Genomic DNA, 288,358 nt, shown 5'->3' with positions numbered 1-288,358 from the left:
CCTGGATCCAAATCTCATCCCTCAATCCTAGGTGCTGGGTGTATAGAGACGAACAAGACAAGCAAGTTTTCTGCACCCTTAGAACACCCAAAGAACAACTAATTAAAGCAGATATTCTGACTAGCAAACTAAAGAACATCAGAGCGATGGTGGCGATCGTAGGCATCCCAGGAACCCCCTCCAAGGACATTAGCAGTAAAGACGTGAGCAGTAGCATAACCAGTAGATCTTCCCCAGTGAGAAAAAAATTGCTTCTCCCAGAAGAAAATGAGTTTGATTAAGCACCCAAAATCCTACCCCTCCCATTTCCTCTTCCTGTCCAGGTCCTCAGAGCTTTGCCAGCAAACCCGCTCTCAGGAGCCGGTGCTGATCAAGACGGCACATGCGTTTTATTGCAGGCTAAGCCTGGGGTCTGGTTTTGATGAACAGCCCAGCCCCCTCCAGCTGACATGTATGTTTTAGTGCTCAGAGTTCCCAGGATTGGATTTTTATCAGCCACACTGCCCAATTTCCACTTACGGTATTCCAACTTCTGCTAGATTCTTTTGTGTGAGTTGGTGGGAAGTTTTAGATTGGATGAAGGGACAGTAAATTAATCTGGAAAGCCTGCATACATGGAGACACACAGCACGAGGAACTGCACCATTCAAGATGGCTTTGTGGTAAGGATGGGCCGGGGTGACTTTGAACATGGCTCCTATTGGTAGAGATAATAGTAATGAGAGATTGTGGGGAAAAAGACTGCTCACTGGAACTGAAGTCTGGGAGAGTCCCTGGCACCCCTATTTTGGGACCTTGAGGCAAACATTTTTATTTTTTATTTTTAAAAACATTTTATTTATTTGACAGAGAGAGAGACCACAAGTAGGCAGAGAGGCAGGCAGAGAGAGAGAGGGAAGCAGGCTCCCTGCTGAGCAGAGAGCCTGATGCGGGGCTCGATCCCAGGACCCTGAGATCATGACTTGAGTCAAAGGCAGAGGCTTAAATGACTGAGCCACCCAGGTGCCCCGAAGCAAACATTTTTAGAGAAATAAGAAACATAGCTGATTCTTTCTAGATCACATTGGAGAGTGTGATTTTTTTTTTTTTCTCCTTTAAATTCTGTCATCATCTGCATTACACTTGGTAACCACTGGATGCCTGTCTTCTGAGATTCTGTTTAGCTAATTACTCAAGACCATGAGGCCTAACTAAGGAAGCACTCATTAAGCTCCTACTGTGTGCACAGCTGCCTGATGAAAAGGGATGAAAAATCGAAGCTATGATTCCCAGTGCCAAAGAAGTCTCCGGAAGATGAGCGATCACCAAGCTAAGATGATTTCTGGTGTGCGGTGGCCGGGGAAAGCTATTGGTGAAGTAGATTCACTCAAGGATATAGGGAGTGGTGGTAAGGCCCCGCCCTTCACCTCCACAAACCCAACTCCATCCTATCCTGCCCCCTGGAGCCACCACCCCAGGAAACATTGATTTCTCTGATGCCCTCACCAAACACCGGCTACACTTTAAATGGTACCTGCGTTATCACTGTATTTGGTTCTCAGCTCTAAGTGAGAGAAACTGAACTTCAAGTAACCGAAGCACGTAATTCTTCACATACTGCGTTGTTATCCCTCAGGCACAGCTGGATCCAGGAGCTCAAACAATCCCATCTGGGCCCTGGCTTTTGTATTCCGTTGCCTTCACTTTCAGATTAGCTCTCCTGGAGGGGTAGACGTGGCAGCTTCATGGTGATACCGCTCCAGCTCAGCAACTTCAGCAGAAAGGGGCTGTTTGTATACTATTCCAACAAGATCCCAGGATTGAAGCTTACTGGTCCAGTCTGAGGCCTGTGCCCCTTCCTCGACCAATCACTGTGGCCAGAGGAATGGAATATTCTGATTGGCCAATCTGTGAGGGGTTCCCGCCCTGAAGCTGGACAGTGGGGTCAATTCTTCTCATGTCACGTGAGGTCAGGTGCTGTTTTCTGGACGTGTGGAAATAGATTCTAGAGGAGCAAAACCCATCAGTGGTCATCTCCCCATCTCATTACCCATTTCACACCCTGCCCGATATTAGAGTCATTTTCACTTCTCTCCCCTCCCAGAGAAAAGCTTCTTCAGGCCAGAACCACATCTGTTTCCGTGTCTCCTTCTTGACCCTGGGGAGTGTCTTCCACGTGGCAGGTGCACAATAAACAGGTCTGTAATGGAGTAATATATATCCACGCTCGTCTTTTTACTTTGCTGGGTGTAATTACATTAAGAATCCCTGTGTGGAAGGAAATGCTCATTTCAGCACTCATTTCCAACAAATACATCTTCATGTAAAAGGCAAAGTCTTTCAAAGCTTGTATAGCTCCTGGTTTTTATGGTTAACAAATAAAGTTGAACAAAATTAATGAATGTGTCAAAATTTCTGAGGCTTTGATGACTCAGACTCATTGGGTAAATGTTTCCATTGAATGAAACAGATTTATCTTTCCATTGTTCATAACTGTGGGTCATTTAATAGATGAGGCTGGCTGCGGCTTTTGTGGAGACAGAATACTGACGTGGGAAGAGAGAGAGGATAGCAAGTGTTTCCCAGGTATCTGGAAGGTTCGGGCTCAACACGTTTAATTAAAAGTTAAGATGGAGAAGGCAAGAAAGTTTTTGTTGTAGAGCCGTAGACTTGGGTCAGGACCCTCGGATGAAAGAGTCGAGTCCAAGTAAGAGAATCCTTTTCATTACAGGGATCAACCCATGGGTTAGAGAGAAACCCCAACCCTGCTCTGGGCAGAGCTCAACCACTGGCCTAACCACGCAGGAGTTACTCAAGGAGCTGGTCCAAAATACATGTTTTGGGGCTCACTTCTAAGATAGTGATTTAATATGTGTGTGGCATAGGATGCAGAAATCTGTTTTTGGAACGTACCCTGGTAAAGCCAAATGTGAGAACCTCTGTCTTTGGGGTGCTACACACCTGTTCCTGCGGGCCACGGAGGGCAGAAGCTGAACAACTGGAGTTGGCAAGATCAAGGTGAGAATCTCAGTGTGGCCCCTTCCTGGGAGGGGCCCCTTACTGGCTGGGAGGCCAGTAGCGAGACATTTCAACTCTCCAGTGCTTGAGAGAAAAAGGAAGACCTCCAGAGTTGTGTGAGGATGAAAACAGGTAATGTACATACAGAGCAAGAGTACCTGGCATGACATCATTGTCATCGTCATCATCATCACAACAACATGCATTTATTGAGCACTTACTGTATGCCAGATCCAGCTCTCAGTGCTGTCCAACTCTGAACCCATTTTATTCTTACAACAATCCCACGAGGTAGGGGTGATTATTATTCCCATTACATAGATGAGCAAACGGAGGCATGTAGAGATTACATAACTCTTTCTTGAGGAGACAACTTCACCACAGGAGACATATGGGTGGCAAAAAAAAAAAAAAAAAATCTTGGGTGGCAAGAAAACATCCCTCCCTAGACAGAAGGTCATTTGACTTAGCAGAACTGCGTGGGAGCACAGTCCTCAGGGGCAGATTTGCAACATGAAATAAATCCAATTTAATTGCCTATGTAGGCAGACATTTTCTTCTAGGCTCTCAGTCTCTCAAATCCTAAAATCCTTGGGCGTGGCCTTTTTTTTGTGGGGGGGGGAAGAGTTTCAATTATTCTGCACATTCATGCCTGCACAGCTGGTGACTTAAAGTTACATTTGCCTTAGGGCCTTGTCACCTCAAGGGTCAGGTGAGGTTTTCTGCCCTTCCTCCTCAATTGCCATGCAAGTCACTGTTTAGAATGCCTTGCTCTGAGATTCCCCAGAATGTAATTTGGCACAGAGGTAGTGGCCCAGCTCAGAGGAGGGCATCCCTGCTGGTTTGCAGCACAGAGAGTCAGTGGAGTGAGTGAAGCCAAGACGGATGCCTGCTGCCTCCCTCCTTGTTCAAGAGAGAGCAACGCATCAAAGAGCTCCTTGCAAAGGCAGGGCCCAGGCTCCCAGGCAGCCTGAACACCTGCACTGTTGCTTGAGAGAGAGAGAGAGACAGAGAGAGAGAGAGGCATCTGCTTCCTTGGAAATCAATTACCAGGGCCCATTTAATGAGCTGCTTGCCTCCAGGGCCCATTTAATGAGCTGCTTGCATCTCATATCAATTCCGATCGACATGCGGTTGGTCTTGCTAGTCTCCCTGGGTCCACGGAACTGGATTTGGGCAGGTGAAAGCAAGTTCCCAGACCCCAGACCAAAGGATGGGGCCTCCCCTCTCCTCCCCCTGGCTCCTCCTCAGGGACAGAGACTCTTGTCAGTGTCTAAAATTCCACCATTGCCATTCATTCCTTTGGGCTTAAAGACCATCTTTGATCTTCTGTCCTGTTCTTTTTCTTTTCCACCACTTATTAGATTTCTTGTAAATCTCAGAAAAGATTGCATGCCTGCTTTAACTAGACAAACAATTCAAAAGCATTTAAAGGAGTCGATAATTTCTTCCCTTACTCCTTCTAACTTTTTCTCCAACCCCTGGGAAAGACAACAGTGGCTCTTGTTTTTGTGCCTTGTCACAATTCTTTTTAAAGTTCAAAACACATGTGCAAATATGTATGCACATTTGCAGATTTTTTTTTTTTGCTGCTGGACTTGGGTCATATTATCTATGTGACCCTGACAGCTTGCCTTTTATTTTTCACTTATCACAGCAGAAATTCCTACAGATATATGATGAGATCAACTCATCCTTTTACATAGCTGCATAATATTTCACAGCTGGGATCGACATCATGAATCCAACCATTCTCCTACCCACTGCCTTCCAACCCATGTTCAGGGTATTTGTGTGTGTGTGCTTGACATTTCAAATGATGCTGCAATAAACATGCTCGTGCTTCTGTAGTTTTATTTCTGTAAAATCATCCTAAATGGAGATTGTGATATCCACAGGTTTATGCCTTCTTATTACAAGAGGTGTGGCCAAGTTAATTCCCAAAGAGCAACTAAGGCTTCCAACAGGAATATGGGAATGCCTGTTTTCCAACACACATACTAGCATAGGGTATTATCAGTCTTTTCTTACTTTTATTAATCTGACTGATGAAAAGTGGGATCTCATGGTTATTTTGTTATGCATTCTTTTTGCTATGGATTTGTGCATATCATCATAAAGGTAAATGTGTTTTGGTCTTAATTGCTCTTCATATGCAATTATTCTTTTTCTTAATGATTTTATTTATTTGTTTGAGTGAGAAAGATTGTAAGCAGCAGGGGAGGGGCAATGGGAGAGGGAGAAGCAGACTCCCCACTGAGTAGGGAGCCCAATACAGGACTCGATCCCAGGACCCTGGAATCATGACCTGAGCTGAAGGCAGAGGCTTAACCAATGGAGCCACCCAGGTGGTCCACATGCAGTTATTCTTGAAAGTTATAAAGTTTCAATGCCTTGTTCACAATTACTTGTGAGCTCAGAGTGAGGTCTTACAAGAACAACACAAGCAGGAATAAGAAACCATTCTGTATTTCAAAATCAGTTAGGGACCTGGATTCTGTCAATGCCAATACCTCAGGGATGATATCATGTAGTTTTGCAATGAATTAATGTCAGCAGAGACCCAGTAGAAGGGACCCCCGCGCTCTCTCTATTTGCCTTACAGCGCGTGGATCTATGATCATCCCAAAGAAAAACTGTAATTAAAAGTTTTGTCAGAAACCAATTCTGTCTAGTCTAGTGGCATTTCTTAGGAAAATCTGTGTTTTCTTTCGTTGAAGAGCTGCAAGGAATACCACAGAGAATATGATCTTATCACTTGAATGTTCATTTCCCAACAGAACCTCTTCATCAACTACATGGTTTAGAGAGATCTTTGATATGTGTCCAATACATCAAAATTTAAAGAAAATTCACGTGTCAACTAGGCATTTATACCATACCTAATATGTGCCAGACACTGAGGAAGACCTGAGAATACAATGCTGAACGAGACATCTCACTTTCATGAGGGGGAGGACTGATAACATACAAGCAGGTTAAAATTGAAATAGGCTAATTTTTTAAAAATAGGCTCATTTTGAGAGTCTGGGTGGCTCAGTTGGTTAGGTGACTGCCTTTGGCTCAGGTTATGATCCTGGAGTCCCAGGATTGAGCCCTGCATTGGGGTCCCTGCTCCTTGGGGAGTTTGCGTCTCTCTCGGACCCTCTCCTCTCTCATGCTCTCTCTCACTTTCTCTCTCAATAAATAATAATAAAAAAAAAGTTAAAATAGGCTCATTTTGAGATAGTGATACATCCTATGAAGGAAAATACAGGACAGGCCATCATGAAGGGGGAAGGAAGGTTAACACTGGATCAAATGGAGAAAGTATTCCGAAGGGACAGTATCAAGCTCTAAGACTCAAGTAATGAGACTACATGATGTCAGACAGACATCTGCGGGTAGCATATTCCTGGGTCAGGGAACAGCATATGTAAATTCTTACAACTGGAAGAAGCTCAGAGACCCAATGCCTTGTTCAATGAACAGAATGAACAGAACTCCCGCATGTGTGGATCGTTGTTGGGGATAGTGACTTGGACTTAGGTTAGGAGATAGCAGGGACCTGGTGCTGTAGGGCTTTTCAGACCGTGGTAAGGAGACTGAACATGGTTTAGGTCACTAGGGAGACAGTGAAGGATTTAATTTTTAAAAATGTATTTGTCAGAGAGAGAGAGGGAGCACAAGCAGTGGGGGCTGCAGGCAGAGGGAGAAGCGGGCCCCCTGCTGAGTAGGGATCCCGATGTGGGGCCCCATCCCAGGACCCTGGGATCACGACCTGAGCTGAAGGCAGATGCTTAACGGGCTGAGCCACCAGGCGTCCCCCAGTGAAGGATTCAGGCATGAGGTGAGGGTGTGTACTTGGTGTTTCTGGAGGAGAACCAGAGTGCCTGTGTGGAGGATACGCTGAAAGTCCTACAGGAGAACGACTGATAGCTAGGATGGGAGACTATTGCCATGTTCCAGGTGTGAGGGTTGAGATGAGGTGGGGGCAGTAGAGACAGAGAACGTTGGGTGATTCGGGTGTATGTTCTGAAGGGAGAGTAAGAAGAATTGTCAATGAGTCGTGCCTGGAGAGTAAGAGACAAGAGAGTTGTAGAAGATTCTAAAATGTGGGGCTTAAAAAAAACCCAGAGAGAAGGCCATGTCATTTCAGCAGGTGGGGAGGCTTAGCCCAGAATCAGATTTGGAGCCCAAATCAAGAGTTCCCCTTGATCACTTCAGTTGGTGTCCCGATAGATGTGTCAATCTCACCATCGAAGAGATGAATCTAGAATCATACAAGAGGCTTCAACAGCACCACAATGTTATTTGAGGCCGATGGGCAGGAGCCCAGGAGAGGACAGCCTCGGGTTCCTGGTGTGTTCAGACCTGTCTGCAGAACTCAGATTTGCATATGTAAATGCACACACAACCTGTCCACTGAGAGGTCAAAGAGAACCTCAAGTTTACCGTGTTCCAAGCAGACCTCTAGACTTCCCCTCAAAACTGCTGGACCCAGCAGCATCCTAGTGTCAGTTTCTGTAAACCAGCTCTCCAGCCATCGGAGACCGAAAAGTTAAGGACAATCCTACTTGTAGATACAGGTGACTCTTGAACATGGGTCTGAACTGCGCTTACGTCCTTTTTATGCCTATTTTTTTTCCTAGTAAATACAGCGCAGTACTATAAACGCATTTTCTCTTCCTTATGGTTCTCTTGCTACCATTTTCTTTCCTCTAGGTTACCTTATTGAAAGAATACAGTATATAATACATCTAACATACGAAATATGTGTTGCTAAACTGTTTACGTTATCAGTAAGATAACAACAGTAGACTATTAGTGGTTAAGTTTTTGGAAAGTTAAAGTTTGTGGATTTTTTTTTACCATGTGGGGATCAGTGCCCCTAACCTCCATGTTGTTCAAGGCTCAGCTGTATGTAGGAATTCTATACATATGCTATTGAACTCTTATATTCAGAAACTGTCATCATTAAATTTTATGAAAGGTTTTAAAGAATAAGATTACATGTGAGTTAACTTCACTGAAGAAAATGACAAAATTACGCCTTTCTATTTCAGGTGATTAATTTTTTTAAAGACTTATTTATTTTAGAGAGAAAGAGGGCATGAGCAGGAGGAGCAGAGGGAGAGAGAGCATCCCACGCAGACGCCATGCCCAGTGTGGAGCCCAACATAGGGCTCGATCTAACAACCCATGAGATCATGATCATTATGGTTTTAGTCTACCATGAAGCAATATTCCAAGGCACAATAGGTCCTGAGGGTGAGGAAGAAATTCTTGACCTCTCTTTCTCTCTCTCATTTCTATATATAAACCATCATCTATGCAAACTCTGACCACGTCTTACCACCTCTGCCGAAAACCCTGTTCTCTAAGCCCATGGGGTCTGGTCACCAGTAGGGTCTCCTTGCTAGTCTCTCTACTAGTTATTGACATAAAGAGATCACAATCACTCCTCGGATCAAAACCCACCAGTGACTCCCACTTCACTCAGAATAAAGCCTGAAATGCCCATAACAGCTTTCTAAGACCTGCATGATATTATTATCCTCATTGCCTATTGGACCTCTTCTTCTGTCCTTTTCACCTTGCTTACTTTACTCCAGCTACCTGCCTTCTTGTTAGTCTTCATTTGACCCAGACATGTTTCTGCCTCAGGGCCTTTGCAATGGCTGTTTCCTCTGCTGGAACACTCTTTCCCCCAGGTATCTGCAAGCCTTGCTCCCTTATCTTCTTACCTTCTTCAAATCTTTGCTCAAATATCACCCCTCTCCCCAACCAGAACTCCCCATTCTCTGTTGTTTTTTGTATTGTGGATCACCTTTTATCACAGTATATAATTTTTTAAAAAATTTTTATTGTCTATATGCTGTTGCTGAAGTGTAAGCTTCTTAAAGACAAGGGGTTTGTCCCTTTTATTTACAGATGAATCCCAAATACCTAGCGTAAGCATAGAATAGGAAACTATAAATCTTTACTGAATTAATGAGAAATGCAAATCCCTTGTAGATACATGTGATTATCTTCTTAATGATCCTTAAGAGTTTTTAAAAATCTCTGCTTAACTGTGATTTCTATTCCACTTCTCTGAGAGGTGAGGCTCTCGTTTTATTCATTAATGGAATACTTAAGGGGGGCTATCAAAGATTCTTGATCTCAATTACAGTTCTTGAGTCATTTAGGAAAAAAATTGGCTGTACTGCCGTTTGGTTGTCCCTGTCTTCCCTGTACCATCACTGGACAGGACTCATCTGATGAGATGGGCCATGTGATGCCACGTGAGGCAATAAACCCAGGCCAACCCCTTCGTGTGTCAGTGACTTGAATATCGTCTGTAAAAGAGAAACTCATCTCTGGAGGCCATGGGAGGACCCAGTTCAGAGCCTGAGGTTTTGGAATTGCTTGGACCCGACCCAGTTTTCTGTTCCTTCTTGTGGGGAGCTTTGCACAATTCACCTTCTCTAAACAGACCAAAGACATTAATTTAATTAAGGTCCTCACTCATCCAATAAGTGTAATCGTTTATTTTCTCTGATGGTTTCAACCATTCTCTTTTTGAAGCTAGAATGAAAATACAGAGATGGGAACTTTTTTTTTTGAGGATGAGTTGGGTCAACCCTCTGCATTTGGCCCAAATTTATCTTATTTGTTCAAATCAGAAAAGACAGTCTTTGCCCATCACGAGCCTATTCTAATGTAAACACCATTGCTGGTTCACTTTGGCTACAGTTGGATGATTTCTTTTCCATCCTGAACACATGCCTGTGAAATATGGAATGCAGGAGGACCTCATCGTTCTGATCAAAAAATGTCATCTCAAGAGAGTCAACCTCTGGGTCGTTGGAGGCGGGGAGGGGAGAGGGGCGCATATATCGAGTCCTGATTCAGCATTTGGTTTTCTATACTGGCAATTTGATTTCTGCAAATACATTCCAGAGTCCTCTTTCAATGACCGTGTGCCTGTATAAATACCCTCCCGGGCAACAGGACTGAATGTCTGGGTCCCCGAGATGGAGAGGCTGTGGGGGGCCTGCCTCAGGGAAATTACCAGCCAGCTGCCCAGACCTGGAGCTCATGAGCACAGATCAGGGACGCGCCCCTGGTGCCAGAGCAGTGACTCAGCATTTCTATCTGGGAAATCTGGGAAAGCTATGACAGAATTGTAAGGGAAGTCCTCGCTTTAGCCTTCATTCACTTATTTATCCAACAGACATTCATGACTAATGTACACTAAGGTCTTCGGCCAAGTTCTAGGACCATCAGGGATACCAGCCGTCCACGTGCAAGCAGCAGGAGTCAAAAGTCAAAATAGCTACTACTTTCTTTTTTTTTTTTAACTGACCGGGTACTCTGCTGGGGACTTCGTGTCTATCAGCTCACACCCTGAAGACGACTGGATATTTGCAACTACCAGGTAGTATCCATTCCTGCTGGGAATAGATCTTACCAGAATATATGCTGCTGCTTATGTTCAGAAAGAGAGGAAATGGGAAGTTCAGGAAGGACTGTTATTCTGAGTTAATAGGATAAGGGCAGTAGCACAGGTGAGAGACTTGGGGAGGTCACACCTCTCCTTGAAGGGTAAGAGAGCAACGCGCAGCTGATGGTGAATCTTCTAGTGTCAGCCCAGCTCCCAGGTGAGCGGTCCTGAGGATAGTAATGACAATCTTGGATGTGGATCCAAGAAGAGGTAAAGGGGCTATTGCTTAGTGGAGAAAGAGACAACTGTCATCTGTCCTTACTATGCTAACAGGAGAGGCAATTTCCTCATAAAAAACTACAACTACTGCCTTGTTCTGGGAGAAACAAATGTTGGTTTTGGTGAGGGTGCATGCTTCCAAGGGAATTAGAGATAACATCTACTGCTTGTGGAGAGACTGAGTTAGAACTGGAGCTTCCAGAACCTTCTCTTTGGATCCAGAACCCTCTCTCCTCATTTGGAGCTACCAAATTCAGCACACGGAAGCCATGAGCTGGCCTTCGTGTGTGACTGGCTCCAAAGTGAGCAAAATAGAGGAAGGTGGAAACAGAGAGAGGGAGCTTCTCTTTCCCTTTTAGAAGGATGTAGCTTCCAAGGAGAGCACGGTGGGGGGGCAGGGCTGGAAGGCTTCCAAGAGGGTCCCCAGAAAGAGGGCCCTACAGATAAAGGGGAGATACTGGGAGGTCAGGAAACGAATACAGTCCTACCGGAAACATCCTTCCGGGGGCTCAGACCTTCCTTGCTTCGTGGGACTCTAGGGAACAGGTGTGAAACAAAGTCACAGCTTCTGGACATCTCATCTTACCGTGCCCTGCTCTGTAAAGTCTATGTGACCTTTCATCCATTCCTCGACTATCTGATAAGACCCGATGAGGGGGTCAAACACCATGTGAATGGTGGGTTGTGGTCACAATAAAATCAGGCACCGTTCTTGGCATCCTGGGGCTAATACTTGGGTAAAGGGAACAGAGAGTAAACAAACACGTGAATAAATAAGAGAACTGCAGATTGCAATATGTCCTAGGAAGGCAATGAAGCTAGTGATGGCTTTAGATCAGGTGCTGGTGGAAGTTTTCACTGAGAAGGAGCTATTTGGGTTGAATCTGGCAGATAAGAAGGAGTATGTGTGCAAAGTACGAGGGGGCAAACCCTGAGGGCAGAAAGCTCTTGAACTTCCGAGCGGTCATTCTCAAACTGGGCTGCACATTGCAATCTCTTGGGGAAGATTTAGAATTTACTGATGCCTCATTCCCAACCCCCAAAAGATTGTGACCTTATTGGCCTGGGGCTCAGTCTGCAAATTCACATATTTTAGAAACTCCCCCGGTGACTGGGAAGTGCAGCCAGGTTTGGGAAACTCTCCCTTAGAGGAAGAGAAAGGAGCTGTCCGGCGGGCGTGCTGTGAGCAGGGCAGAAAGAGGTCCAAGAAGAAGAAAAGAAAAGAGGCTGATTTCTAGATCATTCAGGGCCTTGGAGGACGTTATCGGAAGACACACTCTGATTTTGGTCAGCAAAATAGATGCATTCATTTCCACAGTAGTGGGGTGAGTGTGTGTGTGTGTGCACGCGCGTGCAAGGGGCTCTACCACCCCCTGGCCATCCCACCCCGAGTCACCAGAAGAGAGGATGAAGAGGTGGCAGCTGGCTGTCCCCTACCCCCGAGGTGTGAAAACTGGCTCACTGCTGCTAAGACAAGTCTTGAAGCTTAAATGATTTGCTGGATTTTTAGATTTCTCTCCCTTAATAGATCAGCAAAAAGTAGAAATGTCTGGCCCTTGAAGGTTACTGAGAGTTTGGGGAGGGCTGTAGGGGAGGACCTGGGGGTTTATTCCCCAGGACTCAGAAGGAACAGGGGCCCCACATATCCCTGCAGTGCTGCCACGGGATCTGGAAGCCCACGGGGTCTCCACCACCCGGCGTGCAGTCAGCTGAGCAGCGACACCAGCCCCCCGCACACCTCACTGGACACAAGGCGTCTTGCGTCTCACCCCGGAGCTGCCGACTTGGAATCTGTATTCCAACAGGATCCCCCAGTACTTCGTGTGCCCTTTGGAAGTCTGGGGCTGCCGCACTGTTTCCTGTCCTTAGGCTCATCTCAGCCCACCCATGCCTTGTCTCGCCGGCTGCTGAGAATCTTCCAGAAAGAGAGGTGAGTTTGTGATGCGCTGAGAAGTCCCCCTGCCGTGAATGCATATGAGTGTGAGTGAGTGCCTGTGAGTATGAGCGTGTGTGTGCGCACGCATGTGTGTTTGTGAGAGTGTGTGTCCTTGTGAGACTGTGTGAGAGTGTCTGAGAGAGCATTTTTGAGTGTGCCCGTGAATGTGGGAGAGCAGGTCTGCGAGTGTGCTACACGTGTGTGAGTGTGCATGAGGGTGTGAGTGTGTGTTCATGTACATACACGAGTGCGAGTGTGCATGAGTGTGGATGTGAGTGTGTGAGCGCACACACATGTGCAAGTGCAGGCGTGCCTTGTGTGGTGTGAGTACACACATGAGTATGCACACGTGCTTGTGAGCACACACGAGTGTGGTGTGACTGTGAGCGCGTACCTGCATGTGTGTGGGTGTGAGTGTGCATGCACACTTGTGAATGTGTGTGCACACGCATATTTGTCTACATGTGTGAGTGCGGACAAGTGTGAGCACACACATGTGTGTGTAACTATGGACACGTGCTTGTGAGTGTGTATGTATAAGTGTGGGTGCTAGTGTGAGTGCACGTGCGTGTGTGGGTGTGAGCGTATGAGCGCACACGCGTGTGTAGGGGTGTGCAAGTGTGTGTGACAGGGAAAGCAAGGGCACTCACCCTTCCTCAGACACGTAGCCAGGTGTCTCCTTGCCCCCCGCCCCAGCTCACGGGTCTTGGGACAACAGTTCGCGCCATTCTCTCTTCCCTCCTTCATTCCGGCTGCTGCAGCATTCTCTTCTGCCTGGGATTTCTCCTTCCGGTGGGCCACGACCTATCTCCTCTGCAGTTTTCTCTCCCAGAGTTTAGTGATCTTCCTTGGCCCGCTCACCTCCTCCCTCTCCTCGCCTCTCCCCCTCATCCAGCCTCCTGGGCCGTCCTTCGGCGGCTACAGAGAAACGACTGGGCAGCTTCCCTCCCCCCACGCACACCGGCCGGTCCCACCCACCACACTTTTGCTTCTGCCCAGTTTGCAGATGAGCCCGTTGAGGCTGAGGGGCATGAAGCCACCGGCTTGAGATCAAGCAGCAGTAAGAGGGGGCTCGGGGCTGAACCAAGATCTCTTTGGCTCTAAAGCCTGTATCCTCACTAATGAAGAAACACTGCTTTCTGCATGAACAATTTTATTGATTTTTTTCCTACAAGATGTGCGGAGAGGCTTCTTCGGAGCCTTTCTACAGCATTTTGTACGTGTGGCAGGATAATATTTATGAGATATTAACCAGTGCTTCTCCCTTTATTTCTCTGCTGTCCTCTGCTTCTCAAAACTGAAGGAGACAGACAGACAGACAGACAGACTTAGATGCAGGCAGCACATGGGAATAACCTGCAGGCTCTGGCCTAGGGAGAAAAGGACATCAACTTTTTGGGGAAGGGAGGACTGTGAAGCCTCCCATCCCCTGGCCATGTGGACAGGCTCTAAGGAACAGGGAGGCTGGTCCATCCCCTGTGGCTCTTGCCCTGGGCTGGGACAAGGAGAAGGGGAGAGTGGTGACGGAGGGGACAGCATAGCTCAGAGACAGTCCCTGTGCCTTGATTCCCAACAGAACATCAGTGTGGTGGATGGGAGACCTCAGAAAGGTCTGGGGCCAGAGACAACCCTTTCCAGGAGCCCCGTTGCTCCCCGATATGCAATCTTAACAATAAGAGCCACTGGGCATGAACAGGATTGGGGGATTTCTTGGATGCAACTTCCACGGACCAGAGAGGTACAAACCACAAGACCCTTGCCCGCCTCAAGTAGCCCCTTGGCCCGGACTCCAGCCCCATGACTTGACATCTAAAACACACAGACCCAAGTTGGGAACGAGATTAAGAGCCTGCCATTTGGGAACTATTGGTACTTCATCAAGATTAAAAAGCTTTTGCACAGCAAAGGAAAGAGTCAACAAAACCAAAAGACAGCTGTCAGAATGGGAGAAGATATTCACAAATGACATATCAGATAAAGGACTAGTATCCAAAATCTTTAAAGAACTTATCAAACTCAACACCCAAAGAACAAATAATCCAATCAAGAAATAGGGAGAAGACATGAACAGTCATTTCTGCAAAGACATCCAACAGACACATGAAATGGCCAAGAGACACATGAAAAAATGCTCCATATCACTCAGCCTCAGGGAAATACACATCAAAACCACAATGAGATACCATCTCACACCAGTCAGAATGGCTAAAACTAACAAGTCAGGAAACGACAGATGTTGGAGAGGATGCGGAGAAAGGGGAACCCTCCTACCCTGTTGGTGGGAATGCAAGCTGGTGCATCCATTCTGGAAAACAGTATGGAGATTCCTCAAAAAGTTGAAAATAGAGCTACCCTATGACCCAGCAATGGCACTACTGGGTATTTACCCTAAAGATACAAATGTAGTGATCCGAAGGGGCACATACACCAGAATCTTTATAGCAGCAACTTCCACAATAGCCAAACTATGGAAAGAATGTAGATGTCATCAACAGATGAATGGATAAAGAAGATGTGGTATTATACACAATGGAATACTATGCAGCCATCAAAAGAAATGAAGTCCTGCCATTTGCAATGACGTGGGTGGAACTAGAGGGCATTCCGCTGAGTGAAATAAATCAATCAGAGAAATGTAATTATCATATGATCTCTCTGATAGGAGGAATTTGAGAGGCAGGGTGGAGGGTTGTTGGGGGAAGGGAAGGAAAAAATGAAACACGATGGGATCGGGAAGGAGACAAACCATAAGAGACTCTGAATCTCAGGCAACAAACTGAGGGTTGTTAGGGGGTGGGGGGCATCGGAAGGATGAGGTGTCTGGGTTGTGGATATTGGGGAGGGTGTGTGCTATGGTGAGTGGTGTGAAAAGTATAAGCCTGGTGATTCACAGACCTGTACCCCTGGGACAAATAATACACTACATGTTAATTAAAAAAAAAAAAAAAAGATTCGGCCATTTGGAAAGAGCGGGAGCTCAACATAGAAACCCTATTGAGTTTGTAAGGAAAGGATTGTACTGTTTGCAGTTGAGAGTGAGGGCCGAGCGCCGCCCGTCAGCAGCCTCTCCAGAGACTGGCGCCGTCTTCCGCGGGCCCTCCACGCTGCCAGCCTCTGGGATCAGCTCTGAAGCTCCTCCAAGGCCTGCCCCCTGCCCCTGCCCGGGGGTCTAAGGTCTTTGGAAAACAACTTGGGGTCTCCCCAGAGCCCTCCTCCGTGCCTCGCTCCAGGGCACCGCGCAGACCTCCCCTGCCTCCCCAGGGAAGGCGGGGCCTCCCTCGGTGCCCCTGCATAATTGGGACGATGCGCAGGGAAATTAAAAAGGTCATTAATCACCGTGGAGCCAAAGGCAGCTCTCCGGGACCTATTCTTCATGATGATTAATGGCAGGCAGCTCCTCCCCACTCCCCGATTCATTTTCCTGCTACCGTTCACTCACGTTCCCTCGCCTGTCCTCTCCGTCCCTGTCCGAGACAAGCGGGGCTTCCAGGGACTGCGGACTCCGTGTCGGGACTTCCCTGGTGGCCTTCACAGGCACCAGCCCCGTAGGGCAGCCAGCGCGAGCCCCTGGGTCAGAGGCACAGCCCGGCTGCTCCATCAACAAAGTGGGGTGAAAATCCCACCTGCCTCGCAGCTTGTGAAGATGAGCGACAGAAAGGCCAAGTACCTCCCCCAGACCGGCTGCCGGAGCACCCCCTCGCCCGCCCCCCGCTCTGATTATTGATTTTATGGCTCTGATGAGTATCGTTGCTACTTTCCACGCCCCTGCGGGTCTCCGCCACTAGGAAGGACAGAGGTCGGGGTGCTTCGCCAGTGCTAAGGACAGTGATGACGGCGGTAGACATGTATCAGGTTCTCGTGCCAACGACTTGGGTGGAAGATTTCATTCAAACACTGGACCCTGAGAGGGACACATGCTTGAGTCCCGTTTTACAAATAAGAAAACCCGTTCAGAGAGGGAGAGCCAGCTGTGCAAAGCCACATAGCTGGTACATGGCGGAGGCGGGATTCCAGCCGACCCCACTGGATGCGGGAGCAGGTGCTCCGCGGAGAACGCCAGCGGCTCTGCACCGGCCGTCCTTTCCCGGGGCTGCTCAGAGTGGACGGCCCTTCCCTGGCTCTCCTTTCCCAACCTCCAGCTGGGGCTGCCCTTCCCTGGCAGGACTGGCCAAGCTCGGGTCATGCTTGAACAGCCTCCCGTTCTCCTTTTGTTTGCCAATTAGGCTCCCAGCCAGCTTTCTGCTCCTTAAGAGAAGCGCTGCCCTCTGCCCACTGATGCATTGAGCCCAGGGTCCCGCTCTGACTAGCCCTCAATCAGGAGGTGCTTGATTTTCCTGGAGATAACTATATCCTGGGGGACTGGGGTGATTTTATAAGGAAAGAGCAGATTCTGTGAAATTTAAACCACGCTGCAGTCCTTTTCTGAGGCTGGCAGAAATGAAGGATCATTACCCAGTCAGATACAAAGTCACGAGGCAAGATGGGAAAACATTGGAGGACTAAGGCGAGATCATGGTTCTGTGGCTGACTCATTGGGTGACCTTGGGCAAGTCATTCCCCACCCCAGACCAGTTTCCTTAGTAAAATTACAGGTGTAAATAGATCTTGAATGTTGAAAGGTGGGGTGGGGGGAAAATTTGTGCAAGAACAAAGGAGCTGTGCAGAGAGAGAAATTGAGAAGGAAGAGGGCAGTGCTTTGCCTTGGCCCCTCCCCGTTGTCTTCAGGACCCCCCACTGCATGAGAGACCAGGTCTCTGAGGCGGTGTGGGTATCCCAGGGGCTTCTCGAAAGTCTTAGCTTTATAATGATAATCATGAAAATATCAATGATGATAATAAGAGTATTGAGTAACATTTCCTAAGCAACACTTACGAGCCAACTTTGAACCTCCGGCTATGCAGTAGCCATTAGCTAAGGTCTGTGTGCCATAGATAGGAACACTGAGGCACAGGGGTGATGTCATTTACTTAAGAATGCACAGGAGGTGACGAGAAAGTCAATCTTGGGCCCATCTCGTTCGGACTCTAGAGCCAGCAGTCCTCCTGAGAGTCATCACAGTGTCATGGATTCTGTATCCGGTGGCCACGGTAGTCCCAGGGGCCTGTGGGCGTAGGGACTTTCTCCGTATCTGCAGCCTGCTGCCTCAGCTCACCTCCTCAGAAAACCCGAGACCCAGGACGAGCTATGTGGTATTGTGGGGCTTGGTGAAAAATAAAAATGCAAGGCCCCTTGTTGAAAAGTTATTCAAGATTTTAAGCCAGTGGCAGGGGAGCACTTAACCGAGCAGGAGACCCATCTGAGCACGAGACCTTGCCTGCCTCCACAGGTTGTGCACGAAGCTGGCCCTGTGAGCCCCCAGGGCTTCCCTGGCCCTGACAAGTTTTCCTGAACCCATCCCACCCCACCCTATTCCCCCAAAACAGGGCTTCATGCCCCTGTTCCCTCAGTTACATCTGGGTCTTCCTCAGAATGGACCGGTTGGATCCTCCACTTCCTTAATGAGGCCCACACGTCGGCCCTGCGCTGGTTTCCTTGAGCTCTTCTTGGTGTTCAGCAGATGCAAAAGAGAGGGTGTCTAGAGCTGCCGCCTCCATAAGGGATAAATTATTCTCCCTTCATGCCCATGACTTTCCATGGGGTTTGGGGCAGAAGAGACCCAACATTGCCTGGACAAAGCCTTCAGCGTCCATCCCTAACCAGCTAGGAAGACACGTTCCAGAATTCCGTCAAGTGCTAAAGGGCTATTCTAATTAGCCGGCTGGTGGCTAACGAGGGATTTCACTGGGCAGAGCCTTCTTCTGGTGGTTGGTGTGTAATTACCATGGAAACCTTCACGCCACACTCAGATGCTTCCCTCAGCCCACTTCCCTGGGGAGCAGACATTGCTGTGCAAAAGCAGCATCTGGGCTATTGACATTGTTTGTGAGGGAAATAAATGGACAATTAGAAGCAAGACAGGTTGAATCCTTGTTGGAGCGACGTTTTGCCTACATCCATCCTGGGACCTAATTGATGCCAGTGTTCCCGCACGAGAGGAAATCATTGGAAGGTGATGGATTCTGTTTGGATGGATCTCCTTTTGTGAAGCTCAAGGACAGGGAACATGCCTAATTAGGAGCCAGACTATTTTTTTTTTTTCCCCTCTCAGAGGCAATGCCTGGGTTGTCCAGGAGCTGGGAAGACTTTGATCGCCTACTTTATTCTTCTACACAAATTTTTACTTCTCCTGTCCACCAGTGGAGTGAACCCCCCCATAGGACTCTGTAAATGGCATCTCAGCATTTAATTTTGTAAAATGCAGGGTCACTGTTCTGCGAAGGTTATTAAAGGGGCAAAGGGGCTGGATGAAGTCTGAGAACTGTGTTAGGATGGGCGAGGCTCGGCTGAACTGACAGAGAAGCCCGCCCACTGGAGCTGGATGAACGCAATACAGGTCACTGAATGGGTTGTGCAAGGTTTGCTTGTGGTCAAGAAAGCCTTTCGATAGTGGGTGACTATGCTTCCAGAAACACACAACCTTCAAGCTGCAGCTGGAGGAAAGAGAAGGATGGAGGAGGGGCCACACTGGTCCTAAATGGCCGTGGGCCAGAAGAGACACATCTCATTCCTTCTCACACTCGGGCTGAGAAATACAGGGCGAATGTGGAAATTCGGGTAGTACCCAACGATCATGCCGCCATATTACATTGAAAGACACTGTCAAAAAGTAGAGTCCCTTTGGAGAGTGTGAACAGGGAGACTGACCCCGGATTCATATCATCTTCTCTTATTGCCCTGCTGTGCCTCCATGATTCTCAGTGAAGGTTATACCAAAGAATGGCCATGGTGGCTCCCCTTCCAAAGCCTTTTGCCACTGCCGGGGCTACTGTTTGCTGTTTCCCCACCGTTACATTTGAAGCCAGCACTGCATCCACTGCACTCCCCTCTTTCTGCCTTGGACACCCAGCTGTGGAGTTGCACCCAGAATACGGAGGGCAGGAAGGGGAGCCTGGGTCCAGGCTGGATGGTTTTAGAGGGCAGAACATGCCAAGGGTTGAGAGAAGGAGGAAGGAGTCCAAAAAGCCTCAAGAGGGAGGAGGCATCACACCAGAATTTGAAGAGTAGAGGATGCCTTCATTTCACTGCTATGCTCAGTCAGCTGTGCGTTCACTGTCTGGCACCTGCAGGGATGAAGGGAGGCTATGTTTGTCCCCTAGGAACATATTCCTGACCAGGGAGTAGGCACAAGGCAGACAGGACACGATAAATGTCTTCAGAGGACAAAGTGGGCTCTGGACAGCAGAGGCTCTGAGGAAAGAAAAGGGCAATTCTCTGGGATCTAGAAGCATCTGAGAGAGATCATGGTGGAAGGGGTACTTGACCTGGATCTTGGACCATGGATATCAGTATGAATTTGTGTCAGTGTTAATGTCAGGGTTGGATTCAAGATATTTTATTACACGAGGCATACATGTTTGTGGTGAACAATGTAGAAGACACTGATAAGCAAATTAAACGAAAGAAAATTACTCTGAATATTTTGAGGACTTTTATGTATCTCCCTGTCTGTCTACCTTCCTACCTCTAAAATGTGGCCAGTCCATGGATATTCTTTTATGACCTACTTTTCAGTTTATAATATAGTAATCAATTCTCTATCAATAAATACGGATATATGCATTATCATTTTAAGCAGGTGAATCCTATTCTATTGCATGATTATGCCTTAACTTTCTTTCATCAGGCCTTTAGGATTGGGTATTTATATGGCTTACAATTGTTTGTCATTACAAATGCTCTCGTGATCACGATCTTTGTACATGAGTCTTTGTGCAGTGGCTTCCTTAGGAAAAACTGGGCGTGTTTTCAATAGGTAGGGAATTGAGGCTTGACCCGAGGGGTGTCCTCGGCACAAGAATCAGAGAGCACAAAGGCACAAAATCAGGGAGGCCGAAGCAGGTGTGAGAAGCCCCTGGAGAAGAGAAGGTCAAATGCTGGTGTTCCATAAGCCAATGGAATAAATTATTCTTCCTTTATGCCTGTGACTTTCTCTGGGGTTTGGAGCTAAAGAGACCCAACCTTGCCAGGGCCAAACCTTCAGCGTCCATTCCAAAGCACAGCGAGTAGCTGAGCCAGGAGTGGAACTCTGTCTGTGAGTCTCCAAAGCTCAGGCTTGGTTCACTGCAATGTAGGTACAGCGTGGCGCTCAGGGGTGTCATGCCGGTCGTTTCATAATAATGACCCCAGTTCCCCTGCACATCATTGCTTAGGTAGACGTGCAAACAGAGATGGAAGGAAGCCTCCTATGTGCCCAGGCAGGCACAGACGACAGTGCAGACCCACGAGCACCTCATTCCCTTCTCATGGGGACGGGTGATGTCAGCAAAACTTCTTGCTTGGAAATATATTGTTTTGAACTTGGCAACCTGTAAGTGCGGTTGCCATGGCAACCTGAAAGCCCGGGGGGAATGATGAACACAAAGGGTGGTCTTGAAACACAATCAAGTCCCTTCCCCTCCAGCCGTGGCTGGGGGCTGGTGACAGTATTTGACAAATCCTCCTGTGCCCAGGAACCCCACACCCACAGCATTTGTGACAAGACACTCCACGCTTCCGGCGTATAAGGACTACTAGTATTTGCCAGGCACAAGGCGAAGCACTTTACGTGGCTTACTTGACTCAGTCCTCCGCCAAACCCTGCACGATATACGTTGCTCTGTTTCCCGTTTTACAGGCGAAGCCACAGCCATGCAGAGGAGTTGAAAGGTTTGCTCCGATGTCACACGGCTAGCAAAGGGCAGTCTGGCTCCCAAGCCCGGGCTTGCAAAGAACCCATCCTTGTCTGAGCTACAAGGCAGAAAGCAAGTCACAGCAAGTATCTAGAGGCAACTAGTCAGTACCTGGCTTCCAGAGATTCCCGGAAGGGAAGAGAAGCTCCTGAAAGGGCCATAAAAGGCTAAGAAGAGATGGGGCATTAGCAGAGATGTCCTTAAACAACTAGATAAATGGATGGAACAAAAGGAAGTCCAAATTCAAATGTTTCTAGGCATCCAAGCAATTACGCCTTAAGGTCACCGTGATAATCCTGGCAGGGAAGGCAGGACGGCAAAGAGTTCTAAAGGTCACGGTTTACCCATTGAATTTGCTTCTTTCTTTTTTAATATTAAGGCTCTCCACCAGACCCAAATCAGAATGCCCACAGGGCCCAAGCAGGTGACAGACGAGTCCTTGAGCGGGAGGCCGGGGCTGAGCTGGGTAGTGAGGCACACGGGGCTCTGTCTCACTGAGCCCCAGAACGTCCACCCACGGCCCTTGCCCAGAGGTGCCACTTCTGCCTGAACACATAGGATTATTTCAGAAGCTGGGGATCCGGATGCTTCTGTGAATCTCCTGCTTTCTAAATGTTAACAACCTTTCCCCCAAAACAGAAGCTCCCTGCAGGCAAAATAAAATAATTTCGTGGGCTAGACTTACCCTGGGTTATTAGCTGGCAATCTCTGCTCTGAACTTTATTCATGTTTAAACATTCAGTTGGGGAAGAATTGACCGAAGCCTCCTAGAGCCAAGAGCTGGGCCGGGCACTTGCTCTACAGCGGTGAGTGGACCCCGCCTTTTTATGAGGGAGAGACCTGAGTGCTGTTTTTCAAACCGTGAATCATGATTGATTAGTGCCTCTTGAAAGCTATGTAGCAGATGGCAACCAGCATTTAAAAATAGAAAACAGACTATACATAGAGTATATACAGAAAAAAAATACATATATTTATACATTTTATATTGATATTGATGAGGGAGCACGAGGCTGGCTGAAGACCAAGCTTTTGCTTTGCATTTTTTTTGCTGGCACCTTGCCCCCCTCTCCACCCGCTCCCCTCGGTAATATGTGTACCATTCCTCAGGCACCCCTGACCACCATAAACGAGAAATAAATAGTTGACTTGCAGAGATCCCGGTCCTGTCAGACAGGAATCGCCCAACTCTTCTTGATGTTAATGGCTTGCTAAAAGACAACATTGGTCTCCCGGCATCTCGCAGGCCCTCTTGAGCATATGAAAGCTCCGTTGAAACCTCCCTTTCCCTCACCTTCCCCCAACCGCAGGGTACTTAACCTGCCATCCCTCACAGCCCGGGGCAGCAGCTCTGCCTGCCCACGGGCCCTGTCCCGTGTTTTAATAAACCACCATTTTGCTCCAAAGATGTCCTAAGAATTCTTTCTTGGTCATTGGCTCCGGACCTCAGCCCATCGAACCTCACCTAGGTTCTAGAACTTCATCAATATGTATAATAGAATATAATAGAATATTTATATAAAATATAAAATAGAAGATTATCGAAAACCTCACAACACTTTGCAAGTAATAGAGTAGGTATGTTTTTACAGAGTATTTTATTCATCTAATAAATACTATGGATCCTATAAGAGACAGGGTCAAAAATGTTTTAGAACGGACTCATAAAGAAAGATTCCACGGACTCAGGAAAAGAAGATCAAATGTTCCACTTCTGCTGAAGCCCGATGGGAATGGGTTTCAGCCATTTCATACAAAGTAGTAAAGATACTAAACTCGGCCACTTTCTTGCTGTGCAGCCTGGGGGAAACTGATTAACCTCTCTGGGCCTCTGTCACCTCATCTACAAAACAAGTGCATGCACGAGAACAGACGGGCCCAGGAGCAGTTTTAAGAGGCACTAACTGTGGATGCTCGCATCCAAATGTACCCCTTGATGAGGTATTTTGAAACAATAGCTTTTTCACTTCTTATGAGTAACAAATTCCCCCAAGTTACCAGGATCAGGCTCTATTTCTGTCTAGGGTAAGTCATCTAGAACTGTCGTCAGGAGGGGCCGGGGAAGGGTCTTTAGCTGTAAGAGCACTTCTGTGGTTTTCTCGGGACACTTTCCAGGTGGTCCCCAACCTCGGCACCACTGATCCTCCACCATCACGTTGGAACACAGGGGTGTCCAGGACCCACATCCAGGGGAGCTGAAGCGTCAGGAGCGCCTGTGGCTCGGTGGCCATTCTTCCCGGCACATTCCGGCACAGGGCACCTCATTATCAACCTAGTGTTCCAGTGGGGAAATCACACTCTGCGCATTACTAGATCAAGAGACAGCAGCACAGAAAGGCAAAGTGACATCCCTGGGCTCTTCCAGGAGGGGAGGCACGGCACCAGCAAAACCACGGAGGTGCCAAGGCGTGCGCCTGGGGGCCAGGGCTGAGGGATGGGAGCGCGCCCACTGGAACCAGGCTCTGAGGCGGTCAAGCCTGTGGGCCAGGGGGAGCCCCTGAGGTATTCTTGACCATGTCGCTGCTGAATCCGGATTCTCTCAGCGAGGCTCATTCCAACTCGGTCAACACAGTAACTCCTTATTTGATTAACTCTGATTTCTCTGTATTTGATTAACCAGCCTCCTCATTCCCCAAATGATAAGAGAGTTTACTGACTTACTTTTGGAAATTCAAATGCTATTCTCTATTTAGCTTGGACCGATCCACAGGGAGACAGTTTTACATAATGTTGTCACTAAACCACTTGGTTATCTTAATTTCCTCACTCCCTCAACTGGATTTAAGGACCTGCTAAGTGCTGCGAAACTGGAAAACAGCGAGAGGGCTATTAGCCATGATGAGGAAGAGAACCACTTTCTGAGTGCTAAGGCCCTGTTGGGCTAAGTGCTTCGCCAATATGCTCCGTGAGACCTCAGGGTGGCCTGGGGGTGGGGGAGGAGGGGTTATTTCCCCTTTACAGATGAAACAACGGACTCAACGGAGATGAAGCAATCCACCCACGGCCCACGGGGTGAGAGGGGGTGAAGGTGGGATCCAGACCCAGGACAAGCCCTGAGCTCTTCATGCCAGGAGGCCACCCATGTCCAACTCTGCAACCCTGGACGCACTGCTTTGCTTTTCTCAATGGGGGGGGGAGGTCCACCCCATCTTCCCTTCATTTGTCCCCCTCCAGGTGAAGAAGATCTGAGGTGTGTGGGCTAAGAGACAGGAAAACTTTGGACTCCCGGGCCCCCACCCAGGGTAGCGAATTGTTCCCACTCGGACCGACCGATGGCAACCTACCTAGAGTAACAGAGAAGTGGGCTGTGTGGACGGGCACCGAGTTAGCCACGTCTGCCATGGATGCAGGACGGTGCCATGGCAACTAGGACACTCCACACTTGATGTCCCCGCTCTAGGCTTTGTTCACACACCCACACACCCACATTGTTTTCAAAAGTGCAAATCAAGTCAACACACGCAGAGAGGTACCGTGGACATACATTATTTCTGCCCGTCCAGAATTCATCCTCCTTTTTCTGGTAGAACGGCACACCCATAAGCATCACAAAATGAATAGTACGAAACTGTAAAAAAAGGAAAGCATGCACGTGTGCGCACATGCTCCCTTCTGCCCTTCCTTCGAGAACTTTCCCTTTTGTGCCTTCAAGCCATAATCCCACCCCTCAATGGGCACTCCAGGAGCAGGCACGTGACCCTGTCGTCGAACCAATCAGCGATCAGAGCCTCCTACACCCAGCTGGCCCAGCCAGTCCAGAGCTAATTTCATCTAACCTAGTCTAGAGCTAGCTTTACCACGGGAAGTGCCAATTCCCTGAGCCAATCTGAGTGGCTTTTCTGACTCTTGGAACGAAAGTAAAATTAATGACGAACGTTGTTCAAAAACCCTTTGGTGATGTCCCTGCAGTGGACTGAATGTTCGGGATCCCTCAGAATTGCTATGTCCAAACCTGTCCTCCAGGGTGGTGGTGGGAGGGGTAGGATCTTTGGGAGGTGGTTAGGTCATGGGGTGGGGGGAGCCCCAGTGAATGGGGTGAGGGCCCGATAAAAGGGACCCCAGAGGACAACCCTGCTCTCATTCCGCGACCTGAGCACAAAGCAAGAAGACCACAGTCTGCACCCAGGAAGCACTTCCTCGCCACAGCAAAGCCATGTGCACGCGCTGATCTGGAACGTCCAGCCTCCAGAATGGGAGAAACACATTTTCTGCTGTTCAGAGACCTCCCCGTCTGGGATGCGTTGTCAGGGCAGCCCAAATGCACCAAGGCTGCCCGCCACCCACATTTCCACTTCCATCTGCTAGCCTCTGCCCCACTGCGGGCCACATGGACCTCACCATCGCTCAACACCGTGGACTGTGGCCTTTTGCCATCGTCCATAACAATTTACCCACACCTCAGCAAGCCCAACCTTCTGCTTAACTCATTACTTGCTTAAGACCTTTCAGTCGCTGACCATCATTGGATAATTCCACAACCGTTAAGATGGCATATATAGTCCGCATTGTCAGGCCTCGGTTTCACAAAAAAACAGGAACACTCGAGTCACCCACTGTTTTATGCCTTTACTCACTTAACCGGCCCAAGAAACATTCTGAAGTGGACTGTGCTTACCTCTTTAGTGGTGGGACCACTGAGGCACCCCGTGGGCGAGCAGCTTCTTGGGTCCGACGCGGTGGTTGCGACAGCCAGCGGCGTGGCCCACATCTCCGGACTCACCTGCTCTCCTCCCTCGACCTCCATGGGACTGACTCAGTCTTCCTTCTGCTCCTCTGAGTGCTGTAAAGAGTTAAGAGAATTTCTAACTGTAGAGCAGAAAAGGCCACAGAGCATACCACGGTAATTGGGCTTGTTTGGTGGGGAGGAAATGCCTGTCTTGGTGTCAGGGCACCGTGTAAAAAATGTGTTTTTATTCCACACAAATTAGTCTGGGTGTTCACCCCATGCTGGTGATGGTCTGGTGGCCAAACGGGGGCTGGCATTACACTCTGCGCACGGAGATCTCTCATTAGTGTAAGTGGGGCCCCTGTCTGCATTTTTTTTTTTTTCCGTCTCTTTTCCTGGAGTGGAGCAGAACACAGGGCCTAATTGGGAGGCAGATTGCAGAGCAACCACGATGGGCTTCCGAATACTTCTCTTTAGCCCTGTCTACATTAACAGAGAAATAATCCAGGCCAGGGTCAGGCTGCAGGAAATGGAGGGTGCAGACTCATTGTGCCCAAAAGCCAAACTTATTCATGGACTCCTGGAAAACTCAATTCCAAGAATCTTCCTAATGGAGGTTGGTTGAATCACAGATGCTCAGAATTACAGGGTCTTACAGTTAATTTTTACATTCTTAGAATCCTGCGAACGAAGATGCAGTCAGACAGCAGGAATACAACTGCCCTTGACGTGGCCCGCATTTCAGGTAGCTGGAACTTTCCCTCTTTCCTCAAGCAGGGCTCTGCTTCCCTCCTACCACCAGGCCCTACTCCCTTTGCCTGGTTGGCTCATGTCACCGTTCATGTCTCAGCTGAACTGTTACTCCCTTTCTCCGTCCACACAAAAATGGGCACACGAGTTCAAAGCAGAGGCCCCTCGTCTTCCCCATCCTTTTCTTCTCCACTGAGCTGATTTAATGTGCTCTCACCCCATAATTTGCAAGGTCTTTTATTGGAGGAATCCTGACCATTTTGTTGACCACTGAATCCCCAGTTCTGGGGACATAACTGAGGTACTCGCAGGTCTTTGCTGAGCGAATGACTGATTGAATAAGTGATCTTGGATTCTTTGCCTCTCAAGTGCCCCTGCAGAATCCCTGACCAATACTTGTCCAGCCTCTGGTTGAATTCCTCCAGGAGGCACAATCCATTCTCCTGTAGAGAGAGAACGAGCTTCATATTACATGTCCTGTGCTTTACCTCCCTGCCCCGAATAGAACTCCTAGGATGGCAGAAAAGCACAGGCTTGAGTCCCAAACAACTCAATGGCAAGAATGAGCCCCAGAAGGCTTAAAGTGAGCGCCTCCTATTGGCAAACTGGTGACCTGAGAGTTGGATTTGACGCAGAGTTTTATTCTGTGGTTCCATGATTTAAAAAAGCAACATTCCTTCTAAAGTCTAATGCAGACACAGAAATGCGCCCATTTCACAAGCAGATGGCTTGGTGGAGGGGCTCGACATGAACACAGCTGCGCCGCTAGCCCCGGTGAAGAAAAAGCACGGGACTGGCATTTCCTCCTCCTCTCTGGGAGCTCTCTGTACTCTGGTGACTTTCTGGCAACACTGGGCCCCCAGTTCCTTATGGCAAGAGTGGCTGGGTCTGAAGGACGCCTGTTTTCCATGGGGCCTGCGTCATCCATCCGGCACACCTGACCTGCTTCCCTGAGCTTGGTCCCTGGAGGTATGTTATCCTTTCCAGTTCTGCTCTCCTCTTTTTCTTCTAGATGTTGGCACTTGTTAGAGCAACACTGTTTACATGGGAAGGGGGCAGGGAGAAGCAGAGCATTTTTGCTTTGGAAATAGATGGAAATGAACTGGGAGTCCTGATGGGCAACTAACTGGAGAGTCTGTCTGTAGGAACCCGGTTCAGGCAGGCAACAGCTACCTCCCCCTCTCCATGTCTGCTCCTCATCTGTTAAGTGGACAACACATCACCGGGCTGATGGGAGGAATTCATGAGTTTCTGCTTCTAAAGCCCTTAGCACAGTTAATCCTGGCACATGAGAAATGTTGGTTCAACAATTAGATAAATCCCCTCAAGTTTCTTATGTTACTCCTTGGAACTCCATTAACTCATCTGTAAAAGGGGGCCCGTAATGCCAGTTGCTCAGGCCTGTCATGAGAATTAGTGAAAGAACTTATTTTCAGGAGCTCCCAAGGAGATGATCTCAATGAAATACACCTGCTTTCCCTCCCCTTCCCACCCAGCAGTACCCAATTGACTTTGATCCCCACATCTGCAGTAGGCAGAACTGTTCAGGGCCTTCACTTTGCTTTGGAGTTGGTGGTCTTGAGACCACCTCATCATCCTGCCCCTTGGCCAGGGCCAAAGCTCAGACACTGGGCTCATCACCTCAAGGCCACCTGTTCCTCTGGCTTCTGCCCCCCTTAAATATTCAAGGGCAAACCTTGCCTTATGGCCACAGTTTGTTTATGTTTGAAGTTAGAACCGGACATTTCTTTTTCCATCGTCATGTTCAGAGCTCATTTTTATAAAAAGAAAAACTCAAGCTTACGATGACCATTTCTCTAGGGTTTCAAGGTCAGGGGTTCTTTCTCACCTTGGTCAGCATTTTGACACATCAGTTCAGCTTTCAGAAGGAACCATGCTGCCCAGAATGGTGTGCTATACCTACCTACCTACCTACCTACCTATCCTCCCTCCCTTCCTTCCTTCCTTAAACACATCTGAAGCATCATATTACTTATTCATTGGGGAAAAAAAATCTCTATTGAGAAATACGGTAAATAACATAAAGTGATGCTTTATGGGAGAATAAAACCTCGAGCAGAATTCAGTTCTTCTGCCCGCCCCACCCCCCCAGTCCCTAGCTCTTGGCTTCTGTTTTCTTCCTTGACACTTTGGATGAGGTGGTCTTGGTGAGACTTCCAGGCCCTTTGGGGCCGTCTGTCTTCCTGGCCAGTGGTACAGGCACCATCTTGGGTCCACTGCCCTTAGGAGGAAGAATGGTCTTAGCTTTTGGCCCCTCCCCAGCCACCTGGGCAGTGGTCTCTGTAAGGACTTTGAGCAACAGCATTCTAGCCCTCGGTGACCATGAGTCTTCAATGCTGACTCCCAGCTTTTCTTTTGCTGTGGGTCTCCACACCTTGGCTGCTCCTTCTTCTTTGGCTTCTTGCTGGGCCCGTTGGCGCTGGGAAGGGCTCGTGTGGCCTTGTCTCACCCCCTTGTCTCTGTCCTTAGTTTGGCTGGCTTTTTGGGGGGGCCTTCTCCTTGACTGCACCGGGTTTGGAGGGAGGTGTTTTCACCTCCCCTCTGCCCCCTTTGCAGCTCACATAGGCTGGGAAGGTCCTTCTTTGCCTCACTTGGGTTCTTGGGCTCCTTCTTTTTGGCCTCAGTGGGTCTCCTGGGAGCAGTCATAGTGGACATCTTCCTGGGCTGGGTACCCCTTACTAATTTGAAGCTGTCAGTGGTCCCCCTGTCCTTGGAGTTGATGGGCCTGAGGAGGAAACGCTGGCAATGTTATGGCCAGAGCCTGCTTCAGCGGACACTCAGACCAGATAAGAGAGGGAGAGAATCTCCAGGAAATTCTGCAGGGAGCATGGACCCTGATGTGAGGTTCAGTCTCATGACCCCAAGATCATGACCTGAACCAAAATCAAGAGTCAGATGCTTAACCAGCTGAGCCACCTGGGGGCTCCCTACTCCCTTCTATAGATGGGGACATCAAGGCTAGTGCAGGTTACTCCAAGAAGCAGGGAGAGCTCACTTCTCAGTGATCTAAATCCAGTATTTCTCTTCTTGACACTTGACCTTTCAACTTTGCCAGAAAGGACTTGGTGACAGAGGGCAGAGGACCGGACTTCTAACATCCAAGCCATCCATAGCTTTCATGGGATTGTTGCTCCCAATTTTTTTCTAAAGCATTTTATTGGGATGTAATTCACATACTGCATAATTCACCCACTTAACGTGAATGGCTTAGTGTTTTTCAGTATACTCACAGGGCTGTGAAACTGTCATAATAATCTAAACTTAGAGCAACTCATCCCCCCTAAAAAATACCCCATACCCATTAGCAGTCAATCCCCATTCCACTCCTACCCTGCCCTCCATCCAGCCCTAAGCAACCATTAATTAAGTTCTGCCTCTATAAACTGGCCCATTGTGAAAATTCTATGATAGAGAGTGATCTAAAATATTGATCTGGATTTTTTCATTCAGAATAGTGTTTTTGAAGACCATCAGTTGTGGCACACAGCACTTTTTTATTGCCAAAAAACATTCCATCCTGTGGATACACCCAATTTTATCTACCCACCCATCAGGTGATGGACATTTTGGTTGTTCCTAGCTCTTTGGCTAATATGAATACTGCTGCTTTGGACATTAGTGTGCAAATGTTTGTGCAGACTCATGCTTCATTTCTCTTAGGCATATACCTAGGGATGGAATTATTAGACCATATGGTAACTCTACGTTTCACTTTGAGGAACTTCTGGACTATATTCCATTGTACATTCCCCCTGGCGATATATGTGGGCCCTCGTATCTCTGCATTCTTGCCAACACTTGCTGTTGTCCATACGTTTTATTATAGTCATCCTAGTGTGTGCAAAGTGGTGTCTCATTGTGGTTTGGAATTCCATTTTCTGATAACTAATGACATTGTGCCTCTTTTCATGTACTTATTGGCCATTTGTATACTTCTTGGGAGAAATGCCTTTTCAAATCTCCCAACTGTTGGCCCATTTTTAATTGGACTGCTGGTCTTTCTATTAAGTTGCAGGAACCCTCTATCTATTTTGGGGTGTAAGACCCTGTCGTCTGTCTTTTCACCTTCTCCATGGGCATCACTCACAGCACACATTTTTTAACTTTAATGTAGCCCAGTTTATCTTATTTTACCACTTGTGATTTTCTTGTCCTATCTAAGAAAACATTGCCTTAAAAAAGGCATAAAGAGGGGAGGAGGAGCAAGATGGCGGAGGAGTAGGAGACCTAAATAAATGTCACCAGGTCCCGGGAGTTCAACCAGATAGTTATCAAACCATTCTGAACAGCTACACACTCAACAGGAGATAGGAGAGAGGCAGAGCAGCGCTTCTAGGAACAGAAAATTGACCACTTTCCAGAAGGTAGAATGGGCAGAGAAGTGAATCCCGAGCGACGGGACGATAGACCACAGGGGGAGGGGCCGGCTCCCGGCAAGCAGTAGAGCAGCGGAGCACAAAATTGGAACTTTGGTCAGGCTGCTCCACTGAGGGACATCGCTCCAGAGGCTAAGCAGGGGGTGGAGCCCGTGCAGGGACAGTGAGGTCTCGCGTCCCGTGGGGTCACAGGAAGACCGGGGGTGTCTGAGTGCGGCCGAGCTCGCAGCTATCAGAGCGGGGAAGCCGGCTGCAGAGAGGGAGCCAAGGAGGGGCTCTCAGCTCGGGGTTACTTTAAACCATGACCCAAGACACAGTGGGGCCACCGCTCTTCAAGCAGGGACCCCACAAGCGGCAGACACGGGACACCTACCTTCCTCCCCTGTGACGAGTGGCGCAGGAGCGTGATGCGGGAATCTTCTGGGTTTGGAGACTCCAAACGGGGCCGCGCGCCAGAGACAGAAACGCTCGGTCACAGGCTGGGTGAGCTCGGACCGCAGCCAGAGGCCGGGGAGCCGGGAGGGACTGACTGCTTTTCTCCAAGGGCGCACTGAGGAGCAGGGCCCTGAGCGCTCCGGGCAGAGACGCGGCGGCCGCCATCTTTGTTCCCGCCTCCAGCGCTACGGAAAGCGCTCAGGGAACAAAAGCTCCGGAGAGCGAACCCGAACCTGACCCCGAGCGGATGACTCAGCCCGGCCCCAGGCAAGGGCGGCACGATTCTGCCTCAGGCAAAGACAATTGAGAATCACGGTGACGGCCCCACCCTGAGAAGATCAGCAAAACCCCCAGCCGAGACCAATTTTACCAATCAATGAGAACTACAAAACACCTGTGCTAGGGGACTACCCCAGGGAGAATTCATGGCTTTCCCCCGTGATCCTCTAGTCTTTCAAAATTGCTTTAATTTTATTTTTTCTTATTCTATTTTTTGAAAATTTTCTCTTTCCTATTTGTTTTTTTAACTACTTTATCTTATCAATACCTTTTAAAACAATTTTTTAAATTTATTATTTTCAGCATAACAGTATTATTTTTGCACCACACCCAGTGCTGCGTGCAATCCGTGCCCTCTATAATACCCACCACCTGGTACCCCGACCTCCCACCCCCCGCCCCTTCAAATCCCTCAGATTGTTTTTCAGAGTCCATAGTCTCTCATGGTCCACCTCCCCTTCAAATTTCCCCCAATTCCCTTCTCCTCTCTATCTCCCCATGTCCTCCATGCTATTTGTTATGCTCCACAAATAAGTGAAACCATATGATAATTGACTCTCTCTGCTTGACTTATTTCACTCAGCATAATCTCTTCCAGTCCCGTCCATGTTGCTACAAAAGTTGGGTATTTGTCCTTTCTGATGGAGGCATCATACTCCATAGTGTATATGGACCACATCTTCCTTATCCATTCGTCCGTTGAAGGGCATCTTGGTTCTTTCCACAGTTTGGCGACCGTGGCCATTGCTGCTATAAACATTGGGGTACAGATGGCCCTTCTTTTCACGACATCTGTATCTTTGGGGGTAAATACCCAGTAGTGCAATGGCAGGGTCATAAGGAAGCTCTATTTTTAATTTCTTGAGGAATCTCCACACTGTTCTCCAAAGTGCCATCATATTGCCTGTAAAGTGACTGTTACTGTATATTGTCTCTGTTCCTTCCTGGTCTGTTACTTTTAGGCTCTCCTTTTGCTTAGAGGACCCCTTTCAATATTTCCTGGAGAGTTGGTTTGTTGTTTGGAAATTCTTTTAGCTTTGTTTGTCCTGGAAGCTATTTTTCTTTCCTTCTATTTTTAATGACAACCTAGCTGGATATAGTATTCTTGGCTTTAATATAGCAATAATAAACATTACTAGGAAGGAAAATGAAACAGGACATGAGGACAGAGAAGGCTGTCTCCTTTAACAAGGTGGTCAAGGAAGTGTTCCAGGGGAGTGTTCCAGGAGAAGGAGACAGCATGTGTAAAGGCCTGGGGGCAGGAAAATGAAACTGGCATGTTTGTGGGAGAGAAACAGTCATGCACATGAGCTGTCTCTGTGCAGGAGGAGGTGGGAAGAGGGGTCGGGGTGTGGACAGGGTGCTGTTCTGGGCTCCTTCATGCATTTTCTTTATTTGTCTATTCAACATGCAGACGGTAGGTGCCTGGTAATGTGTGAAGCATTATCTTGAAAATACGAACCAAAGCCTGGAGAAGACCAAAGCTCACAGTAGGGAAGACAGATAAGTCAGTGATTCCCCACATTATATGAGATGGAGAGACATGATGGGGGACATCACGCTGGTTACCAAAAGGAGGGTTGTATAGGAGAGCTTTACTTCCAGACCCCTCAGAGTCTGGCTTGGCCATGTGGCTTGCTTTGGACAATGCAATGCTGAGCCCTCTGCCACTGTGACCCTTGTTAACCACTTTCATGTCAACTGGAAATGTTCTAGATAGAGACTGCTCCTTCCCTCTGGGCCCTGGAGTGAGGTTGGCAACCCTGGAATGGTCAAATAGTGTGACAGAGGGGCACCTGGATGGCTCAGTCAGTTACTCTTCTGACTCTTGGTTTCAGCTCAGGTCATGATCTCGTGGTCCTGGGATCAAGTCCTGTGTCAGGCTCTGTGCCCAGCACAGAATCGGCTTCAGGTTCTCTCTCCCTGCTCCTGGGCACTCTCTCTCAAATAAATAAATTAAATCTTTAAAGAAAAACGTAGTGTGTGAGAGAAATGGAACATTGCTGGGTCTTGGGCCAGCGAGGAATTGAGTGTCCCATCAGGTTTCTTACAGCCAACATCTCCTGAGCCCCAGTTCTGGGCTGGGGTCTACACCTACACTACTGCAAGTAGGGTGCATAGAGTCTGTCTGCAGACACCGCACTTGCCATCACCTGGGCCTTCAGCTCTCCCACTCCTGAGTGTCAATTTTATAAGCTAGATGCAGGTGCTCTTGAGGATAATCCGGTGGTCATAGGAGCCCACAAGACTTCCTAGCCTATGTCAGACAGAGATACAGGGCCACAAGAAAGGAAGGGGAGATCAAAGGACAGTCTGTAAAGAGAGTACCTAAATCTAGAAAATCTCATCCAGCATCCAGCTGCGAGAAGGTGAGAAGATCCTGGGGTATCAAGCAGGGCTCCCTCCTTCTGGGCTTTTCCCCCAAGGCAGTGGGAAGCCAGCACAAGGCTTTCAAGCAGGGAAGCCCCAGGACTAGACTCATCATGGCTGCATTTAGGACCAGAGGGGAGCAAGACTCGGGGGCAGGGAGACCATTCAGGGAGCTGATCGAACGTCCTGGCCAGGGGACAAGACCAGGGTGTGCAAAATGGAGGGTGGTGAATGGTTCGCTCTCCCTAAACCCGTGACCCTGGCTTGATGCTCCACTGACATTTTATCTCTGTCCTTTTCCCCAGCCTAAAGGGCTGCCTGACCTATATTTATCTTTCTAAATGCCCATGCTGCAAATTATAGCAATCTGAGAAATTTCCACACTGCCCATGTTCCCCGCATTCTGGGTCATGGGCCACACAGCCCTGGTGGGGAGCTATAATTGTGTTGCTTATTCTGTTTGCTTTCCTGAGATTTGTTTGTTTAGTGACAGGGCTCTTCGGCTCTTCCCAGTTTAAGTTCACAAAGCCGCCTTCCAGCTCCCATCAGGTCCCAGGTGAGCTGCCTGGTAACCTGGCCTCAGGTGAGCCGAATGTTCTGGACCCCCTGCATTTCCTCCAGGTGGGCAGATCTTCCCACAGAAGCCGAGAAAGCACGGGTTAACTTTCTTTTCCAATGAGCTCTGCATTTTCTATAAAGACATAATCCTTTATTAAGTTAATGAGGCATAATAATTATTAATTGCTAATTATCCATAGTCGCTTAGTCTATTTAAAAGAAATGGTACCATTTAGAGCAAGATTTACAGATATGCAAATATCAAACAGCTTCCTTCGGCTATCCAGCTACCCTGGGGCACCAGAGCAAACACGTGGAGTTCTCCTGCTGGGAAGGTATTCAGGTATTCGTTTTGTTCTCAATCCCATGACTTGGAAATCCGGCGTCCCAGGTGTGCGTCCTGGGCCAACATTTTTTAACTTCTCAGAGTGCCAGTTTCCCCTGCATTGAGTAGATGGGACAGAACTACTCACCTGCTGGGGCCGTCTGTGAGAGGACATCAGAAGAATGCCTCACCTAGTCCTTAGAATATGGTGAGAAAGTTAAGGTGAGAAAGTTAAAGTACGTGACCCCTGAGAAGTTGTTTCTTCATCTAACCCTGGGTGCCTTTCCTAATTCTCAATTAAGAAAATAAATATATATGTGTATAAATAGTGATATGTTCCCGTGTCTGTATATCTGTATCTATCCCTCTGTCTATACCTCATCTCTACCTGTCTACCTGTCTTCACCTTCCCGTCTTCTAAATTTCTCATGGAAATTCATGGAAGTTGATGCCACCTCTGCCTCAAGGCTCTTGAGCCTTTGGGACAACTCAAGATCACAAAAGCACTCGCAGGCCCCTCCATGATCTTTCTGTTACCTTGAGACCTCTCTGTCCTGGATGTGGGAGACAAGGATTTCTTGTCCACACTCTTTCTGCTCCGTTCTTCAGCAAAGGTGTTGGAGTAGGATTCTTACCCCTCCCAGCTGGTTCGAGGGCTAGAAGTCAACCAGATTATGGGGCCCAGCAAGCAAGGGGGACTGCTGGGCTTCCAAGACACCCCTCTCCCCCCAAGTATCCCTCCCTGGGATCCTCTCCCTGTCACGATCCCAGCATTGACTCCTGGCTCGTTCTGATGTTCTGGTCATCTGGCGGTGGGGACTCTGGGATTCATTCACCCTCCGGGTTCCACTCCGTGGATCCAGTGGCTTGCAGAGAGACACCCCTATTCTTTTTAAGAAATCTAGTTAAGGAGATACATGTGCTGGGGGGATGTCATGTACTGGGGTTCCCCCATTACATGAGAGAGGGGGGAACCCTCTCTCACCTGAGCCAGAGTCACTTCCATGGAGATGAGAATGGTGAGACCAACACCATCAGCCCCAGAGATAACCAGTTGCTTATGGTGGCTACAGAAGGCAGGGCAGAGCCGAATCTAATGGTGACAATGAAGTCAGGCTCCAACGGAAGGTGGGCAGCAGCTGTAGCAGGTGAAGCCAGGTCCTGGGCGGGGGACATGATATTGTCATGTGCTTACAACGGCTCCTAGCACTTGAGAGCAACTCCTGTGCCAGACGCTGTTCTAAAGGGTGTCCTGCATCACCTGACTTGTCTGGAATCGGTTGTCATTCTCTTTGCTTCATTGATGAGGATGTCGAGGGCCAGAGCAGTTCGGTGACATTTCCAAAGCCCCGCAGTCAGCATGTGTGAGCCCCAAATGTGTACCTTTAGCAGTGAGAGCACTCTGTTGGCTGTCTCCCTTCAATCTTCCCAAGGGGAAGTTGGTGCCATTCAAGACATGACCTCCATTCTGGAAGGAGGTGTGAGCTGAAGGTAGACGCTTAACCGACTGAGCACCTAGGCGCCCCCAACTGATTTTAATATGTGAGTCAATTGCAATCATTCCTGGGCAGGGATTGAGGGGTGAGAAATGGCCATGTCCCAGGGCCCTGACACTGACTACGTTGGGATACATGGCAAGGGAGAATTAAAGTTGTGGATGGAACTAAGGTTGTAAATCAAATGACATTAAAAAAAGAGATGATCCTTATTCAGGATGACTTATTCAGGTGGATCCTATGTAATAAGTCATCTGAATAAGGATCATCTCTTTGATCCTTATTCAGATGTCTTATTCAGGTGGATCCATGTAATCACCAGAGAGTGGGGACCAGAGAGGCATCATGAGACTCACCTGCCATTGCTGATGTTGAAGATGAAGGAAGAGAGTCAGGAATCAAGGAACACGGAAGCCTCTAGAAAATGCAAGGAAGCAGATTGTCCCCCAGGCACTACAGGAGAGAGGTCACATATCCTCCCTGAATCCCAGCTTTATCTACAAATTGGGAAAAGTCATCCTTATTTCTCAAAATCATTGGGAGGATTAAATCCCATAATATAAAAAATGTCAGACACAGGGGCTCCTGGCTGGCCGTGTCGGTGGAACGCACAATTCTTGCTCTCGGGATCGTGAGTTCGAGCCCCACGTTGGGTGTAGGGATTACTTAAAAAGAAAATCCTTAATGTAAGATGTCAGACAGATAGTAGGGACTCAATAAGCATCTGTTCTGCATCCAAGCTTGATTCTATTTGAGTTGGGAACATTTCAGATATCAGTAATTCACATTCTATTTTGATTGCTCTTATGTTTAAAAATGCTTTTTTTTTCTGATTACAAAATAATATTTACTCATTGGAGAAGGCCAAAGAGGTTACAGAAGAACATAAAAACAAAATAAAAATCTCCCATTAAACCACTCATTAAAGACTTCAGCTGTGTATACTGTGATTCACTTCTATTCTCTCTCTGTCTGTTCATGTCTCTTTCTTTTTCCATGTGTACATAAAAGTACCTGGGGTCACCTTACATACATATTTTTCTATCTGATTTTTTCCAGTATATTATAAAAGCTTTTCTCCTGGCCCACCCCCCCACCCCATATTAACAATAAAAACTTATCAGACTGGAGTAAGTTCAGCTCAAGGATGAGAATTCGTAGCTTTACCATGTTTTAGGTATTTGTCCCTGGGAAAATCCCAAATCATCTCATAGGGTTATTGCAGGATTTAAATGCCATAAGGCCCATAGAACTCAGCACAGTGGCTGAATCATAATAAGTGCTTACGAAATGATGGGTGGCTAACAACAGCAACCCCGCACGACAGGAGCCTTCTCCTGGCTGCGGATGGAAACCACACTCATGGACATGCTCTTGGACATGGTCTTCTCAGTCTTCACGAAGTGATCTGGAGCTCTAGATTGCTTCCGTCCTATAGCATTTCCATCACACGCACATTTCCATGATTGCCAAGGCAGGGAAGACAGCCTGCAAGATTTCACATGAGCAATTAAATGCTCTGATCCAGAAGAAATATGCCTCCGCTCTGCTCACAACCAATTGGCCAGAACTAATGGTCTGACCCAACTTTCAAGGGGCGTGTGAGTGGAGACATGTAATCCTTTCATGCACACGGGAAAGGAGGTGACCCAATGTAGGTGAGCATTAAATGTCTCTGCCATGGAATTATCTCTTTATCGTATGATTGTCTGCTTTTATGGAAATCAATGCACTTGGATTCAAGGTCAACCCCAGCCCTGAGAGCCCTCAGTCCTGACCTGGCAAAGAGAAGAAAAGGCAACTGATCTCAGATGTGCTGATGCTTCCTGGGTCAATCTGAAGCTGAGATTCCCATTATTATTTCGATGCCACTTGGCTCTCTGTGCCCAAGAGTTAATGCCCCATTGCTCAATGGTGTAAATGACGCAGGTAAGCAGAAGGCTAGAGCTGAGCACAGTGCAGCATCTCGTCAATGCCCTGTCATCACCCTGTCCTACAGCTTGTCCCAGGGGCCATCAGTCTTGGAAGAGAGTGCATCAGGCCCACTCTGATGTTTAACACCACATGGAGCACAGGACGGAGAACACAAAGTAGATCTGAACCCTGGTGAGTCAGAGGTTGGGGAGCACTGAGGGGTTTCCTAGGGAATGACCTTATCTTCCAAGGGATCTATGGGAAGTTCTACTTCTTGCTTTTCATTCCTCTTTCCTCCTTCCCAGATTATATCAACCTTTCCTCTTCCCAGATATGGGCAATGTGTACAAGGAGAAAAAGTTTTAAGGGTCAGAAAATATGGGTATATATTATGGCTTTGCTCACTACTAGCTGTGTGTCCTGGGGCAAGTTGCTTCCCATCTCTGGGCCCTCATCTCATTTATGTAATGGAAGCAAGATGAGCTCTCTGAGTTCTAATATTCTGTGATTCCGTGGCTCCCTATATAAGTCAAGTCCAGAGCTGGACACTGGGGGAGCAACACACCCGGAGACTAGGAACAGTATAGGCAACAGAAACATCAACTCAAAGTAGCATAAACAACACAGAAATGACTTGTTCCAGATGTGCTATATAGACGTCTGGGTACAGTGGGTTTGAGGTTTGATGACTCCAGCTCAACCATATCATCAAAGACCCAGGGTCACTCTCCTCATCTCTCTGCAATCCCGGAGGCTGGCTTCCTTTTCCAGCTGTAGGAAGATGCCTAGAGCCATCTGTCTATCATATTCAGACGTGAAAACAACCCAACCAAAAAGAGGGGCTGTCTTCCAGTGGGGGCTATTCTGGGAGAGAGAAAACTTTGCTGGAAGCCACCCAACAGGTATCCCCCATTGTCGAGAAGTAGGTCCCATGCCAGCCCTCAATAGTACAGTCACTGGCAAAGGGGTAGGACAACCTTAGCCCCAGCAGGTCCGTCCCCATGGAGTCCGAGATGTGCTCAGCTGGGGATGTGGCAGGTTCCAGGGAGATATGAGAGAGAGTCCGGCTTCTGTTTGAAAGGAGGTCAGGAAGCTGGGATGATAAAGCTACAGCATCACTTCTCATAGACTTTTCTCCTTTTCCCTTTGGATGAGTCATTCTACATAAAAGCACCAGTTAACATATACTGAAGGATTGTATATATCACCTCTCTGTCAAGATCTTTCCAAGCAATTTCTTCCCTAATGGTTACAACAGCTCAGGGTAGAGGGGGTGGTTGGATCATTACCCCATGATGAGGATAATGAGGTTCCGGTAAGGTGACTTGCTCAAGATCACAAATTATCAGATCCCAGACTCACGTCTACTCCTGGGTGATTCCAGAGCCTGAACTTGTTTGTAAAGATCTGTGCTGTACTATTTTGGGTGTGAAAAAGTAAGAGTCATGAACATTTATGGAACACCAGATGTGCCCAACAAACACACGTAATTTGCTCTCTCCGCAAATCCCCAAGATCTGCCAGCTAGGTCTTGTCATTATTCCTGTTTTATATTTTGCAAACTTAAGTCCCAGGGTGGGTATTTCATTAGCCAAGAATTTCATGACCAGTAAAAGGCAGAGAGAAATAAGTCTACTTGACATCATTGCTTCAGAAAAGAAGGCTTTTATCTGCCAGGACGTGAACTCCCAGGGACGTGGCCAGAACAGCAGGGGTTTTATTTTCTATCATAAACAGAAGAGAAGTGGACCAACCCACGAGTGGGTCAACAGCTCAACAGGCTCTTCTCAAGTCTGGGCTTCACCATCACCACGGTGTTAACCATGGCCAGGGTAAGGCAGTGAATGAAGCTCTTCTTGAACACCCCTCTGTTTTTATTGGGAAGATAATATTCCCTGATGGCCCTTCACTGATTTTCCCTTATAACCCATCTGCTAGGATGTTCACAATCCAATCTTAGCTGTAAGAGAGTCTAGGAAAGCATGTGTCTGTGTTTTCAGTTTCTGCTCTGAAGGTAGGTGCAGGCAGCGTACAAGAGGGGAGAGGAACAGCCTTTGGGAACACCACCAGCCAAACTGCTCACACTCTCTGCCGTATCTCAAATTCCTTGTATCCTTACAACCTAATGAAACACTGAGTACTCAATAAATGCTTTTTAGAGTAACTGGATGAGTTCAAAGGTGTGGGACCATCTGGGGTATTTTGGAGAAGTGGGTGTTGATGGATAGAAGGAATATTGTGGTTCCCCCAAACCTTGGTCTGGTTGGAATGCTTGTAACAACATACCATAGACTGGTGGCTGATAAGCAAAAGAAACTTACTTCTTGTGGTTCTGGAGGCTTCAAGTCCAAGATCGGGGTGCTGGCATGGTGTGGTTCCTGGGAGAACCCTCTTCCGGGCTGCAGACTGCCGACTCCTCATCGTGTCTTCACATGGTGGGGAGGGAGACAGGAAGTGAGCTCTCCAGTGACTCTTATAAGACACCAGTCTCATCACTGGGTCCCACCCTCATGACCTCATTTAGTCTCAAGGACCATCCAAAGGTCCCACTTCCTAGTGCCATCCCACTGGGGAGGGTAGGATTTCAAAATAGGAATTTGGGAGTTGGGGAGACACAAATATTCAGCCCATAAGAGCAGAAGGGCTCCAAGGTTGGGAGCCCTTTGCATGTTGAGTTAACAGTGGCCTTTTCCTTACACCTCACTTTTTGCTTTTCAGCCGTTTTAACGTTTGTTGGTGAGTTCTCCAGCAAGAAAATGTCAGTGATAGGAGAAGCAGAGGAACCCTTGCTTTTCCATCTGTGAAATGGGTGAGGAGACTAGGATTTTTTCTCTTAAGAAGCTTCCAGGTTTTGTCCTTGGTCTCAGAGTTGAGGGACACTCAGAAAAAGGTGACTTGGACCCAACACATAGAAGTTTCCCAACCTTGGAGCCCTTCCTCTAAGAGGTCAGAGCACATGAATGAAAAGAGGGGCTATCTGAGTCTGCTGGCGAGCGGAATCAGTTTTGTCTGGGAGAACAAACCAGACTAGCAGTTAGACTGACTTAGCAGAGAACTTGAAGGTCATTCTCACAGATGGAAATGGCCTGTGACCCCCGGCTCTGGTCCAGGTCCCGCCTGACCTGCCTTGCCTAAAGTGAAGCTCTCTCTTGAGGAGCAGTCAGCAGAGCAGACCCCAGTCCTGGAGTTTTTAGTCATGGTCATATGTGGGAATCACTGGCCTGGGGTGGTGGCAATGTGTGTGTGTGTGGGGGGGGGAGTTTTAAAAAACATTCTTGCCCACTCCCAGAGACTGAACTTGGGCTATAGCTCATCTTGGGGGTTTTTAAGAGTTCCCTCAGGTAATGGAAGCATCCAGAAGGTGACTGGGATAATCCATATGAAGCACGTGCCTTTCCCGTGGTAAACATTCCATCAAATCTGACCATAATGTCCACACCGGCCCGGTCCTGTAACACTGACCAGGGGGCTAGATCCTGCCACTGTGAAAGATCCCTTGTCTCAGGCAGCCATCCCGGAGACTCTGCTGCCCCGATGCACCTGACTTCCTCTCCCTTCCCTGGGAGTATCACAGATGCTGAGCCAACTGTGACAGCCTGTGATGTGCTCCAGCTAAGGTCCCATCTATCTTCTCAGCGTGCCCCAGGACTAGAATAGAGCCTCAGGTTACATGACACAGCGCCTCGGCGCCCAGGAGAAGGGAGGGGACCATGCCGCTAGCTTTAGTCTGCTCTGGGCTGGCCAGACCACTCCGCATTCTTGCATTTGGAGCTGAGTGTTCCACCGTAAAACAGCTAATCACCAGCCGGAGGGACCATGATGGCGAAGGCATTTCAAGGGATCTCATAGGAGAACAGAGGAAGGACCTCTGGATGAAAAGACAGATTGCTGACCTATCTAGCAGATCCTGAGACAAGGATTTCGAAGCACACAGTTCACTTGGCTTGTGATTCCAGGAAGTATGGTCAGAGCAGGGACATGAAGTGGAAATGGGAAGGAAGCCAGTGAAGAGGGCATCAGTGAACAAACACTGCCTTTGCTGGGGCTCCGTCCTGCTGGGGACTTTCTGACAGTGTATCAGGATTGTCCTCTTGTGGCGGGAGGAACCTGGGGAATCTACCTACTACCCCTGTTCCTCTGGCGGAAACCTGTAGGACAGGGAATGAGATGGGCTGTGATATCCTCCTACACCTTTTGCACCTGGGTCTGGAGTGTTGAGGCAGCCCCGAGGCAAGCCTACCAAGGCTTCTCTGCCTTTGATGTCTTTGGAGTCCCCTTGTCACCACTGCCACTTGGGGCCATGGAGCTGGCTTTCTCCAAAGCACATGGCTAAAATAAATATTCATGCAGCTCTTCCCAGTTTGTAGAGCTCCTCGTGGGGCTGGGCAGCAGCAAGGCTCTCAACACATCCAGGTCAGGCAAGAAAAGAATTCAAATCCATTTTACAGATGAACCAACAGAGGCCTGGAGGGGTGAGATACTTGGCTAAGCTTGTCTTTGAGCCCAGGTAGCCTGCTTTCCCATTGTCTGGGCCTCAAGCTCTGGCACTGAGGAAGGACCCCATTGCGCAACCCCATCGCCCTCACTGCTGGACACAGAGGCCGCCTGCCAGGCCAGGTGCCCTTGGGGACTGGGAGCGCCAGCAGGAGCTGGGGAGCCATGCAGAAACCAGAGAGAGGCATTTTGTCACAGCGAATCATGTTTTCTGCTTGAAATTGGAACCGAGGAGCAGTGAGGGGGCAACATACAATGTACAAGGGAGGTGAGCAGGTGCGAAATTACATGGCTCCTATTTAATTATGTAAAATCCCAGAATCCCTCAGGGAGGACAGAGGACATGAAGTGGTGATTTCCTTTCTCTCATAATTTTGGAGTCAGTTTGTTAAATGACAGCAAGAGTAACGAGGCAGGGGAAGACAGGGAGCATTATGTGGTCAAAGAACTAAAGACGTTTCATGGCTCTGCTGTTCCCTTCCTTTTGCACACGCTTCGTTGGCTGCTCTGGGGCGCATTTCTAGCTCCAGGGTAGAATGGACACAGGTCCGGCGTCATGGAGAAATGGACAACCCCTTCTACCCGACTTGATGCACCTTTATTTTGCAATCGATGGAGAGAGACAGAGAACCAGAGGAAGTTCCAGCTGTTGCTGAGTGTCAGGGGCTGAACTGTGTCCCCTTCCTTGCCCCCAAATCCATCTGTTGAAGTCCTCACCCCCAGGACCTCAGAACGTGACTATATTTGGAAACAGCACCCTTACAGAGGGGATTGTATGAGAATAAGACCCAAGAGCAATCTGATGGATGTCCTCAAGAGAAGAGGAAGTTCGGGCACCAGACACCGGGGATTCCCACGCACAGGAGGAAAACCACATGAGAAGGCAGCCACCTGAGACCCATAGAGAGAGGTCTCCAAAAAACCTAAATGTGTCAACACCTTGGACTTGGACTTCCTGCCTTCACAGCTGTGAGAAAATCAATCTGGTGAAGCCACACAGCCCATGGCCTGTAATTTTGGGAGTCTCAGCAAAGTAATGGAGATTTTTCGTGCTGAGATGTGTGTTGCTGCTGTAACAGATACCTGAAAATAAAGACATGGCTTTGGACCTGGGGTTAGGATGAAGGCTGGGAGTTATGAAGCTCCTGTTAGAAAAAGCCCACTTTATCTTAAAGAACAGATCTTCGGTGAGGAATATGGACAGTAAGGTGTTTCCAGTAAGACTTCAGATGACAAAGAGGAGAAGTCACCAGACACGGGCAGAAATGCGATCCTTTTCATAAACTGGCAAAGGACTTGGCCAAATCATGTTCTGGTGTCTTGTGGAAGGTAGAGCTTGTAAATGAAGAATTTGGGCATTTAGCACAGGACATTTCTGAGTGGAGTGATGTGGCCTGGTTTCTCCTTACTGCTTATGGTACAACAGGAGAAGAGAGAGGGAAACTGAAGAAGGAATTATCAAACCAAAAAGGAACGAGGGCTTGAAGATTTGGAAAATTCTCAGCACATCTATATTGCAGACAGAGAGAGAAAGAGAGAGAGAGTCCATTCTGGTGAGAACACCAAGGATGTGACTGGATAATTACGTAATGAAAAATTGCAAGTGTGACTCTTGTACCTAATCAAACATCTGAGTAGAAACACTTCTAGATGGGCTGGAGGGGACAGAGATGGGACAAGACAAATGAAGGCTGTCAGAATTCTGGGATTCTCCAGGAAGGACCACTAGAGCTATCCAGACAGGAATAAGTATTATCCTGCACTCAAAGGGAAGAATGGCCCCAAAGACAGGGCTGTCTTCATTCCAGAGGGTGGGGACACCTGCTGAGTTTCAGAGGGCCAGGATGTCACCATCCAGGGCCTCTCTGGTCGTTCTATGACTCCTGTGGGTCTAGAATGCAGGGCTGCCCCACTGTGGGTCTAGAGGACAGGTCATGGAGTCAATGAGTCTTGCACTCAAGGTTTAAGATCTAACAGAATTGCCCCGCTAGGTGTTTGACTTGCTCAGGATCTGTGATCCCTTTCTTCTTCCTGGATTCACTCTTTTTCGAACCAGGAATGTCTCTTCAATGCCTCTCCCACTGTCGGATTTCTAAAGCAGATAGCTTGCTGGTTTCATATCTGGAGAAGTTTGCTTAAAAACAAAGCTGGGGTCATCATGTTGCTCGATTTCGAGGTGTATTACAAAGCTATGATCACCAAGACAGCATGTACTGGCACAAAAACAGACTCATGGACCAATGGAACAGAGTAGAGTCCAGATATGGACCCTTAACTCTATGGTCAATTAATCTCCGACAAAGCAGGAAAAAATATCCAATGGGAAAAAGCCAATCTCGTCAATAAATGGTGCTGGGAAAATTGGACAGCTATGTATAGAAGAATGAAAGTAGACCTTTCTCTCCCACCATACAGAAAGATACACTCTAAATGAATGAAAGACCTCAATGTGAGACAGGAATCCATCAAAATCCTGGAGGAGAACATAGGCAGAAACGTTTTCAATATTGGCCACAGCAACTTCTTTCAAGACACATCTCCAAAGGCAAGGGAAACAAAAGCAAAAATGAACTTTGGGGACATCACCAAGATAAAAAGCTTCTGCACAGCAAAGCAAACAGTCAACAAAACAAAGAGGAAACCCATGGAATGGGAGAAGATGTTTGCAAATAACACTACAGATTAAGGGCTGGTATCCAAGATCTACAAAGAACTTTGCAAGGAGGAGGAGCGAGATGGTGGAGGAGTAGGAGGCCTAAATATCACTGGGTCCCAGGAGTTCAGCTAGATAGTTATCAAACCATTCTGAACATCTGCAAACTCAACAGGAGGGAGAAGAGAGGAAGAGCATCAATTCTCAGAACAGAAAATCAACCACTTTCTGGAAGGTAGGATGTGCGGAGAAGTGAATCTGAGGAAACATTCATGGTGGGGAGGGGTGGCTTTCAGCAAGCGGTAGGGCCCCAGAGTACAAAATTTGAAATTTTACAAGTCTGTTCCACTGAGGTACTTCACTCCAGAGGCTAAGTGGGGTGGGGGGATGGGGAGGGTGGAACCCTCATGGGGACAGTGTGGTCTCAGGACTGGTGGGATTACAAAAAGACCAGGGGTGTCTGAGTTTGGCAGAGCTGCCAGGTATCAGAGTGGGGAAGCCAGATGCAGAGACGGAGCCAAGGAGGGGCTCTCAGTTCGGGGTTACATTAAACCATGATCTGTGGCACAGTTGGGCCACTGCTTTTCAAGCAGGAACCCAACAAGCAGCAGATCCAGGAGACTCACCTTCCTCCTCTGGGAGGAGTGGCACAGGAGTGCCCTGCAGGAATCTGCTGGTTTTGGAGACTCCAAACAGGGCCGTGCACTAGAGAGAGAAATGCTCAGTCACAGGCTGGGTGAGCAGAGTGTGGCCAGAGACCAGGGAGACAGGAGGGATTGACTTCTTTTTCCTGTGGGTGCACTGAGAAGGGGGGCCCTGAGCTCACAGCACCTATGGGGCTGGAGACTCAGAGGCCACCATCTGCATTCCCATCCTTCAAAGACGTACAGAAAGCGTTCAGGGAACCAAAGTTATCAAGAGCAAACCTGAGCAGATTACTTAGCCTGGCCCCTTACAAGGGTGGTTCAATTCTGCCTTGGGCAAAGACATTTGAGAATCACAGCAATAGGCCCCTGCATAAGAAGATCAGCAAGAACATCCAGCCAAGACCAAGTTCACCGATCAATGAGAACTGCGGAACCCCTGAGCTAAGAGAAAGCAACACAGAGAATTCATGGCTTTTTCCCCATGATCCCTCAGTCTTTCAAAGTTAAATTTTTTTAATTTTATTTTTTTTCTTATTCTAAGTTTTAAGAATTTTCCTCTTTCCTATTTTAACGTTTTTTCCCCCAATTTATTTATTTTCAGAAAAACAGTATTCATTATTTTTTCACCACACCCAGTGCTCCATGCAAGCTGTGCCCTCTATAATACCCACCACCTGGTACCCCAACCTCCCACCCCCCCGCCACTGCAAACCCCTCAGATTGTTTTTCAGAGTCCATAGTCTCTCATGGTTCATCTCCCCTTCCAATTTACCCAAAAGCACATACCCTCCCCAATGTCCAAAACCCTACCCCCCTTCTCCCAACCCCCCTCCCCCCAGCAACCCACAGTTTGTTTCATGAGATTAAGAGTCACTTATGGTTTGTCTCCCTCCCTATCCCATCTTGTTTCATGGTTTAACGTTTTTTAACTTGTCAGTACCTTCTTAAAAATCTTTTAAAATTTTCATTGTTATAGTCATATGTTATCCCCTTATTGTATTTGACCTTATATTTTGTATACATGTAGGTTTTTTTTTCTTTAAAATTTTGGAAAACAATTTCTTATAGGTCAAAATATACCCTAAATCTAGTGCATGGCTCTGTTGTTGTCTCCAGCCTGAGCACACTCTTTCTTCTTTCTTTCTTTCTTCTCTTTTTTCAACTAGTTTTTTATCTGATCAATTCCTTTTTTAGAATCTTTTAAAATTTTCTTTACATTCATATTCCATCCCTTCATCATGTTTATGCTTATTTGTGTGTGCATGTGTGTGTGTGTAAGTATATATACATATAAATTTTTCTTTCTTCAAAATTTTGGGAGGTAGTTTCTTCTAACAGACCAAAACACACCAAATCAAGTGTGTGGCTCTGTTCTATTCACCAGTCAAATATCTATCTATCTATCTATCTATCTATATAATTTCTTTTTTTCCCCCTTTTCTTCTCTCCCCTGGTTTTGTGTCTCTTCTGATTTGGTTAACACACATTTTTCTGGGGTCTTTGCCACCCCTTTAGTATTTTATTCTCTCATTCATATATTCTTATCTGGATAAAATGACAAGGTGGAAAACCTCACCACAAAAACAAAAACAACAAAAAAAACAAGAGGCAGTACAGAAGGCTAGGGACCTAATCAATATGGACATTAGTAGTATGTCAGAACTAGAGTTCAGAATTATGATGATCAAGAATTATGATGATTATGGGCTCAATAAAAGCATGGAAGATATTAGAGAATTCCTTTCTGGAGAAATAAAATCCATTTCTGGAGAAATAAAAGAACTAAAATCTAACCAAGTTGAAATTAAAAAAAGCTATTAATGCAGTCTAATCAAAAATAGAGGCCCTTAGTGCTGGGATAAATGAGGCAGAAGAGAGAATTAGTGATGTAGAAGACCAAATGATGGAAGGTAAAGAATCTGAGCAAGAGAAAGACAAATAACTACTGGACCATGAAGGGAGAATTTAAGAAGTAAGTGATACTGTAAGATAAAACAATATTAGAATAATTGGGATCCCAGAAGAAGAAGAAAGAAAGAGAGGGGCAGAAGGTATATTGAAGCAAACTATACTAGAGAATTTCTCTAATTTGGTGAAAGGAACAAGCATCAAAATCCAGGAGGCACAGAGAACCCACCTCAATTTCAATAAAAATATGTTCACACCCCATCATCTAACAGTACAAGTCTCAGTTACAAAGAGAAAATCCTGAAAGCACCTTGTGAAAAGGGTCTGTGACATACAATGGTAGAAATATTAGATTGGCAGCAGACCTATCCACACAGACCTGGCAGGCCAGAAAGGACTGGCATGACATATTTAGAGCACTAAACAAGAAAAATATGCAACCAAGAATACTATATCTAGCTAGACTGTCATTGAAAGTAGAAGGGGAGATAAAAAGCTTCCAGGACAAACAAAAACTAAAAGAATTTGCAAACACCAAACCAGCTCTACAGGAAATATTGAAAGGGGTCCTCTAAGCAGAGAGAGCCTAAAAGTAACAGACCAGAAAGGAACAGAGGTAATATACAGTAACAGTCCCCTTGCAGGCAATACAATGGCACTAAGTTCATATCTTTCAGTAGCTACCCTGAATGTAAATGGGCTAAGCACCCCAATCAAAGGATAGAGGGTATCAGAATGTACAGAAATCAGTTGCGTTTCTATACACCAACAGGAAGACAGAAGAAAGAGAAATTAAGGAGTTGATCCCATTGACAATCACACCCCAAACCATAAGATACCTAGGAATAAACCTAACCAAAGAGGCAAAGAATCTGTACTCAGAAAACTATAAAGTACTCACAAAAGAAATTGATGAAGACACAAAGAAATGGAAAAATGTTCCATGGTCATGGACTGGAAGAACAAATATTGTGAAAATGTCTATCCTACCTAAAGCAATCTACATATTTAATGCAATCCTTATCAAAATACCATCAATATTTTTCAAAGAAATGGAACAAATAATCCTAAAATTTATATGGAATCAGATAAGACCCCAAATATCCAGAGGAATGTTGAAAAAGAAAACCAAAGTTGGTGGCATCCCAATCCCAGACTTCAAGCTCTGTTACAAAGCTGTAATCATTAAGACAGCATGATTCTGGCACAAAAACATAGATCAGTGGAACAATAGAGAGTCCAGAAATGGCCCCTAAATTCTATTGTCAACTAATCTTCGACAAAGCAGGGCAGAATGTCCAATGGAAGAAAGACAGTCTCTTCAACAAATGGTGTTGGGAAAATTGGACAGCCGCATGTAGAAGAATGAAACTGGACCATTTCCTACACACACACAAAATTAGACCCAAAATGGATGAAAGACCTCAATGTGAGACAGGAATCCATCAAAATCCTTGAGGAGAACACAGGCAACAACCTCTTCGACCTCAGCCACAGCAACTTCTTCCTAGAAACATCGCCAAAGGCAAAGGAAGCAAGGGCAAAAATGAACTATTGGGACTTCATCAAGATCAAAACTTTTGCACAGCAAAGGAAACATTCAACAAAACCAAAAGACAACTGACAGAATGGGAGAAGATATTCACAAATGACATATCAGATAAAGGGCTAGTATCCAAAATCTAGAAAGAAGCTATCAAACTCAATACCCGAAGAACTAATAATCTAATCAAGAAACGGGGAGAAGACATGAACAGACATTTCTGCAAAGAAGACACCAGATGGCCAACAGACACATGAAAAAGTGCTCAACAACACTTGCCATCAGGGAAATACAAATAAAAACCACAGTGGGATACCACCTCACACCAATCAGAATGGTTAAAATTAGTAAGTCAGGAAACAACAGATGTTGGCGAGGATGCAGACAAAGGGGAGACCTTCTATACTGTTGGTGGGAATGTAAGCTAGTCCAGCTTTTTTTGGAAAACAGTGTGGAGGTTTCTCAAGAAGTTAAAAATAGAGCTACCCTATGCCCCAGGATTGTACTACTGGGTATTTACACAATGGATACGAGTGTAGTGATCCGAAGGGGCATGTGCACCCGAATGTTTATAGCAGCAATGTCTACAATAGCCAAACTATGGAAAGAATGTAGATGTCCATCAACAGATGAATGGATAAAGAAGATGTGAGATATATATATATATATATATATATATATATATATATATATATATCAGCCATCAAACCCACCACCACCCCGAAATCTTGCCATTTGCAACAACATGGATGAAACTAGAGGGTATTATGCTAAGTGAAATAAGTCAGTCAGAGAAAGACAATTATCATATGATTTCTCTGATATGAGGAATTTGAGAGGAAAGGTGGGGGTTGTGGGTGTTTAGGGAGGGAAAAATGGAACAAGATGGGTTTGGGAGGGAGACAAGCCATAAGAGACTCTTACTGATGAAACAAACAGAGGGTTTCTGGGGGGTAGGGGGGTACGGATAGGGTGGCTGGGCTATTATGGACATTGGGGAGGGTGTGTGCTATAATGAGTGCTGTGAAATATGTCAGCCTGACAATTCACAGACCTGTACCCCTGGGGCCAATAGTACATTACATAGAGTGACTTCTCAAACAACACCCAGAAAACAAAAAAATCCAGTAAAAAAGTGGGCAGAAGACATGAACAGATACCTTTTCAAGGAAGACATACAAATGGCTAACAGACACATGAAAAAATGTTCAATGTCATTCACTATCAGAGAAATTCTAACCAAAATCATTTGAGGTACCACCTTACACCAGTTAGAATGGTAAAGTTGACAAGACAAGAAACAACAAGTGTTGGTGAGGATGTGGAGAAAGGGGAGCCCTCATACACTGTTGGTGGGAATGCAAGTTGGTGCAGACACTTTGGAAAAAAGCATAGAGATTCCTCAAAAAGTTGAAAATAGAACTACTCTATGCCCCAGCAGTTGCACTACTGGGTATTTACCCCAAAGATACAGATGTGAAAGGAAGAGCCATATGCACCCCAGTGTTCATAGCAGCAATGTCCACAACCACCAAACTGTGGAAGGAGCCGAGATGCCCTTCAACAGATGAATGGATGAAGACGATGTGGTCCATTTAGACAATGGAGTATTACTCAGCCATCAGAAAGGACAAATACCCAACATTTGCATCAACATAGATGGAACTGGAAGAGATTATGTTGGGTGAAATAAGTCAAACAGAAGCACAGTTATTATATGGCTTCACTTATTTGTGAAACATAAGGAATAACATGGAGGACATTAAGAGTAGGAAGGGAAAAGTGTTCTGGGATCAAGTCCTACCAGCAGGCTCTCTGCTCAGCGGGAAGCCTGCTTCTCCCTTTGCCTCTTTCTACCACTTGTGCTCTCTCTGTCAAATGAAAAGAAAGAAAATCTTTTTAAGAATAAATAAATGCAGCTTATTGAATATGTATTGTTGATGTGTTAACATTGAACTCACAGCCAAGAACACTGTTAAGTCCTGCCTGCCCAAAACTTGTCTGATGCATGTTTTTTCTCAGTAAGGTACATCAGAACCCAAACTTAGGACCAGTAGCCAGCACTTCAATGCTACCTTTGGGGACAAATTTAAGCAGGAATATTACCAACAAAATCCACAGATGTGTGAAGAACATGGTACCGAAAGACGGTAAAGGAGCCCTTGTCCACATCTGGGACCAGCACCTAGTTCGGCCTCAGTGGAGAACAGGTGGGTCAGTCTCTCAAATGTTTTGCTGCTCTGAAAATGCCCGTGAAGGATGGGGAAAGGGGTACAGGTATTGATTTGAGGGTTACCAATGAATTTTCACCAGGAGGCAGACTCGCAAATACGGAATTCATGAATAAGGAGGACCCACCCCTCCTCTCTTGGTCCTCACTGCCCAAGCCATCTGGATTAGTGCACTAGGCCCCCAACTCGGCTCCCTGCTTCCAACTCACCCACCCCGCTAACAGATTTCCTACAGCAGCTAGAGTCAGCCTGGAAAAACAAAAAGCACCTACTGGTGAGGCTCCAGTGGCTTCTCATTCCACTTTGAATGAAGCCCAGTTGCCTTCCCGTGACCCAATGCCCCATGCGATGGGCCCTCCCCGTCCGCTCTCCTGCCTGCTGTCTCTGCTCTGATCCTGTCTTGCTTCTCCTGGAACCATCCGGCAGTCCCATCTCCCCGAGCTTTCCTCCCTGCCATATATGCATGGCTCACTGCCCCCTTCATCAGGCCTCTGGTTGCAGTGCTACTTCCTCAGAGAGGGCTACCCTAGCCTGTCTACCCTGCCTGAAAGAGCCCCACCTCTCCCCCTCTGTCCGCTTACTCCGCTCTATTCTCTTCCACAGACCGTATCCCTAAGCCCATCTTCACGGTAAGCCCCAGGAGGGCAGGGGTCTAGTGGGTCATGGATGTTGACCTTGTCATTTTCTTGTCAGGACCCCAGGCAGGGACTGGCACAGCACAGATTCCCTGTGAGTCAATGACACTGGCCCACCAGCCATATGGACCATGGGAGCCCGGGATGCCAGCCCGCTGAGGCTTCTGTCTACACACAGGGATATTTCTATGCTCTGTCCATCAGCGGACCATCAGGAGTGACTATGTCCAGACTGGACCCAAAGGCTGGACTCTGTCCCACTCAACCCTTCCTCATGATGCCCCAGGACACTAGTCATCCTCAAGGGGACTCCTGGACAGCCAACCGGGGAGGGAGCCCCTCCATACCTGTCCTTGACAGGCCCAGTGCACGCTGGAGGGGCCACACTGGGGCCCTTGCTGGCTTCCAGGGCTCCTACTTCTAATCTCTGTAACCAGGTGGGACCGCTGCTTAAGAGTCCCCAAGACCCCAGAGAGAGACGGATTCCACCTGCAACACAAAGGATTTAGATCTGACCCAGGGGAAGCATTTAGAGCACGAAAAAGAAGCCTCCCTGGCCATGAATACTGAAGGATTTGCAAGCAGCCAAGATGGCTCCAGGCGCTGGAGGGGGTTCTGACGCTGGCTTTGGCCGCTGGGTGCAGCGGACTGGCCTGGGTGACCTCCGTCCTCCAACTACCGTCCCTGAGCACGCGTCCAGAATCCCTTCTGCCCCGGCGGGAACCCGGAGGGGCAAGACGCAATTTTCAATCATTTTAATTCCGTATCGATTATGCAGAAGGGGCCCCTTTTTTACGGCGTCGCAGCTGAGCACGAAGGGATCGCACGGAGGAAGAACTCCGTGTCGCGCGGCACTAATGAGGCCTCGGCTGCTGAGAGGCACCCGGAGAGGCAAGCGGCCGGCCTGTGGCCTCCGCAGCCCCCATGGGGCCACCAGAAACTGACAAGCAATTGCTAATAGCCCACATCGGCGGGTCCCTCTTCTCCAGAGTCCGCTCCGTGGTGTGATGCCGTGATTACAGACCAACAGCGAAATACTTGCCTAGCAAACAGAAACGTTGCCCAGGGGTCATTAGATCTAGAAAGAGCCAGAGAAAAGTGTCAGCCACGGGATGGTTCAGAAGCACCACTGAGCTGTCCTGGGTCATGGGCCGTGTGGGCTAGGTGGGGTTTTATTTTTATTTATTTATTTATTTATTTAATGTTTGATAAAATAATGAGGAAATAATCCAGTAATAGCTGCCCTCTATGGCGTGCTGAGTGCTTGGGAAGCATTATCCCCAGCACTCCGCACCAATTTTGTTCATCCCCACCGTGGCCCTATGAGCTCTGGGTCACTTGCCAAGATCACAGAGGTAGTTCCTGAGTAGAAGAGCCAGAATTGCAACACCGTACCCCAAATCTGACGTCATCAGGGCTGATGTCAGACAAGGAACCTGCCTGATCAAATCGACACACACTATCACTGTCGGTAACAGTTTAGTGCTTCCCAACCTTGATTCTTCATGCTCCCCTTCCCTCATTATTATTTTTTGAAGGTTTTTATTTATGCTAGAGAGAGTGAGAGAGCACACAAGTGGGGAGCAGCAGAGGGGAGGGAGAAGCAGGCTCCCCGCTGAGCAGGGAGACCGATGAGGGACTCAATCCCAGGACCCTGGGATCATGACCTGAGCCAAAGGCAGAGGCTTAACTGACTGAGCCACCCAGGTGCTCCTGTACTTTAATACATCACAGATGTACTGCACATCTGTTTAGTTACCGTGTCCCTTCGGAGGCCTACAGTCTAGTGTCCTGCCTATGGTTTCTTTGCTCCCTGTTGAGAATACATGCACTAGATAAGACTTACAGAAAGTTTGCTATGGGTTTCCTGTAAGTTCTTCGCAATCTGGATATTTATCAGTTAATTGATTCAAGAAGCTGATGCAGTGTTCCAACAGGTGAAGAAAGCAAGGCACAGAAAGATCGAATAATTTGCCTGATGGAATAGCCTATTAATAAAGGAGGCGGGATTTGATCTCGAGTGGTAGGGCTTCTGCGTACACCCCCCTTAACCACGGCACCATGCCTCTGGATCTCTGGCATTTGATGCTTTCCCATAGGTAAGATGTTCGCATGCCTCCAAAAGGTTATGATGGGAGCTGAACCCTGTCCTCCTCCTTGAATAGAGGAGGAACTGAGGTTTGGGGAAGGAGAGCCTTACGGACTCCAGGTGGAGAGGAAGCAGGTCGTGGGTCTGCACCGGAGTCATGCTTCCCAGACCCAAGCCCGCACCCTCTGCTGGGCACACTGAGTTCTATTCCTTCATTGTCTCCAAGCTGTGCTGAGTCCCCAGACTTTTGGGGGGGAATGCCCCGCTCCGTGTAACACAGTGATAGCCCGACCCACAAGCCCCCACTCTGCAGAGAAAGTTTCATCTCATTAGTCAAATTAAAACTTCCTTCTGAACTTGGTATATCTGTGTGATAGACTTCAAGTAAATTATCATTTTATTTATAGCTCCCTGTCTTCCAGAAACTCACATGGCAATATGTTATTTGGCTCGTAAAAAAATTAAAATAAAAAAAAATAAAATAAAATGACACCTCGAAGCAGTGCTGTAACTAATTAGGGAGACTTCCAAACTGCTGTTAATTCGAGATGCTGAAATGTGCGCCAGCAGCCAGCCCGAGTTCCCGGGGAGGACACACTCACACAGCTGCGGGGCTCAGATATCACATTAAGTCAAACAATTATCTTGATGGGTTGAGTGAGCCCTGCAAAGTGCCACTCTAATGAAATTCTCGGTCGCCTCTTGGAGGCCCCTGCACCTGGCGGGAAGGCTGGGGGATGTGAGGGAGTTCTCTGCGCACCTGACCCCGGGGGCTCCCAATGCCCAGACATGGCCAGATACTCCAGATAGTTATTCCAGAAGCCTGAACGCGTGGCCCAGAGCTTTGGGGGGGCAGGCTGAAGAATGACAGCAGCTCAAGAAGAAGGAGCAAACAAGCTGGTCCACCCGTGTTGGAAGCCACTTTTCTTTCTTTGTTTTACCCATCAGCGTTATTGCTATTTTTTTTTATTTGAAATAATTCTGGTAAGAGGGAATCTGCAAGGATAGGGCAGAGAATTTGGGTTCCTGTGCACCCTTCAGCCAGTTTCCTGTGCCGTTAGCATCCTATGTAACTGTGGTCAGGCACACCAAGGGGCCGAGGATACACTGTCAAGAAAAACAGATGCCACGTTTGTTCTCCTGGAACTCATAGGCTGATGGGGAGATAAAGCCCTGGAACAGCCCCACAGCCGTGGTCACAAGCTACATCTCTTGGATGCCATCCAAGTCAACGCTGATTCCCAATGTGAGAATCACTGCCCTGGCTCTGGATCCCAGAGGAGAACAGGGAAGGTGGGCTGGGGAGCTGGGAGGTGGTGAGTGGGGGAAAGGGGCTCCTGGGATCCCAGAGACCCACGTTAGGACCCTCAAGTGCGTGCGTGTAGTTTGGATGAGCTGTTCGGCTCTGACACCGGAGAAGAGGGGGGGGACATGAGGAGAGTGGGTGTAATTCAGTTTTGGGAAAGGATGGCCTGCATTGGGCCCAGCCAGGGGAGTTAATGAACAATGGAGCACACATTTGTTCCTCTAGACTATGGGAGCCGTGTCCTGATGGTTCTGTGCTTCTTGTCCCCCTGGATCACTTCCCTAGCTGATGGTCAGTGGGGTCATGTTGAAAATATTCAGTCAAATCATGTCCCTCCTTTTTCTAGAACATTCCACAGCCTCCCTCTCTCACTCAGGCCACAGAAACCCTGTGGTTGGGCTTCCTCCCCACAGCTTTCTGCCTCTTCCCGGGCTGCTCCTGGAACACGTTAAACAGGCTCCAGCCTTGAGGCCTTGGCCTTGTTGCTCTCTCTGCCTGGGAGGCTCACTCCCAGATCCCTGCTAAGCTTGTTCCCTCACTTTGTTCCCATCTAGCCTCCACTGTCACCTGCTCAGAACCATCCTTCCTGCCCATCTGGTAAAGATGAGCACCTTGATGTGTTTTCCTTCCGAGAACCACTAATTCTTCTCCTCCTCCTCCTCCTCCCCTCCCCCTCCTCCTCCTTCTTCAAGGTTTTATTTATCTATTTGAATTCCATAGTGTGACACACCACTCGTATGTATTTCCAAGCCTGCGTATATATATCCTCCTCCTCCTCCTCCTCTTCCTCCTTCTTCAAGGTTTTATTTATCTATTTGAGAGAGAGAGCAAAAGCACAGGGGCAGAGGCAGAGGAAGAGGCAGGCTCCCCACTGAGCAAGGAGCCCGATGTGGGACTCGATCCCTGGACCCTGGGATCATGACCTGAGCTGAAGGCAGATGCTTAACCAACTGAGCCACCCAGGCGCCCCTTCCCAGCATTTCTTACAGCCTGACAAGTTCGGACTTCGTTTTCTTTTTCTCTCTTGCACAGCGTAAGCTGACAGCACACTCTGGGTTCACTGCTCTATCCCGATGCCCGACACAGTGCTTGGCCTAGAGGAGGCATTTCAGTAATATTTGTGGAATTCTGTCTGTCTGAGTTCTGCCTTCCTCCCCTCCTTCCTCCCTCCCTTCCTCCCTCTCTCCTTCTCTCTCTCCCTCCCTCCAGTCCTCCCTCCCTTACTATCAAGCAGCTGAACTACAGGCACCATTTAAGTCCTGATATACAGAGAAGGGGCCTTTTGGAATACTGCGGTTTGGGCCCCCATTCTGTCCCCTACCCCAAAGTCTCGTGACCTCACTGGAGTGGAATGCCAAAGCTGGGATGGTGTGGGTCACCTGCCCCATTAGGGTCCAGTGACAAACATCTCCCAGCTTCTCCCTTCGGCCTGTTCCCCCCAAGTCCATGTGTGAATGCCATAGATGCCCATTCACCACCCCCCCAACTCATCCACCACAAAAATCCCTGTTCATCTGCCCCTTTCCTCCTCATCCCTGTCAAGAATTTCAGGCCAGGAGAAAAGTTCAGAACAGCCCCTCACTTAAATCCGCTCTTCCTTGTATCACTCAGGGTAGCCGAGACAAGAGCAGGATAAGGATCTGGGGCAGAGTCGGGGGCAGGCTGACTGCAGGGCATCTTTCATTTAAGAAAATGTCTCTGCCCCGAGAAGCCATGTCACCCCTGTTCCATGGGGTTTCCAGGCAGTCTAAGCAGCAGGATGGGAATGAGCCCCTCTCTTGGCTTCCTGGATCCAGCCAGTCGGCTCCATCAGATGGTTATGGAAGACCTGCTCCGAGCAGAAGTGCGGGAGGCGGCCAGAGCATCTGTCAGCAGACTGCCGGAGCAGCCTAAGGTGCTGGCGATTTCAGCATCCGCCATCTGAATCTGTCCTCAGAGTTAACAATCTTGATCAGCGACACTGACCCAATAGGGCAGATACCCTGGGCACCAGTTACCACAGTTTCTCATTAACCCCTGCCACGCCCCGGGGAAAGAGTAATTCCTCCTGCTTTACAGAAGAGGAAAACGAGAGGCGGAAACCTGCCATGCTCTTAGAGCTAATTAAGTACCGGAGCGGAAATTCATATAGTCTAATGGCAACATTTATAAACTCAGGCACGACGCTCAGCTATGAATGTTGCAGAATCGTGGCCCTAGATATGTTTTCTTTCACTTTGCAAACACACGTCTGCTTTCTCATTAAGTCAGTTTGCCAATGTTTAAAACATGGGTGATTACAAAACGGCAGTTTCTTATTTTTATTTTGTAGGTATTTATTTTAAGATATTGGTAGACTCTCAAGAAGTCACAAAAACAGTGCACAAAAGCTCCCTCAATCTCTTGACTCAATATTCCCCATGATAACATCTTGCAAAGCTAGAGGACGTTATCAAAACCAGATCGTTGACTTCAGTGCTGAACTATTAGTAAACTGCGGAACGTATCCCATTTTGTTCATTTGTGAGGCACCCCTATTGGAACGGGGTGATTTTAAATAAAAAGCATGGAATTCAGAGTCCTGTTAAAAAATGCATCTCTGGGGCACCTGGGTGGCTCAGTGGGTTAAGCCACTGCCTTCGGCTCAGGTCACGATCTCAGGGTCCTGGGATCGAGTCCCACATTGGGCTCCCTGCTCGGCGGGGAGCCTGCTTCCCTCTTTCTCTCTCTCTGCCTGCCTCTCTGTCTACTGTGATCTCTGTCAAATAAATAAATAAAATCTTTAAAAAGAATGCATCTCTGAAAACACTGAGACAGATTTCAATATCCGGAGAGATCAAGCTGGAACGGAGTGAAGGCTGCCTCATTTTAGAGGGCTTTGGATCTTCGTTTTTGCCACGATCCTTCGTTAGTTGACTTGTGTACTTGTGACTCACTTGTGTACGTCACCAGCCTGGCCTCTGAAGGCATTTGTACTTGTTATTCTGCTGCTTCTAAGAGCAAGGAAAGATGTCCCGGGGAACGAATTCCATAGTGTGACACGCCACTCGTATATATTTCCAAGCTGCGATTATCCGGTGAGAGGTTGGCTAACCAGAAAGTCTGCGAGGCAGAAAGGGGTTGGTCTCACTCTTTGGGGCTTCACTGCAGAAATGAGAATCAGCTATGGGAGCCCAACCAGGCAGATTTAATCGGGATGCCTTATGCGGTAGTGAGGCTTCTGGCATTTGGGGGCATTCAAACAGACTGAGTGGCCCCCTGTTAAGGGCACCAGACAAAAGATCTTGGTTGTTAGAGACAGGATATTATTTTTTGAACAATTTAATGCTGAGGCTCTTGGGTTCTGATTCTGTTACTGGATGTCTGAAAATGAAAATAATACAGTGTGTATATGTGGGTGTACTCATTAACTCCTTTAATCCCTACAATACCAATCTGGGCTAGAAACTATTATTCTGCTCATTTAACAAGAATAAAAATGGAAACAAAATAGAAGTGTTCAGAGAGGACAGACAATGTGTCCAAGTCTGCTAGTAAGTGACTGAGTCTGATTTCAAACTTCTGTGCCCTTGGATACTGAGTATCCACTCACTGCCTCCCCAACACAGGCCTCCTTTGGACAGAATTATTTTTCTACATTTCCCTGGCCCCAGAAAAAGGATACATAAATCCAAGGGGCATCTGGCAAGAGATTAGGTTGTATACTCAGTATCTATTCAGCCCTATTGCCTATCTCGATGATTTAGGAATTCTAGCTTGTGTATTGTGATAGAGCTTGAACCACCAGGAGTGCTGAGTAAAAATTAATCACCTCAGCCCCCAGACCTGGAGGTTTTGATTCAGAAGATCTGGCTGGAGTCTAGAAATGTGTGCCTCGAGGAATCATCACTGAACCAAAGAGACTGAATAAAGAAATAAAACCCCTCGCCCACATGAAGCTCACATCCTACTGGGTAGGATGTTACTGATTTTTAATTGGGTTCTAATTCCAAGGTGGGAAGGGATAATTAGAAATTGAAGCATTCTGAGGAAATTTTGAATGTGGCTGCCAGTGGCTGGGAGGGGCATGACATGGGGAGTGAGGGTTTCTTTCTGGGGTGATGAAGGTGTTCTGGAATTAGATAGTGGTCAGGGGTGTCCAACCCTGTGGGTGTGCTACAGCACACGACTGTCCACTTGAAAAGGCTGAGTTTTACAGTATGTGAGTCACACCAATAGTAAATAAATAAAATCCATAAAAGTTAGTGAAAAAGGATGTGGACAATCTGGATCACGCTTGGATCGCTGGCGGGAAGGTAAATAGTTGAAAGATTGCTGGGCAGTTCCTTTCAAAACTAGAAATGAATTTACCATAAAAGCCAACGGTTGCACTCTTGGGCATTTCTCCCAGAGAAATAAAGGTTTATTATCATTCACGAACTTGAACACAAATGTTCACAAGAACCCTTTTTTATAAGAGCCCTAACCTGGAAACTATTCAAGTATCCTCTAATGGATAAATTGTTCATTACACTGCTCCATCCATATCATGGGATACAGCTCAGGTAGAAAAAGGAGGAAACTATGAGTATGCAGAACAACTTAGATGAATCTTGGGGAAATTACGCTGAGATTTTAAAAAGTGTCTCAGTCGGTTACGCGTCCGACTCTTGATTTCAACTCAGATCGTGATCTCAGGGTTGTGAGCCCACACTGGGCTCCGCACTGGGCATGGAGTCCACTTAAGGTTCTCTCTCTTCCTCTCCCTCTGCCCCTCCAGCCCTCCCTATTCCTCCATTTAAAAAAAAAAAAGCTTTCCAAAAGAATGATTCTATTTATGTATACATTTATGAAATAATCTAATAGTGGAGATGATTAGGGATGGGCTGAGGGGGTGAGTGTGACTATGAAGGGGAACACTAATGTGTCTTGTGATGGGGCAGCTGAGTATCGTGATAGCCGTGGTGGTTACACAAGCTACAGATGTGGTCTAACTGCAAAGAACAGTGTGCACATGTATGGGTGCGTGCGCGCGCGCGCACACACACACACACACACACACAGTACAAGGATAACAGATGAATCCGAGTAAGACCTGCAGAGTCTGGATGGTACAAATGTCCATTTCTAGGTTTTGGTTCTTTGAGGAACCTCCATGCTGTTTTCCAGAGTGGTTGCACCAGCTTGCATTCCCACCAACAGTGTAGAAGGGTTCCCCTTTCTCCGCATCCTCGCCAGCATCTGTCATTTCCTGACTTGTTGATTTTAGCCATTCTGACTGGTGTGAGGTGATATCTCATTGTGGTTTTGATTTGTATTTCCCTGATGCCGAGTGATGTTGATCACTTTTTCATGTGTCTGTTGGCCATCTGGATGTCTTCTTTGCAGAAACGTCTGTTCATGTCCTCTGCCCATTTCTTGATTGGATTATTTGTTCTTTGGGTGTTGAGTTTGTTAAGTTCTTTATAGATTTTGGACACTAGTCCTTTATCTGATATGTCGTTTGCAAATATCTTCTCCCATTCTGTCAGTTGTCTTTTGGTTTTGTTAACTCTTTCCTTTGCTGTGCAAAAGCTTTTGATTTTGATGAAATCCCAAAAGTTCATTTTTGCCCTTGCTTCCCTTGCCTTTGGCGATGGGGCACGTGCACCCGAATGTTTATAGCAGCAATGTCCACAATAGCCAAACTATGGAAAGAACCTAGATGTCCATCAACAGATGAATGGATCAAGAAAATGTGGTATATGTACACAATGGAATACTATGCAGCCATCAAAAGAAACGAAATCTTGCCATTTGCGACAACATGGATGGAACTAGAGTGTATCATGCTTAGCGAAATAAGTCAAGCGGAGAAAGACAACTATCATATGATCTCCCTGATATGAGGAAGTGGTGATGCAACATGGGGGCTTAAATGGGTAGGAGAAGAATCCATGAAACAAGATGGGATAGGGAGGGAGACAAACCATAAGTGACTCTTAATCTCATGAAACAAACTGTGGGTTGCTGGGGGGAGGGGGGTTATGGACATTGGGGAGGGTATGTGCGTTTGGGTAAATTGGAAGGGGAGATGAACCATGAGAGACTATGGACTCTGAAAAACAATCTGAGGGGTTTGAAATGGCGGGGGGGTGGGAGGTTGGGGTACCAGGTGGTGGGTATTATAGAGGGCACAGCTTGCACGGAGCACTGGGTGTGGTGAAAAAATAATGAATACTGTTTTTCTGAAAATAAATAAATTGGGAAAAAAAATAAAAAAATAAAAAAATAAAAATCAGAAAAAAAAAATAAAAGCTGGTTCTTTGAAAAGATCAGCGTAATCGACAAACCTCTAACGAAATGGAAAAAGGGAAAAGAGAGAGACTCAAATTACAAACATTAGGGATGAAACAGGGGATGTCACTGCAGACCCTGCAGTTATCAAAGAATAATGAGGTAAGAAGTGAGTCTGGGTGATGGTTCCATGTATGTTCTTTTAAAAAGACCCTAAGACTTGGGGGGAGCCTGGGTGGCTCAGTGGGTTAAGCCTCTGCCTTCAGCTCACGTCATGATCTCAGGGTCCTGGGATCGAGCCCCGCATCAGGCTCTCTGCTCAGCGGGGAGCCAGTTTTCCTCTCTCTCTCTCTCTCTGCCTGCCTCTCTGCTTGCTTGTGATCTCTGTCTGTCAAATGAATAAATAAAATCTTTTTTTTTTAAAAAAAAAAAGACCCTGAAACTTAGATGCAGGTGTTTACTGGAAGATGATCCCATGAACCACAAGGGGAAGAGAAGAGAAAGTGAGACGGGGAAGGAAGAAAAGCCAGTGAGGGGTGCACTCCTGAGTAGGTGCTGGCTGTGGGCGCCTGGGACTCAGTCCTACCGAGGTCCCTCTGAGGAACCAACTTGGTATCATCCCATTGGGGCTGGCAGAGCCTGGGCCACTGTGCTCTGGTCTCAACCCTGAGTCCCATGGAGCATGATGCAGGAGAAAGCCAGACAGAGAGGAGAAGAGTCTCCACACCTTGTCCTGGAGGTTAAGGCAGGGCATGGATAGCCCTTCCCTGGGTGGGACCCAGGAACGTGCTGCAGTCCACACTTAAACTGGGTCTACTTCTTGTGACGGGCTTTGAGCCATAGGTCCCAGAACCCATCATCTGACAGCAAAGGGGACCACAGGCAGCATGGTCTTCTTGGCGATGAACCTTATTCTGGAGTAGAGAGAAGGACAATCACATCTTCTTTTCAAGACAAAGAAACTAAGGTTCAGAGATTTTACCTAACTCACCTTAGGACACTCAGTTCCTGCTAAAGTGAGGACTCGCAACCCCCCTGGTGTGTTTGTGTGTGTGTGTGTGTGTGTGTGTGTGTGTGTGTGTTAATAGCCTCTCTTAGAGGCCAGGACTCAAATATTTGCTCAGCACACGTTAATGAAACCAGTTACCCCTGATCCCAATGGACACATATGAGGGCGATCTTTAAAATATTCTACTTATTCACTCCTTGCCAGATCCTCAAGGAAGAGAGCCAGAATTTGTGCACCAGCCAGCCATTTCCTGGAGTTGAAATCTGTCAGTGTCAGAAAGATGCTGAAGGGTGAGTTTCTCCAGGTATGTGGAACTCCCCACACAGAAGGGATCAAAGATTCCTCTTCTTTCCATAGTGGGCGCTCCACGGGGACTCACTCAAGGTCTGGCAAGCATCCCACTGGCCCTGGAGCCCACAGGCCAGTGTGAGATAAGCATGAATATGCCTGGATAGGGAGGTTCAGGCAGTCAAAGCAGAAGGGCAGGTGCCTGTGAACTTGTCTCTTCTGTAGGCTACATGAACCCAGGGAGGACGGTCATGGCTCCGACTCTTCCTTGATACTGTTTTCACTCACAGTCCCAGCTGGAGAGTGACCGTGTTCATACTGTGTGGCCCTCACTCTCAGGGTGGATTAGGAAATCCAATCCGTGGCTGAGATGATGGACTCTGTCTCTCTGAGACTATGATGTAAGACCCACAGGAAATGCTCAGGTGGGGATGAGCTCTTGGACTGGCAGGCCACATGGAATCAGGGTCAGAGCTGGGAAGTTTGCAATTCAAGGTTCGAGAGGATTAAGAAAGCCACGGGTTCCAGTAGGAATTCTATCACAAGTGACAGCAACTTAAAAACGAATTAGCTTATACACGGAAAGGGGGTTTGTTGGTTCAGGCAACTGTAAAATCCACCATAATGCAGGCATCAGGCTCTGCTTGATGCATGAGCTCAAAAGATGTCATATAACCTATTTCTCTCTTCACAGTTGAGCTCTGCTCTACTCCATGTGGAGAGGATTTGGCCCGACACCCAAAAAGGATTTATCTGGGTGGTTGCAAGACAACTCCAGCGGGTCCAAAACCTCTGTCTCTCATGTTTGGAACCTCATGGTAAAGACAGAGAGTGTTTTTCCAAGATGCCCCAGCAAAAGCCTCTACTGACTCTGGTGGGACCATGAAACCATCCCTGAACCAACTTCTGAGACCAAAGGGAACCTACTAGAGAGTTGATTCGTGAAGGTCTTGGCAACAGGCTGCATCCCTAGCATTGGTCAGTGCAACCTTAACCAAATTATGTGGTCTGACAAAAAGAAGGAGGGGTCCATGTACATCTGGAAGAAGAATGAATAGATGGGGGTAAGTTCCTATACAATGACTACAAGGAAGGTGGGTGTGTGTCCAGAAGGAAATGGAGCCCAGGATAAAAGAGAGACTAGGAACCCTGGTCATATAGAGGGGGATAGAGTATGACCAAGAGAGAGTGGAAAGGGAGGGAAGGAGAGAGAGAGAGAGAGAGAAAGAGAGACCCCCTTCTTAGACCTTCATATTCATACTCATCCCCAGGAGTCCCAAGTGGAATTGCCACTGTGTCTTTACGATGAGCCTCCCTTTTCCCTCCAGACGGGTTTCTGTTTCTTACCGCCACAAGCCCCAAACTCAGACAAATGCTGGCATCGCCTGGCCACCCGGACAGGTGGTTGGACAACACAATGGTGAGGGGAACTCTGGGTCTAGATGCACTTCAACAGATGAATCATGGGCTCCCACGATTTCAGCATTAATTTCTCGAAATGCAATTGTCTCCCCCGTTACTAAGGACTCTTAGTCCTAATTAGCCAGTTTGCAGGCAATTTTTCAACCTATCAAGTAGTGAAATAAAATAATGAGCACTGCTGAGGAGGACAGGAAAGGCAGCCAGTTCACTGGGGAACTGGTGTTTTATTACCAATTCCACTCAGGGTTAAGCTACGGGCTTTTTGGTTTTTTTCCCTCCCACTTTCCTCCTAATTGTACCTTCAAGTCAGGAGAATCATGTCAGGATATTAAGATGAAAGATGCCTCTATGTTTCCCTTATAAACGAGCTCGATTTAATTCATGATTACACCAGTTAATTTGGATGCCTTAATGATCCTATTCTCAGGGAAAGGAAATCGGATTGAATGCGTTGTGCCCACCTCATTTGATAAAGTCTCTAGGGAGTTTCTCTATTAGAAGGCAAAATATTAAAAATCATCCTCCTCTGTTTCCAGATGTATCTTTGAACTTTGACATTCCTTCATTTTGATGCTTTGAGTCAGCTGACTCAATGTATGAGTACAAGCAAAGGGAGCAGATCAACTTGTTAAAATTCTGAATCTTGGGTACTTCTGATCTGGCCACTCTCCCTTTCCAGCCCAGTAGGTTACAAGTTCCAGGAAGGAGAATGCCTCCTTGCCTAGCTCAGCCCTTCTCCAGCAGCCTGCTGGCCTCTAGGGGGCGCTGCTCCCCCTTGAACAGACGGACAGAAACTATTTGCAGAAGATCTCTGATAAAGGACTGTTATCGAAAATATACGCACGCAAAAGAACCTTAAATGAAAAACAAATAAACAAACAACCTGATTAAAAATAAGCCAAAGTAACAGATACTTCACTCAAGATTTCCAGATGGCAAAAAAGCATATGGAAAGATGCAACTAATATCACATTGTATGTTAACTAACTAGAATTTAAATTAAAATTTGAAACGACAATTAAAAAAAGGCATTCCTTATCATATGCCATCAGGCAGTACAAATTAAAACAACACTGAAGTACTACTCCATACCTATTAGAATGGCCCAAACCCTATACACTGACAACATCGAATGCTGATGAAGACAGGGAGCAACAGGAACTCTCTCCCACGGTGGGAATTCAAAAATGGTGCAGCCGCATTGGGAGGCACTTTGGCAGTCTTACAGAACGAAACATATGCTTACCATCTGACCCAGCAGTCCCGCTCCTTGGTACTTATCCCAATACTCTTTGATATTTACATCCGCACAAAATCCGGCACATGGCTGTTCATAGCAGCGAAACCTGGAAGAAATCAAGATGTCGCTCAGTAGGTGAATGGCTCAGTCAGCTGTGGTCCATTTAAGCAATGCATTATTATTCTGTGCTAAAAAGAAATGAACAATCAGGTTGTGCAGACATGGAGATAATTGCAATGTGCATTTACTAAGTGAAAGAAGTCGGTCTAAAAATCCATATAGGATGACTCCAAGTATAGAACATTCTGGAAAAGGCAAACCATGAACCCGTAGAAAGATCAGGGGTTGCCAGGGAAAGAGGGGGAGGGAGAGATGAATAGGTGGAACAAACACAGAAGATTTTTAAGGCAGTGAAGTTATGCTATATGATACATATAATCACATAAAATACTATAGGATTCTGTACAATACTGTTCATTATACATTTTCCAAACCAGTAAAAGGCACAAGACCAAGAGTGAACCCTAATATAGATTCTGGAGTTTGGTGTGTCAGTGTAGAATCATTGGTTATAACAAATGTACCACTTTGATGGGGGATACTGATATCAGGGAGAGGCCATGCAGGTGTAGGGGCGGGAGGTATATGGGAAATCTCTGGACATTTCTCTAATTCTGTTATGAATCTAAAACTTCTCTAAAAAATAAACTCTATTGAAAAAAAAAGCTCTCTAGCTGTTGGCATACAAAGTCTTGTGGTCAGAAATAATTTTGGTTATCCACCATCATACAACAAACCACCCCCATTCAGTGGGTCTGTTGGGCTTTCCCCCAATGTTGATGCCTGGGTTTACTTGTGTGGCTAGGTTCAGCTGGAGAGGTGGCTTGGCCGCAGCCATCCATGGGACAACGCAGCCACATATCTGGCAGTTAATAGGTGCTGGCTGCTGGCCAAGGCATCTTGGTTTTCCCCAACGTGGCCTCTTACCCTCCAGTATGCTAGACTGGCTTCTCTATGCAGTGCTCTCCAAAGGAGCGAGCCCCAGTGCACAAACACTCATCAGACCTCTGCTGGTACCATGTCTGCCCATGTCCCACTGGCCAGAGCTAGTCTCAAGGCCAAACCCAGAGTCCACATGGTGAGGAATGCACAAAGGTGTGGATGACCCAATGCATGATGCATTCCTTACTAGAACAAACCACCACCTAGGACAGCACAGTGATGACAGTCACCTCAATCTCAGTGGGACCTTCTACTAACTGGCCCAGAGAATCTGCAGGGAACCTTCTGGTAGGGTGACCGACAAACACGTTCATCTGTTTCTTCATTCCTGTTAGATTTTATTGATCATGTTGGATCCAAGCAGGAGGCTAAACCTTTCAATGGCCCTGCATTTGAGGGACAGTTCTAGGAGAAATTGGGACCATTTTGAAGCCAGCCTTTTCCTGGCTATTGTGGCATTATTGAGACTAGAAGGCAGGCATCTGTGTTGAGAAGGGAAGAGAGAAAATGGAGACCTTTGAGGGTACACGCAGAGAGAGGTTGGATCCTCCAAGGTTGGGAAGCAAAGTGAGGGCTGCAGTGCCCTTGAACATGGAGGTCTGTGTCTGGCTTCCTATTAGCACCCTGGGAAGATGACAGATGTGGTGGGGATCGCCATATGGTGCTTTGAGAGAAGCCATGTCCACTCCAGTGTGGACACCATGGACGCTCTCTGCACTCCACTTTGCAGTCACTCGACATTGAGGCCCTGCCCACTGTCATCCACCCACCCACCACGGGGAAACTCCCAAGTGTTTGCTTTTTGTGAGACCCCAGGACATTTGCAAGATCAAGCCTGGGGGAGAGGGAGGCTCATCAATTTCCCCTTCTGGACAGGATGGGGGTGGTGAGTGAGACATACTTGGATTTAAAGGCAAAAATACTAAGTTTAGTTTTTGCACTCTTAAATTTGGGGGCTGGGGTTCCTTCTCTGCAGTACTTTCTTGCCCACCATGTTGGAAAAATATCAAAAAATGTGCTATGGGAGTCAGCACCAAGACCTCTAGACTACACGTCTTTCCTCGCCTCCTGTGGCCCCATGAACAGAGCATGGCTGTGGCCTGTAGCTTGTCCATCCACGCCCTCCCCGCACACACCTCACCATCTCTGTGGATGCCTGCTTTCCTCCTTCCACGTCTTCACTGTGTTTGCTTTTTCCTTCATCCCACAGATCCCTCTGTTGGCTGAATCTCTTGCCAAACACTGGCTGAAAAAAAGAAAGGAAAAGGAAAACACAGGCGGGGTATAGAGAGGACTGCACTCCGGGGTCTGGATCCGGGGCTGGCCTTGTGCAGCTCCAGCGGGCCGTGCGTGAGCGGAGCTCATCTGAGTCTGGTACTTGGCCACAGCGTTGAGCGACTATCTATGCAGCACCTGTCTGCTGGGCACTGGCTTGTTTTCGGAGGGCATCTCGGTGTGAATTCTTATCAAAAGAAAAAAACAAAAACAACTCATATTGAACTGGGCCATTGGAGTGTGTGAAAGCACATTTCTGTGTTGATAAACTGGATCCACTAGGCCAATTTCCTAAGGAAAAATGAGCCACAGTGAAGCCAGGCAGTATAGACAGAGTCCTGGGGAGGGGACTGCCCATCTTGTCTGGGAGCCCATGTGCTATTTTATCCCCATTTGACTGACGACTTTTAAATGTGTGTGTGTGTTGTAATTAAACAGGAAACCCGTTGTGGGGAGGGGCTCTAATGCCTTAGTGGTCTACGCAAGCAAAACAAATCCTAAATCCAAAAGGTAAACCTTAAGACAAACCAATCACAAACGGCCAATGAGGCTTTCTCTAGGCAGGCAATTGCTTAAAGCTATCACCAAATAATTGCTTTCCTTTGCTTCAGCATCTTCTCTAGAAAAAGCCTGCCCCTGACTCCTGTTGGTGGAGTGGTGCTGATCATTTCTGGTTTGGTGGGGGCTGCTTCCTATCAGACAAATGAATTCTTAGGCTCAAACTCCTAGAATATTTCGTGTGCCTCAGTTTACCTTTTGACAGCGTGTGTGCATGTGAGTGTGTTTGTGTGTGTGTGAGAGAACAAGACCAGGAAGGTGGGGGAGAAAACCGGAGAAGAAGAAAAGTAACGTCTTGAGCGTCCACCATCCTTCTGGGCACCACGAAAGGCTGCTCCCTCCTGAGGCTGGTCCTGATCCCAACAGACCTAGACCACACCTCTACGACCAGCTCAGTAGAGTCAACCCCTCCCCACGTTCTGCCCAGACTATCAGGCCACCTGTCATTTCCATGCTAGCCATTTTCAGATCCCTGCCCCTTCAATCCCTCTGGCTCCATGAGCCTCACTTGGCCCGGGCATATAAGGCCTAACTTGGCCTGGGACATATAAAGATGGAATGAGTGAATGAATGAGTGAATGAATGAATGGATGAATGAGTGCCAGCGGAATTAAGAAAAACATCTAGAATTTGAAAAGATATAGATGATTTTGGAGAAAAAAGGAATGGTGTGCTTGGTGGTTAGCCTCGGGGGCTGGGAGAGCCCCACACTCACTGCCGGAATGAGCACTCAGCTGGATAAAGAGGCATCATGGGGTGCAGGGGGCCTGATGGGAATGGGGATGGATGAGATAGGGCCCCTGAACTCAGGCTTTAAGAAGTGCCCCCACCCCTGGCAAGGAACTGCTGCCCAGGGGAGGGGAGACTGAATTCCTGGGCAGTCTCCAACCCATCCCACTTTTTAAAAAAATTTTTTTAAAATTTTATTTATTTATTTGGCACAGAGAGAGAGATCACAAGTAGGCAGAGAGGTAAGGCAGAGACAGAGGGGGATGCAGGCTCCCTGCTGAGCAGAGAGCCGGATATGGTGCTCGATCCCAGGACCCTGAGATCATGACCTGAGCTGAAGGCAGAGGCTTTAAGTCACTGAGCCACCCAGGCACCCCCCATCCCGCTTTTTAAAAGTGGTCCAAATCCCTCTCTTCAAGTCGGTGGAGTAAACCGATAATTAAGCAATTAAGCATCAAAGGGAGGTTCTTACAGCCTTGGCACTTGTTCAGAAAACCAGTGAAGAAATTACAATGGAGATGAAGGACAATTGATCTGGGTCTTCCTTTCAAGGGATGTGTGGGCCCAGGGGGCTGGGGTGTGGAGTTGTGGGGGGGAATGTCCCTGGGTCTCCCTGGAGCCCCGCTTCTGAGAGCCAGCATCTCCCCTGCCCCACGCACCTGCCACTGCCTGCCAGGCGGGGATGGGTAGGGCCCTCCCAGATTGGGGTCTGAACCCTTCTGGATGTCCCCTGGGCGACGAAAACCTGCACCAGGAAACCTGGCCCCTCCTCCTGGCATGTCGGTTGTCCTCAAACTATTGAGATTAGGGATGCTTACATAGATCAATAGTTAAATAATTTAAAATGTCATTTCTCATCGGAAATAAACATCTCTTCAAGAAAAGCGTTCTGGGCCAGGCACTTTTCCCAGCACAGAGAATACAGCAGGGCCTGAAACTAACAGAATTCTTGGCCACGTGGAGCTTGTATTTTAGTTGGAGGAGACAGATAATAAACAAGTGAATAAGGAAAGTATCCAGGATGTCAGGGTGTGATAAGCGAGCGTAAAGCAGAAAAACAGAGCGGGAGAGGGAGACAGGTGGATGTTGTGGGGTGTGATTTTAAATAGGACAGTAAGGGAGACAATAAAATGATATGAAAACAACTTTACAGAGATCCCATTCCGCATCCGTGACTCAAGCCAAGCCCCATCCCTCCCAGCTACCATCCTCTGGAGGTCTGAGCTCCTGGACGGTCTCCTCACTGGTTTCTCCGACTTCAGTTTTCCCCTTCCAATCTGTCCAGCACTCTCCAGCCAGAATGGCTTTGACATCAAATCAGACCAGATAACTTCTCTGCATAAAAATCCAAGATGATTTCCATTCGTCAGAACTGAAGTTTCAGGTGCTTGCGGACGTGTGGCAGGGAAGGTAGGCCCTGCTTCAAACTGAAGAAGATCTGGGGCCTTAAGGGACCACATCTTTTCAGCTCTAGTCAGTAGCTATGAAGAAGTACAGACCCAGGGGGCTGCCTAGGTGGCTCAGTGGGTTAAGCCTCTGCCTTCAGCTCAGGTCATGATCTCAGGGTCCTGGGATCGAGCCCCGCATGGGGCTCTCTGCTAGGCAGGGAGCCTGCTTCCTCCTCTCTCTCTCTCTCTCTCTCTCTCTCTCTGTTTGCCTCTCTGCCTACTTGTGATCTCTCTCTGTCAAATAAATAAAATCTTAAAAAAAAAAAAAAAGAAATACAGACCCAGTAGTGCCAGATTTTGATTTTTTTTTTTAAATGAGAGCTGAAATCTTGATACATATGTGAAATCTTACTTTCGAACATTGGCAGCCAATTAAAAAAATTTTTTAAACACTAACGGGTTCAGCAAAATACGTCTCGGGGCCAATTCTGGGCTCCTGGGGCCACGTGTTTGTAACTTCTGGTAGAGGGTAAAATCTGGTCCCTGTCAAAGTACTCAGAAGCTGCACAAACTCACCCTCCCAGCCTCCTCGGCCCCTGACCCCACTTCCCCCAAACACACACAAAACTCATAGTGTGGCTAGAGTAAAGTGAGCATCGTTTCCCAGGTCAAACACCCTCTCTCATACCTCTGGGCTATTTTTCTTTCTATGTAGAATGGCGAACTCCTATTCATACTCTAAGACCCAGCTCAAAGTCACCTTCTTCGTAAATCCTTCTATTATCCTCCAGACAGTGAGCATTCCTCCTTCCTCGGAACTTTCATAGCATTAGGCATATGTGTTTGCTGCTAGATACACAAATTGAACGGTAAATCATTGACGTGTCTGCTTTCTCTAACTCTGTGATTTTCTTGAAGCAGAGACAGCTTTTTACATTCCAAGAAAAGATGTTCAGCAGATGGATGGAAGGGCAGAAAAGCATTTGGTTAGGAGCTCAGACTCTGGACACAGAAAGATCCTGTTAAAATCTTAGCCCCACCCTTTCCACGTCCATGACGACTCTGCTTATCTGTAAAATGGGTACAAGGCTTTCAAAGAGCTTATTCCTGTAAAATGCCTGGCACAGAGTCAGCTCTCCATAAATGCTCAGAAAAGATCAAAAGGAAGAGAAATCGATTTCTAAGTGTGGGTATGGAAGAGTGGCTTTCAAAGGTCTCTTCCAAGGTCAGCCCTAAATGAAGACAGAACTCCACGTTGCCTGGAACCCAGGGGACACATGTTAATTCCACAGTGGAGCCAGAATCCCAGGGGGATGAATCCCAGGCACCATTCGGGCCCCTCTTTTTGTGCCAGACTTCATGGTCCCTGTCTCGGACCCCTTCCCACTTCCCTGCCAGAGCACAATATTTCAGTAGTTTTTTTTTTTAAATTAATTAATTAATTAATTAATTTGTGATAGACAGAGATCACAAGTAGGCAGAGAGGCAGGCAGAAAGGAAGGGAAGCAAGCTCCCAGCCGAGCAGAGAGCCCGATGCGGGGCTTGATCTCAGGACCCTGAGATCATGACTTGAGCCGAAGGCAGAGGCTTTAACCCACTGAGCCACCCAGGTTCCCCTATTTCAGTAGTTTGAAACAGGCTTCTTTGTAAAACTGGGATCCTCTATTCTAGGAATAACACTAACAACACAAACTTCTGAGTCTTAACACTTCTAAATGTTGATGCTGGTCTCTGATCTTGGCAACAATCCCTTGAAATAATGAGGGCTGGGTTTTCATATATCTGTTCTAAAGATGAGGAGCCCAGGACCCAGAAAATATAAGTGAGTTTCCTATAATTATCCAGCCAAGTTCCATGGTGGAAGTGACTGGAGAATGCCATCGATATCCTCTGGCTTTCCGCCTATTTTCCATATCATGGCGAGTCTTACGTGCCCTTACCTCGACATCCTTCCTTTGACAAATGCGACTGGACACCGGTACAGCTGTGGGTGAGAACCCAATGTCCCTGACCCCACGGAGCTCACAGTCCACGTCAAAGGCAGCTGGGTGGACTTTTGAGCCTGCTGTCCCCATCGCTGAACCAATGGGTGAATTCATGAGAAAATTCAACTCATACTCCCTGAGCATGACTTGCCTTGGGAGTGGCAGGATAGATATTGGTGATGTAGATGCTTTGGGAATGTGTCGGTTTTCCTAGGGCCACCCTAACAAATCACCACAAACTTGGCAGCTTAAGTCAAACAAAGAATATTTCCTCATAGTTCAAGAGGTCCAAGGTCCAAACTCAAGGTGTTGTCTGGGTTGAAGAATAATCCACCCCCCGCCCCGAGCTCCACCCCCACCCATGTCCCATGCCTCTCTCTCCCAACTTCTGGTGGCTGCTGGTGTTCCTTGGCTTGTGGACACACCACTCCCATGGTGTGGGGCAGGGTGTTGAAATTACATCAGGAAAGATGATACTTCGTATTCTTGGTACGGCAGGTCAGTGTTTACCTGTGGAGGCTTTGCATAAGACCCTACGGGGGTGATGAGAGAGTCAGGACCAGACTTCTGGACACGGAGCACTTCCAAGTTGAAATCAAGTTCTCCTGGCAATGGGAGAAGCCAAGCAGGACCCAGGGATCCATGCGGATGGATGTTATTTTTTTCCAAGATAATCATACACTCCAAAGGAAAGCAGAGAGTGGACACCAGCCAGCATTGGATGGCAGCTTCTGGAAATCATCCTACTGGAAATACCTTCATGAGCCTCCATGACCTTCCTCCATTGGAAGGTAAGTAAGTCACATGACCTTTGTGGGAGACTAACTTCAGGAAGCTCAGACAGGTTGAACCCACTGCGTTCTAGACCCTGAACCTTCTTTTCTAGAAAAGTGGGTTGTACAGAGTTGACGAAAGCTGTGTTTGAAATCCAGTTATCAGACCTGCCAATTCAAGTTGGCCTTGGGAAGGTTACTCCCCCCACCCCTCCCCGAGCCAAGGTCTCCTTGAGTGTGAGATGATGAGTTATGGTAATACCTACTTAACAGGATTATGGTCATAATTAAATGAGAAAAATCAATGTATAGTTCTTAGCATAGTGTCTGGCTGGTGGAAATATTCAATATATTTTAGGTATTTATTGTTTTTAATTCAGTTCCCATTTTCTTATGAAGGACTTTTCCTTTTTATGGCCCTGATAGGGTTCTCTGTCCTGCTATCCCAGAAATAAGTCTTGAGAGGTTGACATTAGGGTTCTGCTTAGTTGCTTTTGCTTTCTGTTTATCCAAGCAAAGTGTCCTTATACCACGCTGGTATGGGTTCTTAGCTTTTAAAATAATGACTGCATGTTTAAAACCCTGCCTCCACATTATAAGTAATTCCAATGGTGCCAAAGTCGGAAGAAGGAAGTAAAAGAAATCCCTCGGAGTCTTCATACCTAAAAATAGCCATCGTGAACATGGAGTATGTCTCATTCCAGACAGCCCTCCAGCAGATACCCAGAAAGGCAGACAGACAGAGGCACTGTAATCAATACAGTTATAATATGTTTGCTATTGAACCGAAGAGTGCCTAAATCAAAAGTTCCTGAAATTGACAGAAGGAAACACAAATGAAGTGAAACTGAAGGACCACGAAATGTATCATTCCTTTTAAAAGTCCTCTACGGGGCGTCTGTGTGGCTCAGTGGGTTAAAGCCTCTGCCTCCAGCTTGGGTCATGATCCCAGGGTCGTGGGATTGAGTCCCGCATGGGCTCTCTGCTCAGCAGGGAGCCTGCTTCCTCCTCTCTCTCTGCCTGCCTCTCTGCCTACTTGTGATCTCTGTCTGTCAAATAAATAAATAAAATCTTAAAAAAATAAAATAAAACAAAAGCCCTCTATGGTGAAAGAAAATATATATTTGCAGAGGTAGAAATCAATGCTACTTTTAACTTCCTATTTTAATTTTGGACAGCCTCACCCTAAGTATGAAGAACATTTGCCCTGTTTCATTTATGCCGAGTGACAGGAAGGAAGGTTCTAGAATTCTAGTTCCTTCTCCTCAAGCCTCTACGAACATTGCTCCATTTTCTCGCTGATGTTTAATGCCATGGTGGAGAAGTTTGAAGCCACCTCGATTTTTTTTTTTAAAGATTTTATTTATTTATTTGACAGAGAGAAATCACAAGTAGATGGAGAGGCAGGCAGAGAGAGAGAGAGGGAAGCAGGCTCCCCGCTGAGCAGAGAGCCCGATGCGGGGCTCCATCCCAGGACCCTGAGATCATGACCTGAGCCGAAGGCAGTGGCTTAACCCACTGAGCCACCCAGGCGCCCGAAGCCACCTCGATTTTTTCCGTTGTCCATGGCATGCCCTTCTCCTGGAAGAGAATATGCACTTCCATTCTGCACATTGCTTTTTCCTTCTGGTTTCAGGAAATTGTCCCTTGAATTTATTTGCCTTTCTTTTCTTTTTGTATTTGTTGAGTTTCCTACTTCAGGGATGTTCGTGGTCTTAACATTGGCTTACTGCGCCCTCCGTGTTTCCCTACCACCTGCCTTAAGTGCTTTAATCTCATGGTCTTATTTCTTTATTTTAAATGCAATTATGTCAAGACTTGCTTCTATGTTAGTAAATCAATTTTCGGCTCAGTCTATTTTATTCTTTGATGCTTCTCAATTACCAGTTCTGCGTGAATATTATTTGGTCTCAATTTGTCTTCTCAGCATTGTGATCCTCCCCAGACGCCTTATTCTTTGGAAACCTCATTTTGTCATCGAATTCCCGTTTGGTCGACATCATGTTCCGGTGAGAATCTTTGCTATGAATTACCTGGGCGGTGTTTCCTCCTGTTCTTTCCGGCATTTTCTTCCAGGCAGGTTTCCTCATCTCCAGGGTCCATCTCATGCTTCTTCCCATCCCTCTCCTTCCCCTCAAAATAGGTCTGCGGTGTTGTTGCCATTTTCTGGTTTTGTTCTTGTTTTCCACTTGCTACGAGAGAGTAAGGCTGAAGTTTCCCTCTTGCCAGATCTTCCAAAGAACAGTCTAAGGGCTGGAATTTTGTGGGGCAAGGTGAGGTGGGCTGGCAGGTGGAGGGCAGGTGGAGGTAAGGGCTTTCCCAGAACAACCAGACTCTATTCTCTTCCTGGAGGTCATCCCTTGCCCTCTGCCAGTACCCAGATTCTACCCAGGAGCTATCTTGGAGGGTAGCCCCCTCCCTTCAAGTTTTTCCCTAGTCCAAAGGGTGATGTAACTCTTTGTCCCCATCAAAAGTATCACTGCATGTTTCTGCTTCTCTGATTTCACTCGCCTCTCTCCCTAGCAACCTAGGTCACTTGCCTGCTGGCCAGAGCAGGAACAGATCTCCCCCACCTCTGTCCACTCATCTCACTGCTTTGGAAACATTCCTGAGGATACATGGGTTTCTGTAACCTCGCCAGAACCCCACTGGAGTGAGAAGTCAGGAGTCATCCCGCTCTAAAAGTTTTCTTTCTTTACTTGGTGAAGCATTTGTAGGTTTCAGTATTCTGAAAGTCTCCTTCTCTTCGTTCTTTTTGATGACCTTTCTGATTATTTTTAATGTTTATTTATTCCATGAGTACTGAAGGAGGGAGACTCTGCAATCATTTTATTTTTTTTTTCTTTTTATCCAGAAGATCCTTTAATAAGGATTTAGTTTTTCAAGGAAAAGGTGATCAAAGCTTACTGTAGTTAAAAATGCATGGCTGGAAGTCCCAGAAAAGTCAAAATACTCTTAAAAAGAAGAACATAATTGGAAGATCACACCACAGGATTTCTAGATTTACCAGAAAACTATAGTAATCAAGACAGTGTGGCGTAATTGACAAGAACAGGCGTATAGATAGAAGAACAGGATAGAGTCTAGAAATAGACCCACCCTTTGTGTCAAAAAACACAGAGGCAGCCCAAAGGCAGGAGGAGGGGTTTGATTTTTTTTTTTTTCCTGAATAACAGGGTGTTTTTGAGATCCATGTATTGTATGGCATTTATCAGAACTCTGGTTCTTTGGTTGCTGGTCCAAGGCACACTGTAAAAATGGGCTATGTTGACATACTTAACTCATTCTCCTGTGGAGGGATATTTCAGTTGTTTCCAATTTAGGGCTGTTCTGAATAAAGTAGTTAAGAAATTCTGGTATAACTAAGTAAATAAGACTTTATGAAGGAGTTTTTTGTTGTTGTTTTTTAAATAGAACTGAGCTTGGCAGTTGGAACTGGAATTGAGAGGCTATCACTTACCCTTCTGGCAGACAGACGTTCTCTTAGGCTGTAATATATATCTGGTATAGAATATTCTGTGCCTCTTCTCCACTGTGCTTACTCACTCTGGTTCCCTGCAAATTCCAGGCCACCTGCTCCCCTCGTGAGTCCGACTTTTCTACCTGGGGGCAGGAGAGAACCGTGGTCAGAAACAGGGCCTGGATTATCTGGATCTTATATATATATTTTTTTTTTAAGATTTTATTTATTTGACAGACAGAGATCACAAGTAGACAGAGAGATAGGCAGAGAGTGAGGGAGAAGCAGGCTCCCTGCTGAGCAGAGAGCCCAATACGGGGCTCGATCCCAGGACCCTGGGATCACAACCTGAGCCGAAGACAGACGCTTAACCCACTGAGCCACCCAGGTGCCCCAGGATTATCTGGATCTTAATCCCAGCACACCACTCCCTAGTGGTGAAACCCTTGGCAAGTTCCTAACTCATCTGAGCTTCATCTCCCTGCATTTCCAGGGCCTTTTGAAGGGTTAGGTAAATGAACACACGTGAAGGTAGAGCAATGTCTGGTACATAGTGAGCACCTATTGTTTACCTAGCATTGTACAACTGGAACCCTGAGCACTGACTGTCCATCCAGAGAGATCTCCCAGGGCCATATTATCCTTGGTGCAGTGGTGCAACGTGGGGGCAGGGGAGTCCCTTTGTGCTCGGTGGAGCTGACGTCATTGTTGGACAGAGTCAGTGGCCTCCTGCTGTGACTTCAACACACCGTCAGCCATGGTGAGGTAGGTCCGTCATGACTCCTTAAATAGGGACTTCATCGTTTATGTGGGGTTTGGTCCCTTCTCAGTGTCCCCTTCTGGCTTTCTAGGATTCCTTTGCTCTGAACACTGATTCAAGGTATTAATTCACTTGACTGTAGCTCTCAATTTCTGATATATGCATGAGTCAAACCATCATGTTGTACACCTAAAATATATACAGATCTCAGTGTTTTAAAAAATGGACTTAGGAACCCCGGGGGGAGAGGGCTAGCTGATCTTAAAGTTCTGCTCCAGTGGACTGGACAGCCAGCCTGCTCGTTATGTCGCACCTTGAAATCTGGTCTCCTAGATCTCCTACTTGCTCAACCCTCAAGTCATCCTGAAATGCCACCTGGATTGGCTGGGATCATGGCACTGTAGGTCACTGATGCATGGCCTTTCTCCTCAATCCCAGCCTGCTTTGGGTCAGTCTTTATCTCTTCACTCACTCCATGCCATGCCCACTGGATTGGCCCTTCATGGCGGTGAAGGGTCACATCAGTGTTCAGCAGGTCCATATGTATACTATTTCATCCCTCCTCCTGAGGGTGATCCATACTTCTCAGCCCCTGGATTTGACTGCTTTGGCCAAAGGGATATCGGCAGGCATGATGTAAGTGGGAGCCTTAGTGTGATTACAAGGGTTGGCTTGGCTCTGGAGATCTGGGATAACTGTGAGAAGAACATGCACTGAGTAGTCCCCACCTTCTGAGCCTGGATCAAAGAACACAGAGCAGACCAGCACCCAGTGTGTGGCCTGGAACCAAGGCCAGCCAACCTGCTGCCTAATGGAGTTCTCGGATGCATCCTTTGTGTACAGAACCCAAATCTATGAAGATAAATGCTTGTGGCTGTAAAACACTGAGCTTTGAGATGGTTTGTTACATAGCATTATTGTATCAATGGTTCACTGATACATGGGACTTAGACACTAATGCATTAACTTTGTCCCAACGGCCATGATAGCCCTTGTGGATTACTCTTTCCTGGCCCCAATCTCAGCCCCGTTCCTACCCATGAACCCATGTGGCCAGTGTCTCAGACTGCCTCATGCCACCACAGCCAGTCTACTGCGTGACCAAAAAAAGATATCAACAACGCAATCCCGCAGAAGTAAGCAAACATCCCGTAACATAAGTATGAGCACAAAGGTGTAAAAATCTACATCTAAGTGAAAGTTCAGGCATGAACCCTCTGTCAGGAGACACAGGGAGAGGCTTTAGTTGAAAAGACTTGAAGCCTGCTTATGCAATATTCTCATGCCTTTTGGAGGTAGACGTATAATTATTTCATTATGTTTTCCTGTGAAGTGTGAAAACTCTCTTTACCAATCCTCTTAAATTAGTTAAATATAATATTCAGCGAGACAGGAGACAGAGCAATGTTAATTGAAAGTGGAGAGGTGTTTATAGGTTGATACGGTGCAGCCAACTGTGACTCAAATTAATGTTTGGGGGTTCCTGCACCTGGCTGATACCCTCAAGTTTATTCTCTATTTCCAATAGCAGTTCCTGGCACCCAGAGAGACTTGCTGCACGTGTCACAATTCCAACATGCCTTGGAGAAGATTTCTTTGAATTGGGTCAAAGAAGATGCAATTTTAATTACTTTCTATTTGTAAGATTCTGCCTGATGAGGTGTTAAGGACATTGGGAGAATTTTTCAAAAATTCATCTCACTCTGTACAGGTTGTTGATAAGATTGTCACTGAGCCTGTTCCTCGTCTTACCTCTGAGTCTATCAGCTTTGGGATTGCTCTGTCATCTGTACCAGACCGTAGTCAGACCCTCTGGGATCCGAGTAACATGAAAGTGCAGGATATTGAGAGACAAAGACTGGTCCAAGTGTTTCATTTTACCTCTGTTCTTTATAAGTGGAATATGAGGTTATTCTCAGCCCTGCTTCTGTTTGACAGATGGTTCTTCAACTATCTGACCATTCCTAAATTCCATTACTAACTTGTTTAAGGGGGCAAATGTCATGCTGTAACCCGTGACCCCCTGCCGAGCCTCCCCAACTGCCTGTGACCCGCTGCCCGTACCTGAAGAGTGAGCACATGTGCTTTGGATCCCTTTCTTTACTTCCCTCAGGCAAGAACTGTGGTCCCATGCTGGTACCCAATCCCATTCTCCCTTGTTTGTTCGGAACACCTGCGGTATGTTTGTAGCTATTCTTTTATGGAACAGTCTGGCAAGTCTGGCCAACAACAACAACAAAACATTTAACAGGAAATGGACAAACGATTGTGTTTTCTTGCCTTTGTTAGATATTCAGCCTGTATTTTGAAAGGGAAACTGAGAGAGTAGTGTAGCTTGCTTAGAAACCATAGGTAATAATAATCATTGTTAATATCATTTATTTCCTATAAAGAAAAAAATGGGGGGGCCCCTGGGGGACTCAGTCAGTTAAGTGTCACACAAGGCCCTGGTCTCAATCCCTGGCCCCATCCTTACTGCTCCAGCCATTCTCTGGTCTGTCAGGTCCAAGGTTGTGTTGAGATAGTACGTGCCTAGTCCCACTTTGGCCCCCACCTAGATTTTCTGCATCTTAAGGCTCAGGGACCCACCCCTGGATTCCTGTAATTCATTGAGAAGTTTGGTTCTTCATAAAAAGATGTTTCCCTGCAGAAGCCAGGGTGAGGGATGAAGAATCTCAAGCAGACTCCCTGCTGAGCTCAGAGCCCAATGCAGGGCTCCATCCCCATGACCCTGAGATCATGACCTGATCTGAAATCAAGAGTTGGACCCTTCACCAACTAAGCCACCCAGGCACCCTGCCTCCTTAATTTTTTAAAATTGATGCATAACTGACATACAATGTTATACTATTCTCAGGGGAACAACAGAGAGATTTAACGATTCTGTACACCACATAATTCTCTCACCATGCTAAGGGTAGTCACCATCTGTCACCATACAAAATTATTACAATATCATTGACTGTACTTCCTACGGTGTACTTTTCATCCCCATGACTTATTTCTTTTTATCATTGGATATTTGAAAAAGAGAAAGGCAGGCAGAGGACCTGAATCAACATATTCCCAAAGAAGACATCCAGATGGCCAACGGACTTGTGAAAAGAGGTCCCGCATCCCTCATCCCTCAGCATCGGGGAAAGGTGAATCAAAACCACAGTGAGATATCACCTCACACCAGTCAGTACGGCTAAAATAAAAAGCACACGAGACAACAAGCATTGAGGTGGATGTGGAGAAGAGGGAACCCTCATGTACTGTTGGTGGGAATGCAGACTGGGACAGCCCCTCTGGAAAACAGCATGGAGTTTCCTCAAAAAATTAAAAATGGAACTACCCTATGATCCAGGAAATCCACTGCTGGGTGTTTACCCAAAGAAAAGAAAAAATTCTAACTCAGAAAGAGGTATGCACCCTTGTGTTTATTGCATCATTGTTTACAAGACCCACAACATGGAAGCAACCCATCGAATGGAAGCATTCCATGGATGGAAGTGCCCATTGGTGGATGGATAAAGAAGATGTGGTGTGTATATACTGGATTATTAATCAGCTGTAAAAAAGAAGGAAATCTTGTCGTTCAGGAGAACATGGCTGGATTTAAAGGGTAGTATGCTAAGTAAATAAGTCAGACAGAAAAAGACAAATAGTATATGATTTCATTTATACGTGGAATGTAAAACACAGAAAAAGGGAATAAACAAACTGAACAGACCCAGATCAGAGAACAAACTCGTGATTGCCTGGGGTGTGGAGGGATGGATGAAATAGGTGAAGGCGGTGAGGAGGTAGAGACTTGCCGAAGACTTCTGTCATCGCCCAGCCAAAAGTAGCCCCCACATTGCCCTATTTTATTTTATTGATTTTATAACCGTATATACTCCTGGTTTTTATGAATTAATGTATTTTCTTGCTTTGGCTTTACTGGAATAAAAACTTCATGAGGATCTATTAGGTCTTGTTCACTGTTCTCCCCTGAATACTTGGAAGGGGTTGGCACATAGCAAGTGTTCAATAAAAATTGTTGAAATAAGGAATTGATGGCTGATGATCTTGGATTCCTCTCATATGGATCATTTCCAAATCATCTCCTCTACAAATAGAAGTATCATTTTCTTTCATCTGTACCAAAATCTCTCTGTTTCCTTTGACTTCCCATGGTCCACCGCTCTATTTCACTTTGATTCTATCTTTCTGGAAGACCCAATTCGTCGATGCTTCATGTTAGAATGAGCCCCCAGAACCAGTATACATATTTCAGGGTTGACCCAATGAGGATTACTGGATAGTTGGCTGAGAGATTCTGACTGGGGAAATGAGATAAGGTGGATGAATGTCAATAAGGAGAAAAACTAGGCGCAAACAAATAAAGTCTAGAAAGGCCTTGAAATGAAAGCTAATGTAGGAAGGCTTCACCTAGCAGGTGCTTTAAATAGCCCATTGGTAGGTAAATCATGCTAAAATGTGTGGATCTGAGACAGTGAGATGTCTGCAACTGGTTCTGGCCAGTGGCCAAAGGAAGGAGAAGGTTGGACTGTCATGGTGTTTTCCAGTGGACTGCAGGAACCCTACTGTTTACAATTAACTTAAAAGTGAATTTCCCATTTATAGAGCTAAAAGCATAGACATTCTTTCTTATCCATAAGCCAGTCCCAAAGCCTTATTAAAACTTCTCCCTCATTCCCCAAACTAATTTCTCTTGATTCAAGAGTCTTCAGTGGTGGAGCGTAGCCAGCTCTCCTTTGGAAAACCCACTTCGCACAAGTGAATGAATCAGGCTGCTTTGCCCTTGGAGAAAGGAGGTCACGTAACTTTTTCTCTGTTGATTTCTCTCTCCATCCTAGAGTGCCCAGTGACCCGGGAGGGGAATGGTGCTCCCTTCACTGACCTGGGACTCCCAGGTGCTGCCTTGTGGGGGAGGGGTGCTCTCATTCTCAGCAGTGCGGCCATTTGTAAAGAGCTGTTCCACAGTTTGGCCAACACTTCCCCAATTTCACCCTTGAGTTCTTTCAAAACACTTGGGTAGGTGCCATCCCCGTCTGCTATTTATCTCTATCTAGTTTGTGCCTTTCTTCAGATTAGATCTAGTGCCTCAAATCCATGTGGCCTGAGAGAAGATGAGGCAGGAAATGTCTCTAACTCCTTTCTAGTTCCTCCCATACAATGTCGAAGGTTCTCAAGGTCACCAAGGAGAGAAAGTTTGCAACAACAAGGTTCAGAATTCCCCTGCATCGACTTTTCGTCCTCGTGCATTCAGAGAATGCCCTGGAAGCTGTTACTGGCTTCCTCACGTTCCCTTTTGGGCTACCTAATGCTGGGTGGGACCTTGCCTATTGCCCAAATACAAAGGAAAATGCCTTTTCCTCTCCAATAACTCACCCCTGGCTCTGTGGATACACTGACAGAGGTGGTGGTGGGAGGTTCCAAAATTCTTTTAAAAATCATCTCCAACTTCCAAGATTTTAGGCCCTAGTCCTAATATTTTGCTCCTCATTCTGTCTCCATTGGGACCTGGGTGGAATAAATAGGGAGGCTTTAACAGGATTGGAGGACAGAGGGGTAACCCAAGTCATGAATAGACATAGAAAGTGGGAAGTTGAGATTATAGAACAATGGAACCAATTGGGAGATCAGTAAATCCTTATTCTTTCAATTTCATCAGCTCCTGGGGTGAACTTTAAGGCACTTTCCATGATCAAGGGGGAGAGGGTTTGAAGATGACAGCTGGACTGCAGCACCCTATGTGCCATGCGCTAAGCATTTGAAACATGCCTTGAAGTTCCCACATGTGATATAAGCAGGTCTACGCAATCCATGCCCAACCTTCATTTCCAGTTTTATCCTCTTCGTTTTACCCTTCTTCACCCTGAGATGCATCGACACTGAACTTCTTTGAACGTGAAATGATCCATGCAGCTCTCCCGGTGCACACAGGGCACTGCCTCTACCCCGGGTCCTGCAGACTCACACTCATCTTTCGGGGCTCAACCCAGTGGAGACAGCCCCTGTCCCTTCCCCCTGTGTCTCCCCAGCTCTCACAAGACCATCCCATAGAGTACTCCGTGTGTTAGATTAGAATGACGTATTTACATAGAATTGTCACTCCACAAGGGAGTTATAGGCCTAGAGGCTTTGATGTTGGACAGAGAGGAGGAATTTCCCTTATGGGCTGACTGGCGCTGATCTCTTGCCCCTGCCTTCCCCAGCTTGGCCGCCTGCATTCTCTTACAGACGCAGCCCTGCCCAGTTCCAGAGCCCATCTGAACAGACAAAGGGTCCCATCTGGAGACAGGCCATCAGATGGAGTCTCACTACCGTAGAGCTGTCGCTGTGGGAGCCCAGGGCTTCTGTGCATCCAGGATCATGGCCTCTGCCTACCTGTGTGCCACATTTGTATAGTTGGCTCCTGGTTCCTCATTATGCCTGAAAGAAGTCACCTTTCTTGCAACTTCAGCCCTGCCCCTGCATGATCTGGAGTCATCCTCAGAATGAACTGATCTCTCCAAACTACATCCCCTCTGCCCTCTAGATTTCGAGAATCCCAAGGCCTGCCCCCATTATCCCCTCAGGGCCCACTTGGATGCCTGTCACCTGTGCACCAAGCAGTCTTGCTGACCCAGACTGAGTACTTGGGGAATCCAAGGGAGCCAAAGGGAAGTTGTCCCAAGGGTGGGTGTCGGAGTCAGGAAGGTCTGGGTTCAAGACTTTAGTATTGGTGGGGCACATGGGTGGCTCTGCCTTCGGCTCAGGTCATGATCTCAGGGTCCTGGAATCGAGGCCTGTATCAGGCTCTCTGCTCAGCAGGGAGCCTGCTTCCCTTCCTCTCTGCCTGCTTGTGATCTTCGTCAGTCAAATAAATAAATAAAATCTTAAAAAAAAAAAAAAAGACTTTAGTATTGGTTACTAACTGTGTGGTCTCGGGAAAGCTCTCGAGAACTTCTGCTCCAAGCTCCTCATGTGGAGAATGGGGACAACATCTGTTCAACAGCATAAGTTTGGAGTCATGATTGAATGATGTAGAATGCTTATTACAGTGTCCAACTCTGAGCAAGAGGTCAAAATAAGGGGATGATGGTGAAGAGGACGCGGACAAGGATGAGGGTCATGCGATGTCAGGGTTTGCCAGTCTCCTTTGGCCGCCGTTCCTGGTGGCTTGAGCTTCTCAGCCATGTTGGTTTGCCCATAGCTCATGCTCTCCCCCTTGGACCATCATTCCTAGCTCAGAACCTGGCTCGTGATACCACTCGCCTCAGGAGCATCATAGTCCGTGGTCCTTCAGGCGCAGCCTGTCCCCCAGATGGGGACGCGTGTCCACCATGGCCCAGGGCCGATGGCATCCACAGCTGCGCATGGAGATGGGGTGTGGAGCTGCTCTGATCCAGCAGCCTCGCTGACACATCCACGTGTCCCTGTCTATCCGGGGCTGCTTCTCCAGCAACCTCTTGGGGGGAAATCCAAGGTCAGAGCAAACACACACACAATCAGTTTCACCTTGGGAGCTGGCGCCTTTGCAGAGCAGCTCATTGTCATCGCGCCCCAGCTCAGCGCGTGGGCTGCTTCCAGGAAGGCTGATCCCAGGATCTTTTCAGAGGAACAGGACACAACACCGAACAGGAGTGCTGGTGTGCCTGGGCGGGGGGGCGGGGGAGAGAGGGGATGTTTTCTCTCTCTCTTCTCTCTTGCTGTCTTCCTCCTTCTGTTATTCGTCCTTTTGGTTCTCTCTTCCCTGGTCATTTCCGATTTTCTAGCAGAGTCTGTCTGCCTCTTTATTCCCCTCTGTCTTCTTAATTCTGTTCCTTTCTGTTTCCCTTGTCTTGGTCTCTCCACTCTTTCTCTCCTGCCCCGGCCCTCTCTGTTCCTTCTGCCTCTCCTCTCGGGTTCTTCCTGTCTCCTTCTTGACCTCCCTCTCCCCTTCTTGTCCGTCCCTCGTTTGCCTCTGCTGCCCTCCTCATCGTCCCCCCTTCTCAGTCACTGTCTGTCTCCACGGGATGCGAGTGGCTTCCCGGTGGACAGTTCTCATTAGGTCTGCTTCTCCCTCAAAATGCAGGAGCCTCAGGATTCCTTCTAACCAGGGCTGGGGGGTCCCCGGGTTGCTCTTCCTGAGGAACTCCTGAGGAACCCTGAGGAACTCCTGCTGTGTGTGAGATGGTCCCATGGGTTGGGGAGGTAGGCTTAGCCTTGGGGGAGGGACAGGCAAGACCTCAAGGGTACTGGTTGTGTCTGGGGGCTTACAGCCCAGTGGGCCTGCATGTGACTCCTGCTTCCTGCCGATACCATCTTGAGCAACTCCCAAGCTATGTAAGCACGCGTCTCCTTACCTGTGAAATGCAGCCAATAATAGTCGCTGCCCTGCAACCCTCGGACATTTCCAAAATGAGAATTCCATGAAAGAACCCACGAAAAGTTCCCAGAACAGTGTCTGACAGCTGGTAGGTGCTCCATATGTATTTGTGGGAGGAATGAACGAACGTCGGGCTTCAAGCGGCCCCTGGCACACAGTGCAAGTCGTTAGCATCAGTTAAGGGAAATCAACACGAGGTGCTTTGTCACCAGACACAGCCAGACTGGGCAAAGGTAGAAATGGGGTTTCCGCTTCGGCGACCTTGATCTCCCGCCAGCTGGCCTGCAGCCTGCTGTTCGCCGGAGCGAGGCTGACACTGGAGACCCAGAATGGAATGCTTCCTGAGACGCAGTGTTTTTCCTCTTACGGTACCCTGAGCGTCAATCTGCTTTCTGAGATTGAATGAACTTTTGCTCCAAGCACAAGGTGGGACCGTGCAGGCTCTGGGATCAGTGGAACCTTTAAACGAGTTGGTTCACCTCTGGCATCTTCATATGCTCATCTGAAAAGCGAGATCATTTGTTCGTTCTCACCTGCTGGGGGTTCCTCTTAAATGGCAGTGTGGGGGCGCCTGGGTGGCTCAGTGGGTTAAGCCGCTGCCTTCGGCTCAGGTCATGATCTCAGGGTCCTGGGATCGAGTCCCGCATCGGGCTCTCTGCTCAGCAGGGAGCCTGCTTCCCCACCCCTGCCTGCCTCTCTGCCTACTTGTGATCTCTGTCTGTCAAGTAAATAAATAAAATCTTAAAAAAAAAAATGGCAGTGTGCTCCCGTGCAATATTTGCCCACGCACATGACCCTGATGGTGCTTCCTTTTTTTTTTTAATTTTTAAAATTTTTAATTTTAGGTTTTCCGTTCCATTGGTTGGAGCTATCTATGTGTGCAGGGGAGGAGGTAGTCAACACAGTCAGAGGCTTAACAGAAGACATTTCTTGAAGACATTCACTGCCAAGGATCTCCATCAAAATGAGACACGGCTTGAAAGTTAAACTTGTCTATATTTATAATATCAAATATATATAAAAATAAGCAATATATATTGCTCATATATAGATATAAGCAATATATTATGTTAATCATATTAATAAATAGTATCTTATTTTATTCATTTATTTAAATTTAATAACTTAAATATATAACACATATCATTATTATATTAATATGTTATAAATAATCATACATTGATATCTTAAATATGTACTATAAGAGTCAAAAAACATTAAATATTTTATATTTGGTTTTGGTTTTTTATATTTATCTATATTATTTATTTTATATTTATTATTATATTATTTTTAGGGTTTTTATATTTATTTATTTATTTTTAAATATTTTATTTATTTGACAGAGAGAGAGCGCAAGTAGGGGGAGCGGCAGGCAGAGGGAGAAGCAGGCTCCCCTGCTGAGCAGGAAGCCTGGTGTGGGACTTGATCCCAGGACCCTGGGATCATGACCTGAGCTGAAAGCAGATGCTTAACCAACTGAGTCACCCAGGCTCCCTAAATATTTTATATTTATACAGCTTTTTATATTACATTTTTAAAAATATATTTTATGCATCTCTATATATTATATAATAATTTTGGTCTCTTTTCATAACTCTTAGGGATCTTGTTTTATTTGGGGGCTAAAAATCTCCTCTAAGAGGAAACTCTGTCTTTCCAAAGGCCACTTCCCTATGAGAAATGGGGTGACACATTTTTTTTAAGTATTTTCTTTATTTATTTTAGAGGTAGATTGAAAGAGAGAGAGAGACAGTGCAGAGGGAGAGGGACAAGCAGACTCCGTGCTGAGCACAGAGCACATCCTGAGGCTCAATCCCAGGACCCTGAGATCATGGCCTGAGCCACACAGGTGACCCTGGAGGGACACTTTCTAAGGACTCCAATTGTCCCAACAATAGTCTTCTGCGAGAGAAAGAAGTGCAAAGAGAGAAATCGAGTTTTCTGTCTAGGCCAGACCCAGACAGGCATGCATCCCAGCTCTGTCCTCAGACCCAGACAGGCAGGCATCCCAGCTCTGTCCTCAGACCCAGACAGGCAGGCATCCCAGCTCTGTCCTGGAGCTGCCTGGGAGCTGATCTCAGGATTAGAGCCTCCTTCTAGGCCTGCCCCTTTCCTTGACCCCATTAGGAGAAATCAAGTGGATTTAATCTCTCTAGTTTAAGCACGTCTCCCTGTCCTCTTTGGGACTCGGCTTGGGCCCTCAGGTAATAAGGGGTCAAGGCTGACCCCTCACGAGAGGCTCTTGAACCCAGCTGCACAGGGCACGTCCCCAAGTCTCAGGCTCCTACCTCTGCTCTCCTTCCTCCTTCTTCATAGGCTCTCAACTCTTTGACGTTTTTACAAAATATTCCCACCCAGATTCCACCTCTTGATTCATATTTCTGGGGGTCTAGAAATTCTCTGCAGATGACAGTAACCCAGACTGAGCAACATGGCTTTAAAACAAGCCTTAATTCCAGCCCTAGCCCCAGTCCTCACCTAGCCCTAATGCTGTCCACAGCCCTGTCTTCTGCGCCCTTTGGCTCTCCCGCAGTGTGTTCCATCTCCCTTTCCTCCTCTCTTCTCCCCTTCTCCTGCCTTCATACTGCTCCCCACTAACCACCACTCCCTCCTCTCTGCCCCAGGGCTGGCCAGCTTTGGACTGGATCAGTCATTGCCGGCTTTATTTCTTCTATTTGAGCAAAACCTACGACAGAACTTTCAGCTGTCTGGCACGCTCCCACAGGCGGGACTCCGATTTTGACAAAACTCTCCACAATTTTGTAGTTAAGGAAAACCAAAGCTCTGTAATAATACTCAGTCACTGGTTTCTGATGGGACGTCAGCTCAGACTGAGCAGAATAGTGTTTGGTCCATGCTCCGTTCCTGTTGCCTTGCTCTGTGGCCAAGCCTTCCTCCCCCAGGAGAATATTCTTTACGATGTAGGTGAGAGTGTACTATTTCTTTTTTTTAAATTTATTCATTATTTAGAGAGGGAGAGAAAGAGAGAGAGAGCTTGAACAGGGGAGGGACAGAGGGAGAGAGAATCTCAGCAGGCTCTGCATTGAGCATGGAGCCCAATGCAGGGCTCGATCTCACAACCCTGAGTTCAAGATCTAGAGTCAGCTGCTTAACCCACTGAGCCACCAGGCACCCTGAGAGTGCACCTCATCTTAGGTATCCTTGAATCTGCAAGCTCATCTATTTTTTTAAAAAAATTATTTATTTGACAGAGAGAGATCACAAGGCAGAGAGGCAGGCAGAGAGAGAGGAGGAAGCAGGCTCCCTGCTGAGCAGAGAGCCCAATGTGGGGCTCCATCCCAGGACCCTGGGATCATGACCTGAGCCGAAGGCAGAGGCTTTAACCCACTGAGCCATTCAGGTGCCCCGAGCTCATCTATTTTTGAAAAAAATTTGAAAGGAGGTAAGTAATTTACAAACCTGGACGTTTCATGACTGGGGAAAGTTTCCTGGCAGTAACAATATGAGCTATTATGTCCCAGGCACTCAGCACCCGGCAGGTACCATGAGGAATGCGTTCTCCATTGTGAGGGATGAGTGCATCCCCCAACGACCCCCAGGAAGGGGTGCTCCTGCCCCCCACGTTTGCTGTTTGCGCAGAGGAGTAAGCTGAGGTTCAGAGAGATCAGAGTCTCACCGACAGACAGGGCAGAGTTGGGATCTAAATGCTCCTTTCCTAACGCCAACTCCCAAACTCCCAACGGCTACCCTGTGCACACACCCGGGTCACACAACAGAATGGACAACGCCGGCAAGTTGTGACATCACAGCTCTTATCAGTCCCACTTCTGCCGGGAAAATGAACCAACAGGAGATCTATCCATATTTTTATATAGATATCAAATTCTTTACATAGAGAGAGAGATAGCTATAGTTACAGATATATTTTTATACCTAAAATAATAGATAGATCTATCTATCTTTCTCTCTAGAAAGAGATTTTTTATTAGATATTGGCTCACACAATGAGGGAGGCTAAGGAAGCCCACAGTCTGCCATCTGCAGGCTGAAGACCCGGGAACGTGGCTAGTCAAGTTCAAAAGCCCGAGACAGGGGTTGCTTGGGGGGGGAAGATTCCGGCCTGAGAGTGAGATCTGAGAACCAGAGAGAGCCAAGGGCAGGAGAAGATTGATGTTTTGGTTCATGCCATCAGGCAGAGAGCAAATTCAACCTTCCTCTGCCTTTTCGGTCTATTCAAACCCTCAATGGATTGGACCATGCCCACCTACCTAGGGGAAGACCATCTGCTTTACTTAACCCACCAATCAAATACCGATCTCTCCTAAAAGCAGCCTCACAGATGCACTCCGAAATCAGGTTTAATGAGCCGTCTGGGCAACCCCGGGCCGGTCAGGTTGACACGTAAAATTAACCAGCACGGCTTCGGGACACAGTCTCTTCCACCTCCCCCGGCTCAGGAGTCGTCTGTGGAAATGCAGACGGAGTTGGGCAGTCTGGGTGGACCCTCCAAATCTGAATTTTCAGCTGACTCCCAGGCAATGCTGACGGCACTGGTGTGTAAACCTCATTTTGGGAGACCAGGTTAGGTAACCCGTCTCAGACCACAAGGAGGTGGAGGAGGAGTCTAGGTCCTTGAGAATGGCGTTCTCTTATAATTCTGAGTTCACCTATGCTGTCCTACTTACAAAATTGAAATGAAATTGTCTGTGGGCGTCATGCAAGGTCATGAACAACCCTGCTGCTCCCAAGAATCTAGGAGATTATGGTCATGGTCTCACGGTTTTCTCCTCTGCTCACCCCACCTCCCCCTCCCTCTCCCTGCCCCAGCAGTGACTCTCACCTGCACCCCCGTTTGGAGCCCACCCTCTGAGGGACTTTGTGGCTGTGACTGTGGTTTCAGGGCTGTATAGCTGAATGCAGAGATGGCCCCGGCTCCAGACTCTGTCTCCGGTCCCCACTCCCAGTTAATGAGATTCCCGCCGGATGCTTTCTCCTCCTGTCTGCCCTGCATCCCTGTAGCTGTGCTAAGCCCGAGCAAAGCAGGAGCTCCGGGGTCCACTGCCGTGCAGACAGGCAAGAAGGTCAGCAGTGTCCACGGGAAGGAAGACAATGCCTTCCAGGGACATTAATTTTTCAGTTTGTGTATTCGGATGTGTGGCAGTGTGAGGCTGACAGGCTAGATCGCAGGCCCCCCATCAGCCTCCTAGCTGAAGGATGGATCCGGCTTTAGAATATAATTGAGTTCCAGCGGACCTCACCTGCCTGGTCCTCTGCGAATCGTGGGAGGGAGGGCAGGAAGGCAACTGCCATGAGTGTGTCCCTCCCCAGCACTCCCTGCGCTCCTTGCAACACCCCTACCCCTTCCTGAGGGGTAGATCATACTATCTCCAGTACAGGGGTAAGAAAACTGAGATCTGGGTCCATTACGGTCAATGTCTTGCAACTACTGTCATTCATTCAACAAATACGGATGAGAAACTACTTCACCAAGGGGAGTGTTCTGGGCCTCCAGGACAGAGTAACCACCCAGGAGGACACCATCTCTGCTTTGTGGTCTCACTTATTCTAGCTGAGACTAAAATTGCAATAAGACAATTTATTAAAATCATTCAAGTTGAGGGGGCGCCTGGGTGGCTCAGTGGGTTAAGCGTCTGCTTTCAGCTCAGGTCATGATCCCAGAGTCCTGGGATCGAGTCCTCCTGTCGGGCTCCCTGCTCAGTGGGGAGCCTGCTTCTCCCTCTCCCTCTGCTGCTCCCCCTACTTGTGCTCCCTCTCTCAAATAAATAAAATCTTAAAAAAAAAAAAAAGCATTCAAGTTGTGATGCAAATGCTCACGGGCTGAGGAGGAAGGTGAGAGGTGGAGATTACATTTGACAGAAGGTCCCAGAGAGCCTCTCTGAGAAGTCACTGAGCAGGACCAGTAAAGGCTGGGAAGCAGCCGGTGATAAAAACCAAGGGAAAGGGGGTGGGGAGAACATTCCAGAGGCTGAGCGCACAGGTCTCGAGGAAGGTCCATTGTAGTCAAAGGAGGGAAGCCAGGGATGAGGCTGGAAGAGGACAAGGGACAGACCACGTGTCCTTGTAGACCACAGGGAGTTTGCATTTACTTTGGCAGAAAACCCATTAAAGTGTGGGATTCCGCCCCAGGTCTTGAAGATTTCAAAGACTTGATATTTCCCATTACAGCAATGGTTTTCAAAGATATAGTTTCAAAGCAGTAGAACCCTTTTATCAAATGAAATCTTATGAAGATCCCCCTAAAATGCAAAACAGAGAGGAGATGTGTCAATTCCGGCCCGTGGAAGGGTTTGGGGGGATCCCGTCTACTAACTTGGCCTCTTTCCCAAGCCCTGCGCCGAGCCCTGAGACTTCATAGCTCATAGGAGGTAAGCAGACTCATTTGTTCACTCCTTCATTTGCAAAGTTATTCATTTGACAGATATTTATTATCTGAAGCTAGATCTACCACCAGACTCTTCATCGGAGGTGCTACATTGCTATTTATGATGAAGGCAATTTCAAATGGATTTCTACATTTGCAAATTAAATACAGAAAATAGGGTCCAAAATAGAAATTCCCACCCAAAGGGAAGGGACAGAATGATAGTTCAAGAAGGAAGTCCTGTGAGAGATAGACAAAGAAGAAATGAGGGTTGATAAGGCCTAAGGTGTGTAATGGGGACTGAACTTGGGGCCCCAAAAGGTAGCTTATTATGGTCTGATTCCTAAGGGAAGGTGAAGCAGAGGCCTGTGCCTGAGGTTGGCTGAGAGTCACAGTGCCTCCATGATCACTGCATTTATTACTTTGACCCATTTTTATTGAGCACCTACTAGATGCCAGGAGCTGTTCTAGGTGCTGAAGATACAACAGTGATTGCCAACAAGGCCTTTTCCACACAGAATACTGAGACGACAAAGAAGATAAAGTTATATTGATGTTAGAAGGTATCAGTGTCATGGAGAAAAATTAAGCAGGAAGAGACAAGTATAATCTATTATAAGATGATCAAGACAGCCTCACGGAGAAGGTGGCCTTTGAGCTCAGGCTGATGACAGTGAGAGTCTCCTAGCCTCAGAGATTGGGGGAGCCTTTCCAGGCAGAAGGAACAGCAAGTGCAAAGGCCCTAAGGAATGTGCTGGTCTGGTATGTCTGAGGACAGCAAAGGAAGACACAGTGACTAGAGCAGCATGCGGGGGCATGAGATAGTAGAACGTAACATGAGAGGGCAATAGGAAATTCTAAGCCATCATGTCAGAGACGGATGGGTAGCACTAGAGAATTTTAAGAAGAGGAGGGACACAATTTGACTTGTATTTCAATAAGATACTATGCTGAGGTGCCTGGGTGGCTCAGTTGGTTAGGTGTCTGCCTTCAGCTCAGGTCGTGATCCCACGGTCCTGGGATGGAGCCCTGAATCCAGCTCTCCTCTCAGTGATGAGTCTGTTTCTCTCTCTCCCTCTGTGATCTCTCTCACACTCTCTTTCAAACAAACAAACAAACAAATAAATAAAATAAATCTTTTTTTTTAAAAAAAGATACTATGCTGAGAATAGACTCTAGGGGAGGGAACAAGACCAGAAGCAGGGAACCAAGCCATTTTCACTGACCTCCGTGCTGTTTCCCTGCCTGTGCCCTCTGCCTGAAAAGCCCAGGGTTGCCTTCCTTCCTCTCCAAACCCTGCCTCTCTTGGAGATACAGCTCAGATGCCACCTCCTCCAGGAAGTCTTCCATCTTTTCCCTTAGAGAATGCATGTTCTCTTCTTCATCTGAAACCCTGGGTAACAATAGCTCTTGCTTATTGAGCAGTCACGATATGCCATCCACAGTTTTGTCTGAATTATGTAATTGTCACAATCACTGCATGAGTCACCTAAAGGTGACTTTAAGAGGGGCTGTCACCTGCTCACCTTACTCAGCTGGGAGGAAGAAGCACTTGGGATTCTAGCCAGTTCCTTATCGCACATGCCCATAACAAAATGTGCTGTCCTGCCTTTTTGACCTTTACCTTGATTAATTTTTCATGATGTGGGGATTGGGTCTGAATTCTGTGTGTGTCCCCATGACCCTTCCCAAAGCCTAGTCGGTACTAGGCTCTTAAGAAAATATCATTAAAGCAGGTCACACTGAATTAGTGAAACCTGCATGTCCAGAACCTGAATCTCTTGGCTACTTTTGACAAGTTTAGTTTATTTTAAAAATTTTTAAAAATAATAATAATGACCCTACAGATTATGTCCTTGGGTCCCTCCGAATTCTGCTCCCCTGCTTCTTCCCCTTCGGGCAAAAGCTCACCATCTAGGTAACACATCTGAGGCCCTTCTGTTACCCTTCTGAGGCTTCCTGAACTGAGCAGGAGATACAAATGGATTTCAGAAAGAAGAACACTCTGCCAAAATGAAGGAGAAAATGATGGTCACCTTGAGATAGGTCCTCGGAACACTTAGTCCTAAAGATTTGCAGGTGGAATTAAAAAGAGACCCTCCACTTTATTTTGACCTTGGGGTCCGGGGACCTGAGTACCAGACAGACTGGGTCCTTAGCACCTTCGGTTTGGGGAGAGGAGGTCTCCGGAGCTGGTCAGAACACGGCTCGCCAAGGGAGGGCTTTATAGGAGTGGTTTCTACCCCTGAACCACCCCGGGGCAGGAGAATGGACACCAGGCCATCCTCTCCAAGCATTCCTACCCCTTGAGCCACACCCCCACCAGTCTCTGCCGAGACCCAAGGGGGCGGGCTCCTGACCCCAACAACTCGTTATTTGCACACAGACAAATCGGAATCTCTGTTTCGGCCGAGCATCGCGGCAGTCGGGCATACACGTGCTCCGTGTGCGGGCATGCGCGGGCGCGCAGGTGACAGGTGCCCTCCCACACCCACACCCATGCACACGCACGCCCAGAGGCAGGCGTCCCTCTCTCGGTCAATCATGTGTAAAATGTCAGCCTGGCTTTCCCGCAAGTGTTGAGAAGCAGGATCAAGAGCCCTTGAGGAGAAGCTGTTGGGGGTTCTGTTTTCTGTAAAAGGTTCCTGTCAGTACGCCTGGCAGATTTTTTTTTTTTTTTCCCCCTCCAGACAATGAGAATCTTCTTTTTGCAGAGAGAGGAAAACAAACACACGCCTGTTGGTTAGGTATGGAAAGTAGCATAATTGCAGACATATTGTGTTTGGGGAATGAGCCTGGCTTTGCCACGCGGCCACACGAAGCTGTTAGGAAGCCTGGTGCATGCCAGACTCTTCTGGGCTCATCCCCCTTTTGTTTGGAGAGGTAAGGATGGGACTTCCTCCCGTTCCGATACTGAGATACTGCCCTCTGCAAACAGAAAGAGCACCGCTGCTTCAAAAATACAGTGTGTTCAGCCTTCCTTTTCATTGTAATTAACAAAGAGGAGCCCCAAGCAGGACGAAATCATAACCATTGTACATGGCGTGGACGCATTTAATCCTGCATCGGCCCTATCGGATGGGCTCTATTATTAGAAATTCATTTTGTTTTCAAAGAAACTGAGGCACAGTGAGATCAAACAACTCTGCCAACAAAACTGATAGAGATAGGCTTTACATGTTATGCGAGACTGCCTGGGGGACCCTGGGTTGGGTCTCTTCTGATAATATCCGGGGGTCTAGGGATGGCACCTCCCTAGGATGACCTGCCCACTTCCCCCTGTTTCTGGGTAGATTCAGCAAGAGAGAAGCAGGTAGGACTCTGCATGCACTTGGCAGCAGGTTCCCACCCCACCCCCACCCCTGCCTTTTGTACCAGCTGAATCTGGCAGCTGGAAGCAGCAGGTGATTTTTCTTCTTCTGTGTCTCTTCCTCATTCTCATCCTTCCTCAAAACAATTCCAAAGAAATCCTTGAGCTTATGTAACTGTTTCTTGGAGACTCTAATTGCCCTGTTTTCTAATATGGGCATTTCCATCTCATTGCCAGAAGCTGGGCTGTTAGTGTGTATTGTTGTTTGGGGAGTTTTTGCCTGGTAAGCAATTGCTTGGAGCCTCCTGTCTTTCCTGTGATTTTTTTTTTTTTTTAATAATCATTTGGAGGTGGAGAACGGGCCAGGGCCCTGACAACACTGCCCAGGGTCTGTGTGTCCCTGACCACGTTTTCCAGTCTTCTCCACTGGGCCCCGGCTCACACCCTTGTGCCTTCTCTGGAGCCCAGCCAGACCCTCCCTCTCTGATCCTGATTCACAGAACTTAAGAATCATTCAAGAATCAAGGGCCCTTCACGCTTTCCTGTCCCTAAACTTTTATTCCTCTGTGAAAAACTGTTTTTGTTAGTAGCTAAATCTACTTTTTTCCAACCAAACTTCCAGTAAGATAAATAAAGGAAAGCCCTTTAGGCCTAAGGGTTGCCTGCTTGGCTCCAAATACCGACCTCACTATTTGGTCCCCTAATTCCTGTCCTTTCCTTCTGGCCAGGGAAGCCCCGTTGAGGCCTCTCCCTCCCAGTTCTGCACTGGACAAGTTCAAAACCAGTGCTTCCTGCTGATACGTGACCCACATGCTTCCTATGCGAGCTTGCATGCTCCCAGTGTGACAGCCGCCTGCTTTGCTAAAATAGCAACTTTTTTTAAAAAAGATTTTATTTATTTATTTGACAGAGATCACAAGTTGGCAGAGAGGCAGGCAGAGAGGAGGAAGCAGGCTCCCTGCTGAACAGAGAGCTCGATGGGGGGCTCGATCCCAGGACCCCGGGATCATGATCTGAGCCGAAGGCAGAGGCTTTAACCCACTGAGCCACCCAGGTGCCCCTAAAATAGCAACTTCTTAACTGGCTCCCTGGCTCCAGTCTTGCCCTCTCTTCTGTACTGGGCATGGTAAGGGCATAGGGATCCTTCTACAGTTAGATCTGGCCATGTCCCACACCAGTTCAACCGCCTCCTACTTCCCTGTCCTTTCTCATTGACCCGGGGATGAAGTCCTGACTCCTTTGCAAACATGCAAATGTCCTTCCCTGTCTGAGCTACTGTTTTACTCTCCATGTGTCCTACATCCAGCCAGGATTCTGAGCCGCACCTTAAATGAGTCACGACTGGCTCTGTCTCCAAGCTCTGCTGAGGACAGGACCTGGCACGGGAGCCACCTTCTCACCCACACTCCCTGCACCTTTGCTGGCCTCAGCTGTCATTACCCACTAAGTCCCTGCTGCTCCTCTAGGAATCTAGTTGCCCCTCCTCTGCCTGCCGCGCCCTGTGAACATTCTCAGTCACCCCCTGGGAGCTCTGCCTTGTTTCTCATCTCTTTCCTTCTGAACTGTAATCTCTTTGAGGGCAGTGGTCATGGGCATCTTGCTCCTGTACTCCTAACACCTAAGAATGCTTCGTACAATAAAGACGCTCAGCAGGTATTTGCTGTGCAGTGAGAATCAGTTACACCTGCCCCGGACCCCAGCCAGTAGCTGTCAATCTCCCTCTATCCCTCTGGCCAGAGCCTCACTTGGATTGCCCACTACCCATTTTTCCTTTGTCTGGCTGCAGACCTCAGCAGCTTCCTGCAAGGGGAGAGATGTCAGCTCTTAGGGGAGTTTACTGCAGAGATTAGATGCTGCCAAACCCTTCAGGATCGGCTCCTGTCTCAACACAGGCTCAGGAAGAGGAGTGGAAGTCAAGTTGTCTCTTTAGAAGGCTTTTGCCAGCTTCAGAGAGCCACTGTCTGTCCCCAAGGATTGATTTGCAGAAGGATGGCAAGGAAGTCTGGGCGTTCGGTGACTCAGTGGCAAGGCACCTCTTTACCAGGGGTCTCCAAATAACCCAAGCACAAAATTTGCCAAGGGGAAGGAGCTACTGTCGCCTTTGTTTATAGATCGGGGGTCCTCATCTCTAACCGACCCCCACCCCCGCTGACACCAAGACCCCCTGATTCCCATGTAAAATCAAGAGAGTCTTCTCAAGTGATAGCGTGATGAACTAAATTCAGCTAAAGAGCGTCCTCTTTAGAAGTGGCAAAAATGTTCATGTGCGTCAACTGTAGCTTAAAAAATGACAAAATGAAATAATCTATGGAAGGTGAATTAGAATGTTCACTTTCTGAGGATGCTTAAATGGAGTAAAAAAAAAAAAAATGTCAAAGAATGCATAAAAGTGAAGGTTCTCCGGAGGGTGTGGGATGGGACAGACATGAATTGACTTTGGGGGCAGACTGGCTCCGATCACAGCTTCACCGCCTTGTAGCTGTGACCAACCCCCACCCCCACCCTGCCCCGGCCGCCAGATCCCAGGTCTTGGCTGAGTCTTTTGTCGATCTGTAAAGTGGGTTTGGAGGTATTGTAGTTGTACTTCTGTTGTTTTGCACCTCGCTATTCCTCGGGGGAAATGGCCTCCTTGGGCTCAATCCCTTGAAGATAGTGATTTTCGTATCTCAATTTGGAGAGGGGCACATGGACCATGTCTGTCTCATCCCAGTCCCTTGTGGGCCAGTGGGGTAAGAAGAGTTGAATCAGTGACTCCTGTTCTTCATCCTGTGTTCATACATGCCTTTGTATTTCTCTTGCCAGAAATGCTGGAGTCGATTTCTCTCCCCCTGTCATCGAGGCTGGCTCAAGGTGTCATGGAAGTGATAGTGAGTCACGGTACTAAGTGGTATGTTTCCACTTGCTACACTTCTGCCTCTGCCATCATCAGGAGAACACGCCTGCTGGGGGAAGAGAGATCCGTGGAACAGAGCCAAGTCACTCCCATTGCCTCAACTGGTAGCCAGCCAACCTCCAGATAGGGGAGCAAGACCACCCAGGATCAGCAGAGCCAACAGCTGACCCCCAAATGACTCCAGATGCATGAGAAATAAATGTGTTCTTGTGTGCCACCGAGGCTTTGTCATTGTTTCTTGCTCACTATTTTTGTGGCTGTAGATAACCAAGAAGCCAGGTGAACAAATTTCGGCCAGTCAGAATCAGGATGGAGATTGACTGGAACAATTAGCACAGAGAGATCTATTTTTCCGCTGATGTTAGTATGCTGACCAGATAGAAGCCTAGAGAGCTGGGAGATACCATGTCAACTTAGTGAAAGTCTGCCTGAGACAGAAAAATCGAGGTTAAAAATGGGAAGGAAGAATCCTGACCATGTCTTTAGAGCTCCTAGATCCATCCATGCCTGAAACAACCACAAGTAGACGTCTCAGCTAGATGCAAGATAACATCTATTTTTGGCTAGAGTCAAATTAAGTTGGAATTTTGACTCAACTTGGATTGGAATTTATTTTGCAGGAAGGAGAGCCCTGATCAGGGAAATATCTAAAACTTAGGGGATCGGGGGAATTAATGAGTTGTGAATATACCTCAGCTGGAAAGACAGAGTCCAGGAAAACACTGCTCTTTCCATGAAGTTCCAAGTAGTAACAGAAATAATATTTTCTATCCTTCCTTGCACATTTTACTTGTAGGATGCCAGGGGTTTGGTGAGTCCACTTGGCACATTCCTGAATTTCAGAGGCAGTGAGGACTACTTCTCCCACAGGATTTCACCAGGCTTTGTTACTTATAAATTTAGCTATTTCAGGTAAGTTGCTCAGCCTTCTTGGCCTTCCATTTTCACTTCTGTAAAATGGGAGTACAATGCCACACAAGGTGAAAGTTAGTTGCTCACAGAAGAATTCTGTTTAATGTATGTAGATGCTCCCCACTTTGGCAAATGGGTTTAAGCTTCCTCCTTTCTTGGGATGCCCCACTGAGGGTGGGCTGGACCTAGTGGTTTGCTCCCACAGAATGAAATATGGAAAGAGGAAATATGGTAATCTGACAGTGGAGAAGTCTGGGAAATACCACTTTAACCAAGTGATGAAGGTTCACATCAGTAGTATGCCATATGGCTACCACGTACCCTCAGATATGATGTGATGCGGAGGGCACCTCCCCTCCTTGGACTTCTTCCCCCAGACTTGAGACTCCCATCTAATCACTGGAAATTCATCAAACCCATATTGGAGGACATTCTATAAGATACCTGGCCAGTATTCTCAAGGCTGTGAGGTCCCCTTGGAAAAACAAGGAAAAACAGAGAAACTGAGACAGATCAGAGAAAATGGGGGGAATGGGATGACTTAAAAGCAATTTAGTACCCCAACTGCACCCTGGGACAGAAAGAGAATATTAACGGAAACAAACAAACAAACAAACAAACAAATGATACTGAAATGGAATCTAGAATATAGTTAATAATAACGGATTAATGTCGGTTTTCAGTTGTGACAAGTGTACCATAGTTATGTAATATGTCAACAGTACAGGAAACTGGATGAGTGCATACAGGAATCTTCTATACTATCTTTAAGACTATTAAGACTTTAAGACTATAAATCTAAAATTACAACAAAAAAGAAAATAATAGTGTATTTTTAAATGAACAATCAAATTGATCTTAGCTGTGTTGTAGGCATCAGTTCCATTTTTTTTTTTTTTTTTTTTTTTTTACCCACAGGACACCACCCAGATTTGGTGATCAAGAGATAAACTCAAGGGCAGCACAAAGCCTGCTGGAGTTTTCATGACGACTGTCTGCATCATCTGTACAATGGCTGATGCTTCCCCGGTGGATTGCGTCCTGGGGAACCCATGCAACCAGAAGTTCCTTCCATTATCTCTGTGCTTAGAGTCATCCAGATTTGAAAGCTAACATATCTTGGTGAAAGCCAAGAGTCATCGTTAGCATCATTAATTGACCACATCCACTGTGCTAGGCACCATGTGGGTCACTGAGCGCATATTTCCTCCTTTCATTCTGGCAGATACGTGATATTTGGGGAGGAGACAGAAGCTCAGAGAGGTTGAGGGACTTTCCGATGTCACACAGCCAGTAAGAGGAAGAGCTACCATCTGAACCAAGGTCCTTCTGGCAACAAAGCATGTCTTCTCCACCTATAAATTAAATTGCTTGAACATAGATTGTTAAAATCGGGGAGGTTCTTCAGAACTTATCTAGTATCTAGTAGAGAGATCAGAAAATGGTGGTTTACACACAGAAACTTATCTTTAATCACAGATTATTTTAGTTTGGAGCTGTGCAGTGGTTTTTTGTTTTTGCTTTTTGGGTTTTTTTTTTTTTTGGAGGTTATTGTTGTTGTTGTTTTCTTTTTAAATTGAATGATGTGCAAACATTTGAAAATAGGGAGATTTCACTTTCAAATGCTAGATGTTCATTTTCCTGAGACAAAAATGGTCACATTGGGTCTCTATTGCTGCTGCAGCTTAGTTTTGACTAAGATTAGACTGGGTGTATATTCTCTAGTTAACCAGGACCTCTACCCCTCACCCACTTCGCTTGTTTGCTTTCTTGGTCTGTGCCCTGTCGTTGGACGTATCTGATTTTTTCCAATCTCCAGGGGAGAAAATTGCCACTCAGAGCAGAAATAAATGAATATTCTGCTAAGTCCTCTTCCAAGCTGGAGTCAGGAGTCCAACCGAAGTCCTGGCTCTCTGTCTGTCCTCTCTTTCCTCTGTGACTGACTGTGACTGTTTCAGCCACATTCTCTGGGTCATGGCTTCCCCACTTAGTCACACCAAGGGAGGCTGCCTGTTTTCACAATTCCTGAAAAAGCCTTGTTCTTACACTCTCACAATGAATAAGGGCTAAACCTTTCCTCTCAGGAAGATGGAAAGCTAGTTGGGAGTTTTTTGAAACTTAACTTCATTTAAAAAGGAAGAAAGAGGGAGAGAGGGAAGCCAGAAAGAAGGAAGGAGGGAAAGAAGGAAGGGGGGGAGAAAGAAGGGAGGAAGGGCAGGAGGGAAGAAAGAAGGAAGAAAGGTTGGGTCACAAATTCAAGACTGTGAGGTCTATGATGTTTATTCCTTTCCTTGATCAGTTCTGATTAAACGCTCATCACCAATAACCCTCCTTCACCTCCCAGCAAAGGACGCAGAGGTGTGAGATCATCTTTCTCATCTAGTTCCTAAACCAGCCCATGTAAATGGAGGCTTCCTGGGAGTCCAGTGCTAAGGTGAAGTCCTGCAGGGGCCTCTTAAACCCTCTGTAACACTCTCTAATCTTCAAGAAATTAAAAAAAAAAAAAAAAAAAAAAAAGGAAGTGCCTGGGTAGCTCAGTCAGTTGGACATTCAACTCTTGATTTTGAGTAGGGTCATGATCTCAGGGTCATGGGCATGACCCCCACCTTGGGCTCTGTGCTGAGTGTGGAGGCTGCTTGGGATTCTCTCTCTCCCTCTGCCTGTGCCCGCCCCCAGTACACACACACATGTGCTCACTCTCTCTCTCTCTCTTTAAAAAGAAAGGAAAAAGAAAAGAAAAAAAAAATCCCGATAGTTTTGTAATTTTTGTGATGTACATAAAAGTGAACAGTGAATAGAGGGTACATTCACAGTTTATGAGACATCAATAAAATAAATGTGTGTCTCTACCCTACCTTTTCTTTAAAAATACATGTATTTTAAAGATTTTATTTATTTATTTGACAGACAGAGATCACAAGGAGGTAGAGAGGAAAACAGAGAGAGGAGGAAGCAGGCTCCCTGCTGAACAGAGAGCCTGATGTGGGGCTCGATCCCAGGACCCAAGATCATGACCTGAGCTGAAGACAGAGGCTTAACCCACTGAGCCACCCAGACACCCCTTAGAAATGGAAATTTTCCTCTACTTTAGCAGCTCTTTGTGCTTGTCTGATTCCATCTCCCTCCCTTCTCCCTCCAAGTGGCTGCTTCCCTGACTTTTGTGTTATTATTCTATTCAGTCATTCATTTTTAATTTTTTATTATAAAAATGATCAAATATGCAGAAAATTAGAAGGTGTACTACATTCCATAATTGAATATGATACACCTACAATTGGATTCCTTAGCTTTTTAACATTTGGCTTTTTTTTTTTTTTTTTGGTACTTGCTTAGCCATTATTTAAGGATTTTATTTTGTGAAATATCTGCTGTATACAAAAGTGGAGATGCTGGCCTCCTGCAGTGTGGACAATAATCTTGTCGACAATCTTCATCCATGTGTCCCCTCAACCACCCCATGCTTCTTACACCCCAGTTCTGGATCGCTCGGAAGCAAATCCCAGATGTTACGTGATTTCATCTGTAAATAGTCCAGTTTGTAACTCCGCAGGATAAAGGCTCTTTTAAAAATTATAATCACAATGTCACTATCACATCTAAAATAGTGAACATTTGGGACACCTGGGTGGCTCAGTGGGTTAAAGCCTCTGCCTTTGGCTCAGGTCATGGTCCCCAGGGTCCTGGGATCGAGCCCCACATTGGGTTCTCTGCTCAGCAGGGAGCCTGCTTCCCCCTCTCTCTGACTGCCTCTCTGCCTACTTGTGATCTCTGTCTGTCAAATAAATAAATAAAATCTTAAAAAAAATAAAATAGTGAACATTTTCTGAGGACTACCAAATACCCAGTCTGTGCTCCAACCCCTTGAACCCAGCCATCCCCCACAACCCCTCCCTCCTGTCTGTTTTTATAGTTCTAGTCTTTGACTTGGGATTCAAACAGGTGTCCCACAGTGTATTTGACTAATCCTTCCTTGAGTCTCTGGGTTTCCTCTTCCTGTTTTGGCTTGTTTTATTTTCCACTGGGTCATTTCTTTGTTTGAAAAATCAGGGGCATGTCTCCTGTGCAATTTGCCACATTCCGAATTTCGCTACTCAATTCTGTGAATGCAACCCCCTCACTTCCACCTCCTGTAAACTGGGAGTGAGCTATGGATGTTTGACAGAATTCAGGTTAGATTTCTGGCAAGAGTATTGCTGAAGTCATGTTGCCATAGTTCATCGGGAAGGCCATATGTCTGGTTGTCTCTTTTTATGATGTTAAATAGATTCTGGTGTTAATTTCTATATTCTACCCATTAAAAAGTCTTCAATGGCTTTTTACTTAATAGGTTTAACCTATTGGCAATCGTTCTGTAAGAGTTAGGCTGAATCATTTTAAAGTAAGTTCTGACCCCAAGTCACTGTATCTTTAAATACTTACAGCTTACAGCATGCATTGCTTTTAGCAATTAAGAGAGTTAGCCTCATAACCCATTACCCTCACCCTACCCAATACAATTCATAATTATTCTCTGTTATCTAATATTTAGTTCCTGGTTAAAAATTTCCCAATCATCCCCCACTTATCTTTTGATGACTTTTAAAATTTTAGCATAGTTTAAGATTTACAGAAGATTTGAGAAGGTAGACTAGACAGTTCTCCTATACCCCACACCTAGTTCTCCCTACTATTAACATCTTGCATTAGTATGGTCCTTTGGCTACAATTAATGAACCAGTCATGATACATTACTATCAACTTAAGTCTAGACTTTAATCAGAGAGTTTCTTAGTTTTTACCTTAAATCCTTCCTCTGTCCCCTAAGTTATCCAAGAGACCACATTATATATATCCCTCATGTCTTGATAGGGTCCTTGTGGCTACGGCATTTTTTTTTTTCATCTGGAAGAGAATCTCCCATATGATCTTGCAGAATGCCCCACAGTCTGGCGTGGCTTATTCCTGTATCCCTTCTAGTCCAAACACTAGATATTAGAATGAGAGGCTTAATTAAATTCAGATTAAATATTTGTGCCTAGACTGTTTCATAGGTGAAGCTGGGTCCTTTGCAGACTGCTTCACAACAGTGAAGTCTGCCATGGAAGTAGGGCTTCATATCTAGCCAAAATGTGCAAAGAGCTGAGGTGCCCTTCAACGGATGGATGGATCAAGAAGATGTGGTCCATAGATACAATGGAATAGAAGAAGATGTGGTCCATAGATACAATGGAATATTACTCAGCCATCAGAAAGGTTGATACCCAACACTGGCATCAACATGATGGAATTGGAGGGGATTATGCTGAGTGAAATAAGTCAAGCAGAGAAAGTCAATTATCATATGGTTTCACTTACTTGTGGAGCACAAGGAATAACACAGAGAACATTAGAAGAAGGAATGGAAAAGTGAAGGGGGTAATGGGAGGCAGAGATGAACCATGAGAAACTGTGGACTACGAGAAACAAACTGAGGGTTCTAGAGGGTTCTGAGGGTTCTAAACAAACTGAGGTAAAAGGTTGGGAGGGATGGGTCAGCCCAGTGATGGGTATTAAGGGCACGTGTTGTATGGAGCACTGGATGTTATATGCAAACAAAGAATCATGGAACTCTACATCAAAAACTAACGACGTACTGTATGGTGACTAACATAATTTAAAAATTTTTAAAAATTAAAATAAATATATAAAGGTGAGGCTCTTCTAAATGTCTCCCACATCTTATTTTTCTTTCCTTGAACCTTACTCAACAAAATTAACCCATTGCTAAATGTTCATTCCTATGTTTGGGAAGGTTATGCTATTTTATTTTATTTTCTCGTTTTAGACTGTAGCTAGATGAGCTTACTGGAGGATTAATCTGGACAGAATTTACCCTTCAAAAAGGCTACATGTGAGGGCATCTGGTTGGCTCAGTTGGTTGAGCATCTGCCTTTGACTCTGGGTCCTGGGATTGAGCACCCTATTCAGTGGGGAGTCTGCTTCTCCCTCTCCCTCTACCCCCTGCCCCGCCCCATTCATGCTCTCTCTCTCTCTCTCAAATAAATAAAAAATAAATAAATAAAATCTTTTTAAGAAGCTGCATGCATTTGACTCAAGACTGTTTCTGGGGCTGGTTGAACATGTCTATAAAATATTTTGATATATCTTCAGGCGAGTCTCAGGCTTAATTTATATTTCCTTTTACTCATTTGAAAAAGTAAATGGATGACAACGTTGTTATAGAAAGCTACATATATGATGAAATTGCACAGAACACACACACACACACACACACATACACACACACAGGCACAGAATGCAATTCTGTGCATTATACCAACGACGCCGGTTTCCTGATTTTCTTGTTGTCTTACAGGTAGGAAAGATAGCAACATGACAGGGATAGACTGTAGAGCACATGGTACATTTCTTTGCAACTTCCTACGAATCTATAATTTTTCCAAATAAAACATTTAGAAAATTAATTGGAGCAATTCGCGTTTTAATTTTGTGGCCAGCACAAAAGGATGAGATGAAGAAATGAGTTCGAATTTCAGAAGGGAAGAGAGATGTAATTACCATTATCTGTAGGTAATATGCTGTCTACTTAGAAAATTGGGTAAAACGTGTTTTGAACTAATCCATGGATTCAGTAAGGTAAAATACAAAAGATAAATAGATCCCACTCAACAATAATACCAGCAAAAACAAATGAAAATATCTAGGAATAAAAAGAAAAAGAAAATATCTAGGAATATACTTGACTAGCATCACGCAGGCCCTACAAGAAGGGAATCATTATATTTACTAAAGGATATACAGGAAGTCATGAATAAAGCAAATGAAACAAGAAATGGGGATCCGAATTTATTGTTTGAAGTTTAAAGGCAGCCAATTTTCCTTGGTTGTGCTGTAAAGGACTGAGCAACTGGTGAAATTTGAACAAGATCTGTAGATGAGAGAACAGGGATGAATCAGTATAATTTCCTGATTTTTGATCATCGCACTGTGGTTGTGTAGGAGAAAGTCCTGATTTTCAAGACACAGACACTGAAGTATTTAAAATTCGTCTTAGTCTGTTCAGGCTACTGTAACAAAACATCATAGATTGAGTGGGTGAATAGCAGAAATTTCTTGCTCATGGTTTTGGAGGCTCCACAGTCAGGTGCCCATGTGGCCAGCTCCGGTGACCTGCCCTCTACTGGCCTGTAAACTCTTTGTATCCTCACCTGGTGGAATGGTGAGGGAGCTCTCTAGGGCCTCTGTTATAAGGGCACTAATCCCATTCATGACCTGATCACCTCCAAATGCCTCACCTCTTAATATAACCATCTAGGGGGTTAGGATGTCAATATACGAATTCAGAGGGAACACAAATATTCAATCGAAAATAGAAGTGACGAATGCTAGACTTGCAACTTTCAGACAGTTCAGAGGCTCCTATGAAATCATAGTAATATACATGCTTATCCATACATGTCGATGCTAATGTCTGTATATTTAGAACCAATGAGAATGTTATTTGCAGAATCTGGTTTCAGGTATACAGAAATATTTTTTCCAATTCTTACCACTCTTCTGTTATTTGGAATGATTTCACAGCAAAAAAACTCAAAAAAAAAGTAGCCAACAGAACAACAATAAGGAATAATGAACTAATAATAAGGAATCATAAGTAACAGTGAATCGCAGGGAGCTGGGGAAAAGAAGGAGATGGTGCAGTGTAAGTGAGCTAAATTGCAACATTTAATCTCAAGGAAACAAGTCTTTTCTAAGCACAGGATATTAATAAATGTAAGTGTCTGTATCATATGATGATATGGAGGTAATCATCAAGAGAAATAAAAGCCTGACAACTTAAGAGAGGGAATTCATGGGTCACCGAACTTGAGACGCAGAGGAGGGGGGTGGGAGCTTTTCCTATGTTGTCATTAATTCTTCTGATCTGTTTTCTCATTCATGCATCATGTTGATAAAAAATTACAGTATTGGTAAGCAAGCAGAGGATGAATTATTTAATCACTGGTTCTGGTGGAAGTAATTAAAAAAATAAAAAGCTAACACATTTGGGAAAAGTTTGGGGAAAAGAGAAACTGATGGTGGTCTTGGTGGATGGAGGGTCTGGCATTTCTGGAAAATGACATGGCATACATCAAGAGCATCCAGAATGTTCACACTCCCCTGTCCCTCATCTGCAAGACTCTCAGAATTTATCCTCAGGTGAGGGACACAGATGGTGCAGAAAAGATACAGACAGATTTCCTGGGCCGTTGTGGGGAGGGACCATGACAAACCTAAACACTCAATACCAGGACAGGACTTAGATACACCTACCGTACCTCTGTGAAGGAGCATTAAAATTGAGTTCAGGAGAGGATTCAGTGATAAGAGAGAAAAATCATTTAGGTAAGCTCTTTATTAGCTTTGTTACAAAATAGCATTTCTTGTATCATGTTTGTATTTTTAAAATGATGCATGCACTCTATGCAATGCAATACAACAGAATATCGACAGGATCTGTCTTTCATGTGGTGAACTATGAGTGATGTGTGTGTATGTGGTGTGTGTGTGTGTGTGTATGTCTGTGTGTGTATCTCACTATCTGTGCCTGTGTGTATTTAACTGTAATCTATTCTTACTTTTTGGCCATCAGGAAAAATAATTCTTTGGAGGAAGAAAGGTCCCAGTGCTAAAAAGAGAGGAGTCAGAATTTGACTGAAAAATGCCTCAGGGATCAATACGTTACTCCAAACATCTCAGACATCCCTGCATAACCAAATGAGACAAGGGGAATGGTGGAATAAGCTGTGTCCACAGCAACCATGCTTGGAGTTGTGTGGGAAGGGACTTTGCTTGTCATCTAGTCAAAGCGTAGGACTCAGAACTGGGAGGTCTCTTGATCCCTCCTTCCCCTTTGGACAGGATTTCAAGGTGGCCCTGCTTCCAGCAGATCACCAGTATTCATACTGGGAGACTTGAAGTTAAGAGTCTCCTGCCCAGTGCCACCACAGTGTTCTCTCCTCTTCTTCTCTTGCTCCTTCATTAAATAGTTCATACCTTTCACCACATGCTTGTGTGTCCACCCAGCACAAGCACTTTGCTAGTGCAGAGACATCCTGTTGAATAAAACAGACATGATCTTCCCTTTGTGGAACTCCCAGTCTGGTGGAAGAGATAGGCAGTGTGCACATAATTTCAGATGATCAAAAGGGCAACAAGCAAAGGGGAACTTTATGGGGTAATGGGGAATATCAGCGTATCAGGTACCAAGGAATGGGCATGCATCTTGTTTCGTTTCAGATACACTGACCTCACTGTTACTGAATGCCACAAGTGAATGCCAACCTTAGAACCTTTGCACTTGCTGTTCCCTCTGCCTGGAATGCTCTCATCTAGATACCTGCATGATTTACTCCTCCATTGCATTCATGTCTTTGTTTAGAAGTCACCTTCTCAGAGATGACTTTGTTGAGTACATATACAGTATATCTCCCTTATACACACAGATGACTCTCTGTGCTCATAGTCCTTTTATTTTACATCATAGCATTTAGTGCTTTGTATGTATACATGCATATATGTACATATGTGTGCCTAGGTATATGCATGTATGCATATGTACACACACATATTCTTCTCCATGAAGGATGTATTAGTTGAGACTCTAGTATGCACCAGGCACTGTAACAGGTGTTGAGGTTATGGAGGTGACCAAGCCCTTCCTGCCCTTCATTCTGGCTCCAGAAAACAGACACCCAATTAATTAGGCATCATTTCACACTGTGATAGGCTGTACGAGGGAAGCTCAAAATACCATACAGGTATTGTGAGTGTTGGAAGGGAAAATCAGAGGATGCTCTGAGGAGGTGACAAGTGAGCAGACACCTGGGGAGGGGAAGGGAAAGCCATGGCATCCTCTAGGGAAGGAGCTGTCCAGGTGCAAGAGCATGGAGCTGGGTGTTTGAGGACCCGTGGGGAGACCAGGGAGTCTGGGCACTGGGTACGAGATGCCTTCCAGGACAGGGTCACATTCTGAACCTGGGAGTTGTGGTAAGGACTTTGGGACTCCTTCCAAAGGAGACGGAAAACCTCAGGAGGGGGAAATCAATCTTACTATTTTAAATTAAAAATTCAAAAATATTTTAAATATTTATAACATTTAAATATTTAAATTATTTCTATTTAATCTTATTATTTAAAAAAAATTTTTTTTACAAAAAAAATTTTATTGTAAAATTTACACCAATTAAATTAGGTATGATTGACACACTATCAAGTGCTCTCAAGTTAAGTATGCAGTCTGGTGGATTTGTCAGCTGCCTACACGTCTGTTACTGTCTCCTAGGTCAAGATAGAGGATGTTTTCCATGCCCCTGAAAAGTTCCCTCGTGTAGGGTTGGTGTCAACTCTCCCTCCGCTCCGGACAACCACGGATCTGCTCTCTGCCACCATAAATTCGCCTGCACTTTCTAGATCTCCAGATATATCCATTATACAGTATGAAATCTTCTGGACCTGGCTTATTTCACTCAGCACAATGTTTTTGAGATCCAACCACATTGTGCCTATCACTGTTGTGTGTCTGTATGTGTCTGTGTGTATTTAATGACCGAGGAGTATTGCATTAAATGGGTATAGCATAATTTGTTTTTCTGTTCATCTGTTGGTAGATATTTTGCTGGTATCTAGCTTTGCCCTATCATGAAAAATGCTGCCATAAACTTGCATGTCAAGGTCTTTTAACAAACATATGTTTTCATTTCTTTTGGGTGAAACACCTAGGAGGGGGATGGCTGGGCCATATGGCAAGTGTAGGTTTATTTTATAAGAAATTGCCAACTGTTCTCCAAAGTGTTTGTACCAGCAGGCACCAACAGAGCATAAGCCCAAGAGAGGACCAAGAACGGTGCTAGCCCAGGAGACATACAGGGTCAGAGCCACAGTTAAAAATATCACTGCAGAGGATGAACTACATAAGGCCAAGAATGATGAGAGTGACATGTCTACAGAATTCGCTCATAGGAGGCAACAAAGCTATTGCACAGACACGCAGAGAAGTCAAGAAACTTGCATAAGATAACCTTTGTAGTTATCTTAAAAGAAACCAAGAAAGAAAAGGAAGAAACCAAGAAACCAAGAAACCAAGGGGGGAACCCATACTTGTCTGTCTGAAGAGTCCAGTCATGTGTACTGTGTGGAATCATCCCCTTAGACTTCTGGACATCTTAATATTCATTTCAGGATATATATATTCAGAATTTTATAAATATATATTATATATAAACTTTTATAAATATGCATCACTATCAGTATCTGTCTATCTATCTACTCTCAATCCATCTAGTCTATACCATTGTCTTATTTTAAGTACACCATACACGTCCCTTATTTTTGGGAACAGTCTGATCTCCAATGTGCCTTAAATTCAAGCATTAGAAAGTGGTGTCTCAGCGTTCTGCAGGCTGTATCTGTCTTCATCTCCTTTCCCTCAAAGGGTCCAGGTCCTGACTTCTGTTCAGCTGGGCGTCTGCCCTGTCCCATGGCTGCAGCCCTACCAGTAGACCACATGACGACTTTTCATCTTCTATCTGCCCTCACAGGATTTGGCCCTGAGAAAGATCTATAAAATAACGGGATAGTCTATGTTCCTCCTCCTGTTTGATTTTCTTCCTGGGCACACATATAACTCCCAATTTCCAGCCTTCCCTATAGTTAGTTAGTGCCATGAAGCTAAAATCCATCCCAGAGCTGGTGGGCAGACGAGATACGTGTCGTCCTCACGCATGCCCACTAAACCCTTCTACGCAACCACACCTTGTGGGAAAACCACCTGCTACAGAAAAGAGAGGGTTCCATGTCTCTAGAGAAAGGAAAAGCTACAGGATGGACATGAATGACCGCATGGAGCCGAGGGTCCTGCCTACGCACCGCACGCCCCCGCGACATGAGAAATACACGGCTAAGATCGTGGAATTGTTTGTTCCAGCAGTTGTCCGGCCTGACCAATGGTCCTCACCTTCTTTCCCTTTTAGCCTGGGTTGGAGGCTTTACCCACATTTTGTTGGCCTGACCATATGTTTCAGCTATTGTCTTTCAACGTGGCCCTTCTCTGCTCAGCCTCCACAGAACAGGAAGGAAGGACCCTCAAAACGCCCTTTCAATCATGTCTATGTGCTCCATTTGCTTTCAGCATTTACTGTTTGCAAAAGGGTGAACAGAGTAGTCATCTTCTGCTATTTAATGAGGGAGTGAATAACCAGGGACTCTAGAACAAGGATGAAAGGGACATTCACATTTCTCTGTATGCCCTTTCATGGTTTGTTTTTTTTTTTAAGATTTTATTTATTTATTTGACAGAGAGAGAGATCACAAGTAGGCAGAGAGGCAGGCAGAGAGAGAGGGAGAAGCAGACTCCCCACTGAGCAGAGAGCCCGATGCGGGGCTCGATCCCAGGACCCTGGGATCATGACCTGAGCAGAAGACAGAGGCCTAACTGACTGAGCCACCCAAGCGCCCCTCATGGTTTTTTTTTTTTAATTTGGGACCATGCAACTCATTCAAAAGATAAATTTTCGTCGAAGCATGAATATCAATGTCAGCCCAGTTATGGCTATGGTATGGCTTTTCTGGGGTGAGGACCTCCTACTACTCAACAGTTGCATCTCAGAGTCCCAGGCTGGGGTCTGGAGTGAAGCAGGTAATGTTGCACTGTGACTAGAAATGCAGCTCTAGAATCAGACAGACCTGGATTCAAATCTTGCTGCTACCCATGACTGACTGAATGGCCATGAGTGGGTTTCTTCATTTCTCAGTATCTTCAATATAATGTGGCATCACACTAGGACCTTCTCCCTAGGATGGTTGGAAAGAACTCCCTGAGACACTGGCCAACAAGCCTTAGCACCAATGCCTGACACAGAACAGCTGCATAATATATTTAGCTATTGGGGTGCCTGGCTGGCTCTGTAGGTTAAGTGTCAGAGGCTTGGTTTTGGCTCAGGTCATGATCTCAGGGCCCGGGGACTGAGCCCCACACCAGGCTCCCTGCTCAGTGGGGAGCCTGCTTCTCCCTCTTCCTCTGCTTCTCTCCACTGCTCTCTCTCTCTCTCTCAAATAAACAAACAAACAAATAAATAAAACAGATGTTAGCTATTGCAATTAGACATTGAGTAATTGTTTTTGGATTCCTGCTGAACTGAACAGGCAGGTCATGTTAAAAATAAAGGGGAAAAATATAACCCACAGACATCCACGCATCCTGAATTAGTGCTGTCTAGGTTAGTTTGTCTGAATTTATTTTGACTGTAATACAATCAAACGGCCACAGAATAGGGTATAGCAGAAGTCTCTCCCTCACCCCATCCCTCTCATCCTACTTGGCATGTATTGATAGCCATTTAGAAAGAATGTTTATTTCCTATGCAATGGCATCTTCAGAAAGAGTGAAGGAGGGCGAACAGTATCATGAGGAGGAAATTTTATTAAGAGATTATTTAATGTTATTGATACACTGCAGCAGGAGTCAAGGAAATACACCAATCGATAGAGGCTCTCACATCAATGTTTAATCTACTTTTAGCCCTTTGCTGGAGTATTTAATTAGCTTGTGATTTGGAAAATTGCATGGAGTCCACAAGGCAATGAATGTTCTGGAACAAAAGACAGACGTGATTATTCTGCTTGCAGCATCTTATGCAATGGAATGGCAGGGAAATGTGGTGGGGTTGGGCAGAGCTTCACACGGGAAAGATGAGGGACTCCAAGGAAAAGCTCCTTCTGATTTCATAGTCATATGCATATTTGCCTCGGGTAAGTCTTATACTCAGTCTGGGGGGATTGGTGGCCACCTCCGCTGTAGATAGGAGGACATGAATACTGGCTCAGGAATTCTGAGGTGCTTTCTCTGAGTCCACTCTTGGGTCACTTCTTCCCAGGGCATCAATCCCTTTAACTTTGACACATCAAAGCCATCTCCCCTTGGTATGGAAAAAAGGGTTCTTCTGTTTTTTTGCCCTTTATCACCTCAGGGGAAAGGGTGGGGTGGGGAGTGCCCAAACGGCCATTTTGTGGAGTGGGCAGAGGGATAGGCAGAAGAATGGCCTCCTGTAGATGCATGCCTGCACCCTAATTCCTGGAACCTGTGGCTGTACCAGATTACATGGTGAGGGGGATTAAGATGAAGATGAAATTACGATTGCTTATCAGCTGGGTGCCTTGGTGGTGTTACGGGTTAATAAGCATTAGCCTTTGGCTCAGATCCAGATCCCAGAACCCTAGGATTGAGCCCCACATCAGGCTCCCTGTTCAGGGGGAAGTCTGCTTCTCCCTCTGCTGCTCCCCATGCTTGTGCCCTCTCTTTCTCAAAGAAATTAAAAAAAAAAAAAAAAGATTGCTTATCAGCCGACATTGAGTTGCAGAGATTATCTTCATTCTGTAAGTGAGCCCCGCGTAATCACACAGGTTCACATAACAGCAGAAGAGGGAGGCAGAAGACAGAGAACGAGAGAGATGATTGCATGAGAAGTCGTTGGTCTAAGGGGCTGATTCTGAAGATGGGCAATAGGGACACAAGCCAAGGGATGTGGAAGCCTCTGAAAGTTGGAAGAGGCAAGGAAGTTTCCCTCCTAGAGCCTCCAGAGGGAGCCTGGACCTCCTGACACCCTGACTTTCAACCACTGCAGCCATGTTAGATTCCTGACTTTCAGAACTATATGAATTGTATTGCATATTGGTGGTTCTTTCTAAGCTATCACATTTTGGGTAATTTGTTACAGCAATAGAAGATGAAGACAGGCAGCCTCTTGGATGCAGGGACTATGGTCCTCACACAGTCCTGTCTCTGGAAAGGAGATGATTCCACTTGGATCGGGTCCCAGTCTACGGCAGTGGCTAGGTCATGTTCATAAGCAGCTGGGCCATGATGAGATGGAAGGTAACCTGTACAAATCTCTGATGCTTGTTTCTGCTTTCTACCTCTCATGGAATGCCAGGGCTAAAATGTAGTCCCATGAGGGAGAAGGTCTGCCCAGGTCTTTCTCTGTCCTGCATATGTGTACTCTCATCCCTTAGGCCTCCTGTCCCATATGGATGGCCAGCTGGTGGCATCATTTGGACTTGGGCTGAGGGGGAGGCAGAGGACCCTAAAGAAGCCAGGCTTAAGCGTCATGCTCCAGCTGGTTTATCCACATGGTCCACTCTGGCATTTTGGGCTCATGTCCAAATTATACGGAAGTAATGCTTGGATTTCATGATTTCCTTTAATCTTTGTATTTACAATTCCCTTGGGGATCTCATGGGTGAGGTATTTCTAGCTTGGGACAGTCTTGAGACATCTGTCTCCATATTATCTTCATCCCATTGAGATCCCACCTCAACCCTAAGACATACGCACTCCTTCCTGCTCAACCAGCGAATGGAGGCGATGCCTTAGCGTCAAAGAGCCTGCAATGTAGTTTTCCCTGTCCGTCTAGGCCATATATGCCTTCCCATGAGCAAAGAGATCAGACATAATGGGGGCCCGTGGACTTGAGTTTGGCCAGTAATTGAGAGACTGTGGAATACAGACAGAAAGCTGGAAATGAAGAGATGGCAAAGCTACTGCACTAATTTTTAAGGATGACGACAAAAGATAAATACCCTTTGCAACCAATATGTATCAGTTACCTACGGCTGCCTAACAAATTACTCCCAAACTCAGTAGCTTCACAACCATGCAAATTATCTCTCAGTTCCTATGGGGCTCGCTTAGCCAGGTCTGCTGGCTCTGGGATCCTTATAAGACGGTCATCCTGGTCTGGCCGGGGCTGCAGTCAGCTGAAGGCTCAGTGGGAAAGGATTCTCCTCCAATCTCACTAGCATGATTGATAGCAGAATTCGGTTCCTCGGAAGTTTTTGTAGTGAGGGCCTCAGATCCTTGCTGTCTATTACTTATAGGCTTGTCCTCAGTTCCTTGCTATTATCAAATGAAGCCAAGAAGAACCCAAGAGAGGAAGGCAAACAAGATGGAAGTCACAGAGCCTGTGACTTCCTGATCTCAGAAGTGGTATGCCGTCATTTTCCTCATATCACGTTCATTAGGTACACCTGCACTCAGTGGGAGGGAATTACACAGGCGGGGATATTGGGGGCCAGGTTGGAAGTCTCCTGGTGCCCTACTGTACCAGTGTATCAGTCCGCGTTCTCCCAAAAAATAAAACCAATAGGACATATATAGGAAGCAATTTATGCAAAAATTGGCCCCCGTGATTCTGCAGGCTAAGATCTGTCATCTGTAAGCCAGAGACCCAAGAAAGTTGGTGGCATAATTCCATTCCAAGTCTGAAGGCCTGAGAATCAGGGGAGCCAACAGTATAAATCCTAGCCCAAGGGCAGGAGAAGACTGATGTCCCGGCTCAAGCTGACAGGCAGGAAACAAAAGGAGTAGATTCTTCCTTTCTCTGCCTTTTGTTGAACTCAGGACGTTAGTGGATTGGTGTCCCCTGCATAGGGAAGAGCAGGCTACTTTACTGAGCCCAGCATTTAAATGTGAATCTCACCTGGCCACACCTCACAGACACACTCTGAAACAATATTTAATCCGGGCACCCCTTGGCTTCATCAAATCGACATACGAAATCGATCATCATACGTGGGTTCTAAGAGGATGGTCAGAGTGATGTGACATTTCCTGTGATAGTCACGTACCGGGCAGGACGGCCATCTCCCTTATCCCCTCTTCGAACCCAACCTGTCCTTCAAGAACAAAGGGAGCTGCCTCCTCGGAAAGGAAATTTTCTGGACTTCCCTGAGACGGTGTGCTCTGTCTCCCCAGCAAACCAGTCTGCATCCCCACAGGCCATGCAACTGTTGCAATGGGCAACACTCACAATACCTGGGCTGCCTTACAGTCCTATCAGTTACTGGCTATGTGTTCTTGAGAAGCTAACTCACACGACAACATAAGGAGCGTAAGGACAGCATGAGAACAAAATGAGATAATAAATAAAGCCGAGCGCCCAGTCTACAGGGGATGCCTCGTTGACAGTCATTACTGCAAAGATTATTAATTAAGCAACCTGAAAACAGAGTCTAGATCTGACTTTTTCCTTCCGTCCCACAGTGCCTAGCACATATTTGGCACCAAACAAATATTTTTAAATGACTGAATGCACAGATGTGCCCACTGTGATTTCTCTGAGCTGGGTGTCCCTGGGGCACTTCCGCTCGCCTGTGGGGCAGCACTCTGGGCCCTTCTGTCGCCCTGGGCTCCTAGCATGACAGCTCTGTCACTGAGCGACTTTTCTGGTGTTCGGCAGGTGCCCCTCCCGCTGTCTCCAGGGCTGTAGGATCTTGGATGCAGTCACGGGTCCATCACCGCAGAGAATTACCTTGTTCCTGCGGTGTTTGTCAGCGAGAAGGATTTATGGGTAGGACAGAGCTCTACTCAGGGACTTTCATCTTCCCTTTGCATGCATGTTCCACGCCACCCAGCCATCATCCTTCAGCTTCCCTGAGAAAATATATATCCCCCCCCCCCGCCCCCGTTACCTTTGCTTCTTCCTTGCCTCCTTTGAGTCAAACACAGGTAGGGGGTGGTAGAGAAGACACATGGCCTGATTTGCTCTGGTGGCAGAAATTTCCAAGGTGCTTTAGGAACGAGCCTTCTCATTCATGGTTCTCCGCGGCTGAAATATGGTCACAGGGAGCTCAGAAAATAGGCCCCATCCTCTTTTCTCGAAAGAATTGAGCCATCTTTTTCCTAGTTGCTGCCTGCCACCCGTGCTGAAAGGTTAATCTGTTCCTCTTCTCAACTAGTGCATTTATCATAGGGAAGTGGTCTGTTGTAGAAAATATTGATCAAAGGCCTGCCAGGTCCTCTGCTGGGTTGAAATTGAGTGTTGCAGTCAATGGCTTGGCATTTGGTGGTATGGAGAGAGGGCGGTGTCCTCCACATGTGGCCAGGCTGATGCATGGAGGGAGGGTGTGGGGAGCGGGTCTTTCTTCCAAGGGCCTCTCCTGGTTGGCTTGAAGGATGCTGGGCCAGGACCAGGGATCTCCAGCAGGTAGTCTTAGGGGCCTCTCTGCATCACAGACAGGGCCAGCCTCTGTGTGTGGACAGGAGAGGGTACAATGTCAAGGACCACACTGGTCAGAATCCATGGGAGTGATTTCTTGATGTAGAACTGGCATGGCATGGTAGCAATGGGCTACACTCCCCACAAGCGAGCTTTTGTGTCCAGAGACCCTAAGAGACTTCTTGCACAAATTCCATCATAAGTGAGGATTAACTCTGGGTTTCTATCGGTCACTTCAAGCTCTCCCTCCGTCCCTCCCTTCCTTCTTTTCTTTCTTCTTCCTGATTGTTTGCCTATCTCAAATACGTGCCACCAAGTGGATGTTCGCTGCCTGCCAGGCACTTTTCTAAGTTTTAAGGACCAAGCCATCCCCTCCCTGTCCGCATTCTGGTGTAGACACACTCCAGCACGAGGTTGGTTGGCCGACAGGATTCAACTGAGACGGCAGACATACACTTCATGGGGGAGTAACGTAGCAAGGGGGGCTTCAAAGTGGAGGTTTCTCTTGAGCAGTGTCTGAAGGAAGGACTAGGTGATGTGTGGTAGTGATGGAAGTGTGTGCGTGGAAAGAATCACCAATGCAAAGAGGTCACCAAGTAATTCCATGTTGGCGGGTGTGAAAGACATTGCCCGAAGAGGTACACTGAGCCATTTTTGGAAAACCTACACGGCGAGCCAAGGCAGTTATTGTGAGAAGTGAAAGAGGTAAAGCAAGTAAAGGACTTAACACAATGTTTGCCATAAAGTAGTATTTGAATTGTTTTATTTCCTGGAATAATTGGGATTATTGGTTGTAAGTGACATAAAACCATCTGTATCAGTCAGGGTCTCAGCTAGAAGAAGATGGGACGTTCAATTTGGGTTCTATGAATACAATCTAATAAAGGAACTATCTATAAGAGTGCAAATGGGCTGTAAAGGAAATCACCAGGGACAGGACAACATCTCCAGGCCATCATCACAGTGGGACACCACTACTACAGATGGGTCTGAAATGGCAAGAGAAAGGAGCTGTCACCAGATCCCAGAGAGGGAGAGGAGAGGGATAGAGAGAGAGAGTGGAGAGAGGCCACTTGCTGCCTTTGGCTGAGGTTATCCAGCCCTCCCCGTGATGCCACAGCCAGGGAACCAGTCTGCCCCTCGCTCAGACTCCCAGTCAGTGTGCCCCAACAGACAGGTTCTACTGGAAGCCAGCAGTCTTAGGAGCTGGCAATGAAGTCCAATGAAGTCCACGCAGGTCCACGCCCTCTCAGGGCAGGGACCAAGTTGGAGTGAGGACATCGATGAGTCCAGATGGCAGACAGAACACAGGCAGCTGCCAGCTGAAATCAAATTAAGCCAATGAGTGATTTCATCAGTTTATGGGAGAAGAGCTGGCTTATGGGGTGGCTGACTCCAGAGCATCCCAGAACCTGCTCTCTTCAGGGATGGTTAAATGCTCACACTGTAGAAGATGGTCTGCTATGATGATATCCAAATGGCTTAGCTACCCGAGTAGTGGGAGGAGGGATCTTGCCCAGAAATCCTGGCAATAATCCAGGATGGGTTGAGTCCTACTTTCAATGACCTTCACTTAAGTATCCCAAGGCTCAGTTTCCTCATCTTTAAAATGGGAATAGGGGAACAAGGGAACAATGTGGAAACGGAGAGGATATAGAATGCTGGTCACAATCATGGACTTTGGGGCCACACTGCTTCGACTTAAATCCCAGATCATCCACCTGCAGACTGGTGGGTGACCTTGGCTCTGTCTTAATCCCTCTGGGTCTCATTTTCCAGACGTGAAAGCTAGTAATGATAACAGCACCTACTCGCAAGGTAGCTAAGCACCAGATCAAAGAATGTATGAGAATTCTCAGCAGAACATCTGCAGTCTAGTGAGTGTTTGGTAAATGTTACGATGTTTTTGTATTCTTCTTCTTCTTCTCCTTTCTTCTTCTTCTCCTTCTCCTTCTTCTTCTTCTTCTTCTTCTTCTTCTTCTTCTTCTTCTTCTTCTTCTTCTTCTTCTTCTTCCTCTTCTTCTTCTTCCTCTTCTTCTTCCTCCTCTTCCTCTTCCTCCTCTTCCTCTTCCTCCTCTTCCTCTCCTCCTCTCCTCCTCCTCCTCCTTCTTCTTCTTCTTCATGCTCAGATTTTATTCAGGTGGGAAAAGGCCTTTCCCTTTGAGTTTTCAGAGGGAAGATCCTTCCAGCTACCCTGTAAGAAGTTATTCTCTGCTACATTAAGAATGGTACTCCGCGTAAATTCCTCGTGTCTGGTTATGGGAGAGAACGGTGATACTGGCGCCTGTGTTTCTCCCATCCCATTACAGCCCTTCTCAACAAACTTATTTCCTGTTGATCTTAAGTCTCCTATGTGGTTGAGAAATATCCCTCCAGCTCTAATGGCTGGTTTCTCTTGCCCTCTGCAGGGCTAGGTGGCAGCGACCTTCTGGTCTCCCCCACGGTATGCAGATTTTCGGTGTTCACCATGGGGAACGCGTCCTTGAGAGCACTGACGAGAGCCCTAGCATGTATGTGACCAGCACGTTAATACCACCCGCGATGGGGAGATTGGGCGCCCAGGCTGGCCTCCTACATTCTAATGGACTTCCTTTCCCGAGGAAATGTGCATGCTAGGAAGAAGGGGGAAAACGTTCTTTCTTTAATTTTCTTTTGCTTTGTGAAAGAACCAATTGTCCATGAAATCAAATAAAGGTGAAATACATATTAAAACACTGTGGGCTTGCTAAAATCAGTTAGATGAAAAAAAAACAAAAACAAAAACAAAACAAAGCTTCAAAGAAATGCCAGTCCATGCCTCTGAGATTTATAATCATATTACATTGCTTGTAGTTTAGTAACAACAGCAACAAAAATAAGTGTGTGAGTTTAAAATATGACTCTGGGCAGCATGGCGAAGGGTAAAACCCTCTCCACCAGACCTGAGGTGGCGGGATTCTGGTCTGCCTCCATCCAGCTCCACGCTGAGGGTCACATCCCCTCAAAGACTTGGTTCCCCATCCTTACGATGAAGGCGTGGAGCCAGACACGCTCTAGAGGCCACCCCTACTTGACATGGTTTGGGTTTGTTTCCATTACTGTTTGGTTGTTGAGAATGTTCCACAGAGTGCTGAAACGCTGAAAGCATGACAAGGCTCCCCTGACTCTTCACTCCTTTGGGTCTCGATGTCTCTCTGTTGCAAAGACCCAGTACATTGCGACGTTGCTATGACCCAACACATTGACCCAGGCCTTTTGGCACCCATGCAGGTGGGGCGGAGGGATGCCCATCGGGTGTCCAGGACTAGTTCTCTTCTCATTCTCAGAGATGAAGCACACGAGTCCCTCGGTTGGGGTAAAATGACTGTCCAGGCAGAGCCAGACTGCATGGGGATTGAATCATGGATGGATGCCAGCCTCGCTAGATGGTCAGGAGGTCCGCTCAGTGCTGTCCTGACCTGTGCTCTCAGTGAGGTGCCCTCTAGGGGATACTGAGCCTGTGGGCACAGACCCAGTCCTTCTTCCCCTTGGCCTTGACGGCCCTCCCTCGAGAGAGAGGTTCGGCAGGGCAAGATACCCATTCCGTCCTGTCCATGGCACCCTCCAAGGCTTGCTCTGTTATCCCCTGAGCTCTACCTACCTTGACCCCTGGATTAGTGTCAGGGCTGCTACAACAAATTAACCCAAACTTACTGGCTTATAAGAACACAGATGATTTATTACTTATCATTTTACAGTTCTGGAGGTCAGATGTCCAACATGGTCCACACTGGGCTAAGAGCAAGCTATAACAAGGTTACATTCCCCCTGAAGACGCTAGGAAAGAATCAGTTTCCTCCCCTTAACTAAGCTTCGAGAAGCCACCTTCTTCCTTGGCTCATGACCTTCCCTCCATGATCAGGCCAGAATTCCCATCACTCTGATCTCCTCTTTGTTACATCATCATATCTCCTTGCCAGACTCTGTGTGAGGTATCTCTTGTGTGAGAACCCCCGTGAGGGCCTTGCGCTCCCCTGGATAATCTGGGATAATTCTCCATCTCAAGGTCCTTAGTTTTATCACATGTTTCAGGGATTAGAGCAAGACATCTCTGAGGGGCTACAATCTTCCCTCTTTATCCCATTCCTCAGTCCCAAATCTTCTATACTTTTTGGAGATTTGTGGTAAAAACAAACAAACAAACAAACAAACAAATAAATATTCGGATCTTGTAGTCTTCCAAAAGCTCCAGCCCTCTGGCTTTTGGAACTTCAAAAGAACTTCTCTTTGCTTTTTCTGCTCTCACACCCTTCCCTGAGGCTACCGATGTCTCCTGGTCCAAGTTTAACAGAATGACAGGCCGCAGGAAAAAAAATTAGTAGCAGGGGCAGAAAAGATGTTGATAGATGTGTCACCATCTGACCCCTGTGAGGGGATATCCATCAAGCTGACTCCGCACCCGGGCTCTAGAAGTTCCTGTTCAGGGTCCCTGCCGCTGTCCATGGTGGCCAAGGCATCGTCAGGCAACCATCCTTTTGTGTGCTAACTTTTTTGAGTATCTGCAAAGCATGTGGCCTGGTCTTGGGTCAGGCAGAATTGATACAGTTAGAAGAACACCAGACCGTCACGGCCACGCGCATGGTTGAAACAAAGGAAAGAGGAACTACAGATGTGGGTGAGGACCTGGGATACCAGGGCCCTCCTGGGCTGCGGGAAAAGTGTGCGTGTTTGCACAACCACCACAAAAAAAAAAAAAATCAGTGTCAGCATCTCCTAAGGTGAACACACACACAACCTAGGACCTGGCATTTTCGCAGAAATGTGTACCAAAAGACATCTGCGAGAATGTTCATAGCGGTTCGATTGATGACGGCTCCATCTGGAAAAGGCCTAAATGTCTACCACACTGCAAGGGACAAGAATATGGGATGTAGTCACACAGTAGGATACTATCCAGCAAGGCTGTCTCCATTGGTTGGGGCTGCTATAGAGAAACACCAGAGACCGGGAGCTTAAGCAAGCAACATTTACTTCTCACAGCTCTGGAGGCTGGGAAGTCCAATATTTAGGCACAGTGGATTCACTGTCGGAGACACCAGTTCCTGGTTCACAAGACAGGCCATCTTCCTGCTGTGTCCTCGCAAGGCAGAAAGACAGCAGGAGAACTCTCTGGGGTTCCTTCTATTAGGACACTAATCCATTCACCAGGGATCTACCTTCATGACCTGATCACCTCCCAAAGGCTCTACTTCCAAATGCCATCGCACTAGGGGTTAGTGTGAATTGGGGAGAGGGGCACAAACATTCAGTCCATAACAGAGAGGAAGACATAAAATACAAATATGATAATATGATCAGTAAATCTCATCAATAAAGTGTTGTGTAAAAGAAAGTAGCCGCCAAAGAGGACATATTCCATATTCCATTGATATAAATTTCAAGATCAAGCAGAAAACATCTTCTGGCTCCAGGGAGCAGACACCTCCGCTGAGGTCCTGCTTACCTCCCTGATTGTGGGTAGGTTTGGGTGGAACAGAAGCTACATGACCTCTGAACCTAATACTCACTCATGGGACACACATCTTTGGAGTCCTGGCCACTATGAAAGGAATGGGCTAGCCCGAACCTCCTGGGCTGGGGAAACCACACTGGGAGAGATGTCAGGAGAGTCCCACTCTTTGTGCCCTCCCAGGTCGGTTGCCAGGCATGCAAGTAAGTCTCTAACTGACTCCAGCCCCTGGCTTGTGAGCTGTCCCCACTGAGACTCAGTAGAGCAGACATAAGCTGTTCGGTTCTTGCCCAGACTGCAGATGTGTGAACAAAATAGAATAAATCAAACAAACAATAGGCAAAACTACCCTGTGATGTTAGAAACAAGGAGAGTGGTTACATTTTGGGGTGGTGGTGACCACAAGTAGGGGTAGAGGGGAATGTGGAGGCTGGTTACACAAGTGTGTTTAATTTGTGGACACCGGTTGAGCCGTACACTGATAATTTGTGCATTCTCTCTCCCTATATCCATCTAGATACATAGCTCTGTATGCACAATAAATGTTACACAGCAATAAAATGAGAAAAACACACTAGACAAAGGGTCTAATCCAGATCTAGCTTAGTCTCTGATTTAGACAAAGAACTTTTGCTCTGTGTTCCCTGTGTTTCTGTGTTCCTTGTGTTACCAAGAAATAGAAACTCAATTGCAACTGCCTTAAGCAAAAAAGGGTTTCTTGGACTCTCATGTAAATGAAAAGATCAAGCCTCAGGCATGGCTGGATCCAGAAGTTCAAACAACATGCCCAGGGCTAGATCTCTTATATTCTCTTTCTCTGCTTCTTGGTACTGCTTAGGCAGAGTTGTCCTGACTCCAAGCTGACTTTCTCTATGGGTTTCCCATTCTCATAGCTCACAGTCAGCATGTCCAGAAGGAGTCACATCTATTCTCACTGGCCCCAAGTACATCATGTGTACATTCCTCAACCAACAGTTAAGGCCAGGGAGAGGGAACATTCTGATTGGCCAGAGAAGTGTCATATGTCTACTCTTAGAATCAGGGGTGGAATCACTTATACCCTAATCACATCACTGTGACTGGGGGAGGGGATCATGTTTCCCCAAGGGGAGTGAAGGTACTATTTCCAAAAGGGGAACTGTAAGCTGGAAAGGCAAACAAATAGATATTTGTGACATACATTCTGAGCCTTGGTGTAAACCGAATTGAAGGCTAAGACCCCCCTCTGACACTAAGATTGCATGATTTTTATCCTAAGGCTGAAGGCTTTCTTGGTATCTATCTACCTACCTACCTACCTATCTCTCCATCCATGCATGCATCCATCCATCATCTGTCTGCCCATCCATGCATCCGTCTACCCATGCATCATCTATCCATACATCCATGTATCTATCATCTGTCTGTCTCTTTCATATCTTTCATATTCTTCACACCTTCCGTTTTAAAGATGATGTTAAATGGGGCTCAGAGAAGTTAAGTGACTTCTCCCAAACCACACCATTGCTCTCGGGACAGCAGATTTAAATCCTGCTCTTGTGGACGATATCAGGCTTTCTCGATCTTAACTTGGCACCCCTGACCTTTGGGGCCAAACAATGCTTTGTTGTGGGGTGCTGCCCCCCCCGCCCGCCCTGCAGGGTGCTTGGTAGAAGCTTTGGCCCCTACTCATGAGATGCCAAGAACATTCCCCCTCCCTAACCTGTGACAAGGAAAAAAGTCTCCAGACATGGTCCAATGTCCCCTGAGGGAAAAAAATCACCCCGGCCAATCACCTCTGTTACAAATGAATGGTGGAAACCCAGGCTGTGTCCCTTACCAGCTGCAAAGCTTCTAGGGGAAGACTTCATCTCCCTGACCTCCAGTTTCCTTGTCTGTAAAATGGGATCAAAACCCCAAGGCTCCCCTTTGTCAGACGGGCAAGACATTTAACCACAGTCCAGTACCCCATAATTGGTGACTGAGGCAGTCTCTCTCACCAGCTTGGATATAATCTTACAGAGTGGACTTTTTTTTTTCTTTTTGACAAATTATAGACACTGAATTGCAAATGAGGACAGGCATTTGAGGCTGCTCTGCTTGTCTAATTAGTACGACTCCAATTGACAGCCCTGGCTCCTTCAAAGGATGTTCCTTGGGATGCGGGCCCTCTGCAGAGCTGGCTAGGAACTTGGAACAGAGTCAGATGTCCAACATCAAACATCATGAAGCTCAGAAATGAGGCCGTGTGCTCCAATAGGGAACTGTCTCTGTAAATGGTCCCATGCTTATTAAATTCCTGCAGCGGCCACTTTAATTGGGCCCGCCTCCCTCACTTGGCTAACCCCGGCTACACAGCCCAGTCCTGGGTTTGTCTCTGGAGCAGAATTCCCAACCAGGAGTTCCCGCCCCTGTCTTTCTCAGATCCTGGAGGCTGATGACACCCACGTGCTTGCCTGCCCCTTCCTGTCCGACCCTGAGCCAACTTCGTCAGCAGCCAGGGCTCCCACCCGAAGGTGCTGGAATGAAGTTGCCCTCCCTGACTCCACATTCACTGTCCCTCCCTGTCCACCTCCATGGTCCCCAGGGCCTGGTACCTGACCTGACCCAGAGTAGCTGATCAGGAACTGTTGAATGGCCCCGCAACTGAGCGGTGCAGAGTCCTGCCCCGCTGATCTCACGATGTCCATCAGATGCTGGATCTGCGACCCCAAATCCAAAGCCTGGGGACCCAGTTGGCCTCCAAAGTATAAGTTCTCCTGCTTCTCCTAAGCTCCCCACCTCATCAGAGGTCACAGTTTGTTGGTCTGCAGGCCACTGCTCATTATCTAGCCAGACTGATGGTTTGGGGAACTGCTAGGCCTCACCTTCCCCAGTTTGATAGTCTCTATTACTGGAGGGCCATGCCTTCAATCACTTATGTTTTCTGCCAGCAGGCTCCAGGCATCTGAGTTGGGATCTGTGATAGGACAAGACCCCCCCACCATAAGGACCACCATAAGGAGGTCCTATTGGACTATTCTACCTACAGTCCAGGCCCCTGAGCCTGGTCCTAGTATCCACATGGATCTCAGTCTGGCCAGAGTCCAGGTCCACTGGACAGCGGACATGGACAGTGGACAAGTATACCCTGTACACAGGTATACATTGTGTCTTGTCCAGTTTCTCCCATTGCCTTCCTATCCCTCCGCCATCTTTCTTCCAGCTGATGGTGAACAAGGGCTGAGCAGAGACAAGTTGAATCTGATCATAAGTATCCCATAGCGGCTCTTCCTTCCTGCTTGACCTTGTCTCTGATTCTTCCAAATAGCGCTGTTGGAGAGCAGATCTCCCAGAACTACAGACACTGGCTTCCGGGGTGACTATCTGACTTTCTCCAAAGGCACAAAGACAGCAGTCCCAGAATGATCAGAGGATCTGGTAATAAGATCCTGCAAACTAAACGCAGAGATGATTTTTCCCTTTGGACTCCATCCTCAGACCACAAAATACCCACCTAACCCAGCACGGTGCCAAGAACACAGTCCCGTTTCCCTCTCCCTACCAGTTCCAGTGAAATTCATTTCCGAGCTGGTCACAGAAGGTCCTACTCCAGGGTGACCTGAATAATGCCAGGGTCACGGTGGGTCAGGAGCCAGTGGGACATCAATGCCAACTGTGTCGGGGCGGGGGAGGAGGGCACAGGTATGTGCCAAAGACATTCAGGGCAAATGCTTGGATCCTTTCTCATTTTCAACATAAGAACAATCTTAACACCACATTTTGGGGGTAGCTCATTACATCCAACCAACAGTAAGAGGTGGGAATTCCTTGAGAACAAATTTCCCAGAGTGAAAATGGTTATTGCTCAGGCACAAGGTAAATGCTGCAGAAATCCCATTTTAATGAACTTGAAGGAATGCCAGAATTTCTGTGTCAATGGGAGGGTTATGTCTATGGAAACAGTGCCCAGTATGCACGCGGGTCTTGCTTGATACTCAGGAGGCTGGTTTCTTACGATAATAAAGAAATGGCATTTGGAAGGTACGCCACTGCAATATTCTTATTTTAGAGGTAGAGAGATAAGGCACAAGGGATAGGATGTCGGCATGGATATTGGAAAGAGTCGGGAAAGCTGGCTTTTATATGTTGCTCTGTAACCCTGGGCAAATACTGTCCTCTATCTGTAACCCGGTTTCTCCATGAGCAAAACGAAAAGGCTGGAATATCCCCAAACTAGAACAGGAAGCCTGGAGTAATTCCTAAAGCCAAGTGACCGTGTCTATGTAGAAATCTTTGGCTGCAAATGGCCTGACGCAGTGTGGTGTCACATTTAAAGGCACAAAGTCTGAAAAAGAACTGCTTCCTTTGCTCGTTCATCACTCGATATTTAATGAAACTTTGTATCCATCCTGCTCTGTCATTAGCATCCCCCCCACCATATTTATTCCCAGTGTGCTGAGTTCCAGTGAGTCTCTAAATAATTTATCCTGCTTTTGCTACTACCAGAAAGTCATTTACGGTGCTTTAAGCAATTTACAAGCCAGTTCTTTCACATAAAAGAAATCCAGACATAAGTAGTTCGGGGTTGACTGTCTGGTTTCCAGCATCATTAGGCATCTTCTCTTTTCTGTTCCACTATCCTCAAAGTCATGACATGGCTGCTGGAGCTCCAGCCTTCGTGGCACATTCTAACAGAGATAAGAAAGAGCAAGAGGCAAACATCTATTCTCCCCGAGTAAGTCCCTGTTAAAGAGATTTCCCAGATGCTCTGCTCAATGATTTCTACTAGCAACTCATTTTCCAAGCCTAGTTACAAAGTGAGGCTTAGAAAGGTAGTATTTTCACTGGGCATGTGGTCAGCCCACCTAATATAGGGGCTCACAACGAAAGCAAGAGGAGAGAATCGATGTTACGTGCTACATTGCATGCCCTCTCATCTAACCAACAGATCCTTGCCATCTTGGTCCTTCCACATTCCTGCCCTGCCATGCCAGGCACAGCCCATAAGACCTGCATCTCCCCACCAACCCCATCTTAGAAGTGCCATTCTCCTATTCTGACCTTTTCCTTGTGAACTATTATACCATGGCTCAGGGACGTTGCCCTACTTGGACTGAGACAGAATCTTTGGCTCCTGGTTGCCCAGCACCCCTCACCCCAATTTTCTCTTTTACCTGGCGCCACCTTTCACTGCAAGTTCAGTTTATGTCCCCTAAAATGCTGTTTGGACCCTGGCTACAGTCCAGTAGGAATAATATGAATCTTCCCCTGTTAATGACTGTTGGTTTTGAATTCTGGATTCTTCACTGCCTCTGTAGCCTGGCTCACTGCTGGTTCTCCCTGCCTAGATCTTGGTTCCTGAACCCTAGCTCAGAGGACCCCAACACAGAATTTGCAGTCTCTTCTTAGCAAATGACCTGTGTTTTCACTGCACCCAGGCAGGGCTGGGTCTCATAGACAAATGGAATTTTCCCCCTCCACAGCTCAAAATCAGTAACTATGCACTGGGTAACATAGTTACACATGAACAGTGCCTTTGAGAGTCTATAGATTATGAATAGCTAGGAAACACATAAAAAGATGTCCCTCCCCTCAGGGATCACGACGACATAAACTACAACTTCAAAGAAACACCACGTTATAAACTTGTAATCGCAAAACATTAAAAAGTCCAACACTGTTAAGTGTTGGTGAGAAGAAGCTGAGTATCTTATCCCGAACTGGTGCAATTGTAAATCTGAAAGACACTGATAAACAATTTGGAAATATACAGTCACGTTAAGGATGGGACTACCCAATGGGCTTGCAATTTCACTCCCAGGTTAATACTTTAAAGAAACTCTTATACTAGGAAACTAATATGGATGTATGTTGCGGTGATATTTACATGGGGATGGCTCTAGGGGAGAAGAGAACCCCGTGAACTCTCCACCTACTCTCTATGATTCTCCCTTTAATGATTAATGACTAAGGTGGTTTCCTGGTAAAGGAGTTGTGTGGCTGGAACAGAGGCTGGAGAGCTTCCAGAAGAAAAGTTCCTGAGATAGGAAGCTCAAGGGACACTGGAAGGGGTCTAAGGGACAGTCGAGGCCAATGGGACAAAGAGGCAGTACGCGGCAGCAAGTGGTGGGACCAGGGTGCCGTGTGGTGGTTTTTGGAGATGCTTTTGACCAGCATCCTGGTTCTGAGCAGTGACTGGGATAAAGAAAAGAGAACCCCATTCTCGGGGGACAGGAGCTCAGGAAAATGGCCAGGCCTGGATATAAATGGACCGTGGCTTCAGGGCCAGTCTCCAGGCCCAGGAGGAGCTAGGATCACATGAAACTCATAAACTGTTATCCCCTTTATAATAGCTAAGCCTTAATAGACATTTATTGGGTGTCAGGAACCATCCAAAGGACTTTTCCTACTGGCATTACTGATTGCATACTTGTATTCAATCTCAACGTATGCCTTATAATAGGTCTGTGATTTTGTTCAGAATGGCAAAGTACACAGAAAAAAAATATTCCCAGGACTTCCTGTGGCTAAAGTGGCCACGTGATACAGTCTGACAGATGAGATGAGGAGGGAGGTCTACTTGACGGTTCTTCTAGGAAAGCTGGTCTTTTGCCTTTACTCTCTCTCTGTCTTGCTTGGAATGTGGACATAATGGTCGGGATGAAGCAGCCATCTTGTGATCAAGAGGGAAAGAAATGCATGCCAAGAATGGCAGTGCAGGAAAACAGAAGATTCTGAGCCTCGACGGTGATGGTGTCATGTACTGGCCTACCTCTGTTTCTCATTCCGTGTGAAAAATCTACGTTTTTTCGTTAGGCCCCCGTATCATCAGGTAAACATAATATTTAAAGACATACATTATCTCATTTAATTCTCGCATTACCATTTTAGAGATGAGGACAATAAAGCTCAGAGTAGTTAAACTGGCAGGTCGGAAGATCATGGCTAGACGTACCAGTCTCATTCTAAATTCTTGTTTATGACTCTGCTTTTCTGCCTCTTCGCCATACACGAGATGGGGTCTTGTGGACTGGGTCAACAGATAGCCTATGGAGGAAGGTAGTGGGGGAAGGAGGGCTAGAGGCTACCTAGCCATTCTTGATCACATCCTGAGAGGCAAGAAAACTGACATTGGAAGTCTCCCCTATTACTCCTTTCTGTGGCCAACACCTGCCAGGTAGTGGGTGCCCTTAGGGAGCCCAGGAATGGGGATACTGGCTGTTGGGAGGGTGCCCAGGTAAGAAGTATCCATTCACCCCTTCAGCTATACAGAATGAGCAGCAGCCATTAAACTCAGGATGCCAGTGAATTAAGAGTGAGAATAAAGTGGAGACCCAGGGTGGGGCGGGGGGCAAGTCAGACTTCCTTAGGCAGGCAGCTGGAGGCCAGCTGGGAGGGAAATGTTTCTCGATAACCATTAACACTACTCCAGAGAAGCTGATTATTAAGAAAGCCTTGGTGAGAGTGGTGGATAAGACATCTGTTCCCGGCACTCACCCCACTCACCCCAGAGAAACGAGGTCGCCACACCTAGGGGCTCTGGGATGGCAGACTCGGCTATGATGGCAGACTTCTCGGAAGGGTACAGGGAGAGGCAGCTCTGGGTTTTGAATCCTGGTGTCCTCACCTTAGCGCTCTCTGACTTATAAAGGAGTCATTCAATTAACCTCTCTGATAACTGGTTAATGACTCCCACGTCCTTGTGAAGATGGAAAAAAAAATCATATGTGGCCGTGCCTGGAGTGTATTGGGTGCTCAGAGCATAGACGTGTTTCTACTTTCTTCCTTCGTGTGAGCCCGAAATGGGAAAGGTAATGCCTTGCTGTTCCTTCTCTCCCTGAAGATCCACACGGCTCCCCCAGAACGCACCCAGAGCCTGCCCTTTGTACCAGATACTCATTGCCTTACCATCTTCTTGGTTTGATTTTATTGTTTTTTAAGATTTTATTTATTTATTTGTCAGAGAGATAGAGAGAGAGAGAGAGAGCGCACAAGCAGGGGGAGCAGCAGGCAGAGGGAGCAGCAGGCTCCCTGCTGAGGAAGGAGCCCAATGAGGGACTCGATCCCACGACCCTGGGATCATGACCTGAGCTGAAGGCAGACGCCCAACCGACTGAGCCACCCAGGCGTGCCCTGTCTTTTTGGTTTTAAATAAGCCCTTTGAAGTAGGGATGTTAACCATTGATTAAAAAAAGGAAGCCACGGTTCAGGGAAGTTGAAGTAATTTGTCCTTTGGCCCAAAGCGAGTAGGTGGTAGAGCTGGATTTTGATTCTAGTGCTTGACCTTTAACCACCACGGCTTTCTTCTTCCATCAGCAACCCAGAAACAGGCACCAAATCCCATGTGGACCCCTCCACTCCGAAGCACGCTGTTGATCCAAAGGAGAGCGAACGCACGCCAGACTGTGTGTCAGGGTCTAGGCAGAGACGACCCGGCAACCAGGATGTCCCCCGTGCCGTGCTCTGGGTCTCCTGGAGTCGCCTCCTTTTCTGAACCCCCATCTCCTCCTTCCTCGCTTCTTTCTCTCCCCAGTCCTGCCCCCTTCCTCTGTCTCTTTCTCTACCCAAAATACTTAGGAGCATTTTCTGCCTGGTACCAAGTCCTGTTTGTGGTGCCGGAGGGCTCACGGAAATGTGTAAGGTGTTTCGTACAATTTAAAGGTTCTGTCAATGGTAGGCACATACGCTGGCACTTGGCAAGGTGAGAGGCTTCGGAAGTCTTCCTTCCTTACTGCTCCACGGGCGACAAGGCTTACAGGCAGGACCACGGGGAGTGGCGATGGGGAGAGGGTCACAGCAAACGGGAGCTGTAGGGGGCCCCTTAGGTTTGGCAAGTGGGGTGGAGCGAGCTGGGGTTTGTGGGCTCCCTATGGATGGGCTAACGCTTGCTGTGGGCACTGGGAAATAGCGACTATCCTTAGCTGTCTGGTCCCTGGCCCCAGGGCAATTAGGATGGGTGCCTAGTGGGAATGTCTTATCAGAGAAGTGTTAAAAATATGAACTTAATTAGCCACTTAAGAAGGGAAAATGACTGGCCCCTAAACTGGGCCAAATCTGGGTCAAGAAAGCATGGTAAAAGGCACTATCCCTGCTTGTAACAAACTTAGTGGCAAATGCTGACAGCAAAAACCATCATCTCCCGGAGACGGGCTAGGCTGGGGCTTAAGAAAGCAATTCCTAAAGTGGATTCTTCCTCCCAATTCCTCCAAAGGCTCGCCGTGTGATCTTACCCAAGCCGCTCACCCTCTCTGTGTCTCAGTTCTACCTTCCGCACATTGACTGAGTGGGCGGGATAATAAAACCGTCCCTGTCTCACAGGGGAGGTGTAAGGAGGAAATGAATTCATGTAACAAAGTACTTAGAAGAGTTCCCAGCAAAAGGCAAAGATCTCACATTGTACCCTAACTGGAATGCGTATGTTAACAGACACGTTCACTAAAGGCTGAACCAGCAAAGAGGGAAGGCAGAGAAGGGCACTCGCGGTGAACAAGCTGCAACAGCTGGTCCTTCTTTACCAAGTCCTGGCTGAGCTTGCAAGAATGGGTCCAGCGGGCTGATCTTCAGGGCCATACAGAGCCCCGAATTGTCCTGGAGATCCTTGACTGCAGGCAGGGGAGGATGGAGTAGAACCTCCCCTTAGCCCCGCCTGGGGAAAGTGGTGACCCCCTACAGACCTGGGGGAGGGCTTTGGGAGCAGGAGATGCCCACACACGGAGGACAGGGATACTTTTGGCAGAAGCTGCTTCAATGGTTTCTTTATGGAGTTGTCTGCGGGCTACAGAAAGCCCCCTTGAGCCACGTTGCTGGAAAATCCACCACGAGCATCTCCACTTAATTACGTTGGTAGGCAGGTGCATTTTCTCAGGATTAAGGCATTATGTCCCCCAAGAGGGATTGGGTAATAGCTCCTGGAGGATAAACTACATGGATTGTAGAGGGCTGTTAAGATCCAAGTGGAGTCCCAACTTTTCATTGTTCTGTGGAGGAGAAGACGATGACCAGGGGACATAGACCATGACAGCAAAGGGTTGCCTGACTTCAAAGCAGAACCTGAGCACATATCCTTCCGGGCGATAGTTGGTATCTCCCAGCTGATCTTGGTGGGTATTTATACATGTTGTGTAAACGTGTGGACGGTCCATTGACCTGACGCGCTTTTGTCCAGATTTTCCGGGACGGTCTTAATTCAGTCTTTCATTAATGCGTCGATGGGTTATTTCAGTCCACCAACACCTGCGAAGAACTTGGACGTGGTAGATGCTGGAGGCACCCCAAGAATCAGAGCCCTAACATGAGAGAACTCCTAGTGTGGTGACAGGCACATGGTGGGGAGTCTACACAGCGTGCTGGTCAGCCATGGACTTGATCCTTCTGTATCTCCATTTCTCAAGGTGCTCTCCCATGACTGGCTCTGCACTTAGCCAGCTTATGATCATGTCATGTCCCCCCTGTAGCTTCAGGTTGACATGAGACAACCCGGTTTAGCCATTCCCATGGAGTGTCTCTTCCTGTTCCGGTGGAAGGCTGACTCTCCGTGGAGAGACTCCATGGAGGGGTGGCGTGGAGGGTAAGACTGGCTGCCTGGGCTAGTTCTGAGTTGCACAGCCTCCCTGGGAGCTCAGGAGGAAGGGTATGGTCAGTCCCTCCTACACTGCTGGATATAGCGCGTCCAGCACGTGGGTGGCTCAGTCGTTAGGCATCTGCTTTTGGCTCAGGTCATGGTCCTAGGGTCTTGGGATTGAGCCCCGCATCGGGCTTCCCGCTCAATGGGAAGCCTGCTTCTCCCTCACCCCCATGCTCATGCTCTCTCTCTCTCTCTCAAATAAATAAAATCTTAAAAAAAAAAAAAAAAGGCGGTGCCGCGTTATATGTCCTGATTTCTGTGTCTGCAAACAGTGTCCTCCTGAGCCATTATGGAGAATACTGTAACTAAAGTTGCCCACATAGAATGGATCAAGTGTGTTAAAGAGAAAAATAGTCAATTATTCATGATACTTGTTAAAGAACAGCGAGGGGTGGCTTTATTCAAGACCAGTGACAGAGATGCAGGAATCACTACATGGGGCTTTCCAGTGTGGGGTGGGGGAGAGCAGGCTGAACCCCAAATACAACAAGGAAAAGGGGGGATTAAGAGCCAAGGAGCAGGGTGGGGCCAGTGGATGGAAAATTACCAAGAGGACACGTCAAGGGGAAGGGGGAGTGGTTCCGGCTACATGACGTCACAGGGTTCTTGCTGATGGCAGCCCAGGCTGGTCAGACGTCACCCGGGGAAGGAGGTAGAGGACAGAAGAGATGACACAGAAGCCCAAAGGTCATCGAGGGGAGCGTTCAAAGGAGCCTGAGCAGGGCTTGTTCAAGGAGAGAATCTTTGTCAACTCTATCTCAAGCGTTGAGTAGGGTTTTTTCAAGTAGGGTTGTCCTTTGGGGCCCTTTGGAGTAAATCAAGTTGGACTGGTTCTCAGAAATGTAGCACACAGTTTCCTTCAACCCTAAGGCTGTTGCACATCAGGAGAAGAATATTTTGCAATGCGTGAGGGACTCCCAGAGATTTTACACATCCCAGAATTAGAACATCTCCTCCCCTTTCCCATTGCTGCATGAAAGGCGTGGAGACGTTTCTGATAATTATTTGGGGGTCAGGTGTGGAGAAGTGCTTTTCTTTTTGACATTCCTCGATTTGCATCGCAAATGAATGAGCCAGGACCACCCCCCATCCCATGGAGGGGGTGGGGGGTGGGGGATGGGGGGGTGAGGGGTGGGGTGCCGGGCAGCGGTTGGGGGACGGTGCTTCAAGACCCAAACCAGGCGTCAGAAATTCTCGCTGGCCTGGGTTGCATTCAGTGGATGAAGGAAGCAAACCTGCTCCCTCCTTTTCAGATCTGTGCCCTGGTCTGCTGGGAGCTGTAGCTGGGAGCCCCAAGTTACATTGCCTCCAGCCAGCAGCAGGGCATTCTAAGGCAATTAGCTGGAAACAAAGAAAGCAAAAGGCGAGAATTGAAGACCCGCAGAGACCCAGCCAGTCAGGCAGGTCCCAGACTGAGAGCAGAGGCAGGAACCGAGAGGGGTCTGGTCAGCCGAGCCCCTGCCAGTGTTGCCGGATCATTAGGCTTCTGTTGGCTAACATAACACGCCCAACTCCCTGATTCAAACACATGTTTCCCCACATGTGGAGGCTTCTGCGTCAAGACCTAGCAAACAACTGACGTATGTATTTGATGTGATGTGATTTGTGTGCGAGTGTTGATCCACTGTTTGTTTTCTCCTGAAAAGCTATTAATAAACCCGTGGCGCATCTTAAAATAAATGGTGTTTCAGAACCGGGTGCGCAGTATTTCTGGAGCGGGCAGGGATGTGCAGTCTCAACCAGATAAAACTCCTTAGAGCTTCCATCTCTATCACTTTCTATGTCCTATCTTTTCATCTGCCCGTCCACTGATTGAGTAGAAACTGAGGAAAGTTACTTAACCTTTCTGTGTCGGTTTCTCTGCCATCAAAGGGCAATTTTCAAGATTAAATGAGATCATATGATGTTCACAGAAGGCCCTTCAACGGTGCCTGGTACAAAACAAGGGTTTACAGTTACTTAACTCTGCCATTCACTCATTCATTCATTTATCCATTCATTCATTCATTTAACTGTCTCTGCAATTGCCAGGCATCCGCTAGACTGAAGCAGAGGTTCTCAGATTCTGCTGCTGAACTCAAGGGACACCTTCCTGGCAAGCAGTGCACCCCAGGAGGAGGGAGAAGGGAAAGAGTGCCTCTTTCTTGCTTCCATAGTTGACCACAGACCATTGTTCTCACTGCTCCCCACCTCTGCAGTTTGGGCTTTGCTCCTCACTTCCTGCCTCTATTTACCCACATTTCACTGTCACTCTGGGTCTCTGTCTCAACCCAGCTTTATCCACCACGGTCATCTTTCCTAGGCTACATACACCCCGTGGCCACATGGACAAATCTCCTGCAGATTGGGCTATGTCCACCAACGACACTGGGGCCATGGGAGAGGGTCCCAAGCTTTCCACAGTTTCTGATGCCATTATCCAGCACTGACACCCATGGGACTGTGTTCAGAAAGCACAGATGCGTCTCTGTGGCTCCACATGGCTCTGTCTGGGAACCTGGAATGTCAGGTCCACGAAGGAAGGAATTTTTCATATGTTTTATTCAGTATTGAATACTGAACACCCAGTACTAGCCTAGCACATAGCCAGCATTCAATAGATATTTGCTGAATGAATGAATGAGTGCATCTATAAAGATAATCTCTGGAGGTATAGATGGATAGTTCTGGTTTTTGGTTTTTTATTTTTCCTATGAAGGTAAGGAATATTTCAGAGCCTGTCTCTCTGTGAGGTTCCCCGGGAGTTCAGGAATCTGAAAGGTGAGTGAGGACAGGAATTTGCATCGCTGTGTGTGGGGGTCTCTATCTGTGTACAGATGCCTGTATTTGCACACATGTGGGAGCACACAGCATGTAAGTGCATGATTTGCATAAATGCAGAGTGGGAACGCATGCATATGCATATATACGCCTTTGTCCTCCTACAAATAAATGGCTGCATGTGCGTGCAAGGTGAGTTTACTTTTGAGGTGTGTGCGTGTATGTACATGCATGTGTGTGCCTCCCTGGGGGGCTGTGTGTGTGCCTGGGTGTGCAAACCTGATACATGCATCATCTATCCACGTGCGTTTGCCCGCACATGCATGGATGCAAATTTGTGGGTGTGTGTTGTGATGGGGAGGGGAATTCTCAGCATGTGTGTTAGCTAAATGGTTCACAGGAAGTGGGGAACACCCTCAGGCAGGGCCCAGAGATTTCTACCACTCTTGCGCACTGGCTCCCTATTTCCCTGCCCTTAGTCAGAACAGCTGCAATTATAGGGACTTCTTAGAGTGAAGGGGGAGGTCCCTGGTTTTAATTTCCCTGAACAGATCAGCGAGCCACACCATACACACAAAGAGGGAGGGTGTCAGGACAAGAAGTCCATGATGCCAGAATTTGCATCCGAAGGATCCAAGGAAACCCAAGCACTGAGCCTTGCACTGAAGTCAGACTGCCTGGCCTTGATTCTCAGCTCTGGCTGCTACTGTGCCTCAGTGTGTGTATCTGTAAAATGGAGATAATAACGGGCCCCCCCTCATCATTTCTGGGAGGAGAAAAAGAGTTCATATGTACAAGCACAGAGTAGGGCTAGATAAGCATTGACTATTTTTTTTAGTTGGACCAGAGAGACTGAGAGTTATTTTCTTATTCCTGGAAACAAAAGGTAACCTTGATTATTTTACTTACATGAAACTAGTATATATTTACTCTAGACAATTTGGAAAATGCCGATAGACCAATTTAAGACGAGAAAGGTCTTACTCATCATCTCTCCCTGTACCCAGATAGACACTGCTCATGTTTGAACGAATCTCCATTTGGATACTCCCATAAACGTGCTTTCCCATTAGTGGGATTCTCTCCCCTTAACCGTGGTGGTGTATGGCACTGGCGGACCCCCGTGCAACATGTTTCCGGGATTTATACCCTGTGTAGCCTTCTCCCCTTGCCTCTGGGCTAGTCCTGTGATTTGCTTTAACCAACAGAGTGTGGTCAGGTGAAGCTGTGTCAATTCCAGCCCAAACTTTAAGAAATCTGGGCAGCTCCCACGTTAGCTTTCTTGGGCTCTGAGCATGCAAGAGGAATGGAGAAACCTGCCACTGGAGAACCCACATGGAGAGAGAGAACCCAGTCTTTCCAGCCTCCAGGAAAGACCGCAGAAGAACCACTAGCAGCAGCCAGAGAAGCACCACCCCACTGAGCCCAGACTGGTTTGCAGAATCACAGAAATGCCACCAACGGCGGCGTCAAATAACATGGGGTTTTTTTTTTTTTTTTGAAGCTGTTACATTTTGAGGTGGTGGCTGATTTACCTGGTAATGAGTAACTGACAATCACTCCATTTCATAACACGCATTTTAAAGTTTAAAATGAGACGGCGTTTCTGTGTAATTACACTGTGGTCAGAGTGAGTTCCGAATCGAGTAGCCTCAGTTTTAATTCTGATTTAACGTCCTGGCCGTGACTCTGGGCTAATTGCTTCACCTCATCTATAAAATGGACTTGATGAAAACCTTGTAGATTTGAGGGGAAATTAAAACACAGTGGCTGAAACCGAGTAAAATATGAAACAGGTCTATATGTCACCTAATCACGATTGAACGGCCATGAAATAAGTATGTCAAAACGCCACCCATTTCCTACTCTTGGGCATTTATGCTGTTTCTGGGTTGGTTTGTTTGCTTTTGGTTTGGTTTTTTTTTTTTTTTTTTTTACTACCATAAAAAATGCAAAGCAAACCCCCTCCCCCACCCACTTGCATTTTTCAAAGAGTGAGGCTGAGGCAGACCAGGCGGACTTGCTCAGGTCCCACAGTGGGGCTGAGGTTAAAGACCTCACCTTCTCATTCCTAGGGCTACACCTGCTCCTGTAACCAGAAGGAGCACTTAGCAACCCACCTGCACGATGCTTTTGTCTACTGCCCCTGGCGTCGTATTATAACCCTGTTTCCCTGGAGACCAGAGTGAGCAGAGGCAAGGAAAGATTTTTTTTGACATGCTAATTTTTGGAAGACAGTGAGCATGCTAAACTTCCCTGACTCTCTTTGCTGCAGCCCTCCCTGTCAGAGGAGTGATATCTTCAGCCTGGCCAGAGCAGCTCCTGCTCGTGGACGGAACAGAGACAGAGATGAGAGACGGAGTCATTGACGCAGTGTATTGGACCTGACGTCTGGCTTCCCACAGTGCTGAGTTTGCATTTTAGTTTGGTCTCTTCCCCTCTAGATGATCAAAGGCAAGTTCCTTACCTCTCTGAGCCTTAGTTTCCTCATCTGTGAAATACTGGTACTTCTCCCTTTTCCTGTCTCCTCTTCCCCAGCTCTCCTGCATTCTTGCATGGAATTACGGGAGATCATGGATGTGAAGTGCCTGACAAGAGTGCTTAAGACAGGGCAATTATCATCGGATCCTTGGTATTAGTTAGGGAACCCCTAAGGAAGGCTAAAAAAAATTTCATCTTCCTGGCCTGGAGAAAGTATAGCTCTGGGAACAGAAAAACATTTGGATCCGAAATCTGAACTTCCCTGGTGCTCTCTGAGGTGCCAGAAAAGATGAAAATAAAAAGTACAAATTATTTCTACAAATGGGAAGGCTGAGGGAGGATAGTTCATGCCAAATCATCAGTAAGTGGAATTCTGACTCCCAACACAGCGACCTATCCACTCTCAATTTCCATTCACCAACGCCCACTGACTTTTTGCATATGGCGCTCCAAGCCAGAATCCTCCCAAATGAGATGGAGTGGTAAGGGGGAAGCAGGAGGCCATGTCCATGGTGGTTGCTGCTGTGAGTCCCCCAGTTCTTGGCTTGTCTTCTCCAGCACCCTCCTCTTCTCCTTCAGAAGATGTCATTGTATCAGTCAACATCCAGCCATTGCTGTGGGGTAACTTTGTCTCTGTAGGAACTGGACACCCCTGAAGCTTGGCGAGTAGCCTACTTGCCTTCTTTCTGAGAGGAAATCAGATAGCTAGATGGTCATTTTGGTAACTTCTCATCTCTTTTCTTCCTTTCTGAATCTTGCCCGGCACTTTCGTTGGCATGGGGCTTAATGACTAAATTCAGGTGCCAATAAAAAGTCATTTTTACAAAGGCTTTTGAGCTTGGCTGAGATGATCATTATTCTTTTCTTTTCTTTTCTTTTTCCCTTTTTCTTCCTCTTGGCTTCTCTCCCTCTACCCCAGCCCCTCTACTTTCCTTTCCTCCTGCCTTCTTTTTCCCTTCAAACAGATATGGAGCATTCTTAATGTGCCAAGTCATATATTGAATGCAGGGGACATAGATTTATATATAAGGGATCTTCTCTGCCCTTCGGTTGTTCACAGATTCAAAGAGGGAGAAGGCAAGTAAGAAATAAATATTCATCAACTATTGCCACAGAATGCTGGCTAATGAACTGTCCGGGTGATGACCACTAGTATTTATTCTCATGCTTGCAGGCTGGTTAGGGCTGGGCCCAGTGGGTCACCCCTACTGTGTGCTGCCAAGCCACTATGTTTGGCTCTGGACTATTCTCTATACACTCATTTCCAAGCCAGAATGAAGGGGCACCAGCTACCCGGGGCTTTTTCTTCCCCCAGTGGATCATAAGAGCACAAGAATGCAAGCCCAACCATGTAAGCACAGTTAAGCCTCTGCCTGCTTCAAGCCCACTTGCACCCCACTGCCCAAAGTATGTCAGCATCCATGCAGCAAACCCACACATGGCAGGAAAGGAAGCGAGGGAATATTTGCTAAAAACATGTTTCAGACCATCACAGGGGGCATAAGCAAATGGACTGAGGTGGCACAGAGCATGATGGAGTGCAAAGGCAGAGGATTTACACCCGTGTAATCAGGGAAGACATCCTGGAGGAGGTGAACCATCAGCTAAGCACTTAGAATTTTAAGAAGTGGATTGGATGAAGGTAGAGGATTGAAATATCTGTTCAAGGCAATAGGGGTGGCCCGTTTGAGAGTGTAAGAGTCAGAGATCCCAGAGCCCGGTTGATAGCTAGTGAATTGAGCCCTTGGGTAGGTATGGGAAGAGAGATTCTTGGATATGGAGATCAAGGTCAGATTCCCAGACATGTCTTCGAGGACAGACCTTGAAGGGATCTGACAGAGGTGATGGCAAAGCAGAGAAGGGCGTTATGCGGGGGGAGACGGGTCATAATTGCAGCTTTGAAGTTTACTTGGAAAGAGCTAAGGTTGATGAATGAAGAGTGAGAACCTGAAGATAGGGACACCGGTCAAGACCTGTCCCCTGAAGGCTCAGCGAGATACCGGCAAACTGAAGACGGGCACGACAGGAAGCAGACTGAATTCTGCAAACTGGGACACGGATGCTGTTCAGGGACATGCTCCTTGATGGGGTTGCCCGAGGGAGGGAACACTCGGAAGGCGAGTGACGATTCCCACCAGGCATCATAGAAAACTCAGTCCTTTCCTTTCTCAGCAGAGCTCTTAGCTGTGGGGGAGGGACTGGGGTTCAGATGCAGACACACGGGGATCTGAACCTATCAGTTCTGTGACGTTGGGTAAGTTCTCTTTGTTGTCGTTGTTTTTTAAGATTTTATTTATTTATTTGAGAGAGAGAGAGCACAAGCAGGGGGAGAGGCAGGGGGAGAGGGAGAAGCAGGCTCCCCGCTGGGGAGGGAGCCCGATGTGGGGCTCGATTCCAGGACCCAGGGATCATGACCTGAGCCAAAGACAGAGGCTTAACCACTGAGCCATCCAGGCGCCCCTGGATAAATTCTTTACCTCTACCTGGTACCCACAGGCCTGGATTTCATCACTTTGGGATTTAGCTTCCTTCTATGTAAAATGGGGAAATATTATGTGTGTGTGTACACACACACATAAATACATATATAATATATATGATATAAAAATATATATGATATAAAGATATGTATATATACAGATATATGATATATCGTATGATATATGATATAAAGAAACATCGGGGCCTGACAAAGAGTCAACTCTCCTCAGACCAGCTAAGTGGTTTACATGAATTAACTCATTTTTCCCAAAAACACCTCTATGAGATAGAAAATGTTATTATCAGCACCCTCGTTTTACAGACTAAGAAATGAAGCCCAGGAAAGCTATCTAACTGGCCCAGGGAGCCCACAGGTGGCGGAGCCCGGATGTGGACCCAGGGAGTCTGACCCAGAGATGGCGCATTTATATCTACCACATTCCAGGGCCAACCCGGAGCGTCCCCACTTGCTCTAGGTGGGTGAGAGAACGCGGTTAAGAAAGGGAAGGGGGAGGGTCTGCATCAGAATCCATCCATGCTCCGCCTCCTTCCCTGTGCTCCACAGCCACATGCAGCCCCTGGAGCCTACGGGGAGGGGGGCGGGCACTGAAGTTCGCAGAGAAGGCTGGGACCAGTCTGTGTTTGGTGAATGAATGAATGAGTGAATGAATGGGATGAGCACGTCCAGGCCCCGAAGTTTCAGAAACTTGGTCTGAGTCAGAAATGTGGGAGCTGGTTGTGGAGCCCAGGTCTGTCCAGTCCCAAGGTAGCCACCCTGCATGTCTACAAGGCAAGAATTCCCAATGTTGCTGTTGTTTGGACAAAAATCAGACTTTTGCAGGAATTTTTTGAAAACTTTTTTTTTCTTCTCTAAACGTTTAATCATTTTTTTATTATCACAGAGAGAACAAAGGATGAACGCAGGGAAGCAAGAAATGCTGCTCTTGGAAACACTCACGGTCTCACTCTTGACTCCATAAATAAATGTTCTCATGTTAAGCAGGCTTCAATTTTCTTGGAAAATGCTCAATTTATATGCAGACACAATATACTTGCACAAAGCACGGATTCTCGATGTTTGTAAGGGAGCCACTAAACATTGTGGGAAAGAACACGGGTTCTGGACTCAGACCTGTGTTTCAATCCTGAGTTCCACACTTAGTAGCTGTGGGACCATGGAAATGTCACCGAACTTCTGAGACTCAGTTTACCCATTGGTAAGGTGACAGTAAACACAGTGTCCCTGAGATGTCCTTTGGCATGATCCCAGCTGCTTTGTGGGGAAGCGTCCCTGCGGATGCTTAGATCTGCAAAACGTAAGAGAAATTGAGCCTCCCTGGAGGTGGGGGGCAAAGGTAACCATCAAGGTCCTCAAGAAAGAGAAACTGAAGGAAGAAGGCCCATCCTCTGCTCCCACTTTGAATGTTAGGGTGCTGGTATGTGACGATGCTACCTGTACCTTTGTAGGGTCAGGTGTGCTCATTTCTCAGGGGGTGGGTCGTGAGCAGATAAAAAATGCCCTCAATGTCCCTATCCTTTGTAAACTGACGTTCTCTGCAGTCGGCGTTCACCGGGTGGCTCTCAACTTTGGACAGTTCACAAGAGTCCCGCCGAGGCTGGCTCTGAAGCCGTCCGCGGGGTCTCTGAGGTCCCCGCTGCAGGCCGGAGCTTGGCGCTGCCACGGCCGCCGTCTTGCCGATGTCCCCCCTCACTCAACATTGCACCCACCTCTGCCTCCCCGACAGCCCTCCCTCCGCAAACTTGCTCTAAAAGGGTGCGATAGGGCTGTGGCTTGGAGCGTGACAGGCACCCCAGGCCCGAGTTGAAATTCCCGTGCCATCCATTCTGAGCTGTGTCCCCACAGGACACTGCTCCTATCCACTCCAGCTCCCCACCACTGGTTCTGGAGGAGATGTCGCTTGAAAGCAGGTGCTGGACTTGGCTGAAATGATTCTGCTCTTCAGTTCATCTACACAGACAGAGAGAGAGGGGATGCCTGTGATGTGCTAGGTGTCCTCCTGGATGCTAGAAATTGCGTGGCAAACACAACAAACAAGGCTTCCGCTCTCATGGGGTTCCTCTCTACGGCAAAGGACAGACCATGAATCACCCCCACCCAAATCACTCCCTTTGTGCTGATTGAAAAAAATAGCCGGGAGCGTTTGGAGAGATGGTGGTCCAGCTGCCCAGCCCCTGCCCCAGCCACCCCGACATCCTCCCTCATTGGGCCAGACCACGTGGCCAATGTGCCCCAGATCCCTGAGTCTGGCTTGGCCAAATACCTTCCTAGATCTGCCTCTAGAGGTCCCCCTCTGTTCAGCCTTTACTCTGCCTCGTCAGGGGCACCGTCCTGGCCCCACAAATTGCTCTGGGCTGCTTTGGAACGGAGAAGGAGCCGCGTCCTGATGCCGAGCACGAAAATATACAATGCTGGATTATCTCTCTCAGTGGGAACAGCGTGTCTCCTCGGTGAAGGACAATTTTCAGCTAAGTGCATCTTATTTAAGACTCTAAGAATGGCAGTTAAGCAAATGCAAGGAGGAGAAATGTATATGAAAACTATCCATTGAAAGCCCGTGGCTAAATATATCAACTGCTGAGGGATAGTTTCCAGGTAATAGAGCCCAATTGCCACACTCTGGTCACAGCCGCAGCCGGGGTGGGACGCGAGGCTTGGGGGTTTGATTCACTCTCATTGATTTTTCTTTATAGATCAGTTTGATACTACACGTTATAAGGTTAATTTTGGATGATTAACTCCTCTGTATTGGGATATTTGATTCAGTTCCCCTTTCAGATGCTTTCTCCCCATTGATTTTCAATATTGCATTTCCAAGACGGAGGTAAAAGGCTCCGGCAAGGACCCATCAAGCAGAGATCTCCCATGGCTGCCCAGTCTCCCACCCAAATATCCTCCCCAGGCAGGAGAGATAATAGGTGCACAGCTGGGGGACACCCATGCCTTGTGCCAACCTAGGGAGGGTGGCAGTGCCTACTTACCCTGGAACACCTGGGCAGGTCCAAGGCGTGGTGATCAAGAGCAAGGGTTTCAGGATACCACAGTTTGAAGTCCAGCCTTGCCATTTATTTGATGACTGACCTTGACATTCATGTAACCTCTGGCCTCCTTTATCTCATCAGTAACTCAATATCATGGTACCTACTCTTTTGGAGCCCAGAAACTAGTTCCTCTTCTTCTAGCTCTAGTACCCTCACCTGCTTAATGTGCTCCTTCATACCACAGGCCCTTTGCACATGACATTTCCTTCACTTGTTTCATACTCTGTTCTCCAGACATCCCAAACCTCATCCACACCTACTCAGGGCCAAGATTCCCCCTCCCCTCCAATTAGACCACACGTCCCATGAGGTAGGGTTGTTTGTCCTGGCCATTTGTCCCTGGAGCATAGGGCCTGACATGCTGTAGACCCACGTGGGATATTTCTGAAATAAGTAAGATCAATGCACAATTCTGGAGATTTTATGTGTGTTGAAGGACATTTGAATTCTACAGGATTGTTCCCCAAGATTCAGGGTATAGTACAGATGGGGATCCCCCTTTTCATAGCTCTGCCTGGCTTCTCACCACCTTTCTTACCTACCAAACATTCCAGGCAACCCCCTATCTCTACCTGGCTCTCAGGTAGGACTCCTGCTCCCCATCCCTCCTGCTTTCCTGCCCTGGGGAGCAGGGATGAACACCCTTCAATACTACCCTAAAAACTCTAGAGCTAGAGTTCATCAAATAACGGCAGGAGCGGACACTGACCACAGACTCTGTTCCAGACACTTAAATGCTTATCCACTCCTTGCATCTTCACACGGCCCTAAATCTTATGTTGTGTTATTGCCTTCAATCCCATTTTATTGATGACGATGCCAAAGCCCAGAGAGGTTAAGTAACTTGCCCAAGGTCATTCAGCTAGCGAGCTAGCACAGCTGGGGTTCCGCACAGTTCATCATTAACCCCAGGCCGGACACCCTTCCCCTGTCCTCCGCCATCCCAGGACTCTCCTCTTTCCCCTCAAAGTTCAGATTTGACACTCAAGACCTCAACCTTCCTTTCTGGATATATCTTCTCCCAGATCAGTTCTGTTGCTAGCTTCTTGACAATATCCTTCAAGTATTTGACCTTGACAAGTGGCCTGGAGTAGGGGTGTCTCAACCTGGTTTCTGGCTTCTGTCTGGACCTGGGATGGCCATCTGGAGGGTAAGGCTGGTGATCCTCCTACTCAAGGTCACGGTCATTCTGTCATTACCCCTCCTATCTGAGTCCCTTTCCTCTACCCCACCTCTTAGAACTGAGAGTCTGTATTATGGCCTCTCTGCACCCTGCCTCTTCCTATGCCTTGTAGGGGTGCCCTCTTCCTAACCAGAAGTTTCAAGCCAGCAGGAGGCCCAGCCTCTGGTCCTCATGACTAAAACAGCTTACCATCTGCCCTGTACTGAGCAAAGGGTCCTATGATATTAACTCATTTAACCTTCTTCTGGCATTCTGCAAGCCGAGGTATTGTGAGTCCATGTTAAGGATGAGGACATTCGAGTTCAGGGCAGCAGCAGAATTGTGCTTGATGTGGTGGGGCCCAAGTTTAAGCTGTGACCTGTCAGACTCCTACAGCTGGGCTCTTTCCCACCACTACCCAAGCCTGCCTAGAGCCCTGAGTTTCCAGCGCACAGCCTTCCTGCCCCTTCCGGCCAGCCTTCTCCCCGCTCCATTCCTCGATCACACCTTCCCATCCTGAAGGTCATGGTCTGAGGCCTTTTCTCTCCTCCCTGGTTTTCTATGATCTCTTATTCCGGTGCCGGTTCAAGCCAAGAGCAACAGAGAGACAAGCGGAGGAAAGTGACTGAGTTTCCAGAAGCTCACAGAGGCCCAGGCCATTGTCTCTGTCCTGTGTCATCTGGTCACTGGCATGTCCTCTGAGATGGGATAGTCATTGGAAGCTCATTAGGACCTGAGCCCTTTATCCTGAGTTTCGGGATCATCTCATTCTCCCTCTTCTTTTTTCTTTTTTTAGATTTTATTTATTCATTTGACAGACAGAAATCACAAGTAGGCAGAGAGGCAGGCAGAGAGAAAGGAGGCAGCAGGCTCCCCACTGAGCAGAGAGTCCGATGCAGGACTCGATCCCAGGACCCTGAGATCATGACCTGAGCCGAAGGCAGAGGCTTTAACCCCCTGAGCCAGGCGCCCCTCATGCCCCCTCTTCTTAATGCTTTGTGCCCTTGAACAATGGGCACGTGAAGCCTCTTTCTTGGTCATGCGGCACATTCAGCCAGCAGCAAACACTGGCTAAGGTGTACAGACTCCTCCTCTGGCCTTGACCCCTGTGACGCATGTGGTAGCAGAGACAGGAAGGGACAGCCTGAGAACAGAGGGTCACAGAACAAAAGACCCGAGTTCACTTCTGGGCTTCCCCACCAGCTCACGAGGTGTTTGTGGGCAAGTGAATCCACATTTCCACCTCTCAGCTCCCACCTTCAGGGGCAGAGGGGGGTGGGGGGACCCGAGACAATACTCACCTTACAGGCTCGCAAAGTCTTGGGTCCCAGTGATGGGCATGTGAAGGGTCTCATCATTGTAGTATTTAATACTAAGTATTGTCATAATTGGGGCGCCTGGGTGGTTCAGTGGGTTAAGTGTCTGCCTTTGGCTCAGTTTATGGTCCTGGAGGCCCAGGATCAAGTCCCACATTGGGTTCCCTGCTCAGCGGGGAGTCTGCTTCTCTCTCTGCCCTTCACCCCACTCTCCCTCGCTCTCTCCCAAATAAATTAATAGAATCTAAAAAAAATAACAGTCATAATTATAACATGCAACATTATCAAATATAATAATAATTGTAATGAGCCTAGGAAGAATAATACATTTTTCTGAAGATGGTAATGATGGCGATGTTAAAGGTAGCAGTGACGACACAGGAATCACAGGGGACTAGAAATGGCACAGACAACGAGGTGCTCACATCTGAGTAGGGAGCGGGAGACAGATGTTTGGGGGAAATTTCCCACAGGAAATAATTCCTCAAATGAGTTTGTAAAATAGAGTAAAAACAAGTGAAGGGATTGACACAGAGAGTTGGGTCAGGGACTAAAAGGGCTTCCTGAGGGGGAAGATCTTCTGCAAAGGCCTACAGGCTGGGGAGAACATGTAACAGGCTGTCCATCCCCCAAGAGTACCCTCTGGGTCCCTTGTATAATTAAATATACTTTTGAACCAAAATCTGACTCAGGCTTCTCACACTGCTGTGTTCCTATTTCCAGCCCCTGGTATCATTCAGAACCTATCACGCCTCCCTTCTGGAATGATCTTTCCACTGTCTGAACTCCGAACTGGTTCCCTACACATCTCTCCTCTCCAGGGCAAAAATGTCCAGCTCCTCATATATTCTGACTTTGAGGGATCTCACCCCCCCGGACCTCTGCTTTTGACCTTGATTTCTCACATATTCCTCATGGGAAGCATATAGTAAGTCTCTTGCCCCATGATAATACTGGGGAAAACATGGGGGTCTCTAAAGGCAGTAGCCCCATGTTGTACAACTGCAGAGGCCACGGCCACCTCATGGAGTTGAACCATGAGTGGCCACCCTGTCTAAAGGCTTCAGAAGACCACTTTTTGACTTGCGAATCTCTTAAGACCGAGTTTCCAAGCCCCTAAACACTGTTCCTTTACTGCTTCCCCTTTCCAAGGCTACCAGCCCCCAGCCAGCCCTTCCTGTCTCAACGGCTGGTTGTGCTGAATAAGGAGCATTTGTTTGGTCCCATCCAAGGCTTGTGAAATTGAGGTCATCAGCTCCTAATCAGAGTTCAGACACCAGCTGGGGGCTGTGAAGGATTTCCTCCCAAAGCATCGTCTCAGAGGTCGCCCAAGACAGGAGTAAATTGTGTGCCCACGCAGGTGACGGTGGACAACAGTCCAGACTGGGCAGCCAGGAGAGGAGCGTAGGATCAGCAAATACCCTATGCCCAAGGTCACAGCCTCAGCCTCAGCCTCAGACGCCGCCAACAGAACGACATTCCCGTGTGTGCTATAGCCCCATGAACGGACCCGAGTTTTGATGTGCCCCTCCATCCAGAAAGCCAGGTTAAGTAAAGCACTAAAGTAATTAATAATTTCTAAAGCTGTTCGTAATGGTTGGTGAGTAATGACTGCTTTCTCCGGGCTGCATCCTAGAGAAGAGCATTGATTGCAATAATATCAGAAACTTGTTGCGCCTTCTCTAAATGTCTCCCTTCCGGGAAACTAACCCAGTCTCCATGCCTGTGATCTCAGCAGTGCTGGACCTTTACACTGGTTCTGGCAATGGGCAGGTGACTGAGCCCTGAGCTTGTAAGGTGTGCAACCCGAGACATCGCCTGAGCTAGGAGTAATGAAGGTATCCCTCTTCCCAGGAAACCCGTGTCGGGGAGCATCTGAGTCTAAAGTGACAAGTGGCTCTCTGCCTGCACTGAGAGAGAGCCCGCCTGAGAACACAGCCAGTAGAGAAGAAAGCAGATCCATGAATCAGAAAGAGGTGTTAACACTGAAATTCTGTATCCCGCTGTTCCATACTTGAATGTACTCAATTCCTGAGCCACCAGTAAACTCCTACTCTGATCAAAGACTGACCAAGCTGTGATGCTTGCATCCCAAGATTCATGACCCAGGCACCACTGTTAAAACAAGGGGATTCTGGGGTGCCCGGATGGCGCAGTTGGTTAAGCATCTGACTCTTGGTTTAGGCTCAGGTTGTGATCTTGGGATAGTAAAATGGAGCCCGGCGTCAGGCTCCATGCTCAACGCAGAGTCTGCTTGGGACTCTCTCTCTCTCTCCCTCCCCAACCTCAAATATAAAAATAAATAAATCTTCATAGACAATAAAAGGATCCTTATGACACCTGGGTGGCTCAGTTGGTTAGGCATCAGCCTTTGGCTCAGGTCATGACCCTGAGGTCCTGGGATGGAACCCTGCATTGGGCTCCCTGCTCAGGGGGGAGCCTGCTTATCCTTCTGCCTCTGCCTGCCACTCCCCTTGCTCTCTCTCTCTGACAAATAAATAAATACAATCTTTTAAAAAAAATAAAATAAAATTTAAAAAATGAAAAGATACAGAATATGAGAGAGCAAGGAACTAGGAGAGTCTGCAGGTGGTGTTTATAGCGAGATGCTAAACAAACATGGCAGAATTCTTAATTTGATATTGAAAAATGGCAGTTATATAAACCCTTGGACATTGTCAAGTAACGACGGTACACTTTAGATTAAGGTTTGATGATACTAAGTTTTCGGTGATTTGTCTTTCTGCAAAGTAACTTCTACCTTCTCCTTAGACCTTCAGGAAAGTCTCTTACACACACTCAACAATGTCAATAGTTTGGAAACAAATTGAAGGGGAAAAACAAATGCTGTATCAAAGATCCAATGAGAATAACCCCCCCCAGCCAAAGAAGGTGCTGTCACATTTGTATGAGCTTGAGAGAATATTAAGAATGGGTCTGTAGTTCCCTAAGATTATAAAAGCTCCAAGGGAATGTCTCTCTTATGCTAACAACAAGAAAAAGCCAGATAATCTACGTATTTCTTTTTTTTTTTTTTCTTGGAGCCCAACAAAGAGCTAAGATTATAAGAAAAATATAAAAAAAATAATCCAAAGGCCAACAGGCTCCTCTGAGGGGAGATAGAAGCCATAAATTGTCACATCTTTGGCAAAGTGCAGCAGAAAGGAGTAGTCATATTCATAAGAGAGTAAGAATAAAACAATAAAAATCTTGAAGTTTCTTAAGGACCAAGTCAGGGAGAGCACAACAATTTAGAATCCTTGGTCACTCCCTAACCCTGAAGGAATCCTATATCCACTGATGGGATTTGTTCCAGAGACCTCCAATGATTACTCACTAGGACCCCCTCAGTATCTCAAGCCTACAGTCTTCCAAGGTCTGAGGGTGGAACTTGAGGAATCCCTCTATGCCTCAGGCCCTCAGTGGGTCCAAGATGGTGATCATCTGCTATTTGAGACAGACACGGACCCCATCTTACCATACACTTTCCACTGATACAAAGAAAAAGCTAACTTCCACCACACAAGAGGCAAGAACCAACCCAGGTCCCAGTCCTGAGGATCCTTTGGACACAAGACCAAAGTTGGGTGTCTTTGGGAAAGATATAGCAAAACCTGCCAGCCACCTGGTTCTGCCGTGCCCCTGGGAAAATGTCAAATGCCACTGGGAGAAGGATAACAAAATCTATCCCCCTCCATACTGCATAAACACTAGACACAAACCATCTGCTGCTGGTACAGTGGCAGAAATCCTGCTCCATAGAACGCACAGTTCACCTGCCAGGGGATACAGGGTGGGAGGGCAGGAAACCTGCCTGGGCTCTAGACCTGACCTGGCAAAGACTATTTGTCATAGGGGGATGGGTAGGAATGCCTAGAAAGACCCGTCCCCAAAGAGCAGGTGCACTGATCTCCTTAAGGCAAAGGCTATAGCAGATGTGAGAAACTCCATGTCCTCTCATTAGTCTTGTATGAGCAAAAAAAAGTCAACTTCTGGATGTAGGGCAAGACTCCTTCTTTGGGGCAGGTTTGGAGGGCCTGCTCAGAGTGCAAGAGGGATACTGAGGAAAACCCTTCAGAACTCTAGGCCTCAAAATAAGCATGAGGCAGTGACTCCTAAAGGAACTGGAAAGTTGTGTTACCCCATAGTGAATCACAGCAGTAATGGCAATGATAAAATTAAACCTAGTTCCCCTAGATGAGATGGATTCTACACCCAATACAAAAGACCTCATGGAGGAAGAGGCATGCCATTTCCAGACAGTAAAACAATTCACTTAAGTCTTCTTTGTTCTTTTACACACAGTATTCAGCTTTCAATAAAAAAAAAAAATTAAAAGACAGGTTAAAAAAAAAAAACAAGGAAAAAAAGGGTCCCCTATCAAAAGATAAAACAGTCAACAAAACCAGACTCAGAGATGGTGCAGGTATTGTCATGATCAGATAGGGACCTTAAAACTAAAATGAGTGTATTAGAGCATCTACAAGAAGCACAACATGAATAAACAGATAAGAGATTTGGGCAGAGATGGAAGCTATACAAGGATGAAATGAAAAAGAAAACCATGATGTCAGAGATGAATAAATCTTAGAACCTGCTGACCAGTGGAATGGATGTAGCAGATGAAGTAATTAGTTCACTTGAATGTAGCTTAATAGAAATGAATCAAAGTGGGAAAACAGAATAGTGAAGAAGAGGACGAGGAGGAAGAAGATGAGGGAGGAGGAGGAAGAAGAGGAGGAGGAGACAGACTTTTAATTTTTTCAGGAAAATAAATATTGACAACCTTGTTTCCTGTTCCAAAGCTGTGCTTTAAAACTTGCCTAGAGGTCCTCATTCCCTCTTTAAGTTTCTGGCTCCTCTGATATGCAGAGCCTGCAGACAGGTGGAGGCTTGCCACACTCCAGGGGTGAGGGCAGGGGGCATAAACTCACGCATTCGAATCTTATGGGTTGAAATCTGGGAAATGTGACCACCTAGCTACAACCATCATCTTCTGCTGCTTAGAAAAGAATCTCAAAATCTCAGTAGCTTCCTGCTCTGCATGTCAATTGCATAGTCTACCTAGACTGGGTTCAGCTTCAAGCTGCAAGTCAGCTAGGGTGATGCTCAGCCTGGTCCATGAATTCTGCCCTCCTTGTACCAGCAGCCCCCAGAGGCATGTGTCAAATAAAAAAAACATCCACGTCCTTGTTGAAGATGGCAAGCTGACTTTCTTCAAGGGGATGCCATTGTGGTGGGGTCTGACAGCGGTGGAGATAAATCGGGTTCTACCCCAAATACATCAAGGAAAAAGGGATTTATAGCTGAGGGGCAGGGTAGGGGTCAGTGGATGGAAAAGTACTAAGAGAAAACAGTAAAGGTAAGTGTTATTTTGGTGTGGATTCTGGCTAAGCCAGCCTAGCAGGATTCCTGGCAAAGGCAGGCCAGGGTGATCAGATGTCACTGGGAGCTGGTGGGAGAAGGACTAGCTAGATACCCACGGTGGTCAGACAAGGAAGAGGAGGGATTTCGGCTAAGGTTGAACAATCCAGACAGGAACCCAGGTATCCAAAAGTTGAAGCCTAAACTGAGAAGTTCAGGGGAGGCCCAGTAGAGTTTGGTCAAAAAAGAATCTTCACCGTGTAAATGGTATGTTACCGGAACAGGAGAGCTGGGCCAAAACACATGGGCATCCTCTGGGCTTTCTTTGTATCATATCTGAATATCTCCTTGGGCACAAGTCACATAGCCAAATCCAAAATCATTGGTGTGGGGGAAATGCACCTTTCCTACCATACTTTGTAAAAGATCCCAAATCTCAAGCTGGTGGTGTGAACTTAGATGTTCTACTCAACCTCTGAGCCCCCCAGTTTCCTCTTCTAAAAATGTAATTTTGTCCCAATCCGATAGTCCATTGTGAGACTCCGTGAGATAAAAATGCAAAGCCCTTAGCCTCTTGCCTCACAGAGGACATGTTGGAGATCTGTATCTTCTCCCCCCTACTTATTGGTTTAACAAATATCGGTAGTGGGATCCACTAACACAGAATTTTTAAAGAACTCTGGTTATGCAAGCTTCAGCCTGCTGAGAAAGGGAGAGATCTGAAGAATAATCTGGCGTTTAGTTAGGAATGGGTTGCGAAAACCCAATCACTCCTCCTGAAATTTGAATTTAGTTAAATCTGTCAAGGTATTCCTCATCAACACCAGGTAGCAGAAAAAGGCAACGGAGCTCCTGAGATAAAAATCGCCTTGGATCTGTCATTTCCTGACTTGTTGATTTTAGCCATTCTGACTGGTGTGAGGTGATATCTCATTGTGGTTTTGATTTGTATTTCCCTGATGCCGAGTGATATGGAGCACTTTTTCATGTGTCTGTTGGCCATCTGGATGTCTTCTTTGCAGAAACGTCTGTTCATGTCCTTCTGTCCATTTCTTGATTGGATTATTTGTTCTTTGGGTGTTGAGTTTGTTAAGTTCTTTATAGATTTTGGACACTAGTCCTTTATCTGATATGTCGTTTGCAAATATCTTCTCCCATTCTGTCAGTTGTCTTTTGATTTTGTTAACTGTTTCCTTTGCTGTGCAAAAGCTTTTGATCTGGCGAGGATGCGGAGAAAGGGGAACCCTCCTACACTGTTGGTGGGAATGCAAGCTGGTGCAACCACTCTGGAAAACAGCATGGAGGTTCCTCAAAATGTTGAAAATAGAACTGCCCTATGACCCAGCAATTGCACTACTGGGTATTTACCCTAAAGATACAAATGTAGTGATCCAAAGGGGCACGTGCACCCGAATGTTTATAGCAGCAATGTCCACAATAGCCAAACTATGGAAAGAACCTAGATGTCCATCAACAGATGAATGGATCAAGAAGATGTGGTATATATACACAATGGAATACTATGCAGCCATCAAAAGAAACGAAATCTTGCCATTTGCGACAACATGGATGGAACTAGAGCGTATCATGCTTAGCGAAATAAGTCAAGCGGAGAAAGACAACTATCATATGATCTCCCTGATATGAGGAAGTGGTGATGCAACATGGGAGCTTAAGTGGGTAGGAGAAGAATCCATGAAACAAGATGGGATAGGGAGGGAGAAAAACCATAAGTGACTCTTAATCTCCCGAAACAAACTGTGGGTTGCTGGGGGGAGGGGGGTTGGGAGAAGAGGGGTAGGGTTATGGACATTGGGGAGGGTATGTGCTTTTGGGTAAATTGGAAGTGGAGGTGAACCATGAGAGACTATAGATTCTGAAAAACAATCTGAGGGGTTTGAAGTGGCGGGGGGTGGGAGGTTGGGGTACCAGGTGGTGGGTATTATAGAGGGCACGGCTTGCATGGAGCACTGGGTGTGGTGAAAAAATAATGAATACTGTTTTTCTGAAAATAAATAAATTGGAAAAAAAATCGCCTTGGAGATATAAGTTGTAAAACCAGTGTCCAGTCCCAGGGGACGTGGTGGTTTGGGGTCCCCAGGGCGCTAGCTACCGCAGTTAATCTTAGCCTAGTCTTCCTGTGCAGGTTTGATGTCTGGGAAACGTCAATAGGGCAGCTTGGCCATGGACAGAGGTAGCCGAGACAAGGGCTAGGATAGAGGTCATTCTGCATAAACCTGGATCCCACCTGGCCCCAGAAGAGCATTCTGGAAGTCTGAGTGGCTGGACCCTGGAGGAGGAGCTGGCGTTCTATCTGTTGGATTGCAAAGATTTCAGTAGGTGGCAATACCTCATCTCTGGCTTTGTGGTGAACAACAGAGTAATGGGAAAAAGCGGGTTTTCATAGTTGTGACTAAGACTTTCAGCCGGAAGCCTTCAGGCATAGGAGGAGTTCCGTCTCCCGCTGATGATCAGCTCCTCGGAAGAGGAATAAGCATTTCAGGTAGGGTTGTCAGAAAAAATATAGAATTCCCAGTTAAATTTGCATTTCAGGTAAGCGACAAATTGTTGCTTTGTTAATCAGTAAATGTATACGTAAAAAAGACTCATTGTTTGTGAAATTTAAATGTAACTGGTCTTCTTCATTTTTAAAAAACTTGGTAAATCTAGCCATCCTAATTCCAAGAGGAAGAGGACTGTAGGGAGAGGGAAGAATGAACAGCTAGCTGGATAGGCATTAAACTGGTATAAGAGACTTGAATGAGCCACAGCAGGGCCATCTAAAATGGTCTAGGAGAGTCAGGGTTGACTCTGAAGGGAGCACTGTTTAAGGAGAGCCCCCCCAGAAGACACAGAATTGCTCCTGCGGAAGGGGAGGGTGGGTGTGGAATCGTGGGTAAGAATGACTCATGGTCAAGGTAGCAGGAGTATTGGGCACAGTTTTATGGCAATGGGACCCAGCATGGCATAGTCAAGACATGGGGATCATCTTGATGGGGATAGAGGGTGCAGGAGGGCAGGGCTGCAGGTGAACGGGTGGACAGGGGCTAGATCCAGTCCAAGGATGTTCTCAGACAAGTGAAGACATGGCTTTTATGAGCATAAATGAATATATTCACAGGGGCTACTCATTGAGCCTCACAGTGACCTTGAGAAACACAGTGTCTGACCTCACGTCACGCATCTGGGGCAGAGCCCAGCAGCCTCAGACAATCCAGGTAGACTCAGCCCAGGGCAGAGGTCCACACTAAATGACACCAGCTCAACCCAATCACGTCCTCCCTTATGACGTGTCAATGCAGGGAGCTCAGGAAGCAGGTGTGGGCTCTGAAGGCACTCCCTGAGATCCTTCGCAGGGTTTGGCAGTCATCCTGGCTCCTTAGGAACATCCGAGCCTCCGAGAACCAGGGAGGCTGGGGAGTCGTGTGACTGCCCGGCTGATGGATGAATTCCTCTTGCACTTTATGATCCCGTATATTCTTAAAATCCATTTACAACAAGCTAAGTGATCTCTGAGTGTCTCTTCCTTAAATCCTAGGAGACAGACCTGCTGGATCATTCCAGTCCCTGGGGCTTGTCGGCAGGCCAGCGCTCTGAGATGGAATGGGCTTTCTCACAGAACGACACTGTAAATTAGAGGGAGACTCACATGAGCTCCCTTGAACCTCTAATGGAATTGACTAATTATACTACACCTGAGGCACCAAAGAGAAATTTACTGTCTCTTACCCTGATCTTCTGACTCACAACAACAGTGTGAACAAATACCACATCTCTGACAGCCTGAAATCCTCACCCCCGTAGTGAGGGAGGAGGAAAAGAGTTGGAGTGAGTTTGGATTGGGATCATTCGATTTGATTTTCCTGATATTTTGGAGAACCGAACCAGTGCTGAGAACTAGGAAGGTGACAGGGACACAGACACAGTGCCCCCTTCCTTCCCAACACAATCACATCTCTCCTTCTTGTCAGCCCCCAGAAAACTGGCTATCCCATAGCTTTTCCTCCCTGCCAGGGACTCTGGTGCCATTTACATACTCAGACAAGAAGGTACACCAGGCCAGGGACTCATCTATCATAGATGCTCTTGAGTATTTTTTTTTAAAGACTTTATTTATTCATTTTGAGAGAGACAGGAGGGGACGGGCAGAGGCAGAGAGAGAGAGAGACTCCCCGCTGAGTGTCAGAGCCCAGCACGGGACTTGATCTCATGACCCTGAGAACATGACCTGAGCCAAAATCAAGAGTCAGATTTTTTTTTTTAAAGATTTTATTTATTTATTTGACAGAGAGAAATCACAAGTAGACAGAGAGGCAGGCAGAGAGAGAGAGAGAGAGAGAAGCAGGCTCCCTTCTGAGCAGAGAGCCCGATGCGGGACTCGATCCCAGAACCCTGAGATCATGACCTGAGCTGAAGGCAGCGGCTTAACCCACTGAGCCACCCAGGTGCCCAAGAGTCAGATGTTTAACGGACTGAGCTACACAGGCATCCCTGCTCTCAAGAATTTAAAAAGACAAGATCATGAAGGAACCAACGGCATGATCTGGCCATGGGTGGAATGGGGGATGAGAAAACAGAGAGAGGGAAATCTGCTCAGAGATAGCTGACCTCCCGTGACCTACTGTCTAAGCCACAGTCCAATAGGTTTTTGTGAACTTGACCTTGATCCAAGATAGAGTTGACACTGAGAAGGAATGCAAAGACGTGTTTCGGTAGCATCGTGGTTTGGGGCTTCACCTCTGGAGCAGGTCCCCAGTGAAGAGAAGTACCCATCACTCAATTCAGCGTCCCATAACCCGAGGGAAAATTAATTAATTGTACCTGCCGCCTGGGCCACACTTTCCTCGTAAGTAAAATGGGGATTGTGATATCACCTACATCAAAGGGTTGTTCGTTCAGTCCACAAATGGGTTTTGAGCACTGATTCTGTTCAGAGTGTTCTTCTGGGCCATGACCATACCACACAGAACAAGACAGAAGGGATTCCTGCCTCCTACCCCAGCTGCTTACGCTCTAGCGTCAAGGGGCAGATAGGAACAACTACACAGAGAGATGAACTTGACCATGTGGTTGAGCGCTAGGCACCGTGAACGGGAATCAAAGAATGATCTATGGAGATGGTACTTAGCTGAAGGCTAGGTAGAGGATACTTTCTGAAGAGCTGGCTAAGAACATTCTAGAAAGCTGGTCCAAAAGGCCTGAAGTTGGGAGGATTTGCATGTTTCAATGAGGGTGTGGTTTCAACACAGCACTCAGCGTGTGACGAATGTCTAACAGCTGTGATGGTGTTGAGGAGGAAGAAGGGGAAGGGTTATGAGTTATCACTACCATCTGGCCATGGGAGCAAGAGGCCAGCTCTCTGGGAAAGGACTAGCAAGAACCAGACTATGGGTGCTGTTGCTCAAAGCAGATACATATATAATCTCGGTGAGGCAGACAGTTAAAGCTTTCATGTGGTAGGAGAACCACCCCTGAGCCCACCAGACACTTAATCTGTGCACCAGGGGCTCAATGGACAAAGGGGTTCCTAACAGCACTTCCCACGATGGCCATTTGCAGCCCTGGAGCTAGGTAGAGTTGAAGCCGCAGGCTGGAAACAGTGTTTTCTGCAGCCGAGCACAGCTGGGACAGCAGGAGCCCAGCTTCTCAGCACTCAATTTACCAGTCTAATCCACAGCCCCGGGAACCTTCACTCCGTGTCCTTTAGAAGCTCTGGCAGCCCCGCGCCAGCGCAGGGGGAGTCCGGAGCTGAGTTTATAAACATGCAGGTGCCCACAGAGAGGCCGGCAGGGGAGCGCCATTGCCGAGCATGTCCTCATTGAGCATCCTTGTTGGAAACACTCTGGTGCCAGATCTCATTACCACCCTGAGAAGGTCCTTGCAAAGCTTGTCTCTTTCCAACATCTCCTTCCAAGTGGGCTCCGGCTTTTCATGGTGCCGGTTCCACTCCCCTGACACTGGGACATTTATATTTGATGGTTTGGGGATGAATTATGCACACACCCCACTGAACATAGATTTAATGAGGGGATTTTCTTTTCTGTTCCTTGCTTTGGCTGTTAATGGATTCTAGCCTTTGAATTAAGCATTGGCTCAGCAACCCGACGCCACAGGGGTTGCAGGGAGAGAAACCGTCCCTCCAACTGGGGACTTGGAGGTGGCTGTTTTGGCAGTCAGCTCCGTCTATAGGTTTGGCCCATCTGAGTCTTATTTCTGGGTCTCGGATCAATCCCGAGGTGCGGTCCCCCCATTAGAGCCCGAGAACAAAGACCACGCTGTGCTGGGTGAGGAGCAGAAGGACAGCCCCAGGAACAGGAGTGACCCAAAAGCCACAAGCAAGCCACAGTTGAGGAAGTGGCATTCTGGAGAGAAAATATAGAGCTGCAAATAGAAACAACGTCATGGGCCTGGGAACGGTGGCCATCACTGCCCAACACTTGTTCCCTTTTATTCTGTTACTCCTAGCTTGCTTTATCTTCAAGGGGAAATCACTTCTTTATTTTGAACTCCTACGGTACAAGAAAGGTTTGACAGCTCCCCTTGCCTCAAAGAGTGAACAAGCCAACCAGAGCCTTCTATTCTTTTGGCTAAATAATTAATGTGGGTACAGCCATATGACCCCCAAAGTAGAATCAGTCCTGGGATGTCTGTGGAAAATTACGGAAAGATATTTTTTTAAAACTCCACAGTGGCTGAGAGGTAGAATGTACACCTGTGGAGGGCTACAGCCACAACATGGGAAGGAGACTTTGACCATCAAGTCACTGGTCAAGACAGAATAAAGCAGATCTTGGAGGAATAAAGGGTAATACCGAACCCGCGTGACATGTCGAGTTTCTGCTTCCGTGTCATATCTGAAGTTCATTATAAACAAAGGCACTTTATTAAGCTATTTTGAATTGGCTTTATTTTGGAAGGAAGGAAGGAAGGAAGGACAGACGGACGGACGGACGGGCATAAGCTTGGCTTACATAAAACTTGAGAAGAAACCAAAAATGATCAAGGAAAAAGCACAAAGAATTTCAAGGAGAAATGGGGTCAGGGCATAGTGGGGAATGAAGAACTATTTTTATGGGGTGCTGCTTTGGGCATGAAGATAAATCTTCTGCTTGTGGATAAAGGGACAGTCTGGCCAGGTCTCAGTTTCTGTGTCATTCTTGTCAGAGCCAGAGTTTGGAACAATAATAAGAGTGAAATCTTTTCTATGAAACTGATCCATATGAAAATAATTTTAGTAAAATGAAAATAGAACAAAAATTGGAATCAGGTTATGATATTATATAAAAAATTGATCTGAGAGTTAAATAGGTTTAAAGAGTTAGTTCCGAGGAAATATAGCAAATTTATTAGAATTTCGATTGAAATAGTTAAGTCACCCCCTTTGTTTTAATACTTAGAATGGCTTCAATCACACTTAGAATGAATTCCAAACTCTTTATCTAAATAATACCTGATCTGACTTTTGCCAACCTGTTTGACAGGTTTATATCTCCTTTCTGATGAAATAACTCCAAGACCCAGGAGCTTCTTTCTGTTCCTTGAAAGAGTCAAGTTTGTTCCTACATTTTGCACATGCTGTTCCCTCTGCCTGTGATGCTGTTCTCTGTCATCATTCCATCAGCGCAAACGTCACCTCCTCGGAGAAGCCTTCTCTGAATGCCCCATTGTTCTGTTGGGATATCTTCAGAGGGTTTTCCATGATTGGAAATAATCTTAATTTTTTTTTGTTTCCTTCCTTATTTCTATCTCTCTCAGGAAACCGAAAAGTCTACAAGATTAAGGGTCCTATATCCTTGTTCCCTTTTGTTGAACCAGTAGGGTTCAACAAAAGAATTCCCTCCACACACTCCCACCAAACATTGCTCATCATCCACCAATATCCATGCTCCCCGAACTTTCTTTACGGTACATGTGGGTAGACACTGCGACGTCCTGCCCAGATCCCTTCATGAAGAGGGGGCTTCGTGCCCAGTTGTGGGGGGCGGGCATCAAGGGTTTCACAGCCTTTCCTGGGGGTAGCCCTGCATCTAGTGATGGAGGGAGGTAGCAGTTTGAAGGTCCGTCAGTTCAGCCCATCATGGGTCAACTCTGATGGGTGATTCTTTCCAGAATTTTCCATCAGCTTAGTGGCGACATCACAGCCTGACTTCTCCCTGCCTGATCCTGCTTCCTACTCCTTTCTAGAGGCGTTGATCTCACAGATGAACTTGCACCCCAAACACACAGTCCCAGCCTTGGCTACTGGTAGACCCAGTCTGTGGCCGCACTCGGCTACTATGCACATTGCCTTTCCTCCCTCTCAGTGGGATGTGACCCCGTGGCTAAATTCTTGCCTTTGGATGTGAACAAAGTGATGTCTGAAACGTCTGTCGTGTTTGCCAAAAGCTGATTGCCTGCCCTCCCCTCTGTCTTACTAGGCTGTGCCGTACAGACACGGAGATGTTGAACAAGCTTGAACCAATGAGGTAGGAGGACCTGGTTCCTTCGACAACATCATGGACCCAAAGTCTCTATCTGTGCTGGGCCGCCAACCTCCCTCTGGACCATGGATGCTAACTAGGCTCGATCAGCTTTACTCCGAGTCCCCCATTTTCTCTAAAATTTCCCTTTGTGTCCAATCAGATGCTGATTGGAGCCAAACAGGGGCTCCGGGATTGAGCTCTGGGTACCCAGGTAGAAGTGCCCTATGATCATGTCCCTCACCTTTTCCTGATCGGGCCCATGCCTCAGTTTGCTTTCAGAGCAATGTCATCCCTCCAGATCCAGGTGCGTCACGGTGATCACCCACTAACCCCTGGGCCACTACCACCTGTTGCTTATTGCTATTTTCCCCCACATGGCGGGACACCCACACACAACCACACATATCTCTGCTCCCCATGTAGCTGACCTCTTTAAGCCCACTTCACCCTGGGAAGTCCCGAATTGGTCCCCCTGTCTTGATCTGAGCTGCCCGTAGTTTCCCGGGTCCAGAATGAGTTCTGGCAGCAACCCTATCCTCTCTCAGTCTGACCCACTGACATGAAATGAACACACACAGAGACGTAATGCAAATGTGCTTGTCTCTTCAATCACACAAATAGAATCCTAGTGTTTAACTGAGGGAGGTGATCATTCTGCCCAAAAAGAATCAGACTCATTTACTGTATTTTGTCTTCAACCCAGGGTATGTTACTGAAATAATGCTGGAGGGTACTCGTTTACTCATTAATTCATTTACTCACTTACTCATTAATTCAGTCGACAAAACACTTACCAAGAACCTACTACGTGCCAAACTTCAAGCCGGTTGATGAGGACATAGAGATAAATCTGACATGAGTTGGGGATGGATTAAAGTGAGAAATCATGATGTTCTCCCACAAAGGAAAGTGGGAAAATTCAAACACACATGCACACGCAATATAGAGGACATGGTAAGGTATAAAAGGTGTTCTATTGGGGAAGAGACATCAAGAAGGGCCCCAATAAACATCTCCAAATATCTGAATTTGTATCAGGAAAAGGAAGGATTTTGCTTGTTCGGTGCAGCTCCGAAGGGCATTCGTTATGAGAGGGACCTTTTTCTGTTTTAGAAAAAATCATTTAACAAGGGCGTGTGGGTGACTCAGTCCGTTAAGCGACTGACTGTTGGTTTCAGTTCAGGTCATGATCTCAGGGTCGTGGGTTTGAGCCTGCACTGGGCTCCTCGCTCAGCAGGAAGTCTGCTTGAGATCCTCCCTCTCTCCCTCTGCCCCTCCTCTTGCTCTCTCTTTCTCAAATAAGTCAATCTGCTAAAAAATCATTTAACATTAACTGAACATTAACATACCCTTTGCCGTAGAAGGGCAGAAGCTGTCAGCCATCAGGGATGCTATGAACAGGATTTTTTTGACTCATTCAACCAAAATGAACTGAGACCTACCTTGTGCAGGCACTGTCCTCCATACTAAGGGCAGAGGAGAGACTGTTTTCCTGTCCTCGTGGAGATCACCTTCTCACTACTCCGCTGACGTGGGAAGGGGTGGGGTTCCATGGGGTTGGAAGGCCAGCTTCAAGATCAATGTCAAAGTTGGATCTGGTGCACAAGAAAGAGAGACAAACTTGAGAAAGAGGCCGGGTATGCCTCTGAACTCTGCTACCTATGGATTTTCATACTTGCAACAGAGCAGCGAACCTCTTTGATCTAACTTTTCCATCAGCAAAATAATTATATAAATTTTCACTGAATCATCACTTCTTCCTTGAAATCCACTGTATCTGGGGAAGATGATGAGAAGCTCCATGCCCCTTCCATGCTTAGAGTTTCCTTCTAAAGAAAGCCACCTTGGGTGGCTCTTTACAGTGATCAAGGGTTTGTTTCAAGTGTGAGAATTCAACCAGCCCTCCTATGGTGGTTACAGCTCATTGTTTTAGGTCTTGGTCCCTAAGACAAAGAAAGACAAGCAGCAAAGAGATGCAAGAATGGAGGCCATTTACCCTTGAATGACCTTGAGGGCAGCCCTACCTAACAGGATCCATTATATCAGAGGGTCACAAACACCTCACCAGACTGTATCTGAGACCAATGGTCCCAGGGAGAGTGGGGTATTAAAACTGTCATTCCAGGGGCGCCTGGGTGGCTCAGTGGGTTAAGCCGCTGCCTTCGGCTCAGGTCATGATCTCAGGGTCCTGGGATCGAGTCCCGCATCGGGCTCTCTGCTCAGCAGGGAGCCTGCTTCCCTCTCTCTCTCTCTGCCTGCCTCTCCATCTACTTGTGATTTCTCTCTGTCAAATAAATAAATAAAAATCTAAAAAAAAACCAAAACAAACAAACAAAAAAACTGTCACTCCATCTTCCTGTTTTTCCATTGGACCGCTGTACTGCCAATTTGCTCAGGGGTGTTGAGGTGATCAGAGATAATGTTCCCCACGTTATTCCCCTGTTGGAAATTCTACTGACTTTCCATTGTTTTTAGAATAAAACCAAGAAAGCTGGAAGAGCCACAAGCCTCTACATATCTGCCTTCTTCCCATCTTCAGCCTTGGCTCCCTAACTCTTCTCTCTAGTTTTATGGCCCTTTTTTGGGTTCCTCTGACATACCACAGGGCCTTTGCATATCCTGTTTCATGAAGTCAGGGACCATACCATATTGTCCCTCCGCTCTTCGTGTTCACCATGGTATCAACAGTTTCTAGCAGTTTCTGACACAAAGCAGACACCAAAGAAATAAATGAATATTGCCCTAATTTCATAAAAATATTTCCAGAGCTCCCAATACCCTGAATCACCTGAACATGACTTGCTTGATACACTAATACCTATAACTTATGGAGGAGGCAGAACAGCACGGTGGTTAAGCATTAGGACTCAGGACCAAAAGTTCTGTTTGAGACAAATCCCTGTTTTTGGGGCAAATTTAGGAGGCTTATGTAAGTTCTGTGAACCTTGTTTTGTTTTTGTTTTTGTTTTTATCCTGTACATAAAGGATGCTAATACTAATCTCCAATAATATATCCGTGTGTCGTGAGCTCCTGTACATAAAGGATGCTAATACTAATCTCCAATAATAGATCCGTGTGTCGTGAGCATCTAGAGATCTGATAACAAGGTCAGGTCCACAGTTAGCACTCAACACACTAAGTGCTGCTTAAAAAGTGGTTTGCATGTCTAGTCACCTCTTTTGCCCTCCATCACCTCCCTCCGAACTACTTCCTACAAAGGGAATTTTAAGAATCCTGGATGGATGGTATAATATAGCTGCAAGATGTTATCATCTACTTTACAGCTACCCTGTCCTTGCACCCCAGGGAGGGTAACAGAACCCTGGCGTCATATAACCACAGTTCTCAATGAGCCGTGATTCTCTCCCAGGTAAGCTGAGATGGTAAAAGGGTTGGGCCCCTTCCCTTCGTGCCACCTACAACTAGAGTGGCCACGTGGATTCTGAGACGATGCCTGTGGGTGTGCCTTGGCTAGGACTTGGTCCGCAGTACCTCCTTAGGAAATGTTTACAGATCTGCATGGGGGCAAAGGGACCGGCTTGCTTTTCGCTGAGCTGAGCCGATAAGGGTAATTTCAGCCAACTGAGTTCCCCAGGGAGCCCCAGACATTTCTTAATAGAAGACGTTTCATAGTTACAGGAGAGGCTTGTATTATATAGATTCTGTGAGTGGTTCATTAATTTAAAAGTCTGCATTTTATTAAATTAATGTGAATTTTAATGAAAAAAAAAAAAAAACTAAGCCAGAGTGATTCTCGTCTTTGGGAGAAAACAGTATTTCTATGCAGGTTCAGGGAAAGCAGAGAGGAGATGTACACCTCTTAAATTTCCCCAGAGATTACAGTCCATCAGCTTACAGAGCAGGATCTTTTAAAAGATTATCTTCTACACAGAAATGACGAGCTTGTCATAAATGAGAAAATGTCACCTAAAAGACATGGCTTTGGTCTTGTCTTTTGGGACCAAAAGACAAGATGGGAGGAAAATGGGTTGGCAGATAGAGGGAGGGAGCCAGAGCTAGGCAGGGCAGGGACTGGGACATTTGGTCTAACTATGGGAAGAGCATCCAAAGGTCTTTAAAAACATATGTAAATTTTGGAGTTGAAACTTGTTTCTGAAAGGTGACCCCGTACAAGAGTCGTCCTCTATGGGGACGGGTGACGCTTCTCAGTCTCCGAAGCTAACGCCACGTGTCACCTAGCAATACTCTGATTCCAAAGAGCAAGCACCAAATCAAACTGCCTTGGGCAGTTATTTGCTTGGACGTATTAACGGTAAAGTCCAAGGGCTGGATCCGGAAGTTTAAGGGAGACCCTCAGGACCTTGCGTCTTTTCTTCTCTTGACTCAGCTTCCCCAACACGCGCTTGGAGCTCAGGCAGGTGTTCATGATGGGGTCACAAGGACCATCACAAGCAACTCCAGAATTTCAAGTTTATCTCTGATCAGCCTAATAACCCCAGCATGAAGAGAGCATCTCTTGCTTAATAATATTTTTTAAAAAAGATTTTATTTATTTTATTGGGAGAGAGCAAGAGAGCGGGCACGCGCACTCAAGAGGGGGCAGAGGGAGGGGGAATCTCAAACTGACTCCATGCTGAGAGCAAAGCCCGTCCAGCGGCCCCATCTCCTACCCCAAGACCAGCACCTGAACTGAAACCAAGAGTCAGATGCTTAACAGACTGCATCACCAGGCGCCCCCTTGGTTAATATTGTTGTGGAAGTCCTGAGATTTCCTTCTATTGTCCCAGCCTAAGTCACATGCTGATTCCCTCATTCGTGGTCTCAGGCCCTATGGAGGGCTCAGGTCGGCCAGCTTGGGTCATGTGTTCACCTGAAAAGCAAGCACTTGTAGGTAAAACCACGCCCATGGAAAAAACAAAGTCCTAAAATGAGGTTGGGGAAGTTCCAGGAGGAGGGCAGTGGGTTTCGTTAGACAGAAACAATGCAGATTCTCTTTACATAGGATGCAGCTTTCTGGTTGCTGGTGCTCTGGGGACAGAGCAGGCTTCAGCAAGCAAAGCTGTGGTCCGGGATCCCAGTCTCTGGGGTGCGACAGAGTGGAAATCGGGGTGAGTCAGAAGATGGAACATAAACCTTAGAATGACATGGTAATGGGTGCCTGGGTGGCTCAGTCATTAAGCGTCTGCCTTCAGCTCAGGTCATGATCCCAGGGTTCCGGGATGAAGCCCTGTGTCAGGTTCCCTGCCCAGCCCGAAGCTTGCTTCTCCCTCTCCTACTCCCCTTACTTGTGTTCCCTCTCCCGCTATCTCTCCCTCTCTCTGTCCAATAAATAAATAAAACATCTTTAATAACATCAACAACAAAAACAATAACGTGGCGAAAATAACAGTCCACAGCTACACGTGAGAGTTTGTCTTATTTTACTGTGTCCTCAGCACCTCTCACTGGGGTTAGCGTGTCATCGGAGTTCCACCAATATCTGTTAAATAATGAATAAAAGTATATCATCAGGACGACACTATTACTACTATGACTAAAAATATAATGAGGATGATGTTAATGCTTGCGTATGAGCAAAAGAAGCAAGATGTGCGACAAACGCAGCCCAGGGCTGCCTTTCCGCTCGCTGATATTCACTGATGGGGGTTCATAGGTGTCAAAGAATCTACCAAGCCCTTATTTCAGTATCTCATTTAATCCACACACGATCCTACAAAGCTAAGGCATTTTATTAGCATGCCCATCTGATAGGCGAAGCTCCAAGAGATTAAGTCATGTGCTCAGACTGTCGGAGGAGCGAAGCCCTGCTGTAACAGACAGCCCCCGCATTTTCAGGGCGCCCAGGCCACCACACTTATCTCTTGCTCGGTTCAAGTCCCGCATGGGTGGCTAGAGCAGGTTCTTTTCTGGGTGAAGGAGACCCGGGCTCCTTCCACGGTGTGGCTCTCCCGCCTCCCAGGGCCGTGACCTGCTCTACACCTTCCAGTAGCTGGGGAAGGGCAGAAGGAAAGGCAAGTGAAGTGGTGAAAAGAAGACCCAGATCAAAGCTCCCTGGTCGTCATCATCTTGACTGGGGGTGGGGGACGGGGGGGGGGTCGCTGCCCTCCCCGTAATTCACTGGGGGCTGAAGAAACCTATAAGGTGACCCCGCCTGGATCCAAGGGGGGCGGGCATGTCAACTCTGTGTGTGTCAAGGAAATGGCACACGGTGTGCGTAGCGGTAAGTGGCAGGATCACACGCGCCCCTACACTTACAACGACCCTCCCCCGACACGCAAGCCACACCCACAAGCCACTCCCGCATGCACTTGTATTGACTTTCTACCTGGGTGGGGCTCCCTCGAACCCTCTTTCCCGCTTGCCTCGCCTCTACTTTCTTGCTGCATCTCTGCTCTGACCACCCTGGGCTCCCGGAGCTGGGGGAGGGGTTTCTGAGGGCAAGCTCCCACCAGCCGGCCATCTGCCTGGAGGTGACAGGCAGTGTGGCTGGCGACCTTGACTCCTTCTTTCTGTCAGATTCCACCTGCAGGAGTTCTTTCTGCTGCGGCAACCCCAAAGCCGACATAATTTGATGATTTGATTCTAAGGAGATTCAGCGATATTAGTTGACTGAATATGAAATGTGCTTAACCATCCCCCTTCCGATCTCTTTCATCATTAGATTTGCTCTTCATCTCACACACAGACATTCTGTGATTTTTTTTTTTCTTTTTGGCAGGTTAATTAAACCTGTCTTTATTTTTTTCCCTTTTTCCAATTCTGTCTGAGCACTGGGGGAAAGATCTGAGTCTCTAATCTCTGGCGGCATTTGTCATAGAATATTCCGGACCTTCAGAACCATAAACCATTTCCCCCACTGAACCTGGACTCCCCAGCCCTGCTCATTTCAGGCTGCCAGAACTCACAGCTCATTGCTTCAGCAACTTTAATTTGGGGGGAGGGAGGGCCGCTTAACAAGAAAATTGAACAATAAAAATCTCAGGAAATTGGATATTTAAGCATTCAAAGTAATTGATATTGAAGAAAAAGTATGATAGACTAGAATTATATCTACACAATCTACTGCCCGTTCGTCGGGATGTCCACATAACCCTGATCTAAAATTATGAGGGTTCATTACAGATGTAATCAGACACCATCGTCTTCATTCCATATATCAAAAGTCCATGCGCTCAAAAAAAAAAAAATAAAAAGAAAGAGAGAAAGAGAGAAAGAAATCCCTGTCTCTGTGTCCCTACATTCCTAAAGCTGAAGTTTGAGATCTGACTTTTTCATATTAGATGACAATTTCCAGGGCACATGAAATACAAGACTCAGAAACATGTAGAAAACGTTGAAATAGCATCGAGACAGCGTTGGGCAGGAATTTGAGAAGTGATACCCTTAAAGGACCAAAAGAAAAAAAAAAAAAGAAGAAGGTTCAGAAAAGGAAGAATGAAAGCCTCTCTGTATGTACAGCCAGTGGAGGTTCGGGAAGAATTCTCCAGCTCAGACCCACCCAGCCACTACTTTTTTTTTTTTTTTTCAAAGATTTTATTTATTTGACAGAGAGAGATCACAAGTAGGCAGAGAGGCAGGCAGAGAGAGAGGAGGAAGCAGGCTCCCCGCTGAGCAGAGAGCCTGATGCAGGGCTCGATCCCAGGACCCTGAGATCATGACCTGAGCCGAAGGCAGAGTCTTTAGCTCACTGAGCCACCCAGGCGCCCCTCACTCAGCCACTTCTGATGATCATTCTGGAAGGTGGTTGGTCAGCATGCCCCACGGTGCCTGCTTCATCCCCGCAAGAAAACAAAACCCAAACCAAAAACAGCAAGGGAGGCTTTGATCCACGCCACCCTCCCAGCCTCGACTGTCCCCCGCCGACCCTGACCATGCTCTGCGGTCTCGCATCCCTGCTTCTTCCAGTCTGGAGGCTTCCTGACCTCCAAGGGTAAAGAAGCCATTTCTGAATTTCACATCCCTCCCTCTTCTGGTGCCCAGCTCAGTGCATTGTTCCCTCTCTCACCTTCTGTTCTGGAAGGACACTGCGTTTTTAATCTGTGCACCCACGGCAGCTGGCTCACCTCCATGGAAGGGCTGTCACCCTCCATTCCCACGGCCTCTTCAGGCCTCCCTCTGCCGGGAGAGGTGGGACTCAAGGCCAGGAGCTGAGCATATTCCTAACTACATCCCAGTACCCGGCACACGTAATTATATATACCAGCAGAGTACAAAATAATCACAGACTGGACCGGATTGATTTCATTCATTGACCATCCATTACTCAATAGATATTTACAAGGGGCTATAGACACCTTCCCTTCCGTGACTAGTTCAGTGATTTTCAAAATGTGGATTGCAACCCTGTAGCAGGAGATGAAATCATTGTAATAGTTTGCAAGTTGCATGAAGGAATGTAAAATCAAGGGGCACCTGGGTGGCTCAGTTGGTTAAGCGTCTGTCTCTTGATTTTGGCTCAGTTCGTGATCTCGGGGTGGTGAGATCCAGCCCCGTGTTGGGCTCTGTGCTGAGCACGGGGTCTGCTTTAGATTCTCTCTCTTCCTCTCCCTCTGCCTCTCCCCCTGCTCTTCCCCCACCTCAAATGAATAAATACATAAAATCTTTAAGAAAAAAAAGCAATGTAAATTAAAGCGGTAGGAAATAGGACAGCATGGGCTAGGATAGGGCAGACCAGGGTGGACTGGGACAGCAGAGGATGGACAATGTCAGCATCCACTTCACCTAGAAGGTTAAATAGTATTTATTAAAATATATAGATTGTATCTTCCTATGCATGTGTAACAATATAAATGCGTACACACAGATGGGTGTACACGGCAATGTGAGGGTGTGCCCGGGGTGGGGGAGAAGGAGGAGTGGGCATGAACCTAAAATTCTGAATGTCCCTGATTTCCATAACTTAATTTATGCCCTGATTTTGGTAACAGGAATAGGTGGGTGATGACAGTGCATTTTGTCAAGTTACCACGACCATCAGGGCAAGTTAATTAGCCCTCCTGGGCTGCTTATTTGTGTTCTATTTTTAACCATGGTCTTGACTTCCTATGGCCATTGATATTTTCCTTGGCTCAGACACACACTTACATATGGATTTGTTAAAAGCTACTTTAAGACAATCTGTTGTTTTCGACTGTCCGGCCACCCATCTGGAAGGAGGAGCCTGTTAGTTTCATACGAGGGAGCCATTCCTTCCCCCAGCCTCAGTCCAGCTTGTCCAGACTGGGAGGGCCCTTCCCACCGCCAGGACGTAGGAGTCCTACACAATCCACGTGGGACTCCTCTCCCTCTGTGATTCCCAGTCCACGGCCATTAATTTAGGTCTAGTCATTGCCACTCAAGTTGGTCCGATGAGATCTAACAATGGCACTTGGGCTGGAATTTTGAGGAAATGGCTGCCTTCCCTTCACAGGACTGTCAGCCTGGACAGACCGCCTCATGGAGAGAACCCACCTGACATCCTCAACCCAAAGAAATAGAGACCAAGGAAACAGAGAGAATGAATTCAGACACGTGCGACCTTACAACCAACCGCAGGCTGAGGCCAAGCGTATTTCCTCTTTGCAAAATGAAGCCCATTTGAGGTGGTTTTCTGTTTCTTATAACTGGAACAACCCTGATGAACACAGCCATGTTACAAATGCTACGGAGCACGGAGCATGGCACATTTGCGTGTGGTGTTCCCAACTAGTCACTCTTCTTCCTGACAAGAGCCTAACACATATCTCTACCACTGGACATTTGATTCACCATTCATGCTCTGGTTGGGGGAAAGAGTCTGCTTCCCCGGGCTTTGATATCAGGCTTGGTCATCCAACTTGTTTGGGCCAGTAAGAGGTGGGAAGTCAAATAGCAAAGCCCAGCAGGGGCTTGAAGGGTTCCTGTGTGAGCTGTCCTTCCGCCATGAGAAAGGCATGTCCCCAAGTGCGCTCCAGCATGTGTCTGGCGGTGTGTAGACATATGGAGCAAAGCCACGGCTGACCCTTGGCTAACGACACACAGCATCGTCAAGAAATAAACCCCTGCGGTTGTAAGTCATGAAGGTCTGGTTGTTTCTGCAACCATTAATAATTGATTTATCACTCTATTGCTGCATCCAACCCCATAACTCATTTCCCAGCATGCAGTTGTAAGTGGACCTGAACACACGCGCACACATGCACACACACACACACACCCATCCACATCCTTTAGTTCTTCTCCACTGACATTTTTCCCTCCTGCTTAACAAGTAGACCTGAAATAGAAAAAAAACATTTCAAAACCCTTGGTACAGATTCTAAAATGACAGGGTCGGTAGACAAGAACACTGGAAGATTCTGTAAAGCAGATGAAACATCCTAGGAGCCTGGTTTCTGGAAGCAGGCAGTGCAGACACACCAGTGGCTGCCCCGGTGAGCCCACAGAGTGCTGGCTCTGGGCTGGAACAGGACATCGGGCAACAGAGAGATGGGATTGGAAAGGCCGATTCAATCTGTGATCGCCACAGGGGCAGAGAGGCTCTGGCTTCCCGTGGGGCTGTCTGTGATTCGAATGAACTTTGAATCCATTAACTCAGCTGCATTGTTGTAGATGCTGCAAGTGTGTTGGTCAACAAGACTCACAACATTCCTGCTCTCATGACTGAAAGGAGCAGGAGGGATCCTATGATACACTCAGTGACTTCGGAATGTGCTAAGTGCTTTGAAGAACCGAACTGAAGGGGTAAAGAAGGTGGGCATGAGGGGTGAGAGCTCCTGCAAGAAGGTAGGTCGAGGAAGGTCCTTTGAGTTGATACAGACCTCAGTGAGGTGGAGGGAAGAGATGATAAGAGAAGATTGCCCTAGGGAAGAGAATAGTAAGTGCAAAGGCCCTGTGACAGAGAATGCTAGTCATCCTCCTCTCTTTCCTGGGTACCTCGACGGAATGTGCTTCTAGTCCCCTGCAGTGGGGCAGGACCATATGACTGGGGTCTGGCCCAGGACATCTGGGTGGAAATGATATTCTCTATTTCTGGCCATCATAACTTCCAGAGTATTCCAGGCTCTCCCTACCACTACCTAGTGCAGCCCTTGGGAGCCATGAGCTGAAGGAGGCAGAGTTGTCAGCAATTCAGCCTCTGAAGGAGTGTCCTACTCCCTCCACTCAAGTGACCTGAATTGGACCAAGACCAGAATAAGGAAGAAATAAGCTTATTGTGTTAAGTCATTCAGTTCTTGGGGAATATTTGCTAGGGTAGCTAGTGAGAGTTATCCTGTCTCACAATACTCTGAGGCAGGGAAGAACTTTCTGTGGTCTTCGAATAGAAAGAAAGTCTGTGTGGCCCCTAAAAAAAAACACCCTTTGCTCATGAGGAGAGCAGAGGACAGTTCCCAGATGCCCTGATTCCTCCACCTTCTTGGGACTCCCTACTGTGCAAGCCTGTCTCCCCCGAACTTCACGCTAGTCCCGGATAGAACTGTCAAACACATCTGTCACACAAACACATTTGTCAGAAGAAGGAACTGATCCAGGGAGAAAAAAGTCTGGGCTTCCAGCTTCTTTTAAAACCCTGGGAAGTTTGGGGCACCTGGATGGATCAGTTGGTTAAACATCCAACTCTTGATTTCAGCTCAGTCATAATCTCAGGGCCGTGAGATGGAGCCCCACGTCAGGCTCCATGCTCAGTGCAGGGTCTGTTTGGGATTCTCTCTCTCCCTCCCGCCTCCTCCCCCCACCACACTCTCTCTGTCTCTAAATTAATTGATTAAATTGAGAAGTTTGGCAGCACTGTACCCAACGTTCCTACAAGGCGACCACCGGCTGCAGCTGTCATAGGTTCCTCTTCCTTCTCCAAAGATCCATCGTGGGCTCCTATTTGATCCCTCCTCACCCTCTGCATGCCTTATTCTTTGCATTTATTTAACAATTGCTTATACAGCACTTACTATGTGCTGGGCACTATCCTAAGGGCTTTGCAAATACTAACTCATGGTTACCTTAAGCAGCCTACAAAAGGGTTACTACTGTTAGACCCATTTTACAGATGAGGAAATGGTTAAGAAACTTGTCAACGTTCATGCAGTCAGCCAGTGGTGGGGAGGCAGGGATTTGACGCCTCAGAGTCTGGTGTCCAGATCTCCACTCTCCTCCACAACATGAAGACACTCTCTGTTGCCTGCCCTGTCTCTGTCGATGTGTCCGTAGCTCTTTGATGATCAAGCTCATTGCTTGCAAATGAACAGCAAGTAGCTGGCTCCACATTTCTACTTAGTGGCCGGACAATTCTAGTAAGTTCCTTCTGCCTCTAGCTGGATGGTTTCCTGGGTGAGAAGGTGAACGCCTGTCACCCGCTAAGACCCCTTTCCTACACGATGTGTAGAGAAGCTCAGGATTTCAACCATGAGCCACAAACCCTCGTGAGAGGGTGTGCCTGGAAAGGAGCCCGACTGGCAGACAAGGGTGGAATGTGCTTTATCTCCTCCAACAACCTTCTGCCATCCCTGCATGCTGACACGTCCACAGCTCTGAGTCCCGTGATCGGGAAGAGCTGTCATTTTATTCTCTCCCAGCTCCTCGGCCTCTGACTACAGCGTCATTGAGAGTGACGGTTTCTACCTCGAAGCCCTCCAGGGAAATGCCCAGAGAGAAGTGACTTTTTACATTTTTTTCCTCCCAGAACCAAAATATGTAGGGTGTTCAGAGAACGGCCTTCCCCGGTGGACACAGAGTCCTGTGGAATGATTGGTCTCCAGCAGGTGCTTTGAGCTTTGTGGAGACAATGTTAGTGGGACTGGATGGAGGTCTCCGAATCAGCTTCCCATCGAGGACAAAACCCACTACCATCGCATCCCTGACAAGGCAGCAAGCCACTTTGCTTTGACTGGAACACTCTTCGGTGACAAGAAGCTCATTACTTTTCCATTCCTAGACATCTGGTAGGAATGGGAGCCGATGCCTTACATTAAAACGAAAACCTGGGGCGCCTGGGTGGCTCAGGGGGTTAAGCCGCTGCCTTCGGCTCAGGTCATGATCTCAGGGTCCTGGGATCGAGTCCCGCATCGGGCTCTCTGCTCAGCAGGGAGCCTGCTTCCCTCTCTCTCTCTCTGCCTGCCTCTCCATCTACTTGTGATTTCTCTCTGTCAAATAAATAAATAAAATCTTTAAAAAAAAAAAAAAAAAACGAAAACCTCCCTTTTTGTAACTTCAATCCTTTGGGCTTCTTCTATCCCTTGATCCACATGTAAATAATCAATCAGTTCTCTCTCTTTCTCTCTTTCTGATCTGTTTCTCCTCCTCCTCACCCTATCGTGCACCAATCACCCACTATGTGTCGAGCACTGTCTTAAGACATCACCTCCATGATCCCATTTCTATTCTCACAGCAGCAATAGGAGGTTGGTACAGTAAGTATTGCCGCCTCGCGAATAAGGAAACTAAGGCTTAAGTTAGTTAAAGCAAGTAGGTTAGAAGTTAGGGAAGGAAGGAAGAAAGAGGTTGACTTGTCCTAGATCGTGCAGGTGGTATGTGGAAAAGCCTAAAGCTTCCTAGAGCGCTCATATTGCCAACCGCCATGTTGGAATTGAGTTTTGGCTTAACGGTAATAGGATGCTTCTGAGTGCCCAAAGAGAAACAGAATCACAAGTACAATTTCTCATTTAAGTTGCTAAGGAGGGGATGCACAGATGTCATCACAATAGCATTTTGTTAATACTGGCCCATGCCAGTTCCCCTACAGGCTCTGAGAAAATGCTGAGTTGGAACCCTCAGCTTACACTCACAGCCCATGAGGGACCCCATTAGGCCTCTATTCTGCAAGCCCAACACCATGTCCCTCTCTCTCAATCAAGATTCCCTAGAAAAACAGAACATACAGGATCCTACAGAGATATTTGTAAGAGATTTATTATATGGGTTGGCTTACATAATTATGGTTGTTGAGAAGTCCCACGATCTGCTGTCTACAAGCTGGATAATCAGGCCAGCCTGAGACCAAGGACTAGGGCACTGGTGCTATAGGTCCCAGTCTTGAGTCAGAAAGCCCAAGAACCAGGAGCTCTGATGTCCAAGGCCAGGAGAGGATCAATGTCTCAGCTCAAGTAGAGAGAGCAAATTCACTTTTCCTTCACATTTTTGTTATGTTCAGACTCTTCACAGATTGGCTGCTGCCGACCGCACTGGGGGTGGGTGACCTCCTTTACTCAGTCTACTGATCCCAATGCTAATCTCTTCTGGAAACACTCTCACAGACACAGCCTGAAATAATGTTTCCCCATTATTAAAGCCGTTAAGCAATACCATTAACTATTGACATAAAATTAACTATCACACCCTTCTTCCCTGAAATCTAATATTAGGAAACCAGCCTTCTGTAAGACTATCTGTTGGTTATTTGGTCTCTGCCCCATCCATCCATCCTTCGGCTCTCCAAGCCATGCCTGGTTCTCCAAGAGGCTGGATCTATAGACCCCATCACCCAGACTCTTTTTACTGACCCTCTCTGGTTGAGTTCAGCTAATGAAAACTTGCAGGAACTCGGGGTATGGGAGAAGAAAGAGGCAGAGCTATCTTCCTGTGATTCTCCCTGCCTTGGTCCTTCCATCCTTGTGGAGGCTCAGCATATCAATGGCTCCTACTAGGCAGTCCCCTCTCTCCATGGGTCCACATCGTGTTGAACTCCATAATGTCTTTTCCTCATCTGGCACTTTCTGATGTTGAGAAGTGCTGTTGGTTTCCCCTTTGGCTAGTTCCCTTGTGCCTCATTATCTGTTGATTCCTCTCCCCTGCCCATACCTCCATAAATAATGCATTTATTAAAGATTTGAGCCATCTGAGTGGAATTCCGTTTGCTTTCAGTCCCTTGATAGGTCACACACAGCCTAAGTGTGAAAGAGATAGTAAATCCTTGAGCGGACCTGGATTTTCCTGTTTATTCACTGAGGCTGAGTCGGAAGGAGAGAATGGCAGGGTCCCATAGGGTCCAAAAAGGAGTGACCAAGGGAAGCCAAAGCGTCATAGATAAGCATTACCTGCTATAGCACACTGAGCCCACCTACCAGCCCCCACAGATAGATCAGAATAGCGACTTATGCTTTGGGCAGGGATATGGAACAAGGAAGGGGGTACAGACACAAGGCACTCAAGAGGAGAAAAGTCTATAAAGTTCCCCTCCCCTTGTAGGTTACATTTTCTCCATGCCAATTCTTTGAACCATAAAAAAAATGGCTCAACTGTATCAATTGATTAATTGATTGATATAGTTCCAGGACCTTCTACCATTCTTCCTTCAATACGCGTTCTGATTGTTCTATCCACATGCTCTGAATCTCCTTAAAGACCTACTCACATGCAACATGGGGGCTTAAGTGGGTAGGAGAAGAATCCATGAAACAAGATGGGATAGGGAGGGAGACAAACCATAAGTGACTCTTAATCTCACGAAACAAACTGTGGGTTGCTGGGGGGAGGGGGGTTGGGAGAAGGGGGGTGGGGTTATGGACATTGGGGAGGGTATGTGCTTTTGGGTAAATTGGAAGGGGAGATGAACCATGAGAGACTATGGACTCTGAAAAACAATCTGAGGGGTTTGAAGTGGCGGGGGGGTGGGAGGTTGGGGTACCAGGTGGTGGGTATTCTAGAGGGCACAGCTTGCATGGAGCACTGGGTGTGGTGAAAAAATAATGAATACTGTTTTTCTGAAAATAAATAAATTGGGAAAAAAAACCACAAACTTAAAAAAAAAAAAGACCTACTCACAGAATGAGAATAAGACTCTAAATCAGGTGGGACAAGGGACAAGGACAGCAGAAGATCCCCTTCCTCTTTCCGAGCTCAGCCTGCCCAGGCAAGCTTTGCCAAAACACTGGTCTAATGACTCAAGAGTGTTTGGGGGTACACAGAATCTCAAGGTCATTGTATTTATTTATTTTGATGTGTGAGTAGCAAACAGAACCATCTTCCCTAATCGTACTGTTACTGTGTCTACATTCTTTGAGATGCAGTAAAAGGTATGAACTGCTTCCGTACCCTCCCATTGCCTTTTCTGGATCATTCCTCGTGTTGAGATGAGGAGTTTGAGAAATCCATATGCATTCCCTTTGGTTTACACTCTTGTCTGAAGGAGAAGTAAGTGCTTATCATGTGCCTGACACTATGCTAAGGGTTTAAATTCATTATTTCATAGAATCGGCACAAAGAGCTTATCAACTGAAATGATCTTACCCTGTATGTTCTTGCAGATGCACATGGGAGCATGTGAGTGTGTGCGCGCATGCTCGCGCGCACACACACACACACACACACCCCTCCTTACAGGTAACTAGAACAAGCATCAGAAAAATACATTTTCCAAGGTTAGAAGGTTGTAGCATTAGCATTCAGACCCCAGCTGGCTAACTCTAGAGGCAACCTTTCCATAACTCAGCTCTACTGCCTTTCTTGAAAATAGAATTTGGGATCCAGAGAAATCCCCTCCTGTCTCAACTCAATCCAGGCAAAATCATATGCCAAAGGGGATCAGTGTCCCTTGGCCTGCTCACATTAGCTAGCCAGAACCAGTCAACCTTGAAAATCCCTCTTAGTAAGTTATGAGCCTGTTTTCCTCCAATTTCCAAGGAGTTGCATTTGGCATCCAGTCAATGACCTGAATCTTTGCCACTGCTGGTTTTATTTTCACAGCCTGCTCATGAATTTTGAGAAGTAGCTGGTATTTTCTCCAAACCGTACTCTTTAATTCCCTGGGGATGAGGACATAAGCCAAAGGAAACTCTGGTCCAAGCCAGACTTCACCTTCTATCTGGGGGGTTCTTAGAGGCAACCACCTTGACCCATGCTCATTAGTAGCAGAGACCCAAGGGATTCAGCCACCCTTAAAAAATGCCACCTGGGCAGAGAGAGGAGAGGCCCTGAGTAAACAGCCAAATATAGAGAAATGTTTCATTCATTGTGTATTGCTCCATTGATGTGCGTTGCCATGGTGACCTCTGATTATTTTTGAACGAGAAGAATTAATCTTATTGAATTTTCTGTCCTAATAACTTAAGAAATTAATTTTCCATTTTATAAAATTCAAATGCACAATCCCACGAACCAAGGTTTAGCAAGTCAAACAAGTCCATCCAAATGCCTTCTGGGCTCAGAAATGCTGTTTTCCAGATGGGAAAGGGCAGGACCTGGTGGCAGATGGGCACTATTGACTACACTCTTGCTCTGAGAGCTGGCTCTTTAATCACAGAAAGCAAAGGCTCTTGTAGAATTGTTAGAATCTTCTGCACAGGGTAAGGTATGCTGAGACATATAGAGCTTTAGTTTTTCTTGCTTATGAATTTTCAAGACCTGCCTGGTCAGCCTGAGTGGACACCAACCCCTCCCTTCCCTCTCCACTTGCCCTAGTAGCATGCTCCTCCTTGGCCCTGGGTGGAGGAGTCTTCCAGTTCAGTTTTCCCAACCAGACTCTGGAACTGGGCGACTCCAGAACCACCTCTTGTGCTGCTCCTAACTTCCTCTATGACCAGGGTTGGGCCAGCATCTCTAGGTTGCCCAAGGCAAATCAGCTGCCTCCTGATAACTGAGTCATGCTGTACCTACATCCCTCTCCTCAACCATTCTGGCTCAGACTGTGCGATCCAGCCTTCTACCTCGGTCCTTGCCTTCCTGTCAATCTGCTCCCACCATGGTGAATTTAACATCATGGTAGCTAGACACCTCTTGCCCTAAACTGCCTCCCATTGACCAGCCCCTTCTGGGCTGGAAACATGCTATGGGAAGATTTTCTCAGTGGGGGGGATGGGTTTATCAGTTGTCCGTCTGACGGCTACCTCTCAGCTCTTTCACCATGGTGTCCTGTCACTGCATCAGAATGATGAGGGAGACCCTTGGACCTTTGAACACAGTGTATTGATAATCAGGAAGATAATAAGAGTTGGCTTTGGCAAACTGATCATTTCCTCTAGATCTTAATCTACACCAGTGTATAGGTCCCAGCCAGTCTACAGAATCACCCCTTCCCACCCTTCATGATGCCATAAACACCATTATTTTCCCAACTGAAGAATAATCACTGTGGCCATCAGTGGCTGGTAGGTTTAAAGAACAGAAACATGGGGCACCTGTGTGGCTCAGTGGGTTAAGCCTCTGCCTTCGCCTCAGGTCATGATCTCAGGGTCCTGGGATCGAGCCCCGCACCGGGCTCTCTGCTCGCAGGGTAATTGCTTCCCCCTCCCTCTCTGCCTACTTGTGATCTGTCTGTCAAATAAATAAATAAAATTTTTTTTTTAAAAAAGAGCAGAAACACTTCCAACATTTCTCATGAACAGGGATTTGTATTTTATTGGAAGCCTTCTTGTTAGGTTCATGGGAATCATGGTGGATCAGTACTTACAGAAAAGGAGCTGCTGGGACTGAAGCATCTCAACCCCCCATGTTGGCAATTTTTTCATACTGATTGGCTTCCTCTGGTTATTCACTCATGTAGTGAATGTCTCTTTCAACTCCAACTCATATGTGGCCCTTAGAGGCCACTAAAGCAGATGGGCATTATTTTTTTTAAAGATTTTATTTATTTATTTCACAGACAGAGATCACAAGTAGGCAGAGAGGCAGGCAGAGAGAGAGGGGGAAGCAGGCTCCACGCTGAGCAGAGAGCCCAATGCGGGGCTTGCACGACCCAAGCTGAAGGCAGAGGCTGTAACCCACTGAGCCACCCAGGTGTCCCTGGATAGGCATTATTAATTATACTCTTGCTTATTTGATTCCATAATGACCTTTCAGCTCAATTCCTAAATCTACCTTAGAAGGGGAAATGGATAAGATATGCAATAGACTTTGAAGACAGTGACTGCTCTGTTGCACTTCCAATCCTAAAAATGCAGGGATGTGGAGTGGGGTCAAGTTGGGCATTGACCAAGTCAGAGTTCCTGAAGGTGGAATAACCACAGTTTGAATTTATTTCAAATGTCTTATCAGATAAAGGGTTAGTATCCAAAATCTATAAAGAACTTACCAAACTCAACACACCCAAAAATAAAAACTCCAGCCAAGAAATAGGCAGAAGACATGAACAAACATTTCTCCAAGAATACATATAACTGGCCAACAGACATATGAAAAAATGCTCAATATCACTCAGAATCAGGGAAATACAAATCAAAACCACAATGAAACACCACCTCAAACCAGTCAGAACGGCTAAAATTAACAACTCAGGAAATGACAGATTTGGCGAGGATGAGGAGAAAGGAGAATCCTCTCACACTGTTGGCAGGAATGCAAACTAGTGCAGCCACTCTGGAAAATATACGGATGTTCCTAAAAAAGTTTAAAAAAAAAAAAAAAGAGCTACCCTATCATTACTAGATATTTACCCAAAGGATACAAACATAGAGGCACCTGCACCCCAATGGTTATAGCAGCAACGTCTACAATAGCCAAACTATGGAAAGGCCCAGATGTCCATTGACAGATGAATGGATAAAGAAGATGTGGTATATATACACACAATGGAATATTACTCAGCCATCAAAAAGAATGAAATCTTGCCATTTGCAAGGATATGGATAGAACTAGAGAGTATTATGCTAAGCAAAGTAAGTCATGCGGAGAAAGAAAAATGCCCTATGATTTTACTCATATGTGAAATTTAAGAAACAAAACAGAGGAACATAGGAAAAGGGAAGGAAAAATAAAATAAGGTAAAAACAGAGAAGGAGACAAACCATAAGAGACTTTTAACCATAGGGAACAAACTGTGGGCTGCTAGAGGGGAGGTGGGTGTGAGGGGAACTGGGTGATGGACATTAAGGAGGGCGTTTGATGGAATGAGCACTGGGTGTTGTATGCACATGATGGATCACTGAATCTACCTCTGAAACTAATAATACAGCGTATGTTAATTAAATTGAACCTAAACACATCTGTATCTTCGGGGTAAATACCCAGTAGTGCAATTGCTGGGTCATAGGGTAGCTCTATTGTAACTTTTTGAGGAACTTCCGCACTGTTTTGCAAAGTAGCTGCACCAACTTGCATTCCCACCAACAATGTAAGAAGGCTCCCCTTTCTCCACAACCTTGTCAACGTTTGTTATTTCCTGCCTTGTCGATTTTTGCTATTTTAACTGGTGTAAGGTGGTACCTCAAAGTGGTTTTGATTGGAATTTCCCTGATGGCTAATGATGTTTAACATTTTTTAATGTGTCTGTTGGTCATCTGTATGTCATCAGAAAGGACAAATGCCCACCATTTGCATTGACGTGGATGGGACTAGAGGGGATTATGCTGAGTAACATAAATCAAGCAGAGAAAGACAAGTATCATATGGTTTCACTTATATGTGAAACATAAGGAATACCATGGAGGACATTAGGAGAAAAAAGGGAAAAAGGAAGTGGGGGAAATCAGAGGGGGAGAGGAACCATGAGAAACTTGTGGACTATGGGAAACAAACTGAGGATTTCAGAGGGGAGAGGGGTGGAGGGGTGGCTTAGCCCCTCCTCTTCCTCCTCCTTGATCCTTCTTCTTTTCCTGGATGATGGGTGATGGGTATTAAGGAGGGCACGTATTGCAAGGAGCACTGGGTGTTATACACTAACAATGAATCATGGAACACTACACCAAAAACTAATGATACATTGTATGGTGACTAACGCAGCACAATAAAATTAAAAAATAAATAGAATTTAAATAAAAAATTTAAAAAAGAGTTAAAGCCCAAAGCCCAGATGGGTTACATATCATAAAAAGTATAATACATGAATGACAAAATTTGAATTCAGAACAAAGTAGTTGGAAATGCTGGAGCAAGAGATTTGGGAGGTGAACTTGATGGGACCTGAGTATTGCTGCTGCCCTAGAAAACGATTCAGGGCCTGAGGATTCCACCTTCAAGTCTCAGCTCTTCAACGGACCAGCACTGGGTTTAATGTTTGCCAACTGGGGCTTCATTAAAGTTCAAGTTGGCATTTCTTATAGATCTTCTTTGTTTCTCATGGGCTCTCAGGGACCCCGACTTCTGAAGTCACACAACTTTTAATCTGTGTGTTTCTTTTGGTAAACCAAGACTTCAATTAGCCTAATATGCTCTCCTCTGCGATGTCAGATATTGTTCATATCCTCTGAAACCACTACCTTCCCCAGTGACTCATAGGTAGACTCTATGCTTTGGGATGAAATCATCCAGGAAAAGAAGAAGGATCAAGGAGGAGGAAGAGGAGGGGCAAGGTCTTTGTGTTCCAACACCACAGATCCTGCACTAGTTGAGGGAGCAAGAAGGGTGAGTAAGATTAACGTTGGCCCCAGTCTAGTGTGGGGAACACAGACACCAACTTTGACCCCACAACGGAATCACGGCTTTCACGGAGGTTTGCCAAAGTTGCCAGTGGTCAGAGAAGAGGATGTTGCTTACTGGGGGATGCTGGGGAAGCTCCACTGAAGAGATAACCTTTGAATTGGCACTTAGAAGAAAAAGAGGTCATCAGTAAGGGAAGGCAGGAAAGATATTCTAGGTCCAAAAAAAACCAAAAAAACCATAAAACTCAGACAAACGTATGGCTATGTGAGAGAACATGGCGGGTATCAAGCAAGACCAGTTTTCATTCAGAAGTGACAGAAAAGCTCCCGTGTCCACGAGCATGAACAGTGACAGGAAGCCATGCCCCAAATCAAGAGAGATGTAGTCATTCACACCATTGTGAAATCTGGGAATCTAGGGTATTTGGGAATGACTGGATACTGGTTCTCCGTCCACGTCATCGACAACATCTCCCTCTCTCTGTCTCTCTGTGTCTCATTTTCGCAGACACCCTCAAACCCATACACAGAATTTCTAAAGCCTTCTCTCTTCCATAGTCCATGCTCTCTCTCTCTCTTTTTTTTGAATCTCTTCCCCAGCAACACTACTTTTCTTATGCAGACTTGCCTGTGCTCATGAGCGTGCACGCGCACACACACACACACACACACAATCTCCCCTCTACTGTGATCTTTCACAAACATGGCGTCTTTGTCTTACGAGATTACCTCAGGCAGAGTTTCTTCTCCCTCTTTTCTCTGTTCCTCTGTCTCTCTTTCCATCTCATATTGTCTCCCCCACCGCTTTCCCTCTGTTTTCTTTTTTTTCCTTTCCAAAGCTCTGTGTCTCTCTTACCCGGTGGTTTTCGAATCCCTAGGAGGCATTCAGAACTGGGGGGAGGGAGACAATTTTGTGTTTCTCCCTCTTTCTCTTGGTCACTCTACTAAGGTACAGCTCTGTCCTCCCTCCCCCATTCACCCAGTTCAGTCCTGTCAGACCCTTTTCTGATAAATAACTGAGGAAAAGTGTCGTGAAGCCCGTGCTAACCACAGCCCCTGGCTTTCAGCAGGAAAAATGACTGTAAGAGGCTTTTCCAGCAAGAGCCAGGCAGCTCCTGCCACTGCTGAGTATCTCTGCGTTCTCATCATGTCCACAGATTAGTAGCAACAGCTACCACAAAGACTTTAGAGGAAAACAGAACACTTCAGTCAAATGGGCTTGCAGGTAACTGTTTAAAGGTAAGGGTGGGGGGAGTTTAAAAACTTCTACCTCTCTTTATTGCAAATCCTCTCTCCTGGCTCTGCTTTCTTGCCTTTGTGATTGACATTTAACTTCTCTGTTTCCAACCTCTAGATCGCTCTGGGGGACATATGGAGACAATTCTTGTCCACTCTCACCAGTGGACTGGCCATCCTATGGATGTTCTGCGACCACCCATTGTTCCAGCTAAAGCCAGGTTCCCCCAGGAAAATGAACGTGTCCATGGTTGGGTGGGGGTCATGTTCTGACGATGTCTGTTCACGCACGTGTATTGTTGTGGTATCCAGGCATCCAAGTCTGCCTTCGGCTCCAGACATGTCCTGGCATTGGTGGAAGAAGGTGTTTTGGAAAGTATCTATGTGCTTCCTTGTCTGGGCTTTTGAAGGAATCTGAGTGTTTGTGTGTGAACCGTGTTTATTTGACTTCCTATCTAACTGGGAACACGTTATTTTCAGGCTCCATACAAAAGAAGTTTTGTACGGAGATTGTTTCTTGTTTCAGAGCATCTACTCCACTCATTGTGAATAATCAAAATGCAGCAATAATTGGATACTTTAACTTCTTGTAAAAGAAAAATCAAGAAACAACATCCCCATCTTCAGAGGACAGGGGGGCAGAGCTGTAAGCAGTAGACGTGATTCATCTGGGCTTCCCAAGGTAAATTTTAGATGTTAGAAGTGACACAAAGTTATACTGAAATGATTGGGGAATGTGGAGGGAACAGGGCTGGGCACGGGGAGAGGAAAGGGAGCTCTCCTTTCCTGGGAAGGTTTGCTTGTCAGGAGCCTGGGGTAGGCTTTTCTCTCTAACAGAGCTAGTTCCATTCTCTGCTTTTGGTGCTTCCCTTTGTCCCATCCTGCAATGTAAACCCTTTCAGTTTTCCAAACAGATTAGAAGCAACATTTTCAAGGTCACCCATAGCACAACAGGACCCAAGCTCCCCTTTGAGGGTTGGTACGTGGAATCTGTTTGCCGTTCATGTTCCTCTGGGGGCTGCCTCTGAAGAGTATGCCTCGGGCTGGGGTTGTGTGTGTGTGTGTCTATCTGGGGGTGCACGTATGCACTGCTGTGTGCTGGCCCCTGGCTCTGGCTGAGACGGTGGGCAGAAAGGAGGAGGAGAGTGACATTGTGTCTGTGACTCTGTGTGCATTTTGTCAGACACGTGGTTGGCCACCTGAGTACGGAGTCAGCATTCTGTAGCGTGGAATCCTTTGTGTGACCCCACAGTGTGGGCCGAGCTCAGAGCTACAAAGGCACAATACACAGAGTGATATTTTTGCACACGTCCTCACATGCACACACACAAATACACATTCTTTCTACAGGCGCACCTCCTTTCTGTGTCTGACCCCCCACGCACACAAAACACAGAGCTACTCAGCTCCAGAGTGACTTGCAGAAGAGTTAGATACAAAAATCCAACCTTCTCTTTCACCTGCAGTGCTTCTTAAGCCCCTAGGGGGCATTTGGAAATGGGGGAGGGGAAAAGCAATTTTAAAGGTCATGTGACCTGTGTGTGCTACAACATTTAGCCTGTCCTTGCTCAAAGGATGTTACTTCTGCTACGGTGTATTCCAGCCCTCCCCGGCATCAGCTCAAGGAAAATGCCTGGAGCACCCCCATCTGGAGAAGATTTGAAGAGAAACACCAAAACCAGGCAAGCACACACTCCATTCGAATCCTTAAACACCCACCCGCAGGACAATCATCCTCATGCAACCGTCTACAGGTGTAGACAGCTGTAATCCAGACGATAGCCTACAGTCAGAGGCAAGGTCAGGAAAATAGATAACCAGTCATACACAATAAGAATACGGTACAAAGAGGGACGCCTGGGTGGCTCAGTTGGTTAAGCAGCTGCCTTCGGCTCAGGTCATGATCCCAGCGTCCTGGGATCAAGTCCCACATCGGGCTCCTTGCTCAGCAGGGAGCCTGCTTCTCCCTCTGCCTCTGCCTGCCTCTCTGTCTGCCTGTGCTTGCTCTCCCTCTCTCTCTCTGATAAATAAATAAAATCTTTAAAAAAAAAAAAAGAATACGGTACAAAGAAACAACACAGATGTGTTGTGACTGACTGAATTATACAATTGCAAATTAAGGGGAATTTAACTTATTTTTGTGTGACTAACATACAGTACCTTTTTGTAAAAATTATCTAGTGTAATGTTAGTCGTAGTGCTTTTAAGAACATCTCTAGAATAGTGCTTCTCGATTTTTAATGGGCACAAAAATCAACTAGGAATCCTGTTTCATATCGATTCTGATTCTGTAGGTCTGGGGTGGCCCCTGAGAGTGTCTATGTCCAGGAAGCGCTCAGGACATACTAATGCTATTGGTCTACAAGGTTCTAAAACACTGATTCCAAACCTGTCTACACATTGAGATCATCCAGAGGGGCTTAAACAATATTGATGCTTGGGTCCCACCATCAGAGGATTTTATTTAATTGTCTGAAAGGCGACAATTAAATCACCCACTGGTTCAGGAGGGGGTGTCTGGGCATAGTGACATCCTAAGGTTCCCCAGATCATTCTAACATGCAGCAAAGTTTGGAGACCACTGTTCTGGGCAAACATCCCTCCCTCTCTGACATCACGGCCAAGGTGAGATCATGTCCTAGAATACGCTGATGCTTAGTTGTGCATCCCCCACCCCATGCACAATACACGTGCACCTCACCCCCAGAGGGGTTGTATCCCTGATCTGATTTTGATGCTCCCTTCCTGTTCCTATATGCCTTACAAAGGGTATGGACTTTATTCTGTATTTGGCAGCCCACTAAAATCACCCAGGCCCCATGTGCAGAGACTCTGATCCAACTGGACTAGAATTCATATTTAAAAACAAGCCACGCAACCTAAAAGCAAAAACTGCCCAGAGGACCCCACTGTACAGCCAAGACTGAGAAGACTTGATCTACAACATCAAGTGCAAACCACCCACTCTGGCAACAGAGTTGGCAGCTCCCTCTCCGGACAGCACCCGAGGCTCCAATCCCTTGCTAGCACGAAGCCTCCTCCGCACATGTCTGGGCATTTCCACATATGTCACATTAATCCATACCTCTGGGGTTTTGCACCTAGTGGTCTCTTCTCTGAAATGGCTCCAGCATTTGCTCTATTTGGAAAAATTCCTATTCTCCAGCATCACCTCTTTTGTGAAATCTATTCTGACCCACCGTGATAGATTTAATGATTTATTCTCACTGTAGATATGAAGTCACTCAGAAATAGGGTCTTTACTGATGTCATCAACTTGAGATGAGGTCATGGTGAAACAGGGTGGGCCTTAAGTTCAGTGATCAGTATCCCTAGGAGGAGAGAGAGATTTAAAGACACAGAAGAGACACAGAGAAGAAAGCTGAGGAACATCAAGGATTATCAGCAACCACCAGAAACCAGAGAGTCAAGAAGGAATTACTTCCTACAGACTTCAGTGGGAGCATGGCCTTGTTGACACCTTGAATTAGAACTTCTGGCCTCCAGAAGTATAAAAGAAAAAATTTTTGCTGTTTTAAAAATATATATTATTATTATTATTCTTTCCAAGGTGCTGTCTTGGATCCTCTAGCATATCTATATCATAACCCATCATAATACTGTGTAGATATTATGTGCATCTCCCACATTAAGTCAGGAGCTCCATGAGGGGAGAGAGAGCTCTGTGGCTGGTCTATAAGGTTCTAAAACACTGGTTTCTGGATCCTTGAGGCTTAGTGCTATTCCTAGGATGTCGCTGGAGATAAGGCAGTTTCATTCGCCTGAACTGGAAAGTCAAACCAGGATCCACACAACGTGATGAAGGGTGTGTAGTCATCACTGGGGAACCTAAGGAAAAATGGTGAGTAGTAACTCAAAGGTGTTGATACATTTCAACCCAAAGAATTTCAATTCTGGGGATGTCGCCTGAGAAAATGAGCCATTGAAATCAAAGGCTGTATGTGCAAAGATGTTCACCATTGCATTATCTATGTTAGCAAAAGCAAACAAAAGAAGCGTACCTGAAAAGCTTTTAAATGGCCAGAAATGGAATTGGTGGAATAAATAATGGCACATTCTTAAAAAACTCTTTAAAGGCTCAGTACCAAAGATCTGTAGAAATCTGGGGAAATGTTTATGTGCCAATATTACATTTTAAAACACAAATACAAAGTGATCGCCCCAGTGTTATTATTTATCTGAATTTCACTTGCAGATAAAAAAAATTAAAAATACTTAAAGGAAATGTATAGAAAAGAAGGAAGCTACGCTTATATTTCATGGTTATATGTTTCTCGCTTTCTCTACCTTCTTCAAGAAAGAACTTATTTTAAAGTCTCTTTTTAATAAAGCCATTCCTCCTTTTTCCCTAGGTGCGGAAACAGGTCTATTTCATGAGTCTTTGCTGAGTGCCTATATCATGTAAGAAATAGGTAGTATATTCCGAAGATCAAGCTTCAGTCTGCACCCTTGAGGAACCACAGTCTTGCGGGATAGACAGGTACAGACACAAGAAATTATACTGAAATGTGAAGGGCAGGAAGCATTATCAGAATGAGGGGAAATGGGGGCTTTGGAGTAGGAAGGCCTGAATCCCAGCAGCATTCCACTTCTCTATTAATACCCACTGATGCTTCCCTGACAGTCTCAGTGTAAAAGCCAAAAATCCTTACTGTGTCCTCCAAAGCACTGTATGACCTGGATCAGCTCCCTGACCTCATCACGCATTGGTTTCCACATGCCAAGCATGTTGGCCCCAGGGCCTTTGCAACAAAGCCTCCCTTTGCCTAGAAATTATGCTGACCCTCAATTCCCTCAAGTCCGTTCAAATGCTATCATTTTAGTGAGGCTTTCCTTGACCATTCTCCATAGAATTACAACCCCCAAGATGCCCCCTGCACTCTTCTGCTTCCATTTCTTTCCACAGCACGCACCACCATCAGATAGAATATGTCTTGATCATTTGGATTCTGCCTGACTGCACTAAAATGGAAAACTCCTCGGGGGCAGGGATTTCGGTCTCTTTTGTTCATTGCTGTATTGTCAGAGCCTAGAACAATGCTTGGCACAGAGTAGGTCCTCAACCAATATTTTGGAATAAATGAATAAAATAATAAGCAAGGCTGTGTATTCATCTGCAAAAGGTGGCATGATAATTCTCCTCTCAAAGAGTCCCAATGTCAGAGGAGCTGGCACCTAATGGACACCACGGAAATAGGGGCAGAAAGTACCTTCTGAATTGTCTCAGTAAAGATCAGAGAACTAGATGAGCCATGTCTACCAGATTCAGAATCCCCTGTCAATAAGACAGGGCACCCTTAAACCTCCAGTGCCTACCTTAGAGGCTCTGCGCATCTTAATAGGAAAACAGTCTTCATTTCTGCACTCGGCAGCACAGGCTGTCAACAGTCAAAAGAAGGGGGAGAAAAAAAAAAAAGAAAAGAAGAAGAAGAAGAAAATGAAATGCACCTCGGCTATTTTTGCATCCAAGAAAGCATACCAATTTAAAAAAATAATAAAACCAGAAAAACAAAAGCAACCAGTTTAACAAATTAGATCTAGCTCTTGTCAAAAGAAATGTTGGGTTTTTTTTTGGTTTTTTTTTTTAAGTCTATACTAAACAACCCTCCCAGTACTGTAAAAGTCTGCAAATGTGAAACTCTTGGAGCTTGAAAAGGTCTCTCTCACCAGCGAGAATGCTTCCAATAATACCCAGAAACAAGATTCATTAAAATCTATCTTTAGCATTATCAGCAATTGTGTTATTATGTGTCCTTCACAAAGCATGTCGCGGGCTTCCACTCCACATCACAACGAGGGAGGGAGCGAGGGAGGGGTGGGAAGAAACACAGCCGCTGGCCCAGGGGAGTCGCCTTGCCGTGTGGGCAGAGTGAGAGCAAATGGAAAGAGAAGGTTCTAGGAATTGAAACCGGATACCCTAACTAGGAGGAGCATGATCTTTGAAAAAATAATGGCAACGTACCACCGGGAAGCATTTCACGAGTAAGAGAGTTTCATATGTCTTCCAGGTGTCAGAGAAGTGATACTTGCAAAGTTACAATAGCATTTGCCAGGACAGCTCAAAACAGAGGTCAAGGGGACCGTTGGGGACCACTGGGAAGGGCCGGGCAACAGTCTCCAGGATGGAATTAGCACTCAGTTAACAGTGTTGAATGAATAAATGAGCGGATGATAGAAGAAGGAAGCTGTGACTCGCCGCAATCCTTCCTGGGCTCATCCGCAATATTTTATCTATTGCTTGTCCTTGAGGAACACGGCGGGCAAATGGATACGGGCTCCCCAAGCTCAGTGGGGAGGAAGGAGTCCAGGACAGCTGAATCCATATGGTGCAGTTAATTACCAGAAAAGACAGAGAGGGCTTGATCATCACAAGAGACCACAGAGCAGGTGCAGCAATCAAATCTCGGAGATTGGGCTGAGATGGGCAGCAATTCATCAGCCATAGCTTCCCAAGGGACGCACTCAATAGGCAACGCTACCAAGAATCTCTGCCTTCGGGGAACCGTGCCACCGAAACCCTGTGTTCCTTGCGAGACCATAAACCCGTTTTCTGGGGCATGTTCATTATGAAGCCTTTCCCGTGTTCCAGGCATTGTGCTAAGCATTTTGCAATCATGCCTTGAGCCCTCCTGACAGTCCCTGATGAAAAATCTGCTCACATGGTTGAGATCAAGGACTCTGGGGCAGCTGGGCTGGAACTCAGCTCTGCCCCTTGCTAGCTGAATGGAGGCAGGCACTTCTCTATCCTCAGTTTGCCTATCTGTAAAATGACAGCAATAACAGTTTCTATCTCAGATCCTCGCTGTGAGGGTTAACAGAGCTGATCCATATACAGCACCAGAAACACATCTGGCACAGAGCGAGGGCTGGAGGCGTGAGGTTAATAGCAGCCCTACCATGCAGACAGGGGACCAGCACCTAAAGAAGCAAGTACGTTGGTCAATGTAACACTATTACTATGCGTCAGGGCTGGGATTAAAACAAGACCACTCTGTCCCCTGTCCTCATCCCCTTTGCCGTCACACTATCTGTGAGTCCAATTTTTGTCAAGGAAGCAAAAATCCTGAATCAAATAAAAATACCTCTTCTCTCAGCTCTTAAAGTTGTTATAGCACAATTTGAGGAAACTAGGAACAGAGGCAGATGCATACCAAGGAGTTTTAGAAGACAAAAATCTACAGAACTGGGAGCTGTGGTTGGTGAAACATGAAGGTTGAAAGAAAGAGGGCAGCGGCATTGGCCATTTTCAGGCATGGGTGCCTGGGGATGAAGGAGGGAGACTTCATCGGGAGGGTGGGCGGGGGGTCAAGATGTGGAGTGCCGAGGGAAACCTCTGTGTTTCAAGTGTGTGTGGTTCACCCGAACAGGCAGTGAGATGTGTGGGTGCTGACCTCAGCTTGGAATCCTGGGGTAAAGCCCAGAAGAGCTGAGAGTCCTCAGATTCTAAGAGACAGGGGAACTGCAGATACGATCAAGGCTTCCCTGATGGGGTCCTGAGCATGGAGAAACATGGGATCTGGTGGCCAGCTTCCAGAAAAGACTTTGGGTACAGCTGAAAGAAAAGAAATCCCAGAGTGAATTGAGATGGTCCAATTCCAAGAGGAGTGGTGTGTTACCAGGCATATGCTATGCCCCAGATGAAAGGCACAGAATGTGTGGCAGTTGGACCCTCCAGTTTGGAGAGAGAGACAGACAGGTAAAGAGACACCCACACAAAGACAGGGGCACAGGAAAAAAGTGGAGAGTACGGACGATTGCACGTATATGCGGGGTGGGTATGAAATAGGTACAACACACAAATTAGTGGTTCTCAATTGAGCTCAGCTGCCACACAGAGTAGAAACAACTGAGTGATGTAGCGTCGGTGAAGCCAAAACTGAGCCCCCACCTACACTCTGCCTCAGAGGTGAGCTAAGAGATCGAAAAGTTCTGCTACAATTGACCTGAGGATTTAACCTGTCTACAACCCAAGCGCCATCCATCTTGAGCTAAGCACCGATGACCCGAGAGCAGGTTCACTGAGTGCTACAAGGGAGGAGGACCAAGGAAGACAGACCACCCAGTGGGCATTTTGCTTCCATTGACAGAGTTGTAAGGGTTTCCTTGGGAAAGTCTGGAATGAGATACGAGGCTATTCCATCTTCCAAAACTCGTTACTGAGGACTCAGCCACCTGGAGGTCTGGGCTCAACCCAGAGAATGCAAATTTAGCAAACAACACTGTGGATCTAATGTGCGAAATTTGTGATATGAAGCAGAGAATTTGGCTTGCACAGACTTGCAGAAAGCAAGGGAAAAGACACAGAAGCACAGCACTTAGAATCAATATATTCAAATCCTGTCCTACAACATACTTGCTATGGGATCCCAGGGGAGCTTTTTCACCCCATTTGAGTCCCGATTTGCTCTTCTTTCTGGGTGATGTCACTAGACACTATGTCTGCCTGTGTTGTTTGGGGTTGGGGGGGGCAGAGGGAGAGAGAGAAGCAGACTCCACACCCGCCTCATCAAGCAGGGTTTGATCCCAGGACCCTGGGACCAAGACCTGAGCCAAAGGCAGATGCTTAATTGACTGAGCCACACAGGTGCCCAGAAAACTGGATCTGAAGAAAAATCTTGCAACTATCAAGTGTCTAGTCCTTCTATTCCATTCACAAATTTAATTCTCAGAGCTGTGGGGTGAATGAACCTTGCCTGGTTTAAAGACAAGGATGCTAAAAGACATGGACTCATTTATACAAGGGTGAGTTGGAGAGCTTGGAGCTGAACCAGGCTTTTCAGATACCAGAGTTCACAGACCTCCCCGAGCACTTGTGCTTACAAAGAAGGTAGTCTAGGAGAATGGGCACATGGTTGGCACGGAGACTTCCCGGCTGCTAGAAACTGCTTCCTCATCTCATTTCCATTTGATTACTTATGCTATATGTATCTTTTGCACAAGACCCAGCAAATCCTTCGTGGAATGAGATGGAGTACAAAAACTGTCCATCAACAGTCTACCTGTGCACAGGTATTCATGTGTCTCTTTCACACGTCTCTTCCACGTACATATGGGTGTGTGTGGGTGTGAACCAGGAGCGACCTGGCACCTAGTTGGTGTTCAATACCAAGACGGTGTCTTACCCCTCTCTTAACCCCCCGGAGGCTCTTGGTAGTTTCCACCCCCACTTATGGCAAAGTACGTATTAGGCTCTGGGCTCCTTCTAGCCCTGTCTTCTGAATCAGGGAATAGCCTTGAGGGCTGGTGGAAGCCATTTTCCAAAGGAAAAGGTTTTATTTTTTTTTAAAAGATTTTATTTATTTATTTGATAGAGAGAGATCACAAGTAGATGGAGAGGCAGGCAGAGAGAGAGAGAGAGATGGAAGCGGGCTCCCTGCTTAGCAGAGAGCCCGATGCGGGACTCGATCCCAGGACCCTGAGATCATGACCTGAGCCGAAGGCAGCGGCTTAACCCACTGAGCCACCCAGGCGCCCAAGGTTTTATTTTTCATCTCAGTGGCAGGCTCTGCTGGAAAATCCCTCTCGGCTTTGGAAGGCCTCCGCAGAGTCGGGGAAAACTGCAGGTCTCTGGATCCAGGAGGGAGACAATTAGACGCTGAGTGTCAGTTAGCAAACATCTGCCCACTCGTGCCCCCAGGATCAGGCAGACTTGCAGGACAGTGGGTGAGCCTAGTCTTGCCAGGGTTCTAACTGACTCAAGACCTCTCAAGGCAGCTGGAAATCTTGTTCACCTGGGGCAGGCTGGGGGCGGTTCCTCAAAGCCAGAAGCCCCCCATGACTCTGACTTCTGTTCTGCCTCCTGGCCTCCTACACCCTCCTTTCCCTACCCCCCCTTCACTCCTTCTGACAGTTCCTTCCCACAGCTGAGTGGGGTGGCCTTGGAGGTGGACAGCTCCACCTCGCTTTGAGAAAGAACTCCTTGTTTAGCTAAAGGGAGTCCACCAAATGCAAATGTGCTCTGACTGAATCAAAAGAATGAAGGGTAATTGATGGTGACAGATTTAAATTGAGCATGTACGTGGTCATGGGTCCTGGAGGTGCGCCTTTAAGCGAGACAAAGATGGTGTCTGTCTTTGTGTGGGGGAAAAGGAGATGACCAGTAAAGTAACTCACTGAATAATAAGATTTCAGGTAGTGAGAAATGCTATTAAAAAAAAATGAGCCAGGGCAATGAAATCCAGAAAAGTGTGTAGGAGTGTGGGCATGGTGCACTACTTTATTCTGGGTGGTCAGGGAAGGTCCCTCTGAAGCTTTTGAGCTAAAACCTGAAAGACAAGAGAAGCCAGAACACAGAGAGATCTTCGGAAAGAGCATTCTAGGCAGAGGGAAAAGGAAGGAGAAATCCTCGACAACTGCCATCACATACTCTTCTCAAAATGACATTTTTTGCTGCATCCGCATATTATCTCTATTCATCTCAGTGACTCCAGTAATTTGTCACATATTTTGAGAAACACTGGGTGAGCTAATCTCCAAGCTCTCTCTTCCCTGGCATTCTTCTATTCTGTGACTCTCCCCAGGCAAAGCCAGCATCTGCATGCAGCAAAGGATTTGGAGGAAGAGAAGTGGCTATGGGTCATGACCTCAGGATCTTCCTCTCCAATCTTTCCCAAAACTTTGCTTCTCCTTTTGCCTCCTGTTTAGGGTCAAAGAACAAGGACCCAAACACCAAACAGTTCTGGTCCTTCTCTTCTATCACATGCTACCATCCCCCTGGGTCATCTCCCTGCTTCCCCAGCCCTCTGAATCTAGAGAGGAGGAACAGAAGATGGGAGACAAAGAAGGAATCCCATTCCATTAGCTAAATGCACTGTTAAGAGTCTGCAATTTCAGCCCCTTGTTTCAGTCAGCCCCTGGCAATGCCTCATCCTCAATGAGTGGCCATAGCTGCTAAGGTCTGATGATGATTCTTGGGTAACCCTTCATTCTCCTTCTGTCTAAGGGCGGTCAAAGTCTTCCATGGATTCTTGGCTGCTTCTTCTAAAGATAATGTGCAGATGAGTCTTCTCGGTTTTATGCAGAACTTTGGATTTTCATGTGCAAGGTGGTCTCCTGGACTCCTGGTCTCCTAGGAAACCACACAAATATTTTCTGGCCCAGAGTTTCTCCATGTCACCATAATGGATGTTTTGGGCCAGATCATTCTTTGCTGTGTGTAATTATCCAACATGTTTTTGGATATTTAGAAGCAGCCCTAGTCTCTGGACATTGCAAAAATGTCTGTGGACATTGCAAAACAACCCCTGGGAGATGAAACCACTGCTGGCTGAAAACTATTGCCTCAGCCTCACCCTGGAGCAGAAGGTATCTGATTGAAGAACAGGACATATTTCCGTTACATTCACATGAACAGGATTTGTGCTGGTTCCACAATATCCTTGTTCAGAGGTCTTCAATCCATGATATCCATTTAACTGGATGTCATATATTCACCAAGGAAATTAAAAACTGGAACTAAAAGCTTGCATAAACTGAGAAATATTAAAAATATTCCATGTCACAGCACAGCTAGAAGGGGTACCAAAACCCCATGTGCTTGGAGAGGCTCCGCCTTGAACGACATTAATGCTGATCAGACCACAAGTGAATTCAACTAATTAAAATTTAGCAGCACCCTGATTCCTCCCTGGTAAAATACACAGAGTTGTCTGTTATGGAAGCACACTGATCTCCTGCACCAAACCATAACCTCATGTAATGGGACACTTTATAAGGTGCATAGATCAAATAAAAACGTGAATTATCCTGGGGCGCCTGGGTGGCTCAGTGAGTTAAGCCTCTGCCTTCAGCTCAGGTCATGATCTCAGGGTCCTGGGATTGAGTCCTGCATTGGGCTCTCTGTTTTGCAGGAAGCCTGCTTCCCCCTCTCTCTGCCTGCCTCTCTGCCTGCTTGTGATCTCTCTCTCTGTGTCAAATAAATAAATAAAATCTTTTTTAAAAAACATGAATTATCTTGAGATTAATGACTGAAGATAAAATGTCACATTATTCAGTTTGTTTTAAATTATCTCAGTTAAATTCTTCATTTGCTTGCTTATTCTCTACTCTCCTTATTTGGAAGCAGGGATCTTGTCTGTCTTTTCACTGCCATAACTTCAATCCTGAGAACAGTGCTTGGCACAGAATAAGAACTCCATATATACTCAGTGAGCAAATGCATTTTGAATGAATAAATGAAGTTATTCCTAACATAAAGATTCCTACAACTGGAGAGAAAATAACTCAAGGGAAACTGGTAGGAGAGACTTGCAGGAAGGTCACTGAAAGGAGGGCAAGGGCCAACATCCTTTTGTCTTCCCTCTTTCCTCATTGTTCATGTTTCTGGGTATGCACATTGTTACATCTGAAGCTCCTAAATGGTGGCCTTCAACCTATCTCCATCCAGTTCCAGCTCATACTATGGGTTCCAACCTGCTCATGACCTTTGACTCCTATTGCCTTCTTTGTGGACCTCAGGGTCCACATCAGACCCAGACCAAGCAGCTTACAGAGACTACCTCACTGGTGCCCACAGCTGTATAAGCCAATTCTCTAACAAATTCCTTAAATATATGTCAGGCATGATTCCTTTCTTGGGGGCTCACACTACAGCAGTGTAGTGTGGGAGAAGATATACATGCTGATAACTATTTCATAACCACACAAGAGAATGTGTGTATGTGTAGGTACACGCTTACATATATGTACATCTACACACACACACACACACAATCTTTGGTTCTACTCCTCTGCCTGAATCCTGAATGAAACACAACCTTCCCCACTAACTAATTAATACATAAGTGGCATCCAAAGATCTGCCCTGAGAAGATACCAGGATTCTTTATTGGACATTTCAGGGAGATCTTGTAAGAAAGTTAGATGATCACTGTTTGGAGCTCAGAAGATAAATTCGTGATACTCCTTTTTGCTGCCTAAGAACAATGTGACTGTGGGTAAGTCAAATAACTTCTTTGACCCATAGTTTCTTCCTCTGTAAACTGTCTAATGTCCACATATGTCAGAAACGTTTACTGCCAAATGTCAATGTTGTCCCACTGCCAATCATTGCCCAACCTTCTTGTCCTCAGGCTGGGCTATATAACTCATTCTGGCCAATGCACTGTGAGAGGAAGTGATGTGCTCCTTCCTGCTGAGACATTTAAAAACCAACATGTGTATATATCTTTTTAAAATTCGTGTCTTCATTTTCTTTGGGCAAATACCTAGTAGTGTGATTGCTCAGTTGTAGGGTGGCTCTATTTTTAACTGTTTGGGGAACCTCCATACTGTTGTCCAGAGTGGCTACACTAGCTTGTTTTCCCACCAGCAGTGCATGAGGGTTCCTCTTTTTCCCCATCCTTACCAACATCTGCTGTTTCTTATGTTGTTGATTCTAGCCATTGTGACAGGATGAGGTGATACCTCCTTGTAGTTTTGATTGGCATTTCCCTGATGATGGGTGATGCTGAACATCTTTCCTTGTGTCTGTTGGCCATCCATATGTCTTCTTTGAAGAAATGGCTTTTCATGTCTTCTGCTCATTTTTTTAAAGCAGGCTCTATACCCAGCGTGGAGCCCAACACAGGGGTTGAACTCATGACCCTGAGATCAAGACCCGAGCAGAGCCACCAGTTGCCCCTCTTTTGCTCATTTTTAACTGGGTCCTTTGTTTTTTTGTTTGTTGGTGTTGAGTTGTAGAAGTTCTTTACGTAAATACAATGGCCATTTGCAACAAGATAGATGGATCTAGAGGGTATTATGCTAAGTGAAATTAGTCAGTCAGAAAAAGACAGATACCATATGATCTCACTCATATGTGGAATTTAAGGAACAAAACAATGAAATAGGAAAAAGGCAAACCAAAAAAAAACCAAAGTCTTAAATACAGAGGACAAACTGGTGGTTGTCAGAGGGGGAATGGTTGGGGGGATGGGTAAAATGGATAAAGGGGATTAGGACCACACTTCCCATGATGACCACTGAGTAATGTATAGAACTGTTGAATCATTAACTGAAACTAACAGAACACTGTACGTTCATTATACTGACTTTTTCTTTTTTAATGCAATGTGTGTCTCTTCAGTTCTGTCTTCCCCTGATGCAGCAACTGTGGAAGCCACGTGATGAGCACCCATCCCCCTGAGTCCCTGAGTGACTGCGTGGAGCAAAACTCCCACTGAGGTGAACTGGACACTTAGCATGAGTGAGACATAAACTGTCATTGAGGGAAACCGCTGAAATTTTAGGGTTCATTGGTTAACTAGGCATCACCTAGATACTCCCGACCAATGTACAGTATATTGTGGTTGACTTGAGGACCATTTGAAAGTACTCAGGCAGAAATGTCTAGCAGGATGCCAGGCATCGAGAGAGTGCTCAGTGCTCACTGTCATCTGTTTCTTTCTTTCTCTATTTTTTATTTATTTTTTTTTTAATTTTTTTTTTTTTAAGATTTTTTTTTTATTTATTTATCTGACAGAGAGAAATCACAAGTAGGCAGAGAGGCAGGCAGAGAGAGAGAAGGGGAAGCAGGCTCCCTGCTGAGCAGAGAGCCCGATGCGGGACTCGATCCCAGGACTCTGAGATCATGACCTGAGCCGAAGGCAGCGGCTTAACCCACTGAGCCACCCAGGCGCCCCATCTTTCTCTATTTTTTAAAAGATTTTATTTATTTATTTGACAGAGATCACAAGTAGGCAGAGAGGCAGGCGGGGGGGGAGGGGGGGAAGCAGGCTTGCCGCCAAGCAGACAGCCCAATGCGGGGCTCGATCCCAGGACCCTGAGATCATGACCTGAGCCGAAGGCAGAGGCTTAACCCACTGAGCCACCCAGGCGCCTCAATCTGTTTCTTTATGTTCAGCTTTCTATTGGGTGGACAGAACCATCTTTCCAGTTCACCAAGGCCAAGCCCCCCCCCCCCCCGCCGTCTTCCCCTACAAGCAAAAGCCCATTTAGGAAAATGTGTATCTGTGAGACCTCTAAATGAGGGCAGGCGAATTTTCTGCTTGGCAAAATGTTCCTTCTCTTTTAAAAGGATTCAGTGTTACAAGTCCTCAGAAACAGCAGGTGCATCTGTACAATGGATATGTTTGCTGAGACACGGCGGGTGAAAGCCACCTGCTCTGGAACCTGCAAATTGTGCGTCACCAAATGAGCAGCTGCTGGCAGGTGTTACGGGAGAGGCACAAATGTGCTCTTATGACAAAGCTCCCAGACCTGAAGAACAACGTCTCCCTGAGAGACAGACAGCAAGCCTCAGTACTCTGGGATCTCTAACGGCAGGATTTCATTGTCACTGAATGGCCTATAATGCAGATTACAGCAACGATGGCATCTTTTCAATGGCTTAGCTCTACAGTGCGCTGACACCGGTGCCTGGCACAGACGGCATACCCAGTCCCAGCTCAGCACTTACTAGCTGGGTGACGTTAGGCAAGGGAATTAACCTCTCTGAGCTCCCGTTCTCCTCTGCAAGAGGAGGATTGGTTATTGTGCCCACCTCATGGGTTCTTAGGAAATTGAGTCAGACATACAAGTAAAGCAATTCCCGAAGTGTCCAGCTCGCGGTGCTGTTAAGAGGGCGGCCACAGGCTCAAAAGAGTGTCACTTAGGTTAAGACCCCAGGTCAGTAGACCAAGACTTAATATCTAACCTGATTGCAGTCATACCCTCCCCCTTCCCCCAGAAATGTAACCTTTAACTGGTCGACATGGGATTTCCTGGGAGCAGGAGAAAATTTACTGACTGACCCCTTGTGTTCCCCCAGGGCGGTGATCTTGCCTCAAATAATGGATTCTTGGCTAATATTTTCCCCTCCCACTTCCTCTCTACCTTTAAACACCTTTCCTTTTCTTAGCCCCATAGAACTCCCCTCCACTGGCGAGACAGGGCACTGCCCCAATTCATGAATGGATTATCAAGCCAATTAGATCCTTAATATTTATGCAGCTGAATTCTGGTTATTTAACGGAACCCCCTCAAGACATGTTTACAATCATAATTATGATCACTCCCATCACCACGATGATTTTTGGTGCCCTGCCCACGGCACCATTGCCTTCCATGACTGTGTGGACTCTTTGCAAAGTGCGAACAACTACACCTTAGAGGAAATTCCCCCAGTCCTTCTACCTCGCCCAAGTTTAACCTAACAAATTATTTATCAGTGGCTGCGTTATATGTTTTCTGTGTTTTCACAGAAGTTATCTCCATCATTCTTATAAAACCTCTATAGAGTCCTTAAAATTGTGGAGGTAGAGACACATAGGCTCACAGGGTTAAGTCATTTCTCCCCGATTAAAAAGTTTGTGTGTGTGTGTGTGTGTATACATTTTTAGAATTGAGGACTACAAACTGGTATCTTCTTATTCTACAGTCCTGGCTTTGCTGGCCTTGCACAATCTTCTTTACAATTTCAGGTGATTTAAGAGAGTGACCCTGAGTTATGGGTATTTTCCTTCCCTGGCCTATGTAATTTTGGCCAAAATACATCCCTTGCTTGTTCAAAATTAAACGTTTAGTAGAATTCATAGATATTATTTCCCTGAGCTTTAATTAAAAAATGCATTCACACACATGATCTCATTTGAGTTTTGCAGTAACTCCAGTAGAGGATCAGTCACTCTCTCTATCCAGAGGAGGAGATTAAGCCTCAAAACAAACAGGTGGCTGGCCTGGGGTCAGGGATGTACCCAGTAGCAGCACAGGAAACACAGGACTGGTGCTCAGATACCCAGCCCTTGACTCCTCCTCTTGTATCTCCAGTCACCAAGGCCATCTGTAATTGTGGGCAAATCCTCAGGATTAGAGAAAATAGAATCAAATTTTTGGTTTCCAAATGCATCACAAGAGGGACAAAACACTCTACATTTTTATGCAACCAAGCTCCTTTCCAACTATTTTGTTTCCTTAGCTGTGAAACAAATGCAAAAGGAAATGCATTCATGCTAGGAAATAACCCCCAAGGGTATACCAGTGAACTCTCTTGCCTAAAAATAAACTCAATTTGGGAAAAGCCACCTGCTGTTTCTTATAAAGTGGCCGGGGAAACAGATCCGAAGCCCCAGGGATTTGGTCTGTTTCTTTCCAAACCCTCCGCATTCTCTCCTTTTTAAAATCAACATCACAGAGCCATAATTAACGTACAAGAAAATGCATGTATTTTAAGTATACAGGTTTACGTGTTTGGCAAATACAGAGCCCTCTGCAACCATCATCCCAATAAAGATATACAATGTTTCTACCCCCCATAGATGAGTCTGCTTATGAGCCTTTGCAGTTAAATCCCTCCTGACCATATCTTGGGCAACTACTGATCTGATTTCTATCTCCCCAGTCTAGTTTTGCCTAATCTTCAAATAAATGGAATCATGGGGTTTTCGTTTGTTTGTTTGTATCTGACTTCTTTGCTCAGCATAATGTTTCTGAGTTTTCTCCATCTTGTACTGTCTATCAGTAAGTTGTTCTTCTGTTGCTGAAAAGTATCCAGTGTCCAAAGCCAACCATTTCATTCATTCTTTCACCCCTCCATGGGCACTTGTTTGTCTCCAGTCTTCGGATATTATAAGTGCAGCCATAAAATACTGACTACCAGGCTTTTTGTCAACACGTGATTTTATTTCTCTTGCGAATTGCTAGAACATAGAGGAAATGTATGTTTAACTTTTAAGAAGCCTGCAAATATTTTTCCAAAGTGGTTGCGAAGTGTGAGGCTTGTGATTCAACACATCCTTCACTTCTCTCGTCTACCAACATAGCCTCAGGCAAACCACTGGTAGGCTTCCTATCCCAAGAGATTAGTTCCCATTCTGTAGAATACTCTATCAGTGGAATCACACTGTAGGTTCTCCTTTGTCTGGCTTTTTCCCCCCGCAGCCTAATGGTTTTGAGATTCATCTGTGTTTTCACATGCACTGGTATTTTATTACTCATTACTGTGGAATGGTTGACCGTTGTGTGGATGTACCACAATTTGTTTATCCATTAGACTGGTGATGGGCACGCGATTATTTCTACTCTTTGGCTATTACAAATAATGCAGCAATAAAGTTTCCCTTACAAGTAGTGGTGAGGACATATGCTTTCACTTTTGAGTAAACACAAACACCTAGGAGGGGAATAGTTGGACCATATGGTGGGTGCACAATTAATTTTTTAAGAAACTGCCATGTTGTTTTCCAATGGGGTTATACAATTTTACATTCCCACTAGCAGTTATGCCAGATCTAGTTGCTTCCTATCTTTGCCAGTTTGGGCATGATCAGTCTGTTTAATTTTAGACAGTCCCGTAGCTAGGTACTCTGTATCTCCTTAAGTATTAATTTGAATTTCCCCAATGGCTGATCATGTTGTATATGTTGTCATGTGCTCCCTTCCCCCATTTATGTATCTTTTTGTATGAAACATCTGCTCAAATATACTTTTTTTTTTTAAAATGCGGTATCTGTCTTCTTACTGAGTTGTGAAACTTCTTCATGTTTTTAGATACAAATCCTTTGATGGGTATAGGTTTTGTAAATATTTTCCGCCAGTCTGCGACTTACCTATTCATTTTTGTATTCCCATCTTTTGTGGGGCAAAAGATTTAAACTAAGATAAAGTCTAAATTACCAATTTTCATTTATGAATTGAGTTTTTAGTATCATTTATAAGCAATAGTTCTCTAATGCAGAAATGCGAACACTTCCACCTATTTTGCCTTCTAAAAATATGTAGTTTTAAAATTTGCATATAAGTTTATAATTCATTTGAGTTCATTTTAATGTAGTGTAGGCTATAGGGTCAAGGTTCAATTTTTTGGCATATAGGTATCCAGTTGTTCTAGGACCATTGTTTTCTAAAGAACTATCATAATTCATTAATGTTTTTGTACATTTTTTGAACAGCAGTTGATCATATATGTATGACTCTATTTCTGCACCTTATTCTGTCCCATGATTTATTCCAGTCCACTGGTTTTATTAATTCCACATTCTCTCCATTACTGTATCTTTACTTTTAGTTATTTAAGCTTGGGAAATGTAAGTTCTTCAGTTTTGTTCACTTTTTGAGAATGTTTTGATTACTCTTTTTTTTTTCCTTTGCTTAATTACATAAATTTTTGAGTCAATCTGTTGATTTCTACAGAAAAGTCCCGGTGGGGATTTGAACTGCATTGACTCTCTGTTTGGGGAGAATTGACTTCTTGGTCATATCTTCTAGTCTAAGGACATGGAATTTCTATCCATTCATTTAGATCTTTGATTTCTTTCATAGGTGCTTTGTACTTTTTAGTATACATATATTGCATGTATTTTCTTAGGCTTCCATCTATCTCATATTTTTTCCTGCAATTGTAGATGGGACCATTTGTTAATTTCACTTTCCAGTTGTTTATTTCCAATATGTAGAAATACTACCGATTTTTCTGTTGACCTGATCCCCTGCAATCTTGCAAAACTCATTTATTAGCTCAAATAAATTTTTATGTAGATTTTTAAAGATTGTCTATGTGGATAATTTTGTAATTTTGGAGAGGCATGACTTAATTTGTTATTTCCAATGTATTCGATTTTATTTAATTTTCTTGTTTTATGAGACTGGTAGGACTTCATTATAATTTTGGATACAAATGATAAGAGTAAACAAATATGCTTTTTTTCAGATATGAAAAGGGAAAGTATTTGTTCATTCACCATTAACTACAATGCTATCTGTAGGGTTTTTGGTTCGTTGGTTGATTAGTTAGTTGGTTTTGTTTTTATAGATGCCCTTTATAAGACTGGGGACGTTCCTTTCTATTTCTTATCATCATGAATGGTTGTCAAATTCTGTCAAATACTTTTTTGTTTCTGCAGCTAGTGAGGTGATCATATGATTTCTGTCTTTTGGGGTTTTTTAGTCTGTTAATACAGTGAATTACATTGCTTGATTTTTGTATGTCAAACCAACACTGCATTCTTTGGATAAACCCCACTTGATCATTTAATGGTTAATTTTATGGGTTGACTTGACTGAGTTAAGGGATGCTCATATAACTGGTAAAATATTCTTTCTCGGTGTGTCTGTAAGATTTCAAAAGAGATTAGCATTCGAATTAGTGGACTGAATAAAGATGATCGCCCTTACCAAAGCAGGTGGGGAACATCCACTCCCCTGAGGGCCTTCATGGAACCAAAGATGAAAGAAGGGTAGATCTGCTGTCTTACTCAGCTAGGACATTCACTGTCTCCTGCCCACAGGTACTGGTGCCACTGGTTCTCAGCGCTTGAATTAAGACTTTATACCATCGTCTCCTCTGGTCCTCAGGTCCTCAGGCCTTCAGGTTTGGACTGAAACTAACTAAACCAGCAGCTTTCCTGGGTCTCCAGCTTATAGGCCACAGATCATGGGATTTCTCAGCCTCCATAATTGTGTGAATTAATCCCTTATAATAAATCTCTATATTTATCCTATTGGTCCTATTTCTCTGGAGAACTCTGACTAATGCAGTCATAGATCTTCTTTTTCATATATTTCTGAATTCATTTTGCTAATATTTAGTTCAAGATTTTTGTATCTGTGTACATAAGGGGTATTGATTTGTGGTTTTCTTTTGAAGTGCAAAAGTTTTTATTTCTGGTGAGATTGACTTTTTTCTTTTTCTTCTTTTATGGACTATGATTTTGTTGTCATAGCTAAGAAATCTTTGCCTACCCCAGGACTTAAAGATTTTCTTCTGTGTTTCCTTATAAAATACTATTGTTTTGCCTCTTACATTTAAGTCTATACACATGCTTTTTCTTCTCTGGCTACTTTCAAGTTGTTCTTGGATCTCAGCAGTTCAACTATTTCATGTGTAGCTGTTCTTTTCTTTGCATTCATGCTCCTTCGTTTTGTCAGAATTCTTGGATCTATAAGTCATGTTTTTAATACACTTGGGAAAATTTCTGGCATTTTCTTCATCTATTTTTTTTTGTCTTATTCTTACTCTCTTCTACTTCTGGGACTGCAATTACATGAATTTTACCTATATTATTTCACAGTATCTAGGGTTTTGTTCACTTTTCTGAAATTTTTTTCCTCTTTTTTCTTCTCTGTAAGGTAGCAACCTTTGATTGTACACTGGTAAATGTAAATGGCTTATTGTAGACACATGGGATTCTATTTTTTTCCTCTAAAAAATTTCTTTTTTTTACTGTTAGACAATTTAATTACTGATCTACCACCTTGAACTTGTATGAGTTTAACTTTGGCTAGTGCAGATCTGTGGAACATTCAAAGATTTCTAGGTCTCTCTACCTTGTATGATTATAGCCACCAAATTCTGTTTCCCCTGCAGTTCTTTTATTGCATCACTGTAATCTGGTTAGGGTAAGTCTATAAAGGTCTTACTCTAGGGTGGTATTATCATTCTTAAGCTAGGTCCCTTCTGATGTCTCTCACCAAAAGGGTGGGTGAGTAACAAGTGGTTAATGCATGAAGTCTCTATTCTGAGTGTGCTATAATCCTAAATTCCCTTTGTATTCTGACCACTAGTTTCTCAGTTTTACTTCCAACCTTGTAGAAGCCACTTTCTTGTAAACCTCGTATTGTCTCACCCCTATACATGCAAACTAGCCTTCAGCTAAGGACCCATGGAGACCCCCACACAGACTTCTGGGGCCCTCTTCTTTCCTTCTCTCTCTTATTGATGTATGTTTCACAGATTCGGGTTCCATCAGCTAACCCAGAAGCTATCTTCTGCTTCCTTGACACAATGTAACCAACATACTGTACTTGCACTACAGCTCATGCCATTAGGTGGGAAAGTATCCTTGGTCAGAGAGCTAGGGTAAGTGTGGGAAATGCCTCGTGAATTTTCCTTATTTCAGGGCTTGTAATCTTTTGCTGCTTGATGTCCAATCCCTGAAAACAGTTGCCTCATTTATGTTTGTTTTCATAGTTGGTTATTTTTTTAAAATATGTTATTTATTTGCCAGAGAGAGAGCGAGCGAGCGAGCACACACAAGCAGGCAGAGAGGCTGGCAGAGGCAGCAAGAGAAGCAGGCTCCCTGCGGAGCAAGGAGCCCGATGCGGGACTTGATTCCAGGACCCCGGGTTCATGACTCGAGCCCAAGGCAGTGGCTTAACCAACTGAGCCACCCAGGTGTCCCCGTAGTTGGTTATTTTAAGAAGGTAGGTCTGTCACAGTTACTCTGTATAAGCTGAAAGCAGAAATCCTTTCCAACTTTTTGTTGATAAACAAGCATAAGGAAGGCAAATAGGTTAATCTCCTCTGCTTATCTCAACTGATTTGTCATACGTTGAGTCTGGGTCCCAAGTTTTGGAGATGATTAGTAAATTCTTCCATAGATGATGATAGTTAAAGTGGAGACTCATGTTACTTCCCAGGTAAGAGCCCTTTTCTTGACTCTTTGCCCCTTAAATGAGGAAAAAAGTTCTTCAAACATCATCTCATCTACACACTCTACAGAACAGTCAATCTTTTTGGATTAATGGAGTTGCATTTTATGTTGGCCCAAACCCTCCCGTGTTCCAAATATCGTGTTGAGAATTTAATTCTTGCCTTTCTCTGTCCCAGACTTCATGGAGACAATTCCCAACGAGGTAGAGACAGCTAGTGTTCAACAATGTCAGATACCACTCTCCTTGGAAACACAAAAAGGCTACAATTCCTAGCTCATGGAAGGTCGAGAAGGACCACATGAATAGATCTAGGTAAGGCAATGTTAGCAAAAGTGATGGGTGTCACTTATGAGTTGAAGCCCTAAGGAACTGATGTGCCACCTGTGTTCATTCTCACATCATGGTGATCCTGTTAAAGAGGTAGCAAGAAACAAAGACTGAATCCCTGAATCACTGGATGGAGCAGAGCTCTCAGCAACCCAAATCAGCCCTTTTAGAAGTGGGGAATAAATCTGCTTTATGCTGAACTACTGAGATTTGAGGGTTTATCTGTCACATTTGCTATTTCATAGTTACTTAGTTTACTACACTCTGTTCCTTCACAAATACTGTGCTGTTCCATTAAAACACAGTCATTAGGGCGCCTGGGTGGCTCAGTGGGTTAAGCCTCTGCCTTCAGCTCAGGTCATGATCCCAGAGTCCTGGGATCGAGTCCCACATCGGACTCTCTGCTCGGCAGGGAGCCTGCTTCCTCCTCTCTCTCTTTCAGCCTGCCTCTCTGCCTACTTGTGATCTTTGTCTGTCAAATAAATAAAATCTTAAAAAAAAAAACACAGTCATTAAAACACAGATACATTCATCCTTTCTTACTCATCATCTTTGGAGTGAAGTTCTAAACTCTTGGGGTGACGTCTGCAAATGGCTTGAGTGAACTTAATTAATTGTGACCTCAGAGGCTCTCAGCTCTGTGGTCCTGTACAATGGCATGGATCTTCCACTGTTCATCTGACCCCCCAATGATCAGGCAGTGTGTTCCTGTTCTTCAAGGACCTTATTTTTAAGCCGAGCTCTTACTCAAGCCTGATACCAAAAGGGAGAGAAAAGGGATATTTTGGGGAAATTAAATATTACCTTGAGTGTCAGAGGCAAGTTTTCTGAGGCAAATCCTTTGAGGACTTTGATATGACTTTCTTAAATTTGGAACTTATAAAAGCTCTCTATCTGAGTCAAGTCCAGGCTGAGACATGGTCATGTCCCCCGTCCAGGAGAAAGGCATGTGTGCCAATAATCTTTATAAAGCCAAATTTCCCTGTCTAATTTAGATCATTCCAAGAAAATGCATCTAAAAATTTTGGCAACTATAAGTGCTCTCCGAACATTCATCACTCTCATCAGCTTCAACCGCTAACACTACTGTTAGCTCCAGCATCACCACCATCACCATGAACGTGGCCACCATTATAATTAAAACCAGTACCAAAGCTTATACTAGGTGGGTAGTATAAGCTTTCATCCTCATATAATCTCTTCTGTAGCTGTTCCACCATTGTCCCTTTGCTGCCATCATCTTTGGAATAATCACCTTTATCGTCAATCATCATTATTCCATCCTTCACATAAGGACGAACCTCCAACATCATCATGATCTCTGTTACCTCGATCAGTTAGTTCATTCATTAAACTAGCATGTATTGCCTAGGAAACCTGGCCATGTACCATACTAGAGGCTGAAGAGACAGTGATGAACAAGTCAGAAATGACCCCCGTCAGCCAGGGAAGACAGGTATTTAAACAAATATTGACAGAAAATATCATTGTTGTTACATGGGAGGTATGGGTGTTGAGACAGGGCAAAAAGGACAATGCTCTCAGAAGAGTCAGGGACAACCTCTGGGAAGAAATAATGCTAAACAAAACCTTAAAGGGTATGTGGGAACTAGCCAGACAAAGAAGGTATGGAAACAGAGGAAATGTCAGGCTGAAGAAATAGAAATCCACAAAAGAAACCAAAAACAAATGACCAATATGTGATGCTTTAGCCTCATTAGTAATAAAGATTGAACTGAAAGGAGGTATTGGGGTCACCTATCAAGCTGACAAAGATAATTTAAATACCAGTGCCCAGTTTTGTTATGGTGACCATCAGAGTAGAATTTCCTTAGACTGCAGAATGTGTAAAACTCGCCCAACTTTCTGGAGGTTTTGTAAAAATATATAAAGAACTTTTTTTTAATGGTCCATTTTTTGCAATGATCTTCTAGGAATTTATCCTAATTTTAAAAAGCTCACAGACAAGATAATGGTAAAAAAAAATCTTGGGAAGCCACATAATAAATGAATAAATGAATATTGCACAGACATTAAAGAATATGTGTTGATATGAGAAATTGCATCTGATATCATGTAAAACGACTAAAAATAGTATATGAATCAGTGTGAACAGAGGGTGTTGGTCAGGATAGGATAGGGTATGCTGTTCTAGTTTAATAATGATACTAACAGAGAAATTGATGCTAGGAGGCACAAAAGAAAGTTCCCAAGCAGTTCAATTAATAGCTTCTCAGATCTCAATTGCCTAATGCAGCAAAGATTTATTTCTTAGTCCTATTCCAGTTAGAAGCACATCCTACAGCTCTGTCCATGGGTCTCCCTTGAGTAGTGACCCAGGGTCTCAAGGATGCTTCTACCATAAGATAAATGAGCTTGGGGCTCAAAGATGGTGTGTGGATGACTGTAGGAGAGTTTTGATACCAGCCCTGGAAATCTGTGCTTCTCTCCTATGCATTCTTTTGGCCAGACTCTGTCTTATTGCCCAGCTAACTTTGAAGAAGGTGGAGAAGCATGGAGGGACATATGGATAGCTGGAGAGAATGAACAATCTCTAACACATTATGATCTCAAATTTTTATAAAGTCAACCTACATATCCATATGCGTATCTGCTTGTCGTCAGTCTGGACATCTACCCACTCATTGAACCATGCCTCAATTCACCCGTTCATTTATCAAATTGCATTTAGGAGGAGATCAGAAGGAATGCACAGATGTACTTACAGTGATCAGGTAGAGACATAATGGGTGATTTTATCTCCCTTATCTTGTTCTGAATCTTCTAAATTTATTACATTGTAGGTGCACGTATATAATCAGAAAAAAAAAGATGTTCCATTTAATTTTGAAAAGAGCAAGCCAACACACTTCAATAATCTCCTTGATGGAGGGGGAGGCTAATTTGAATTAGCAACATCCTGAGTTGTAGACTGTTTTCAAAAAGATGCAGCTTTATTACTTTTAACTAGCATCGTGGACCTGCTGTAATGACTAGGCAGGAATGATTTATAATTACTGTAGTCATTGTTTGTATCTCATTGAATACTTCTAACGTGCTTGGGAACTTTCTAATGGGCTCCCTCACATCAACTCAGTTTCATGTAATATGTTAATGTCACAAATTCTTGAATGGATGGAATCTAAATTCATGAACTTTTATGACCAGCATATCAAAATAAATGCTCACACTAATAGGAAAAGGAAGCTCTACATGTTTAGGGGAGAAGCATTGACCAACAGCAGGTATTTGCTAGTGTCTGCTATGAAATGGGCACAGGAAAACATGACTTTCAATCATATGGGAATGCACAGAAGTATTTTTCTCTCGCCCATAGACACAAAGGGCTAGCCACTCTGCCCTAAGGTAGACTCAAAGGCACCTCCTATTTTCATTTCATCAATCCAAGAACACTGCCTGGAGAAAGGTCTGACTGTGTTTGACTACCTCTTCTGTTTCATCTCAGAACACACATTCTCTCAATCCTGCTCTACCACCTTCCTGACCAACATGCTTCCTGTCACCCCAGGGCCTTTGCGTATGCTCTCCACTATGCTCTCATTGAGCCTCTTTCCTCCTATTCTCTACTTCCTTCCCTCAAATACTTCTTAGAACTGCCTGTTTATGCCAAATCTTCCAACACATGACATGTACCTCTCTTTCAAGTATTCATCACAGGAATGACCTGTGAACTTGACCAGTTCTGTGACTACAGAACTTGCCAGGTTCTGTGACAACAGAACTTGCCAGGTGATATTTTGATTTAGGTCTATTTCCCCCATTAAGGTACAAGTTCCATGATAACAGAGTAACCTACCATTTTGTTCTTTATTTCTCTTTATTTTTAAACACTGGTCCTGGCACCCAACAGGCACTCAGTGAATGTGTGGTACACTCATGGGTAAATGAAGGATTCAATGAGAAATCTGTGGCCCAGAGAGAGGTTAGGTAACTCACCCACGGCCTTGCAGCTAGAGGGATCACCCTGCCTCCTTAGAGATTTGCGTTGTGAAAACAGAAAAGGAAATAATGAGAGGCAATTCATATTTATAAATAATGCTAGCGATCCCTAATAAAGATAGCCACGATTTATTGTCTTGGGCCCTGTGCCAACTGCTTTATTAGATTATTTAATCCTCATAGAACTTCTGTGAGGTTTCATTATCCATATTTGCAAATAGAAGATTGGGGAGTTCACTGACTTTGGGGGGCTTATCAAAGTTGTTTTTCTAAACATACATTATTTTAAATTTACAGGGAATAATGCGACCAGCCATGAGGTCAGACAGCCTGCAGTGGCAGAGTGAAGGTCTGCATTTGGTACCGCCTGACTCCAGACGCCCACGTTTCCCTGCAAAGCAACCTTGTCTCCCATGATTCCAACAAAAATAACCTGGTATCCTGCAGAGAGTGATTAGGGAAGGTGGTGATTCTGTGAGAGCTCAGAGCACAGGGACCCAAGTCCTGGCTGCAGGAATCAGGAAGCCTTCCATAGGAAATTTGATCTTTGAGGCCATCACCGTGTGACCACGTGGAGAAGAGCCACGGCAGGTGTTCCAGGCTTAGAGAACAGCCAGGAGCAAAGACCTGGCAAGAGCAAGTGCAGGACACGTGGCTGAGGCTATACGTGGGGTGTGGGGGGGCACATTTAGGTGCAAAAACGCATGGCTTTCCCTACCAAGGGATTTAACAGACTGGGAGGGGTCGGTGGCCACTCAGAGGATCAGGTAGCTCAGCAGTTAGAGCTCATTTGGCCTGAGCAGTGATGTGTCCTGGTCAAAAGGGGCAGGATTCTCAGACAGGTATCCCCCAAAATCCATCTAGTAGACTTTCTGCTTTTAATTTTTTTGCCTGGACATTCATGAGGGATGACACTCACATGACCAAAAACACATTTTGTCATAAGGCAGTGCTCGTATACTAGTCCAAGTTCTTTCCAGAAGTAGAACTAGTAACAAATACCTATACTCTAATGATACATATATGTTAATTGTACTTACTTTACATCTGTTCTAGAAAATTCATTACATATTTTTACATATTCATTATTATATTATATAATATGTATTATGTAGTATATGTTAATATACAAATTATACCACGATTGTATAGATTTTATTATTATTTACTATATAGATTATATAAAATTTATTATATAGAATTTGTTATGTAAAATTTGTTAAATTTTAAGTTAAATATATAACTTATTGTATCTATATAATTGTTAATATATAATTATTATATATATAATTTGTTATGAGGGGGTGGCTCATGTAGTTATAGGGGCTAAAAGTCCCCTGATCTGCCATCTACAAGCTGGAGACCCAGGACAGTATACTTCAGTCTGAGTCCAAAGGCCTGAGAAGCAGGAGGTCAAGTCCAAGGGCAGGACAGGCTTAAGCAGTCAGGCAGAGAGAGAATTTACTCTTAGTTGGCCTTTTTGCTGTATTCAGGCCCTCAGTGGATTGGACAATGCACACTCACATTGGGGAGGGAGATCTGCTTTACTCAGTCTACCAGTTCAAATGCTCATCTCTCCTGGAAATAACCCCCACATGTACTCAGAAACCCTGTTTAACCAAATATCTGGGCATCCCTGGGCCCTGTCAAGTTGACACCGTTAACCATGTTATGGTACAAGCTGCTGCGTAGACAAGGTGAGTGGAGGGCTGTGTGCACGGCCTATGGTGAAGGCAGCTCCCCACCTTCCTCTCTGTCTCTCCCAATACACCCTGGGCCTCTGAATGGCATGAGGGTCAACCGTTACTCCAGGGTAAGGCCTCTGTTTTAAGGTGGAGATGGGACACTTGACATATTTCTTCCCTGGGACATCCAAAGCCACGGTCTTAGGGATTCTGAGACAGGTGAATTTGTGGCATTGCTAAAAAGAGGAGCTTTGTAACCAGAGACTCCTAGATTCAAGTCCCAAATCTGCCACCTAATAGTTGTATGAATGCAGGGACATATCCTAACCTTTTTGACTCTAAATGCTCCTCAACGGTAATGTGATCAGAATAATCTCATCTCAGAAGATATGCTATCTATATGTATGCAAATTTCACGTGGGAATATTTACACATGAATACGTAGAACACACAAAATCCTGCAAGGGCACAGGCCAAAATGTTAAATGTGGTATTTTCTGTGTATGGTGGTGGAAAGACAAGTGATTTTCATTTCTCTTTTATATCTGTCATTGACCTACAGATCATGAAAAATGAGAATGCACTGTTGGCCACATTTAAGATTTCAAAATGGAACGTGCCTGGCTGGCTCAGTCAGTAGAGTATGTGATTCTTGATCTTGGGGTCGTGAGTTCAAGCCCTACGTTGGGCATATAGCCTGCTTTTAAAAAAAAAAATGTGTCTATCAACAAATGAGCTTCATTCTAAGTACAACACAAAGGAAACAAATTTTTTAAAAAAGATTTCAAAATGGTTTAAGGAATACTGTAACAGAAACTTGTAAACCCAGCTCCAGCTTAAGAAATAAAATGCTATCAACAGACACATGTGCCCGTGTGTACACACATACGCACACACCAGAATCTCTGCATCCTGAGGCTTGTTTTCAGAATAATTACATCACGGAGCGGCTGAGCTTCCAGAGCAGAAGCCCCCGAGCATCAGTGGGAGACTCCCTGCTCTGTTGTGTCCATTGTGCTGCCCAGGCTGATTAACCTGCCACAGTGGGGAGTATCTGCATGAGAAATCAAGAATCGACCCTTAGAACGTCTACCTCATGGTGATGTAGATCACCTCTATTCATATTTCCTTGCCCAAAACAAGTCACATGGTTCACCCAAGGGCAGGGAAGCTCAGTCATTCCTTGGATCCAGAAGGTGGAAAGCCAGACATGTTGGGGGAACCATCATAACCATCATTAGCTGTGTGACCTGAAGTTTTTTAGTGTCTCTGCACCTCAGTTTTCTCATCTTCAGAATGGAGATAATTATAGAAACCCCGACAAACTGTGAGGAACAAATGCACACCTGTAGAAGTAAATCCTCAGTGCAACGCCGGACTCATAATATGTGCCCAATGAACATTGGCTTCATGGTAGTAAAAGTTAACCAATTCCTCTCACTTGAAGTGACTTGGTTCTCCTTTTCTCTGAGTCTCAACCAACACAAGGCAACATCTCTCCCTGGAATCTGTGTAAGCTCAGTTCTCTCTAATTAGCCATCCAATCCTCAGGATGTCAGAAAGTCATAACCAGTTATCTACGGCGATGTAAAGTTTCATGTTAGTGAATCCAGAAATACAACTACCTTTCTTTCTTTCTTTTTTTTTTTTTTTTTTTTTTGGACAGGTCATTTGCTGAACCAGGGGAAAGAAGCCTGTAACTTGGAGAGCTAAAAATTGGGCAAAGGCGAAGCCCAGCTGGGGAAATAGGTCCAATAGGTGTGCCTCCGTAGCCTGTTCAGCACCAGGGACAGAGACCAGGAAAGCTCACGACTCAGGGGAAGGAGAACAGGAGGCAGACGAGCAGATGGAAGTTATTTTTAAAAAGTGGCAGCAAAAAAGGTGTGGGAGGAGAAGGCTATAGACAAGGGGACGTTGCAGCTACAGGTTGCAATATGGTTTGGGAACCCTGTGGAGAAAAATGCCTGACTGGGTTGAGAACCTGGACCATTATTCTGGGAAGAAGGAAATTCTCTGAGCTGCGAGGAAAGCCAATCCCAGAAGCACCTCCCGTTTTGATGCCCCCAAGCTCCAAGAAGAAGAACAGCATCGTTTCAGTCAAGACACAGTTTTCAAGTGACAGAAAACGAACTCTGAGCTGGCTTAAACACAAAGGAATTGGTATTGCTACAGAGAATTGCCAAGTCCAAGACCAGGTTCAATTTGAGGCAGAACTGAATCTGTGTGCTGAAACAGAGTCATTCATGTTATTGATTTCTCTAAGTTTTATTCTCTTGGTGTGGGTTTCATTTTCAAGCAAGTTCTTCCCTCCTGGTGTCAGAGGACAGGTAGCACTCTGGGCGTGTGTCCTGTCTTCCCATACTTCTTACTAAAATGGGGCACTTGGACAAGAGTTCTCAGATTTTCCCCTGATTGGTATGCAAACACATTCTGGAACTGATCACTGGGTGGCAAGGGGGTAAGATTCTCTGAGCGGCCCGATTTGGGTCACATGACTAAATGTCCACCCTCAAATGAATCAACTCCCCTTGACCTGCATGAATTGAATGAAAACAAAGAGTAGCGCTCAAGGGTCCTCAGTTAAGATTGCTAGGGTGGATGTAAGGGCAGGGAAACAAGAAATGTGAACAATTTTTACACACACCTAAGGACAACTGCAGTGTTCATTGCTGTCACTGCCACCACCATTTTTTATTCATTTTTATTTATTTATTAGGTCATTGACCCCAAAGATACAGATATAGTGGAAAGAAGGGACACCTGCACCCCAATGTTCATAACAGCAGTGTCCACTATGGTCAAATTGTGGAAGAAGCCAAAATGTCCTTCTGCAGATGAATGAATAAAGGAGATGTGGTTCATCTGTACCGTGGATTATCACTCAGCCATCAGGAAGGATGAAGACCCTCCATTTGCATAAACATGGATGGAACTGGAGGGGATTATGCAAAGTGAAATAAGTCAATCAGAGAAAGACAATTAGCCCATGGTTTCACTCATATGTGGACCATAAGGAATAGCATCGAAGACCATAGGGGAAGGGAGGGAAAACTGAATGGGAAGAAATCAGAGACAGAGACAAACCATGAGAAACTCTGGACTCTGGGATACAAACTGAGGGTTGCAGAAGGAACAAGGGAGGTGGGTAGGGGGATGAGGTAACTGGGTGATGGGCATTAAGAAAGGCACATGATGTGTTGAGCACTGTGTGTTACATGCAACTGATGAATCATTGAACACTACATCAAAAACTAATGATGTGGGGCACCTGGGTGGCTCAGTGGGTTAAGCCGCTGCCTTCGGCTCAGGTCATGATCTCAGGGTCCTGGGATCGAGCCCCGCATCGGGCTTTCTGCTCAGCAGGGAGCTGCTTCCTCCTCTCTTTCTGCCTGCATCTCTGCCTACTTGTGATCTCTGTCTGTCAAAAAAATAAATAAAATCTTAAAAAAAAAAAACTAATGATGTACTATATGTTGGATAATTGAACATAATAATAATAATAAATTAATTAATGAAAAGTAATCTCTACACCCAGCTTAGGGCTTGAACACACAACCCCAAGATCAAGAGTTGCACACTTCACGGACTGGGCCAGCCAGGTGCCCCACCACCTTTGTATAGTACCACTCTCGGCAGGCACGGGTGACAGTCACCATGCAAACCCTTCTAGAACCTAGTGGGAGTTGTAAGCCATGCTGTCTTGGAGCCACCATCTCCCGCAGTCCTACCAATGAACATTGGTTTCTCCACCTAACTCCTTGGTTTCCCAGAGGAGCCCAAACCTTTCTTTGAATCCCAGAACATTGGCGGAGAGCTTGAGACAACATATATTTTGTTGCCTGCTTTATGTCCCCAGATCCATGCATGTTTCCCTAAGACACTGCCTTGAGTCTTGCTGTCTATTAGAAAGATAACCTAAATGAAGACACCAAACTCTATGATGTTGACTACTGCCACTTTCGAGTGGAGCTTATGAGGCAAACCCCAATCTTATTTGAAGGTCAGATTTAGAAATGCCTCTCCAAGTACAGGGACCTTCCTTTTCTGGTTGGATCCAGCATTACACAATCAAAGCTGTGCAGAATCTGGAGTGAAATAATAAGTCTCTTATTTGGGACTATTCTTTCTCACTTGGTAAACCTATACTAAGTTCTTCAAGGCCTCTTTCAAATATTAACTGCTCTCCGAGCCATTGCCAACTCCCCTAGTAGTAATTAGTTCCTTCCTTTCACCTTGCTCCAATAAAACATGGATAACATCCATTCTAGCCCTTGAGTTCTTTGACATCAATCTTTCTTATTCATTCTGGTATCATCAGTTTCTTGACGGTAGGTAGGTACTTAATAAAAGTGTGATGGATGAATGAATGAATTGTTTATGCAGATTGAGCCAGAAAAAACATTAGGAATTTATCAAATCCAAATAATTGATCATATAGAGGAAGAAACTGTCAGCCAGAGAGAGCAAACAACTTGCACCAAAGCACGCAGAAAATTCATCGCTATGTGACAATCCCTATGTGAGGTGCCCTCTTCCTCTCAATCCAGAGCTCTTTGCAATACAAGTCTGTCCTTCAGGGGGCACTCAGTCGTAGCATTTTGCATACATTATTTCATTCGCTTTACCTGGTTAAGCCTTGTGACCCCTATTTTTATGATAATGAAGCAGAGGGTCAGAAAAATGACTGCTAACCAGTTCTCCCAACTCTGTGAATGCTTCAAGAACTGAATTCCAACTGTTTCTGACCCTCTTTCTGATTGGTAGAGAGACTGCAAAGCATCTGGAACACAGCCTGCCTAGTAGAACTTACACTCTTTTCTGTCTCACTCCTTTCCCCAGGCAGAGGGCCCAGTAACCTGAAATAGAAACTCTTCAGTACAAACCAGTGTGGTTATGCCTGTAGCCTGGAAGTTTCTGCCTCTGACTGCCAGAGAAAGAAGACAGGCTTTGGAAGTTCACACCACTGTTCTGTCTCAGTGGCAGAAACAGACCCTGACATAGTTTCTCACAATTCCCAACCTGGGCTTATTAGAGAGAGAGAAAAAATAAGGGGACATGCTGCAAAAAATAAACGGCTCTGTGCTGGAATTGTCCACAAAGTATCTTTATTTTCTTCCCTGGAAACCCAGTAACTAAGGCAGGCTATATTCACTCTTGATCATAATTTTAACATCATACATATTACCTGCCATATGTGCCTTTTATATATTCTCACTTGATTCTCACGACAACCTCACAAGGAAAGTACTATAATTATCCCCCCTTTATTGATGAGGAGAAGAATGAATCATACTATGGTTTAAAAAACTTGCCTAGAACCCCTCATTTAGAAACTTCCAGAACACAGAGTGGAAGCGAGGCAGTCTGACTCCTAAGCCTGTGCATTTAGCCACTGAATGAAAGCATCTCATGATAAAATCAGAATATTTGAGCTTCTATGCTTCTTTGCGATCTCTCTGCTTGTTCGACTCTGTGTAAGCCTTGGTTTCCTCATCTACAAAACAGAATAAAAATGCCAATTTGGTAAGTTTATATGGTTGTCTGTAAAGATATATACATGGGTATGTATTGTGGAATATAATTTTTTACAGAGAGAGCACAAAGAACTTTGGAGAAAAGACCTAGCTTCATAACTAATCTTCTCCATTTAGTAACACTCTGTTCATAGAAAAATTATTTAAGTTCGGTGAACCCTTGACTTGAAATCAGATGCAAAAAACATTTTTTTGTCTGTTAAGTAGGAGTAGTTATTGTTATTTATCCCGGAGGGTTGTGAGTACTGAATGCAAAACCATGTGCCAACCTCTAGCACAGTGACTTGTGTGTAGTCAGTTCCCAGAGATGCCAGTTTCCATTCTTTCCCCTTTGCCAACTTATTGCCTATCACTTCTTTAAATATTCAGGCTGAATCTCACTATGAAAAGGTCCAAATCCAAGCTCCAAGCTATCAGATGCAAACTGGGAGCTCAAAACTCAAATGTGGAGGAAAAGTGTTTCGACGATAAGAACAATTTCAGAGTGCAGATGAACTCAGAGAGATAACGAGTGACCTCAGATTTCGAAGGGCACAAATATAATAGAATCTATCCTATATCTCTTAAGTCGGGAACTGCTTAATACAAGCAAAAGTTGAGTAAAGGAGGACTGGAGATAAGTTAGCTAGCTTTTATTGCTCTTAAAAGCTCAGACACCGCAGAGAATTCCGATAGTGGTCATCACTTACAGGGCTAACAGAGCCAGGCTGCAGTTCCAATGCTCAACAGCAGGTGTCATTGTTGGTATGACGTGCAACACTATGAACTTGACCAGTGTGTCAAGCTGTTGGTTCTGGGAAGCAAGTTAATTGTGAATTTACATAAGTCAATAAAGTTTTCATTTTAAAATAGGAATCCTCATATTCTTCACCATGAGTATAACATGATCATGGAGAAACAGAGACCCAGGTTTAGGGCTTCTCAGAAATGGTTACTCTGATTATGGGCTCAGTACACTTTCTTTGAATTCTTCAATCTTGTATATAGCCTCACCATGGAAAGTGAACCCATTAAAATCTGCCCAGCAGAATGGGTAGAAAAATACAGGAAATGATGACGGGGGAGGGAGAGTAAGGATCTTCAAAGAGGCCAATCTTATTACTTATGAGAATCTTAAGTCAAGATTCATGGGTATAAAAGTGTGAATGTCACATGGACAAATTACACACACACAAACATACATACATGTGAATGTGCAATATGAAAAAGATCACTTCAAGCCTGTAAAAATATATGCATATGATAGGAAATTTAGTATGGTACTTAAGAGTCAGTATGACTGAAATGTCTGGATTTAAATGTCAAAGCCATTATCACATGATAATTAAAAGAACCTGCACACATTTATTAATCTCTGTGTGTATCAGTCCAGTTTCCTCACCTATAAAATATGGTAGTAATAGTAACACTCATGCAAATTTGTAAGGGTGAAATCATCTATGTTAAATGGTAAAGAAATTACCTGACATATAGTGAGTGTTCTTTAAACGTTACCTATTACATTTGCATATAAATATATGTCTGTGCAGAGGAAAGTCCGGAAAGTTATACACAAACATGTTGACAATAATCATCAAAATTTTTTTTGTTTTGCTTTTCCATTAGCTTTTGTGTTACTTAATCTTCTCAGAAAAATATTTCCTATTTGTATCATATAATTCTTTAAGGGAGGGATAAATAACTGGCCAAAAGACTTTTTTTTTTTAAATAGTAACAAACATGTTAGGAGCTGAGCTCAAAATATGTCATTTATTTTCATCTAGAACTGTGTAACTTCTTCAAAGTTGGGGCTTCTGATGTCTCTCAGACCCAGCCCTGTAACATGAGGTCTCTTTCCTTCTTGACTCTCTCCAGTAGAACTTTTATCAAAACCAACTATATAACTTAATGAGAGCTTCCAAAATTAGGGATCAAAAATAACCTTTGAAAATAGAGATAGTAATATGTTCTAATCAAGGTCCTTCTCTCACCACATAATGTCATTTAAAGACAGATTGTGGTAACACTAAAGCTACCAATATAATATCAAACAGGTATAGATAATAAGCCAACAAAGGAGATAAAATGGGATCATATAAATTCAATTAATCAAACAGAGAACATAAAGAAGTAAAAGGGAACAAGAACAAATGGAGTAAATAGAAAACGTAGCAATACGGTTGAGCACAACCATAGCGATGATACATTAAATGTTAATAGTATAAATACTTAAGTCAAAAGGCAAAAGATCACTAGATTGGACTTCAAAGGCAAGACCCAAGCATGATCTGCCTACAGAAATACATTTCAAACAGAAAGGCACAATAGGTTAAAGTAAAAGAATGGAAAAAGATATACCATGTGACTACTAATTCAAAGAGAGCTGGAGTGGTTATATCAATGCCAAACAAACTAGATTTCACAGCAAAGAATATTACCAGGGATAAAGAAGGTCATTTCCCAGTGATAAAAGAGACAATTCATAAAAAGAACATAATAATCCTAAATCTTTATGAATTTAGTAACAGAGTTTCAAAATACATGAAGCAAAACCCAGTAGAACTGAAAGTACAAAAAGGCAAAGCAAAAATTATAATAATAGATTTTAATACCCTTCTGTCAATGATTGCTAGAACAATTACAGAGAAAATTAGGATGAATATAGAATATTTAAACATCACCATCAACAAACTTGACCTAATTGACATTTAAAACTGTTCTATCCAACAATGGCAAAATATACATTCTTTTCAAGGGCACATGTAATATCTGCCATAATAAGCCACATTCTGGGTCACCAAATAAATCTCAATTAATTTAAAAGGGTTCATATCATATAAAGTATATTTTCTGGCCACAATGGAATAACTAAAAGATTTCTGGAAAATCCCCAAATAATTGGAAGCTAAATACCATAGTTTTAAGTAACACATGTTGCAAAGATGAAATCAAAAGGGAAAGTACAAAGTATTTTGTAAAATACTTGTAAAAAATAAAATGAAAAATCAATATATAAAATTTGTCTGATGCCACTAAAGCAGAAGTAAGGGGAAATTTTTATAGCACTAACTGCTCAAATGAGGGGAGAAAAGTCTCAAATCAATAACTTCAGCTTCCACTTGAAAGAATGAAAAAAGAAAGAGCCAATTAAATTCAAAGAAGAAAGGATATAATAAAGAGTAGAAGAGAATACAATGCTAGAAAACAAAAAAATAAAGTATATCAATGAAACAAATCTGATTCTTTGAGAAGATTAATATGATTAATTTATCTCTGGCTAGGAAAAATAATGAGAATACAAATAATCAATATCAGGAATGAGGTGCCATCACCAGAGATTCTATAAATATTTAAAAAAAAATTAGTGGAATATTTAAACAACTTTGTGCCAATAAGTTTGACACTTGGATGAAATGGGCAAATTGCTTGAATGACACAAACTTCCAAATCATATTGAAGAAAAAGTAGTTACGATGTCTTTTAAGGACATTAAATTTTTAGTTAAAAACCATCCCACAAAGAAAACTTCAAGCCAGGATAATTTTTCAGCTGAATCTTACCAAATATTTAAGGAAAAAATATTACCAATTGCATATAAAACTTTTAAGAATATTGAAAATGAGGGAATATTTTCCACCTCATTCTATGAGGAAAATATTACCCTGGTATCCAAACAAAATATATTTTAAAAAATTACTACAGACAACTACCCTTATAAAATTTCTTTTTTTAAGATTTTATTTATTTGACAGAGATCACAAGTAGGCAGAGAAGCAGGCAGAGGAGAAAGCAGACTCCCCGCTGAGCAGAGAGCCCGATGTGGGACTCAATCCCAGGACCCTGGGATCATGACCTGAGCTGAAGGCAGAGGCTTAACCCACTGAGCCACCCAGGCGCCCCCTTATAAACTTTTTAAACAACATTTTAGTAAGTTGAATCCAACAATATTCAAGATGATTGATGAAATGATGAAAGATGAAAGATGAAATGATCATTATATATTCTTGAATGCTTATCCCAAGAATGCAAGTTTGGTTTAATTTTCAAAGAACAATCCACCATAACTCACCATGACAACAAACTAAAAACAAAGATCATTCTACAAATGCAGAAAAAGTATCTGGCAAACAGCCATCCATTCCCGACAAAAATTCTCAGTGAACTAGGAATAATAGAATAATGTCGACTTATTAAGAAGCATCTATGAAAAATCTATGGCTAACATCATACTTACTGGTTGAAGGCTGAATGCTTTCCTGAATGTGACATCTCACAAATTTTTATACGTTGAATTTTCATTTTAAGTCATTTAAAAGTACTTTGTGATTTCCCTTCAAACATCTTCTTTGACACATGTTATTTAAAAGGTGAAGATACCCACGGTTATCACTATTATTTGATATCATGCTGGAGATCCTAGCCAATGCAATTAGATAAAAAAAAATGAAGGCATTCAATTGGAAGAAAAGAATAATACCGTTTTTATTACATGTGACAGATTTCTGCATGTAGGAAATCCAAAGGAACACACACACACACACACACACACACACAACTAAGAGAACTAATGGACAAGTTCAGCAAGGACATAGGAGGCAAGACCAATATACAAAAGTCTATTATAATTTTTCTATACCTGCAAAGAACAATCCCAAAATGAAATGAAGAAAACAATTCCATTCACAGTGGCACCAGAAAGGGCAAAATACTTAGGAGTAAATTAAGGAAAAATAAATCCAAGTCCTGTACACTGAAAAAGATAAAACATTGCTAAGAGAAAGTAAGGAAGAGGTAAATAAATAGTAAGATATATTGTGTTTATGGATCAGAAGACTTAATTACTGTTAAGATCTCAATTATCCCCAGATTGATCTACAGACCCTGTTCCAATTATTTATACTTTCCATGACTCAGTTTTCCCCTTGACAAAATACAGATAACGATAGGACTTTATACAATGAGACCTTAGAGACTTAACTTAGTCACAGAAGAGAACTATCAAGATCAAAGCCCAGTGAAAGAACACGGCTGAAAGCAGAATAAGTATTCAATAAACATCCATTGGGAGAAGAAATACAAGAATTGTCCGAGGTGGCATAATTTTCTCAATCATAATTTAGAAGAAATTGGTACCAGCGTTTCCAATTCAGCCAGCATGACCCAAGTGAGAAATGCAAGCTATGACTGAAAAGGATGAATTGTGACCCCAGACTCAAAAATTTAAAAACAAAATATAAATACATAATGCATATGTCTAGATGTTTGTGTGTATATACGTACAGGCATACGTTATTTACATAATAAAATATATGAATATTATAAATACATAATTTTTCATATAGATTCTGATGAGTTGGGAAAGTGATACAGGAAGTCCTTTTAAGACTTATCCTAGTTTTGGGGTCCCTGGGTGGCTCAGTTGGTTAAACATCTTCAGTTCAGGTCACGATCCCAGGGTCCCAGGATGGAGTTCCACATCAGGCTGCTTGCTCAGCAGGGAACCTCCACTTGCAGCTCCTCCTACTTGTTCTCTCTTTCTCTTTCTCTCTCTGTCTCTCACACACACACACACATAAATAAATAAAATATTTAAAAATGATAATAATAATAATTTAAAAAGAATTATCCTAGTTTCTAAGGCTATCACTCACTGGGTGAATTGTGATCACTTTTACCTAGAAGGTGGAGTCCCTCGAGAGAACCAGTTTTGGATCTCATCAGCAAATTCAGTTAAAAGCTAGGGCTAAACACATAGGAAAGGATCAAGCAGGGCAAACCTACGTCATCTAAATCTGTTTTCCCATTTCTTAATATCTCATTGGGCACTGGACTACTTTACTTCTCTATTGTTAATGGAAGTATAGTTGATCTATAATATTGTATAGTTTCAGGTGTACAACAGAGTAATTCCACAATTGTATACCTTACAAAATGCTCACTGCCATAAAAGTAGTAACCATACAAAATTATTATATTATCAACTCTATTCCCTATGCACTAGGCTACTTCAACTTCCAAGATCGAGGGTCCTTGTCTGTTCCATTCCTACCTGTTGGTGGTCTTCCTCAGGGGGTCACCCACACAAAATCAGCACCTGGAACTTTACCAGGCATCCGCCATCCACTCTCTAAGCCCTCCCTTAAGGGTCTTGGGATAGTCAACTGGAAAAATCACCAGATTAGGCCTTGGATCGGAAATGAGGAACAGCTGTAGTTTTTCTATACTTAAAAAATAATCTTCAGCTTTGAATCTGGGTCCCTGGCATGAAGCTCTGTGTCCTTGGTCCCACGCCCGCTCTTCTCCAATGTTGTTTATCTGTTTAAGAGCTTCTGTTTACAAAAAGGCTAGGGATGGTGGATAGGAGACTGTATGAAATATGGGCTGATTTTCAAACATGAAGGTGATAAATGAACAGATTTTCTCCCAGATTGCTGAGCAAACATCAGCAGAGCGAACTAATGTAAAGATATAATCGTGATTAATCTCTTGATTAAAATAATTAATCTTGGTTAATTCTGCATTTAATCATTTCTTTTTATCAATGTCTAACATGCAGCTTTATAGAAATATTCATTTAGACTAATGGATATTTCATTCCTTCAATTAGTCTGTTTATTCTGAGATTTTAAATGCCTCAAATTCCAGCTCTTTCATTTGTAGCAAACTTCAGTCGTATTGTAGCTTTGGGCAGAGTGTTCTTTTCATACCCGAGAAATCCCTACACTTTCAGTTAAGGGCAAAGATGGAGAACTAGGCAAGGCATGAAGGAGAATGGGGGGCTCCAGGGCCTGGAGGAAGCTATCTAGAGATCCAGAGTTTTACCTTGGGGCCGGTAATCATTTGTCATAGTAACAACAAGGTCATGCATTTGATAGGAATTTACAATTCATTCTTTCACACTCAACATCTGACTTAATTCCTGCTAAGATGGGATTGATTTTCCTGTCTTATTGACGAGGAAACAGAAGTTTAGGCTGGTTACGTGCTTTCCTCAAATTCATATAGTTAACTACAAAGGTAACATTGGATCCCAGCTTCTCAGAGGATCGATGCCCTCTCCCAGTTAGGGTATGTTACATAGAAAACAAAAGTCGCCTGGAAGGTCAAGAGCTGTGAATTCTTGTACAGGCTCTACAGTGGGCATACTGAGGGGAGGCTGAACAAGCATTTTTCGCAGCTGTGTGGAGAAACTGTAGATCATTCATGCCTCTGATCTGGGGCACATACATCCAAAGAACATTTTCCGAGGACCTAGTCTATGCCAGACGCTGCCCTAGGAGTGAAGGCTGCATTAGGGAGCAACAGAACTATCTAAAACTGTGACTTCCAATCTTAGTAAAGCCACATGCATTGCACATTCAGTGCCTGAATCAATGTATCAAAGATTGCCCGATCCAGCACTACAAGAATATAAGGCAGGAGAGTGGTTCAAAGAAAAGAAGTGAAGAAGAGAGAGAAGGGCTTGTTTGGGGACAGGACTGGGGGGAGACCAAGTTGCCTCCTTAAGTCACTTGCTGTAAAATTACCCTCTCAAACTACTGGCGTGCACCATATCACTATTTATGTTTATCAGATGACTTGGGCCGTATGAATTTATCTGATGTTTATTGGTTCTTTTTTTTTTTTTGGTTCTCTTTCCCCACTAGAAGATAAGCCTCAGGAGGACATAAATTGTTTCTTGTTCCTTGCTATATGCTCAGGGTCTCAATCATGAAAAGTACTTGGTGAATCCTTGTTGAGTGGATAAAGGGGAGAGTTTAGTGTCCGCATGACATTAGTCAACAATGATTGGGCATGGGTCCAAATCCATGCTACACCAAGTGCTTTACAAACCTCATTTCATTTCACAGATGAGAACAGTGGGCACAGAAAAGCAGTAAAGTAGCTTGCCCAAGGCCCCAGAACTGCCAGGGGTCTGCCCCGGGGCCTGCCTTTTTGACCAATCTGTCCTATGCCCCTGTATAGCAGTTATGAGATACCTTGGAGGGATCCATGATCCCTGTTGGACACCCTAATGTGTCGCAAGTGCTAGATAGATTGTAGGAGATCCCTTGCATGAAGCTTCTCCACCCTGAATGGAACTTTGGGAAGGGTGTTGCAAAGGCCTTGTATTTTGATGAATTTACTCTTTCCATAAATTATAACATATTCAAAGCCATCATTATAAAACAAGTCCCTCTCTCTTTATTTATCTTGATTTGGATGTCTTTGGTGAGAAGGGAAAGCAATGAAGTCTAAATAACTCTGATTTATTTCAACCCCTTCTTGTTTTACTCATAAGGTATCCCAACCTCAGAGAGGACGTGTGACTTGTTCAAGGTCACACAGGAGTTTTATATATAGCAAGCCCATAACAGACAAGTGGGTATGAGGTCTGCCAGCAACACCATGATACATCCAGTTCCGAATTTTCTGGATGAATCAGCGATGCTCTTTCCATCACCTATCTGATTTCCAGTGTGGATCACAGCTCTTCCGAACCTCCTCCACCTTCCTGTGAATCTGCCCTTACTCAGATTCCTCCTTGGGCTCTGCACATTGTGGAAGATGATCCCCCACATCCCTACTTTTAAAACCAGTCACAAAGTTTACAATGCAATTACAAAACATGCTTCAAGATCATTAACCTGCAGCCATATCACCCTAGTTCATCTTGTCGCCACACTAGAACTTCTGTTACGGTTTCTCTTTGCTTAAACTGCCTAGATCTGGTCTCCTAGCCCCCAGAAAGCACAGAACTTACTGCCTGATGTACCTGCCGGTTAACACTCTGATGCAAAGATAGGATCATAAACTCTGGGATGGGCTGTGGAGAACTCATTTAATTGGACTCTTCACTTCCACAGATTGGGAAACAGAAAGACAATGACCCAAGTCACATGGCAGGTAATTTCACATAGTTTGAAATTTAAACTAATCCTGTCTTTCTAGCTCTCATTTTCTTTCAAGCATGTCCATCCACTCTCAAGAAGACCTTCTCTGGACACCAAAGCTCTCCAAAAGCCTTGGGACAGCCAAGCTTCATAAATGCCCACACACGCTGGCCAAGACCCTCCTCTGTACTCAAAGGTTTGAAAAACAGCCAGAGTCACACTCTCATAACAGCTGCCATTTATAGAGTATCTACCATGTGCAGTCACTGCAGAAGATTCAACAGAAACGCCTGCTGTCACCCTGTGGGATCCATGCTATCATCCCTGATCTGCAGATGCTGATGCTGAGGCATAACAAAGAAGGTGACTTATCCAAGGTCATACATCCAGACAACTGCTGGTCTGTGCCAATCATCTATTTGTGTTTTTTCCACTGCATCCATTTCCTTTTCTTATGAGACCAAAAAGTTCATGAGATAAGAGCTTAGGTAGCGTCATAGAGTAAGTTGGCTTTTCAGAGAAGCCTAAGCCAAAACAGAGATTCGGGTAAAATGAGGCAGGAGACAGATAAATTCCCCTGCAGAACTTTCATTAGTTCATCAACCCAAAATTATTTTTTATAAGATTAATTTATTTGAGAGAGAGATAGAGAAAAAGAGAGAGAGAATGCTTGCAAGCAGGGAAAGGGGCGGGGGGGCGGGGGAGAATCCTCAGACTCCCTTGCTGAGTATGGAGCCCATCCAGGGGACTTGACAAATCCTGGGATCCTGAGATCATGAGTCAGTGGCTCAACCAAGTGAGTCACCAAGGCACCCACACCCAACAAGTATTTTAAGAACACTTCCTAAAGGCCAGCCCTTGTGATACAAGCCTGGACAAAGGGTGTGACCTTGGGGAAAGGTTGAGACTCTGCCCTCCTAGGCTGAGCGTATTCTTATTATCTTCTCTCCTATTTCAACTCTTTAGAATTCCAATCTCCCACGTGGTTATTCTAACAAGAGTGTTCTGATCTTTCCCTCTGCTTGATTGGAGATATCCCCACTCTCTAGAAAGGCAACTCCCAACAGTTCAATTCCGGTCCTCATGAAGCAACTGTCCCTCTCCATCCTCACCTTTGGAGTGGTAAGTGGCTCTGATAGGCTGTGGGTCTCAGGTAAGGGGTCTGTGTGGCCGCCTAACCCTGTTTAAAACTGTAAACTTGAGTTTTCCCAAGACTGGCTGCAGGATGATCTAGATCTGCTTGTAGTATCCAGTTCACTGAGAGTCTGCAGGAGCCTTTCGGGCAAATCCCGATAAAAACAATTGTTTTTGTTTATTGGGGTTTTTTTTCTTTTCTTTTCTTTTTTTTTTTTTTTAGATTCCGCGTATAAGTGAAATCATATATTTGTCTTTCTCTGTCAAACTTACAAAATTACTAGCATAATTTCCTCTAAGTCTATCCATGTTGCTACAAATGGCAAGATCTCATTCTTTATATATATATGTATATGTGTTACATATGTATATATGTATATGTATGTATACATATATGTATGTATGTGTACATACATATGTGCACATATATACATATACATACACATACATACATACTGCATCTTTTTTATCCATTCATCTACTAATGGGCACTTAGGTTGCTTCTATATCTCTGTTATTGCAAATAAATACAGTGAACAAACTGGTGGTTGCCAGAGGGGAGAGAGTGGAGGAATGGGCAGAATGGTAGTACAAACCATCTGTTTGTAAGGAGTACAAGCATCCAGTTATGAAACTGGTTAAGTCATGGAGATAACAAGTACAGCACAGGGAATACAGTCAATAATATGGTAATAATGTATGGTGACAGAGGGTGACTGTACTTATGGTGAGCACTGCATAATGTATAGAATTGTCAAATTGTTACACTGTCACCTGAAAGTAATATAACATTGTATGTCAACCATAGTTCAATAATGTTTTTGGATTTCAACTTGAACTGATCTTCAGAATCAACTGGGGTGAAAACAACAGAAGTATTTGTCCTACCCCCACAGAAATTCTGTTTCTAAAGATCTGGGGAGCTAATGGTAGATATCTAGGGCTGAGAACTATTGCATTTAGAATAATAAAATGAAGGATTTTGCTTGGGATGTCTCTTCCCCATGGCTATTTTTTGTCTGATGGTAGGGAAAGCAGTTGGTTGGGAATCTGTGCATTTAAAGGTCCTAGGACCAAGCCACACACCATCTCCTCATTATCATAGGGTTTGCGTAAGACACTGAGCTAGCCATGAACACCATCTGTAAGTGATCTGAGGACTCTGGAAGGGAAGGGATGGGTTGGAAAATGATGATGTGATGGTATTGCCCTTCCTCTCCTGCCTGCCCCTCCTCCCAGAACTCAGATCTACAAGGGAAACCTCACCTCCTTCTGTTTCAGAGCCATCCCCAGCAAAGAGAATGCCCAGCTTTGCTTTTAGTGAGGCATGGAAGGAAGCCTAGCTGGCTCAATTCCTCCAAGGTCAGAAGAGCTGTGATACTCTCCTCTCTGGGGAAGGAGAGGCGCAAGGCACGCTTGGAGGCAGAGGTCTGGCTGACCTCTCACCTCACTAGCTACAGAGGCTTTCAGGATTGTTCCACCTCTGCAGATGGAAGTCTTGTGAGTCAGCCTGGAACTGGCATCCTTTAATTAATCTCATAACCTCCCTTGTTCAGGAGGTGTAATTGCAACTCTGAAAGCCATCAGATAAAGTAGAGGGGGGTCTCGACAGAGCTGGCTGTGTTGTAGAGGTGACTATACTCCAAGGTCTGGAGCCATCGGGCAGAGGGAGGTAGATCAGAGGATGAGCATGCCATTTACAATATTGAAATTGGATTCTTCCTGCCTGGGGACCCATCACCTATGGAGTCAGATCAATGTTCAGAACATGATGCAAAGTCATGCTGGGTCTCCACGCAGGCACTGCTTCCTCCCACCCACCCCCCTGGATTTTGACGGTCAGTTGTTCAATCAATAAACAATTACTGAGCCCCCTGCTGTGTTCTGGCTGCTGGGCTGGGGATTTGTTTATCGCTGCTAAGTTCCAACTGTTCATGGGACAGTGGGCTAGGTGTCCCTTCATGCACAGGCCTGTCCTGAACCTCTTTAGTGGTAACTAGTATTGTTGCCCAAGGAAATGCTAAATTTTTGGCAGGCACCATTCTAAATGCTCTTTATATATTTGGGCATTCAGTCTTCCAAATAACCCCATAAGGGAGATATTATCATCACTCCCATTTTACAGGTGAGCAAATTGAGAGCTAGTGAGTGAGAAATTCAGTGACTGAACCCAGGCTGTGAAATGCAAGTTAACCCTCTTAAATACCCTTGTGTGCCTGGCAGTGTTAGGTCTGTACCATGATATGGGAGTAATATCACTGGAGTTATTCAGGGTCTGGATGATAGAGTTCACACCGCCCTAGTCCTAAACTTGCATCCACTGCTTACTTCTTGCTTCTGGCAGGTGGTTTAAACTCTCTGTTCAACTCTCTGTGCCTCGTGTTCCTCATCTGTAAAATGGGGAAAGGAATAGTTCTAATAGTCAGAATATTGTAAGGACTGCATGACAGGTAAGTGTGTGGCACTTTATCAAGCATAGGGTGTGGTATGTAGGTATAAATCAGTAAATATTAGTGATGAGAATAGCTATTAATTATTAATAACATAACTATAGAAAATACTAATAGATAGTAACACATCTTACCTGGAAAACGCACAGTCTCGTTAAAGAGAAAGAGTTCCCATCCCTTAATGTTCTACATCCCAGCTAATTTAAGTGTGAGAGCCAGGGAGAGACAAAGATGCCCAGAGGGGCAATTCTCTGCACATCCCTTGAAGCAATGAACTTGTCTGTCTTATCTTTCATGAAGTAGGTGCAACCCAAATATTACGTACTTAACCAACCAATTGATTCAACTATCAATGGGTGAAAATGCCAGAGTGAAACTGACCCATATCTACCAAGCATGGGGTCCATCATATCCAGGCTGGGGTTCAGGAAAGAGAAAGACTTTAAGGCCCCTTGAGGTCCAGATATTAAATACTATAAGATGGCAATGATGGGAATTAAGGTGGTGGGCATGTCTGGCACACGTGAGTGGCAAGACATCTAGAAGTCCAAGGTGCATTTGGAGGACAAGGTCAGATCAGTCAGGTTGAGACAGAGCATGTTATGTATATGAAGAGTAGAAAGACTACAAAGGAGGCATGGAGCTCCACTGTGATGGGCTGTTCAAGATTCTAAACTTTCTCCAGTCATCATGCAAACACGTCCTCTGATTGTGACATACCTGAATCAAGCTGGGAACTGGCTACCTTGAGAGGAGCAGGACTAGAGGCTGGGGTATCCAATAGAGTCACTTGCAATAATCCAAGTGACAAGCTATGAGGTCCAAGGAAGGGAAAGTGCATTAGAAAGGAAATTGGCTAGTCCATTGCTAGGACTCTGCTAACAAGAAAGAATGGATAGACCCTAGATGAACAGCAAGCAGAGTCTAACCTACTCAGCCACCATCCCTGGGAGCTATACCTTGGAAGGAATCTTGGCATCAGCTGATTCTGGAACTGAACCCAGCTCAATTCCTTACTGGCCATATAAGCATGGATGGGTTCAGTGTTCTCTGTGTGTTTATGATTAAGAAATGGATTACAATGAGTATATACGCATTATATTTGGGGGTGTGGGTGTATATGTGCATAAGTGTGTGCGTAGGGATGTCTGTGTGTAAATCACAATGCCTGACCTGTGTAAAGGATTCTATATATGTAGGGTGTTTTTTAATCTTCTTTGTCATTTATTACTATACAGCTGAAGAACAAAAGCTATAGTATGTTTTGCTTTCAGATTTCAGGTACTGACTCTAAAGACAGAAATGCATTTTGAAGAAGGTAACTTGGAACAAATCTCATTAATGGCTTTAGTTTATTTGTAACATGAGACAATGATATTTACATCATAGTGTGGCTGAAATGTACAAGACACCTGTACACAAAATACCTAGCATTGTGTCTGGTGCATAGGAGTTACACAAAATAAACGAAAAATCCAGTGCTCTCTGACTTGTTGATTCTTTGCACATGGAAGCATTGGCAAGTGGCTGAGAGAATTTATAATAGCTTTTAACGAGTTCATCAGGTTGGGGTACATATCAATGCCCAACCCAGTGCCCTCTAATATGTCTGTGATTGACAGACCTACTAAAGTTATGATTTTTCAACAACAAGACCTCGTACTTTTGACAAAAAAAAATGCTAAGTGAACATCATTCAATTTTCCTTTGGAATTGGAAAAAAAAATCTGGGTTTTTCTTTTCCTTTTCCCCCCCCAAAGCTGCAGAATGACAGGTAGCAACCTATTTTTGGGAAAAAAAAATCCCCAATTCCTTTTTTATTGCAGATGTCTGTTTCAAAGGAGCAGTTTTCCCCCACCTGCTGCCTCTTCTCCCCAGAATCAATCACAGGTTATTTTGGTATCTCCGTGCCTTTATCTTGCTATGACTGCCCAAATATAGATGCAAATATTGTTTTCTCCCTCAGAAGCACCTCCCACGCTCACATGGTGACTTAGCAGCTCCTTGCCTCCCGACCGCTTGTGGCAAGCTCCCCACCCCCTTCTCTGAAAGGGTGGTCCTCTCTTGACCTATTTCACTGCATAGGCCAGTGGGCAAGAATGCTGCTGTCCCTGGTGCTGAAAATAGGTTGGCCCCGCCCCTCCCACCCCACTCCTAGGAAGTAACACTTGTGCAGGAGGAGAAACCCTAACCCATTTTGATTCTCCAGTATTCCCTGGCAGATCCTGTCTTCTCCAGAACATTCAGTGTGATCTACTGAGGGCCATTCACCTGCCCAACAGAGACAAGGCTGAGTCAGACTGGATCTGAGATTTAGCTAAAAAGTGGAAGTACAATGGTGCCCCCGGTCAGAACCAGGATGCCAGAGACTACCACAGACTTTGACACGAGGCTCTCATTAACCCTCATGAAGGCACCAGCTGATGAACTGGAACTCTCATTCCATGTTTTTCTATGTTTCTCTTCCTTGAATATTGCCTCCCTTCCTCTCTTCACTTTTATTCAGCACATTTCTTCTTTGCCAGGTCATTGTTAGTATGTGAAGGATAAGTATATCATGCATGATTCCTTCATTTAGAGGATAGCATTGTATCACTATAGTAAGGGAGACTGAGACATACACTGATAGCTTTCATAACCACATAACTGAGTGTGTATGTGTGTGCTTGTGTGTGTGTGTAATTTGACTATGTTACTCTCAAGAAAAAGTTAAATATAAGTTGAGGCAGCTAGTAACTTTGCCAGAGGTGGTGATCAGGAAGGTCTTCCCAGAGTCTTAACATTGGTGTTGGGTTTTGAAGGATGAATAGGAGTTCCACAGGTAGGTCAAGTTGGCAAAAACCTTCCTGGGAGAAGCAACAAGATAGGAAAAAACTGACATCAAGACATAAAGGTGAATAGATTGTCCAGGCAGCAGTGAGTACTCTTAGATGGCTAGACTGAGCAGAAGAGTCCATCAGGTTGATGATGATGGCAAAGAGGTTCTGGTGTGTGAATCAACATTGTAAGAGTAGACACCTGAGAAGGGATTTGGGATCAGATGATGGAGGACTATGTACACCAGACTAAGGTACTGGGAATCCACAGACAGTCTTCTTTCAATGAACATGTATACTGATCATTTTAGTACAATGTACTCCCAGATATGAGAGTATGTTCCAACACCTATGGAGAACCTGAAGGTCAGAGAAAAGTATATTGAGGAGAGGTTTCAACAAGTTTTGTAGAATGAGCAGCAATTTCCTATGCATTTTATTGCCTATAAATTATTCTTTGGTCAATAAACTGGATTAAAAAAAATAAGTTACATTTCCCTTATGAATGAGATCTTACATCCTTTCCAATTTTTTAGAATCATTTGAATTTTCTCTACTGTGAACTCTCCATTCATATGCTTTGCCCATTTTTTTCTATGGAAATATAGGTTCTTTTTCTCATATTGATATAGAGGCTTTAATATATTTAAAAACTTTTTTATATTATAGGTTGTATTTTGGTGGTTATCGTTTCTTAGATTTGTCACTAATCTTTTCACTTGGTTATTTTTGAAACATATTTTGTATCAGGTCATGCTTCTGATTCAAAATAGTCAAATGAGTCTCCTTAACCCATAGGGTGAATATAGAAAACTATATATCATAACAGTTATGAGCTTAAGTTTGGTAAAAACCTGAGTTTGAATCTCCATCCTACCACTTTCTAGTACCTTCTCCTTCTCCTTATGGAGAGTCCAGATCTCCATATATATGACTATATAGTTATGACACACAATACTTTATCTCCTTCTTTTCTGAAAGACAGCTTTGCATTTATTATGCCTTCTTTAATTTCTTCCAGCAATATTTTAGAATGTTCAGTAAGTCTTTCACTTCCTTGATTAAATATAATCCTAGGTATTTTATTCTTCTTGATGCTATTGTAAATGGAATCGTTTCCTCAATTTTCTTCTTGGGTTGTTTTATGGATGATGCACAGAAACACCACTTATTTTTTTGGTGTTGATATTGTACCCTGCAAATTTGGTGAATTCATGTAGTAACTCTAGTAGTTTTGTGTTTATGTACTTGTATTTTTCTACATATAGGATCATGTCATCTGTGAATAGAGATAGTTTATTCTATGACCCAGCAATTGCACTACTAGGTATTTGGTCAAAGAATACAAAAATAGTGACTCATGCACCCCAATATTTATAGCAGCAATGTCCACAACAACCAAAATACGGAAAGAGCTGAGATGCCCATCAACAAAGGAATGGATAAAGATGTGGTATGTGTATCTATATGTATACAGATACACACACACACACACACACACACACACGGATACTACTCAGCCATCAAGAAGAATGAAATCTTACCATTTGCAACTATGTGGTTAGAACTAGAGGGCACTATGCTAAGTGAATTAAGTCAGTCCGAGAAAGACAATTACCATATGGTTTCACTCATATGTGGAATTTAAGAAACAAAACATATGAGCATAAGGGAAGGGAAGGAAAAGTAAAATGAGATAAAAACAGAGAGAGAGGAAAACCATAAGGACTCTTAACTCTAGGAAATTAAGTAAGGGCAGCTAGAGGGGAGGGAGGGGGCTTTGTAACTGGGCGATGGGATTAAGGAGGGCACATGATATAATAATCACTGGGTGTTATATACAACTGATGAATCACTGAATTCTATCCCTGAAACTAACAATACACTATATGTTAACTAAATTGAATTTAAATAAAAAATCTTTTAAAATTGAGATAGTTTTACTTCTTTTTTAATTTAGATGCTTTTTAAAAATTTCTTTTCAGTGTAACAGAATTCATGGTTTATGCACCACATCCAGTGCTGTATGCAATATGTGCCCTCCATAATACCCACCACCTGGTTCCCCCAACCTCTCACCCGCCACCCCTTCAAAACCCTCAGATTGTTTTTCAGAGTCCACAGTCTCTCATGATTCATCTCCCCTTCCAATTTCTCTTAACTCCCTTCTCCTCTCCATCTCCCCATGTCCTCCATGTTGTTTGTTATGCTCCACAAATAAGTGAAACCATATGATAATTGACTCTCTCTGCTTGACTTATTTTACTCAGCATAATCTCTTCCAGTCTCATCCATGTTGCCACAAAAGTTGGGTATTCATCCTTTCTGATGGAGGCATAATGCTCCATAGTATATATGGACCACATCTTCCTTATCCATTTGTCCGCATCTTGGTTTTTTCCACAGTTTGGTGACCGTGGCCATTGCTGCTATAAACATTGGGGTACAGATGGCCCTTCTTTTCACGACATCTGTATCTTTGGGGCAAATACCCAGTAGTGCAATTGCAGGGTCATAGGGAAGCTCTATTTTTAATTTCTTAAGGAATCTCCACACTGTTCTCCAAAGTGGCTGCACCAACTTGCATTCCCACCAACAGTGTAAGAGGGTTCCCCTTTCTCCATATCCTCTACAACACACGTTGTTTCCTGTCTTGCTAATTTTGACCGTTCTAACTGGTGTCAGGTGGTATCTCAATGTGGTTTTAATTTGAATCTCCCTGATGCCTAGTGATGATGAACATTTATTCATGTGTCTGATAGCCATTTGTATGTCTTCATTGAAGAAGTGTCTGTTCATGTCTTCTGCCCATTTTCTGCCATGATTATCTGTTTTGTGTGTGTTGAGTTTGAGAAGTTCTTTATAGATCCCAGATATCAACCTTTTGTCTGTACTGTCATTTGCAAATATCTTCTCTCATTTTGTGGGTTGCCTCTTTGTTTTGTTGACTGTTTCCTTTGCTGTGCAAAAGCTTTTGATCTTGATGAAGTCCCAAAAGTTCATTTTCGCTTTTGTTTCCTTTGCCTTTGGAGACATATCTTGAAAGAAGTTGCTGTGGCTGATATCAAAGAGGTCACTGCCTATGTTCTCCTCTAGGATTCTGTTGGATTCCTGTCTCACATTGAGGTCTTTTATCCATTTCAAGTTTATCTTTGTGTATGGTGTAAGAGAATGGTTGAGTTTCATTTTTCTACATATAGCTGTCCAGTTTTCCCAGCAGAGAAAAAGAGACTGTCTTTTTTCCACTCTATATCTTTTCCTGCTTTGTCAAAGATTATTTGACCATAGAGTTGAGGGTCCATATCTGGGCTCTCTACTCTGTTCCACTGGTCTATGTGTCTGTTTTTATGCCAGTAGCATGCTGTCTTGGTGATCACAGCTTTGTAGTAAAGCTTGAAATCATATTCTCAGATCACAATGCTTTGAAACTGGAGCTCCATCACAAGGAAAAATTTGGAAGGAACCCAAACACCTGGAGGTTAAAGACCACCTTGCTTGAGAATGCTTGGATCAACCAGGAGATCAAAGAAGACCTTCAACAATTCATGGAAACCAATGAGAATGAAGACACTTCGGTCCAAAACCTATGCGATACAGCAAAGGCGGTCCTAAGAGGGAGATACATAGCCATCCAAGCCTTCCTCAAAAAAATTGAAAAATCCAGAATACACCAGCTGTCTCTATACCTTAAAGAACTGGAGAATCAACAACAAATTAAACCAACTCCACACACAAGAAGGTAAATAATCAAGATTAGAGCAGAGATCAATGAGATAGAAACTAGAGATACAGTAGAATGTATCAATGAAACTAGAAGCTGGTTTTTTGAAGGAATCAATAAGATCGATAAACCGTTGGCCACACTAATGCAAAAGAAAAGAGAGAAAGCTCAAATTAATAAAATTCTGAATGAAATGGGAGAGATCACAGCTAACACAAAGGAAATAGAAACAATCATCAGAAGTTATTATCAACAGTTATATGCCAATAAGTTAAGCAACCTAGATGAAATGGATGCATTCCTGGAAAACTATAAACTCCCAAAATTGAACCAGGAAGAAATTGACAACCTAAATAGACCAATACCTAGTAACGAGATTGAAGCAGTGATCAAAAACCTCCCCAAAACCAAGAGCCCAAGACCTGACAGATTCCCTGGGGAATTCTACCAAGTTTTCAAAGAAGAAATAACACCTATTCTCCTGAAGCTGTTTCAAAAAATTGAAGCAGAAGGAAAACTTCAAGACTCTTTTTATGAAGCCAGCATTACCCTGATCCCCAAACCAGGCAAAGACCACACCAAAAAGGAGAATTTCAGACCAATATCACTGATAAATATGGATGCTAAGATTCTCAACAAGATCCTAGCAAATAGGATCCAACAGCACATGAAAAAAATTACCCACCACTATCAGGTGGGATTCATCCCTGCGTTACAAGGATGGTTCAACATTCGCAAATCAATCAATGTGACAGAACAAATCAATAAGAGAAGAGAGAAGAACCACATGGTCCTCTCAATTGATGCAGGAAAAAGCATTTAACAAAATTCAGCATCCATTCGTGATTAAAACGTATAGGGATAGAGGGAACATTCCTGAACTTCATAAAATCTATCTATGAAAAACCCACAGGAAATATCATCCTCAATGGGAAAAAGCTCACAGCCTTCCCGTTGAGATCAGGAACACGACAAGGATGCCCACTTTCACCACTCTTATTCAACATAGAATTAGAAATCCTAGCAACAGCAATCAGACAACAAAGAGAAATAAAAGTTATCCGAACTGACAATGAAGATTTTAGATGTTTTTTTATTCTTCTTACCTAATTTCTCTGATTGGAGCTTCTAGTACAATTTGGAATAACAGTGGTGAGAACCAGCAACCTTATCTTTTTCCTGATCTTGAATAGTAAGCTTGCAGTCTTGCACCATTGAGTAAGATGTAGTTCATTTCCTTTTATCACAGAATAATATTCCATTATCTGATTTTTTCTTAAGTTAAAATATTTGCTTTGTCTAGAATGTATTTATTATAAGGAGTGAAGTAGGGATCTAAGCTATTTCCGTATGTCTTGTAATTTTCCCAATAAGATTTATTGAGTAATTCACCTTCTTCTCACTTCTGTGCATTTCCTTTATTATTTGTTAACTTCATCTCTGTATTTGCTTCAGTTTTCCTATTCTCTATTTTCCTCTATTAATCTGTCTTTACTCGTGTGCTGGAACCACAATACCATAATTACTCTTGCTTTATAATATTTCTTTATATCTGATATTAATTGTCATCAAAAACCTTCTTTTAGAAAATCTTCAATATTTTTGTTTTCTTCTATATACTTTAATATCAATTTCTTTGGGTCAAAAACAAATCTGTTGGTACATTTTAACAAAATCATACTGGATGTGCAGGTTAGTTTAGAGAGAATTAAAAATTTGTGAATAGAAAACAGTATGCCTTTCCACTTGTTTATGTAACATTTTGTGTCCTCTATGATCTTTTAAAGATTCCCTTCATGTATATCGCCTGCGTGATTTTTAAAAAATGTATTTCTGGGCAAATTGAATCATTTCTCATAGAAAAGCTTTCATCTTTATTTGATTTTGAGGTTTGGAATATCCCCACAAGCACCCAGTAAATCCGGTGTTATTATCCTTGTATTATGCAGAGAGTATCAGAGCTCGTATTCAGACAGAAGTCTGTCTGACAAGCAGCAGCTGTGTTCTTAATCACAGTGTTATATCACTTGGTTGAGAGAGATGGCTTGGGTTGCACTTAATACTTAATAAGTCAGTCTCTCCCAAAGAAGGTTAGAACGTAACACCCATCGTGCACAGAATTGGGCTCCGAAACTTAACCAATAAAAATAAAAGTACAGGGAACCACTCCTAATCCATTTGTTCAGGAACTGTCTTAAAAATCATCCAGCCAAGGCCTTCCTCTTTCCAAGCCCCAAGCCCCACCATGATTCACATGTCTATTTCAGTACTGAAGCCCTAGGAGTAGAAACACATCCTACTTGCCCTGGTGAAGGAGGTGTTCATGGAGGATATGATCTTAGAATCATGTTTCCAGGATTCCAGAAGGTAAAGACTTAACAGCCTGGGGCTTACTTCATTCTACAATTTTTAGTAAAGTAAGGTTTTGTTCCTCAAATGACACTATTTGTACTATTAGGAGCATGAGTCAGAATGAAGGAGGCTGAACACCATGAAGTAAAAACAGTATAATTTCTTGAATAGTCAATTTTATTGGAAATATGTGGAAAAAAACATTTTTTAAAATACGTATCCACATATTTATGGGGCCTCGTTTCTGAAATTTTTGCAACAGCACTACAAAGATACTTTGCCTGCATAATGAATCTGATATGTAGAGTTACTGTTCTTTAATGCAGCAGCACTTTAAAGAAAATGTGATAAAAAAATAAAGAAACTTCTCTGTGACCCAGGACACTTGGAGGCTATGCTTTTTTACTGCTTGAGGACCTAGATTCACTCTCTAAGCATTTAGGCAACCTTCAGTGTATGAAGCTCCTATTAAGAAATAATTAATACTGGTATTTTGATACATGTTCTCTTCCATCTGTTATTGATGTGTTTGTATGTTTCTGTATTGTGACCATTCTGTGGGCCACATGAACTCTTCATGTGAGAGCATACTCATATTAGCAAACACTTTTTTCCAAAACATTATTTTTATAAATATGTAGCATCCTATTATTAATCGACCATGGTTTCTGATTCTAAGTCTTGTTATGTGAAGCAGTGCTTTATTGTGAAGAATGAGGTTGTGAAAACATATTTATGTTGTGTACAACTCTGCAGACAAAATCTACAAAATCTAACCAACATTAATTTATTGTCCCTACCTCAAAATATGGGCTGTGGACAAATGCATGAATCAAAGGTCCATATGAGCTCACTTTTGCCAGCAGCTTTGCTCTGCACCCTGAGATGAGGAAATTGACAAATGCCTCTGGTACTAGCTTTGACTTCCAAGAAGATAAACTAGAGAGAAACTAAGGTAAGAATAACATAGTAACAATAATAACACTAATAACACTTGTAAGGCACAAACCCCATGCCAAGCATTATCCTAAACACTGTGTGGATTGACAGATTTAATTGTCACAACAACCCTGTTCCTGTCACCTAAGAGATAGAGGAATGGAAACACGAAGACCGTACATGATCTGCCTAAGGATGCATAGAAGATGAAATGGCAGAACCAAGACCCCAAACCCAAGTGGTCTGGCCCCAGCATTTGTGATCTAACATCTGCACCAAACTCTCTGCTAGGATCATAAAATCATAGAACAATGGCTGGTAAAGAGGACAGAAAGGCCGGGAGAAGGGAGGGGAATGGCAGGAAGGATTGGGGAGGCTGCCAAGACATAATGATACTGTCCTGGTCACTTTCCCTTCTCTTCTTTGAGCCTCCAAGTAACCCTGAGTGGCAGAAATATTTGTCTCACTTGATAGATGGGAAATTAAGGCCCAAAGCATTGATTTTACTTCCCAGAAAGACAGAGCTCCCGTTGGACCCAGCCTGCACTGTCTCTGGGAGCGCCTCGTTGGAGAATCCCCACAGGAGCTATAAAAGAAGCCTTTAGGGTCCAGGTTTGGTTTTCATCTGGATGCATCTTTAAGACACCTGAAGACTTTTGCATGCACGTCCATGGAGCATCTCCCAGGCCTGCACTGCAAGAAGATACCTGTCATCAAAAATGGCTCTCCAGCCACTCAGCCTATCTGCTGAGGTCCAAACATACTGAAAAATTGCCTACCCTTGGATTTTATTGACTCTAACCCCAAATCACCCTTCTTTAAATAGGTTGTTTTCAAAGGGTGAGTGGAGTGAAGTGACATTCTATCGCACAACAGCCAAGACAAATCATCAAAGGTGTTGACAGCCTGGAAGAAAACACTTCCTGAAGTTACAGATGTGGAATTAACCTTTACATCCATCCTACAAAGTGGGAAGACACAGGCAAGCGAGATGTAACTGGGGAAATGAAAAGAAGATTCTTAGCCAGTGTTCAGACATAAAGTGGAAAATGTCTGAGGAATCTATTACAATCTTGAGTGGGCATCTCGAGTCATTAGAAAAGCCAGAGGCTTGGCTTCTCCTAGCACCTTGCAGCTGTGAGCTCTTGGCAGCATACAAATCTGAGGAGCTCTCCTCACCCTGTGACTGTGAAGTCACCCCCTCTGAGAGAGACTGTCCTGGTCATTTAGCGCTGTGCCACGAACTCTAGCATCGGTAATCCCCTCCTTTAAAGCTCTCTCACACAAGAGGTCTTTTTCAGGAATCCACTGGACTACTTGACAATTGATCAAACCTGCACGACCACCTCGCAGGATCAGACATCTGCCCTCCATGTCACCTCTTCCCAACAGCCCCTTTCATCCCTTAACTTCGGCCATGCTGGTCTCCACACCTGTCCTCTCTGTCTCCAAACCCTTGTCTTCTTGCCTCAGGGCTTTGCAATATTTCTGTCTTCTTCTCACATGAATGTCCCTCTCCCATCCCTCCGATGTCCCAATATCACCAATCCCCCTGAAGACCTTCTCTGTCTACATCATGGAAGATTCAAGAGGCGCAGGAGAAGAATGTGTAAGGTGTGAGGTGGGGCAGAGACAAAGCGTAGGTGTAGAAGTAATGAGACCACTTTCGACCTTTGTTACTCTGTCACATCGTCTGTGTGTCCTTGTAAAACTTATTAAAATGTACCCTCTTTACATGTGTTCATGTTTTACTGTCTGTCTCCCACATTAAACTAGAAGCTCCACAGAAGCCAGAGTCCTGTGTATCTTGGGGCACTGGGGGTGGCTAAGTTCATTAAGGGTTTGACTCTAATTTCAGCTCATGATCTCAGGGTTGTGAGCTTAAACCCCATGTGGGGCTCTGTGCTCTTCACAGAGTCTGCTTGAGTTTCTCTACCTTTGCTCCTTTCCCCTGACTTACACGCTCTTTGTCTCTCTCTCAAATAAATAAATAAATCACTCGACAAATATCAAGGAATTCAGTGAGTTAAGTAAGCTTTTCTTCCCCCACGCAGTGGCTTAAGCCCATTTTCTGTGCTTTTGTTCCCAATGGAAGTGGAAAATGTCCATTGAAAAAGTGTAAGCAAAAGGAAAACCTCACTAGGACTGGAATCAAAAGAACAGATTCTAAGTCTTATCTCTGTTACTTAATTACTGAGTATTTTAGAACAACCCAAAGTCTTAGAACATCAATTTCCTAAACTTTTTCTTTTTATGAGGGAGTTAATGGGGCTTCTGGACAAAGGTAATACACTCAAGTTATACATACATCTACATTCCCCTAGTACTCATGAAATTAATAAAATAGTAAAAGCCACCAAAAAAATTGCTAGAAGCAACTATATAACGAAGGGATCCAGCTTAATGTTAAAATCCTTGAAACATGAACATGAAGAAAAGAAACAGAATATTCTGTCAAAGCGTCACGGAGCTTCCGACCCAGCCTACATTTGCCAGCCTTGTAGTGCACATGGGGCCAGAGGGAGTCAAGAAAATGCTTATCAGTACTTCCTGGCCCAAGGAGATATGGCCTGAGGAGCTGCCCATTAGAAGTTACAGAACAGCTTTCAATCTTAGCTACTTACCAGAAAATTCTTTTTGCTGAGACAGGTGAAACCATTAACTTCTGCCCTTTTCTTTCAGCCCCCTAGACCTAATTAGGTGTAATATTCAAAGTGTGAATTAATTTTCTTGAGCCATTGAAATACAGTTTCAGGTAAGGGGGAAAGGACCTAGATCCCTGGCACTTAACGAGAGAGAGAGAGAGACAGAGATGGGGAATGAGAGAGAGTGGGTCGGGGGAGCCTTGGTGACCTAGTGATTTCTATAGCTAAGCCTTCTCCCTGCCCTGTCTTACACCTCACTGTCTTCTTATGTATGTGTATGAGTACAAAGACATGTGTGTGTCTGTATATATACATATATATGTGTGAGTATGTGTATATGTGTGTATGAGTATATGTATGCATACATGTACAAATAAGTAAATGTATATGAGAATGTACATATTCCCATGTATGAATCGTGTATGTATACATATGTGTGTGTGCATGACTCTGTGTGTGTGTGTGTGTGTGTAAAAGGAGAAGTTGACAACGCCCAGACTCAAGTTCTTGCTCATCGGAAAAATAAGCAGTTTTCAGGGAAGAACCAAAGAGGGCAGAGAAAATTCACTCCTTTTTTTTTTTTTTTACTTCAAATAGAAGAGCACCCATGGTTAGTATGAACAAGAGGCTGATAAATTTACACTGCAACACTGAACATCTACTAATGCAATTACAGGACAAGTAATAGGGAAACATGCAATATAGAAAAGACCGGTAAGGAATCCTAACGGAAAGAAAATGTAACTCAGGGAACTGCATGAGGAGTACTTGGAGCCACAGACAAAGATGCTGATTCGAATAAGATTTCAGTAATGCGAAAGCTCTGAGTTGAGGTAATAAAACAATAGAATGGAATGAAAGAGATATTGCAGATTTCAGGAAAAAATTGAGACCAACATATTATTTTTTTAAGAAGCTTTTACGTATTTACTTGAGAGAGAGAGAGCACGACAGAGAGAGAGAGAGAGAGAGGGAGAGAGAGACTGCACGAGCAGGGGGGAGGGGTAGAGGGAGAAGCAGACTCCCTGCTGAGCAGGGAGCCTGATGCGGGACTCGATCCCAGGATCCTGGGATCATGACCTGAGTCGAAGACAGATGCATAAAACCGACTGAGCCTCCTAGAAAGAAGCCCAAGACCCAAAACATTATTATAAGATTAATGAATTAAATGGAAATCACAAGAGTAAAATAGGCCCAACCCCAAGGTAAGTAACTGCACAGAAAATTAGCTTTGGATAACCACATGAATAGAGAGGGAGAATACACAAGGGCTTCAAAAGTTGAAAAGATCATAAGTATGTTTTTTCTTGTTTTGCCGCCATGTAGGGAGAGCCTATTTCAGTATAAGACCAACAGAGAATAAACACGGCCGAGAGATAATAAAGACGGATTCCAGACAGTATCACTTAATCACCTGGTTCGCCTAAGCCTAAAGCTAGGAATTCCCCCTTCGGACTTTCTAGTTACCTGAGCAATAAATCCTCCATTTCTTTGTATAAGACAGTTTTGTTATATTTTTCACTTGCTCCTAACAAGCACCTTCTTAATAAAATACTAACAGATGAGTGATCCCAAGGAACACCGTCAGCTTTTGGTGTCTTATCCCCTTACCTGCAGCACAGAGATAATAATTACAGGGACATGGGGGAGGTACACCTCTCCAGCACCCAGTCCAGTGCCTGGCTTCGAGTGCCATTCACAGACGCCATTATTACTCACTGCATGGTGAATTCCGCTCTGCTACTCTACATAAAGTGGAGAGACAAAATGTTTCCATAGGATTTGGATTTGAAAGATTTTGTTGACTCACTCTTTTATGGCACTTAATATATGACCGGGATTTTGTTAAACATTTTTACACATGTTAATTTGTTTAACCCTTATGAAACCTATCTGGTGGATATGTCACTATTACCATTCATTCTCACTTTACAGAGGGACAAAGAGATTAAGTAACATTCCCAAGGTCACACAGCTAGTTAGCGATGGGTTGGGGGGAATGGCTCCGGAAGCCATGTTCTTTGCCAGAACTTCATGCTGTCCCAAAGGCAGAGCTGGAAGAGCTAAAGATTCCTGAGCCAAGAAATGACATTATAGGCATGAGGCATGAATTCCAGGTGACATAATTCAAAAAGTTCAACATAAGACGCTATTGAAGCAGCGTCTGTCAAACATGTGTGTGAATGAATATCGTCCATCCACCCTCTCAAAGGGAAATTAAGCAAGGACACTGTGTGGGTTCAAGTTTCAGCACCTTGGAGAGAACTTTGGGTGTAAGCCAAGCTCTACCTGATGACTTCCAAGCCGTTTTTCCCCTAGCATCTGAAATAATCCTTTGACAAAGATAATTAAAATGTACCGAGAGCAAATATGCCTTTATTGAGAAAATTTCTGAAGTTCACGAAATGTGACTCTTTTCTCTTGTGATATAGAGTCAATCATCCTAACAACATAACAAGTTACCATTGTGCATCTCAAATGAAGAAGGAACAATAAAAAGCCAGGAATGGGCTGTTAATGGTTTGAATGAAGGCAGCTGCCTCACTGAGCTGCGGGGGTGAAGAAGGTGCTGATGTGAACCCGACAGCAGAGGTGGGGGTGGAAAGCAGAGGGCGGATGCCATGAAGCTATCCAAGTAAGGAAACAAGAGAGAAAAGAAGAGGACAGATTTAAAGGAACAAGAAAATGAAGAACAGCCCCCCATTTATTAAGCGCCTACTATATCCAGACAAGGTTAGGAATTTTAAATGTGTTTTTTTCTAAACCTTAAAGCAGTCACGATGAGACCGTTAATTTTCCTTACTTGACAGATGTAGGAAGAGGAAGGAAGAACAAGTTGTGGAGAGAAGGAATGTGTAATGCAAAGTGGTAGGGCAAGTAGGAAAAAAGCAGCAAAGGATCAGCATATAGATGTAGAGGCAAAAGCAGAAAAGAGAGGAGAGAAAGGCGATGGTATTTTATAGAGGTACAAAGAGAGAGACAGAAATAGGAAAGCCAATACAAATCTGAACTCCAGTGATCCTGAAGAGAGAACACATTGAGCCCTTATTTTTTTTTTTCCTTCCCCCAAGCAGATTCCATGGAAGGAGAGAGACTGCTCCAATTCTTGTCTGTGCAGAGGACACAGAAAGAAGAATAGACCCTGTGCTGGTTGAGAAGGAGGCAGAGATTTGGAAACTACTTCCAGGAAAAGGGTACCAGTAGGTCTGCAACCCTGGCTGGGATGCTGGATGACTGGGGAACATGTCTTCTTTCTGCGGGGACATTTTTTCTTGAAGGAGATGATCAAGACGTTCCCAAGAACCAATTACCTCTCCTAATCCTCAGAACACATAACCTTAGGAGGCAGATACTATTATTAACGCCATCACAAAGCTGGTAGCAACTGATATGGGATTCAAGTCTTGTGTGTTTAACTAGAAACCCAAAGTTGTAAACACGGCTGTTTTATTGTTGAATGAGTGGAAAGAAAATGATGATTATTTACTCATTCTGTGATGATAGCTGGATGAAAATGCTCCATAGTTCTCTTGATTGGCTCTGTTCAGACCACAATGGGTGAACAGGTCCCAGGCTTGTTCTAGAGGCAGGCTTTGCTGGAAGGTTTAGGCCAGAGTTTACAAAGATATTGTCCATGGGATGAAACCTGTAGATACGTTTTGTTTGGAACACATAGTGCTCCTTTCTAAAAACTGAATTAGTTGTGGGGTGCCTGGGTGGCTCAGTTGGTTAGGCATCCAACTTGATTTTGGCTCAGGTCATGATTTCAGGGTTGTGGGATCAGACCCCACATCAGGCTCTATGCTCAGTGGGGAGTCTGCTGGAGATTCCCTCTTTCCCTCTACCCCTTCCCCCATGAAATCATAAATAAATAACCTATTTTAAAAAGCTGAATTAGTTGCAGACACTAAAATACTGGAAGATTTCACATACAAAGAGAGAAAACTCCTTCCTCATGTGGTAGATCCTGGAAGCTAATGGTACTCTCATAAACAGAATCCTTCTCTTTTATAATAGGATCAGCAAAAATCCAGAAGCAGGTAGCTGTTAGCTCTCCACCAACCAGTGCTTTCTTGTGCATGTCATGTCCTGGCTCAGCAGGCCTTGGTCACATGTCCACCATCCCTGTACCTGGGGTTGTGGTCATTCCCACTAAAACCCCAGGCTGGCTGAGCGGCGAAGTAGCATCTCAAAATAAAAGCAGCTTATTGTCACAAGAAGAGGAGGGAAAAGATGGTGTAGAAAGAGATTTATGCTACAATTCCAAGAAATAAACTCTGTCATTAAAAAATGTTTAATGAATAGAGGTGCCTGCTTGGGTGGCTCAGTCATTAAGCATCTGTCTCCCGCTCAGGTCATGATCCCAGCATCCTGGGATCGAGTCCAGCATCGGGATCCCTGCTCAGCGGGAAGCCTGCTTCTCCCTCTCCCACTCCCCCTGATTGTATTCCTTCTCTACCTGTCTCTCTCTGTGCCAGATAAATACATAAAATCTTTAAAAAACAAACAAAATAAATACAATAAAAATTTAATGAATAAATAAAAATAGGACACTAAATGAGAACCATCCCAGATCTGACCTTGAAGATGTTTAGATGTGTCTGCTAATAATTTGCTGGGACCTCATTCATGATAAACACCACCCAGGCTCCCCAGAACCACTCAGCATTTTCAAGGGGCCAAGCATGAAGGTTTTCTGCATCGCTAAAGCACACTGGTCTCTTAGGACACATTTATAGGTTAATAGTGTTCAACAACAGAGGCTGTATCATTTACTCTCAGAAGGCAAAACCATAAGAGATGAAGTAAATGCACGTTTGGGGAAATACCCCTCCTCCCCTCCTTGCTGCTTGCCTAATACTGGAGAAAGACACAGCATAGTGATTCAAAAGAAAGTCAAACATACCCAATTTTGCCAAGATTCTACTATTTTCCAGGTACTCTGACAGACTACTTATAATAACTCTTCCACCCACTCCTTACAACCATTTTGTAAGTTGAGGGATTTTTAGCACTTGTTAAAGAGGGGCAAACTGAGTCTAGAAATTTCTATGTACATACCCAGATCCTTTACGTGTCAGAACACGAACATAGGAATTTATCTTCTACATCCACTGAGGTGACGTTAACTGCCCTTCCTCTGAAGTTTTCCCATTAAAGCATTTTATCACAGTATCGTGTTTGCTCACCTGCTCACGCCCAACATCATACTGGGTTGCACACTGCTTGAAAATGCAAATCACGCGTGTTGTGTCTGTTTAGGTCAGCACTGTATCACCCAGCGAGATGTTTGGCTTAACAGCTAACTGAATGAATATATGGATGAATGATTTAACCCATGCTTCTAAAATTTGTGATATTTATTTTACTCTACAATTGTTTTGTGTGTTTGTTTTCAAATGCCTTTTGGCTACCTCAACCACTGGAACACATTGGTCATACCCCTCACTCTCACAATCGTATGTAAACTTATACACAAAATGTTTTATGAGAACAATTTGACGAAATCAGGCAAGACTCAGATCAGCTCTGGCACCTTGGTTTTTCTCACTTAACAGGACATCGTAAACACACCTATAGAATCATACGTGGAAATCGAATTCAGTCTCTCTCTCTTTACAACTGCATAATGTCTCACAGAATAAATATGCGGAGACTGGTTCAATGCTTCCTTTACTGGTCACCGCCCAGAAAAAGCCTAGCTTTTGTTTTTGTCATTTTAAACACGCTTCAACAACATCTCCATATACACATTTTTAAAAAAAATTTTATTTACTTTTTTCTTTTCAGTGTTCCAGAATTCATTGTTTATGCACCACACCCAGTGCTCCATGCATTACGTGCCCTTCTTAATACCCACCTCCATATACACATTTTTATTTACTCATATATATATATTTTTTTTGTGCAATAGATTTTCTGAAGTGGGATTTCTGGGATGGAGGCTATATGCAGTTTTTTAAAAGTATAACAGATATTGCCAGGCAACTTCCTGAATAGACTGTAGCATTTCTTATTATTAACAGAAACATGTGAAAGTATTCTTTCCCCTCATATCTCTGCCATACCTGTGTGTTAACACTTGTATTTCTTTTCAGTCTACTAGATAAAAAGTGATGTTTTAATTTGGTTTTCTCTAATACTAATAAGCTTGGGGGTCTTATCATATGTTTTTTGGCTTCTAATCTCTGCTCTTGTGAATTGCCCAATTGTGGGACTCTGATCACCAAGCCCCATTTCCTCCTGCTTCTGAATACACAACTAGACTAGACTTCCCAGCCTTCCTTGCAGTTTGGTGTGGTCACGTGATGGAGTTCTAGCTAATGTATGTTCTGGCTGAAGTAATGGGCTTTCTTCACTCCCACACCTGTTCCCCCCAAGCCTCCCACCTGTGATGTTTCATGCCTTTCCCCCAAATGGGGAAAAGATGTGCAAAGACTCTGAGGCCCTAGAGAAGTGCGGAGTGGTAAGACGGAAGAATCCTGGGTCTGTCACAGCCAGGGGGTGGCGACCTACTGCACTGGTAGTAGAACAGAGAAGACCCATTCTGGTGCGATCCAGAAACCTGTGTTATGTTACACTTAAGGAGACTCATGGGTCAAAAAACACCTATCATGGTCTTTACTAATACTCTCTTGATATCATTTGTTAGTGACTTTTTTTTTTTTTTGAGATGCTGGATTTTTCTTAACATCCTGGAAGGACTTCCACAGATGGTGGTATAGGAAGACCCTGACTCACCTCATCTCATGGAGATATCAAACCCACACATACATACAGATTATTGCCTCTGAAAAAGAACCGAGAACACAGATGAACTGCTTCTCTACACAAAGGATAACAAGACCACCTAAAGAAGGGTAAAGAGGCAGAGATATGGTCCCTACAACCCTCTACCCTCTGAAGGCAGTGAAATACACTTCAGCACTTCTCCCAGAAGATTAAAGGATCTGTACCCTTGATCAGACACCCTTACCCCTGGGACCTGCACTGGAGAGATGAGATCCCAGAACATCTGGCTTAAAAACCAGTAGCACTGATGTCCAAGGGACTGCCAAGTGCTATAAGAAACTCAGATTCCCCATTTAACGGGGTCATGTGTGATCCCACTCATCCCCGTTCAATTCTACCAAACGTTCAAATAAAGTTTTAATAAATATCCTTCTCAAACTCTGCCAAATTTTGAAGAGGGAGAAACACTTCCAAACTCATTTTACAAGGCCAACGTTACCCTGATACCAAAACCAGACAAAAAAGAAAACTTCAGGCCAGTATCCCTAAGGAAGACATATGTAAAAACCCTCCACAAATTCTAGCACACTTAATTGAAGAATACATGAAAAGGATCATACACCATGATCTAGGGGGATTTATTCCAGGAATGGAAGGATGATTCAACAGCAAATCAATAAAATGAAAGTTAAAAATCGTATGATCATCTCAACAGATGCAGAAAAAAGCATTTGACAAAATCAACATCCAATTTTGATAAAAACTCTCAACAAAGGGGGATTGGAAGGAGCATATCTCAACATAGTAAAGGATATATGATACATTCATAGCTAATATCACACTCAGTGTAAAGCTGAAAGCTTTTTTTTCTTTTTCTTTAAAGATTTTATCCATTTACTTGAGAGAGACAGACAGAGAGAGAGAGAATGAGCTGGGGGAGGGGCAGAGGGACCAGCAAACTCGCTGCTGAGTGTCAAGCCCAACATGGGCTCTGATCCCAGAACCCTGAGATCAGGGTTCTGAGCCGAAGTCAGATGCTTAACCAACTGAGCCACCCAGGAATCTCAAAAACTGAAAGTTTTTATTCTAAGATCAGGAACAAGACAACAATGCCAACTTGTTTCATTTTTATTCAACATAGTATTGGAATTCCTAGCCACAGTAATTATGCAGGAAAAATAAATTAAAAGCATCTATATTGGAAAGGAAGAAGTAAAACTGTCACTATTTGCAGTTGAACATGATACAATATATGTAAAACCTTAGACTCCACCAAAAAGCTGTTAAAACTAATAGATGAATTCAGTAAAGTTGCAGAATGCAAAATTAGTACACAAAAGTATGTTGCATTTTAATACTCTAAAAATAAATTATCATAAATAGAAATCATCAAAACAAGGGCACCTGGTTGGCTCAATCGTTTAAGGGTCTGCCTTCAGCTCAGGTCACAATTCAGGAGTCCCAGGATCAAGCCCCACATCAGACTCCCCACTGAGAAGGGGGGGGTCTCCCCTACTCAGTGGGGAGTCTGCTTCTCCTTCTGCCCCTCACCCTGCTTGTGCTCTCTCTCTCTCTGTTTCGCTCTCAAATTAGTAAAATATTTTAAAAAGAAGAAATCATTAAAAAATTGCATTCACGATTATACCAAAATAAATAAAATACCTAGGAACAAATTTAACCAAGAATTTAAAAGACTTAAACACTGAAAACTGTAAGACATTCATGAAGGAAATTGAAGATGACACAAATACATGGAAAAATATTCCATGCTCAGATTGGAAGAATTAATATTGTTAAAATGTTCATATTACTCAAAACAATATACATATTCAGTGTAATCCTTATCAAAATTTGAGTGGCATTTTTCACAGAATTAGAAAGAATAATTCTAAAATTTATGTGGAACCACAGAGGCCCCCCCAAAAAATAATTTTGAGAATGAATAAAAATGTCATTATACTCCCTGATCTCAAACAATACTACAAAGCTATAATAATTAAAACAGTGCAGTAATGGCATAAAAACAAACACAAAAATCAATGGAACACTCTAGAGAGCCCAGAAATAAAACCATATGTATAGTCAATTAACTTATGACAAAGGAGGCAAGAATATACAATGGGGAAATGACAGTCACCTCAATAAATGATGTTGGGAAAACTGGACAGCTACATGCAAAAGAATAAAACTGGACCACTTATACTATATAAAAAATTAACTCAAAATGGATGATAGACTTGAATGTAAGACCTGAAACCATAAAACCCCTAGAAGGGGGGGGGCACAGGAATACTATTCAGCCATAAAAAAGAAATCCTTTTTGAGAACATGGATAAAACTTGGGACTGTTATTATGCTAAATGAAATAGGTCAGATGGAGAAAGACAAATCCTGCATGATTTCACTTATATGTGAAATTTAGGAAAAAAGCAAACAATCTATAAACTCATAAAATCAGAGAAGAGATTTGTGGTTGCCAGAAGGGATGGAGTTTGGGGGGGTGGCAAAATGGGAAAAGTGGATCAAGAAGTACAAATTTCCAGTTATAAAATAAATAGGTCATGGGGATGTAATGCGTAGCATGGGGAATACAGACACTAATATTGTATTTATCTTGTATGGTGAAAGATGGCAACTAGACTCATTATGGTGATCATTGCACAGTGTATACAAACATAAAATCACCTGAAACTAATATAATAATTTATGTTAGGTATACATATATATAACAAAATAACTAAAAACAAAAAAACTCTTTAACGACAAAAATGTCTCAGTTACCTGCTTAAAAACATGAACTTCTTATTCCCAATGTCTCAGATTTGTATTTTTCTCAATCTATCACTTGTCTTTTGATTTTATGACAACACATTTTCCCTTCCTTTCCTTTTCAGTAGTGTTTTTTTTTTTTTTAGCGTTCTGTGTTGTTTAGGATGTTTTCCTTCAACCTGAGGTCTTACAAATATTTTTCTTAAGTGTATATTCATATTTTACTGTGAATTATTTTCATTGTTACATCTTTCATTTGGCTAGAGTTTATTTCTATATGTTGTTTTTTGTAGGGGTTAAGCTTTATAGCATCCTATACAGCTGGTCTGTTGTGTCAGAACATTTTGTTAAATGACCTTACATTTTCTTATTTGAATTAAAATATATATATCAGATATTACATTTATTTAAATACCAGGGTCTGTTCTTTATTTTCTGTATTCTTTTACTACTACTACAAAATCTATTTTATATGTGTATATATATATATATATATACACACACACGCACACAAAATATATACATATATACATATGTACACATATATATACACAAAATCTATACAAAATCTGTACAAGATCTATTACTATGCCAATACTGTTTTGATTAGAGGATCTTTAGAGTATGTTTTTATATAACTGGTAGGATAATTTCCTCTCCAGCATTCCTGATTTTCAAAGTATCCAAATTTGTTCTTTAATCAACTTATTTTGTCCCATCCCCCTAAAAAATAACCAATGCAAAAAAAGAAAAATATTTTTTAAAAGAATGGAGATTCTGATAGAAATTTTGGTAAATCATTTTATTAATTTAGAAAGGGTGGGTATTTTATGATACAAAGTCATCCCCCTCAGGAACAAGCTATGTCTCTCCATTAATTCAGATCAGGTTTTATGTTCCTCAATAAAATTTTATAGTTTTATTCAGATAAGTACTGTGCTCGCTAAATTTATTCATAGATATTTTATAGTTTTTATGACTATTGTGAATGGGCCTCCCCTCCTCCCACTTTCATTTCTAACTGGATATTTTTAGTATTGAATGATCTTTGATTTGTTGCTTCTATAATTCACACTACACTAGGAGCCCCTCCCCATAATGCCTTAGAGAATGGAGGAATGCATACTACAGATGCTTCTTTTATTCTGACAAAATACAAAACATCACAGACTATGCATTCTAGCTGAGATATTGTGGAAACTTGATTTAAAAACTAGTGACCTGGGGTGCCTGGGTGGCTCAGTGGGTTAAGCCACTGCCTTCAGCTCAGTTCATGATCCCAGGGTCCTGGGATCGAGCCCCATATCAGGCTCTCTGCTTGGCAGGGAGCTTGCTTCCCTTCCTCTCACTCTGCCTGCCTCTCTGCCTACTTGTGATCTCTGTCAAATAAATAAATAAAATCTTAAAAAAAATTAAAAAACAAAAAACTAGTGACCTACCTGTGTCTAGAGAATGAGATGAGTAATCTGGGTAATGGGCAGGGGTTGAGCTAAACCAGCTTATCTGTAGCAGCTGAATTTGTTCCTCTTGAAAAGGCACAGTAAATGTCTTGGGTACAATGTCTCTTAAGTAGGCATCCACACTTGGGAGTCAGTAAGTGAGCGGTCAGAGTAACTTCTAAGTGATGAGCTCAGGAGAAGCTGGCCTTCATGATGAGGGCATGAAAATTGGAATCAAGAATACCATGCAAGGTGCCAGTAAGTGGGCTGAGAATATGGCAAGTAATAAGAAATACTCGAATACTCAACAGAATAATGAAGCAGTGCAAGATCTGGAGATCAGTGGAGGACCCAGGCAAATAGAGACGCTCAAATTGCTGTTGTAAAAACCCAGGATGGAAAGTCAATAGTATTTGAATATATGAGTAGTAAACAATTAGACATTTTTTTAAATGAAAGACATATGGATGATTTTGTTAAAAGATGTAGAATGCCTGTACACTAAAAATGATTTTTTTAATTGACAAGATAAAGAAGACCTAAAAAATGAAGAGACGGACTGCCTTTGTAGATCAGAAAACTCAATGTTTGTAAGATGCATATTCTCCTCAAACTCCAATCAAAATCCCAGCAAGCTATTTTCTTATGCTAAATCATAAGCTGATTCTAAAATTTATATGGAAATGCAAAGGATTTAGAATAACCAAATCAACTTTGAAGAACAAGTCAGAGAACTTATATTATCTGATTTCAAGGCTTATTATAAGGCTAGAGGAATCAATACAGCGGGCATTGGTGAAAAGATTGATCTACATCTCTGTATAAAGACTTGTATATACAATATATATAATATGTAAAGATATAAAGATTAGATAGATAGATAATTGAGAGTCACTAAATAGATCCCATGCATACATGGTCTGCTGATTTTTCACAAAAGTGCGAAGGCATTCATTGGGGGAAAGAATAATCCTTTCATCAGTAATTAATGCATTAGTAAATTCATTAGTTAAAAAATTCATTAGTAAATTAGTAATTCATTAGTAAAAAAAAAAACCACCCAAAAAACAAAGAAAAAGAACCTCCACACTCGCCTCACATATAAAACTAAACTCAAATGGACTATGGATCTACATATAAGAGCTAAAATATAAAATTTCTAGAAAGAAACCAGGGAGGAAAATGTTAGTACCTTAAATTAGAAAATATCTCTTAAACAGAACACACACACACACACACACACACAACCAGAAATGATAAAAAGAAACAATATAAATATATGAGAGTTTATTAAAACTTAACATTTTTATTCTTCAAAAAGATTTACAAAAATCAAAAGGCAAAGCACAAACTGGGAAGGAATATTTTCAAAGCATACATTTCACAAAAACTTGCATGTAGAATATAGAAAGAACTCTTACATATCTCATTATTAAGAAAACAAAGAACCTGGTAAAAGGATGGGCAAGAGATCTGACATCTTCTTTACCAAAGAAGATATATGGATGGCAAATAAACACATGAAAATATGCTCACCATGAGACATTACAGGAAATTAAAATAAAAGCTATAATGATCAACAGCCATTGAAGTGACTAAAATTAAGAATGACCCCCATGCCAAGTGCTGGCAACGAAGTGGACCAAGAAGACCTCCCATCCATTGATGGTGGAATATGAAGTACAACCTCTTTGCAAAACAGTGTTAATTTCTTTAAAAGTTAGACAGGACACGTTACTCCAGCCCTAGGAATTTCCCCAATTCAAATGGAAGCCATTTCTTCAAAGACTTGAACATTCATAGCAACTGTATTCACAAGAGACTGAGATGGGAAACAATTTTGATGCCCACCAAGAGGCGAATGGATCAACCAACTATGATGTGTTCATGCAATGGAATATTATCCAGCAGTGAAAAAAAGGCATGAATGAATAAAACACAAAACAGCAGGGTTGTAAATCAACTATCCTGAGTTAACAAAGCCAGAGCAAAAAAGTAGAGTACATGCTGTACAATTCTATCTCCATAAAATGACAGAAAATGCTCACCAGTCTATAGGAACACAGTAGGCAGCTCTGGAATGGGAGAGGAGTAATGGCAAGTATTATAAAATAGCTCAAGGAGAGTTGACAGCATGGTGGTTGTGTTTATTAACTTGATTTTGGAGATGGTTTCACTGGTATGTGCATCTCCTAAAAACTCATCAAGTTGTACACTTTAAAGAGTATGACTATACTATGTCAACTATATCTTAATATGGTTTAATCAAGCTTAATAAAAAAATATCAAGTTTCAAACAATGCCATTCTCTCCATCTTTTGCCCATGCTTTCCTTCAAGTAGGCTCTTCCTGTGATCTGGCAGCTTTGACCCAGCAGTTCCCAGTGTCCCTGTCACCTTTTTAGCAACCCCAGTGGAAAATGTCTCTTTCTCAGAAGCTGCAGCAAAACTCCATGTGCCTCAGGCAGCCCAATCACATGTCTGTCTCTGAAACACGCTCTGTGTTTCGGGAGGCCAAAAGCTGTGTCATGGGTACCGATCTGAAACCAGAGAGTGGGGTCAACCTAATTCTAACTCTAAGAACCGAAGGTTGGGAGGCTCACAAAGGAAAACGGGGATCTATTAGGAGACATACGGAGGGATGGTTTCAAGGAACACACAGTCAAGAGTTGTCCACTCATGCTGCTCATCCCAGGATTCTCAGTGGATCTGGGGACATAACAGCCCCAAGTCCCACTGTGAAGGACTGGCCTAAGAGCTAGTGATGCCTTCAGGGTACAGATGTGGCCACTGAGAGGAACCACCCCTAGAGAAGAATGAGCCCGAGGCTGGTAATTTATGTTGAAACCACAGACTTCAAAATGACTTTAACTCCTCCAGTTCTGAAGATCCTGGAACACCTGGGGCCAAGGAGAGAGGTAGCAGTCCTTGGGCTCCCCAATAAATAGCTGGCAAAAAGCAGGGTCATAACAACCCCTACATGAGCAAAGCAGTGCACCAAATACTAATAAAACTTGGAGGGGCGCCTGGGTGGCTCAGTGGGTTCAACCCTCTGCCTTCGGCTCAGGTCATGATCCCAGGGTCCTGGGATCGAGCCCCGCATCTGGCTCTCTGCTCCACAGCGAGTCTGCTTCCTCCCCCTCTCTCTGCCTGCCTCTCTGCCTACTTGTGATCTCTGTTAAATAAATAAATAAAATCTTAAAACAAACAAACAAACAAACTTGGAGCTAAGGTCAAAGAGTAAGAACTCCAAATGCCGGCGAGCCATGAGGAACTGTACCACCACACATTGCTAGTCGGGGTAAGACACGGTGCAACCACTTTGGGCAAACCAAATGGATAAGCAGATTGTAGGAAAGTCACTACATTTGACAACTACTCAGCACCAAAAGGAACCAAATACAGATACACCCAACCTGGGGATAGCCCAGTACTCATGAATCTCAAAATAACACATATATATATATTGAGGAAAAGAAGAAAAATACACTCAAACAATGTACTTTCTCATTCTACTCCTGTGGCTTTCAAGAACAGATAAAAGTAAACCATAATGACATGAGTCAGAAAGCGATGGCCTCTCAGGGAGGGAGCACTGACTGGAAAGGGACGTGAGGGAACGTTCCAGGCTATGGAAATATTCTCCATGTTTTGGTCGTGGTTGCATGGTGACATCACACCAAACACTTGATGTCTCTGCATTGATTTGTGTATAAATCATACCTCAATGAAAACAAAATACACATGGAGAGTAGTAACAAAGTAATTATATTATTCCTTATAGTAGCTGATATTCACTTATTTCTTGCCTGAATTGTCTCAATGAATCCTTACCTTGACTCTGAAAAGTAGGTACTTATCCTCTTTTTTAAGTGGAGGGAAATGAGACTCAGAGAGTAGGGAACATGCCCAAGTTCACCTGCCTGGATGGAAACCCTGACATTAGTGTCTGAGATCTTAGCTACCTCTTCATACCATCAAGCACACTGGGCTTGAGTCAGAGGCATACTGCCTCGGGGACACCTCTCTGGTGAAAGAGACTATAGTGAGTGATGTGTTGAGATCCCAGAACCCCTGCCCCCTGTGTGTCCTGAATGCAAAGGGGAGAGAAAAGGGGGAGAGTTTCACTTGTCACTAGCATTGGAGCCTCTTATTCATGGAACTGGTCTACACCCGGGCCAGGTGGTTAAGTCAGGACATGCAATCTGAAAGAAAGGTTGGACTCTCAGGACCTCTGAGGGACTGAGAAATTTTTTTTGTGTGCCCAACAGCATCTCTTGAAATTTCTTCATCTTTTAAGACTTGTGTGTTGTTCCAGAGTGAGCTGGAGGAAGACCATGTCTAGAACATCAGCCCCTTGAGTATAGGGATCTTTTCTGTCTTCTTCATTGATGCCGTTCCAGAGTCTGGAATAGTGTCCAGCCCATGTCTAACTATTTGGTGATTAATAAATTCACCTATCCTTCCTTCCACCATTTTATCAACTGCATGCCCTCTGACCACTGTCAGCCTTATTGAGCCTTCCCATGAAGTTAGGCACACACTATTGCTCGTGGTCATATTAAACCTAGTAGAAGGCATCTCTAAAGACCTCGGATGTTTGCTAGAACTGCTAGCCTTTCTCTAGACTCAGGAGAGTGGATTACCCTGGCCCCCCTGCACAAGCCAGTTAGAATGGGACCCCCAAGCTCTCCTTGCTTGGCCCTATGCCTGCTTCCAGAAGCTCACAGAGGCAACATTTGACAGGATTAAGATTTGATTTGATACCCCATTGGGGCGCCATTCAGAAACTCAATTGTGCCAAGCAATGGAGTAGCACTTATTGGTTTCAGAGGGGATGGAAAACAATTTGAGCAACCTCTGTACTCTTCATCCCAGACGCACACCATTGCTCTGCTGACTTAGGAGCAGCTGCCGGCACTGAGCAGAGACAAGGCCTCTCTGTGAAATCCCACCTTCATTTGTCTCCAGTACATCAAGGAAAAAATGCATGCCCAGATCAGTCAAGACTCTTCCTTCGGACCATTTTTCTATTCATGTTTTGGCTGGGTTTTTTGTTTTTTTTGTTTTGTTTTTTGTGGGTTTTGTTTGTTTGTTTGTTTTTCCTGGGAAGTCAGGGTGAGGCTGGAAGACATGGAAAAGGCCCTGAGACTTGGGATTGTAGACGCGGTTGAAAGGCAAGGAGAATAGAAGAGAGAGGTTTCTCAAAGGATACCATTTAGGCCATAGGGAAAGTTAAAACCTCTGGAGAAGCAAAGAGAAATGAAGATGTGACCCAGGAATTTTAATGGAGACCCAGTAGGTGGACGGCCTTATTGTGGGGAGGAAGTGGCACTGGAACAAATTTACTTTTCAAAGTCCAGAGGGCAAAAGACAACAAAATACGAAAAACAAAACCAGTTCAATGCAGGTCAGAATCAACACCCAGGAGGTAACAGTTAATTTTACGTGTCAGCCTGATGGGGTTAGGGGATACTCAGAAGGCTGGGAGAGCATTTTCTCTGGGTGTGTCTGTGAGTGTGTTTTTAGAAGAGATTAGCATTTGAATCAGCAGACAGAATAAAGGAAATATCCTTGCCAACATGGGGGCCATTGTGGGGAATGTGGAACAAAAGGGTGGAGGACAGGCGAACTTGTCCCCTTTTTCCCCCTTTTTTATGAAAGCTGACTTATGTCAATGACCTGTAGCAACCCCATCAGTTTCTGTCAGAAAAACCTTCCAAAACTCCTTGGTTCCTGCTCCTTTCAAACCTGTTCTCCTCCCTTCCAGTGCTTTGGAAAAAATTGGTGCCCTATGGGGGGAGTCATGGCACCAGAGGCGAGGAACTAGTTAACACGTGATGGTCAGGGCAAGGCTCTTGGCAGACGGGAGATAAGGAGCCTCACAAAACTCTGATGCAAGGGTGTTCTAGGCAGGGGGACTAGCAGGAGAAGGGGCCCAGAGGTTGGAATGGCTGTGGCAAGTTTGAAGACCAGCAGCCAAGTGAGTGAGACTGAATGTAGGTGAACGAGGACCATGTTGGAAGACACCCCAGCAGTTTTTGGTGTAGCTTAGGGGATGAGATCTTGGGCTCTGGACTCAACCTATCCCTTTGGAATTCATTACCTTCCAGACCTGTACCATTCATCACGCTACCTGAGCTCTCTGTTCCTCACCTTCTCCATCTGTTAAATGGGGCTAATAACAGAATCTACTCCACAACGTTGTTATGTCATGCCGAGGACTTAGGAAAATAAATGCCTGGCACATGAAGTACTCCATAAAAATTACTTATTGTTGCAAATCATGATGAAGATCTGATTTTATTTTCAACCAGATGGGAAGTCCTTAAAGGTTTTTTTTTGTTTTTGTTTTTGTTTTTTTTGTTGTTGTTGTTGTTTGTTTTGTTTTGTTTTTTTAATCAGGGGAGAGACAGGGACTGATTCAAGGTTACAAAAAGTGCTCTGGCTACTACAGAGACTGAATTCGGGCGGGTGGATAAGCACAGATCCAGGCAAGGGTCAGTGGTCTCTTTATTCTTCTTATACTGTTTTGGTTATTTGGGGCCACTTCCTGCTGCTCATACATGGGTCCCTAAGGTGGTGGGAGAGACAGGCGATGGTCAGATCACATGAGGTCTTAAATGTGGTTCCTAGGAGCCTGAATTTTAGCAAGAAGCCTATGCGGAGTCATTTGAAGGTAGAAGCATGCTACAGTCAGATTTGTATTCTCCAAAGATTGCCCTGGTGCTATCCAGAAGGTAAAGAGAAAAGGAGAAATTGGGGATCGGACACCCAGAAAGAAGTATCACCAGACAAGAGGCCGGAGGGAGGATGTTCTGATGGCGACATTAGTGTGTGGGGAGTAATGACCAAGACAATCTCTCACTGCTGTGGGTTGGGACTTCTAATAGGAACTTCAGGTTCCAGGGCTGCTGTGGGCTGAGTTGGCTAGAACCTGGAGAAAAACCGTCACAGACTGGTTGGTTTCCAGCTGGTGCTGGGACAATCCTACCAGACCAGAAGAGCAGGACTTAATCAAAGCTACTGGGAATAATCTCAGATTCTAGCTTCCAGACCAGAGGTTATGACAAGGCAACACGAGGGACAAAATGACACAGATATGCTTTGTTGACTTACTCTTTTAAGAAAGGTGAATTAGTTGCTACAGAGATTTCACGTTAAAATTTGAATTTTCTATACAACAAAAATCTGGCTGATGGGGCCGGGTTCCCCTTCCCGCTGGCAGTAATGAAGTGGAGGAGGGAAATGGTGAGACCTCACCTCCAGTTTGCCAGAAACCCCATCTGGCCCCTCTGTGCATTTGCCCTCTCACCCAGTGGACAGGGGACTTTGGGTAGCTGACTCTTGCAAAGACGTGTTCTGCCCAGAGTTCTGGGCTAAACTGAACAGTCAAAGCTGCAGTGAAGTTCAGTGCCTGCCTATAAATAAAGGGGCCTGGGTGAGTAGCCTGTATACCCCATCAAATATGCCCAGCCCCAGGACGCCCCCTGCTTTGCGCCCAACAACGTCCTGGCCTTTATTCCCGGGCCCCGTTTCCCCCCGCAGCCCCACTCCCTCCCTTTCCTCTGTGCAACACTTGTGCCCAGCTTCCAGGCCCTCAGAATAATTAGGTCTGAGCAAGCATTCCCTCTATAAATATTAATTTGGATATGCTTGGAATACTCTGCTTCTTTTAGATGAATTGTTAACTAGCTTTCTAATCTGGAGCTTCTTGAAGAGCAAAGCAAGCTCTCTCTCCTGGCTTCTTCTTTTACTGGGGGTTGGGGGAAGGTGGAATTTGCTAAAAGTTGCAAGGGTTTATTTAGGAGAGGTGAGCTATGCACGGACAGTCTCCCTAAAGCTGCAAGCACCTGGACTCTTCCGAATAATCTCTAGGAGACTACCCTTGCCAAGAAATTGGGACTGGTTAAGAGACGGGCTTCAGCAGTTGGCAGATTCTAATTAAGATTCTCAGCTCTGACACTGAGTAATGGTAAGAATTGGCCAAATTATCCAACCTCTCTGGGCATCTGTTTTCTAACCTGTAAAATGGCATTGATACCTGTGCTCACCCTGGCCGTGATGGGGATTTAACCAGGCGGTGTATATGGTAGGTCCTGTGTAGCTGGCTTCCAGAAAAAAGTATAATATTAACAAAAGGCACAGGATTTTAAAGCAACTGGAGGGAAGCCAATGCATTCAGACACTTCTGGCCACCTGTGCAAAGTTCAGGGCTTTTAACTAGAAGGTAGGAGTAGCTCCGAAATGCTATTATCACATGTAAGTCACAACTGTGTCTCAAGGTAGCCAATCCACCCGCCCACCTACCTAGCCATTCAATGAATAATTACTGAGTACCTACTATGTGCCCTGTGTGTAGCCAGCCCTGTGGATGCAGCGGGAAGTGAGTGGGGTGAATGGGACCCACCAACGGGGAGGCATTTGTTGCTGGAAACATGGTTAACAACAAGGACTTGGGACTCCAGAGACAACCGAGTCCGCCACGATGCAGCTGTGTGACCTTGAGCTCACAAATGACCTCAGCGCACCCGCATCCACTCTCCATCTCCAGCATGGGAACAGCTTCTCCCATCAAAGCTGGGAATAATAATTTCTGCTTTTCTCCCGGGCCAGGACTTATTTTTTAAGATTCAAATTCAGTGAGCCAGTGAATGTGAACTTGTCCTGCATGCCGTGAAATACAAACGAATGTGTAGTGTTCTTTTTCTGAAAGGAAATTTGCCAGATCCAGCTTTCTCCAGATTTATACCAGGCTCCTGTCATCATCAGGGGCAGCCCTCCTGGGACTGGTCAGCTGGCCACAAGCAGTTCCCTCTGCCAATCAGTTCATTTCGTGGGGGAATAGGAAGACAATGGAGGGTTTGGACCACCCTTGGATGGATGGATAGATGGATGGATGGATGGATGGATGAGTAGATGGGTGAATCAATGAGAAAGTACTACATTATTAAATGGGTTAGTTCACACAATATGAACATCAATATAATTACAATTATTAAAAAATCTATAACAAGGCCGGACTCATTTTCAGTTTTCCAAATCAGAGTCAACTGTACCTTTACTCAAAATTGTCTTTGCATGAAGCCCAAAAAGGAGCAGTATAAAAACGAGTGTTTCTATAGCCGCTTTATTTTTGCTGATCAACAGTTAGAAAAGCAGCCACAGGTTTGTTACCTAAGGGTTAAAATGGTAGAAGAGTCGAAGGGAATTCACCTATAAACAACTTTATGCCTGAACATCAGCCAATTCTGGAAGAAGTGGGAGTCTTAGGATGCTTACTTTCAAAGTGCTTCTTGAAGGTCTCAGGGTCTGGCAATTGTGTCCTACAGGCAGGGCAGGCATACACTAAGGCAGCCAATATATGGTATATATTAGTAGCAGCCTTTTGGTCAGCTTTTTTTTTAACAGATAGGAAAATATCTACATTTATTGTTAAATTTTTAAGAAAAACTTCAAAAGACCATCTAGAGTCTACTACCATTTTCTGCAAAAACACACACAAAAAGTAAAACTGTGTATGTGTATTACTAGCATGTACATAAAAATTTTCAAGAAGTAGTAACAACTAGGGGTCCCTGGAGAACTCAGTTGGTTAGGTGTCTGTCTTCAGCTCAGGTCATGATCCCAAGGTCCTGGGACGGAGCAGGGAACCTAATTCTCCTCCTCCTTCCCCTGCTTGTGTCCTTCTCTCTTTTTTACCTCCTGCAATATTATTACTTCATAAAATCATGGGAGATTTGAGCAATAATTTTGTTGGATCTCTCTTGATGTTAGTATTTTCATAATGGGCTGTCTTTTTCTAGACTATATCATACTGTCCAGGACCAGGCCCTGCCTTTATAGGTAACTCAAGTCTTCCCAAAGAGTTGCCAAAATGTATCCCCTTGTGTTTCAAAGTTGCATTGGAAAAATCAAATTTTGGTTTATAGAATGCTGGACCTAGCATACTGTCGCTAGCAGGTGGCGAATGTTTTAGAATACTGCCATTCTCATTAATATCTTAACCATATGACCACCCACAAGAAGGAACTGAAGGCACATCAACACCTGGATGGGTGAGTGAATGGATGGATGGATGGATGGATGGATGGACAGATGGACAGATGGACAGAAGAATGGATGGATGGATGGATGAGTGGATCAATGAATGTGTGGGTAGATGGTTGAATGGATAGATGGGTGGATGGGTGGATGTGTGGGTAGACTGGTGAGTGGATCAATGGATCAGTAGGTAGATGGGTGGGTGGATGGATGGATGGATGGATGGATGAATGGAAAGATGAGCTAATCAATGCATTTCTCTACATCTCCTCATTGCAGCACCTCCACACCTCTGTCCCCTAATGTCCACAGACAATCACAACCTAGCTCCAAGACTCTTCTCCCAAAAGAGCCTATATCTCACAGGCTTAGCATGATGGCACATTTCTTAGTCACATCACAATCTAATCAGCTATAGAGCCACAAATCTCATGTGCCACAATTTAGTAGTACAGTTTCCCTCTGTCTTTTTTTTTTTTTTAAGATTTTATTTATTTATTTGTCAGAGAGAGAGAGGGAGAGAGAGTGAGCACAGGCAGACAGAATGGCAGTCAGAGGCAGAGGGAGAAGCAGGCTTCCTGCTGAGCAAGGAGCCCGATGCGGGACTCGGTCCCAGGACGCTGGGATCATGACCTGAGCTGAAAGCAGCTGCTTAACCAACTGAGCCACCCAGGCGTCCCTCCCTCCATCTTGAGGCTCTGCCTTCCACATAGAATTTTGCTGTCCTGAGCTGGATCCTCATAATCTGAATAAAGACACTAAACCAAGGATCTCCTGAGAGTTTAGGATCCAGGATCAGAAACGTCACACATCTCACTCACCCAGATTTCACAGGCCAGAACCAGCACATGACATCTGCTTAGCAGCAAGGAGAGTTGGAAACGTGGTGTCCCTATATTTTTAGGTCAAGGACATGGAACTGGTGAGCACCTAGTCATTCTCTGTCACAACAAGCTTCTTCTGTATTCCATCTCATGCCCTGGTCCACAGGACAGAACTTCTGCTCTGCTTCTTGTCCCGGTGACCAGTTCCTCCTTAGGCCTTTTTAAGATGGAGGCAATGCCATGTTCCTACACATTTCCCTTGCCAGGGTCTATAGATCTGTCCTCTGAGCCGCACCGGTGGCTGAGGTCTGCTCCCCAAATACCTTGGGCTTAACTTCTTTATTACTGTGCCTGCCTATCTGCCAAGAGATCTGGATGTTTCCTTCACCCTCGGCCTCACTGTCTATAATTTACCTGTAAATGATAAGTAATGGCCAAGATCCTTGGGTAATATGACTCATCTACCTGGTTATTAATCACTTTCCATTTGTCAGACTATCCATCCAATTGCTCAAACCACAGTAATAGTTGACTCATGTCTTTCTTTCTCATCCCGCATTAAATCTATCAACAGGTTCTATTAGGCTCTTTGGACCAACCTCTAAAACATGTCCTCACTAAAGCATTTAAGTATAATTGTATACTTTGTCTACAAAATTGTAGATAAACCTTCAGTATTAAGCTCCATCTGCTTTTATGCATGAATGCAAAATTGTATGTAAACCTTAAGCTCCATTCATTCTGACGTGTGAGTGAACCTCTGGTACCACTCACAAGATACACATTTCCAGCAACCCAGAAGGCTCTTCTGTGTCCCATCCCAGTGAATATCTTTCTGAAAGTTACTACTCTTTTGACCTCTATCATCTGTTCTTGATTGCACATTAATGGACTCTTAAAAATGGACACTCTTCTTCAACTGGCTTGTCTTGCTCAGTGTGATCTATCTGAGTTTCATGCATGTGATTGGGTGATTTAGTAGCTCATATACTTACCCATTTTCCTGCTGATGGACATTTGGTTTTCTAGTTTGTGGCTTCCATGAAGAAAACTGTTATAAATTCTTTTATTTATGTAGGTATGTACTTATTGGGGCACATCCTTTTACATTTTGTGCTTGTGAGCTGGACGCATTCCCAGGAGTTAGTTTCCTGAGTGTGGGCATCGATGTATCTTGAGATTTAGAAGATATGGTCGAGCAATTTTCAAACTGTTTATACGAATTCATATGCCCACCAGCAGTGCCTGAGAGTCCCAAATGGTTGTACTTCTTTGCAGTCACTTGGTATCATTAGTCTTTGTAATTTTAGCCACTCTGGCGGGTGTAGAGACAAGGACAACTTACCATGTCCAGGACCCTACTCCGAGGCACTGCTGTCTGTGACTGGACATCTGCAATGCACTCCTACCTTCCTCCTAGCTTCCTGCTATGGGCAAACCCCTGCCATCTACTTCCCATTCTGCGTCCAGATCCTCTCCCTTCTCTAATGCCCATCAGTGGCTTCTGGTTGCCCTCAGAAAGAAATCTCATGCTCTTCTGGTAACCTTCTAGCCTCTCCCTGTCCCTTCTCATCAGTTAGATTTCAGCCCAAATGATGCTTCCTCCAAGGGCGTTTCTTGACTTGCTGATCTAAACAATGATCCCCGTGACCCACTAACTATTGAGTTGATTGCTATCATTTCGATGCATCTCTTACCACTACCTTCATCATCTAACCCAGGAGCTCGCCTCTGATCTATTTTTCCCCACGTAACCATGAGCTCTGTGGGAGCAGGACCTGGTGTGGCAGGCCTTCGCTGCTGAGCCCAGCACGTACCCTAGTTCCAGGCCCATTGTAAGGTTTCCATGAGTGCTTACTGAGGGCACTTGCCTCCCTCTGGGGATGGGGTCTTGTGAGACCCCAGTGTTCTTTTTTTTAAAGATTTTATTTATCAGAAAGAGAGAGAGAGAGAGCACAAGCAGGGGGAGAAGCAGGCTCGCTGCTGAGCAAGGAGCCCAATGTGGGGCTCAATCCCAGGACCCTGGGATCATGACCTGAGCCGAAGGCAGACACTTAACCAACTGAGCCACCCAGGAGTCCCCATGGTGCATGTTTTCATAGCTTTTTCTCTTGTCACAAAACCACTGCAATTCCCAAGTAAATCACAGATCGTGGTAAACGATGTTAAAAGCAGAAAGGCTGGATGTTCATGCTTCCAGTAGGGTTGAATATGGCTGGAATTCAACTCTGCAAGAAGAGTCTGACCAAGGACAGACCAAATCCACAACATGGCAGCCAGCTACCATCACTCCAGGCTTTTTGTCACCTGTGCCTCCTCAAAACACTCATGAAATTCTCAGTCTAAATATTGCCCCTTCTCTGAACATGCCTTCTCCCACCGCCCCCTCCATGGCTTCTATAAAATCTGCCTTCCAGGGAACTCTTGGCGAGTAGAGATTTACTTTCCCCTTCCAGAGTCACCTGGAAGACCTGGATCTAATGGAAAGTCTCTCTCCCCTCCCCAGCCTGTCCCTCCTTCCTGGGATAACCCAGAGGCCTTGCCACCTCACCATAGAACAGAGATGGGCTGCAGAGAATCCATCAACCTCTCGGAGACCGCATTTGAGAGAAAGCAGAACCAGAGGAAAGTAAGCTTTTAGTGGCTTTTTAAAAAGATAAGGTCTTTCTTAAGCCATTTCTAGTTGTGTTGAGGATTGACATACCATAAAACAGGTAGGGTAATCACAGTGCCATGGGGATTAAAACCACTCTGGGAAAAGGGAGGTTCCCCCGGGGAAGGTGGGGGACGGGCCTAGAGCTGCTGACAGCCTCTGAGAGGGCCTGTGACCCTTGGTGTCTCTGCCTCTGTCTTCTCTGACTCTCTCTAAGTTTCTCTTTCTCCACCTGTCTCCTTCTCTCTCCCTCTTCCCAATTCCGCCCCACTGCCATCACAAGCCATAGGGACCCAAACTCCAAAAAGACAGAAATAATGGCTCCATCCCTCCCTCCCTAAAGCGCACACACCTCTGAAATGAGAATCCTCAGAGATATCTCTCAAGGTGCTTCTCTCGTTTACACACACACACACACGAATTAAAAACACAAACACACATGTGCACAGCCACCCCACACTCCCATACACCTCCTCTGTCCACAGGCAGCAACCCTCGCCCTGCCATCCGTTCCCTCCCTTTCCTCCACTCTGTTCGTCTTTGTTACTCAATACATACCCTGACCCCTGAAGTGACCAAACTTGGAATCCTCTTTCTGAAAGACTTGGTTTCTCTCTGTCCCCAGATGTGGGTACACATCTATCCACACAGGCACCGACCTTTTATTTCCACTCCCGGATTCTTCTCCACACAGATTCTTCTGTGGAAGAGTAGCCTGGGCCTTCCTGCCCCCATTTTGCTCCAGAGGGGTGCCTCAAGACACTCTTTCCTCAGTGGCGCTGTTCCTTTGGCCGACCGTGCGCGGTGCTGACTTCCATCAGCCTTGGCAAGGTGTCACCACAACTGAGGGCAGTAACAGGTGGCTTCTCTCCTTAGTGGGAAAGGGTGCACAGCAGTATGGCAACAGCCATATCCAGTCGAGTAAGGACCCTTACAACAGGGGTCAGCAGAGTGGGAATCTAGATCTGCTCCCGGCCTCCCCAGTATGTCCACAGGCCAGGTGTTTCCTCTGAGAACCAGAATGTTTTCATCTGCACCATGAGGGTGGCATAGCATTTGTTTTTCATATACACCAACAACCTCTTGCTTCTCATTTTTCACTTGCTCTCTATTGTCTGAGAAAACCTTAGTCAATGAGCTTCTTCAGGGAAATCAATCTCTCTATATTTGAACAGCAAGTAATCAAGGACAAAGGCCACAAACTGTGCTTTTCCTTAGAGTGACTCATCACTGAGTCATCCATCCATCCACCCATCCATCCACCTGCCCATCCAATCATTCAACCAACCATCCATCCTTCCATCCGTCATCCATCCATCCACCCACCCACCCATCCATCCCAACCATTCAACTGACCAACCACCCATCCATCCATCTACCCATTCACCCATCTACCCAACCGTTCAACATTCACTCATCCATCCGTCCACCCACCCAACCATTCAACTGCCCACCTCTTTCCAGTCCCATTTCTATAATCCTAGTCAAAGTCTAGTTATCTTACTTCTGCACTACTGCAATGTCCTTCTAGCTGGTCCCCTGCCTTCATTATTTTCCATTCTTCTTGCAATTTTTCTCCACCTAGCCACCCGAGTGATGTTTCAAAAATATAAACCAATTCATGCCATTCCTTGTCTAAAACCCCCCAAAGATCCCAGAATTCTTGAGCTACAATCCAAATCCCTTATGTACTACAAGGTTCTGGGATCAAGAGATCCGTCCCCTCCCTCCCGAGTGACTGTCATTAGATTATGCTGTAACAGGATTATGCTCGCGCGTACACCCATTGTATTTCAGCTATTAAGTGTTCTTTTAGCTCTTTAAATACACCAAGTCTTCTGCCACCTAATGTTTCCATTGCCACTTAGGTTTCACTTTGCCATGAGCAACACGGTCTTGTTGGACATCTAGGCCGATGTATAACTCACTAAATCAGAGCTGACCACTCTCCCTGGGGAGTTCCGGTGGGCCATGTCATATCTGGGTAACACTCTTAATTCTGATTATGGGCAAATTTTCCTTGTGTTCTCCTAACATTGGGCCAACTTAATGATCTTCCACCTGACATAATTTATTTAGATTATAACCTCATTGGGTTAAAATTCAAGACACACTAAATGCTTTTGGTGTGTCTACTGAGCTCAGAGCTCAGTAGACCAGATCTATATATAGGATAGGACATTGGGTAGAACTTACTGATGCAAATAGTTATGTGGCTCTGTAATTAGTCTCTAAGGACAGCGAGGCCTTATATGCAAAGAGCAACTGCATTTTCTACTGAGAGCAGTAGATTTCACACAGCCAAAGTCAGGGGCTTGGACTCCAAAGCCTCAGAATACGTGTCCTCCACTTGCCGACTTCAGAATTCCACTGCAAATTCTCTGCTGCATGTTGACTTTTTCATATCATTGCTTTGGATGTAACAAGGGTTCTCAACTCCTCCTAATCTTATTAAACTGCTGTTCCTGCACAAAGTAACCCGGTGATTTTCAGTCCTTGCACGTTGGGATTTAGCACAACATGCACGCAGCTGAGCTGATGTCAGCTCCCGAGTCGTGGGCAGCCATAGGCACCCAACCTTCCCCTGCTCCTGCCTCAGGGGAGGGCTTCCCTCTATCTGAAGGCCGGTGACACACTCGACCTCTGACTTCCGGGAATGAGTAAGCAGGAAGGTCAGAGGTAAAAAGCTTCCCCCCCCACCCAGTTCTCTCTATCGTGTGCAAAAAGAAAAGAGGACTAGAAGCTAGGACACCTGGGTCTTACCTGCAGCCTTCCACCATCCCCCCCCCGTCCCCTAGATGACATGAGTCAATGTGGGTCCAGTTTCCTCATCTGTGACAAGAAACAATTGGACAGTCATTCTGAGTCTACTGTGCTCAAGTGGGGTTCCAGTTCTCCGGGTTACGGCCTGATGATGGCCAGACTCAGCAGGGATGAAAGTCTGACACCCTGGCCAATGAGTTCATCCCTCCAGATACACATATATAATTTTTTATAACTCAAAGGGGAACAGAACTGGTCTCTCCGAAAAATTGTCTGCAGGGTGTTCCTTTCTAAAAAAAAATTTTTTTAAAGATTATTTATTTATTTGCTCATGAGACACACACAGAGAGAGAGAGAAAGAGAGAGAGAGAGAGGCAGAGGAAGAAGCAGGCTTTGGTACAGGACTTGATCCCAGGACCCTGGGATCATGACCTGACCCGAAGGCAGACACTTAACCAACTGAGCCATCCAAGTGCCCCTGAAATTTTTTAAACCAGGGGCACGTGGGTGGCTCAGTGGGGTAAGCCTCTACCTTTGGCTCAGGTCGTGATCTCAGGGTCCTGGGATCGAGCCCCGCATCGGGCTCTCTGCTCAGCGAGGAGCCTGCTTCCTCCTCTCTCTCTCTCTGCCTGCTCTCTGCCTCCTTGTGATCTCTGTCAAGTAAATAAATAAAATCTTTGTAAAAAAATTTTAAACCAGTTTATTTCCTCCCTCCCCCCCTTCCCTCTGCTATTTCTCCTTCCTGTCTCGTTTCCTTCCTTTTCCCTCTGTTATGCCCCACCTCGTACTCCATGCGAACACTGTTTTCCATGCGTTTTATGTATCCATTCATTTGACCTTTGCAGCAATATTATGCGGTAGTTACTATTATCAACCATGTTTTATAGATGAGGAAACCAAAGCACAGAGAGGTTAAGTAACTTGCAGAAGGTCACACAGCTAGCAAATCGCAGCGCCAGGATTCAAACCCAGGAAGTCTGACTGTAGACCCCTGAGTTTATAACCACCCTAGGTACTGTAAGGAGATGGGATTCAAGAGGTGGGACAGATTCGGACCTAGCTCTGGCAGGAGACCACACTAACACCACGAAACTTATTGAATAGCAATTGCACTCCAGGTGTTTTTTAGGCACTATTAACGTAATGGTGAATGGGGTGTGGCAATGATTCTAGTCCTAACAGGTGGGACACGGCAACCGGAGGACCTAGTAGACACTTTCAATTTATTGGTGATCAGCAACATATATATCTAGGTAAATCTGGATGTCCCTAAAATTAGAGGCTTGATGGACAAAAGGAGTCATTTTCTTTTGTCAAAGTCAAGAAATATGGGAACTCAGTCACCTGAGATCACTGGTTTGCTATTGACATTCACAAGGACAGTGTCATAACCCGGCTGTCTGAAGAATGACCTCTGGCACCGAACTTTCCAGGTTTGAACCCAGGCTCTGATGCTCACTAGCTATGTGACAGCGGACACATAGTTCCTTATCCATATATACCTCAGGACCTTGTCTGCAAAATGGGAATAATCATAGGGAACCTCACCTCCCCGCCAGGAGGGTTATGAGTATTTAATGGGTCCGTGTTTGGGAAGCACTTCCAACGGACTTAGAATGGTTGGTTGTAAATGCTGTAAGAATGCTATGAAAATAAGTTCTTTGCTCTTTTGTCTTAGCACGCCTAAAATCAGGTGAACTCGAGTTTTTTGTTTGTTTGTTTTCTTTTTTTTTTTTTTAAATAAAGAGCTGTTTCTTTCTCCTGTCTTTCCTACCTCCACCAGTGACTCCATCATTACCCCAATCTTCCAAGTTTGCATGAATCCCAACCCAAGAACCTTCCAGCACTGCCCCGGGGAGGCTCTGACGAGACAGATTATGGAAACCCAGAGGTCAGGGCACACCCTCAGGCTCCCAGGGGGTCGTTCCCTCTGTCGTCTCTTGCACCATCAGTTTCTACTACTTGCAAGTTGAGATCACGTATCTTTCCAGTTCCTCCTCGGTCTAACGTTTGACACCAGCTATGCCCTGGCTTCCTATTTGGCTTCCTGTCCCCTCCCCTCTTGGAGAGATTCCCCAAACTCCGGTCTCCCTGAACCACTCAATCCTCCCTTCTCCACTCCAGGCCTCTGTGTGCACTTCTCTCTAGGGAGCACCGTGGGCGCTAGATGACCGAAAGCGTCCCCTCCCAGAAGGGCCAGCCCACCACCGCCCCTGGCAAGAGGACCCTTCCCTTGATGTGTCCTCCGACAGCAGAACTTTGCTCCCTGCTCTAAACCTCCAAGGTCAGCTGCATGAAATGCATTCAAAGAAGATTTCATCTTGCCCTTTGCTGTCAGTATTGGGGAGACACTGGACCACAGGGGTTAATGGCAGAAACATCCTGGCTCTGTCTCCTGCCTTTCCACCCACTAGGACAAAAAGCATGGCTAGGTTTCAGCTTCATACTTCAGCTTTTCTGACCTGCACAGTAGCAATATAGCACCTGTGCCTTAGGACCTCCTAATGGGTCCCTCGGTGCTCCTCGTGCCCTGGCAGGCCAGTCCTCACACAGCGGCCAGCGTAATTCTTGGCAAATTTAAGCCAGCAAATGCTCCTCCTTGGTTTGGAAATCCTCCAGAAAATGTCCAGTGTCCTCTGAATTCAATCCAGAATCCTTCCCTGGGCCTGTAAGGCTTCTCTGGTCAACCTTCCCATTCTCTGCCCCCCTCCCATTCTGCTTTAGCCCCCTGGCCTCCTGGCTACGGTCCTTGGATAGTCTAAAACATGCCTCAGGGTCTTTGCACTTTGCTATGTCCTCCACCCAGAAGGGTCTCCCCCCTGCTAGACAGCCCCCTTGGGAATCACTCTCTAATTCCTTTCCTTCATTGGTGAGGCTTTCTCAGACTTACTCAGAATAAAACGACACTTGGGTCCCTTTCCACTTATTGTGCATTTTAAATTCACATGGCAGATATACTAAGGATCTCTTTGTGTTTTCCCTGTTGATCCTCCTCCTCGACACCCACCACGAAGGTTGAAGGCCGTTGTCTCATTCACACATTCTCGGCACATACTCGACACTCGAGTGGAATCAGTAAGTCGACGGGGCTTAGCACAGTGCCAGGCCCCAGGACGGTCACTCAACGGTTACGGAGCTCTTCCAGTGGGAGCTCGCCTCTGTCCTCCCCACTGACTTGTGAGCTGGTCAAGGGCAGGGACCGTGTATTATTCATCTCTGGATCCCCCGTAGAACCCCACCCGGAGCAGGAGCCAGCCCAAACCTGGGATGTCAAAGCCCTCTGCAAACATCAGAGGGCAACCCCCACCCCCACAAGGAATGAAAACAGCCCCCTGCCCATGTGCTGTCCCTTGATGGATGGAGAACATTCCATCACCCTGTTATCTCTGGCAGAGAGGAGGCAGAGCCTTGACAGGATGGAGAGAAAAAGAGCCTCAGGGAGAGCCTCCCTGTCCAGGCTGTCCCCTGTGGGGCTGCCTGTCCTCCCCCCCACCAGTCCTGGTCCTGGCTTGCCTCCTGGCTGGCAGTCCCCTCCCCCGCCCCCGCCCCTCCCCATCTGCCGCCTCCTGGTAAGCATTAGTCACTCTCCAGGAGAGAGTGGTGACAAGATCCCATCTCAGCAGTGCCCGGGGAATCCAACACCTGCAGAGCCATGTGTATATTCTCCCAACTTCTTGTCGTGCTGTGAATGTTATTAAAATGCCCTATTTATCAGAGAAGGGGGGGGTGGGGAATCCCAGCTTCAGCCAAACAATATAGAGGGTTTAAAATACAGGCTGTGAGTTTAATTTCCACAGGAACAGTGGTGAACAAGTAAAGGGAGGTAATTGATGATTCTCCTGAGAGAGAGCAGAAGGCAAGCCAGGCACTCCCAGACACTCCGATGGGATTCCTTCCTCTCCTCCTGGCCTGCTCAGACCCTCCCTGCCGGGCCTCGGCAGCGCCCTGCTGTGCTTAGAGCCATGAGGTCCCCAAGCCTGGAAGGAATGGGGGGCCCAGTTGGTGGTGGTGTTGATGCGGGAGGCGGGGTGGAGGGGCGATGATTCTGCCAGCTGCAAACATCTGGAGCACCCCCAGGTGTGTTTCCGTAAGAGGGAGGGCACATCACCTGATAGACTAGTGTCAGTGTGGTGGTGTAAAAAGAAAAAAAAAAAAAAAGGGAGGAAGACAGGTCGTGTGTGGCCCCAGAACTTGTTATCCACACCACGCAGCTGAGCAGAGCTCCGCTGGACAGCAGGAGTTCACCTCTGTGACTATTTACTATGTACCATGTGGCAGGCTCTGTTCTTGGGGCTTCTCCTGTCTCACTGTATGGAATCCTTACAACCACCCCAAGGCAGTCACTACTCTAATTTTCCTTGTAGCATTAAGAAAACGGAGGCTCCTGGGGTTCAATCTGTTAAGTGTCTGCGTTTGGCTCAGGTCATGATCCCAGGGTCCTGCACTGGGCTCCCTGCTCAGCAGGAAGCCTGTTTCTCCCTCTCCCTGCGCTGGTCACCCTGCTCGTGCTCTCTCTCTGACAAATAAATAAATAAAATCTTTAAAAAAGAAAAGAAAATTGAGGCTCAGAGAGGTTTAGAACTTACTCAAGGCCACACAGCCTACAGATGGTGGGTGGATTTGAATGCAAGCTGTGGATCAGACAGGCCTGCGTTGGCAGGGAGCGTCTGGATCTCTCCACGACTGTAAACACCACCTTCCATGGGAACAGTTTGTAGTTTCTTACAACGCTCAGAATAGTGAGAACAAGACCTTGTGTATCTTGGTGCCTAGCCAGTGCTGTGCTGAGTACCCTTCATGCATTGGCTGGTTCATTCCTCACCACCTCAGGCCTTCTGGCCTTATCCCCCTATTTCAGATACAAAGATGAAGGGTCAGATGTGTGGAGGGCTGTGGCCAGCATGACGTGGCCAAAAAGGGGTGGCTGGAGCCACAAGACAAGCCCAGGCAGCCTGGCCTCGGAGGCCACGCCGCTAACCCTTCAGTCTGTGCTCTCCCCTGCTCCTGAGATACCAGAAGAGACTCCATGCCTAATGGCAAAGCTCATTCGTTAACAGACGTGGTTCCAGAGTTGCTCCAGGAGCCTTGTCCACACCACGGGCGGTGTGGGCTGCCTTAGGCGACACGTAGGGAAACCGTCTCATTTCTCCCAAGTGTGTTCTTTTTTCCTTTCCTTTTCTTTTTTTTTTTTAAGATTTTATTTATTTATTTGACAGGCAGAGAGGCAGGCAGAGAGAGAGAGGGGGAAGCAGGCTCCCTGCTGAGCAGAGAGCCCGATGCAGGACTCGATCCCAGGACCCTGAGACCCTGACCTGAGCCGAAGGCAGCGGCTTAACCCACTGAGCCACCCAGGTGCCCTACTCCCAAGTGTGTTCTACGTTCGCTCTGAGTCCAGGGGAAGGAGGGAGGCTCAGTCCCGTACGAGCCGTGGGAGCTGGTGCCAATCTCCTATTTGCTCAAGCTGTGGGCTCGTTCACCCACAGAGAGGGAAGGTAAGACCTTCTGTGTATCCGAAGACGTCTAAGTGGGTCCCTGAGGCCTCAGAAACCCTCCTGGTGTGCAGGCTGATGGCGATGTTGGAAGAAGGGAGGGAAGAAGGGACGGAAGGGGGCGGCAGAGGGAGGAAGAGTGAAGGAGGGGACAGGAAGGAGGGAGGGAGGACCGGAGGAAGAGGAGAAGAGAAAGCTGGACTTTTTACAAAAGTATCCCTGGGCATTTATAAAACCTCTCCAAAGCCTTAACCACCCTTCAACTGGCATTTTCTCTGTGCCAGGCACGGCTCGGGGTGCGTGCGTGACTTGTGATCCTCGTGGGAACCCTGTGACGTAGCTAACATCTTGCAGACGAAGAAACTGAGGCCCAGAGACGCTGGACGTCTGCAGAGGACTGCCTCACCAGTACGCAGCCCAGCCAGGGCGCAGGGCCTGCCGCCCGGCTCCAGTCCACACTGCTAACCTAGAGCTGCTCCATGGAGGAGCAAGGGGTAAGGGTGCGCACAGCCTTCCCCAAAACAGAAGCTGCCTCTGCTCCCTTGAGGGGGCTGAGCTGGCCCACCTGCCCCCCGACTCAGCACTTTGTAGGCACCTTCGACCCATGTTGCCATTTTAGGCTCTTCCTGCCCTGTGAGGCCGGCATGAGGAGAAGGAGAGGAAGAAACAAAGGTCAAATACCTCCTACGTGCTGGGCTCAGGCGGGGCCTCAGCTTCCTCCATGGGGACTGTCCCCCTGGTGCAGTCTGCCTCCCACCAGGATGGCACAGGGAGACACCAGTCAGTTTGTAAGGTTCTCTAGTCTCCTAACATGTGTCAGGAAAGGACAATGTTACGGAGATTCCCAGGATGCTCTTAATAAGGTCAGGGATGGGGTGCCTGGGTGGCTCAGTGGTTTAAAGCCTCTGCCTTTGGCTCAGGTCATGATCCCAGGGTCCTGGGATCGAACCCCACATTGGGCTCTCTGCTTGGCGGGGAGCCTGCTTCCCCCTCTCTCTCTAACTGCCTCTCAGTCTACTTGTGATCTCTGTTTGTCAAATAAATAAAATAAAATAAAATAAAATAAAATCTTTAAAAATAGGGTCAGGGATAAATACTATTTGGGGTGAAAACAGAAGTAAGTCAATATAACGGGGAATTATACCCTAAAGGTATAATTCTATGAAGGCAAAACAAAGCTGATGGAAATTTAGGAAACCTAAATCTTTCTGGAATGCTGCCTGTGAATCTGTTATTTCCATTTTATAGATGGGGACTAACAAGGTCTAGAGCAATCAAATCCTTTGCCCAAGGTCTCAACGCTTGCAATCCACCGAGTGGGGCTTGAATCCTAAGTGCCTACCCAGCGTGAGGCTCTCTTTCCACCATTTCAACAGTTCATTCATCCTCCTGCACTTGACCTTGACCCCAAGGGTGGATTTCCAGTCCCCCTCCCTGTTCCCTGACTTCCCTTTCTGCCAAGGTACTCGCTGAAATCTGCAAGAGTCACTAAAGCCTACAGAAGTGTATTTATTTAAATTGCCAGGATAAATTAACTTTTAGAGCCCCACCGGAGGAGTCCGGCAAGTCTGGGCTGTGGGTCGGGAGCCATGAATATGCAAGAGCACGCAGCCATTGAATTAGGCGGCCGCAAACATATTTGGAGGCAGCTGCTCATTTAATAATCTGGGACAACCACAAGAATAGACAACCAGTCGCTCTGGCCCATTTGCGTGGGTAAAGTGATAATTTTATAACACAATTGCAGCAATTAGGTTTCCCCAGACAAAGGCAGGGGAACACCTTTTGGGAGCAATCTTGGGTGTTGTCAGCCAGAGCTAGCTGCCGCTCTCTCCAGCTGTCAGACAGAACAACCTGTTTCCTATAGATGCAGCCTGGTGACGAGGTGGGGTGTGTGGCCCCAGGAGTCAGACTCAGCCTCGAATCTCAGCCTTGCTACCTCTGAGCCACAGGACCCCTAGCGGATCGCTCAGTCTTCCGAGGCTCGCTTCACTCACCTGTGAGTGGGCATAGCCTTGGTCCCTTCCTTCGGTTGTAAGGATTGACCTTGCGAATAAAACTTGAGAACATTGTCTAGCACAGTGGTTCTCAAACTTCTGGGCACATCACAGTCACTGAGGATCTTCTCAACTCTCTCAGGTGGCTGGATCCCACTTCTCAAAAGTCTAATTGAAGCATGAACATTAGGATATTTTAGAACGCCTCGGGTGACCGACGTACAGCCCAGGTGGAAAACCACTCTTCAGGTACAGAAAAGAAGGTATGAGATAGAAGCTACCTAGACAGTCATTGTTCCCTTGGTCCCAGTACTCCCGGGGAAAGCATAAATCTCCTTTCTCACCTGATCTGAAATTCATCAAAAAGTCAACTTTGGTCCTCATTCCTAATTTGGCCAAAGTTCCATTCTTCTTAGAAGGGTCGAGAAGTGGCCTATGGTTGCATGGGGGGGAAGCAGAGCTTCCAGAGGAACTGGCTGAGAAAGGGTCATTACCTCTGAACACATTTCTCTCAAACTGGCATCTTTTAAATAGTCATGAAAGGGAATGTGTAAGACAGAATGGCTAGGAACGTGGTGAACGGATGCTGGAGAAAGCAATACTCAAGCCAGACCAAGAAACACACAGAAGAGTGTGATCAAAGTATGTTATGCCCTGAGACGCTCACCACCCAGCACCAAGTCACGCCACAGATCCAGTGACACTGACCCTGATCTCCCTTGTAATAGTCCTCACCCAATGCTGCAAGGGTTCTTCCAGGGGAGGCTTGAGCCATGAAGCTAACTCCAAGGCATCTGTCTATGTGAGAAAGAGAAGAAAAAAAATCTGTCTAACCACTTGTGGTCATGGCTCCAGCCATCTGGCACTTCTGCTACACTTGCTCACTAGGACCGAAACCAAGCTCGAATCCTGTCCTTCCTGACTTGGTCACTCACCCCATGCCAGGCCCCAGCTTCTGTTTCTGACATCCCCCTTTTTTGCATGGGCTGGTACACTCTGCTTTAGGTCATGGGCACGTGTTGGTAGAATACCCGGGGCCATTCTCAGCTCCCTTTGTGCCAGCAGAACCCACTTCATATCTGGTCTTCAACACTTTTGTAGGAGGACATGGCACTTGGGAACTGTGGGGGAGACCACCGTGGTCCCTAATATCTGAGTTTGCTTCTGCCCAGGTAACACACCTCTACTGCACCTTCCAGTCTCCTTTGGAAAAGGATGTTTCTCTGACCAGGTTTCTAACTGTCAACAGCGTTAACTTTCTCCATGTCCATGCTCGGCATATAAGATCTTCCAGTTATGGTTGTCGCTCTTTCCTGATCTCTCCCTGGCTGGAGACAACACTGGGGACTGAGGGGAGGGCAGAGCCGTGACACAGAAGGAGCCTGGGATCTTGCGTGACAGAGAGAAAGTGCCCCTTCCCTAACTTTCTCCCACCAGCCCTCAATGGACTATGATGTATAAAGAAGAACTACTGCCTTTTTGAGAATCTCTTTTATTATTCTTTGTTGTTATGGCAACTACATAGCCTTAATAGTGATGTCCTATTTGGCCACAGGGTGGGAGAGAAATCTGACCGAGGATGTCAGCCTGGAGACAGAAGAAACATGTGATCTGGTGACTTCTGTGACCTGCCACATGGCCTGAAGAATCCTATTCCAGATTTCTTGTTGCAAGAGGCAGCAATAAACCTTCCTGACCTCTGGGAATCCTCCAACAAAGCTAGACAAGGGCCAAGTAGACACAGGGGTCTGGGGGAGAGGGACTCTAAGTTATTTTCTGCCATCTCCCAGGGGAGTTTATTAAAGAGGAATGAACAGGGCTTTGCAATAGCTTGGGGGTATGATGGTCAAAGAGGGGAGGCCCCCTTTCTTTAAAATAACATTACAGAGCCCAGTCATTCATTCCAGGACTGATGCTGGTTAAGCTCAGCCTCCATAGTTATTGTGGGCTTTGGGCTGGGGCCCAACATGGGCTCTCCCAGTGCCTTCCCCTCACTTATTTCCTGTGTGGGGGCTCCCAAGTCAATGGAAGAGGGAGAGGGGTTCCAGTGTTCTCAAAGCACCTCAGCCACAAGGCTATAGATGAGGATGTCAACCCCCTGCCATGGCCTGAAGTATGAGTCTGAGAGGTTCAACTCTGAACATCAGTGACGTCCTAGGAAGCTTTACTTTGACTCATGTTCATGCACTGAATACACTGCAGTGATAGGAAATTAATCCAAGTTCTGGAAAGCAGTGAAGTCCCTGATCAACCTAGCTGTATTTCACAAAAGCTGTGCCTTCCATATCTTCAAAGCTGTAATAAAGGCCCTAGGAAGTCTCCTGTCTGACCATAAAATAATAGTGGGCTCTAAGAAGCCAAGTGATGATATGACAGTTCAGGGCTACGATAACAAATAATTATACATGGCTCATGACCTGGCCATGAGTCCCCCTCCTTGCTCTTTAAAACACTAAGACAGGAGTCCTGTCTGTAGCTTCTGATCTAAAGACGCAACAATGCACAGTGGGAACCTGGCTTCTTGGTAGAATTTGAGATTTGTAGCTGATGACTAGAGGTGTCATCACTGGATATGGTGGCCATGGTGGCCAAATGGGCACTGAAAGGCCTTTGGAACTTCTGCAGTAGTAACATGAGATTACTAAGGAACGGGAATGCTCTGTTGGACCATTGGGTTGGAAAGCTCAGGGGCTTGGATGCTGGGTGGATTACTTCTAAGGATAGCTCCTGAAATTTTTGTCTTTGAAGAAGACCAACAAGTGTTTAGTGCTACCACTATGGACTGAATTTTGTGCTCTCCAAATGCATATATTGAAGTTCTAAATATCAGTGTAACTGATTTTAGAGACGGGGCCTTTATGGAGTTCATTAAGGTCAAACGAAGTCATAAGCCTGGATCTGAGAGGACCATCGTCTTACAAGAAGTGACTTAAGACTCTCTCTCTCCCCCTTGCCACCACCCCCCGCCTTAGCCATGTGAGAACACAGTGAGAAAATGGCCATCTACAAGCCTGAAAGAGAGCTCTCACGGAACTGAGTGGACTGGCAAATTGGCTTTTTGTTTTTAAGATTATGTATGTACTTATTTATTTGAGATAAAGAAAGAGCATTGAGGGGAGAAAGGCAGAGGGAGATGGAGAAGCAGACTCCCTGCTGAGCAGGGCTCCATCTCAGGACCCCGAGATTATGACCTGAGCCAAAGGCAGAGGCTTAACCGACTGAGCCACCCAGGCACCCCTAGACTGGCATTTTGATCTGGGGTTTCCAGCCCCCCAGGACTGTGAGAAAATCCATCTCTGTAAGCCCCCAGTCTATGGTTTTGTTATGGCAGCCCGAGGGAACTATGCCAGCTAGCTATCAGAGTCCTCAGAATTACTTAAGAAGAGGTCAGGAGCCCCAAAACAAAGGAAAGGCTCTTCTCTTTGTCAAGGTGAACATGTTCAGTAGGCAGCTGATCCGCTCCCGGGTTGACTCTCTGAAGGCTGCTTCCCGGGGCTGAGGTTCTGGTAAAAGTTGCCATCCGCCTCCACACTCTTTACTATGTTGTAATGAGAAGATAGGGAACCCTTCCTAAGAAGGTTAAGCGGTGTCTCCGCATCTCTGATGTTCTCTTCTACCTGCTGAGACTAGAGTTAGCAGACTCTTCATATCTCCTCTGTCAGGCAGCCAAGAATCCCAAGAATGCCTTTATGTCAGAACAGATGTTCTGCAGAACCTGGGAAAGGGCGCGGAAGTCCAGGGTGGGTATGCGGCGCTACACTTGGCCATGAGCAAATCAAAAGAGGACTGGATTTTACATGCAAGGAAAAGAGTCTCTGAAAGGTTATTTAACTCATCCAAGTAACGATAGAACTAAGACACAACTCTAAGCCCCCAGTCTTAACTGTAAGCCCTCCACAGTACTGGAAATAAGGTGTAGTATAAATGAGAAACTGAAAATCGCCCTTCATCCCATAGTCAAAGGTCGTAATTGTTAACATTCTAGTTTATTTTACTCCACTTTGAGAACTTGGCTTTGCATTATCTATATTCTGTATTCATCTTTCACTTGATCTAATATCATAAATATTTCTCATGACATTCAAGATTTTTCTAAAGCATGAAAAAAATGAAAGAGAACCGGCTGCAAGTTTCCTTCTGAGGGACACATGTAGATGTTTTTATCTTCTGTTCGATAAAGAAGAACTCAGTGCACAAATCTGGAAACTGAGGCGTGTTGATGACTGAGGGACATACATGGACCCACATCTCTGGAAATCACCATGAAAGGAATCCTTTGTTGAAGGAGGACCAGACTACTGCCCTTCAAGGGCACCTACAAGAGATGGACTGGCTGGATGGCGGGCTTGCCTTCAGCTGTGAATGTCCCCCTTCCCTCATTTGAAATCAGGCATCAGCCAAACCCAAACCACATCAAAATCCAGTCTGAAGTGGAAGGAAGAGGTTGGAAGTCTGTCATCCGTGATGGTGGAGGAATTTCTGTCTAGCTACACGCATATAGCTGGTGCATTTACCAGCTATGTGACCTTTGGGGCAAGTCTCTTGATTCCTTTGAGCCTCTTCTGCTAAATGATAGTGATGATGACTTTCACTGACAATCAATGAATGAAGTCAGTAATTCAATGATAACCCCTGAATTTTATTTTCATTGACGCCTAGTGTAATATTTCACCCAGAACTCCTCTTCAGGCTTAACACACTTGTCCCCCAGGTGCTGGGAATAGGGGCTTTTGATGCCTCTGTGCTCCCCATTCAAAGTTATACCTCTTCTCTGGGGTGGACTCGGCCAATGAATGACTGATGCACAGACATGAGGGAAGAGTTTTTGGTGTCAGTTCAGGAAGATTCTAAAGGCCATCCCACTCCTGAGTTCCCTCTGGGAGCCACTGAGTCCTCAAGTGGGCCCACATGGCAGGTCTGCTCCTTTCTACCCAACCCTGCCTCGCCAGTTTCCTTAGAGCTGCATCTCCAGAGGGTAACCCTGGGGAACCCTTCCGCATGCAATTCTCTATTTCAGAGTCTGTTTCCAGGAAACCTTATCTAAAACAATGCTGATGAGGAGGAGGATAACAATGATGGCTTCCTCAACTGGCCTGTGGGAGTCTGGGATGAAACAGTCCATGTTCAGAGTGCCTGGAGTTGGCACTGTCCAAAACGTGTTACTTTAATCTGAATCTGAAGCTTTTCTTTGGGAGGAAAAAAAAAAATCGATCCCCTTGAGAGATGTTTGGTGTGATTTATTTCTCCTTAGGATGTCGTCCCAAGAGGAGATCCATTAGTCTCTCTGTTCTGGTTGTTCCTGTCCTGGGTCCCCAGGGGAATTATTCCACAGGGTGGGGCCATATCCTAAAATATGCTCCCTGAGTCCTTGCCATTCTGTATGCTGTGAAAGTTTCGCTCTCTCTGGGTTCTTCCATCAGAATCCATCCCCACAAGCTATAAACAACCCTGATCACCTCTTTTCTTAGCTTCCAAGAGAGCTAATCCCCTGTCTAGTGCTTTATCAGTCTATTGAGAAACGCCCAGAGAAACCTGCCAATCTAAACAGAATATAGTGTGGGAAATCATATTAGACCTCCCTGTAATTCACAAAATGTTGCAGGTGGTAAAATTCTAATGCCACCCTGACTCTTTTATTGGAACGAGAATAGAAATTGACGCAACGTCAATACATCCTTATTGCCGTATTAAGATTCTCCTAAAATACGACAGTGCACTCTATCTCTGGAGAAATCCCATGCTAACTTACTCAAAACTGCCCTAAAATCAGCCTTAGATTGTTCAGAATCTCTAGTCTGATGATATAAAGAGAGGATTGTGACTCTTTAAAAAAAAAATCATTCCCATTGGGATCTTGAAATAGACGCTCTTAGAAAATTCACTAATGGAAGGGGGCCTGCAGGGACAGAAATGCAGACAAGGTGCACGCGAGTGACTGTTGGCCCTTATTTACTATTCTCCCCTGACAGCACGTTCAGTCCGACCTGTCAAGGAGGAGCTCAGTCATGGCTCCAGAGAAAAGTCCACAATGGAGACAGAACCCAGATAGAAGGCAGGTAGATAGTGATAGGAGAAAGACCACACTTCCAGGCCAGTATGGTAAGTGGAAGGACGTCCACGTGAGTGGCATGGACGTGATTCCAGACAAATGCACATTTCATTGGAGACTATGAGCTAACAATCAGGAAGAGGAAGCAGAGTGCAGTGGTACCCACTTGACATTTCTGCATCCTCTTCAATTCCAGAAGCCTGATTTTGATCAAGTAGCGTTGTCCCTACCCTCAGGGAAAAAATTATATCTCTAAGATATTCTAAGGAATATCTTCAGAGTAGGCTTGTAATGAGCCAAGAAAATGTTGAGGGCTAGTGGGAAAGACATCCACGGAAAGAGTGAGGCAATCTTATGACCCCGTCATTCCACTCCTAGGTTACCCCAACATGTATGCATATGGTATATTCTTACCAGATTATACATATGGGGAGTCAAAGCAGAACTAGCCATGATCTACAAAGCTTGGAAGCAACTCAAATAACCATAAACAATAACGCCCGTAAATTCTGGCATATTTATGTAATGGAACCCTATAGAGAAATGACCATGGACAAGCTATGCCTACTCTCAACTGTGTAGATGAATAAGCGAAAAGAGGATAGTTGCCTAAAAGGACACACAGCATGAGTCCAGTGACATAAAGTTTCTTTTTAAAAAAAAGGCAAAACTCACCTATGGTGTTTGTAGTCAGGTTATCAATTTCCTTTGGTGGCCTTTGGGATCAGAAGGTGGCCAAGGTTGCTGCCGTTGATATTCTGTCTCTGGTTTGTGTGCTTTCTTTCACATCTGGGTTTACTCTGTGAAAAGTCATCCAATGCACATTCTTGATTTCTGCACTCTGTGTAGACGGCGATGTCACACACCAGTGAAAACCTACATTGAAAGTTAAGAGAGAGGAGGCTGGAGTGAAGATAGAGCTCTGTTACTGCTACCCATTGCCTTGCTCCTGTCTTGACAGTGTTGTGTGAAGAAGCAATGGCTTCCAAGGAAATGATCATAAGGAAATGCTCATAATATGCTCGTAATGCTCATATTGCCCAGTATCCCAGGGAAAGGGAGCAGGATGACTAGCTCCAATTCCAGATGGCATGCCTGAGCTGTGGAGTTATCCTTAGCACCCCTGACCTCTGGATTTGCATTTAGGTATAGAATATTCCTAAATATAATGATAGCATGTGGGTGGCTCAGTCTGTTCAGCATCCAACTCTTGGTTTCAGCTCAGGTCATGATCTCAGTGCCATGCGGTCAAGCCCTGCATCTGGCTCTGTGTTCAATGGGGAGTCTGCTTGAGATGCTCTCTCTCTTTGCCTCTATCTGCTCTTCCCTTTCTTGCACTCTCTCTCTCAAAAATAATCTTTAAAAAAGATTAGAATAAATGTCATATTGTTCAAACCACACTGTTGAGTTTCATGTAGCTTGCATCCCAAAGATGCCTAATGGATTTTGAGAATGGAAGGTCCGTGATACAGACTCCTAGAGGGAAAAGGAACTTGGAAGCTTCAGAGAAAGGGTTGGGGAAGTTGCATTACAGTCTGGGCTCTGAACCCAGTTGATGCTGGGTTTGGAAGAAGGTATAAGGAATACCAAGACTTCATGGTAAGACCTCTATCAGATTGCACTTGACTTCCTAAGCAGAAGCCCTCCTTCCAGACCAAGCTCTTTGTAGAGCTGAGGCTGTGGTTAGACTTCTTGCCTTTGTCAGAACCGACTCAGGAACTGCATAAACCCACCAAGGGGGTGGGGAGGAGGGAAGAACACCAGTGACAACGGAAGTTTACTGTCTACAGTTAACAGACATATGGACAATGGTTGGGAGGGCCATAGGAAGAAAGGACCTACACACAAAGCCACATTCTTTCTTGGTTTGGATGTTAGGTTTCATTCTCTTCTCCGCATGGAAGTGGACTGTGTCTTTGGAAAATCTCAAATTTCTTCATTCTTCATCTGGGCTCCCAGAAAACCTTAACCACCATCTGCAAGTTCATTACTTAACAGGATTTCCTCTCTGATGATCTCATCAGAAAAGTTTACAAATGCTGGCCACTCTCCATTCCTGGGCCTTTCAGAAAGAAATTCTTTGGGGTGCTTGGATGGCTCAGGTGGTTGAGTGCCTGCCTTAGACTCAGGTCATGATCCCAGAGTCCTGAGATCAACCCCCACATCAGACTCCCTGCTCGGCGGGAGTAAGGAGTCTGCTTCTCTCTTTGCTCCCCACTTGCACTCTCTCTTGCTATCTCTGTGTATGTGTCTCTCTCAAATAAATAAATCAAATCTTCTTAAAAGAGAGAGAGAGATAAACTTTTTTCTCTGTTGATCTGATCATTCAGCCTCTAGAGTATCAGAGAAAAGGGGAACCGGCAGACATGGCCAAATCCCAATGTCACAGTCCCACTGAGCTACAGACTTTCTCCTCCCACCTCCCATGGAAAGAGCCAGCCAGCCAGGATGTCAGAGAGAATCCCATAGGGTCCTGTGCAAATCCCATGTGACGGTGCCCCATGACACATGGCTTGAGTTGGGTTCTGACAACAATCTGGAGAGAGAATTTGTACAGAATTGGTGACAGCTACTGTCCTTAGGAAGATGGCAGCTACAACCACCTAATGTTAGTTCTCCTCTACCCCATTTGTCCTCTCCCGAATGTAACTTCACAACCCAGAGCTGGGCTCACACATAGCACCAAGAGACCAGACTCAGAGACCTGTGAAGCCAGAAGCACCTTCTTCCCTCTCATGATGGCCTTGGCACCCATCACAAGGCACAACACTAGTGATCATATAGGTTATAACAGCACACACTACGTGCTAGTTATTGTGAGGAGCCTTTACATTACACCATGCCTTTCTCATGTTCACCCTTCTATTATCTGTTTATTGCAGTTGATAACACTCAAGGTCATGGCCCATCTTTCTCAAAGTCATAATTAGTGGCACCACTGGGGTAGCCAAATTTTCTTCTCCCTTCTTCATCTGTGCACCAGGGGAACAGAAATGGTGGCAATAACAGTGGAGCACTGACCTACTTCTGGGCCATTTATCTGTGAGGAATTGAGTAATTCCTTGCTCTTTTGACCACGCAATCTCCACCTGGAAAATAAGGGCTTTCACCAAGACCCTGTTTGGAAGTTTTTTAGTTCAAACTTCTAGCAACAAATGATCTGATAATGAAGAGTGTGCCCAGGACCACATAGAGGGGGGACGCAGAGTATGAAAATAGGGAAATCAGAAAGTCATTCAGAAACTTAGACTCAGGAAAGAAATCCATATCTATCAGGCATATAATGGCCTGAATTGTGTTCTCCCAAATGCATACACTGAAATCTTAACCTCTGTACCTCAAATATGACTCTATTTCAAGACAAGGCCAGTAAGTAGAAAAACTAAGGTAAAACGAGGTCATATGGGTAGAAACCCATCCAATATAATTAGTGTCCTTATAAGAAAAGATGATTAGGATCCAGACAGCAAGACCAAGAGAAGACCATATGAGGACACAAAGAGAAGTTGGCTATCTGCAAGCCAAGGAGAGAGGCCTCAGGAGAGATCAACCCTGCAGACACCTTGATCTTCAACTTCCAGCCTCCAGAACTGCAGTAAAATACAGTTTTGTTGTGTAAGCCCATGTGTGGTCATTTGTTATGGCATCCCTATCAGACTAACTCAAGGTGCTATTAGATGTTGGAAAATGTTAGGCTTCTTAGATACAATACTTTGCATATTGTACATGTTTAGCCTTCCCAACCTTTACTGTGCAGCAAAATTACCTGGAGCCTTAAAAATAAATATGTAAGTTCTCTGACATTGCATGTAGCAACATTTTTCTAGATAGGTCTCCTGAGGCAAGGGAAATAAAAGCAAAAATAACCTATTGGGATTACATCAAAATGAAAAAGCTTCTACAGCAAAAGGAAACAATCAACAAAACTAAAAGACAACTTACTGGATGGGAGAAGATATTCACAAACAACATATCTGCTAAAGGGTTAGTCTCCAAAATATATAAACAACTTACACAAATCAACATCCAAAAAAACAAATAATCCAATTGAAAAATGGGCAAGAAACATGAACAGACGTTTTTCCAAAAAAGACATACAGATGGCCAACAGACAAATGAAGGGATGCTCAACATCACTCATCATCAGGGAAATATAAATCAAAACAACAATGAGATATCACCTGACACCTGTCAGAATGGTTAAAATAAAAAATACAAGACACAATAGGTGTTGGTGAGGATGTGCAGACAAAGGAACACTCATGCAATGTTGGTGGGAATGTGAAGTGGTGCAGCCACTGTGGAAAGCAGTATGGAGGGTCCTCAAAAAGTTAAAAGTAGAACCATCTTATGGTCCAGTAATCACACCACTGGGTATTTATAAAAAAAAATACAAAAAATGCTAATTCAAAGGAATACATGCACCCCTATGCTTATTGTGACATTATTTACAATAGCCAAATTATAGAAGTAGACCAAGAGCCCAATGATAGATGAATGGATAAAGATGTATGTATATTATTATATGTAAGATATTACTCAGCCATCAAAGGGAATGAAATCTTGCTATTTGCAATGACATGGATGGATCTAGAGAGAATAATAAGTGAAATAAGTCAGTTGGAGAAAGACAAATACCATACGATTTCACCCATATATAAATCTAGAATTTAAGCAACAAAAGAGCAGAGTAAAAAAAGGAGAGAGAGGCAAACCAGGAAAGAGACTCTTAACTATAGAGAACAAATTGATGGTTATCAGAGCGGGGGTGGGCAGGAGAATGGGTGAAAATGTGATAGGGATTATGGAGGGCACTTGTGATGGGCACAGAATGATGCATGGGAATCACTATATTGGATGCCTACAACTAATATTACACTGGATGTTAACTCTACTGGAATCAAAATTCAAAGATTCATTAAAAAAAAAATTGTGTATGGTTGAGCCCGGCTCCCAAGGATACCATTTCACCTGGGCTGGAGGTGATTCCAGGCCATTCTAAGGAGCAGCTCCACCTGAGAATCTTCTTCTTAGATGGTTTGGTCATTGGCTTTTATTACATTCAGATCTGGGCTTGGGGGTCATGGTCACAGGGAGACCCTCACTGTGACAACCCCATCCAGGGCAACCCCTCTATGTCCAAACATGGTTGTACTTTCTCCAGAGCAGGATTCACTTTGTAAAATGATCTTTGATTTACAAGAATGTCTCAGAGATACTGC

The 288,358-nt window shown here is 45.3% G+C and overlaps 2 long non-coding RNA genes across 3 annotated transcripts; both read right to left on the bottom strand.

The window, feature by feature from the left end:
- Positions 1-26,067: 26,067 nt before the first annotated feature.
- LOC122895468 lies at positions 26,068-40,995 on the bottom strand. 2 transcript variants are annotated; one of them, XR_006382223.1, is made up of 4 exons: positions 40,900-40,995; positions 37,952-38,152; positions 37,021-37,081; positions 26,068-26,168 (listed from the first exon to the last, which is right to left on the bottom strand). It is a non-coding gene; the product is annotated as an uncharacterized LOC122895468 (long non-coding RNA). The 2 variants fall into 2 exon arrangements; XR_006382224.1 differs by lacking the exon at positions 26,068-26,168 and adding an exon at positions 36,242-36,329.
- A 25,294-nt stretch (positions 40,996-66,289) lies between these two features.
- Positions 66,290-283,999, bottom strand: LOC122895379. Its single transcript, XR_006382201.1, has 5 exons — positions 283,812-283,999; positions 162,601-162,753; positions 77,448-77,590; positions 68,416-68,525; positions 66,290-66,383 (listed from the first exon to the last, which is right to left on the bottom strand). It is a non-coding gene; the product is annotated as an uncharacterized LOC122895379 (long non-coding RNA).
- Between the last annotated feature and the right edge of the window lie 4,359 nt (positions 284,000-288,358).

This window comes from Neovison vison, chromosome 14, assembly GCF_020171115.1.
Source record: "Neovison vison isolate M4711 chromosome 14, ASM_NN_V1, whole genome shotgun sequence".
NCBI lineage: Eukaryota > Metazoa > Chordata > Mammalia > Carnivora > Mustelidae > Neogale > Neogale vison.
The sequence above is the reverse complement of the archived record's forward strand: the minus strand, read 5'-3'. Positions and strand labels throughout refer to the sequence as shown.